The 288,358-nt window shown below is 42.9% G+C and overlaps 1 protein-coding gene across 1 annotated transcript; it reads right to left on the bottom strand.

Moving 5' to 3' along the window:
- Positions 1-54,416: 54,416 nt before the first annotated feature.
- Positions 54,417-284,745, bottom strand: PDZRN4 (PDZ domain containing ring finger 4). Its single transcript, XM_068272736.1, has 8 exons — positions 284,645-284,745; positions 102,979-103,232; positions 102,052-102,154; positions 79,688-79,786; positions 74,528-74,590; positions 71,045-71,146; positions 60,475-60,591; positions 54,417-56,073 (listed from the first exon to the last, which is right to left on the bottom strand). The coding sequence occupies exons 1-8, from the start codon at positions 284,711-284,713 to the stop codon at positions 54,547-54,549; spliced, it is 2,334 nt and encodes a 777-aa protein (XP_068128837.1). The 5' UTR covers positions 284,714-284,745; the 3' UTR covers positions 54,417-54,546.
- Positions 284,746-288,358: the final 3,613 nt, after the last annotated feature.

Below are 288,358 nucleotides of genomic sequence, written 5' to 3'. Positions count from 1 at the left end.
AGGAGTGGCGTGTGGCACTGGCAGCAGGCAATGTATTGTGTGTACCCTGGCGGTGGGACCACTGACAGCAGGAGGATAAATACAGCAGCAGGAGGAGGAGTGATGTGTGGCACTGGCAGCAGGCAATGTATTGTGTGGACCCTGGCGGTGGAACCACTGACAGCAGCAGGATAAATACAACAGCAGCAGGAGGAGGAGGTGGAGTGACGTGTGGCACTGACAGCAGGCAATGCATAGTGTGGACCCTGGCGGTGGGACCACTGACAGCAGCAGGATAAATTCAACAGCAGCAGTAGAAGGAGGAGTGGCGTGTGGCACTGGCAGAAGGCAATGCCTAGTGTGAACTCTGGCGGTGGGACCACTGACAGCAACAGGATAAATACAACAGCAGCAAGAGGAGGAGGTGGAGTGACGTGTGGCACTGACAGCAGGCAATGCATAGTGTGGACCCTGGCGGTGGGACCACTGACAGCAGCAGGATAAATACAACAGCAGCAGGAGGAGGAGGAGTGGCGTGTGGCACTGGCAGAAGGCAATGCATAGTGTGGACTCTGGCGGTGGGACCACTGACAACAGCAGGATAAATACAACAGCAGCAGGAGGAGGAGGTGGAGTGACGTGTGGCTCTGACAGCAGGCAATGCATAGTGTGGACTCTGGCGGTGGGACCACTGACAGCAGCAGGATAAATTCAACAGCAACAGGAGGAGGAGGTGTGGCGTGTGGCACTGGCAGAAGGCAATGCATAGTGTGGACTCTGGCGGTGGGACCACTGACAGCAGCAGGATAAATACAACAGCAGCAGGAGGAGGAGGTGTGGCGTGTGGCACTGGCAGAAGGCAATGCATAGTGTGGACTCTGGCGGTGGGACCACTGACAGCAGCAGGATAAATACAACAGCAGCAGGAGGAGGAGGTGTGGCGTGTGGCACTGGCAGAAGGCAATGCATAGTGTGGACTCTGGCGGTGGGACCACTGACAGCAGCAGGATAAATACAACAGCAGCAGGAGGAGGAGGTGTGGCGTGTGGCACTGGCAGAAGGCAATGCATAGTGTGGACTCTGGCGGTGGGACCACTGACAGCAGCAGGATAAATACAACAGCAGCAGGAGGAGGAGGTGTGGCGTGTGGCACTGGCAGAAGGCAATGCATAGTGTGGACTCTGGCGGTGGGACCACTGACAGCAGCAGGATAAATACAACAGCAGCAGGAGGAGGAGGTGTGGCGTGTGGCACTGGCAGAAGGCAATGCATAGTGTGGACTCTGGCGGTGGGACCACTGACAGCAGCAGGATAAATACAACAGCAGCAGGAGGAGGAGGTGTGGCGTTTGGCACTGGCAGAAGGCAATGCATAGTGTGGACTCTGGCGGTGGGACCACTGACAGCAGCAGGATAAATAAAACAGCAGCAGGAGGAGGAGGTGGAGTGACGTGTGGCACTGACAGCAGGCAATGCATAGTGTGGACTCTGGCGGTGGGACCACTGACAGCAGCAGGATGAAAATGAGCACGGTGTAATATGTTGCCGCTTTATAAATACAATAAATACATAAATTGATTCATAGGTAAATCAATGCAGCAGGCCAGCAGCAGCAGGAGGAGTCAGGTAGAAATACAATAAATATATAAATAAATTCATAGGTAAATCAATGCAGCAGGCCAGCAGCAGCAGGAGGAGTCAGGTAGAAATACAATAAATACATAAATAAATTCATAGGTAAATCAATGCAGCAGGCCAGCAGCAGCAGCAGCAGGAGTCAGGTAGAAATACAATAAATACATAAATAAATTCATAGGTAACCGTAAATCAATGCAGCAGGCCAGCAGCAGCAACAGCAGGAGTCAGGTAGAAATACAATAAATACATAAATAAATTCATAGGTAACCATAAATCAATGCAGCAGGCCAGCAGCAGCAGGAGTCAGGTAGAAATACAATAAATACATAAATAAATTCATAGGTAAATCAATGTAGCAGGCCAGCAGGAGGAGGAGGAGGAGTCGTCACGTATGGCAGGCAGCAGGCAATGTATTGTATTTCCCAGGCAGGCACCTCATGTCCTCCTTTCGCCGACAACAGGTGCCAGGAACGTGCCTTCTATCCAGGCCTGGTTGATCTTCAAAAATGTCAGTCTGTCCACGCCCTCTGTGGACAGACGAGAGCGCTTCTCGGTGACCACGCCACCGGCCACACTGAAGCACCTCTCAGACAACATGCTGGAAGGGGGGCAAGACAATACCTTCAGAGCGTACTGCGCAAGCTCCCTCCAGATGTGCAAGCGCTCCACCCAGTACTCCATGGGGTCCACAGGCTCTTCACTGCCGGTGTCAAGCCCACTGAAGGACCCCATGTAGTCGGCCACCATGCGGATCATGCGCTGGCTGTGACTCTCACAGAAGGTGGCTGCTGCCCGCACCTCCTCTCTCGGCTGCTGTACCTTCATGTAGAACGCCTGCGTCAATGACAGCAGGTCTCCTGGGTGCCTGACGCTGCTGGCCGCAGGCACCTGCTGCTGTGCTGCTGGCTGCTGGACAAGGACAGAGGGAGTGGAAGGCGGGGGGAAGGCTTCCTCCAGTCGCCGAACAAGGATTTCCTGCCCCTCCCTTGCTCGCTGCTCATGGTCTCTGGCAGGCAGAAACTGATCCCACCTCCCCCTCAGCCGTGGGTCCAGGATCATGCCGATGCAGGCGTCCTCCCTCGCTTGCATCCGCTTGACCCTGGGGTCTGTGCGTAGGCAGCGCAGCATGTGCGCTGCCATGGGGAACAGGGTGGACCATCTAACAGAGACATCAGGGTCAGCGTCCTCCTCCTCTTGCCCCTGAGACTCTTCCTCCTCTCTCCACCCTCGCACCAATGCTGCTGCGCTCCGATGTTCCCCCCCCAGCAGCAACGTCCAGCACCTCCAACTCCTCCTCCTCCAGGGACTCAAATACCTGCGGAGCAGTGGACTGTGCAGGCGGCTGCTTTCCAGCTGCTTCAGGGCCTCCTCTCCCAAATCCACCAAATCGCCAAGTGCCCTGTCCAGCAGACAAACAAAGGGCACCCACTGGCAGAGGGATGCCCGTTGTTCACTCACCAGGTTGGTTCCCTGCAGGAAGGGAGCCAACACCAAGCAGACCTGCTGCATCTGCCCCCATTGCGCGTTGGTGAGGAGCTGGAGTGTGGTGCTGCTTCTGCTGCCGGTGGCGGCGACAGTGGCATCATAGATGTACCGGTTGACAGCACTCCTCTACTCAACCAGCCGCTCCAACATCGCCAGGGTGGAGTTCCAGTAAGTTGACACATCTATGATGAGGTGGTGTCGTGGCAGGCCCTCCTGCTGCTGGATGTCTGCCAGTTTTGCTGCGGCGGCTGCTGAGCAGCGGAAAGTGCGCACAATTTCTACTAACAGCTCCTCCATCCCCAGGTAGGTGCGCATGAACTTTTGCACCACCAGGTTCAGGACGTGGGCCAAGCAAGGGATGTGGAGCAAGTCTCCACTGCTGATGGCAGACAGCAGGTTGGCGGCATTGTCGGACACCACCAATCCCACAGTGAGGCCTCTGGGGGTCAGCCACGTCCTCTCCTGCTCCCTGAGGTACCGGAGCACGTTGGATGCCATCAAGGAGTTCTTCCCCAGGCTTTTCATCTCCAGCAGCGCTTGGCAGTGGTGGGCCTTCACACTACTGGAGAGACGGGATCGCTTGGCGGTGGGAGCTGCTGGTTCTCCCCTGACCCCGCGCGGTGGCACCATGTAGTGGGCGACTGGTGCTGCTGTGCCCGAGGATGGACCTGCTGCTTCCTCGCTCGGGCTTTCCACCAGGCTGACCCAGTGGGCCATAAAGGACATATAGCGCTCTGTCCCTAACCGGCTGCTCCAGGAATCCATGGTTATGTGGATCCGCGCACTGACAGCGTGATCCAGCCCCCGGCCCACGTTCTCCATGGCAGAGCAGTGCAGTGCTGGGATCGCCCTGCGGGAGAAATAGTGGCGGCTGGGGACTTGCCACTCCGGGATCCCAACTTGCAGCAGCGCTCTGATGTCACTCCCCTCCTGCACAAAGGAATATGGCAGGAGCTGGGAGCACATGGCCCGGGCAAGCAACCCGTTCAGCAACCGGATGCGCCTGTGGGCGGGAGGCAGCACCTTGGTCACACCGGGGAATGCTTCGCTAAGCAGGGTCTGGCGGCGTTTGCCTGCACGGGAGGATGAGGAAGCCACTGTGGAGGGAGCTGATGAGGCCACTGAGGACTGGCTGCCCGGGGGGGGGGGGGGGAGTGAGTTGCTGCTGTGCTCCTGCTGCTGCTGCTGGATGGGCAGGAGGGGCTGCTGCTGCCGCTGCTGGATGGGCAGAAGGGTCAGCTGCTGCCGCTGCTGCTGAAATCTGTGCAGTGGCTGTCTGGCTCTGACCACTGCCTGCACCACTTTGCATAAGCTTCTCCAACTCATTAAAGTCCTCAAAATGTCTGCTCTGTAAGTGGGTCTGCAGGCACGAGGTACTCAATTTGTCGATATCGCGACCTCTGCTGAGACTGAGATTGCAACTGTTGCAAATTGCATGGGTCGGGTCCACTGGGCACTTGGTGAAGTACCGCCAGACTGGGGACTTCAACCTGCTCTTTGAGCTTGAGGGCTGGGGTTTTTGGGTGCCCTTGGAGGATTGTGCCTTTTTGGTTGTAGTTAGAGGTTTGCTGCGGGTGGTGGTAGCGACTGAAGCAGCAGGCTGTGGCTCCTGCCTTCCACGCCCTGTGCTGGCCGCCTTGCTGCTGCCACGCCTCTGCGCCAGAGACGCCTCCTCCTCCGATGACGAGCTGCCTTCAACCAACTGTGCTGGTGGTACTGGTGGCACATAGGAAGGATCTATCAAGTCATCATCATCAACCCCAAACAAATCCTGTGAGCCCGACTCAACCAACTCCTCTACCCCAAAATCCCCTGCATCACGCCCCTCCTCCTCAGCGCCAACAACAAACTTCTGCACCTCAAACTCCTCCTCCTCCTCCTTGGATGGCCCCATCATCTCCAACTCATTCTTCTCCAAAACATCCCTGTACATGGTCACAGTCTCAGGGGAGAAGAGCGTGCTCATTGAGGGCAGGCTGGTCGATGGGGTCACCGTGACCATGGCCTCAAGCGCTGGTGGAGGCCTGCTGCGGACAGGAGTGCTGGTGCTGGTGGCACTAGTCTCGCTGGTGCTGGAGGCCTGGCTGGAAAAGGTGGCTTCCTGCCCCGCCATTATTTCCACCACAGCCTGCACCTGACTCTCCCCAATGGGCCGTGGGCGACGACCCGTCTCAAAGATGCTCCCTCCTCCCTGTGGTCAGTGGCTGGCAGCGGACCAGTCCCAGACCTGCTGCTGCTGGCAGTGGCTCCTGCAATGGCGCTTCCTCTCCTGGTGGTGCCTCGCCCTCTACCTCTACCTCTGCCAGTCATTGTGCACTATACAAATACAGTCAAAAAAAATAAGTAGAAGAGGGCGGGAAAGGGTGTAAACTTTAATAAAGTCTGTGTTGGTGGTGACTTGGTGGTGACTAGTAGTAGGCAGTAGTAGTACGCACGCAGGTAGCTAAGAAACACCTAGCGTACTACGCTACAAGTAAGTCGTGTGGCAGACAGTCGGTGACAATTACAAACGGTCACACACGGTCAGACGCAATCAATCAATAGGCTCGGGCAGGTGACAGACAGTCACAGGTCACTCACAACGGATGCTGGTGGTGGCCTGTATGTGTTGTAACTCTTATTTTTTACACACACTACGGATGATAATAAAATCACACAGTAAAAGTGAAAAAAAAATATATATGTGAACGGGTACTAGTAGACTAGTAGTAAAGTAGTAGACACTAGTAGTATGCACGCACACAGGTAACTAAGAAACACCTAGCGTACTTCGCTACAAGTAAGTCGTGCGGCAGACAGTCGGTGACAATTACAAACGGTCACACACGGTCAGACGCAATCAATCAATAGGCTCGGGCAGGCGACAGACAGTCACAGGTCACTCACAACGGATGCTGGTGGTGGCCTGTATGTGTTGTAACGCTTATTTATCACACACACTACGGATGATAATAAAATCACACAGTAAAAGTGAAAAAAAATATAAGTGAACGGGTACTAGTAGACTAGTAGTATAGTAGTAGACACTAGTAGTATACACGCACGCAGGTAACTAAGAAACACCTAGCGTACTACGATACAAGTAAGTCGTGCGGCAGACAGTAGGTGACAATTACAACAATCGGTCACACACGGTCAGACGCAATCAATCAATAGGCTCGGGCAGGTGACAGACAGTCACAGGTCAGGTCACTCACAACGGATGCTGGTGGTGACCTGTCACAGTCAGTAACTAACTAACACAGTACTGAAACTAATAAAGTAACAGACTACAGCAGTAATAATTAACTAAACTAGTACTACTAGTACACAACTAGAATCCCTAACCTACCTAAGCTAGTAGTAGGCTAAGGCTACCTAGGCTAGCAGGCCAAGCCTGCTCACAGACTAACACTTGCCTAGCACAGTATACACTATACACTAGCTGACTAAAAACAATCAAAATACTAGCTAACTATAAAAGACAACAATAAATGTGTTTAGGAGGTGTTTAGGAAGCAAAACGCTAGGTTTAGCAGTGAAAAGCACTTGCCCAGATACAGCACAGCACTGGAGAATCTCTCAGTACCAGCAGCAGTCACACAAGTGCGTGGCTCCGCAACATGGCCGCCGCCTTATATAGAGGAGGGGAGGGCCAGGCTCCCCTCCTCTGATTGGTTGCTAGGGTTGCCAGGTCCTCGGCAGGAGAACTTCTGATTGGCCCAATCACGTCATCCCCGAATCCCGAAGCCGAAACCGAACCCACAGCTCCATCCGGCCGAATTCGAGCGCGCACATTCGGCAGGCTTCGTATTCGGGTTCGGCTCGGATCTCAGCATTCGGGTTCATGTTCGCATGCGGCAAACCCAAAAAACCCCCCGAATTTTACGGGGGAACTTTGCATTCGGGGTCCTGCTGAGCAACCCTGCTGTTAAGCAGGATTTCGTGGTCAACTGTATCAAAAGCCGCTGAGAGATCCAACAGGATTAGGATGGAGCATTCCTCTCTGTCCCTTGCCATGAGCAGGTCGTTGCAGACTTGGATGAGAGCTGTTTCACAGCTGTGGTGTTTCTTAAAGCCAGACGGTAGAGGGTCCAGGATGTTGTTTACTGACAGCCTGGTTTCAAGTTGCAGATAGACAGCCTTTTCAATAACTTTACCTAAGAGGGGGACTTTGGAAACAGGTCTGTAGCTGCTCATAGCATCTGGATCCATGGAAGGTTTTTTAAGAAGGGGCTTGATGATTCCTTATTTTAGAGAGGTAGGGAACCTCCCTGCTTGCAGAGAGCAATTTACTATTTTGTGAAATGCTGGACCAAGCAGGTCAGGGCATTTCAGCATATGTTTAGTTGGTCCAGGGTCCAGGTCGCAGGTTGTCTGGCGGAGGCGACGGAGGATGTCCGAGATCTCTTCCTCACTAATACTTTTGAAGTCAGTCAAGGGTGTTAGGTTGTTTTTGCAACTATTTCCAGGAGTTGAATAAGTCTTAGGTGCTGTGGACTAAATGAGAGACCGAATAGAGGATACTTTGTCAGCAAAGTAGCAGGCAAATTTCTCGCATAGCTCCTTTGAGGGAGTTATAGTAGGTTTTAGACAGGATGGGTTACATAGTCTATCAACTGTGCAAAATAGTTGGGCTGGCCTGTTGGCGGCCTTTGCGATCTCCTGTGATAGGTAGGAGGATACCTATACCAGTACATACCTATAACACAATATCCAGGACCCTGTTTAATCCAGAAACAATTTGTGGATCTTGTGCACCTTCTTGCATCATTTATGGAGTAAGTCAACACAGTGTAAGGACTGGACTGTTTACCTTATACCTTATATTTTTATCCTGCATTTCACAGTCCTGCATCTGTTTGGAGGTGTGCAACTGGAACTATTACTATTGGCATAACTGTAGAATAAGTTCACAACAAGATGACATATAATCTTAAAGAGGAAATGTCACGAAAATCAATAAGAAGTACATTTCTTCCTGAGTAAGATGAGCCATACATTACTTTTCCCCTATGTTGCAGTCATTTACAGTAAGTAGTAGAAATCTGCCAGAACCGATAGGTTTTGGACTAGCCCATCTCTCCATGGGGATTCTCAGCATGGCCTTTATTCTTTATAAAGACACTCCCTGAAAAATATTTCTACAAAGATGCTGACCAGCCTCCCTGCTCACCGTACACTTTTTTGGCATTATCAAATCCTCCTGATGAGGGCCAACGTTATTGGCCCAAAACGCGTAGAGGTGGTCTTAATGTTACTAGTATCTGCTGAGGAACCCTGGATTGAGTAGGCTGCGTAAGTGCGCAGCAGCCGCTTGTAAACAAAGGTCCAGTGGCTGTGTGGTGACGTCACTCAACTTGATACGCTAGCCGGATCAGCTGAGCGGAAGTGCGGCGAGCAGAGGTCTGAGTCTATCAAACGGAACCTACGTATGCCGCCGGAGTAATCTCAGAGACGCTGAGAGAGGCAGCGGGCAGATTGTTGATAAAGAGGCTCCCTGTATAAGCAGGGGAAGTCAGAGCGGGGGAATCCGAGTGTAGGACTACACCCTCATGAGAGACGGACGCTGACCATTGATATTAAGGGACACGTGAGTCTTTATGTGATAAAAAGTTTATCCTTAAGTGAATACCACGGTGCTTATTGTAAAAGGAACTTTTAAGGAAACTATTTTGATCAGACCCAGTGAGACGGGATTTATGGAACATTTGTCCCCATTTTTGGGATTTTTGAATTTTTTTAAGAAGGCTACAGTATTGGGGGAATAAGATCGGATAGAGGGGCCCTTCTATGGTGTGAATGTTTGGATGGAAAGGGTGTTGTATATGCACAGCTAGCTAGATTTGGTGTTTTGTATTTTAAAGATTTTATAATTTGAATAAATACTGAAACTTTTTTTGCTCCTCAGCGCATGTTATTGATTTTACGGTTTATGATTCGAAATTTTTTGGGGTTAAAGGGATTCCCTCACATAACGTGCAGCATATTACATATATCATCTAGCGCTAATTGTGATATCTATATAAATACTCATTTCTACAAAGATGTTGACCAGCCTCCCTGCTCACCGTACACTTTTTTGGCAGTTGGACGGAGCAGTCATTAAGTGCATTTTGAAAATAAAGAAATCCCTGTGAACCCCCCATGAGGAGATGGGCTAGTCCAAAACCTGTCACTTCTGTCAGATTTCTACTGCCTACTGTAAGTGACAGCAACATAGGAGAAAAGTAATTTTGGCTCATTTTACTCTGGAAGAAACATACTTCTAAATTGTATCAGTTTACATGTATTTTAAATTTTAAGTTTTTCGTGACAGAGGTCCTTTAAGGCTTTACATAGGTCAAACATAAACTCATTGGTGGACTTAACTTATTTATCATAGTGCTTTTCATAGTATTCTGTTTATTGTGCTGATGCATTGCAGCCATTATGTCAACTCTTAACACTGTCTTTTGCCATCACCTTTTGCCATATTCTTTTGTGCCCAGTGGCAATTCTTAAACAGGAAAGTCTTGCTAGTATACAACTGAAATGGTAATTGGTGCCTCTGGAAGCACTCTCAGTTTTTTTTCTTTTGAACTTTGCATCTTTATAAACATATTTGATGCTATGTGTCTGGCATCTTTTTTTGTCACCTGTGAGGGCATTTTTCATAGAAAATCACGTGAAAAGAGGGATTTTATGCAACAAGTGAATTCAGTCAACAGACTGTTAATGTTATCTGTTGAGTACTTCAATTCTGCTAGAATCAGAAAATCTACTCAGTGAAATCTGTGTTCTGCCAATTCTCTTCTAAAGGGTCACCTCCACTTTGTGCTGTCTCTGCACAATTGCACACACCTTCTGCTGAACACTTGTCATGTGACAACTGATATCACTTTACAGGGATCAGGTGTGCCTCCCCACAGTTACACACACCTGCTGCTGGATACTTGTCATGTGACGACTGATATCACTTGGCAGGGATCAGGTGCTGCCTCTCCACAGTTACACACACCTGCTGCTGGACACTTGTCATGTGACGACTGATATCACTTGGCAGGGATCAGGTGCTGCCTCTCCACAGTTACACACACCTGCTGCTGGACACTTGTCATGTGACGGCTGATATCACTTGGCAGGGATCAGGTGCTGCCTCCCCACAGTTACACACACAGCTGCTGCTGGACACTTGTCATGTGACGGCTGATATCACTTGGCAGGGATCAGGTGCTGCCTCCCCACAGTTACACACACCTGCTCCTGGACACTTGTCATGTGACAGCTGATACACTTGGTGGGGATCAGGAGTCATGTTCATTGCCTCCTGCCCAGGGTTGGATTTACCATAAGGCACTGTAGGCACGTGCCTACAGGCGCCTGATGAGGGAGGGGTGGCTCCTTCCCTTCCCCTAGTGCCTCCCTCCTATCCTATGACCAAGCGGAGCGTAAATGAGGGTTTAATCACCCAGCTCTTGGCATTACACTGACGAGATCTCCATTTAGTCGGGGGTACCACTAGCTACTTAATACTGACGGTACCTCTGGCTACCTAATGCTAAGGGACACCTGTAGCTTCCTTTAATGGGCGGGGAGGTAAAGGAGAAGTGACAGCTGGGCCAGCCAGCACACTTGTAGTGCTGTTTGGTGGGGTTTGTGGGTTTCTGGAGGGTGAACTTCAGGGTGCCAGGATGTCTGTGCCTATAGGCTCCTGTGATGTAAATCCAGGCCTGCTCCTGCCAGTTGATCACTATGATTACTGTGACCACTCATCTGCCAGAATCACTAAGCAGACAGCTGATCAAGGGCATGTCTAGGAAAAAGTGTGTCTAGAGCAAGCACTGAAAAAATAAATAACATAACTATGCATCATGTCTCAATGAAAGTCCAAACCCCCATGATGGACCACCAGTGTCCTATGATAGTACCGAGTAACATAGCCCTCCATAACAGACCCCCAGCATAAAACAATACCCCTTGACTAGTATGGCTAACCTCACTAATATATACTTTATCACCTCATGACAGACTCCAGTGACGGATAACAAACCCTAGCAATAGCACCCCGAAACATGCCTCAGCTATAGACAGCACCCCAGTAAAAGATTAGACCTTCTGTTTTGTATGCTTTCACTTGCTAACACTATGGCTGTGGTACAGTGACTGCACTCATATGTCCAGATACTCTCTAGCCCAGCCTGATACGCTCTAATTCACCTTACAAGATCCAGACATTAATCTATATAATTAATATATATATATATGATTAGCCTATCCACATTCAGTATGCTTTAATCATTGACAAATGTCTAGTTAGTGATAACCTGTTTTCTTTTCCTGTGATTTATATTTTAGGTGCAGTTAAAGGACCTCTGCTGCAAAAATCTTAACATTTAGAATATATGTAAACATATACAAATAAGAAATACATTTCTTCCAGCGTAAGATCAGCCATAAATTACTTTTCTCCTATGTTGCTGTCACTTACTGTAAGTAGTAAAAATCTGACATTACGGACAGATTTTGGACTAGCCCATCTTCTCATGGGGGTTCTCAGGGTTTTCTTTATATTTAAAAGCAATTAATGAATGGCAGTTGCTCCGTCCAACTGCCAAAGAAGTGTACGGTGAGCAGGGAGGCTGACCAGCATCAGTGTATAAATCTTTTTCAGGGAGTGTCTTTATAAAGAATAAAGACCATGCTGAGAATCCCCCATGAAGAGATGGACTAACCCAAAACCTGTCGTTAATGTCAGATTTCTACTACCTACTGTAAGTGACAGCAACATAGGAGAACATTTATGTATGGCTCATTTTACTCTGGAAGAATTGTACTTCTTATTTGTATGTGTTTTAAATTTTAAGATTTTCAAGACAGTTCCTCTTTAAGCATGCTGGTATTTTTATCATGTATCTCTGCCAATATAACAGTTAAGCCTAATCTTAAAAGCTATTATGTAGTTTATAAATTATGAATAGATGCATAAACTACTAAATGGGCTGTTGCATAGGTTAGTGCTTTCAATGCAGTGAAACTGACATACATGGATGATTTAAAGATACACAGAAATATATTCATATCTATAAATATTAATGGTATTTTCACATCTATTTTATTTTGCTCTAAAGAATTTAAAGATTTTTACTGCACATTTTTGGATTCTTGGATACTTTTCTCAGTGACTCTTGACTCATAGATAAACATATTTTAAAAAATGTAAAAAAAAAATCTGTTTTGGAAGATCTGGAAAATTATTTCAACATTTTTGGGGGTCTTTATTGCTGCCTGTATCACCACCAAAAAGATTCCGCCTTATTTCCTATCTATAGGACATTCATAAATATAAATGGCAAAAAAGCTGACTGCTTCCCCTACCCCAGCACCCCACCACCTCCAGCTCCCTCAGAACATCACATAAACAGCAGTTGTTTATTATTCACGCACTGCGCACTACTAACCGAGCAATCTAAAATATAATTTTTCACTTATGTGATGCTTTGGTGGTGGACTGAATGGTCAGGTTTAAGTCAAAAATCCTGGAGAGCAACTCTTACACTGTTGGTTCCAGGGACAGAACATTTGGAACAGTGTTAAACAAACTGCTAGGAGTTATAATTCTTCCCCATTAAAAAAGTTGGGAGAAGCAATGGAAATTTTTCTAGATATGTGTGAGCGGACAACTATAAGTCACAAAAGTGATTGGCTTTCAGCTCATGTAAGTGGTGGTGTTCAAAGCCCTCTACAAACGTTCAATCAATGTCGTCTGAAAGGCATCAATCCTTTAGGGTGGCATAGCAGAGCTGAGGTTTTGCAGATGCATTGTTCACTTACAAGGGAGCAATGTATTCTGCTTTATTTGGGGTGCGGAGCAGTGCAGGAGTGATGGCAGACAGAGGCGGATTAAGTAGGGAGAACAATGCTTTTGGCTGTCGCTCAGCTGAAGTGTTGAACCTAATCTGATCGCTGGCCAAGCAATCAAAATTGGTTGCGGGATACCTTGGCCGAGATTCATTTGGCATTTGTACAGAGCTTAAGTAATGTTAGCATCTTTGTGTGTTTTGATTAGTGTCTTCTGTGGTGCTGTACAAAGTAAGATATAGAAATGTATATATAGAAATGTAAATGTAAATATTTATATATGGAGAAATGCCCATGGTTTGAACCATCTAAGTACTGTAGATAAACCTGTTATGGTTATATGAAGTGTTGCTGGAAGCTGACTCATTATGTGTATACCCAGTCCATATCCGGACACATTAGCCATTACTGTGTTTTACTTCATCTACTGGACAAATTCTATTGCACGCTGGGTCAGTTCTAATGTGTTAACCTCCTTAGTGTGTGACACGGGGTAAGCCACCGGAGGGTGCCGCTCAGGCCCTGCTGGGCCGATTTACCTAATTTTTTTTTTTGCTGGACGCAGCTAGCACTTTGCTAGCTGCGCCAGCACACTGATCGCCGCTGGCCTGCGCCCGATCGCCGCTATCCGTTGCGGCGCGCGGGCCCCCCCCCCAGACCCCGTGCGCTGCCTGGCCAATCAGTGCCAGGCAGCGCCGAGGGGTAGATCGGGACTCCCAATGACGTCCCGACGTCGCTGACGTGGGTGACGTCATCCTGCCCCGTCGCCATGAAGCCCTCCAGGAAATCCCGTTCTTTGAAGGATTTCCTGATCGGAGTTCGCCGAAGGCAATCGAAGCGGGCGGGGGGATGCCGCTGAGCCCTGGGCTCGCTACATGATTTAAAAAACTGCTGCGCTGCCCCCTGGCGGAATTTTTCATACCGCCAGGGGGGTTAATGAACATTGCCTCTTTTTTGGTGAAAACCCCTTTCAGTGTTTGCATGCACAGCTTAATTATGTACACACAGCCAGCGCTCAAGTAGGATACTATGGACTGGATATATACACACTAAGGGCCCTTTTCCACTAGCAGTCGCTAGCGTTCACGCTGAACGCTAGCGATTGCTGAATCGCAATTCCGGCGATTTACCGGCGTTTGCGGTTGCGATTTTGCTATGCTATGCACTGCATAGCAAAATCGCGGCAAATATCGCTCCGCCGCGCGTTCGCGTCCCTGTCAAAAACGAATCGCGGTAGTGGAAATGACCTACCGTGATTCCTATGTTAAAAAGCAAACCGTAGCGATTGTAAAATCGCTAGCGGTTTGCGACTTTACGATTCGGCCAGCGCAAACGCGCTAGTGGAAAAGGGCCCAATGTCAGCTCTCAATAGTGCATCATATAACCATTCCACCCTTATCTACTGGATTTATATGGGCATTTCTAGATGCGGATATGACACATTGAGTCATCTCCCAGTGAGGTCCACTTTGTTAGTTCTCCATAGAATCTTAATATACAGACCCTGTCAGTGGAGGAGCTGCCTTCGATTTTACAGTCCCCAGCCCACTGTTTCTGTGTCCCTGTGAACCAATCTGACAAAATTTCCCAAATAGGTTGTGAGTCCTTTTACACTTAATCTGCTGTGTTTGGCATGCGTTTGCGTTAGTATTTGTTACAATCCCAACACGCTGGCATCCGCAAAAAAGAGTACTGTACTCTTTTTTGCAGATGCCAGCGTGTGGGGATTGTAACAAATGGGTGTTTTATTACATTTGGGGAAAAAAGGTGCGTACCAACGTGAACTAACGCGTACAAACGCATTCCAAGTTCGTGGATCAGTTGTAAAAGGAGCCTAAGTCTGGCCTTGGACAAGTGCATCCGGACTAGGCATGCATGAGCAAGGTCTGCACATGCCCAGTAGAGGGTAGTGCTAGTGTACAGAGGAAAAAAAGAATGCACGGCCGGCTTCATTGTATTGGGCATGTGTGAACCATACTCGCACATGCCCAGTCTGGATGCACTCATTCACAGTTGGGAGCATGGCCAGAAGATGAAGAAAGAACCTGTGCTGGAAATAGTGGGCTCTTTGACCACCTAGGAAACTGCTAGATCATCTAAACTTTAGATGATCTAGCAGTTTCCTAGGTAGATTCTAAAGACTTCCAAATACTAAGGCAAGTATATGACATTTTCCCTTTCTCTACTTCTGGTTTGCTTTAAAGAGAATCTGTACTCTAATATTCTTACATTAAAAAGCATACCATTCTATTCCTTATTTTCTCCTGTGCCCCTCTGTGCTGTTTCTGCCACTCTCTGCTGCAATCCTGGCTTGTAATTAACAGTTTTAGGCAGTGTTTACAAACAAACTAACCAGCTTGTGATAGGCTCACATAAACAGAGTGTGTGAGTCATACAGAGTGTGCAGGGGGCCTGCAGAGGGTGTGTATCGCTTCTATCCAATCACAAGCAGCCCTGCACATTCCACACATTAAAGCCTTAGCCCGACAGACACGACAGAGGAAAGGAGATACGATTTATTACAGAGACAGTGCAATTAGGAAAGGCTGCAGTAAGCCAGAGCACATTAGAACAGGCAAAGGAACTTATAGGATAGAAGAACTAAGGCTGAAAAATTTGTTACAGAGTCTCTTTAAGATATATCGCATTTTCCATCATATAAGAGGCTCCAGATTATAAGATGCACCTAGGTTTAGAGGGCCAAAAGCAGGAAAATAAATAAATACACTAAACCTGGGGCATCCTCCTGTCTCCCCCATGCGTTCTCTTGTGTCCTCCATGGAGGGGGTAAGCCGCAGCTCACACGGGGGGGGGGACACAAGGGGGCCCAAGACAAAAGGGGGAGGTAGGAGCGGTATGCGGGGGAGAGCCAGGCACAGTGGGGACACCGGCGGGGAATCTCCAATGGCGGTTGGTCGGCGGTTCGTATCGGCGGGCGTTCATAAGTCGGGGATACCCTGCCTTTGCCGTATAAGATGCAGGGACTTTTTCTTCCCATTTTTGGGGGAGAAAAAGTTCATCTTATACAGCAGCAAATGGTAATTTGTGTGTGTGTGTGTATGTATGTGTGTATATATATATATATATATATATATATATTTAGGTATCTAACTATATGTCAATAAAAGAACTATAATAGTGGCTTTTGGCAGGTTATCACGTTATATGAGCAATCATTCTCTTAAACGATCTGTTTCCCTCGATGTAAACGAAAGCGTAAATACAAGGATGTCGGGTAACTAGTGGTGGTGCTATATCCAAAATGGACAGACTACCAGAGTACATTTTTGATAGCATATTAGCCTGTCAGGAGCTGATTTACATGTAAGCTAGCTAGGAACATGAATTTTCTGTTATTTACTGCTGAGTCAGATTAAAGTGGAGTTGTAAGCTGGGGATATTAATAGAGCTCTGTAGTTTTATGAAATATCCTCCTCGAGAGGTGAGGCTCACATGGATATCTATCTCTTCTATTTAAGTTGCTCATTGCATTGGGAAAATATAAAGTGGTAAATCCTCCTTCTACCGTAATGCAAGGTAAGCATCTGTGAGCCATCCTAGGATAATGAAATTTCATGTGCTGTGTTTGGTATTCCAGAATTGATAAAGGTTATCAGCAAGGCATTTATAATAAAATCTCCTCTTCCTCCTTCCCTAGCATGCACTGGGAGGAAGACAGTGCTATCAGCTTGACATTTCTGTCAGAACTGGTATTTGAACCACTGGATGATTCTTCCAAATGCCACTGCTGTCAGCTGCTCAGTTTTAATTACACCTGACTGAAGTTTTCAATGGCATTGATGAACAAAAAAAATACTTAATTAGTTGGTTTAGAAGCGGATGTTTAGTGAAGTGGCTGCCTTGCGAAACACAAACAATATCATTGCCTTTCTCCAGTGTAGTTTTTTTTATCATTGCAAGCTGTGTAGATCAGGAACTGATGACTTAAATGCAAGCGGTAAAAAGAGAATAAAAAATTGCCACTGCAAAAACTGCTACCTCCTGCTAAAATGCAATGAGTGTCTGCATGTTTTTTATGACCCGCCTGATTTATTGTCGAGTCATTTGTTAATGAGTCAGATTGCAGCCTCATAAACATTAATACCTGCTGTCTGAATCTTCACAGATAAGCAAAGAAAAGCAGACTTTATTAGAACAATTATATTGCGTTTGTAATGATTTCTTTTATTAAACCTGAACCAGGAAGTCTCCTTGTTTATGAAGTCGTTAAAACTGCACTGTTTCCAGACGGAGGAGTAATTAAACCGGTCTATGTCTTCACTGCGTTTAGGGCCCATTAAATATCGCGGCACATCATACCGGAAAACGCTGGAGTCTTCTTGTTATTGTAGCCCAAAGTTACCACACAGAAAAAAAATTGAAATGTCAAATGCCAATGAGAGAAGACTGAAAGCACGCATGTGCTGTATGTCTTACCATGGAGAAGCAAATATATAGGTAGACTGATAAAGCCTTTTTATATTCTTTTACTCCTAACTGCAAATTGCAGCTTTGATGCAATGAGTTTTTTCAGCACATTTACTTGCCGATCAATTTTCCGATCGTTTTTCTGATCAAATTCCATTCACTCCTATGAGAAAATCAATCAGAAAAACGATCAAAATCAGATCGGATCTGTCAGAAATCATCTATCGAGCCATCTACAGTATCTGCAAAAAAAATCATAGTGTATTCCGAGCATAACAGCCTTTTAGCAGACATTCTTTTTTAAAGGCACTTTAATAGCTTGGGACCTAGGAGCATCTTCACAAAGCTTTTCATTTTAAATCATGTAATGTACTTTTTTTCAGATCAACTATGAGAACTAGATAATGAACTAAACAGATAAGGAGATCTAATTCATAAGATAAAAAAAGATAACGAAAGCGCTGCGTAATATGTTGGCACTTTATAAATACAATAAATAAATAAAATAAATAAATTATATGAGGTAAACAGTTACATCAGTTAAGGAGATGAGTTAAAGAGAACCCAACCCAACAATACCAGTTGCAGTCTCCCCTGTGTCGTTAATACTTTTTGCCACAGACCCTGAACAAGCATGCAGCAGATCAGTAAAAATCAGGTTTTACTGGATGAGCCATATGCTTGTTCCAGGATTTTGACTCAGACACTGTGACATTGTTTACAAGGAAATAAATATGTCTGCCTCCATATCCCTCTCACCTCATGTTCCCTTTAAGACAGGTAAGGAGAAATAAATGATGACTTAAGATGCCCATCTTTTTCCCACTGATTCTCAAAAGATTAGACCACACTGATCAAATTTTCTAGAAATCGATGCTCCAACATGCCTGCCTGATCATGGCGGCTGGATAGAGTACTCGTTAAGGGCTCTGCCTTTGACATGGGAGACCAGGGTTCAAAACCTGGCTAGGTCAAGTACCTATTCAGTAAGGAGTTCAAGGCAAGACTCCCTAACACTGCAGGGTGGTTCCTAGAGCGCGCCCTTAGTGGCTGCAGCTCTTGAGCGCTTTGAGTCCGACAGGAGAAAAACGCTATACAAATGTTCGGATTATTATTATTATAACCAATAATTTGCCTAGAGAGGAAATTTTGATTAATCGATTAGTTAGACAGCGTATAGCATTGTACCTCATCTAGCAGTGCAATGCTGTGGTTTGATAGATATTCAACAGATTTCATGCTTAATTCTGTTAAATATATATGTACAGTGTGTGGAAAGAATAGATCTCTCTCTGATCGGATTCCAATCAGAAAGGGACACCTTTAGTAAGGTGAGATTATTGGGTGACTGTCACAGTAATTAGTTGCTGTAGGCTTTAGGCTAGTAGGCTCTAGCTAGTGGTAGTAACTAGTCTATTAACACTATAACTATCTCCCAACCATACACTTACCTTCAGGGAGAGTGTTAAACTTCAGTTGCTAGCTACCTCTAGGCACACAGCAACTACAGTTTGGAAGCATTTTTTAAGAAAGTAAACTGTCACTAGTGACAGTCACTTTTAATACTAGTGTAATGCTAACACCAAGTCTCAGCATCTAGCAATTAATCCTTCAAAAAGACAATGGCCTCAATTCACTAAGATCATGCTGGAGATAATAAGGCAAGAGAAAACTTACCTCCACACAGTGAGAGAGTTATCTTATCTCTTCATTCCTTAAGTTACCTCCTCTGTAGTTAAGTTACCTCCTCTGTAGTTATTTTCACACGCAGTTAATTAACAGCCTGTCTTTAACGTTAGAATTCTGGAGTTATTTTAAGGATCGAAGAGTTAACTTAAGGACAGAAGGGTTAACTTTAGGTTTTCCTGAGGTAAAATGTTTCCTGAATACTTCATGCCTTATCACCATGGTGATAACTCTAGAAACATTATTAAAGACGGGAGATAAGCTTAGTGAATTGAGGCCAGTGCCCTTAACCTTGCGGTGAAACATCATTCTAACTAGATACTTGTCATTTATGTTGTATTGCATCACTAATGTTTTGAAATTTCATAGGTAAAGTGAGTTGCTCTTTATAAATATTCAAAGTGATATATTTGATTTTGGAAGAGTAGCTTTAATACCTTGAAGGTCAAAATCTATAAATTTTCTTTCAGCCCATGAAAAAGGCTCAATGATACTTGAGGAGTGTGCTGTTGCTTAGAAACATAGAGAAACTTAACTACTTTGCTAAACAAAAGAAGACTCCTCTATTTCAGCTTGTTATTAGGCACCAGCAGGCAACACTGATTCCCTGCACATTGCATCAAAGGAAAATCCAGAAAGTAAACTCTTGATAAATGTATTTTTACTTCCTGGCATGCTGCAATGTACAGTGATGTCCTTGTGTCTGGTTTTCAGAGGTAAAAATCCTTTGCCAACACATTGCAATAAATGTATTGATTTGCTATTAACTAATTATAGTATTCAATGTGTTCCTTTATTTGCAATAGAGGTTATTTAATTATTTTTTTATGACAAAACACCTTCAACATCCATCAAACCAGCCATATCGAAAATGGACAAAATTTAGCTTTTATAAATATATTTTTTAAGGGTGGGCCATTGGCGTAATCAAATTCCAATAATGTAAAACCTTAAACATTCAAATACCCTTAGAATACAGAAATATACAGTAAGAATTTGGACATTTGATGGTCTCAAATTTCTGGTTGGCAGCACCGGGAACAGTAAATTCGGGCGCCTGAGGCTACTGGACAAATCGGGCGCCGCCATTCACTCCTATAATAAATATCGTTTAATGGGCGCCCGATAGGAAAAAAGGGCGCCGGAGAAAAATAACGTTTTAAAAGCGGCGCCCGGAGACTTAATGTTTTATTACTGTTTCTCATGATTACACATTATTTAATGATTTATACATTTTTAAATTTTATTTTTAAACGAAAAACAGTACAATATTTTTTTTTAAACATTATTTTTAAACGAAAAACAGTACATTTTTTATTTTATTTTTTTTACATTATTTTTAAACGAAAAAACTAACAGGGGGGTCTTAGGTTTAGGCACCAACAGGGGGGTCTTAGGTTTAGGCACCAACAGGGGGTCTTAGGTTTAGGCACCAAAAGGGGGGTCTTAGGTTTAGGCACCAACAGGGGGGTCTTAGGTTTAGGCACCAACAGGGGGTCTTAGGTTTAGGCACCAACAGGGGGGTCTTAGGTTTAGGCACCAACAGGGGGGTCTTAGGTTTAGGCACCAACAGAGGGGTCTTAGGTTTAGGCACATATATTTCCCCCACATTTTTTGTATTGCCGTCCTTAATATGCCATGTATTTCCCTTTACCTTGAAAGCCCCTTTTGGTTGGGTGTGTTATAAAAATTGTCCATTAGATGGCAGCATTGCATCCTCCCCGACATCTTGAGGATATGCAATGTACGTCCTCACGTAGCATTCTTTGAGACACGCAGCTGGAGCGCATTGCGCACCAGCGCTGTGGGTGGCCGGACATCCGGCCTGATACGGAAGCGGCAGTGATAGGGTGGGCTGGGGACGGCGGCGCCGTGTTCCGGATTCCCATTGGCTTAACCCTTATTGTTAATACAGGACAGGTGAGTCCACAATGTTTAGACAAGTAGAGATGCGTGGATTGGATGGCAAGCATGTGGGGCGGGTGCGTTGGGGACGCACCTGGGGGCAATTGGAGCTGGTGCATCAGTACATAGCCTGACTCTCCACGGGAAAGGGGGTGTTCGGTCTCGAGAAAGCCCTAAGTGGGGGCGAAACGGCCGTCGACTCATCCTCTGCACCTCTATATTTGCTGATGTGCCTGATAAGTATATTATTATTAACAGTGTGCTAAGTTTGTCATTTTTAATGATGTTGGAATAAATGCAAGTTTTTAAAGCGATGGTGAGCTGCTCCTGGAATCTGTACCCTTCTCCTTGAAAACAATGAATAATCTATGCAATTGTATCCGGTTGATGCACCACTATTGTTGAAGTTATTACAGTGGATCCTAACTTGAGTGCACTCGCCACTTTTTTTCTCTACCTGAAACAAATTTACAAACCTTGCTGCCTTTTTCTGTGGCTAGTAGTTGCACCAGAGATTTTGAATTTATGAGAGTATACCATTATGGCACATGCAGCATTAATAGAAGGAAGAAAGGACACAGCACCATTGTTTGAGAAAAAAATGGATGTGTTATGGACCGCGTTTAGTGTGCCTGTCCTTGAACGCAAGCTATTGCGAGCTTTGGAAAAGGAAATAAGGAAATATTGGACAATAGTCTTCCTTAAACAGTACATAGAGGTGCAGAGGGCCCCAAGGGGCATACGTATAATTAAGAGGCTGGCCCAAGCTAGGGTCAGACAGTCATCAAGGATCAAATGTGAAACGCTTATGCAGGAATTCACGTTGAAATTCCAAGAGGTGGTCCTGGAAGAAAACCAACTGGACTATGAGGAGATTGAGGGGGAGATTGCCAGTATTAAAGCAGCCATCATTGAAAAAACGGATGAAGCACATTTGACTAAATGTCTTGAGCGATTCAAACAGCAACTTGTGAATATCCAAGAACAAGTCAAAAAGGAAAAGAATGACAAATTCCTGAGGGACAAAATGGATTACCAATTGAAGCGCGCTTTTGATTGGCGGAATGTGGATGATTCAGGGTATCGCCCGAGAGGAGGCAAATGGCATAACCCGAGAGTACCACCAAGACGTCCCCCGAGGGAATACCCTAAAAATCCTAAGAACCCGAGGAATCCGAAAAACCCAGCCAATCCCAAAAAGAACCCTAGGGTGTCCATTCCAGAGTCGGGGGATAGCTCTCTGCAGTCGGCTTGGTTTGGAAGCCCCAATACGAGTCCTGACGATCGATCTGGCTCAGAGGAGGATTTCCCTTTGGAGGACGCAGACCCAGTAGGCGCAGTAGGAGGCGCAGAAGGCCCAACAGGCAAGGGAAGTGGCAGGGGAATCCTGAAAAAGAATCAAATAACCTGGGATCAAAAGGAGTTGAGACGATCAGAGAGACGACACAACAGAGTTTAGATATAATCAATCTTTCTGAACTGACGTTGAGCGAATCTTGTATGTCCCTACTTAGGAAAGGACTCAACTTTTGTCCGACGGTAGATTTTGATGAAGTGGAATTTGAGGTGGAGTTGTTCAAAAATGTTCGTAAAATAGCATGCTATAGATACTTTGAATCACAAAAAAGACTGGGATTATATAAAGAACCAGTACCAGCAAAAGAGGTTACAATTCCAATGATTCTGAGTGAAGAGTTCACTAGTGAAGAGCAGGGTTGGATAAGAGATGTATGTGAAATGGAGGGGTCAGAGAGAATGGTGTCATCACATCTGGGACTGGAAGTACCACCATGTATTGGATTAGGATCCAGATTTAACCCACAACTTACCCCTGGCTCAGCGTTGGATCTCTTTTACAATAGAGTTAAACAGGACGTAAAGGCCTTATTATACCCAAGAATGGAACCAAATTTGACGAGGGAGGAAAGGGCATCATTGAAATGGCTTAAAGAGCAAAGGGAGGTCGTAATTAAACCCTCTGATAAAGGGGGCAACATCGTGTTGTGGCCGGTGTCGATGTATGTAAAACAGGGGTCTCAAACTCAATTTACCCGGGGGCCGCAGGAGGCAAAGTCAGGATGAGGCTGGGCCGCATAAGGGAGTTCACGTGTCCCCGCCGCAAAACGAGGGCTGCAGAGCCCCCAAATCGCCCCGGGGGCAATCCGCCGGCATTTCCTGGAAGGGGCAGAGCTTTCAGCTTCAGCTCTGCCCCTCCTGACGTCAATCGCGGCGGATCGCCGCCTCTGCCCGCCCACTCTAAACATAAAAAAAAAAATTGGGAAAATAGGAAAAAATGCCCGGAATCTTCATACAGCCATATTACGGCTGTATAGCGATCCCTGGCCAAAGCGCTGCGGCTGCGTATGGACCCCCTGGAAACTCTGTCAGGAAATGTATTGCTCTTTCTTTTGATACATGTAAAATTACACTACCGTTAGGCTTGCTACTAAAAGTGACATTTACCGCATTTAAAAGTATACTATTTTCCTTCGAAACTTTAAAATCGATTTTCTCAAGAACTATAAGGTCTTTTTGAAAAATTGTTTTTTCCTCTTATTCCTAATGATCTCCTTAACATATCCTGCAAATTTAGGGTTTCTAGCATTTAAGGTGGATTTGCTATTAACCATTAAAGTCGGCGGGTTTTTAAATGTGTATTTTTTTCCTTTGCAACTTTAAAATCGATTTTCTCAAAAACTATAAGGCCGATTTGAAAAAATTTTTTTTCCTCTTGTAGCCACTGGGGGCCCCTACAAGCTCTGGGGCCCTGGGGCCACAAAATATTGTATCGCGGGCCGCAAATGGCCCGCGGGCCGCGAGTTTGAGACCCCTGATGTAAAAGAATGTAAAAATCAGTTGGAGGATGGGGTCACATATAGGAAATTGAAAGGTGACCCGACCGAGAAGCACCTCCTTACGCTAAAACGAATTTTAAGAACAGCAGTTGAGGAAGGGGCCATGACCTGGAGCTCGGCCAATAAGTTGATTCCTACACACCCTAGAAAACCAATATGGTACTGTATACCTAAGGTGCATAAGAACATGGCCTGTCCACCAGGCCGACCAATTTGCTCGGCAATTGGTTCGGTCTTTGAGAACCTTTCGCAATTTTTGGATTACAAATTAAGACCATTAGTAGAGGCCCTTCCGTCCTTTTTGCTTGATACGACACATGTATTGAATAGATTACAAGAAATAAAATGGGAAGATAGTTTTCACCTGGCAAGTGTGGATGTAACCTCTCTATACAGTAGGATTCGTCATGAAGATGGTCTAGCAGCAGTGAGGTCCTTTTTACCAGCATTACAAGAAAACCCCGAGGTGGTCGGATTCATCATGGCTGGCCTGGAGGCGGTCCTGACCGGGAACTCCTTCCTCTTCGACGGCCAGTGGTACCATCAGGAGGTTGGCACAGCGATGGGGACCCCTGTGGCCCCCACGTTTGCCAGCCTCTTCATGGGGCGCTGGGAGTTGAATCAGGTTTTTTCTGGGAGGGGGGGAGTTGCCGCTCGGGTCCGCCTCTGGGCCAGATATATTGATGATATCCTGATCATCTGGGAGGGGGAACAGACAGATTTTGAGAACTGGGTGACAACACTTAACCATAATGATGTCAACCTCCACCTGACTTCAGTGTGGGGGGGGGCACCAATTGGATTTCCTGGATTTAAGAATTGAGATAGTAAATAACAGGATCACTACAAGAACACACAGGAAGGAAACTGCCTCTGAGATGGTTCTACATGGTGAAAGCTATCACCCGGAGAAATTGAAAAACAGTCTGCCATATAGCCAGATGTTGCGGATGAAACGCAACAATTCTGAGGAACAGGAGGGAATTAGACAAATTACTGAGGTCAGGGGTCGGTTTGCACAGAGAGGATATAAAGAACAGACGTTGAGGTCTGCTGAGAACCGTGTACATCAAGTGCAAAGATCATCACTCCTGCAACCGAGCACAAAAAAGAGAAGGAACTGTTTCTTCATGCATTTTTCACATTCACCATTGGGTGATTTGATAGCGAACTCGGTGAAGAAAAATTGGAGTATCCTACAAACAGATCCACTTTTGCAGGGGAGGTGTGGGGAGCTGCCCTGCATTTCCTTCAAAAGGTGTAAAAACATTAAGGATGAGCTTGTCAGGAGTGAGTTTCACACACCACAAGAGAGAACTTGGTTGAATAAGTCCAAAGTGGTAGGAATGTACCCCTGTACCAATTGTATTTTTTGCAGATTTGTGAGGCGAGGTGATAGCTTCACACATATGGGTAAAATGTATAGAAGTAGATATTTTTACAACTGTTCCACTGAAATGACTGTCTATGCAGTAATATGTCCATGCAACTTCATCTATGTAGGAAAAACAACAAGGGCCATGAAGGAGAGATTTTCGGAGCATCATAAGTCGGTCAGGAATGGCAGGGGGGCTAAGAGATTAATAAACCATGTTAGGGAACAGCACAACTCTGATGCGGACTGCTTGAGGTTCTTTGGGATCGATAAGATAGTACCAAGTGTCAGAGGAGGTGTGGACTTGGAACGTCAGCTTCTCCAAATTGAAAGTAGATGGATCATGAGGCTGCAAACAGAGGGGCCGATGGGCTTCAATGATAAATTAGATATGGCAGTGTTTTTGTAATCTGGTGTGGGTTGTATAATGATAATTGGGACTCGGAGTGGTTTGTCCACTCTAAGAGGTCTCAGATTGATGACAACCACTTGTTAAGAAATGTTGATGTATTAGTGCATATAGATGTTACTAATTTCTGTGGTAAATGGGTTGCAGGTAGTACAATGACAATGGTGGATCGAAGGGTACAGTACGTTCTGACCCGAGTAGTCTACCCAATTTTGAGTCTATAAGAGCCGGATCCATTTATCCTTACCACATTATTGTTATCTATCCTCTTTTCTCTCCTTTTTCCGAAATGGCAGTTTGCAATGGGTAGTGCAATGATAAAAAGTGACATAAGTGGGATGGGGGATTACTCCCAGACTGGTCACGGTTTGAGACTACCTAATAAGGAATTTACAGAGTAATATATTTATGGTTAAGAGATGTTTAATTGAATTATCCAGCTATTGAATTTCACTAAATGATTCCTTGATGACTGTGATTGTTTTTAACAGTTATTTGGTGGAAGAGCAGTGTGTTGTTCCAATGTTTTTTGGTATATGTATGTCTTTTGTGGAGAGGGGGGCTGTGTGGGTGGGGCCAGCTCTGTTATTGTCATATATTTCCCCCACATTTTTTGTATTGCCGTCCTTAATATGCCATGTATTTCCCTTTACCTTGAAAGCCCCTTTTGGTTGGGTGTGTTATAAAAATTGTCCATTAGATGGCAGCATTGCATCCTCCCCGACATCTTGAGGATATGCAATGTACGTCCTCACGTAGCATTCTTTGAGACACGCAGCTGGAGCGCATTACGCACCAGCGCTGGGGGTGGCCGGACATCCGGCCTGATACGGAAGCGGCAGTGATAGGGTGGGCTGGGGACGGCGGCGCCGTGTTCCGGATTCCCATTGGCTTAACCCTTATTGTTAATACAGGACAGGTGAGTCCACAATGTTTAGACAAGTAGAGATGCGTGGATTGGATGGCAAGCATGTGGGGCGGGTGCGTTGGGGACGCACCTGGGGGCAATTGGAGCTGGTGCATCAGTACATAGCCTGACTCTCCACGGGAAAGGGGGTGTTCGGTCTCGAGAAAGCCCTAAGTGGGGGCGAAACGGCCGTCGACTCATCCTCTGCACCTCTATATTTGCTGATGTGCCTGATAAGTATATTATTATTAACAGTGTGCTAAGTTTGTCATTTTTAATGATGTTGGAATAAATGGAAGTTTTTAAAGTGATGGTGAGCTGCTCCTGGAATCTGTACCCTTCTCCTTGAAAACTAGGTTTAGGCACTAACAGGGGGGTCTAGGGGTTAGGGGTAGGTACAGGGAGGGTTACTTAGGCACCAACAGGGGGGGTCTTAGGTTTAGGCATCAACAGGGGGGTCTAGGGGTTAGGGGTAGGTACAGGGAGGGTTACTTAGTAATTTTTTTTTTTAAACGTTATTATACGTTTCACTATTTAAACGAAAGATTAACGTTTTTACAATTGCCGATTTAATGCACATTATTTAATGATTTATAACTTTATAAAACATTAATTTTAAACGAAATACAGTACAATACATTTTTAAACGTTATCCATGCTTATCGTTAAAAACCTGGCGCCCTTTTTTCCCAGCGCCCCTTTTTAACGTACGCGGCAGCACCTCACCCATATTTTGGCTACTGAAATGAATTACTTCTTGAAAAAAGTTTACTTACTTAAACTGCCAAACTCAGACAGAATAGTTCATAGTAAACCTACATAAATTGATGATGTTTTTGAAGCATCCATGATTTATAAGGACTGGTGTGATTCTTGGTGGACGAAGTCGCCTCCAAGTATCTATGTGAGAGAGACAATGGTGCAGTATCGTTTGTAAGAGTTGGTATATAATAATACCGAAAGAGTAATACTCACAAACTGCAACAACCATTCAGGCCTACAGGAAAATAACCATCCTCGCTCGGCATTCCAGATCTGCTTGGCAGGCTCTGGTTGGTTTCACGGGTGCTGGCCCATTTCCTCAGGTCAATACAAAAAGTGCCTTGGCAGCAGTATAACACGGACATGAGCATTAGAGAGGTGCTCATGTCCGTGTTATACTGCTGCCAAGGTGGGCCAGCACCCGTGAAACGAGTCTGTCTTATGTGCATGAATAAAAAGTATACTTACCTTTAAGGTTTGTCTTTAAAGAGTAACTGTCAGGCATAAAATAAAAAATCAATTATTTATTTTATCTGGTAAACAAGTAATAAGGATGCCAACCAGGCAATCCAAAAGTTAAAAATCACACTTATTTTTTTTCTCCATAAAACATCATTCCCTAGATTCCCTGACTCTTATTTGGTACGTCTGCTGCACAAAGGAAGTTGCTGGGTTGTCTTTTTTTCTGCTTAACTGTCCCCTCAGACTTAACTTATGCAGCCTGATTGGCTGAAGCCTCTTTCCCTTCTGCCCCCCCCCCCCCCCACAAACACACACACTTCAGTTCCTCTCTGATTGGCCGACATTTCTCACTGCACTTACTACTGCAGAGCTGGGTGGGAGTGTCTGAAGACTGGGGAAGGGGAAGGAGGGGGGGGGGGGGGGATGCACAGACAGAGTAAGGGAGGAAATGATGTCAGGATTGGCTTCAAGATAGACACAGACAACATGGAAAATCCTAAGAAGGATTTTCTCTTTTTTTACTATAGAAAAATTACTAAAATCAAAATGTGGATAGTGAAAAACATATGTTATGTAAGTAGAGCAAGTATTTATCTACTTATATATTTGTTTTTTTCTGAGATAGTATGGCTGACAGCTCCACTATAACCTTTTCAGGACCAGCATATAAAACCCCCTAAAGGACCAGAACATTTCTCATAGTTTTGAGATGCTTTTGTTTGAGTTTAAATATCTTTTGTAGTCAGTTTTGGCTGCATAGATTATAATTTTGGCTGCACAGATTATTGGTGAAATTTGATGGAATGTATGACAACAAAATGAAAATTGAATGTATGACAACAAAATGAAAAATGCATTTTTCATTGTGTTGTCATAAATTCCATCAAACCAATAATCTATGCAACCAAAATTATCAATGCACCAATCGAATGATACCTCAGGGTGTTTCGTTTACTGAATGAAGTCATTTTGGTGGGAATTTGCCTTTTTACCTCAGACTTCATTGTGGGCGGTCTATGCTGGAAAATACATGCATGTGAGTTACACTCTCTGAAAGCTCAATTATTGACAATGATTTCTGGACACTGCTTTTAACTACAGGATCAATGTAGCCACTCATATCTGATATAATTTTATTCGGAAAGAATTACTGAATAATTTTTGGGGTGAATTTCTACTACACTTCAAAGTATGTCTGTGAAAAGCAGAAGAACTGACATAGCTCAATAAAAAATGCATTTTTTATTGTGATATGTCAGTTCTTCTACTTTTAACCACTTGAGGACCCACCCTTTACCCCCCCTTAAGGACCAGCGCTGTTTTAGGTGATCTGTGCTGGGTGGGCTCTGCAGCCCCCAGCACAGATCAAAGGGCACTCAGAGCGATCAGATCGCCCCCCTTTTTTCCCCACTAGGGGGATGATGTGCAGGGGGGGTCTGATCGCTCCTCCTGGCTGGCATTTTGCGGGGGGGGCACCTCAAAGCCCCCCTCCGCGGCGAAATCCTCCCCCTCCCTCTCCTACCTGCCACCCCCGGGAGATCTGGGCTGCACAGGACGCTATCCGTCCTGTGCAGCCAGTGACAGGACGTCCCCTGTCACATGGCGGCGATCCCCGGCCGCTGATTGGCCGGGGATCGCCGATCTGCCTTACGGCGCTGCTGCGCAGCAGCGCCGTACAAATGTAAACAAAGCGGATTATTTCCGCTTGTGTTTACATTTAGCCTGCGAGCCACCATCGGATTAATTAGGCTGCAGCTGGCGACGCAATACTGCGTCGCTGGTCCTGCAGCTGCCACTTTGCCGACGCACGGTATAAGCGTGCGGTCGGCAAGTGGTTAAAATAAACATGATTATGTTCACCTGATTACTGTAGTCAAAACTTTATTGACTAAAATAATCCACTCCCCATCTGAGTCACCCATCACTTCTACACACCCCAAACTAGAACCTTATGCCACCCTTACTCTGACATTAACAGCCCTGCCCTAGTAAGATACCATTTGCAATGGTGTTGAGTGTTAGGGCACACATGGATTAAAAACCCAGAATGTACGTATTTGAGTTTCCTGCAATATATTCTGAAACAAGTCGATACCATGCTCTGAGGCACATGTGCTGAGCTGTTCGGTTGTCATCTCTATTTATTTTATGGTTGTGTTTTACTTAGTTACAGATTCCGAACCAAATGCTCCTTTCAGAAGTATTTATAGGGGTGAAATTACAGGATCTAATTAATAAGTGAAAATGTAATAAGCTAATATGAAACCTTTGTTAAAAAAAATAATCAGTTAAGATGACAAAATACCAAAACTGTAGCTAACTTGAATAATTTACTCTTTAGTGGTATAAGTCACACCATAATGTTCATTTCTTGCCATTTAGGAGTTGATCTATCAGATGAAATATGGAAATTAAAATACTTTAATAACTTCCTATATGAACGATGATGAGACTGCCTAAATGATTAAGAGAAAGATACGTTATAATGAACTAAAGCCACTCGAGTGTAAGGTAATTTTAATTCAAATCTCCATCTGCTTATGTATAATTAAGACTCATTTAACAAGTTAATGCCTGGCAGAAAGCGCTGATAACGTAGGTATTCAAGATTCTTCTGCTAAAGTTAATGAAACTGTTGAATAGAGCAGCATGAATACGCTGCACCTGAATATAACACTGGATGCAGAGCTTTGTTTGTAAATGGCTCTCCAGAAAGCAATGGCATACTTTGGTAGAATGCACAAGAAAGAGCAGTAAAAATGGCATCTATTTATTTTTGATACCCCATCTCTGACAAGAGCTGACAGCGCCACTGCTGACATAAATATTGATGCTATTCATCTTGCTCTCAGCACAACATTGAATATTGTTAGGACTGTTCACTCACCCCGTCTAGAAACCTAAACAGATTTCTTTTTACATTGCAGGATTTTCCTCCTGAGCTAAAGTGATCAAATAAATAAATAAGTCCTACTATAGCCAGATTTCATTCAAATTGGATTAATGCTAATCATATGAACATAAATTTGTGGTCATGTACACAATTTAGTGAAGAACATTTTATAAAGTTAAGCATAAATGTTTTTATTTATTTTATTGTTCACTAGTGACTTAGCCCGTTTAAAAACAGGCTAGGTCTTTCACTAATACCGCTGCACGCATGCGCGCGCCTAACGCACGCATCCACCACGCGTGCACACGCCCACCTGCTCCTTCTGGCCCCGACCTCCTCCGGCTCTCCGCAGTGTCTCTGCATCTGTCCCTGCACAAGCGCAGTGCAAAAAAGCACTGACACAGGGACGGATGCAGGGACATTAGGGTTTTATTATATAGGATTAGAGCCTCTTATCCTGCAAGTTACTGTATTGGTGAAATACTATACAGAGTTACAGATTGCCCTGCAAGCGCACGGTGAACTAGAACTCCTAGGAGTGTGTAAGGGGCTATAAGAGACCGAAAAGTCTCTTTACTAAAATGCAATGCAAAACAGAAGTGTGCTTAGCTATCAGGAACAACAAAAAGATGATTTGCATATTCAGCAGTGATGCATTGTGGGACACCTCAGAACTCAATCCAGCCTGAATAATCACAAATACCTTCTGTTTAAGCCAGGTTCACAGTGGTAAGTTGCATAATGCCCATGTTATAATGCGTTATAATGACTGTGAACTGCAATGGAGACTACATATAGACTTTAATACAGAGCCTGCATGCAGCAATTTAGAATAACATGATCAGTTACAGCGCAGTACTGTGAACAGGCCCATATAATTGTATGGGCAGTGAGTTGACATGCAGGATTATTGTGCAACTCTGTAAACAGGGGCTTAACAGGGGCTTAAGGCAAACTTCTGTTTTACATAGCATGTTAGTAAGGAGGCTTTTTCAAGATTCAAGATTTAAGCACTTTATTGTCATTGTGTAACACAACACAATTACTTTTCATGACAACCCCACAGTGCATATAGGGAACATATTGATAGTAACAAAGGTAGAAAGAGATGAAGTTATATAAGTATGCCAGGTATTACAGATATGTAAAGAATTTGTACACCGTGTTAATTATTTCAGAGAGGATTCAGAGTTCATAAAGTTTATTCCGGATGGGAAAAAGCTGTTTTTCAGTCTGTTTGTGTGTGTGCGGATTGATCTAACACGTTTTCCTGATGGAAGGAACTCAACCAAGGCATTTCCAGGGTCTCTTTCACTCCCTTACACACTCCTAGGAGTTCTGGTTCACCATGAGCTTGCTGGGCAATCTGCACCTCTGGGCATTTCAAGTCCTTTCCCATAGAGCCATATTAATCCATGCCATGATCTGATGAGAATCAACCAGTCTGAAACAGTCTGTATGTATGGTGGATTAGTTCAGCTCTGTAATATTAACATGTTGACACATCATTGCATTCCATCTGTTCTTGAGGACGCACTAAAAAGTAACTCTTCTTTCATCACTTAAAAGATGAGGGCAATGAAATATAGTTAATAAGACATGTGAACAGTTGCAGAGTAGGTTTGATTGACCCTGGATTGCATATTAACAACTTCACAACTGAGGGGTTTTACCCCTTGAGCAACCAAAGCACAGCTACTCTTTCATCTGTTAGTGCTGTGCAAGTATTTCACAGGATAAAACTTGAAAATAGACATTATATACTGTATATATATGTTACCTGCTTGGCAACAACATAGACATGCATGACTGTTGCTATGAATGTGCTGTCCATACATTCAGCAGACACCCCAAATCCACTGATGAGGGGGGAATGGTTTGATTGACTGGAAAACTCCAGCCCCATTAGTCTCAAGGTCTGTCATCCCAGGGGGAGTCTGATGAGGTTTGATGTCAAACACAGACATCACTGTCTGGGAAACTCATCTAAGGATCCTCACAGATATGAGATGACATCCTTCTAAGCATTATGCAGCTATTGTTTATATGGAGATTGCCACCTTGCACAGAAATTGTGGTATCATGGTAATTTTATCTACTGTGCTTTTTTATTTTCATTGGGGTTTAATGGATAAACATATATGTCATTATTTCACATGCCTAAAGTCAAAGAAGAAGTACTTAGAAATATTGATCATACATTAGAAAAAAATCAGGACTAGTGCAAGTGAGTAGTAGACTACAGCTATTGGTGTATAAAATCCCCCTTCTGTCTGGATCAAAAGAAAATATATTCCGGAATCAGGCAAGCATGTCTGATGATTCTTAGGAAGATACACCAAAACCCCACTAATGATGGTTCAGAATTTGCCTGGAGGCACTAATACAACTTCCTGATTTAAAAACTGACAGAATGATATGCCTAGTGTCAAAACACCTGACATCATCATTGTAGTACTCAACTCAGACTGTCACAAGGCAAATGTCTGTGTGAGATGGATGTAATGGCAACAACACTTCCAAACACACAACTTACAACTGTTACAGTGGGGTTAGAAATGTATAAAGAGGCAGTTTTAAAATGTCTGAACCAAACCATTATGAAAAATGGAGAAGAGAGAAGAGGCTGGCAAGGCAAACAAGATGGTATATTATTGAAATCACAGATGGGCGGAGTACACAGCACACACCTAAAGCTGGCAGGCGCTAAGGCAAAGGACTAGCATTTGTACATGGCAAAGAAATAAGCAGCGCTACTTAAAAACAGATAAGTGCCTACCTGCAAGAAAGTGCATCCCCACTTGTGGGGTAAAATACACACCTAGCATACACATAACCTGTCTACCAGTGGAGGATGTTGGTTTCCTGTAACAGCTTGCATGTTTTTAAGTAGCGCTGCTCATTTCCTTGCCATGTACTAATTTAATTCATTTTTGGTCAGCTGCTCCCACTTAACAGCCTTGCTTTTGGTGTATATGCAGAGCTTCTGTCTGGGTTCAAGGTGCATTTGCAGTTTCTGGGGAAGGGGCTCAGCGCACCTCTGATTGGAGGCATTTCGGAGGCGGCCAGGTGATGCACTGATCCACCTTTTGCGCAATTATCAATTTTACTTGGTGGCGCACCCAGGCTATGCATATGCATAGAATAGGATTTAGTTAGTGTTAGGTCTCCTCCCATCGAGGATAACTTCTCCGCAGTGGGAGGGATGAGTACTTAACAAGTTGCATGCAAGCTGTTACAGGAAACCAACATCCTCCAGTGGTAGACAGCTCATGTGTATGCTAGGTGTGTATTTTATCCCACAAGTGGGGCTTGCACTCTTTTGCAGGTAGGCACTCATCTGCTTTTAACCACTTGCTGACCAGGGCTGTATTGGCTGATCTGTGCTGCGTGGGCTCTCCAGCCCGCAGCACAGATCAGTATTATGCCAGGGCGATCAGACTTCCCCCCTTTTTTCCCCACTAGGGGGATGTCCTGCCGGGGGGGTCTGATCGCCGCTGGCCATCTGCATTTTGCGGGGGGGGGGGCTCCTCAAAGCCCCCCTCTGCAGCCATTTCCACCCTCTGCCTCCTTACCTCCCTCCCTCCCTCTCTCCGTAATGCGCAGGACGGAGTTCCGCCTATCAGATGCTGGCAATCCCCGGCCAATCAGAGGCCGGGGATCGCCGATCTGCCCTACAGCACTGCTGCACAGCAGCGCCGTATGATGTAAACAGCGGGGATTTCTTCCCCGTGTGTTTACATTTTGCCGGCGAGCCGCAATCGGCGGCTCTCCGGCTGTTCACGGAGACACCCTCCGTGAACTGACATGGAAAGGCCGCTCGAGCGGCCGTTTCCATGGTAACCCGCAGACGACCAGTTTACGCCGATCGGCGTTAGCTGGTCGTCAAGAGGTTAAGTAGTACTGCTCTTTCCTTGCCATGTACTAATTTAATTCATTTTTGGTCAGCTGCTCCCACTTAGCAGCCATGCTTTTGGTGTATATGCAGAACTTCTGTTTGGGTTCAAGGTGCGTTTGCAGTTTCTGGGGGGGTTCAGCGCACCTCTGATTGGAGGCCATTTGGAGGCGGCCTGGTGATGCGCTGATCCACCTTTTGCGCAAAGGACTAGCATTTGGTGAAGACGTAATAAAAACTTTTCTTAAAAAAGTATGGTTAGTTAAGAATTATAAAGGACTTTAATCTTTGTTATGTTTTATCTATCTTTAACCCTTTGTGAAAATGCATAAGGGGTTCATACCCATTTCACCTGGAGGGCAGGAATCTACAGAGTCCTGTTAAAGAGGATTTCCAGATGTCACCATGAACCCCCCAGAGCCTAAACACCCCAGCTCCTCCTGGCCACCGGAGGTATGGACAAGGGATTTGCAGGAGAAGAGGAGGCTTTGCTGCCCCTCTTATAGACCATACAGGATGGTATAGCTCAGGGTGGCTAGACCAGCCTGCATGGGTAACAAGGGGTTAAAGAGACTAGCGAAAAGGGGGATAATTTATTTCTTTTTTCCTTTATCTTTATCCAGAAGTGGCTGGATAGTGTACTGGTTAAGGGCTTTGCCAGAAACCGGGGTTTGAATCTCGGCTCTTCCTGTTCAGTAAGCCTGCACCTATTCAGTGAGGAGACCTTGGGCAAAACTCCCTTAAACTTCTATTGCCTAGTGGCTGCAGCTCTACACTTTGAGTCCGCCAGGGGAAAAGCACAATATAAATGTTCTGTGTGTGTGTGTCTTTAATGCAAATTATAGGAACGGCTTATTTGCCAAGAATCCTTGTACAGCAGAATTGCGGCTGTATAGAAATCCCCAGCAAAATCATTGCAGCTTGTCCCAATATTTCCTGTTGATCATTACAGTGTTAGTTAATGGACCAACAGGAAATCCTGGTAGGAAATTCACTGTTGTTTCTGGGATTATATGTAAATTTGTTTCAGTAAAAATGTGCAGAACCACCCGATGTTCAAGAAAAATTCTTGGTACCCAGAGGTGTTCTTGCCATCCCTAATTTAAGGGCTTTGCAATTAAATTTGGAAGTTGGCATCGTAGATTTTACTAGATTTTGAACGGGATTTGGCCTTGAAAGCCAGAACAGAATCTGAAACCAAAGCTGAAAAATCTCACCCACCTCTACCCAGCTATCCATTTTTCCATCCCCTCATCCATCATTCCTACCAGTGTGCCTATTCCCATGTCACTTCTTCTGGTCCTCCTCTACCAAGCCCTTATCTGTTCTCCCAGGCACTGTGATCATTTTCTTAGCCCCAGTGTTTACCCCTTGTTTACCTCTTCTTATTCTAACTTACCCATTCATCACCCATTCTCTCAGCCACTGTGTCCATGCCCATGTCACCTCTTAGGATCCCCCTCTTACCCACTTGTCATCTATTCTCCCAGTGTCTACCTTGGTATTCACCTGTCCTCATCCTCACCTCACCATTACTAACATATCATCCAAACCAATTTTTACACTCCCATTTAAATGATACTGACTCCCACCTCTCCGACCCCCACTCCTCCCCTCAATCACAGTATTAGTCAAATTGATAATTTACCCTATTCAGCATGATCTTTACTTATCCATTCCTTACTTCCCCACTTAATTGTATCCTTCCACACTGTGGGCTTCATAGCCCTAATCTGTACTCTACCCTAAAACCCCATTATGGCCTCAATTTACGGAGCTTTATCAAACACTTTATCAAACGTTTGATAATTTACCTCATGGGTAAAATCCAATTTTGAATTCACTAAGGTGTTATAGATTTATTGTTCATTTCATCGATAAAACATTCGATAAATCTATCACACCTTGGTGAATTCAAAATTAGATTTTACCCATGATGAAAATTATCAAACGTTTGATAAAGTGTTTGATAAAGCTCTGTGAATTGAGGCCTATGAGTCTCTGCTCACCTGCCTTATCCAGCCCCAGTTTTGGCTACCTCCCCATTTCTCCTGCCAACATTTATACCCTTCTACCTGTCCTACACTCCTTAAATCCCTCCTCTTCCCACCCCCATAAACCTTTACCCACATTGTGTGCCTACTTACTTATCCTACAATCCCCAGCATTTACCTGGTCTACCCAATACCACAACCTGTGTTGTGGCTGGCTGCCAGGCATATACTTGCAAATGACACAAACTTATTTCGCAAAAAGGCCACATCGTTTTGTTGTAATAGGCCTTACCTAGGCCAATGTAAAATACAGATTCTTTTCCTTTTTATTGCTGTTTTCTTAGAGATTTGGCTTTCATCCTTGTCATTGTAATTATAACAAAAATATTGCAAAACCAGGGAAGATAAAATGGAAATGAATACCTGAAAAGATATTTTATTTAGGAGAAAACACCAGAAGTCTGCAAACCATGTAGTTAGAATAGCTTTAAGGAGGCTGCTTGTTAGGCTTCATGTCAGAACTTACCGTTTTGAGTAACCTTTTCAGGTGATCATCCTCATATTAAATATGCTTAAAATATAGCATCTGTCAATCTAATGACTCTCTTGTAACTGCACCATGCTCTAGCAGATTTTATTGCAGAATGTTTGGGTGACTTTGAAATAAGGTCACCTTTTGTAAATTTTTTACAAGCACTGCATGCTCACAGAAAAATACATTTCTTAAATTTCTTAAAAGATTTCTTTTTGGTATTTGGTAACTTCATTGTCTATAATCTATACCATTATGCACTCATATTGCACTTATTCGATAAGAGCAGCGATTATGTGAATGGTACAGTAAACCATAACAACCAATTACAGACTATCTGTAATTATTCAATGATTATTGAAATAGACCGATTTCTGTTTATTTGTTGTGGGTACTGTCAGCGATTAACAGAATCTGAAGACTCCGTTGTGATGGAATTCTGGCAGGAAACTGAACAATTCAAGTACTTTCTATTTCATTCTATTGAGTATGGATGTCAGTTCTAAATATTTTACACTGGTTTGAACAAATGAGGTGAGATGCTAATGACCTCAAGACGGTTAGAGTCCTTTCACACCATATATATTGTGTTACAATAAGATCACAACATGACGGTGGTGAAAAGTCACATCGCACGTTAGAAGTGTGGTGCAACCATACAGGGAAGCATACAGTACATTGAATGTATGCTTCATTGCCACTGTCAGCACACATCTTGTCTGGTAAATACAAACAGAACCCACTGCACCACACCTGATGTGACATGTTCCCACAAGTGTCCGACATACATAGCAAATTTGTTGAGCATATGTTTGAGGGCTTTGCAATTAACTGGGAAAATCTGTGCCATACATTCAAAATTGACGTAACACAGCATTACGCAAGTTCTAAATTTCTCTTTTAAACTGGGGCGTACCAATTTTAAATTATAAACTCAACTTCCATAGAGGGCCTTACTTGACCACCTATGTTTTTTTTTTAAAGAAATATACTGTATAGTTTTATCAAATATCACTTTGTAGATCTAAAGACTTTATAGTGATGTTTACTATTACTACGTTGGATGCCCCATACACAAGGGGTGAATGCTGGACCTTGGGTTAGGATTCAGAAGCGGGCACCCCCTTAGGTTTTTTTAAACCAATTATATATATATATATTTCTTTTTTTAAAGAGTAAGACAAAAACAGGGATCCAGGGTTCCGGTTTTGCAGACCCTTTGTTTAAGTTAACCTTTTTGGCGGTAACCCCGAGCTGAGCTTGGGGTAAGCCACCGCGGCGGATTTCTCAGGCCCTGCTGGGCCGATTTTCATAATTTTTTTTAGAACATGCAGCAAGCACTTTGCTTGCTGCGTGTTCAGGTCAATCGCCGGCGATGCGCCGCTACCTGCCGCGATACAGCCCCCCCCGCATACCCCTTGCGCAGCCTGGCCAATCGCCGCCAGGCTGCGCTATGGGGTGGATCGGGACTCTCTGTGATGTCACGATGACGATGACATCACTCCATTTGCCGCCATGGCGACGGGGGAAGCCCTGAAGGAAATCCCGTTTAGAATGGGATTTCCGGATGGGCTTGATCGCCGGCGGCGATCGGAGGGGTGGGAGGGAGGCCGCAGGGAGGGTGGAATTATGTAGCTAGCGCTAGGCTAGCTACATGATAAAATAAAAAAAAATTAGGCTTAATTAGGCTACCGCCAGGAGGGTTAAAATCCCCTTTTCATTTTTACGTTTTAAATTTCTTTGTTTCCATTTATTTAACCAACACATTGAAAAGTTGTGAAGTACCGTAATTAAAGGGAAACTGAACATCTGGCAGCAATGTTGACATCATTGAGAGGAATCTATAATCAATACTTAATAAAGAGACTCCTCTGGATTACATTGAGGGACAGATTATTTATGCATTAGGTATTTAATGAAATACATTAGGCATATAATGAAAAATTCTGTCTTGTTTTCTTTTTTTTTGTACAGAGTTTCAGTGGTTTGTGGTGTGTGGTGGGACCTCCAGCACAGAATATGACATGCAGCAGTTTTTATTTTGTTATTTATTCCACGAAAATGTGTTGCAATCCTTTTTTTTTTTTTTTTTTTTTTTTTTGCACCATCTATTTCTGACTTATTATATGTAGTAGTTTTTACTTTTTCTACCACAAATCTGAGGATATTGTCATGGGACAATTATTCCAAAAGATCAATAGAAGTATGTAAGCTCACAACTTGTTTTTTTTTAATTAACTCTTATTTTTTTGGTAACTTTTAACCTTTTGTAGGGATGGGTGAGGGGTACTAATGCACCACTATGCGCATTCTACCTTAGATTGGCAAATACCTGGAGTCCCCGTATTACTTCCAGATTCCACCATAGGCACTACCTTGAGACTATCACCATATGTTTGGGTGTATTTACCTCCACTTTCTTGAACACCAACGTATGGGTGAGCCCATTGTCCTTAATATTGGACAAAGGTGCTCTGCATTGTGGAGGGTTTTTTTTTTTTTAGAGTACCCTCCAATGTTATGTAGCATGTAAAATAGTATTGGGCAGGGGCAGCATGCTCTAGGTAATTTCAGCTTGAATGGGGAGCAATGGGTTAAAAGCACTTATAGAAAAAGGGGAGGGGGCTTCCATGTGAACATAATTGCCTATGTTCAGCAGCAGTGAAAGTAAGTACAGAAATGGAGGGTGAGCAGGAGAACTACTTACTACATGTACATGTCCCTTTAAATATATGTTCCACATTAATTAATATATGTTCCACATCAGGATTGAATTAGCATCCCAAATGTAGAGTCCAAAGGTAATATACATTTTAGTGCAATTGTACCACATTGAATTATGGGAGGAGGAGTTACGGGACTGTCACTCACCCTCTGTACCATTGTGATCTACAGATTGGATAGTACATGTGACGTTACCTCTCTTAACACCTCCAAATTTATTTCCTAGGAGGAAACATGTCCAGGCTTTCACTCACCTCATTGTTTTTGTGGTCTAAGGAGCAGAGGACACTGGAAATAGCAATATGCACAACAGTCAAGCTCCCAGTGCATAGGGCAGTGCAGTACTGGGGCGGAGATTTGCAGTAGATTGCGCAAGCCGAAGCACGCGCATCTCCGTTTGGATGATGGAGCTCCACTCCGCCATCACTCTCCTAGCGTTGATTGCCGCTAGGAGACTGTTAGATGCAGAAACCGCCGTCTATTTACATAGTACAACGCTGCAATCTACGGCAGTGCTGTACTTGGGACAGCTTTGTGACATGGCTGTGCCCCTGGGTAGTAAGACAGTGATCCGCTGTCATAGGCTGAAGCCTATGGCAGCCGATCGCACTGATTGGCTGGCAGGGGGAGGGAGGGATATTTAAATAATAAAAATGGGGACATTTATTGTAAAAATAATCATATAAATATTTACAACATTTTTTTGTCTGGGAGTGATCATTGCCTTCCAACAGACAGCTCTGTTGGTGGGCAGAAAAGGGGGGAGGAATCACCTGTGTGCTGAGTTGTGCGGCCCTGCAGTGAGGCCTTAAAGCTGCAGTGGCCCAATTTATAAAAAATGGCCTGGTATTTAGGGAAACCCACCTAAAGACCAGGCCGTGGTCCTTAAGTGGTTAAATTGTGTTTCCTAGATAGATATTTGTATTATGTATTATTTACTACTTATCAGTGTACCTGAGGTGACATGTGACATGATGAGGTAGACATTTGTAACTTACAGTGCCAAGCATACAAATAAATAGGCTGTGCTCCTTTTGTCATCCATAAAACTCTTGCTTGGCAGGGGAGGGATAGACAAAAAAAAAGGTCAATAATTCATATATTTTACCTCTGAGACAGGGAAATGCTGTGTTGTTGAGCAGAGACAATAAAACAAAGAATCTACTTTTTACATTCTAAACATAAAATAAAATTGTCGGGTATCTAAAAAGCCATTTTTAGGGGTAGGAGTAAAGATACAATTGTTTATCTTATCAGTTTATTTTTACCTCAGGTTCTCTTTAAGCACAGGTATCATGTAAACAGAGTTTTAGCATCAGCCTGACAAGTTTGTTCATAACATATTGCACATTATTTTATTTTCTGCACCTGCTTGTGTGTCAATCATTAAAACTGATTATCAAAAAGCTCTCAATATATTTATTTACAGAAAGACAACCCAGGACTGCTACTTTAATAAAAACTCACAGTGTGTATCTCTACTTCAGGAAGTGAAGTATTTCAGTAGTATCTAAAATATTGCATTGTTAGACACTAAGGGTCCATTCACACTTGTGAATGTCGTAGTTTTGCGTGGGTGATTTTATCACGATTAGTGCGGTAAAATCACTGTACACTCCCACGATTAAGAGCAATTGTTATCAGTGCTTTAACGAGCACTGTAGCGCATTCGCTCCTGAATTGCGGCAAAATGCTACAGGTAACACATTTTGTGATTGCTGCTAATCGTGAAATGCTCGCAATCGGCGAAAATCGCGGCAGTGAGATCACTGCCATAAGTTTAATATTGTGCTAGCGCTTTAAAAAGCGGTATCGCTTCAGCGATTAGTGGGAATAACCCGCTAATCACCCAAGTGAGAACAGGCATTTAGAAGGATTTTATCAGTAGATCAGCTATCACACAATTATTTAGTGTGAACCCTGCGTCTAGTTATTGATGTGCTAGATTTTAACTGAGCTCACTTAGCCCAGAGCATGGCATTCATCAAGAGAAACCATCTGTTTCATCATGCCATTTGATAGAGCTTTTGGTTTCTAATGTTTAAGTATTTAATACTAGAGATGGCCCGAACCTAGGATTTTCGGTTTGTGAACCAGGAACATCCGCAAAAGTTTGGTTCGCGCGAACTTTCGCAAACCGCAATAGACTTCAATGGGGAGGCGAACTTTGAAAACTAGAAACACTTATGCTGGCCACAAAAGTGAAGGAAATGATGTTTCAAGGGGTCTGAGTTTTTGCATGGATGAGTGGGATAGACGCCAAAAGTCCCGGGGAAAAATCTGGATTTGACGCAAAGCAGCGTTTTAAGGGCAGAAATCACATTGAGTGCTAAATTGCAGGCCTAAAGTGCTTTAAAACATCTTGCATGTGTTGTATACAATCAGGGAGTGTAATTAGAGTACTGCTTCACACTGACACACCAAACTCACTGTGTAACGCACCACAAACAGCTGTTTGTGTAGTGACGGACGTGGTGATGGCGGATTTCCAGCCCATATGGTCGCCGGGCTTAGGTAGCTGAATGATAGAACAGTGCCTGTTCAGTTGATCATATTTGGTCTGTCCACGATGAAGCAACGACCTTATTATCGTGGGTGTGCCCCCCCCCCCCGAGACACTTATATAGCCGGCGGTCATTGCTTCATTGTGATATGCAAGCCCCTTCACTGCGGCAAGGTAATGTTCACGAAGGGAAATGGGCACATGTACATGCCGTTTGTTTTGTTGTTGCAGCTGCAGTGCAGCCATAAAAATTAGGCAGGCATGTACACACACCAGAATAATCAGTATAGCGGCCGCTGCTAGCAGTGGCCTTAAAAATTCAGGAATCCACCTGGAGTCCTGGACCCTTTTGGTGGTGGCGGACAAGGCAGTCAACCGGCCTGCGGGCAGAGATGCTGTGTGGGGAGCGACTTAGTCTTGGGGCAGGCAGTCACACGGCATGCAGGCAAAGATGCTGTGTGTGGGGACTGACTTAGTCTTCGGGCAGACCTGAGCGTGCTTTGCAGACCAGTCATCCGTGGTCAGATGGACCCTTGACCCAATGCTGTGTGCCAGAGATGTCACCACTTGCCCTTCAACATCACGGTACAGTTTAGATATCACCTTTTTTGAGAAAAAAATTGTGGCCTGGTATCTTCCACTGCGGTGTGTGGCTTTGCTTTTGTGTGCTGCTTTTCCTCAGGTGGTCATGCCATTGCAGTTTGTGCTTTGTAATCATGTGCCTTCGTAAGGTTCAATTTTCGGTAGCAGAGAGTACAGATGGCATTGCTCTCATCTGAGGCAGACACACAAAAAAATGTCCACACCGCTGAGCCCTGGGGTAATGGCACTTTGGTGGTGGTGGCCGACTGAGTGTTAAGTGGGATGCCAGAATCAGAGCAGGAGAGGGAAGATATGTCACGCTTCCATGCGGAAGTTGAGAAAGATGAGGTGTTCTGTGTTAAATAGTCAACTACGTCCTGACAATATTGGGGGTTGATGGCACGTGCCTTCTTCTAAACACTGTACTTTGGTCGAGGGCCGCACAAAATCAAAACAGCGCGACCTCGAACAGACCTGCCAGGTGGCCTGCCTCTGCCTTTTTGGTTTTGTCCGTATTGGGGGCAATGAAGTGAAAGGTATGCACTGACTTGACTAATACAATATGCAGTCACACAAGTGCAGTTAACAGGTATGCACGGAGTGGTATATCACACTGCGTGCACTCACATAGGTAGGTGGGTGCACTGAACACAACAGGTAGGTATATGCAATGATGGGTATTACAATGTGCACCTGTCACACACAGACAAGTACCGGACAGGCACAGTGACACTGCATGCGTTCACGTAGGTAGGTAGGTACACTGTGAACAACAGGTAGGTATATGCAGTGATGGGTATTACAATGTGCACCTGTCACACACAGACAGGTACCGGGCAGGCACAGTGACACTGCGTACGCTCACATAGGTAAGTGGGTGCACTGAAGTGAACAACAGGTAGGTATATGCAGTGATGGGTATTATAATGTGCACCTGGCACAGTAGTAATTATACCACCAAGGGGCCAAAGGCCAGCTGCGACTGACTGACAGGGCGGTATATAATACAAGTGGGCCACACACACACACAAAAAAAAATAGAGCACAAGAGCAAGATTAGCTCTCAAAAGAGCTGTTGAGGGGTGCTTTTTTAGCAATAAGAATCAACAAGGAGCAAGCTAACAAGCCTATCAGAGCCTAACTAAGCTTTCCCTATAGGTCTCTGCACAGCTGCTCTCCCTTCTCTAATTACTGCAGGCACACGAGTGAGTGAAAAGCCTGACACTGCCTGCCTTTTATAAGGTGGGGAGGGGCTCCAGGAGGGAGTGTAGTCTAATTGGCTACAATGTGCCTGATGACTGTGATGTAGGGGGTCAAAGTTGACCCTAATGATGCACTATGGGGGCGAATCGAACTTGCGCATAAGTTTGCGGTTCTCCGCAAACGCGAACCATGGAAGTTTGCCAGGAACCGTTCGCCGGTGGACCGTTCGGGCCATCTCTATTTAATACACATACGTTGGCCCTTACATTTGCATTTTTCTAAAAGACTGCCCTTCTGCTGTAAACACTTGTTGGGAGTTCCCTTGCCATATTTAAATTACCAATGCAAGCTTATTATTGACCTGTTCACCTAGACCAATAGGAGTATTCAGAAGGAAATTCAAATAAGCCCCCACTAGGAGATTCAAATCAGATTCAGCGCCTATATGCAATTACCTTTCTCTCTTAAGTTTTCTCTTAGGTATTATTCTCGCACATTGTCTTTTAAACCACCAGCAAGCAAGAAAATACTCAAAATGTTTTTGTAATTATACTTGGTACTTTTTCACCTACTTTTTGGTAGTTTTTCAATTGCCGGAAATCAGTTATAAAAAGAAGCTGAAAAATGATGTTCTATGAGAAAACTTGGCTGAAAAAGTTAATTGTATAAGGGCCCAAGTGTCTTATTTGAATTTTACACCAAGCATCCCTGTTGGTCCATAGAAAATAGAGGAAAACGAGATTGTGTATTGAAGTGTGTAATGAAAATCAACATATGTTCCCTTTTTAGATTACAGAACATTGTTTATATCATACGTGCAAATGTTTTTGGCTAATGAATAGGCACACTTTAATTGAGCTCTTCAGAAATGTCCCCCATCAGGTGCATGACTGTGTATAATAGCCCCTTGTAATGGTTTGAACAATTCTGAAGATACATAACTGATGGCAAAAGCAGCTAAATAGATCTTTTTGAAGTAGACTGCTGTGCCTACTCCTTCCAGCAAGTAGAGAGTGCACATTGGTGGACACATACATTTGTATATATGGATTCTCATTCATCCTCACAGAGGAGGCATATTCAAAGGGGTTTCCCAAACATCTGCAACTAAAAAAAACCCAGATCATTGATCACCATAGTTCCATCCATCTGGTAGGCACTGCTAAGCTCTCTGCTCATGGTTTGCAGGGTTCTGAAACCAAGTGCCAGGGAAATTTAGGTAGTCAAAGGGAATTGAGAAAAAAAGAGGAAAAATGGAGAAACAAAATCTTGGTTTCTTTCAACACTGCAATAGAAAGCTTTCATCAACCATGCTCTATATTCTTGCTTTGCAAATATTTACAATCAGGATTACTTTTTTGGGACCTGATTGACAGCTGCTTTATTTACATGTGAGGCTTAATAAAATAAAGGTCAGAATGTCTCCTGCGAACATCTTTTCAGCAATCGCTACTCAGATGTACCATAGAAATTATTTTTAGAATGTAAGACACCTGAGACTCATCGATGGCTACTTTCAACAAATATATTTTAGTATTGTTTAGTTAAAATAAGTTTAGGTGTGTGACTGGTTAAAACTGAAAATTATACCATAATAATGAGGATTATTTTTAACTTTAAGTTTTCTGTTATCATCTTTTATTTCTGTTTTCATTAGATTGCCATCTGGAGAATTCTCTGTGACATTCAAAAGACATGTTTAAAAGCAAAAGAAAATCATCTCAGAAACGCAATGTCATTCATTGATTCACTAAGAGTTTACAATGAATTTTAATGTGAATGGTAACTTCTAAATCTCAGGAGAAGCTAGGGCTGACTGAGCAGATAAAGGCGATTTGAGAACAAAAGAAAAAATATACATATTGTTCCTGATTTAATGAAGTGCATGCATTTTAAATGAAACCTTGTATAAGCCACCACAACCATATCTAATCCTTCTACTGCCTGATCTACTTAGTTACCCTCCACAACTTATGTCAATTATAGCCTATAAAGGAATATCAACATCTTGTTTCTGCTCAAATGCACAAGGTAAAAAAAGAAAACAGAATGAAGAATACACCAGTTTTCTTGTTAAAGCCCTTAAACAAATATTCCAGAAAGATTAGTGCTCTATATTACATGGACGTAGGTGTTAAAGTGCCAGTTAAACTTACTTCTATGGTCTCCACCTACTGCTGCTTTAAAATGATATCCCAGTTTTGCTGATATTTAATGTTTTTGGTGTTCGCATACACCCAATCCTACCTCTTTAGTTGAGTGTTTTTGATTGCTGACATTTAAAAAGCCTTTCATTTTAGCTTGTAACATTACATAGTGGCAAACTTTATTTTAATTTGTTTTATTTTTTTTATATAGTTTTCAAGAGACAGCTACTCCACAGTTTTCTAAACAGGGATTAGCAAGGGTGCTAGGGTAGGAGGAGTTATCTTACCTGGATGTCCACCTCTTGCTGCAGCACTCCACACTGTGCTCCATCCTCTTGACACTTCCTGCAGGAAGCAGGAGGATGGAGTGCATGTCTGTCTCAAGTGATGCATCATGGGAATCCCCAGTTGCTTTTCGGTCTCTTCCTAGCACATGAAAGAAAATAAAATGAATGGTGACAGTAAATAACAACTTACCAGCATATGAAACAAACAATCAAAAGATAGAAAATATATTTTAAGATAGAAAAGATATTTTTATTCTTTTTATTTTTTTCTATCTTTTCATTTTTTGTTTTAAATGCTGGTAAGATGGTGTTTACTGTCACCATTCATTTTATTTTCTTTCATGTGCTGGGAAGATGGTTTTAAATGGCACAATTCTCTTTAGCTTAGAACTAATGGTGTATGTAGTCAGCACAGTCTTGTTTGAACTTGGGATTTATGATGTCTCGCCATCACCAGAATCTGTTTTATGTTATGTTGAGGAAACTGTTGATTTTATCTATTTAGCCAGGATGCCTTGGAAAGCACCCTGAAGTAACAGTTAAGGCATCTAATTACATTTATTTATGTTTGCTAACAAATGTTTCTCCTCTGTATGCCAGTATATATAAGCTGTCTTTCTCAAGTTTTGTCAGGAACTAAGTCCATCGAAGGCTTATTATAAGCCAAAAGCTTACTGTTTATTCATCTCTAAGTTAGCCAATAAAAGGCTTTTTTTTAATAACATTGCATCATTCTGTCATATATGCCGTTTAAAAACCAAACTCTATTTGAAACTATAAAACAAGCAGAGTTAATGACCCTTTGAACTTCCCTGCAGTAAAACGTTATCTGAAGCTGTCTCTCACTGTTTCTTTGATATATAAGTGCTTCAGAAAATAGGACTGTCTTCAAACCAAGTTGGGTTAAAGAGCTCAGAGAAGCTCTTTTTTATAGTCAACGACTGAAGTTTCTTAGCTCTCCCAGTACTGGAAAACAATATGAGACTAGTTTCTTTGCTCCTAATGTACTATTTCTTAGCTGTACTACACATACAATTCATTATATCATACGTTTTTCACTTCAGTGTCACTTGAATGTATAAACACAAATTTCAAGTGCTGTATATGAACTTTTCAAAGTACATTAATATACTGCAAAACCAAGAGTGAGATGGTATGTAAACAGTAATAAAAAAGTACCAAATAGGGGAAACACAGGAAACACACTTTGCTGGATCTTGAGTGTAGGAGCAATTAGCTGATTACAGCATGAAAAAAAAAGATAAGGAAGAGGAAAAAAGTAAGTAGACTTTTGGCCTAGTTCAGATGGTCTTTGGCAAGACTCCAACCATTTGGGAATTATTATATGTGCTGCATGCTGTTTTTATCAGGTATGGCTGTTTTTTTTTTTCCTGTTCCCCAAATGAAGTTTTATATGCAAAAAGAAGAGACATATTTCCTAGTCTTGGTGGCAATGTATGCAAAGATGGATTAAGGTGAAATGGGGCCCTGGGCAAGGTGGTAACTTTGGCTCCCCTTTAAGGCCATTTTGGTCATGTGAAATGGGTCAGAGAAAGTAGCAGTTGAGCCTCCTGACACTTACTAGGCCCTAGGAACCTGCCTAGGTTGCCTCGTGAATGACCCTGCTCTGAACATATGCACACAAATGGTCTCTTTGGCTTTGTAACTTACATCTGAAAGAAGTAACTGTTATGCTAGCCACACACTCTTCAAAGCTTGTATTTTCTGCAGATAGATTACAACAAGGCCCAAGCTGTCCTAACAGAATTTGGCTGTGCATGTAGAAACAAAGAAATAAGGTAATTTTCTGGAAAAGTTGTATAATAAAGTATTTTAAAAGTTTATCTGAAAAATGTTGCATACTAAGGTAGATGCAGGCTCCAAAAGGATAAAATATTCTAAAACATTTCAAATTAGATGAGTCAGAGGTGGACTTACTTCCTCCAAGCAGACACACGTGAGTGTTGTGTATATTCAAAACAACCAAAATTGTATTTATATACTCCAGAAAGTGCAATGCCTTTCGTGGGCATCTCCTGCTTCATCAGGCAATAGAAACGGAGCATAAAACTCAAATAGGTCTAGTGCAAAGCTCAGTGCCTCGGCACTAGACCTATTTGAGTTTAATGCTCTGTTTCTATTGCCTGGTGAAGCGGGAGATGCCCGCAAAACGCATTGCACTTGCACTTTCTGGAGTATATGAATACAATTTTGGTTGTTTTGAATATACACAACCCTCATGTGTGTCTGCTTGAAGGAGGTAAGTCCACCTCTGCCTCCTCTCATTTTAAAGAGGAGCTGTTAGGTATAAGGACTCAGAGAGAAAAACCCACATATATCAGTAGCTAAATATTGGCTGTACTTACATTACATATGCATTTCACTGTCCACGTTTGGATTTCACAGAATTTTTATATAGTATTTGCAGAGATTGATGCTCCTGACAGTTCATGGCAGGTTCCATCTTTGACTGTCTTGTCTGAAGCCAATTGTGATGTAATATCCTCCCTTACCCTGCTTCCTGCTACCGGGGGCATATTGTCTGTCACTCAGCTGGGTGGGGAGGGGGTTGGGGCTTGGGGGGGTGTGGGTAATCGTGCTTTCAGCCGGGGGGGGAGGAAGGGGTGCGGGTGATCGTGGGGGGGAGGTCGGGGCTGAAGGGGTGTGGGCAATCGTGGGGGGGGGGGATCGGGGCTGTCCGATGAACAGAGGTGAGCCGTTTTAGTTCTATACTGGGAAGTACAGATCTTTTCAATGATTAGGATGATTCAAATCTTTGAACCAAATCTTTGAATCATTTGCAGCAGAGTGAGAGGTGCAGGAGAATGAGGTCACATTGAGAGTGCTAATGGGGAAGGGAGAGATGCAGCAGGAAGATTGTGCTTGTGCACTGAAGCTGCAGTTCCTGTATCTTCCAGACATCCACTGTGAACCGAATCTCGGATGATTCGACTCACAAAAAAGATCCGGATCAAAGATCCGAATCGTTCATGATCTGCACAACACTACAGTGCAGTGAATATTAATTAGCCATGTGGTAGGAACAATAGCGGACTCTCCCCTTACTGAGCATGTGCAAGCAGTGTAACACAGCAAAGTACCAGTATAATGCACAGCATGCTGCACTTTCATTGAATGTGCAGCCTTTTACTCTAACACAACGTTTGCATTGATTTTTCAGTGCTGTGAGTTGGGCTGCATTACAGGCTCCTGTAATGTGCGCCTGTAATGTCCCACTGTGAAAGCAGCCTTAGGGCGGGATAGGGAAATGAAGGGGAGGACCAGGGAGTGCAGTGGAGAGAAAAAATCCCTCCCAGCATGCACTGCACCTTCTGTTATGCGGCCTGCGGCCTCCTTAGCAGCCTGGGGATAAAGAGGATTGCTATTCAGCCAACAAAAAAGTAAGATAGCTTTTTAACTTCAGTATTGCCTTTTTGGCTTCCTTTCAGATTGTTTAACACAGGAGAATAGATAGAGAATAGATAGAGAATAAATTAGCTTTTTTTTGCCTAAGAGTTACCCTTTAAACGTTTTAGAATATTTTATCCTTTTGGCGCCTCTGTTTGCTTATACAGTTCCTAAGTCCACCCTTGGTGGAGGGGTGTTGCCCCTTACTTCCTGTCTACAGAGAGTGACTTCTTAATCCTTAGTGGGGACAGGTCTAATCTCCTCACCTGCTGATATAGTGGTTACCTGGAAGGTAACTCATGTTTGTGAGTATAAATTGATACTTGTCATCTCCACATACTAGTACATACTACACTATATCAGGCTTTCGGTGTTTCTATTCTGTGTACTAAGGTAGAATTCACGATAAGAATAATAAATGTAGCTTTGAGAGTGTTATGAAAAAATAGTTGCTGAATAAGTGAAACACTGCCAACTGCTGAAAACAATGTGCCTAGTCCCACTTAAGCAACTCATAAGTTACTGTATAGGCGTTAATACAACAACCAGCACACACATGAAGCTGCTAAACATAAGAATAATGTACAGGTGCCTTTGAATCATGTATGAGTAAAAAAGCCGTGTGACTGGAAACGACCAATCAGGTGACTGAATTGTATAACAAAAAATTATCTCCTAGTAGAAAATGTAGGAGAAAAAGTCAATCAAATAATGGAGCTGTGTTCAGAGGACTATGGAGGATGCCATATTTATTTCCTTTTAAACAGTGCAAACTTCTTGGCTGTTCTGCTGATCCTCTGCCTCTTACAATTTAGGCCACAAACTCTGAACAAGCATGCAGATCAGGTGCTCTGACCCAAGTCTGACCCAGTGAGGACTGGTGCACACCAGAGCGGTTCTGGAGCATTTTTTAAAAATGCTAGCAGGGGGAAAACCGCTTGGCTAATGAAAGTGAATGGGATGGTGCACACCAGAGCGGTTTGTTTTTTCCACAAACGCAAACTCGGGGGCTGCAGCATTTTTTAGATTTTTGAGGCGTTTCTGCCTCAATGTTAAAGTATAGGAAAGTGGAAAACAGCTCTGAAAAATGCTAGATCAGAGCGGTTTTCCAGGTGTTTTGTTAAAGAAGCTGTTCAGTAACAACTTTACTGTAACAAAATAAAAAATCTGCTACACAAAAACGCTCCAAAAACCGCTAGTCATGTTTAGAAAATCTCTCTATACATGCCTAGAATCGCTCTGAAATCTGCTTCAAAAACCTCTAGCGTTTTGCAGATCTGCTAGAGGTTTTTGGTTTGCACTGGGCCTTAGTGGCATACTTGTTTCGGGTGTGAGATTCAGACACAGCAGCATGGTTAATTAGGTAATAGTTAGACCAGGGGGTTATGCACAGTTTGGCACACACTAGGAAAATGGCCGAGTCTGCAAATATTTATATATGCACTTTTATATAATGGTGAGAACGGATTATATAATGGTGAGAACGGATGATGATTTTGTGGCCTTAGCTAAATATGTTAAAGCGGTATCGTCACCATAAAAATCAAATTTCAACAGCAACTGGTCTGTGTGTATTAAGTGATAAAGATGCTAATCCTGCATTCAAAACTTTCAAAACTTTTTCTGCTGTTATGATTTGGAGTTATCACATACTTAAGGAACACTGGCCCTTTAGTAGTCGTGCCAAAGAATTGCATGCTGGGGGTTCTTTTTATCTATAATCTATTCCTGTTCTTCCCTTTATTTCCCTGCCAGCTTCTTATCTGAAACCTAATCCCCTACTCACTTGTGTTTACAAGCGAGGCTGAGGCGACTCAGCGATTGGAGGAGACAAGAAAAAAAGTAAAGGGCAGAAATGACATCACGAGTTAGCCTTAACTGTGAGAAAAAGACATGGATCCCACCAGGAACAGAATTGTCGTAATTTACTATATAATATTCACTGAAATCAAAACGTGGACAGTATAATACATGTGTTATGTAAGTAGATCAAGTATTTATCTACTTATATATGTGTTTTTTTTCCCTGGCATAGTATGGCTGATCCTACTGCTTTAAAAGGTAAATGCAACTCCAACCTCTAGACAAAGTGCATTGTCTTATGAAGACACATTAAATGTGATATGTAATTTTATGTGTAAGAAATTTCTTCTATTGGTCAGATGTAATTTCAACCAGGCTTTGAACTAGATTACTCACAATGCCTAATGAAAACCCCATAAATTAGAGTTGCCTGACCCAACTAGTGAAGATTATTTGTATTCTGGGCATTCCCAAAGAAAAGAAGGTGTCACGAAGATTGCCTTTGAATTCCTGCTAGTGGCAGATTTTGTATGGACTTCCGCTGTTCTGTTCACCCGCAGGTCTCTCTCCTTACTGGGATCAATGCAGTTCCTTAGCTGACCTGGAGAGGGAAGTCTGTGAACTTTTGGAGCTGTTACCTTATCAATGTAAATCAAGCTCTTGCACGGGACAGAAGGGAAACATAGAGAAATGCACCCTGTATGGATTTAGAGAGTTTAGCATATTTAATTCCCCCTCATCTGTGTCTAATCACAAATTGTAATTTGATCTCCCCCCTGTGTCACATGACTGACACGGCTGAGATGGCAGATAAGCTCATTTGAAAGTACAGGGTGTTAACAATATGTCTGCTTCCATGATTAAGGAAGTTGAAACAGTGCAGATTTATTTTAGCATTTGTATCAGCTGTAACAAAGAAATGTTTTTCTTTAAAGGTTATTATGCTGTTGCGTATCTTTTAGAGCAGAGAGGCGTTCTGTGTTCCGCTTTATGGCTGTTTTTGCCGGACTTCGATACATCATTGTGCTAAGTACGCCTTGTGAATCTAGTCATTGATTCTTGTGCATTGTATCTTGTTCCTTGCTCCCTAGACCTGTTTCCTTGACTTTCTGCCTGCCTGGTTATTCTCTCATCTACTGTTTGTGCAGGCATTGGACTCTCTAGTTATGTCAAAATGTCTGTTTGATTATTTTCTTTCCTGCAGATTCTTTACCTTTGCCATTGTACATATATTATATGTGCATTGTTTTTGTATATATCTGCTTATTTAGTTAGATAATAAGGGTGGTATTCTGGAATTTGTGGTGCACCATGTATTCTGTTTGTATGATTGTACATATTTTGTAGTGTGTATGTGTCTAGCATTATTGTAAATAAACACATTTATTCACCTTTAAATCCATTGTGCAGACTTCAGTGTTTCCTTGCAAGTGCTCTTCAGCTACTGGATTGTCATGATAACGATATCTACATGAGCAGATCGTTGCATAAGGGCTTTTTCACTGTTCTTAATATTAGATGTGTACACTGTTTAATCAGAATATTAGCAGTACAGGACAGATGGCATACAGATGTTCTTTTATGTCTTCCTCTTGTGTGAATTAAGACCAATATTTAGTCCTTGCACAAACCAAGTTACCACTACAGTGAGTGTTACCATAACATGTCTACAGTTCAACATTTACAGCTTGTATGTAGAAGAAACCTCTTTACATTATGTGCTGGTCCTAGATAAATATATAGGGACGGAGAAGAAGAAAAAGTAACCAAAGTGGGAGAAGTCTTTCTAAAAGTACACCTACATGTACTTATATGAAAAAGTGTAGAAGTCCACATATTAGGCATGGGTTGACAAGATGTCTAGGCAACCACTAAGCAGACAAGAGGGGATTTTTTGCAAAGCAAGTGGTTTGGGCGCACATGGCTCAGCACTGAGCATCGACAATGTAAGGGTAATTCGGTGTCCCGGCCATCACTGGACCCTGAATTACATCTCTCTCTGAGTTTCTAGGACTCAGAGGGGGAATAGTATCTAACACCATCAGAAATTTGAGCAGCAGCAAGGTGAGCTGTCATTTGGCTCTCCCTGCACCCAACTCACCGGTAGTGTACTAATACATACGCAATTTTTGGATTAGGCTGTGTTCTCTGTATGCTATATTTCATTGTGTCAGCACATTAAAAATAAAGTACATACATCTGTTACAGTTTTCACACAGCCATTATTCATAATATGTAGTACTTTAATGAATAATCTGTTTCTATGAAGTAAATTATTACAATCAATATCAATAATGATGAAATAATTTATTTTTGCCTCCATCTCACAGTTATATCTAGCTACATGGCCAATGCCAATACACAGGGTGGCAATATTGCCCATTGACAACTGACTTGGACAAATACAGCTGTAAATCACATATTTCATGTACACCGTCTCATTCAAACACGTTTCCAGGGTATAAGATGAGATGTGGTACATTGCAAATTTTGTATGTAATTAAAATCAGGAGTATAAAACTGTTGGTTTTGGCATTTACTATAAGTTATTATGGTAGTAAAAAAAAGGAACCTAGAGAAATAAATAAAAAATTCAGTTTGTAATAGATACATCATAGTAAGAAAACAAATGGCTTTCTTTCAAGTTTTGCTTTTCAAAAGGAAAAAAAAAGGAAAAGGACATTCTCCACAAATAATTCAATTTTAACAAGTAAATAAGTTGTATGAAAAAGGAAATGTAAAATTGCCAAATAGATTTGCTTACAAAAGTGAAACTATAAACAGTCACAAAATATATAAAAATGCCACATTGAACGAGGCAATCAAACTCTACCTAAAAAGGTAGCCTACACCTTGGCAGTCCTACTCAAACAGTAGTGACTGATAAAAAGGCATTATGTACTTTGGCTCCATCAGGAGACCTTTCACCGTGTGTCATGAGTTCTTGGATTGTCATCCAGTTGTCCAAAATCTTTTTGTTCCGTTTTTTCATCATTTTTCTGTGACTTAGTTCAATTATGCTGATTTCTTTTTTGCTTTCACTGCCACTCTGTGGGCTTTCTTTAAGACACTCCAGTCTACTGCGCATCATGAACTCTCTACGTCTCCTCTGCTCCTTTGCTCTCATAAGGTGTTGTTTCCTTTCCTCTTTACTCCAGTAGCGTCCCATTTTCATCTCACTCATTGTATCATCATCCGTTGTCATACCACTCCTTTCTTCCTTGATTTTTAAGGCACGCTCTTTTAGAAGCTTGTCTCTTACTGGCCTTTTAGCGATATACCTTGTCCCATCACTTCTTATTTTTACTTTCCACTCCATTCTTGGCTCTGAAGACCGCTGTGACTCTTTACACATTGCTACTAGATTTAGCTGACTCTGTGCATATTCAACGGCAGTTTTCTGCTGAATGAGCTGCATGTAACTCTGATAATGCCTTGCATGGACCGGGACATTTCCATATCTATAGGATGAGCTGTGATATGGTGAAAGGTATGGGATTTCTTCTGTACATTGTCTCCTCTGATCCAAGAACTTACTGCATGCAAACACATTATCGTGGTATTCCGTATGAAGGTTTTGCTCACTGGTTAGAGATTTAGTTGGAGTGTTCTCAATGCTGCTTAAGCCAGATGATAAATGGTTTGTTACAATAGTGCTTCTGAGATTTTTCCGGTTTGTGATACTAATTATTCTTTGTAAAGAGCTGTCTGGGGATCTGTCTACAGTCAGTGGCGTGCTTCTACAGCTCTCCGCTGTGTTATAAGCACTAGAGCTGTCCTTATCAGATCGTTCTGTGTGTTCTCTGACGTTACCTGCTTTGCTTCTCTGCAAGTCTGTGCTGGTGTTATAATCACACAGTTCATCACTGTGAATTTCCCAAATATCACTAGTCTGCTTTCTGCCATTTTGGAGTCGGTGTGCTTGCATTATACTCTGGCACTCAAGTTCAATGCTCCTGAGCTCTTCATTCAAAAGCTGTAATTCGTGTTCCACACCACCGTGCTCCGCCGTGCTACATTCAATTGTGCTGCTGGAATAGTAGAGGTCATACTCTCCTCGGTTTCTGATTTGGCACTTCAGCTCTAAAAGTTGTCGGAACCTTTCACAGTCCTCTTCCTGACTGATAGCAGGATCGGAATCTATATATTCCCCAGAAACCAAACTATCATTAAACTGGAGTTCAATGCTTTCCAACGTATCCTGACTCTGCCTTGTATCTGGGGTTTTCTGCAGACATGTGAGTCTGTGCTCTTTGATTATATTTTCCATTTCCGAGCTCTCATCATGGTGCTGGCTTTCATCTGTACGTCCCACACCACTGTCTTTTTCATGGTTGTTGGACGATGAAGTTGCTGTGTCAGTTGTGCCATCTTCTTCTTCAGGCTTTTTTTGCTTAACAAAAGAAAAAAAAATACATTAACTTACTTTAGAGTATTGCAAAGCTTGGCAATTCTGACTAGAGCATAGAATTGTGCCTTAAAAGAAATACAAAATTAACAGTGTCACTAGTAGAAAAAAAAAGTGCTTACACAAGCCTTCCTTTTTCCTAAATAATGAAGAAAGACTATTTTCAGATGAATTGTTCTTTGTATAGATAAGGAAATGCAGAAAGCATTTACTGTACATAAGAGTTACTTTTCAGGACTCGTAGATAAGGGCCCTTTTGCCTTGCTTGATTTCTAAAAAAAAGAGCCATTTTTGCTCTAGCTGTGCATTGTTTATGAGCCCCATTGTATAGGAGTTTAAACTGATTTAAGTGGTCTCTTTAAATTCCCTGGCAATTAATTTCCCCAGGATTTATTTGTAAAGTGGTCCGATTGATTTCAAATAATTTTCAAGCTTTTTTTGTACTTACTTTTTTTTTTTAATATTGAATGCAATACAGGTTATTGAATTGTGACCCTGAATTTCAGTAGAGATAGCAAGGTATAGGTGCCCCCATGGCCGGATTTCTGGAAAGGTCACAAAGGCCATGGCCTAGGGCGTTAAAATCAGATAAGATAAGAAGGGCAGCATGACTTGGAGAGAGAAGAGGTCATATGTCAAAGTAAATCATCTCTTCTGGTCCCACAGCCAGGCAGCGCCCTGCTCTGCTGAATTCCAGAGTTCCCCAATCCCTGCTTCTCTCTCTCACATTTCCTGATGTGCTATAACAATCAGGATCAATCATAACTGTCACCATTCCTCTGTATGATAGACATACAGATGATGTGAGAAATGCCAGGGATTTACATTACAAAGCAGATAGAACTTAGTTACGCTGAGTTTTAATGCAGGCATTCCCAAACATCAGTGAGGTCTGCTAGTTTCTTCACCTCTTTTACAGCTTTGACACTGACCCAGCAGTTGTAAATTACTTTAACTAATCCTAATTTATGACTCTCTATTTTTTTTCCTAGCTAGCAGTGATCGCTTGTCTGATTCAGTTAACTCTTTCCTGGCTCATTTCTGTCCTTCATCTCCTACCATCTATGAGAACTGCTTGCTTCCCTTTCATTGCTAAACTGTGACTTTAAAGAACACCTGAGCTGTTACTACCTCTAAGCTAGCGTGTTTGGTTTGGAATCCTTCTGCTTTCCTGTAGCAGTAGAGCATTGTACCATCTTAGCCATCAGCGAAAGCAGAGTTTTGAATCAAGATGATACCATTTAATTGCTTAAAAGAAAAAGAGAAAGCTTTCTGCTAATAATCCTTCTTCATACTTTGTTGCTGTATACTGTCAATATGTTAGAGCACACCACCATATGTACGATCAGTATTTAAAAGAGATGCATAGATTTTTCAGCAAATATAAATAAATATCATTCAGATGCTTTAAAGTGGAGCTGGACTCTTGCACAGGACAGAAGGAAAACAGAGAAATGTACGTATGTTGAGAGCCTGTCTAATTCCCCCTCCTCTGTGTCTAATCACAAATTATAATTTATATCTACAATGTGTCACCTGACTGCCACAACATCTAAGTTCATTTGAAAGCAAAGGATGTTAGCAATATGTCTGCTTCCATAAAAGCAGGAAGTAGACACACTGCAGATTTATTGCAGGATTTGTATCAGCTGTAACAAAGAAATGTTTTTATTTAAAGGTTATGTTGTTGCATATCTTTTAGAGCAGAGAGGAAGTTTTGAGTTCAGGTCCACTATAATTACAACAGAGCATCCAAAGTGGGTCTTGACAGGATGTTTGCTACTTACCTGTTCTCTGTTTTGGAAGGGCTTCTCTCCATTGCACTGCCCTGCCACCTGTTTGTGGCTCCGACTGCAGCCAGTCGCACAGAGGACAAAGAAGCAGCGCATGCTCTGGGCACTCACGCTCCCTGTAATTTCTCGCTCCTGCCCATGGCCGGTACAGTGTTATGCATTCTTGACAAGTACCGGTCACACATCAGCGTCATTTCTCAAGTATGCATACCCAGAACACTATCGGCTGCTGTGCACATTCGGGCAGGAGCGCAAATTACAGGAATTATTTGTTGACTGGGGGGCAGAGAAGCACAACTGAAATTAGCCCATTCAAACCAGTGATCGCTAGTCAGAGTGTTGGACAAAATATTTTTTTTTGGGGGGGGGGGTGGCGGGCACTTGGTGACAGCAGGCCTAGGGCACTGGAAAGTACAAATCCGGCCCTGGGTGCCCCCAATATAGGTAGCCAGGTATAGGTGTACCCAGTATAGTTAGTCAGGTATAGGTGCCCCCAGTATAGTTAAGCAAGCTATAAGTACCCCAGTATAGGTAAGCTAGGTATAGGTGCCTCAGTATAGGTAGCCAGGCATAAGTGTCCCCAGTATAGGTAAGACAGCTATAGGTGCCCTAGTATAGGTAGCCAGGTATATGTGCCCCCAGTGTTAGTCAGGTATTGGTGCCTCAGTATAGGTTAGCCAACTATAGGTGTTCCCAGTATTGTTGCCAGATATAGGTGCCTAACGTTAGCCAGCTATAGGTGCCCCCAGTATAAATGCTCTCCTCCCCACCCCGCAGAGATCCCCCGGGTGCTGTGAGAAGAGCACTGAGCAGAGTATTACTCACCGTGCCTCTCTCTATCACTGATCGCACAGCCTCCGCTATGTACAGCTTTGGTCTACTGTCCACAGCACCAGGATGGGGTTTGATGACATCATCAAGCCACATCTCAGTGCTGTGGACAGTATACTGGAGCTGTATGGGTGGAGGATGTGCTCGTCCTTACCATCTGGAAGGGTAATGCATACACAACATATTGCATAAAAGTTGAAAGAAAAAGAACCCAAGTCCCTTTTCATAAAAGGGGATTGATTCACAAGGCAGGGTTCACATGGGCTTCTGGGGAACTCATTTATCTTCAGCAGAAAAGCATTTGTTATAAGTTCACCCTCCCCCCTCGGGGACATGGAAATGTCAAACATATGCTGGAACTTACAACCTAATCCAATCATGTAGTGTTCAAGACAATATGGGGGGATCTAGCGCTGTGTTTCCCTGAATAAGGCGGAAAGCCATTACCATTGTTTATTCCATTCATCTGAATGTACAGCGTTTGAACAACGAATGCTACAACTGCCGTGTTTAGTGACCATGTGAACTGGCCCTTAAACCAGAAGGTATTTGCAAATATTCAGCTTCACATGAGCAAAAAATTGCATCACTTTGCTATCGCTTCATGTCTCTGAAACATCAGGCATAAATCCAAGCCCCTGACTGGCATCATGCTGAGAGCCTATTATCAGAGTCTTATAGCCAATCTTGCAGCTGTTTTTGACTATGGTAGGATTGAAATATCCCCTGGGAAAAGGGAGCTTTACAGAGTTTCCTAATTTACTACACTGACCTGAAGTGATTCATTATGGAATTAACTTCTTTCCCACATGAAGCTAAATATTTGAAAGTAACTTGTTTTAGAAGGCAAAACCCCAGTATTGTTAACATAGGACTTTTTTGGATACATTTAGTCCTTTTTGACATACGACTACTTATTGATAAGCTGTCCAAAGGTCCAAACTTTAAGCAGCTTTCTTTCCTTTCCTCCTCCCTCCGTCATGGATGGGCAGGGCTGACTGAGATTCCCTCTGCAGCCACACCTCCCTAATGAATGACAACCTACCAACTGGCTGTCAGTTAATAGGAAGGTGTGTCTACTATTGGATTACAGTCAACTGCCCATGGATAGTCTTCTGTCAATGTGAGTGGTATGAGATCAAGCCAACTGTATGGGATGAAAGAATGGAGGAATTTGAGGGTGTTGCTGACTTCTGGTGAAGTACTGACAGCTCGTTGCTTGAACTATGTGTTTTGATATTGCAAAAACAAAGCCTTTCTACAATAAAATTTTAAATGCATATCTCTTACTACCACATATCTATGAAATGAAATTATTGAGAAATAAAAAATAAAGGGAATTAAAGCTTTGTTAACTAGGAAATATTAGTACTGCTTATTTCATAAAATGACCTGCCATGCAGTTCTGAACATATCCTAAAAAGCACTTATAAATCATTATTCCCATAGTGGGATCCACATTTACATTTGGACCCTCATTATGAGCCATGTAGATTATTTCAGCAGCAGCTTAAATACAGCAAGACAGACAGATCTGGTACAAATGAGAAAAAAATTACAAATCCACAGAATGCTCTGGGCAATATGTCAGTGGGAACTGATATAGCACTAGTAATATGCAAGTATAGCTGTTTTGTGAAAGGCATTTTTTTTAAAGTTAAACTTTCATCTTTCTGTAAAAAAAAGTCTTAATTAATAACATAGATGATACATTTGAAAGTTGAATAATTTGTATGCATACTGGGTATTCATCAACGAGTACCTGTTGTGCTGCATTAGCTGTGTACAACACTGCGTCATTATGTTGCTCCTCTAGCATTTGCATGTTTAACTCTTCCAAGAATTCGTTCCTTTCATCATCAAGCCACCCTTCATCCAGCTGTAAAGGAGACATGAGTACATCACATTAGCGCTAACACATGGTAATATGGCATGGGCCCTAATAGCAATGCCTGGCCACTTCCTTTCATCATAATAAGTCTTTTGAAACACAAGCTTTTTATACTTTACTTCGCTTCAAAATAAGACTGATAACATATTCATCTGCGGGGCCTTTCATCCAGCACATAAACAATGAGACTCATTTGTTGATAATGTGGGGATCTCGTAACACTTTGAAAGAAATGTAAGTATCAATAAACAGTTATAAACGTGTAAGTGTGCTGATGTTCTGCTGGTGTCAGCTCTACAACAGGGCAGGAAGTAGTTATAGGGGAGAAAAAATACTCCCATTCAGCGTTATTTTAAATCTTCACATCAAAGCTAAATGCGCTGGAAAATGATGAAATTATTTCAAATTCAATGCCAGGAATAAATTTGGCATGGGATCAGTGAATAATTCTCTACTGCCTTACACATCACGAAAATGCTCAAAACATGATGCCTCAGAGGTGAAAAATTACAGAGCTTTATGCCAATCTCTGGCATGAAAAAATAATGATTATTCACTAAGGCACATGTACAATTTGTGAGGGATGTTTTTGGACACTGACTGTGAAAATACAAAATGTGCATTCAAGATTATATCTCTTTTGTGCCTATTTTGGCCTGTTTTTCTGTTTATGGGGTTCTGGCGTGGGCTTTATGTCTGTGGTGATTAATGTGGAATACGTGATGCTATAGTTTTGTTGGCTTGACAAGGCTGCTCATTCTTTAGTCCAGATGACAATGAAGGAAAAGCATCAATGGCTGAAAAGCTTTCCTTTGCCAAAGCAAAAAATAAGAGTAGCATATTATATGTTTTGCACTGCAAGTACTTCATCATGTAGTACAAAACATAATTTGTTATTTTTTCTCTGGTAGACAAAGGTTTCATTGCTAGTGGCGTACATCCTCTTTATTGTGCTGTGTGTTGATAGTTTGGAAATGGGGAATCAATCAAGAAAAAAGGCATTAAGTACAATAGTAGTCAGTCTGGTTAGTGTACTGGGTAAGGGCTTTGCCTCGAATCTTGGCTCTTCCTGTTCAGTAAGCCTGCACCTATTCAGTAAGGAGTTCTTGGGGGAGACTCCCTAAGACTGCTACTGCCCATAGAGCGTGTCCTAGTGGCTGCAGCCCTGGTGCTTTGAATCCGCCAGGAGAAACATATGTATAAGGCCCGATTCACACTTGCGTTGAAGTGTCAAATGGATTCACCAGTCGATCTGATCTGTGTTCCTGTTGCCACTCAGCTGCTTCTGTTCCTCTGCTTCCATTTCGTTTCCCCACATTCCCCCCCCCCCCCCCCCCCAAACTCTCAACCCTAAAGTGTATTTTTCTATTTAGAATGATCAATTTCTTCACTAGTGTGAAGAAATGTTCCATTTTCTCTTTGCCCCCAATGCAGCGCTTCAGCTTCCGTTTCACCGGGCTCAGCGGTCCAGAAAAATTCAGTGGACGGATTTGAACAAATCCATAGGTTGCCATTGGATCCGTTCCCATCCGTTCCCTTCCGATCCGGGAACGGACCGTTTTTAAACGCATGAACCAGGCCTAAATGTTCTGTGTCTTGTCTGCTGTGAAAAGAAAGTCACCACTTGCAAGGACATTGTTTGCCTATTCTTCCTGCTTCCAAGTAGGGATATTCTGGCCAATTTGGTGCCCCAGGCAAGGCTTTTCTTCTTCAAACCTTCCCAACCTTAGTCTACATTAATTAGTTTTGCATCCACCAGTATCAAATTGTAAGGCTATATACAGAAATTATATGGTTTCCCAAAACATGTCTAAAAAGGTTTCACAGATACAACTAGGCCAGGCACATAACACTAGTCCAAATTTACTGGGCCCATAGAGCAAACCTTTCCAATAATTGCTATGAAGGGAGGTAACCACTTTTAAAAAATATACTGTTTATTTAAAGCTTAGGTGTTTGCAGGTTGGAATATTATCCAGGAAATCCAGAAGAGTTGCAACAGTCAAAAGAGGCCAAATCTAAAACAGTTACAGGTTAATTTGCAGGGTAATAGAGCACTAACCATATAATTGTTATGCTATTCATGCCTCATTTGTTGTGCAAATCAGCAGTGCCCATTTAGGTGTTACAATTACCGCCCATTACTTTTTCTAATTGTGCTAACAGTTGTGTAAATAGTTGCCCTATAAATCATAGTGTGCTAAAAGAAGCCCTGTGGTGCCCCCTTCTGCAGGTGTCACTCCAGGTATTTGCCTGGCTTTCTTTGCCTAAAAACAGCTCCCCCCCTTCCAAACAAGTGTCTTTTATGTGGAATTGTGAAGTTTGGGTTTGGGTTCTGCACAGACATGTCACAGATTATGAAGATGCTGTTTCAAAAATATCTAAAATACATACAGTACTACGGATTTTGACCATGTAATGCTGTGATTACATGATAAAGCTGGACAGCCATGCTTCTCTTTTCTTTTTCAAGATCAGCTAAGCAGATGTCAAAATAAGAAAATCTGGAAACCTGATGTGTTAGGAATATAGGAGCTCCAATCTTTATTATATCCTATCTATTATAGTTTCAGTTCCCTTGCTAACATTTTGGATCCAACACCAAAAATGTCTGGGTCACAAACCTGTAGCCACTATGTGGCTTTTACTAGTATTTTTTTATTATTATTATTTAGTATTTATATAGCGCTGACATCTTCTGCAACACTGTACAGAATATATTGTCTAGTCACTTAACTGTCTCTCAGAGGGGCTTCAAATCTAATCCCTACTACAGTCATATGTCTATGTATATATCATGTAGTGTATGTATCGTAGTCTAGGGCCAATTTAGGAGGGAGCCAATTAACTTATCTGTATGTTTTTGGGATGTGGGAGAAAACTGGAGTGCCCAAAGGAAACCCACGCAGACATGAACCAGGAACCCTGAACTGCAAAGCGAGAGTGCTAACCACTACACCACCGTGCAGCCCTCCCATTAAAGATTTTACACGCGACTACAATCTGACCTGTATTGTTTTTGCTACATTTGAAAACACATGGTCATTCCTGCCTGACTCCCTTAACAGAGGAGTCCTCAGAGTACAGGAACCGAACTGCACTACTGCAGTTTCACAAGTATATTTGTGTTAAGAGAATTTTATTTTACAAACCATTTACATCTTTTTTTTTTAGGTTTACATTTCTGAACGGTTTTAGTTTATCAAAAACACCACACAGTAAAATATCTTGATTTTATAGGCATCAGTTAATACAAATAACTCATCATTTGTTATCGGTGAGCACACAAGACAATTACATACCGTATATTCCGGCGTATAAGACGACTGGGTGTATAAGACGACCCCCCAACTTTTTCAGTTAAAATATAGAGTTTGTGATATACTCACCGTATAAGACTACCCCTCTTCCAACGCACACCAAATAAATAAAAAAAAAATCATATACTGGTGCTGTACTGTATGTGGTACCCAGTATATAACAGTATATAGTCAATTGACTGGTTGGATTGGTCAGCTCTCCCTCTCCCTAAGTGGATTGGTCAGCTCTCCTTGTCTACCTGTTTCTCTGAGCGGTATGGAAGAATAGATCGCGCTGTGCCTATAAAATGCACCTCTTTCACCTTTCTGGCCCACCCTTGTATCCTATTTACCTCCTTCTCTGCCTCTCAGATCTCGCACATGTGCACCTGCGCCGCTTCACTACAGTGCGCAACAGCAAGATCTGAGAGGCAGTAACAGGATAGGGGGTATCACCCAGCATCAATGATACCCGGCGTATAAGACGACCCCCAACTTTTCAGAAGATTTTCAAGGGTTAAAAAGTAGTCTTATACGCAGGAATATACAGTAGTTACATAGTTATTTTGGTTGAAAAAAGACATACGTCCATATTATTTATATATATATAGCGCTGACATCTTCCACAGCACTTTGCACAAGAAAGTAATAAAGAAATCACATACCACTGTCTACATACACTATTTTTGGTAATTGGTACATTTATCAACATAGGTCTTATCAGCATGACTGTAATTTAAATAGTTAATCAAATTAAATGTTATGGTCTTTATCTGCATCTGCTTAGTTATTAATACTGAATGCGCTGAGGTTGACATTATCTGTATTGATTATCTAATTGACAATACATATTATGTCCATCAAGGACAAGTGTTTGGCAATAAACTGTGAGCAGATTATAGAATAAACATATTTGTAAGTGAGTATCTGAATTAGAGGAGATCATCATTTTAATTGCTTATTTTTAACATCATTGTACTAAAACACTGTGAAAGTACAGCTCATAGGCTAGGTCCACACTAGTCCGTGACAGATCCGATCTGTTTTAAATAGATCTGGTTTGGTAATTTATTTATTTTTCCTCCGTTTTAAACTTTTTATGTATGTTTGGAACATATGTTGCCCCCCTTCCTCACCAGGGTCCCCAGTACCCGCTCCCCTCCAGCTATTCGTGCAAAATTAATTAAAAAAGTATGCGGCGAGCGAAGATGTTTACCTTCCTCTCTTGCGTTCCACCGCTCACCGCTTGACTTCTTACAATGTCGTCCTCTATACTTCGGAGGGTGGCATTGCAGGAAGTGACGCGGTGAGCGGAGGAAGTGGAGAGAAGGTAAGCTCCCCACTCGCCGCATACTTTACATTTTAACTAATTTTGCACAAATAGCTGGAGGGGGAGCTAGGGGCCTCTGGTGAGGGAGGTGGGAACACCCCCGGCCTGCCGACTGCTGTCACCCCCGTCCTGGCTGCTTCCCCTTCCATCATGGTAGCCCCCTCCCCACCCACAGGTTGTGACACAGAAACAAATCCGTTTCTGTGTCCAAAATTGCCTGTGTAGAGGGGGATCCATTTTTCTATTGCCTGCTACTACCCCTCCATGTATCCGGATCCATGTGCGGTTCGGGAAAACGCTGCAAATCCTGACCGTCGTTCAGGTTTTTAAAACGGATCTGCTGAACGCAGACGGATCCATTTTTTGGTTCGGTGAAGACGGCTGCTATTTTTAACATTGCTATCTGTGGCTCCAGTTTTGATCCGGGCTGAAAAACAAAGCCATGGATACGTTTTTAGAGCAAATGTGAACAGGCCCTACAGTATTTACGTAAGAATATATTTTCATCTAAAAACGCTTGAATGTAGTTTATAAAAACTGACTATAGATGGTGGAGGAGAAAATATGTAGTTTCACAATGAAATAAGGTCTGGTTTCAACAAATTGTTTGCAATATAGCGGAACAAGCTAAGTAAGCAATGTTGGGGTCCTGGATTGAGTTTCCAGTAATGACAATGTCTGTCTTCAGCATTTATAGGATTTCCCTGTGTCTGCAGTGTTTTCCCCCACAAGGCACATACAAGTGTGTATAATAACATTAGACTGAAGGCTCCCTCTAGGTCACGGTTCTCTGTAAAGCTCTCTGCTGCCATATACGAAGTGCTATAAAAAGCATAAACACTAGGGATTGTTGTGGAATTATTTTTATTGTAATGAATTACATTTTTCTTTCACTGTTTCTTTAGGAACACACACTTTTCCATAAGGGTTTTACATTTGGAAAAAATATACATCAGATAAAGCCAAGTTAACAAGCTTTATGGCATATTAATGTGGAGTTATGTAAATAGTGTTAGTGATACAGTGCCTAAACCCCAGCTATTGTGTATTTTATGGCTGATGTCAGCTGTTTTTAAGTGACCCAGAGTCATTTATAAGTATCAAAATAAAGGACAACTGAAGCAAGTAGGTTATGGAGGCAGCCATATTTATTTCCTTTTAATCAATACCATTTGCCTGGCTGTCTTGTTGATCCTTTGCCTCTAATACTTTTAGTCATAGTCATAGACCCTGAAAAATTATGCCGCAGATCAGGTGTTTCTGACATTATTGTCAGATCTGACAACATTAGCTCCATGCTTGTTTCTGGTTTTATTCAGACACTCCTGCAGCCAAAATAGATCAGCAGGGCTGCCAGTCAACTGATATTGTTTAAAAGAAAACAATATGGCAGCCTCCGCATTCTTCTCACTCTAGTTCTCCTTTAAAGCAAACCTGTGTTCAAGTCCTGCAACGTAAAGCAAACTTGTGAAAACAATTTACCATGTTAGGATTACTCCATGTGTGTTACTTATCTTACAGTACCTTAAAGTAAACCAGAGGCAGAGGTAACAAGTTCTATTTTATTTACCTGGGACTTCTTTCAGACCTCCATAGCCTTTCAGGTCCCTCGGTTTCCACCCAATCTACGCCATTGAGCCATTGTAACCCTCCAAAAGCTCACCAATTGGACCAGTGTTGGGCTACTGCCTATGCATGGCCCAGACTGGGTGCCTCATTGATTGCACTCCTATGCTATGCAGTCCCTATCCTATGCACTTCCATTCTGCACATGTGCAGTAATCTCCCAGCCTTAAGTGTGCAATTGGAGAGCTACGCTGTTAGGGCCATGGGAAGCAGCAGATTTGGGCGCATGAGACAAGTGGACAAAAAGGGCGCCCCATTCACTCCCATTATAAATATCATTTAATGGGCGCCGAACAGGGAAAAAAGGGCGCCGGAGATTATTAACGTTTTACAAACGGCGCCCGGAGATTTTTAATGTTTTATAACTGTGCTTGTGATGATTTACTTTTAGAAATTGAGCCCGTGACGAATAACGTTTATAAAAATACTAAACATATTTATCCTATTTAATTAAAACTTTATTTAACATTTTAACCCTTACTGTTTGTAAAATATTATTATTCACAAAATAAAGCGATCAGTACGTAACGTAAATTGCAATATATTTTTTACAATCACTATTTGTAAAACATTTCTAAAACATTATTATCCACCCAAAAAAATTATTTAAATTTTTGTATTTAAATTTTTTATTTATTAATGTTTGTAACACATTATTATCCATAGGGGGTCTTAGGTTTAGGCACCACCAGGGGGGTCTTAGGTTTAGGCATCACCAGGGGGGTCTTAGGTTTAGGCATCACCAGGGGGTCTAGAGTTTAGGGATAGGTACAGGGAGGGCTTTGGGGTGGTAAGTTTTAGGCACCACCAGGGGGGTCTTAGGTTTAGGTACCACCAGGGGGTCTTAGGTTTAGGCACCACCAGGGGGGGTCTTAGGTTTAGGCACCACCAGGGGGGTCTTAGGTTTAGGCACCACCAGGGGGGGTCTTAGGTTTAGGCACCACCAGGGGGGTCTTAAGTTTAGGCACCACCAGGGGGTCTAGGGGTTAGGGATAGGTACAGGGAGGGTTCTGTGTGAGAGTAGGGTTAGGTATAGTTTTAGTACAATTTTAATAATACTAATCAACAGTTATTATGAATGTACTTATATTAATATCATTGTTATAAACAATATTTTTACATTTTATTATAATAATAAACGATAAATCAAGATTATTCATAACAATATATAATTATAATGTTTCAACAAATAATAATGTTTTTTTAAACAAACGTAATTAGAAGTTTCACTTTAGAAACAGGGAAAATTAACGTTTTAATAATTGCCAATTTCATACACATTATTTAATGATTTATAAATTCTTAAAACACTATTTGTAAACGAAATTCTACACAATATTTTTATAAACGATAATACTGCTTATCGTTTACACCACGCGCCCTTTTTTCCCCGACGCCCTTTTTTGATGTACGCAGGGCCATGCACCTGCTGTAGCCAACAACTGGTCCAGTTGCCGAGCTTTTGGAGGGGCACAGCGGATCTGGAGGAAACTGAGGGACATGCAAGGATTTAAGGGCTGGAAAAATTCCCAGATAAGTAAAATAGAATGTTTTCCCTTGCCTCAGGTACACTTTAATTTACTTTTTTTTGTGTATGGAGAGAGATCTTGGCCTGAGATTTGGTTCTAGGCAACAATAGAGATGGACACCAGGGAGGGGAAGGTACAGACTTCTACATATGACAAGCAGTTGTGAGGAACACTAAGAGATGTAGCCCTGCTTATTTCCTTTTTTTTTTTTTTTTTTACATTTGGTAGGGCTTTGCATACTCCATTTCACATACTTTAAGGCTGGTTTCTCACAGTGGGACATTAAAGTCCCATGTTACAGCAGCCAGCAACGCAGCCTAACTCACAGCACTGTAAAATCAATGTGCTGTTCACAGTGCACACATTGCGTTACATAGTAACGCAGCACGTTTAAACAAAGTGCTGTATGCTGTACGTTATACTGGGTTAAGCCTCTTAGACTCTTTGCACATGCTCAGTAATGTTGGAGGAGGAGGTCTCCTCTCCTCCTCTGTGGCCAGCCACATGGCTAATTAATATTCATTGCACTGTGGTGACTCGGTGGGACTGTAGTGTTGTCCGGGTCAAGAACGAATCGTTCATTTGATCCGGATCTTTTTTGTGAGTCGAATCATCCAGAACATCACAATGAAAAATTCGGTTCACAGTGGATGTCTTGTCTGGAAGAAACAGGAACATACAGTATGTACAGTGCAGGGAAAGTCCTGTCCTGCTAGTCATTTCACCCAGTCTGCTTCCCTAGTAAAATTACATAGTTACATAGTTACATAGTTATTTTGGTTGAAAAAAGACATACGTCCATCGAGTTCAACCAGTATAAAGTACAACACCAGCCTGCTCCCTCACATATCCCTGTTGATCCAGAGGAAGACAAAAAAACCCTTACAAGGCATGGTCCAATTAGCCCCTAAAGGGAAAAATTCCTTCCCGATTCCAGATGGCAATCAGATAAAATCCCTGGATCAACATCATTAGGCATTACCTAGTAATTGTAGCCATGGATGTCTTCGAACGCAAGGAAAGCATCTAAGCCCCCTTTAAATGCAGGTATAGAGTTTGCCATAACGACTTCCTGTGGCAATGCATTCCACATTTTAATCACTCTTACTGTAAAGAATCCTTTCCTAAATAAATGGCTAAAACGTTTTTCCTCCATGCGCAGATCATGTCCTCTAGTCCTTAGAGAAGGCCTAGGGACAAAAAGCTCATCCGCCAAGCTATTATATTGCCCTCTGATGTATTTATACATGTTAATTAGATCCCCTCTAAGGCGTCTTTTCTCTAGACTAAATAAACCCAGTATATCTAACCTTTATTGATAAGTGAGACCTTCCATCCCACGTATCAATTTTGTTGCTCGTCTCTGCACCTGCTCTAAAACTGTAATATCTTTTTTGTAATGTGGTGCCCAGAACTGAATTCCATATTCCAGATGTGGCCTTACTAGAGAGTTAAACAGGGGCAATATTATGCTAGCATCTCGAGTTTTTATTTCCCTTTTAATGCATCCCAAAATTTTGTTAGCTTTAGCTACAGCGGCTTGGCATTGAGTACGATTATTTAACTTGTTGTCAATGAGTACTCCTAAGTCCTTCTCCAAGTTTGATGTCCCCAACTGTATCCCATTTATTTTGTATGGTGCTAGACCATTAGTACGTCCAAAATGCATGACTTTACATTTGTCAACATTGAATTTCATCTGCCATGTATGTGCCCATATAGCCATCCTATACAGATCCTGTTGCAATATGACACTATCTTCCTGAGAGTTGATGATTCTGCACAATTTTGTATCTTCTGCAAAAATAGCAACATTGCTCACTACTGCATCTACTAGCTACCATGCGTTGCATTAGGGGCACGTTATGCGACCATAACGTCCCCTAAAATGCAACGTCTTGGTGGGAAACCAGCCTAAAAAAGGATTTTTACTTTTTATGAAAAAGTCAGTTTTATGAAAAAAAAACACTAGGCTTATGGAAAACAATCATAAAAGGAAATCGGGTGCTTTCCATTACTGTATACCAGATAAGTATGAAAGATACTACTGTAAATAGTAGCATAGAGATTGAAAACATGTTTATAGTTGATTGCTGCTTAAAATGTTCTTTACTTTGAGCATTCATTTTAATAGCTAGCCTACTTATGCCTTTTATTCTTTTTAAGATTGAGACATGTTCATTTTAAAAGGCTTAACATAAACTAGTGGGCACATTTTAAGATTCGTTTATTTCAATGATGCAGGGTTACTCTTATTATTTTGCCACAACACACATCACAACTTTCATCTTTGTTTTTAGAATTACTCCAAACCGTTCAGAAGGGAAAATCCAAGCACAGAGATCAGCATTTTTTCAACCTCTGTAGATCAGACATGTTTTGCTTTTAGATGTTACCGACCTCCTTCCTATTTGTACTGTGACTTATGTCTTTTATACTTACTGCTATTCTGCTTTATTCTGAACAAACCATTAAAATGATTTGATACATTGCTGCTACTGCAGCAACTGTTATTTCTACTAAACAATGAATTTTCAAACAATAAAAGAACGTGAGAACAACAGCACCCAGACAAGAAGGTCAACACAAAGTAAGTAATCATTTTTACAAAAAACTTCCGAGCTTGCTTTATTGTATTTAATCATCTCTGTACTAACCGGTATGTCGGGCCTTGCCACCAACAGGATAATTTTCCTACATTCGTCGCTGGAAAGCAAAGCAATGGCTTCTTCTCTGTTTTGGATATCCTGGCCATTAATCTGCAATAAACAAATGAAACTTGCAAATTAGCCACTATTTTCTCAGAGTAGCATGCAATCAAAGTGCAAATATCTGTTCATTTGTGCCAGGCGTATGGATAGCAAGAACCAAGCTGTGGGCTCATTGTCAGACCTCAGTGGTAAATACCTTTACTCAATTATGCGCTTACCATAAGAACAGTATTGATCGGTGAAGGATGGTGAACATCAGAGGAAGCAGTTATGTTCATAAATGTCCAAGCAGTGCCCTAGTAACATACATCTAGCAACACAATTAACCAGGGCCTGACAGCTGACGTTCATCTTTCTCTGTTCAGAGTAATGGAAGTGTCACTCTGAGATAATAGTGCTGGTGGAAGGAAGGATGGCAGTGCTACAGCTAAAATCAGTCATACCGCGGGCTTGCATGGAGCCAATTAGAGAGCTACACAACTATCTCTCATGGGGCAATGCTTAAAAGACAATTGTGATTGTAATTTAGCTTTATCATTCTGAAATCCTGTAAAAGCAACTAAATGTATGCAAAGCAAAGCAGGCGTTCTAAACACACAATTAATTTCCTAAATATAATACAATGTATTTATATATTTTTTCTTCTTAAGGGTTGGGATATGCAAGACCCATTAATTACACAGGAGTAATTGGGCGGTTTTACTGACAACTTGCCTTTGTGCAAATTATTACATAGTATGAAATTAATTTTACCCATTAAATATCTTCATTATTTTATTATGTTTTCTCCAGAGTGAATGTAAGAAATATGAATATTTCTTTGATTGCGGAAGAGCTGGTTGGGCCTCCTGTATACATGCATCACATGACCTCAAACATCTCTATCATGGTTCATGACCAAAGAGGTCTGTAGATTAAACATGACCATGATAAACTAGTGGGGTCTCTCTAGCAAATAGAAAGAGGCCCAATTATAATAATGAATATCCCAGGAGTGTAGCTAAAAAACAGCCTCTGTGGGAAAATAGAATGCAGTAGAAGCACATTTTTTCATAATTACAACTAATATCATGTAAGGCCAATTAATTTCAGCAGCTCTTCTGACAGCCAGGTCTGGTTAACTACAAACTTAAATAGGATGTAACATGACTCTAATCATTCTGTGAATACTGCAGAGTGATGCACACCTACATACTGTATGTGTACACATACAAACACACTCACACAGAGAGACAGACATACATACACACACACACACACACACACACACACACACACACACACACACACACACACACACACACACACACATCCATAGTCACTCATGCACACATACAATTTGCTTATGATGATTTTCACACGTGGTAGAAAACCTGTGTGTCTGTACAATAGATGTGGTGGAGTTGTAGTTGTAGTGGAACTTTGCTTTCACATTCCGATGGCGCTTTACACACCACTCGAATGGGAGCAATTATTATCAGGCTATGTGTATGCATGTGTGTAAGTGTGTGGGGGTTAATTAGTGGCCTGGCCTGCAGAGTGGATGGGGTAAATTATCGGCTTGCGTGGTGTGTGGTTTTGATTGGCATTATAACTGCTTAACTGGGAGCAGTAGTGTACATTGTAGCTAAACTCTGGTCTTTTAGGTAAAGGAAGGGGGGGGGGGGTAGAGTTTGGCCTATATAGGGGGAGATTAGTGTTAGGAGTAAGTGGAGAGAGGTAGTGTTAAGAGCAAATGGAGACAGAGGGGCTTAAAGAGAGACTGAAGTCTCTCAAAATTCAGGTTTTTATTTTAAAAATCTCTGTAATATCAATGCCCTAACTAAAATGCTGCATCCCCGTGGCTGCACACTAACTAAATCCCCCCAAACTCCCTGGGGCACGTTGTGGGGAGCTCTTCCGTGAAGAGACAGAGCTTTGGGCTGTAGCTCTGCCTCTGCATGGGTCCATCAGCACAGATCGCCGGCTCTCCCCACCCCTCTAAGTCTTCTTTCACTGAGAGGGGCGGGGGAGAGGCAGAGATATGCGTGGATTGACGCGCATGGAGGCAGAGCTACAGCACAAAGCTCTTCCTCCCTGGGCAGCAAAATCCATGACCAAGAAAGTCATGGATTTTTGCTGGGGAGTTTGGAGTGATTTAGTTAGTGTTCAGCCAAGGGGATGCAGTGTTTTAGTTAGGGCATTGATGTTAAAGAGATTTTTAAAATAAAAACCTGAATTTTATGAGACTTCAGAGTCTCTTTAATTTGAGAATTCAATTACAGAGGGTGATAGGAGAATATTGGTATAATTATTGATTTACTGATATTCTACTATCAATATAAACCAGCGCCCATTTCTCCAAGCGTCCCTATTAAACGTACAACTTTGGACATACCTGAAATTAAGGGTTTGAGACCTAGATTGGATCCTATATAAGCTTAACATGCTTTGTTATGTGTTGCATTTTTCCTAATTATAGCTTATCTTATTGCCCTGAGTTTAAAATGCTTTACAGATCAGATTAAGTCTGAATGACTATAATAAATAGTAAAGTAGTATATGAGTAAAAATAAAATGAGTAAAAATAAAATGATACACACTTGCAAATGAATTACACTTTCAGGTGCAAGTAATATGCTGTTCAAATGCAACCGTCATGTTGTTTAATACAAATGTCAATGTACGCAAGTCCTTATAATGCCTAGTAAAGAGCTTTAAGGGAATTTCCTAGAACAAAGACTTGCAGAGTTATAGACTGCAATCTGATTATGCTGGGAATACACAATGAGTTTATTCAGCAGATTTACCATCTGATCATTTTTGCGATAGTTTTTCTGATCAATTTGCTTTCACTTCTATGAGAAAATCGATCAGAAAAATGATTGAAATCAGATCGGATCTGTCAGAAATGATCTATCGAGTCATCTATCTGCCCAAAAACTCATGGTGTATTCCCAGCATTAGAGGGCACTTTGTAGGCTCATCCTCCAACAGCCTGAATGGCCTAATGATGGCGGAAAAACAGCAGTGCTGCTATAAGTGTTCTGTTTAAGGGTGCACAACTTACCGGTACTAGCTGAAACAGAATATTTAGCAGCAGAAGAATGAAAAGTAAGCATTTGGCAGTCTGATAATTAGCTATTGCATAGCATACTTAGATCTGACGTTAATGGTTGGCTTTAGGAATAGACGCACATAGCCTGGTTCCTGCAACTGTCTGATACTTCCAAATTGCAGCATCTTTGGGAAGCAGGACCATATATGGTAGTTTTCCCTAAGAACTAACGAGGACAACCCAGGACAATTGGATATGCTTTGTATTTCAGACAGGGATTTTCCACCTTATCTTAAATAAAAGCCCTGCAGAGTTAAACTTTCTTCATTACATACCGTATCAGTTACATCAACCTAAATTTCTCAGTTGTTAAATAGCCTTTGTATACTGACCTGCAAAATCCTGTCTCCTTCTCGAATGCGACCATCTTTCGCTGCTATGCTGTTTGGATCAACCTAAATGGAAATTAATATTAAAGGAAGATTAGTTTAGTTTCCCAAGCACATTTAAAAACACAAATATGAAAGTTTTTTTCTTCTTTACAGCCAATTAAATATTCAGGATTTTCTGCTTCTGCAATAAGACTGGTCAGACAGGTATTCACAAGGAACATCTGATGATTCGATACCTGCCACACCAATTCTCAAGGCTCATTTGGACAATTCCTTATTAGCTTGGCTCTAAAGAAACTGCTTACTCTCTGGTGACTGATGCGCTATGATTGTTCTCTTGATCTTAAGCTATATTTCGTGCTGAAATCTATTGAAAATCTGTGTACACTGTGTAGCAGTAATAGATCCCTCTCTGATTAGAGTTTGATTAGAAAGGGATCTATATGATGGTCAAATCTGGTGACCATCTATTCATTTATGGCCACCTTTATACTGAAAGGAACAACCTTGCTTTGCAGACAGAAATGTGACCATAAGACAAGGCTCTCTATGATCTCCCTGTGTGTTGAACACTGACTGAAATCAGCACAGCAACATGTAAGTTGTGTTCAGCCACAGCCACACACACACACACAGAAAATTAAGTAGCCAAAATAATATTTAAAAAACTGGTAATGTATACATTTGACAGAAACACCAAATTCCCCTTTAAATGTTTGAATTTTTTATGGGTCTAATATATTATGAATAGCTCAAAGACAAAGGAAAAACAAAAGTCGGATGTATTTAATGAGCTTTCTTGTGGAGATTTTACCTGGTTAGTTTATATATTTGAGTAACTAAGGAAGGGTATCAGGTGTGAACTGGCTATCACACTACTGTAAATAAGCATTATTAAATATCCTGCAACTGCGACTGTTGATATATTAAGTTGAATCTTGACAGCTACGGGGAGCTCTTCAGCTGTCCAGATGTTTAACATTTCTGTAATGAATAATGATCCACTGTACAGAGTGAAAGCATTATCTGTCACCTTCCATTGATGGTTATCCTAAGCCATTCATTTGTCCCTTCCTTGCCACAAGCTATTTTTCACAGAGAACACCTCAAGTGTAGCATTTGGATTTAGGTTACATCTTATATAAATGTTCTATACTCTTATTAAATAATAGTCTGTGTCACAAAAATAATAACCTACACGTATTTCAAGGCAAAAGTCAATGTGATTTTAGTGATTTGAAAAAAAATTCCAGAAAAAAACACCCCTACAATCTTTCCAAGGAATAGAACAAGATACTTATTTAAGGGTTAAAAAGAAATTTGAAAAATGATTCCATTCACCACAGCTGCTTATCCAGAATATTATTACTTCTCATCTAGATATTAGGTGTGTGTGTGTGTGTGTGTGTGTGTGTGTGTGTGTGTGTGTGTGTGTGTGTGTGTGTGTGTGTGTGTGTTTGTGTGTGTGTTTGTGTGTGTGTGTATCACTATACAAAAAATAATAGGATATGTAGGTTGCAAACCCTCATACACCACAGGGCAGCTATACTGCATATGGCAGTGGAGGCTGCAAATGGGAACTGCTGCCAAAGGGCCGCACATGAAATGCGAAGAGGCTGCTGCACACAAATAATAAGTGCAACATGGAAGGGTCGCCACAAGAAATCTGGCCACATACGTCCCTATGCATGGCAGAACCTGTTCACAAGTATATGGCAATGAGTTTACTATCATGCTCACCCACTGCTTAATATCTCTGCACAGGCCAGACAATATTGCCTTGCTCCTTAAACATACTCCAATAAAGATACTCTAATAGGCTATGTGAAGCAAAATGTCCAAAGGTGTTTTTTATTCTCAAATTAGTAGTAAAAACAGCACGGGGTCTCTTATGGCAAATCTGGATACTTAACTGTGAAACACCTTTGGTTACCTAATACTGGGGGACACCTCTGGCTACCTAATACTGGATGACACCTCTGACTACCTAATACTGGGGGACACCTCTGGGTACCTAATACTGGGGTCACATCTGGCTACCTAATACTGGATGACACCTCTGACTACCTAATACTGGGGGACATCTCTGGCTAGCTAATACTGGGGGATACCTCTGGCTACCTTATAATGGGGGAGACACCTCTGACTACCTAATACTGAGGATACCACTGGCTAGCTAATACTGGGGGACACCTCTGGCTACTGAATACTGGGGATGCCTCTGAATAGCTAATACTAGGTTTCACCTCTGGCTACCTAATACTGGGTTGGAGGAGGTATCTCTGGTCGCCTAATACTGGGAAGCATCTCTGACTGAATACGCCCCTGTGTTTGTTTTTCACTAATTTCTCGTGTGGGGGTCATAATTAGAGATGGCCTGAACGGTTCGCATGCGAACGGTTCCAGGAGAACTTTCGGTGGTTCGCATTCGCCAGCGAACGCAAACTTTTGCGAAAGTTCAATTCACCCCCATAGTGCGCCATTAGGATCAACTTTGCCTACCTATGCCTAGCTAACTACTGGGGCACCTATCTATGCCTATCTACCTATACTGGGACACCTACCTATACTGGGACTACCTACCTATGCCTAGCTAACTGCTGGGGCACCTACCTATGCCTACCTACCTATACTAGGGCACCTACCTATGCCTACCTACCTATACTGGGACTCCTACCTATGCCTAGCTAACTACTATGGCACCTACCTATGCCTATCTACCTATACTGGGACACCTACCTATGCCTACCTACCTATACTGGGACTTCTACCTATGCCTAGCTAACTACTGGGGCACCTATCTATGCCTATCTACCTATACTGGGACACCTACCTATACTGGAATGCTTACCTATGCCTAGCTAACTACTGGGGCACCTACCTATGCCTACCTACCTATACTGGGACTTCTACCTATGCCTAGCTAACTACTGGGGCACCTATCTATGCCTCTCTACCTATACTGGGACACCTATCTATACTGGAATGCTTACCTATGCCTAGCTAACTACTGGGGCACCTACCTATGCCTACCTACCTATACTGGGACTCCTACCTATGCCTACCTACCTATACTGGGACTCCTACCTATTCCTAGCTAACTGCTGGGGCACCTACCTACGCCTACCTACCTATACTGGGTCACCTACCTATGCCTACATACAAGAAGATATTAAGGTAGTTGCTTCATTGTGGACAGACCAAATTTGATCAGCTGGACAGTCACTGTTGTTCTATCATTGAGCTACCACAGCCCGGTGACCATATGGGCTTTAAAACCGCTATCGCCACGGTGCGCACCAGTCCAGCATGGCTGTCACTACGTAAACAGCCGTTTGCGGTGCGTTACACTGTGAGTTTGGTGTGTCAGTGTGAAGCAGTCCTCTATTTACACTCCCTGATTGATGTATACAAATGAAAGATGTTTTAAAGCACCTTAGTCCTGCAACTTAGCATTCAATGGGCTTGATTCACAAAGCGGTGCTAACCTACTTAGCACGTCTAAAGTCTTTAGACGCGCTAACCAGGGTGCTAAGTAGGTTAGCACCGGATTTCTCAATCAGATCGCGCGCTAACTTTGCACGCGCAAAGTTTTACGCACGCAAAGTTTTACTCGCGCTAAGTCCCATAGGCTTTAATGGGCACTTCGCGCGGAGCGCCCTGCGCTCTGTGCAGTACGCGCGTAAAGTTTTACGCGCATAAAGTTTTGCGCGCGTAAAGTTTTATGCGCGAAAAGCTTGTTTAGACGTGCTAAGGGGGTATTCACAGGCGTGCTAACAGTTAGCACCGCTTTGTGAATCAAGCCCCATGTGATTTCTGCCCTTAAAACGCTGCTTTGCGTCAAATCCAGATTTTTCCCCGGGACTTTTGGCGTCTATCCCACTCTTCCATGCCCCCCTCCAGGTTTTAGACCCCTTGAAACATCTTTTCCATCACTTTTGTGGCCAGCATAAATGTTTCTAGTTTTCAAAGTTCGCATCTCCATTGAAGTCTATTGCAGTTCACGAAAGTTCACGTGAACCAAACCTTTTGCGGAAAATCGGAGGTTCGGGCCATCTCTAGTCATAATCTGGATGGGGCACTAAAGTCTAATTTTGCTAAGGGTGTTATGAAACCTAAGGGTGGCCACTAATGATACAATATTGTTCATCCAATCTTACCAAATCTATGTAGTAGAAGAGTAAACTGAGTGAATATATTGAATGAATACTATAGGCTTGTCCCTTATATTACATAGAAATGGTAAGATTGGATGAAACAGATTGGATCATTAGTGGCCACCTTAAGGCTGACCCTGCTCACACAGTCCTTCCACCATAGTCATAGATTCTCCCACAGAGTTTCTCCATAGTCATCAATTGTCTCACAGAGTCCCTCCTTCATAGTCACTGAATCTCCCTCAGTGTCGCTCTTCCATAGTAATCAATTGGCTCACACAGTCCTTCCTCCATAGTCACTGATTATCCCTCAGACTCTCTTTTCTATAGTCATCAATTGGCTCACACAGTCCCTCCTCCATTGATTCTGTCTCAGTGTCCTCTCCTACAACTTCTCTCACAAAGACAATAATAGTATAAGTTTTAATGAAGGAAGCAGTGTAAATTGCTAACACAGTGTGCTCTGTGATGTAATGCATAGCAATGTATCAGCTTCCCGCATGATACGGTTAGAACAATTAATGCATAACTTGAAAATAGTGGGTTGTTATGTTTGAACAGATGTTACTTTTTGTTTTCGCTTTTTGGTGAGCATGTGTTTGTGTAGTTATAAAATTAAACTTGTTTTTCTCAAGTTTCATACATTTTTGATTGGTCCACCTTAAATTTAATAAAGATTAACACGTTTGTACATAATGAAATACAAGACAAAAGCACACCTGAGAATGAAAATCAGACAAATCAAATCATATTATCAACTAATTTTATATACATTTTGCTTCCAGACTTCCCTGGTGGAGTACACTATTTTGTTGTGTTGTATCTTATACTGATACACTGCTTATCCTATATTTACTCTATTACAACTCCATACTATTTCCCTTCTGAGATGGCCACTATTGTGGTTCAGGACAGACAGTCTCTGTGATCTCCACATAAGACATGATCTTCCTTGCTCTCTTTTCCCACCTTTCCTTATTACTGTCAGTCATTCTCTCCGTACCTCACTGACATATATCCCTGTATCTTCCTCATCATCCGTTCTGTAGCACACAGTTAAGCCAAGTCTGTCTTGACTATTCATACGACACAGTTCAACTTCCTGTAAAACAAGAGGAGAAAACCTAATTAAAAAATGAAATGTACATTCCACAAAGCACTGAAAGGCATAAATTATGATACATACAGAGTAGACCAAACTAACACAAACATGCAATACTGTAACTACAATCATGAGGGCATCAGATGTCCTCAGAGTGCTGCTCATTCTCATCACACAGTACATCTTTAGATGCTATATTCATCTTTTGTAAAATACAGCACATAAGTTTAATTGATTATGTCAGTCTATGATGGTGGCCATACATCTAGGGATTTGGCGGCCTAATCAACCGACCGTTTTGATAGTTTTGTTGAATTGAGAGAGAATTGAGTGTGTTGTGTTCCAATATGGCCAAGGATATCACTTGTAGTGTGTGGGCCACTAGTTTATTGACTTTCGATCAACCACACCAGTTGATTGCCCAATAGATTTGATTACTTAATTGCAAAATCGCTAAATGTATGGATATAGCCTTATTTAACTGTTTTATTTAGAGCTAATTCACAGTGCTCAGTTGCATTGCAGAATAATTCTGCATGTCAACACACTGCCCATACAATTCTATGGGCCTGTTCACAGTACTGCGTTGTAACAGATCACCTTATTCTAACTCGCTGCATGCAGGCTTTGTATTAAAGTCTAGGCCAGTCTCTGTTGCAGTTTACACTCATTATAAGGCATGCATTATGCAATTGACTACTGTTAATCCAGCCTAAGGATAAATTCACAGTGTTCAGTTGCATTGCAGAATGATTCTGCATGTCAACTCACTGCCCACACAATTCCATGGGGCTGTTCACAGTAAAGGGTCGTAACTGATCATGTTTTTTTAATTTGCTGCATACAGGCTTTGTATTAAAGTCTGTGTCCAGTCTCCATTGCAGTTCACAGTCATTTTAGCACGTGAGTTATGCAGCTGACCACTGTGAACCTAGCCTAAAGGTTCAGTTTTACTTATGATTGTACACCTTTTTAGTACTGGAAGAGTCCCTAGGAGAGTCTCAATTAGAAAGCAATTAAGGTGGGCAACAAAGATTCGGCCACACTACTAATGAATTATTTAAGTATGCAAGAGATTACATATGGTGCAAACAGCAAGAGCCTGTGTCACACAGCAAGAGACTGTAGCAGAATTAAAATGTATGGCTTAATTTACAAAAAGATTAGTGATATCTGAAAGTATAACTACTTTTCTGCTTCTACAACACATGAGAATATATTTGAATTCAAAAAAGTTTAAATCGTTTTCTCCAACTAGAGTTGGGAATAAAATAAGAGACAGCTGTTTGGCAGGTGAATTCCAAGGTAGAATGGAAAAGTAAAAGCTGTTAGAATTTCAAATAACTCACACTCCTTGGGGCATATTTGTAAAGTGTCAGAAAATCCCTGCTTTACATGCTGTTCCTACCATCCCTGGCCTATTTATAACGTCAAAGAGTTTATTTGTGATAAATAACACTGCCGTGATTTCCAGCAGCCTTTTCTTCAAGCTGGCCTCCAGCTGGTTTGGGATAACTAAACTGATCAATGAGAAAGGAGAAGAATATCCATGCCTTCATTGAAATAAATGACCCTGATTAATAGCTGGGGTTTCTCCGAAGGTCAGCCCTCTTAGTGGGAGGTTCTTGCACTTGGCAATATCTTCTCTATATACAGATGCAATTGGCCTTATCAAATCAAGTTGATTTTTTTTAGTATTATGAATTATTGCCCAATAATTTATAATGATTTGAATAACTGTATCCTTTTGCAAACTGGTCCCATACATACTGTATGTTATTCATCTATCTTTCTGTGGTGAAAGTACTGTAAGCCCCTTGACCTCCTGCTGAGCAGGGAGGAGTGAAAATGCCTTTGGCAGTCTTGAGGTTTTTTTTTAGAACTTCGTGTGGTTCTGCTAAACTTCCTCAAAGCTTATTTATACATTCCATTAAAGTCAGTGATCCAACTTTAAAGGTTAATAGCAAAAAACATGTTCAAGAAAAAAACTTGTGGTTTTCAGAAAAGCAGATCAGATAGCAGGAAAAAATGGAATTCTGCATGATGGACAGTGTACAGAGTCCAGCGGAAACATTAGGCCGTGGAAGTAGGACATGAGATTGAGAAACAGTGCCAACACGTCAACTCAACCCACTAGCTGCAGTCTCTGCCATCAAAACAGCTGGCATCATGAATTGGATGAAATCCAGTTTGCAATATGTAACAGTCAGTCACCCTGGGGGTCAAAATGGAATGAAATTAAAGGGGCACTATGGTGAAAAATTGTAAAATTTAAAATATGTGCAAACATATACAAATAATTTTTTTAGTAAAATGAGCCATAAATTACTTTTCTCCTATGTTGCTGTCACTTACAGTAAGTAGTAGAAATCTGACAGTAGCGACAAGTTTTGGGCTAGTCCATCTCTTCATAGGGGATTCTCAGGGATTTATTTATTTTCAAAAGCACTCAGTGAAAGACAGTTTCTCCGTCCAACTGCCAAAAAACTGTGCAGCGAGCAGGGAAGTTGGCCAGCATCATTATTTAAATCCTTTTTAGGAAATATCTTTATGAAGAATAAAAGCCTTGCTGAGAATCCCCTATGAAGAGATGGACTAGTCCAAAACCTGTTACTTCTGTCAGATTTCTACTACCTACTGTAAGTGACAGCAAAATAGGAGAAAAGTAATTTATGGCTCATTTTACTCTGGAAAAAATGTACTTCTTATTTGTCTATGTTTGCACATATTTTACATTTTATAATTTTTCGCCATAGTGCCCCTTTAAGGTAATTTTTATTGGAGTGGGCAATGGATACAGTAAAACACATTTGCTATATTGGACTTACTTATAGTAAGTGAATATGTATTAAAGCAGTATACAATAACTCCTAGGAATGACAGTTCTCTATGTTTGTACTACAATACAGCTAGTTAAAGGACAATGTGATCCTGCAGTAGTACAGTGTCTAACAAATGTGTACACACTCTTCTGTCCCAGTTACTCAGCACAGCAGTACTCAAGGAATGCTATAGCTTACAGGTCTTCTCACAGTACTCGGTGCAGTGAAAACCTAGCAAACAAGGTTGAGGACTACAAGTACTTTGTAGTAACTTGTCACACAGTTCTAATCTATTTAACTCTGCTCTGAATTAATCCTATAGCTTACAGTCCTTTTCACAGTACTAGGTGGAGTGTACATCTAGCAAAAAAGCTAGAGGACTACAGGTGCCTTGAATAAATCCTATAGCCGACAGTTCTTCTTATAGTACTTTGTTCAGTGTACAGCTAGCAAACAAGCTGGAGGACTAGGTACCTTGTTGCAATTTGTCACTAAGCATGCACAGTTCTAACCTATGTACACAATACACCCTATAAATCATAGTTTTAAATTGGTAAAACAGACCTAACTACAAGCTATCTCTACCTAAAGCATACACTTCTCTCCCTATCTCTGTCTGTCTAGCTGCTATCACACAGACAATGCAAGATGGAGTTACAAAAACCCTCCCTCCACACCCTTTTATATATGCCTGTGGTGGGATCTGTTCTTATTAGCTGCTGGGCCTTGCTCTGAATCCTAGGAGCAAATGATTCACCCGAAAGATGCTGTGCTTGCCAATGAAATTTTCGGTACCATACCACCGCCAAGTTTTGCCTGCCATCATTGAGTCTTTCTTATGGGAAGCTTCAGTAAGCTTAATTCACTGCAAGATCAAACTTACGAGTGACTCTCACTCTTTCATCCCTACTGCTGAGGCTCAGCTTTTTGACACTGGGCCCTATATTGTGCCTCAGAATTATTTGGTAGTCTTGAGAGTTTATACTACCACGCAAACAGTCAAAACTACCAGTTCTTCTAGCAGCAAAGAAACCCTAAAAGAAATAATCAGTAAATGTCCTCCATTTTGACTGTAGGGACTGGATTTGTTTGTGATGTGTGTTTTCAAAAACCTCTTTCTGAGTCAGCTGTGGGCTCCCCCTGGGTCTCTTGTCCTAGCATCCCTTTTGATTTAGATGGCAAAGAATAGTGTGAGCTGACACTTGTACCTTGTACCTGCTGGTCAGCTTGAATTTGTTTAGAAGTTGATTGAGGTTCTATATCCACCATTTAAACAATTATTCATTGTAACATATGAGGAATCTTTCTCTTTTGTTTACATTCATAGTTATTAGTTACAGTGCCATGGGCTGTAAGCGTCTTTACAATGTTGCTCACAGATCTCTGGAGATGCAGCCTTGGGATCCTTGGGATTATACATACTTTTCTATCATTTTGTTTCTAAACTCCTGCAAAAACTGTCCTTGCTCTTCTTTGTTTTCTCCATGCTCAGTGTGACCCAACATACTCTCCTGTTTCCTCCCACATTCCAAAAACATACACATAAACTTATCAGCTTTCCACAACAATTGGCCTCAGACTACGATAGGGACAAATGACTATGGTAGGGATTTGATTGTGAGACCCCCTTAAGGAAAAGCTACTGATAAGAATATATACCGTGTAAAGTGCTGTGGAAGATCTGAGGACTTTATAAATACTAAATAAATAAATATTTCCAAAGATGTCACACCTAACTTTGTGAAGACTAAGAGCATACTTGATATTTTACTGAATTATCATTTATAAAACAAACAAAGAAATGTAGCCTTTTACTTGCATGTTTTGTAAACAAAATTTAATTTTTCAAGGTGTATCAGGAAATAGATGCAATCATTCAAAAGAAGTAAAATTGTATGTACACTACATACATTTCTGATTTAAAGGACAAACGAGGTGACATGTGACATGATGAGATAGACATGTGTATGTACAGTGCCAAGCACACAAATGACTAGTCAATAAAACACCAAATACTGCGCTGATATTCAATAATGGGTGATGTTATTTCAGTGGTGCGCTACTATAACGGTGAGTGGCCACTGCTTGGGGTGTGGTGGTGGTACCTCACTGAAGTGGAGTATTTGCCGTTTCTGTGTTGGAGAAGTGACGCCTGCCACTGGGAGTGTGGAAAATGGATTGCTAGGATCCGTGTGCGCAGCTATATTTGGGACACAAATAACTAGGCTGTGCTTCTTTTTTTTCTTTCTCTGCCTGAAAGTGTTACAAATCAGGTATGCAAGTGACAGTTTCTGTCTGGGGGCACATGCCTATAGTGCCTTATGGTAAGTCCGGCCCTGTGCTTGATGAAGATAATGCTCTGATCACAGGACTAAAACATATTTATTTTTCAGTCTTTCCCGGCAATGGACTATTGGAAGACAGGCTTGTTCCACAGGGGAATTATATTGCTTGATAATAAATTAAAAAAGAATCATGCACATTTCTGCGTGCACAAGTCTTCATTTGTAATTTGTAATTATTTTTGATTTTTTTTTTATGCATTTGTACAGTTGAAACTCAAAAAATCTTCAACTTAAAGGGTGAACTTAATATATGAAATAGGCTTAGTATATGCAATGTGAGATATTTCAAGCCTTTATTTGTTATAATTTTGCTGATTATGGCTTACAGCTTATGAAAATCGCAAAATCTCAGAAAATTAGAATATTGTGAAAATGTTCACTATTCTAGGCTCAAAGTGTCAAACTCTAATCCGCTAATTAATCCAAAACACATGCAAAACACTCATGTCATATTCCATATGATATGAGTATCTAAGTTATAAATTACAATTTAATAATTAAAGTGGACTCTTGCACAGGACAGAAGGACAACAGAGAAATGCACCCTGTATGTATTAAAAGAGTTTAGCCTGTTTAATTCCCTGTCATTTGTGTCTAATTACAAGTTGTAATTTGATCTCTACCCATGTCACATGACTGCCACGGCAGAGATGGCAGATAAGCTCATTTGAGAGCACAGGCTGTTAACAATATGTCTGCTTCCATGAATCAGGAAGAAGAAACAGTGCAGATTTATTTTAGGATTTTTATCAGCTGTAACAAGGACATTTTTTTTTGTTTAAAGGTTTGTTTGATTAGATTAGATTAGATTATCTTTTAGAGCAGAGAGGACATTCTGAGTTCAGGTCCGCTTTAAACCTAAGAAGTTACCAAGATATCACACATAATAAAGTGTGATTTTCTCACCCCCAGGGTCTGTATTCCACACATGGGGCCTGATTCACAAAGTGGTGCAAACTTTTTTGCGGACTTTTGCGCGCGCAATTTGCCGCGATTAGCGCGATCGCGGACTTTTGCGCGTGCAATTTGCAATTGCACGCGCAAAAGTCCGCGATCGCGCAAATCGTGGCACTTTGCGCTCGCAAAAGTCCGCGAAAAAGTTTGCACCGCTTTGTGAATCAGGCCCATGGTCTTGAAATCCCGCCCCCAGTGTGAATTTGGGCCAGGGTTATTTTTTTCTTTCTAAACCATAGGTGCAAAGTATGCTGGGGGATTGATGTCCTAACTCCACACCTATGTCCTTCTCCCAGCCTACAACCTCTGTGAAAAGAGATGTGATCTAATCCAGGCAGGCAGACAGACATGTGAAATAATAATTATAGCAAACAGAAATGATAAGGCAGGCTGCAGCAGTTCTCATGTCTCTCCTCTCTCTGCACGCTGTGAAAAGAGAAGTAATTTGATCCAGGCAGGCAGAGTCAGAGAGCAGGGAAGGGAGGGGAAGGGAATCAGGCTGGAGGGAGGGGGGACACAAGGCTGAGGGTGTATTTTAGCAAGGCTTCAGCATGAGAAGAAAGAAGGAAGTGCTGCTACAGATATAAATGTGAGTCTGTTCTATCCACTATGATGTACCACATGTAAACTTTATATGTTTATCTAACTGTACACAGTGTATAGACTATATATATGTATTGCCATTCAAACCTTTTTTTTTTTTACCCAAGGTGCTCTTTAAGTCGAGTAACTGAAATAAATGGACTTTTGAACAATATTGTAATTTTTCGAGTTTTACCTGTATTATAATTGTACTGACTAATTACTTGATAAATTTGGGGGAATTATAGAACCACTAAGGAACTTGTGACATCTGAGAAAAAAAAGAGTTAGGGTCCGTTTCCACTGGAGCGGAAACCGCTCTGAATCCGCAGAGTTTCCCGGCAGGCAAATTGCGCGGGGAAACTCTGCCATAGGAAAGGAGGGCGCCGCCAGCCGAATTGCTTACCCTAGTGATTTGGCCGACACAGGCCACAGATTTCGCGTGGGAGGCTGCGAATTCCATAGACGTGCATGGCATGGCTTCTGGGATTCGCCTGGGATCCCGCACACTGACGTGTGCGGCAACAAGTGGAGACAGGCCCTCAAAAAAGCACCGTTGTGTCTTACATTCTCAGGTCAAATACATTCATATGGAATTCAATACTGATACAGGGATGCCAGCTACACTGAAATCTCTATGTTTCAGCAACTAATGTGTGCATGTTTTGGGGCCATAAAGGTAGCCATTACTAGATTGTATTACACAGATTTTGTGTGTCAGCAAGTGTCAGACAGAGAGTTTGCTGCAGGCTACCAACATGTGACAGCAAATTAATGATCTTAGTAGAGTGATTAGCAGAGATTAGAGGTCACTTGAAACTTTCCTGGCATTTTACCAGTGTCATAAAGCTTATATCTACTGTTAACTAGACTCCCTATCAGACCTGAAAAGAAAATTATATTTTACTGTCCGTCAATATTGATGTTAAAAGCTTCCTAAATGTCAAATGAAGTGAAATGATCATCTCTTTATGGCCAATTTAACAGCATAATTTGGTTTTATAAGCCTAAACTTGATATTTTTTAAATAAGAACTAAATGTCCATATAAGCAGTAACTAACTCCATTAATTGCATTTTTCATTGTGCAAGATATACAAAATTCCAGTTTTACGCAGTCTATAGTAAATGGATTGCTGACATTTTACTGCTCAAGGAATGCCAGTTTATATCATGTCCTTGATTTACTAAGTTGAGGAATTGCAAATTATAATTTCCTTTGCCTAGTGCCAGGGGTGTAACTAAACTTAATAAGGCCCCCCTCCAAAAATGATAGCATGGACCCCCTTGGTCCTGGATCCCCATACGGGTCACGTGATCGGGAGCCGGAGCTGGTGAATGGCAGCAGAGAGTGTTCAGCTGTGAAGCAGGGAAAAATTATACATGCTCCTGCACATGGTTTTCTTCTACTGTAGGTGGTATTTTCACATCTTGTCAGAAAATGCATTTAAACCACCATCAAGCAAGAAAATACTCAAAATAATTTTGATAGTACTTTTTCAACTACCTTTGGGTCCTTATTTAATTGTAACAAGCTGAAAATGTATTTTATAGAGAAGATGAAAATTATCTACTAGGAGATAACTCAGGGGAAAACGTTTATTGCAAATAGGCCATTGGGTTTTCTCCTAGATGAGTTTTCTCCTAGATGATATTTTAAAATTTCTCAATAAAATGCCTGCTAAGCCAAGAAAATACTCAAAATAATTTTGATAGTACATCTGTACTTACTTCTCAATACTTTTTCAGTTGAAAAGTGCTGGAAAGTTATTTTAAATAAGAAATGAAAAATTATCACCTTGGAGAAAACGCAGGAGAAAAGTGGAATTGCATATAGGCCATAGTGGGTTACCAACTGTTTTGTACACTAAGAGCTGTCACTAGCAGCATTGCTTACACATTTTTGCCGAAGTCATTTTTGCATCAAAAATGCAATTTTCAATTATGAGAAATTTTTGCAAAAAATAGCTTGTATAAACACAAATAATTTATATATTTACTAAGAAAACTTGAAAAATCTATACTTTTACAGTGAAAAATCATGACAATTACAGAAAAATTATATTTTTACTGCGACAATTTTACCACAAAAATGAGAAAAATCTATATTTTTACCATGAAAAGTTGAGAAAAGTATGAAAACACGAAAAATCACAAAACTAATTTTCAATGGAATTTTCGGTCGAAAATCCAATATAACATTATTTTTGCAAAAAGAATATTGGCATTGTCACTCAACACTGGTCAGTCACTAGCTGTTAGCACAACCTCAGTGGATCTGCTGAAAGGTATAGGGGAACAATACATGTGTGTGGACATTTCCCTGTTCCTTCCCAGCAATCCCGCCATACATTCAGCATGGGTGTTTGTGTAATTTATTAAATACATTGTGACGGCAGCACCGTGTGATAGGTGACAAACTCCTTTGTGACAGCACTTTGCACATGCACAAAAAAGTTTTCTTACTAAAAAAACAAACAAACAATGTGGTCCCTCCCCCACCTAATTTCTAACTTCTCCTATAATTTAGCAGTAAAATGGAGCCTTCAAGCATGTGCACTGAGCGATAACAGTCCATGCAGCTTTTAACACAGGGGTAAACCTTAAAAGTATCTTAACAAAAATGATAGCGGTACTGGTAAAGTCTCTTACCTTAAAAAGCAATGTTACGCAGCCAGAATTAATAGAATGGGGCTGAATCTGGAAGCCTCCTTAAAAGGACAACTAACTTGAAGGGGATATAGGACTGCCATATTTATTCCCCTTTAACCACTTGAGGACCCACCCTTTACCCCCCCTTTAAGGACCAGCGTTATTTTTTGTGATCTGTGCTGGGTGGGCTCTGCAGCCCCCAGCACAGATCAGGTTTCATGCAGAGCGATCAGATCGCCCCCCTTTTCTCCCCCCTATGGGGATGGTGTGCAGGGGGGGTCTGATCGCTCTGGTGGGCAGGCTAGTTGCGGGGGGGGGGCACCTCAAAGCCCCCCTCCGCGGCGACATTCACCCCCCTCCCTCTCCCCCTCTCCCCCTCTCCTACCTGTCCCCCCGGTGATAGGGGCTGCACAGGACGCTATCCGTCCTGTGCAGCCAGTGACAGGACGTCCCCTGTCACATGGCGGTGATCCCCGGCCGCTGATTGGCCGGGGATTGCCGATTTGCCTTACGGCGCTGCTGCGCAGCAGCGCCGTACAATGTAAACAAAGCGGATTATTTCCGCTTGTGTTTACATTTAGCCTGCGAGCCGCCATCGGCGGCCCGCAGGCTATTCACGGAGCCCTCCGCCGTGAATTGACAGGAAGCAGCCGCTCGCGCGAGCGGCTGCTTCCTGATTAATCAGCCTGCAGCTGGCGACACAGTACTGCGTCGCTGGTCCTGCAGCTGCCACTTTGCCGACGCACGGTATAAGCGTGCGATCGGCAAGTGGTTAAGCAATGTAAATTGTCTGGCTGCCCTGTTGATCCTCTTCCTCTGATAGTTTTAGCCATAGACCCTGAACAAGTATACAAATCAAATGTTTTACTTTTAACTTTGACTGCATTTGCCACAAGATTGTTTGAGGGGAGTGGTTCAGACACTACACATGAAATATCACCAGGATACCAGGCAACCGGTATTGTTTAAAAGGAAATAAATATAGCAGCCTACATATCCCTCTCAGGTCAATTGTCCTTTAAGAACATGGCTACTAGTATGACTTTTAGCTCACTTCTCACTCCCCATGTTGATCATTGCCATCACTACTGCTGTGAAAGATAGGTAATGATGTCACCAGAGAGCTGGGAGGGGCTGGCACGTTAGTAAGTGGAATGGAAAAAGGTCAGGGCCCGTTTCCACTGGAGTAGAAACCGCTCCAAATCCGCAGAGTTTCCCCGCAGGCAAATCACGCAGGGAACTCTGCCAGAGGAAACTATGGCGCCGCCGGCCGAATTGCTTACCCTAGCAATTCGGCCGACACTGCCTGCAGATTTCGCGCGGGAGGCTGTGAATCCCATAGCCGTGCATGGCACGGCTTCTGGGATTCGCCTACGATCCCGCACACCCAGAAGTGCCGCCGCGTGTCTCACTAACGCGTGCGGCACAAGTGGAAACGGGTCCTTATTTATTTATTTATTGTATTTATAAAGCGCCAACATATTACACAGTGCTGGTCAATAAGTAGGGATACATACAATAGTTAGGGGTGACATACAGCAAAATGAAAATACCTGAATACAAGAAAGACCAGATCATGCAGCACAGTATGAGTACAAGGTAATGCTTAGTCACTGGAGGGGAGCATGGAGATTAGGCAAGTTAGGTTCACTCAGATGCATAGCATGGGTTCACGAACTTCACAGTAATGGAGGTGCATGATCAGGTAGGACACAAAAGGAGGAGGACCCTGCCCAAAGGCTTACAATCTAGAGGGAGTTGATGAGAGGGGGCGTCCCGGAGGGGTCTCCTCTGCTTCTTAAGCCTCTTAGAATCACTCGCAACTTGTCTGCTGTTGCGAATACTTTGTGTTAGCGCTCAGACCTTAGATAGATCCAGTGTGCTTTGATCCGGGAGGAAACTGTAGATTTCACACAGTGTTAGGATTTTGATAGCCATAATCATTCATTAATATTGTACTATCTGTGTATGACTCTTGCTCGTTCTGACCATTCTTACTCTCAGTGAACCTGTACTTCTGCCCATCTGATCTTGTTGCTGACTTGGCTTGTTATAACCTTCTTGCCTTTGCCTTTTGTCTTTGTACCGTATCTGCCAGTCTGTTGCCAACTCGTTTAGTCTGACTTCTCTACTCTCACTAGAGGGCCCTTGTCTCTGGTGAGGGGTTCAGTACTGTTAGTGCCCACCAGCTCCTCTGGTGTGGCATAGCTAAACCTATCAGTACTACTGTTGCACCAAGCACTATACCTTACTACCTCAGTAACTGTTTGTATACTTGTATTATTGGTGATTCTGCAGATCATCATATAATCAGGTATATATCTGCATTATAGGTGATACTGCAGATCACCTAATAATCAGAATTCTGTTACTTGCTGACACCAATTGTTGCAGAACAGCAGACCACAATGTCTATGGACGTACTGTGCAGCCAAGTTGGGGCCTTGACCACAGCAGTAAACAATTTAACTGTTCTGGTCAATACCCAACAAACACAGATCACCCAGCTGTCTGGAGTAGTGCAAGCTCTCCAGCCAGCAACCGCATCAGTGCAGTCCCCTCCTGTTGTTGATCTTAAAATGCCTCTCCCTGCAAAGTTTTCAGGGCACAAATCTGACTTTCAGAATTTCAGAAATCGTTGCCTCTCTTACTTTGAGATGAGACCTATTTCATCAGGAACAGAAAGTCAGAGGGTGACCCTTATTAAAACCTTATTATCAGGGGATTCACAGACATGGGCATACAGTCTTCCCAGTGAACATGAGGCACTATCTTCAGTCCAGGAATTTTTTAAGACTATGGCTATAATATATGATGATCCAGATATCGCAATTACTGCTGAAAGGAAGCTAAAGTCCCTCAGACAGGGACATAATACGGTGGAAATTTATGCCGCAGAATTTAGAAATTGGGCTGTGTCAGCTAGATGGGGACAGTTTGCTTTATTAGTTTGTTTTTTGACGGGATTATCTGGTCCGGTCTCTGATGTGATGTTAGCTCATCCTGAGCCTAAAACTGTCGATGAAGCGATTGCATTGGCGGATAAGATTGAGCACCGCATTCGTTATCAGAGGCAGACTCGTGGGAGATACTTTGTGAGATCTGGTGTTAGAGTCTATCCATCACTTTCTTCTCCTCTGGATGAACCGATGCAAATTGGACATTCCAAATTGTCAGAGGTAGAGAAAAATCGCAGACGGACAGAGAGACTCTGTTTATACTGTGCAGAAAAGGGTCATGTAGTACAGAACTGCCCTAAGAAGTCGGGAAACGCTGCCGCCTAGGTGTAGTTAGAGGTACTACCCTAGGCGAGCCAGCATTACCTCTAACAGATAATCACTTACTCCTCCCCTGTTCTATCACCTGGGAGGGTCAAGCTCGGTCCACTCAGGCATTTGTGGATTCGGGCTCTGCAGCCAATTTTATAGACTATGACTTTGTTAAAAAATTGGGATTTCCCCTAATCCCATTAGACAGGCAGATCTTAGTGACAGCTGTGGATGATTCTCCCCTGCAGTGTCAACAGCCTCTTTCTCAGACCCCTGTACTGCTGTGTCATGTAGGGGTATTGCATAAAGAAAAATTACAGTTTTTGTGCTTCAAATGGCAACCTCCACTGTGATCCTTGGGATGCCGTGGTTGCAAAAGCATAGGTTTAAACACAGTAGAAATTGGTGACGAGGGTTAGGCAAGCTGTGTGAGTTAAAGTATCAGGAGAAATGTCTACAACTGGTACTCATGTCCGAAATGATATAGTGCTCATGTTATCAGAATCTCAGTCATTCATATAGACTTGCTTATGTCTGTTTTTGCTGTTCGATCTGTTCATTTATTCAACTAAATGCATTTCATTTTGTTGCAGAGAAACCACAGATATTGCCAGCTAGGTATTTTGTACTTTTTAATGGTTTTGCTTATTCACAGCATCACCTCTCTCTCAAAAACAAAAACAAAAAACATTTTAAAGAAATCAAATTAAAAAGCCTTTTTCTATTATAGTCTGCTGTACAATCTCTGACTGCAATTATCATCTGCACGTTTAATTGGTACGATTGTTGCTTCCTCTTGCAATGTCTGCTTTACAATCTCTGACTGCAATCATTATCTACACATTTAATTGGTACGATTGTTGCTTCCTCTTGCAAAGTCTGCTTTACAATCTCTGACTGCAATCATTATCTGCACATTTAATTGGTACGATTGTTGCTTCCTCTTGCAAAGTCTGCTTTACAATCTCTGACTGCAATCATTATCTGCACATTTAATTGGTACAATTGTTGCTTCCTCTTGCAAAGTCTGCTTTACAATCTCTGACTGCAATCATTATCTGCACGTTTAATTGGTACGATTGTTGCTTCCTCTTGCAAAGTCTGCTTTACAATCTCTGACTGCAATCATTATCTGCACGTTTAATTGGTACGATTGTTGCTTCCTCTTGCAAAGTCTGCTTTACAATCTCTGACTGCAATCATTATCTGCACATTTAATTGGTACGATTGTTGCTTTCTCTTGCAAAGTCTGCTTTACAATCTCTGACTGCAATCATTATCTGCATGTTTAATTGGTACGATTGATGTATACATTGTTACTAAGATTGTTTAATATAAATTTAAGTAGTTCAACAGTGTTTGTAAATTCCCATATTACATTTGTGAATCCTTTTGTTCCAGCCCAGTGAGCACAAATTATTTATTGCAGCAGGACTGTTTTTTGGTAGCCACTCCCATCCTCAGCTGAACTGTTTTCCCAATTTCTAATTGAGAATCACTTCCATTTCAACCATGGCAGCTATCATATCTATTTAAACGCTGCAAGAAGGTCACTTGTGGCCTAGGTCATTTGGTGCCATTTAATTCCTAAGTGCCATTAGAGATGACCCGAACGGTTCGCCGGCAAACGGTTCCCGCGGAGAACCTCAAACTTTTCCAGAAGTTTGGTTGGCCCCCATAGTGCACCATTAGGGTCAACTTTGACCCTCTACATCACAGTCAGCAGGCACATTGTAGCCAATAAGGCTACACTACCTCCTGGAGCCACTCCCCCCCTTATAAAAGGCAGGCAGTGCCGGCCATTATACTCACTCGTGTACATGCAATAGTGAGAGAAGGGAAAGCTGCTGCAGACTCTCTCATAGGGAAAGATTAGTTAGGCTCTTGTAGGCTTCTTAGCTTGCTCCTTGCTGATTCTTATTGCTAAAAAAAACACCCCACAACAGCTCTTTTGAGAGCTAATCTTGTTCTTGTGATCTATTTTTTTTTCTGTGTGTCCCACTGACACTTATGTTGCATAGACAGCCTTGATAATTCATACTGTGTGTGTGCCACTGCCAGGCCCAGCACATTCAGTTACTACATTTGTGTATGAAAGGTGCCCATTGTAATACCTATTACTGCATATAACTACCTACCTGTTGTTCACAGTGCACCCACCTACCTACGTGAGTGCACGCAGAGTCACTCTGCCTGTCCGGTATCTGTCTGTGTGTGACAGGTGCACATTGTAATACTCATCACTGCATATACCTACCTACCTGTTGTTCACAGTGCACCCACCTACCTATGTGAGTGCACGCAGAGTCACTCTGCCTGTCCGGTATCTGTGTGTGACAGGTGCACATTGTAATACTTGGGACGTGCATGCCATGTCTGCTGCCTTCCTTGTATGTGTGGTGGTGGTAGCCGTTTCTTAGGTTCCCACTCCGGACCGGAATCGAACCATTATTCCCCGGCCACTACCCGTGGTCACTCGCAATGGCAGACTTGCCCTCCATAATAGATTCTCGTTACAGGCAGTGAACAGCCAGCAGAAAAAGTAATTAAAAAAATAGATGTAAGCTTTAACTATGTTATAGAAAGAACTATTGAAAGTTGATAAGTCAGTCAGACATTACCTGACATCACTGAGTGAGGAAGAGCAATCTGGCCATGGAGCGCACCAGTCCAGCACGGCCGTCACTACGCAAACCGCTGTTTGCGGTGCATTACACAGTCAGTTTGGTGTGTCAGTGTTAAGCAGTACTCTAATTACACTCTCTGATTGATGTATATACATGCAAGATGTTTTAAAGCACGTTAGGCCTGCAATTTAGCATTCAATGTGATTTCTGCCCTTAAAACGCTGCTTTGCGTCAAATCCAGATTTTTCCCCTGACTTTTGGCGTCTATCCCACTCCGCCATGCCCCCCTCCAGGTGTTAGACCACTTGAAATATCTTTTCCATCACTTTTGTGGCCAGCATAAGTGTTTCTAATTTTCAAAGTTGAAGTATATTGCGGTTCGCGGAAGTTCGCGTGAACCAAACTTTTTGCGGAAGTTGCGAACACGGTTCACGAACCGAAAATCGAAGGTTCGGGCCATCTCTAAGTGCCATTAATTACAAAGTGCTTTACAACTTACCAAGAATTTACCAGGAATTCAAACAGGAATTCAAACTGGATTCAACAGCCACAGGACTCTGCTGGAAACTACTACTCTGCATCCAGAACTGCCTCCAATGCTGTTGCTAAAAATGCCACTGCTGGGCACATGTTGCACAGCCAAGTAGACTCTGCTAGACTCTGCTTCTTTATTTACACAGGTTTGCTTGCACTAACTGCATACTCATATAAACTGTTTAGTGGTTGGAAATTTCCTGGTTATAATCAGACCATTACCATGTTTACTGCGCCTTTTCTTACGTTCTGCCTGTCTGCAAACATCTACAAGCTGCATTGCTACATGCATCCTCCCAGTGTACCACACTCCATATTATGCTGCTCTGCTCTGCTTTCCTCACCTTACTCAGCTTCTCATGAACTGTTAGCTCTCCTGAAATCTCTCTCTCCCCCCAGCAGCTCAAAAACCTCAAAAACATTTAAATCCCATTCACATTTGCTCACTCTCTCCCTCCTGCTCTTACTTGCAGCTGGTGATATATCACCCAATCCTGGGCCACAGCCTGCTGCCAGACAAGCATCCCCTGCTGACCTTCTTCACACACTTTACAGCCCTCTGTCCACAAATAAAGTAAACATCCATCCTCGCCCCAACCCTATTTCCATCCATCCCACCCACAAACACATGTTCCCCCTACCCTGTGGTCTCTGGAATGCCAGATCCATCTGCAATAAACTTACAGCAGTCCACGACCTCTTCCTCTCCAAATCCCTCACCATCCTCGCACTCACTGAGACATGGCTCACCCCCTCTGACTCTGCTACAGAGGCTGCTCTCTCCTATGGTGGGCTTCACCTCAGTCACACCCCCAGACCAGACAACAGGAATGGAGGAGGGGTGGGTCTGCTCCTCTCCCCATCCTGCACCTTCCTTGTCCTCACCCCACCTAACTCCCTACAATTCACATCATTTGAGGCCCACACCATCCGCCTTTACCATCCCCCCCTGCCATTTTTGCAGTCTTATACCGCCCTCCGGGCTCCACCCCACAATTTTATTGATGACCTTGCCTACTGGCTCCCTCACATCCTCTCCTCTGACCTCCCCACCATCATCCTCGGGGATTTCAATAATCCCATCGATAAAGCCCAGAATTTCGTTGTGACCCGGCTACTCACCATTGCCAACTCACTTGGCCTAGTACCACACACCAACACCCCTACTCACACTGCAGGTCACACTCTCGACCTTATATTCACTAAATCCACCACCATTGCAGACCTTGACATTGCACCCTTTCCACCCTCAGACCATCACCTTCTCACCTTCAACCTCCTCATGGAAGGCACCTCCAAACTACCCGCCCACCCACCTGGTCAATGGCAGCGAGACCTGTGCAAGCTCAACCCTAGCGTCCTTGCTGACCCGCTCTATGCCCTCTCCTCCACTCTCCCCACCCTAACCTGTCCTAATCTTGCTGCAGCTCAGTATCGCCAAACTCTCTCATCAGCCCTAGAGAAAGCTGCTCCACCAATATTCCGCCACAACCGACCCCCTAACCCCCAGCTCTGGCGCACTACCCATACTCGCAACCTCCAGAGGAAAACACACGCCACTGAACGGAAATGGAGGAAAACTAGACTTAACCTGGATTTCCAACACTACAAGACTAACATGTTGCAGTTCCACACTGCCCTTGCTCATGCAAAGCAGGAATACTTTACCAAGCTCATCGGAGCACAAGCTTCCACCCCCGGAGTATTTTTGCCTCTTTCAACTCCCTGCTTAAACCCAACCCCTCACCCTCCATTTCCTCCCTCTCTGCCACAGATTTAGCCACACACTTCACCAACAAAATTGTCTCCATCCGTCCAGAAATATCCAATCTTCAATCATCACCACCCCCCCCCCCTTCTCCCAACCAGCTCCTCCTCCACCCTATCCTCCCCTCACCTCCTTCACTCCTACTACCACCGAGGAAGTCAACCACCTACTGCAGACTTCCCATACCACTACTTCTCTCCTTGACCCCATCCCTTCTGATTTACTCCAGCCTCACTTCACGGAATTGGCCCCAGTCCTCACTACCCTGTTTAACCTCTCCCGATCCACAGGCACCTTCCCCTCAGACTTCAAGCAGGCCACTGTACCACCCCTGCTCAAGAAACCCTCCCTCGACCCCTCGCTACCCTCCAACTACCGCCCTATTTCGCTCCTCCCCTTTGCCTCAAAACGCCTTGAGCATCTGGTTCACAAATGCCTGACCCAGTACCTCAATGCCAACTCACTGCTAGACCCACTGCAATCTGGATTTCAGCCTGCTCACTCAACCAAAACTGCTCTCACCAAAGTGACCTTGCCTTAGCTAAAGCTGAAGGTAAATACTCCATTCTCCTCCTCCTTGACCTTTCAGCAGCTTTTTACACAGTAGATCATCCCCTACTCCTCCGGTCCCTCCAGTCCATGGGCATTTACGATCTCGCCCTGACCTGGCTTTCATCCTACCTCTCCAACCGATCCTTCACGACCACCTTCAATGAGTCCTCGTCCACCCCCAACCACCTCTTGGTGGGAGTCCCCCAAGGCTCAGTCCTAGGCCCCCTACTGTTCACCCTATACACATCCTCCATTGGCAAGGTTATCTCCTCCATGGGTTTTAGCTATCATCTGTATGCAGATGACACCCAGATCTACCTCCACACCCCTGACATATCCACCACTACCATGGACAAGGTCTCCTCCTGCCTATCAGCCATCTCCTCCTGGATGTATGCTAGGTTCCTGAAACTAAATCTAGACAAAACGGAATTTATGATCTTCCCACTCGGCCATCCATGAACATCCCAGATGTGCATGTCACTGTTAACCACACTACCATTCGCCCTACCTCTCAAGCTCGGTGTCTGGGTGTCACCCTGGATTCCACACTCTCCTTCACTCCTCACATCCAAAATCTCACAAAGTCCTGCAACTTCCACCTTCGTAACATCTGTAAGATTCGCCCTTGCCTGACCTCTGCCACCACCAAACTCCTCATCCATGCCCTCATAATTTCCCGCCTTGACTACTGCAATGCCCTTCTCTCTGGTCTCCCTATGACCCGAATAGCCCCACTGCAGTCCATCATGAATGCGGCAGCCAGAATTATCCACTGCTCCCATCGCTCCACCACGGCGGATCCCCTCCTTGAATCCCTCCACTGGCTTCCTATCCAGTCCAGAATCAGATTCAAGATACTGTGTCTGACCTACAAATCTGTCCACAAAACCTGTCCAACGTACATTTCCATTCTTACTCAGAGGAACACATCTAGCCACTCACTCCACTCTTCCAATGAACTTCGCCTGACCGCCCCCCGCATAACCCAGTCCCATGCACGCCTCCAGGACTTCTCAAGAGCTGCTCCAATACTATGGAACTCCCTACCTCCACATCATTAGGGCAGTCCCCTCCTTCAACATCTTCAAGAAGGCCCTCAAAACCTTTTCAATCTAGCCTACTACCCCTCTCAAGTGCTCTAAACCCACAGCTGAACTCTGGTCCCTTACCTTTCGTGTCCTTACCTCTCCCTCTAGATTGTAAGCCTTTGGGCAGGGTCCTTCTCCTTTTGTGTCCTACCTGATCATGCACCTCCATTACTGTGAACCCATGCTATGCATCTGAGTGAACCTAACTTGCCTAATCTCCATGCTCCCATCCAGTGACTGACTAAGCATTACCTTGTACTCATACTGTGCTGCATGATCTGGTCTTTCTTGTATTCCTGTATTGTCATTTTGCAGAATGTCACCCCTAAATATTGTCTGTAACCTAAACTAATGTCCAGCGCAGCAAAATATGTTGGCGCTTTATAAATACAATAAATAAAATAAATAGTCTGATCCTTAACTGGTGTAATCTTAGCAATCAGTATTAGGCCTTGTTCATATTACAGTAGGAATCACCAACGCAATTGCAAGTGCTGATCACTTTTGTGTGCGCTTTTGAAAGCTCTTTTTTTAAGTGCTTTCTGAGTGATTCGTGATTTTTAGAAGGGCTTTTCTAAGTGCTTTTGTTAGGCGATTAGCGTTTTTTTTTAAAGGAAACAATCAGGAAGTGAACTGTTTGACCTGGAACTAAATAACTTTAATGTACTTTGTGAGGAAGAATGTTCACAGAATCGCTTTTCCAGGCGCTTTTTTAAGCGATTAGCAATTTTCCTATACCTTGCATTGAAGCGCAAATGCTCAGGAAATGGCGCGGGAGCTGCGTTTGGGATTGGAATGAAAGCTCATTGCTCATGTGAGAATACTCACATAGGAAATCATTGCACAAGTACTTTTAAAGCACTTTTAAAAATCGCCAGTGCTTAAAAATAATTAAAGTGCTCATAGTGTGAACAAGCCCTTAGGCATGTTTTGGTCTGCTACCAAACAATCATTATTCCAATGTTGTCAGTAGAAAAATAAGGTGTTTTTTTTCCGTAGTAGTTGTAGGAAGGATACAAAGCTAAAAGAAGAAATTTAAATATAGGCATCTGTTACAATAGCCAAATGTTAGAGCTTTAGCCCTCTGGGTCTGTGGGTTAAAAAGTACCATATGGTACCCCATATGCATGTGAAACCTAAATGCCTGATAAAAAGTACAAATAACTGTCTTTTAAAAATTATTTTATTTCATCAAAGTATAATCAGCACATAAGTGAAAGTTATTCTATTGTAACAACAAGAACAACTTGTCTTCCAACATTTCCCAACAGTTTGCTGCTGTCTGCTAAGCACAGTTGCAGCAAATACAATCTAATGATTGGTTTCCACGTTGCATATGTATAAATCAAGCGCCTGTCTAGTCATACTTCAGCTTCTACTAGTAAGATCTCTGTAGGTATGGATTGTCACCAGATATCTCAACGTATGTGGAACAGTCGCTTTGTTTCTATAAACTTTTTTTCAAATGGGGGAACAGGATAAATAATCACTGTATTGTGAGTTCTCCCCAGCTTGCCATTTCGTGGAGAGGGCTGTTATCTGACTTTTATTATCTCAACTGTAAGTGAACTGTTTACTTTTTCTCTGCTAGAGGAGGAGTCATTACTTCACAGACTGCTCTGAAAGAATCATTTTGAATGCTGAGTGTTGTTTAATCTGCACATATTAGAGAATGATGCAATGTTAGAAAAAACACTATATACCTGAAAATAAAAGTATGAGAATATTTTCTTTGCTGCTAATCTTCTAGTAATTATTCATAGTACACAACCAATTCACTATATCATATTTTTTTTCGCTTCAGTGTCTCTTTAAGGAGAGTAGGAGTACCTGTGGGCAATATAATGTATGCAACACTAGGTGACTATAATTGTGACTGGTACCACAAAGAATTGTGGGAGATTAATTTATATCTGTCACCTAAAGCTCTATCTGCTCTTCCTTCTCCTAGTCCTCTGCTTCTGCGTGTCCTCCTTTTCCAGGAATACCACATATCTATTGTCAGCTAATGGCTCTGTAGGTCCAGGCTGAAACATGGCTCACCCTGTACAATGTCCAGCCACTTGTGTGTGACAATGGAGAAACCTGCTGCAGCCTTTCCCTTGGGAAAGCTGACACACGTACCTTGCCTGGCCCACATTATAAACCCGATAGTTCAGTAATTCCAGACCAAATTTCCAGCCACTACTGATTAAAACCAATAAAATGTACTTTCGTTTTCAGTGCTCTCACATGGCCACCAGTCCAAAAAGGAACAAAAAAATCGAAGCCCCACCAAATAGCCTTCTACTAGGACAACTACAAGTTACATAACAAGGTACATCCAGGGACTGTACAAAACTGACAGGAGGCATTGTCAGGGACAACCAAAATCGTAGGAACAATATATGCCATACTACATTTCCCAGTTTCTCAGCGTTACAATAGAAATCCTGGCCATATGCAATTAACTTTTTTCTCCTGATTTTTTTCCTAGGTGATGTTTTCACACCTTGTCAATAAAATGTCTCCAGCAATAAATCACCAGCATATAAGAAAATACTTTAATTAATTTAAAATACTTTAATTAATTACTTTTATATAATTTAAATACTTTTATATAATTAAACAATAATACTTATAACAATAAATAAAAATACTTTGTCACTTAAGGTGGCCATATATCAGGCGATTTGGCCACCGATCGACTGTCCGTCATCAGTCTAGTCCGTGGGCTAGGCTCCCAAACACTGCTATTGCCTACTGAGCACGCTCTAGTGTCTGCAGCTCAAGCGCTTTGAGTCCGCCAGGAGAGGAGTGTGATATAGATATTATTTGTCTGTCTTGTATAAAAGCATAGCAAGCTATCATCTTTTTCCTAAAATATTAACAGCTCAGACTGCACAAAGCACATTTAGTTAAGAAAAGAAATAACTAGTGATTTTTATTTTGAAACAAAGCAAAAGTATGTTTAAAAAAAAATATTTGTGATTAGACACAGCAAATAATACATGTAAATATAATTATTAATGAGTTCTCTGATGCCAGTAGAGAACCACAAACCATCAGCCATAATGAAAAATGATCTCACCTCGTACTCATAGTCTTCAGTTCTGTCTCCATCAGCAGGCAGGCTGGAGAGATACTCATTACCTTCATAAAATTCATGCTCCATTGGATGAAGAGAATGGCAGCTATATGGGAAAAATTGGTGCAAGAAGGCCAGATGAGACAATGTTCTTCTTTTTAATTAAAATATGACAAACTTATCTGCGGCTTTTTCGTTTCAAGAGGTTAGGATGGGTTGCTAATCTAAAGAAACACTGAACAAAAAGATATGTTTCTTTTCATTTACTGCACACTTAGGGTAGTCATTTTCATAGCTTAAATTGGATTCCAGGCAATGATCTGTGCACCAAATCAAAAGAAATATAGCAGTACATTCATAACAAAGGGCTGGCAATGTTCTGCAGCTGCAGGATTCCAATCTGTCTTTTTGAAACTCTGCCTGTCTGCTAATGAAGCCATGTTCACATTTTATATTCGGGGAAATGTGGACACAATAACTTCAATAAATACAGAAGTACACTTTGCAATAAATTGAAAATACTTTGTTGTACAATGAGTGGAAGTAAATGGCTTGATGTGGCGCTAGCTTTCTTAATTCTCTTACAAGCTTGTATTATCTGTCTAATCTCTACATGGTGTCCAAGAGGCAGAGATTGATTAGAGTGAAGAATATCATATTTCTTTTCTTTTTCCAAGATAGATTTTAGGAATACTGCATGTGTCATAGTCTCTCCAACATAGTTCTATTGATAGAAAAAGACTGCATGAAGTCAAATAAGATTCTTTAGTGCAGCTGGATGTTGTCTGTATTGTCTGGTCTCATCTGGCTGTTAAAGCTTATTGGACCACTATTCAACGGATAAGTATAAAGATTACTTTTATTCATTATCTTTTTTTTATCATCTTTTATATATTCTTTTAGTAAGTCTCTACAGAAAAAAAAACATACCTGTCTGAAAGAAGAAAAGGACAAATGTCAGGAACTGGTGGAGTGGATGGTCTGAGTTTGGCTTGAGCCATGATATGCTCAAATGTGATGTCTGTTTGGGTGCTCACATTCACAAGCTGAACTTCCTGTGAACTTCCAAGCCCTCTGTTAATAGGTGCTCTTCTTAAAACTTGAACAACTATTGGCTCTTTTGCTGTGCGAAAGGCTTCAACTGCTTCTTCGTGGGTTGCTTTTGACAGATCCTTGCCGTTAACCTGTGTAAAGGCACAAACATAAAATTAAATGTCGGAAACATATTAACATAAATATCAGGAGCTGATCTACTAAGAAAGCAATTGCTTACAAGCTTATGGTCTTATTAACTATTCTGTGAGTTTCAAAGTAATTATAAATATTCCCTTTAAATTCTGTGGATTAAGTTTTATTACATACGAGAGAATGAGCTTTTTACAACCCAGCACAATCAAAGACAGCACCAATTATACAAGTACACACTGCATGTTGGAATCTTCTGCTTGAGTGTGGTCTGTTCCTTCTAATAACTAAAGGCATTGAATTCCTACTTCACAGTGAAAAGCACAATTCCAACCTGAAAGATTGTTAACCTTAAATAGTCAAGCTTTTTGCCAACCAGGAGATTTTATGTGAATGAAGATGTACGAAACACAATAATGAATCTACATGCAATAATGTTGGTAAATATGGAAATATTTGTAGGAATGCTTTTTTGGCATGACACTTGTATGGCAATAAATCGACAACTATGCTAATCCTATTTGACTGTCTGTTTCAATCATATCCTATTTTTTGGTTCAGTGACATACAGTACAAGACCTCAAGGGAAGAGAAGGTTTTTCACCCACGTGTGCTCCTTGCATTGACTTATACCACAGGTTCCATAAAGTTTGGAGGGGGCTACACCTTGACATTAATCCAAAGATCCCATCTTATTCCAGGATAAAACACATGTATATGTTATAAATAAACCATCAACAAAACAGGGCCTGAGAATTATTTTGCAAGTTCCCATGCAATCAGTGAAAGGGTAGCTGTAAAGGACAAATACATGTTGGGTGTTTTCTTTGGGTCCTTCCACCACACTTAGTTTTTGAAGTTTGAGAAACATTTACAACGACACACAATATGAGATCCTCACAAAGGAGTTTATGGCACGAAAATACCCCAAAAAACTCATAAAGGATGCCAAATTTAGAGCCAAAACAAAAAACCCAAGACCCCTCACCCAACACCACAGATACCTCGATTCATTGCCCTCGCTTCATTACACAATTTAATGCACAACATCCCCTCATCCGCTCCAGCCTGAAAAAGAGATGGGATATTTTATTGCAGGACCCATACCTTCGACCAATAATACCAATAACACCCACAATTACTTTTAGGAGAGCACCAAATTTACATAATCTCCTTGCACCCAGCTGACTCAAAACAGATACAGGACCCGAGCACCGACAGAACCAATCTACACCAGGGTGCTCACCTTGCAACAACACCAGGCACCCATTACAACAGTGACACCACCTTATTTCACATCACCCTCATTGAAAATATTAATCAACACCAGCCGGATGCTTTTGAGCAGCTTAAATCGATAGAAATGTATTGGATTCAGATGTTGAGGACCCTCGTACCAGAGGGCCTCAACAAACAACTGGAAATAAACCATTGATCAAAAAATATACCTGTATCTTTTTTATTTCTACTTAGTCGCCTCTTTTATCATACCTTACCTTCTTCTCTTTTATATATTTTATTTTTTATATTTGATTATTTGATTATTTTATAATTTTGTTTATAGTTATATTTTTATATTTTCATATATTTTTACCTTACTGTGTTTCATATGTTCTTGTTTTTGTTCCATCTATGTAAGGCCCGGTTCACATTAGCGGTGGCCGTCCGGAATCGCCGTGCCGGAGCCGGACCGCTTGCAGAACGGACGGAACGGACGCACGGCAATAGCAATGAAAGCCTATGCGTCCGTTCACATGCGTCCGTTCTGCCGGACCGCAGCCGGACCGGATCCGGACCGGATCCGGACTCCGGCGTCCGTTCCAACATGCGCTATTTTTTGGTCCGGCTCCTCCGGCAGCCGTATCTGGAGCGGAGCCGGACTGCACCATCCGGCCAATACAAAGCAATGAGAGCCGGAGAGCGCACAACACACTGGCTACAAAAACCGGACGTTCTACCCCACTTCCTATGCATTTGGATGGGGACCACATGGGCCCAGCGTTCAAAGAGTGGGGCAGCAGCGATTTCATGCTGGAGCTCGTTTTGGCAGCAACATGTCTGATGTCTGATAACGAGGAGGCGAACAACAGGAAGGAGAGAATTCCCAGGTTTACGAGTAAAAAATGCCTGGATCCATGGTCCCAACTGCAGTCTCTGTATCCACGGATGGTCTCCACACGTCCACCTGTCTCCAACAATGACCCCAGACCCTTCTGCTGACCTCCCAGACCCCAGGTATTTACAGGATGGTATCTCCTTAAGAAACCGGATCCGGACCGCAACCGTGTTCACACCGCACGGAAACCGGATGCAAACGGACCGGATCCGGACCGGATCCGGATAGGAACCGTACGGATCAGGTCCGGTCCGGCTCCGGTGCGGTCCGGACATCCGGTGCGGTTTTGACAAAACCGCAAGTGTGAACGGGGCCTAACTTTGGAATACAGCTGTTTATGATTTATTACCAATTATTAAGATGATCTTATTATACATGTACCCTTAGATTTATGTATACCATTCTATGTGACCATTTTCACTACCCTGGTTTATTCCAGTAGCATACAACTAACATGGTACTTTCATTTACTGTATGCTTCCATTTTCATTTATGGCAGTTTTTTGTTCTCTAATGGTCCTAATATATGTCTACTACTTGCAGCATGCAGCCCAGTAAAGTATGATATTGCACAATGCACCTTATACATTAATACTATTTCGGCCCACTAGATGGGCGGCAGCAACATACTCAAATAGGGCCCCATTACAACTGCCCATATGTAAATATATGACCCCACGACAATTTTAATTAATGACTAACATTATAAACAGCCAATATGCCCCTAGGTCCCCTTTTATTGTTGTTTTTTTTCCTTTATTGTATTTTTCCTTTTTTTACATATTCTCATCAACTGAGCGCAACGCTACGTCTCCCCTGCCCACAACCACAATGGTGGATGGAGCGTCTAACACATGCGCACAACGTGCGTTCCAACAAAAATAATTTTTGCTCCCAACCAGAAGTACGTATCCACCCGGAGCGCGACGTTAAGGTCGCACCGCTATGCCTGTTCCCATAGCAATAGTCGCGACACAAGGGTCGCATAAAGATGATGCGACCAAAGGGCCGCACCTACGCCTGGTGGGAAATTCCAACCTGCTCCCGCCGCCGGATTGGTCAGCGGGCTGTACTACTTCCTCATTTAAACAGCGTTACAGGGATACTGCGGCACCGAGGCGCCAGGTGCTACCCTGACCAAACGCTGTTGAGTTGGCTTTTCTTCTATATCTCCTTTTGATCTTTTTTATATATGCACCTTCGCCTTTTGTCTTTTGCGTACTTATATTCCAACGATCCCCCCACCCCACCCCCGCATCACCTATTACCCTTTTCACCTCCACAATAATCCTCCTCACTACACCCCACTCTGGACTCCCCATTTTCAAATTATAATACAATACATTTATACCTCATCTATCCCTCACTTCACCTCCACTATATTTAGGACCCCTCCCACCGCAGTAATCAGTTGTATAACATCCCACTCCGGGGCCCCCATTTTCTGAACGCAATACACCCTTATGCACTATGCACCCTCAGGTACCTTTCCCAACATTAAATCTATCCCTCCCCGTCTTCTCCTCCCCCCTCCCCTTTTACAGAAACCCCCCCTCCATTCCACACATACACCCACCTCGTAAGCACATAACCTACCCACCATTCTAAACAAATATTATTAACAATCAACCCTGCAGCCACTCCCGTCTAATCTTAGGTTTAATCTTACGGTTTATTCTTAAGCACACCATAAGGCTAATGTTATATACTATATATATATATGTATTCATGCGTTTGGTCCTAATATACACTTATATGTGCCTCTGTCCCCAGTTGTGTACTCCAACTATCTATTGCCTGATGAAGCGGGTCTAGGCCTGCGAAACGCGTTGCGAATATCACTTTGGAGTGTACCAATAAAATTAACTTGTTTTGAAACACACAGCTTCCTGTGTCTGCTTGGAGGAGGTAAGTCCACCGCTGCCTACTAAGCAATTTTTAACCTTTTAATAATTGATTTTATACTTTTGGTGCCTCTCCATTACATTATATTTACAAAATGTTGAAATTCTTGAAGTTTAGGGCATGTTTGTGATTTGTAGAGATTTTGATAAAAATCCTGGAATTCTTTCAAGGCATTTCATGGGTCTCAAGTGACAAACCACTGTTGATTCTTAATGGTGGGGTTTCTTGCTGGCCAGTTTATGAACTTGCATTGTGTGGGTTTTGCTCTTAAATAATAGATGTCTTGAATTAACCACTGTTGTTGTCTCAGGACTTTTGACTTTTCCCAGCAAAGTAGCATCTAGCGGTTCTTTAGCATTTTTTTTCATCATATGGGTTCCATTTTGGGTTCTTAAAACTTTTATTGACCCTCTGTTTTAAATTTTTCAAGTCTCTTTTGTCTGCGGGATATATTTTGTCAATTTCCCTCTCCCGGTGGCTTCCCACGATGCTGATGTAAATGAGTTGAAGGTGTTATTTTTCCCTCTAGTGTATTATTGACTTTTGAGTGTTAGCTTCAGAGAGGAAAAGATCATGGACGAGTGTCAACCTATTTTCCTTAAAGCGGACCTCCACTGTAAAAGTGAAAACATTCCAGAGTGAAACTTACTATGACTGCTTCCCCTCTTTTTTTTACCCAATTCAGCCATAACTGATTACTGCAATAAGAAGCAGGGAAGCATTGTGGCAGCTCTGGAATGCTACAGACTGCTGTTGGCACTGCACTTCTTCTCTCTTTACCTCTCCTCTCTGAGATAGGCTGGATCAGTGGCAGGGTACCTCTCAGGCCAAACTACGAGGCTCCCCCCACCCACAGATGATGATACAATTCCTTAAAAGTATTTGCAAAGGCAGAAAACTGCCCTGGAACTTCTTCAGAAAGGGGGTGTGAAAAAAAAGAACAAACAAAACCTGGATTTTATGGCACAAGAGGTCAATTTTTAGAATTTTTTTCCTGCTACTCTGTTATATCTTCTGCTGCCTCACTGATAATGTGGGTTTTTATTTTTACACTAGAGGTTTGCTTCAAGTATCAAAAGATGTTAGGGGCAGAATAACTAAAGAGTGGTTTGACCAAGCTATTTTTATATGCGCTTATTGTTTTGTGATGTGTTTCCGCTTCCTGTTGTCTTCAAAATGATTTGCATAAAATGCAATGTAAAAACGCATTGAAAACGCATACAAACCACATATGCATTTTTTATATGCGAACCGCAAATGCGTAAAAACGCAAGCAAAACACTATAAAATCGCATATGTGGAAAAAACGCAAACGCACTAAAAACCGCACATAACAGAAAACGCAACCTTTCATGTTCTGCTATGTGTGCACCCAGCCTTTGAGAATATCATGCAAATGCCATGGGGTTGCCTAAAATTGACATCAACCCTCAAGCACAATACTAAATGAGGTAGTGCCAAAATCAAATTAAGAAAACATAATAAGTAATAACAGTTATCATTATTAGCTATATCAGTGTATCATCGGAAAACCAGCACCACCTTTTTTCTCTTCCCATAAGAGACCATAACAAATGCATTTTTGGACACTCAAAAAGAAATCTGAAAGGGCAAATGTTTGGGTTTTTTTGGATGCAAATGGAAATAATCAAAAAAGATTTACAAAAAAAACAGTAATTGCTTCATTTCCAATATAGCAGTACTTTAGATTAAAACCAAGCCAGATTGGGAGTTTGGGACAAAAAAAACAGGAAGCTGCTCATGGGCTCTGAACCAGACATAGTTTTCCCACTATGGTTTTAATGGTATAACCTCTGAATATGAACTCTGTCACTTCACTGCACCTGATAGTCTTGTGAACACTATCTTGAGGCTGGATCATTTCTGGCACAGTGCTGTATCTGCTCTGTCCAGAGCCCTTCATCCGGTACAGTGCAAGCAATAAGGAAAAGACTCACAAAGAAAAATCATGCCTAGCAGTCCAGTTGATTTGTATGGCTGCATTAGTATTTTAATCACACACCTGAAACAAGCATGTGGTTAATCCAGTCAGAGCACCTGATCTGCATGCTTGTTCAGGGTCTATGGATAAGAGTATCAGAAACAGAGGCTCAGAAGGACAGTCAGGCAATCTGCCTTGTTAAAAGGAAATAGATACTTTAACCACTTGAGGACCCACCCTTTACCCCCCGTTAAGGACCAGCGCTGTGCTGAGTGATCTGTGCTGGGTGGGCTCTGCAGCCCCCAGCACAGATCATGTAGCAGGCAGAGAGATCAGATCACCCCTCTTTTTTCCCCACTAGGGGGATGATGTGCTGGGGGGGTCCGATCTCTCCTGCCTGCGTGTGGCTGGCGGGGGGGGCAGCTCAAAGCCCCCCTCCGCGGCGAAATTCCCTCCTCCCTCTCCTACCTGCTCCCCCCCCCCCGGAGATCAGGGCTGCACAGGACGCTATCCGTCCTGTGCAGCCAGTGACGGGACGTCCCCTGTCACATGGCGGCGATCCCCGGCCGCTGATTGGCCGGGGATCGCCGATCTGCCTTACGGCGCTGCTGCGCAGCAGCGCCGTACAAATGTAAACAAAGCGGATTATTTCCGCTTGTGTTTACATTTAGCCTGCGAGCCGCCATCGGCGGCCCGCAGGCTATTCACGGAGCCCCCCCGCCGTGAATTGACAGGAAGCAGCCGCTCGCCCGAGCGGCTGCTTCCTGATTAATCAGCCTGCAGCTGGCGACGCAATACTGCGTCGCTGGTCCTGCAGCTGCCACTTTGCCGACGCGCGGTATGAGTGCGCGGTCGGCAAGTGGTTAAGCTGAGAAGGTAGCGCATCTTGCGCAACTAGCGCAACCTTCATTACATAGGTGATTTGGTCATTCTTAGGGCAATGCATATTACGCTACTTGTACAGCACGGGTTCCTCTAACAATGCTTGCATTACCTAGATAATGAGGGTCATGCTAATTGTGCAATGCAAGCTACTTTGTCAGCATAAGTAGCAGTAAAATTGTTGTGCGCGCTCTATGCACAGCACCTTTATCAAACTTGTGTCACTATGGCCCTAAAGTCTTAAAGAGAAACTCCAACCTAGAATTGAACTTTATCCCAATCAGTAGCTGATACCCCCTTTTACATGAGAAATATAATGATTTTCACAAACAGACCATCAGGGGGCGCTGTATGACTGATTTTGTGCTGAAACCCCTTCCACAAGAAGCTCTGGGTACCGCGGTACCCTGGGCAAACTGCCACAATGTAACAATGTTCACAGACAGGAAATGGCTGTTTACAGCTGTCTGTAAAGCCAGAACAGCTAGAAACAGCTACATAACCTGCCCACAGTAACAATGTCACCATGTAATACATGTCAGAATGTGAATCTGGGAGAGGAAAGATTTTACAATGAGCAAACACTGACTAAATCATTTATACATAATTATGGTAAAAAATGAAGCACTTTTTTTACTACATTATTTTCACTGGAGTTCCTCTTTAACCTGGGTTACTTTTAAATGCTTTTTATCTCAAAATCATTAATTAACCTATGTATGAATTAGGTTAGGATACATTATTAACCTGAAGAAGGTTCCTATAGTGATTGAAGATCTGAGGATGAAAGTTAAAGTGGACCTCCGGGCAAAGAAATGACTTTGTAATGTTATTACAGATTAGCTGAGAAATAAAAAAAAAAGCAGTAAGCTTCTTACCAATGTTGCCCTTTCAAATGCTTTGCATAAGAAACAAGAAATCCTGGCAGCTGCCTTTTTATGAAGGGACAGGTGCAGCGGGTGTGTCTAGTGCAAGAAATCTGTGCATCTGTGTATGGGCAGTGATGGACACAGAAATACAACTGAACACTCCCAAACACTATGCCTTTACTTGTCTGCCCTGTGTTATCTGTCTGCACTGATAAAACTAATTACACTATTTATGACTTATTGGGCAGAAAGTCCCTGCTCTGCAGTGTTTCTGAATGGACCTCCAGCTGAGGCTGACATGATTTCTCCTCTTTTCTAGAGCTATGCCTCACAGAGAGGTGTTTGTTTGTCTCTTTGGATCTAAGTCAAAGTTTTTTTCTGGCTTCCACCACAAGCCAGTGGTATGCAGTAAATATCTACTTTTTACTTAATTCAGGCAACACCAGAGTCTGCTTTCTGAATTAAAGAGACTCTGTAACAAAAACAAGTTCCCCTGGGGGATACTCACCTCGGGAGGGGGAAGCCTCAGGGTCCCAATAAGGCTTCCCCCTCCCCTGTAGCTGCAGGCAATCCAGCCATGGCTCCCCCGAAGTCTCCAGCAATCCAGGCTTGACAAGCCTGACAAGCTACATTTATTTACCTGGCTCCAGCGGGGGTGCTGTTGCAGCCCTCAGCACGTATATAAGCGGAAATAGCCGATCTCCATTGGGTCCGCTCTACTACACAGGTGCAGGAGACTTGCGCCTGCGCAGTAGAGCTGCCCCACAGTGATCGGCTATTTCCGCCTACCTCCGAGCGGACAGTCGATACTGCGTCTGCACTGGAGCCGAGAAGGTAAATATTTACATCCCCGCCATTCTGGGAGCTTTTTAGCTGCCGCCGTGAGACACAGGAGGACAGGGGAAGCCTCAATAGGATCTGGAGGCTTTCCCCCACCCCAGGTGAGTACCCACCAGGGGAACTTTTTCTCGTTACAGGTTTTCTTTAAAGGTTTAACCTTTACAAGACTGAATGAGTGGAGTGGTTATTTTGTAAAAGCAATCAGAGAATGTTGCAAAAAATGTTCTATTAACGTGCACCAAATGAATTAACATTTTTAAACTAGTATATCTTTTTAATACACTGCTTTGTTAGCATAGAAATAACTCCTGGAATCGTCTGTGCTGTTAAAATAGCCATGATCTCTGCATGAAGCCTGCTAAACTGCCCTCTGTATTTTTTATGGGTAACATGTTTAACTTATTGACCTTTAAACAGATTGGCCTTGTACATTTGTCACCTGATACAAGCAGATATGACATAAGTAGAAGTTCATCAACATACTGCTAGTTTGCAGTAAAGGTCAGTAGTGAATAAATCACACTTTATCCTGTTAAAATAGACTTTAATTGCACTTACCCAAAGGCATCTGTCGTTGCTAAAATGTAACACTTTGCTTAAAAATGTCATAAGCATTGATGTCACTCCTATAAATTATGAGCTGTATTTGAAGAAAAGTGAACTAGTTATACTAGAAATTATGTCTGGTGAAGGTTGGGTCACTATCATTATATTATGGCGATCATCGATTCTTTTTTTTACTAGTAATTGAAACAATAAGCTGGATCAGATATCTGCAGAGCAATATTATTTTAACATGTTTTTTTCTTTTGTTTGATAGTTAATTTAAAAATACTATACTTCCCCCACCCCCTTTCCCCAATTAAAGTGAGCCAGAGGTGAAAATAAACTTGTGGGATAAACAATTGTATTTATACTCCTACTCCTAAAATGACTTTTTTTGTAGATCTCTCATGCTTTTATTTTATATTTAAACATTAACAAAGTAGATTGAATGTTTTGTTGTCTCAGCACAATAGGAGTCTATGAAGTGTCCCAGAGTTAAAATACATTAACTATTGTCCTTTCTTTATCTCTCTCCTGCCTTCAGAAGCTGTATTCTGCCAAGAAAACTTTCATGGCTGTAATTTGCTTATCAGTGCGGTTTACCATATTCCCAAAAAAGTACTCACAAGACAGAAGCTTTCACTTGCATGCCTGAACATTAACTCTTTCAGGCAGCAAAATAAAACAAGTAGGGGGCGGAGCCGGCAATGGAGGAGTGAGGACGTGTTCTCCTGAGCTCCCAGCCTCGTGTGCTTCTAAAGCTTTTCTAAGCCTCTCTCCCTCCCCTCATGAGCACCCAGAAGGGTAAGAAAAGGAAGAATAAGGGTGGACAAGCCAGTCAGAAGTCACAGACTCCATCTCAGCGCCCGCTGACAAGATACTTTCAGGTGCAGAACACTGGGCAGGAAACACCCAAGATGGCGGAGGCCGCACAGGCAACAGGCCCAAGTAAAGCCGGTCCGGCAGCTCTCACTAACCTGGAGGATATCTGGAAATACCTCCGCAGCTTGCCTACGAAACACGACCTAGATGAGCAGACCGAGCGCATAGTGGCCTCCACGCGCTCAGAAATAGCGGCGATCCGAGCAGACATCTCGGGCCTGGCGGGCCGCGTGACGGCCGCTGAGAACGACATAACGGAACTGCGTGCTGAACTGGCCCGACTGAAGGCGGAGGGAGTCACGCAACGCACTCACACCCAAACCCTACGGGTGAACCTGGAAGACCTTCAGAATAGAGGGCGCAGGAACAACATCCGCGTTCGCGGTGTTCCGGAATCGGTCCAGGCGGAAGATATCTTCGCATCAATGAGGGCCCTGTTTAATGGCCTACTAAACCGCCCGGAAGACCAGAAGCTGAAGATGGACCGAGCGCATAGGGCACTGCGGGCCATGCCGAAAGAGCGAGCCCCCCCTCGGGACATCATATGCCGATTGCACAATTTCCAGGACAAAGAACGGATTATGGCAGCAGCACGCACTCATGGATCGGTGAGCTTTGAGGGAGCCCAGGTCTCACTTTATCAGGACTTGGCCCCCTCTACTTTATTTCAGCGCCGGGCCCTAAAGCCCCTGATACAGGCACTCCACCAGGAGGGTGCGACGTATCGCTGGGGCTTCCCGTTTCAGCTAATTGCGGAAAGGGGGACTCGCTCCTGTATACTGCGCCATCCGCGTGAGCTGCCCGACTTCTTTAGAGAACTCGAAATACCCACTGTTGCTGTTCCGGAATGGGACCCAGATGGCCTACCTGCGGCCCGTCCCCAACGTGAACGCAGGCCTCAATGAGAGGAGCGTGATGTGAGTACTGTGTCATTTCCTATGTTGCCCCCTTCTACCCTCACATAGAACCAGACTTTGCTCTTTTTTCATAGTCTACTGCCTCTGCTCCATATAAATATATCCCAGCTACAAGTGCCTTTCGGGGGATTGACGCAGCCATATCCGTGACATTTGGAATCGAGCAGCAACTGTGGTTGGCCTCCTGTCTGGGGGGGCGCTGCCCTGTTCCCCCTCCATGTGATGATGGTTCCTCGGGTTCCCCTCCCGGACCATGCAGTCTCTCCAGTGTTATCGCAATAAGACTATATGCTTTTACCAGGCCCAATGGGCAAATTTCTCTAAACAGCTACTTAATACTGCCTCTTTAAATGTGATTATGCACCATGGATGATAGACTTTATAACATCACAATGTAGTATATATTATGTGTGGAACATGGGAAGCCGAAATAAGGGGGGAGGACTGTGTGGCTGGTTTGGGGGGCCCGGTTATAGGTTCCTAGCTGGGTTTTTCGGGGGGACGGGGGGGGGCCCCCGGGACGGGGGGTTGACCAAGTAAGGATATGGGAAGGAAAGCATATTTATCTCAAGCTGTAATGGAGGTACATCAACAGATAATTTTTAATTAGCTGCTGACGCCTCTGGGGGCCTGGACTGAGGGTATGGGCTATGGCGTGCCCTTCCATAAGAGGGGCGTGTACGCCCTGTCCTTCGGTTCACGACCTCAGAGGGGACATAAAGATGTGGTTGGGGACATACTTACCCTATATGTAGATTGAGCATCATTCTATGTGGGGACTTCGTACAAAGGAGGGAGAGTGTTAACAATATGTTCTTTTGTTTTGTTATGAAAATTATAATATTCAACTTTAATGCTTGCACATGGGTACCTGGGAGGGGAGAGCGCACCGATCCCTATTGGTTGGTCTCCACACCCCAGGGCTTAGTGCCATCTAGTCACTGGGTTATTTTTTCCCAGTGAGCTAAAGGAATCATTTCCTCATACTGCAGACCTACGGTCTGAAGGTGAGTGAAGTATGGTTCGTACTTCACTAAGATGCTATACGTGGCCTTTTACACGTATATTTGTGTTTGTCATCTACTTTGTTCTTACCTATATATGTTGTTCCTTTCTTTCTTACTTTACTTTTTACTCTCCTATAGGGCGGTGGGGGATGGTGCTCGGGGGGCGGTGGTTGCTGAATGACTTTGCAGTCACTTAAATTTCTGACTCTAAACGTCAGGGGTTTGAATGTTCCGGAGAAGAGAGCCTCTGTCCTACGATTATGCCATAAAGAAAGAGCCAATATAGTCTTTCTCCAGGAAACCCACTTTAAAGGCCCTCAAGTCCCGAAACTGTTTAACAAATATTATAGGTCAGCCTTCTTCAGCACCCCACAGGACACTAAAACTAAGGGAACAGCTATTTTAATCTCTAGAGATACTCCCTTTAGTTTAATGGAGGAATACTGTGATCCTTCCGGAAGATTTAATATCATTAAAGGTACACTGCTGGCACAAAAGATTACAATTGGCTCTTTCTATGCGCCTAACTCCCAACAAGTAACCTTTTTGCAGACCTTCCTATGTAAGCTACAGTCCTTCGCTGAGGGAAGTATTATATTAGGAGGAGACCTAAATATAGCACTAGATCCTATACTTGATGCCTCTTCCCAAAAAAACCCTATATCTGGGAAACTAATCCGCAAGTGTAGATCATTGCTACACGACTTACAATTGGTGGATGTATGGAGGCTCCACAACCCCACGGTGAAGGACTATACCTTTTTCTCATTCCCACACAACTCATACACTAGGATTGACTATCTATTTATCTCACAAAATTTATTGTCCATATCCTCATCTTCAACCATTGGCAATATGTCATTGTCTGACCATGCTCCGGTCTGGGTGAATCTTGCTCTGGGGGATAATAGACGAAGCCCTGCTCTCTGGCGTTTAAATAACTCCCTGCTTAGAGATAAACAAATAGCTCAGAAACTTAAAGGGGAACTAGAGGAGTTCTTTAGGATCAATGCACAGGAAGATATATCCCCACAGGTAGTCTGGGAAACGCACAAATGCTTCATGAGAGGCATACTAATCAGGGAAGGGGCTAAAAGGAAGAAAATTAGGGAGAAAGAAATGAATGACATATATATTACTACGTATCAGGGACTTAGAGTTGAAACATAAAAACGACAGATCCCCTGCGACCTTAGAGGCCCTCACTAAGGAAAGATCTTCTCTTAAAGACTTACTATTTCATAAGGCGCGCTATTCGGCAGATAGGTGCAAACGCTCCTTTTACGAATATGGTAATAAGTGCGGCTCCATGCTGGCCAGAGCCTTAAAGGCACAGCAAACATCTAATTATATATCTAGCATCAAAGATAAACGTTCTGTTCTACATCATAAATATGAAGATATCTCCAGATTATTCAAAGAATACTATGCTGGGTTATACAACCTCCCACCCTCACAGGGATCTGGGCCAAGGCTAGCCCACCGGAAACAGATTATGTCTTACCTTAAAGAATCTAATTTACCCTCTCTCTCCAGTTCTGAATCAGAGGAACTAGAGGATCCCTTCACACTAGATGAGCTAAGAACAGCCTTATCACAGATCCCCTCGGGTAAATCACCTGGACCGGACGGATTTACCCCGGAATACTATAAGATGTTTGGGGGTACCATGTCCACACATATGCTGAATGCCTTTAACTCAATCACAGACTTACCTTTAGATAAGAATTGGTTCTCCCCCCAGATGTTAGAGTCTCATATCTCTGTGTTACCTAAGGAGGGAAAAGACCCCTCCCTATGCCAAAGCTACAGGCCCATATCGTTATTAAACGTGGATCTTAAATTGTATGCTAAGATGTTAGCCAATAGGCTCTCCCCTCTGATGCCAAAACTAGTCTACCCTGACCAGGTCGGGTTTATAATGGGAAGGGAGGCCAGGGACAATACAATTCGCACCCTAGATGTTTTGCATTGGGTGAGGTCCCGGTCCACCCCCACGCTTTTACTCTCTACTGATGCTGAAAAGGCATTTGATAGGGTGGACTGGGACTTCATAGAATGCACCCTACGCCATGTGGGATTGGGAGGCAAAATGCGCAAGCGTATACTAAACTTATACTCTCGCCCTAATGCTAAAGTTAAGGCCAATGGGGTTCTCTCAGATACATTTGATATACGAAATGGCACCCGACAGGGTTGTCCCCTCTCCCCCCTAATTTTTGCTCTCTCCCTCGAGCCTTTCCTGTGTAAAATTAGAGCCAACCCAGACATACAGGGTGTGTCTTTTCCTAAATCCTCCCATAAGGTTGCTGCTTACGCGGATAATCTGCTTTTTTATCTAACCAACCCCCATATTTCTCTCCCTAACCTCCTAGCAGAATTTACTACTTATGGCCAACTGTCTAACCTTTCTATAAACTATGATAAAAGTGAAGCCCTTGGGGTGCTCCTCCCTGAGCCCTTAAAATCTCTGCTGAAAAACAATTTTTCATTTAAATGGCCTACACACTCCCTGAAATACTTGGGAGTCCAGATTACCCCAGACCCTAAAGACTTATTAACATATAATTTCATACCGGCTCTAGAAAGGATTAAGAGAGATCTGCAATGTTGGGATAAACCTCAATTCTCCTGGTTCGGGAGAACAAATATCCTAAAGATGACGGTCATGCCCCGTTTGCTCTATCTATTTCAGACGCTACCGATTTTCATACCGGCCCAATATTTCAAAAAGATCACACAATTATTCTCTACCTTTATATGGAGAGGCCGTAAGCCCAGACTAAAGTACTCTCTACAAATTGCCCCTAAGGAATTGGGAGGGATGGCGGTGCCAAGTGCTCGTCTTTATCACGCGGCAGCAGTATTAATTAGAGCCATAGACTGGCATAGACATGAAGATCAGAAACTATGGGTGGGCATGGAAAATGAACTAATGTCGGGTAGACTCAAGCTAATCCCGTGGTCCTCGCCCATATTTAAAGTAACGGATCCAGCAGCGAGTCTGATCGCATATACCATCAAGATGCTCGGAAAGTATAGGATTAACCCTCTGATCTCTCCATGGCCTACCCCACTTATTCCTCTGCTCAGTAATCCAATATTCCCACTAGGCCTGCCTACTAGAAGTTATGCTCCTTGGCGGATGGATCCTCCGCTTAGGGCCTGTCACCTTGTTGCCAATGGGGATTGGGTCCAATTATCTGGGCTGCGAGCACAGTATAACTCACCTAATTTAGATGTCTGGAGCTTGAACCAATTTAAACACTTCCTCCGATCCCAGGGATCAAAGGAAAGCCTTAGCAGACCTCTCACTAACTTTGAACAAATATGTCTGGGTAGGGGAGAACTTAGGGGCATGATCTCATTAGTATACTCTCTTTTGAACTCCTCTGGGTCTCCGGCTGGTGCTCTCAGATCCAAATGGGAAGCAGATCTGGGAGAACAATTCACTGACAAACAATGGAACAAAATTTTGATTTTCTCACATAAATCATCAATTTCCTCGAGAAACCAGGAGGCAGGTTACAAAATTTTTACCCGATGGTACTTGACACCAGCTAAACTTCAGGCAATGTTTCCGGGGTCTGGGGGCGCCTGCTGGAGATGTGGAGCAGAGTTGGGAACTCTCTTACATGTATTTTGGTCCTGTTCGGGCATTGCTCGCTTCTGGACGGACGTAAGGGAACTGATGCATGTGATGACTGATTTTCTACCTCCTGATTCACCCTCCTTTTTTCTGTTACACCACAACAACTGGTCGATCAGGAGGTACAAAAAAACACTCACCAGGCACTTGATTAATGCTGCTAAAATCCTCATCGCTAGACATTGGAAATCCACAGAAGCCCCCTCTGTGCGGGAATGGCTTCAAGAGATTGACCAAATTCAGAAAATGGAGGACCTTACTTCCACTATTCAGGATAGGCATGAGCAATTCTGGAAAACCTGGTATGGCTGGTTTGAGTTCAAAGAAACTCCGCGCTATAGCTCCCTGATACACATTTAAGATGTACAGAATGGAATAATATATGCACGCCCTTGACGTTTTGGAGACAGCTGACAGTGATGCGGCCGTCCCCATGAGCCCATGCCCTGCCCCTGCCCTCTTTTCTACATCTCTCCTTTTTCTTTCTTCTCTCTTTCGCCCACCTTTTTCTTACTAACTTTCTATCATTGTTAGTCTTTATCTTTGTTTTGTCTTTCTTATCTTTCAGTGTTGGTCATGTCAGGCTGAGTCAGGGGGCTTTTATAGGATACTATACCTTCTACTAAGCCGAGTACCAATCTGATGCTGTGCCTTACAGGTCCTGAAGTACACCACCTAAATTAGTACTAGCGGCAGTCACTGATGTATGTTCCCTATGGGCGCAGGGCTGCATCTCCATATGATACTACACGGGGTGGAAACTCTGGAACATCTTTAGGGACATTCTGAATAACTAAACAGCATCTTCTGGCCATCAGATGTTCTAAGATGTCAAATTTATCCACGTTGGTTGGTGGTATAACTTATTTCGCCATGTATGTTGACTTGGAACATCTTCTCTGTTGAAACTCTGTGCCTTTATACTGTCTGTTTCCTGATCTTGAGCCTTACATGGCAAGTAATGTCATTCTATTTGCATATTTGTTATGTATGGAAAATTATTTTCAAAATAAAAGAATCTTTAAAAAAAAACAAAAAAAAAAAAAAACAAGTAAACCACCCTGGTTGTTAATATGTTTTGCACTGTACATGCACATGTTTAGCTAATTATGTCACATCATATGTCGCCTCAGATACACTTAAAAAAAAAAAGGGCAGATAGACCTGAAATGTTGTCCCTATCTGGATGAACCGCAAGCCCTTCATACTTTCATCCTCACCTCCTTCTTACGGGACATGCAAATATGAAGAGGAAAAAGCACTTGCACAAAATGCAGCAGGGGTGGATACTGCCACACTGGGCTTACCTGCAGCGTGCTCCAATGGTAGTCCACAGTTTCAATCAGAAGAGAGGAAGGAGATGGGCACAGCTGCTAAAATACCCTTTATTGTGGCTGGGTTGACACAAAAAAAGCTTACAGCAGTGGGGGAAGGACAAGTCTGACAGCTGTTTCGCAGGGACTAGCCCTGCTTCATCAGAGACTTCTTTCGGGACATGGAGACAGGGAAAGGTCCCTTTATTTCTGCAATAGCACAAGCATACTCTGTAGGAGTTGGTAGGTAGGGTTCTGCACACATTGTTTTTCCTTTCCTGTCCATCCAGACTGAATGTCTGTCTGATTAACCTCCTTGCCGGTTTTCCCGACCTGAGCTCGGGGTAGAAAAAAGCAGCTGCTATCGGTGATCCCGAGCTCAGGTCGGGGTAGGCATTGCAGAGCTTTACCTGCAGTTGTGGAGTCCCGCGCGCGATCTCGCTGCGCAGCGGGACTCCAGCCTCTCTCCCCGGCAGTGTGGGGTCTTTCCCTGGCCGCCGGGATCCCCCATGTCCCCGCTATTCTTCCGGGGACCCGGCAGCCAGTTGGAGCAGCGCAGCCGTGGTGGTGGCAGCAGAGCGGTGGTGGCAGCGTGACGTCATCGGGGGCGGGGCTAACATTGAAAACGGACTTCTCTATATTAGAGAAATATAGAGAAGTTTGTTTATATGTATATTAGCGCCATCTTGTGGGCAAAGAGAAAACTGCAGCCCAGGAGCCCAGGAAGGTATATTTTTTTTAATTTTGCTGCAGATCTCCCTGCCAGAATGATTTTTTTCAGGTTTTAGGGTCTGAAAGAGTGAAAAAAAATTGCACCGCTTTTAGACCCTAAAATCTGGAAAGAATCAGACCGCCAAGGAGGTTAAAGAAAGTTAATTTTTGTTTTTTTAAAAATGCCTTAATCATAGATTGGTACTGCAAAATGTATTTGCCATTTAATGTTATTAAGAATTATTATTATAATTATTGATTTGTATAGCACCATTATCCCACGTAGCCTTTTACAGAGTAGGAAGCAAACAGGAGTTCGAAAAAATATGTAAAAATATGGACATGGGTACTGCAAACAGTAAATACAATATAACCTTTGCAGATTGATTTGAAAGGTACTTGTTCAAAACGACTATATTACACCAATGTGTGTGTGTATGTATATATATATATATATATATATATATATATATATATATATATATATATATATATATATAATTTATTTTTTTACACTCACCTAAAAGAATTTTAGGAACATCTGTTCAAATTCTCATTAATGCAGTTATCTAATCAACCAATCACTCGGCAGTTGCTTCAATGCATTTAGGGGTGTGGTCTTGGTCAAGACAATCTTCTGAACTCCAAATTGAATGTCAGAATGGGAAAGAAAGGTGATTTAAGCAATTTTGAGCGTGGCATGGTTGTTAATGCCAGATGGGCCGGTCTGAGTATTTCACAATCTGCTCAGTTACTGGGATTTTCACGCACAACCATGTCTAGGGTTTACAAAGAATGGTGTGAAAAGAGAAAAACATCCAGTATGCGGCAGTCCTGTAGGTGAAAATGCCTTGTTGATGCTAGAGGTCAGAGGAGAATGGGCCGACTGATTCAAGCTGATAGAAGAGCAACATTGACAGAAATAACCACCTGTTACAACCGAGGTATGCAGCAAAGCATTTGTGAAGCCACAACATGCACAACCTTGAGGCAGATGGGCTACAACAGCAGAAGACCCCACTGGGTACCACTCATTTCCACTACAAATAGGAAAAAGAGGCTACAATTTGCACAAGTTCACCAAAATTGGACAGTTGAAGACTGGAAAAATGTTACCTGGTCTGATGAGTCTCGATAGAGTCAGTATTTGGCGTAAGCAGAATGAGAACATGGATCCATCATGCCTTGTTACCACTGTGCATGCTGGTGGTGGTGGTGTAATGGTGTGGGGGATGTCTTCCTGGCACACTTTAGGCCCCTTAGTGCCAATTGGGCATCATTTAAATGCCACGGGCTACCTGAGCATTGTTTCTGACCATGCCTATCCCTTCATGACCACCATGTACCCATCCTCTGATGGCTACTTCCAGCAGGATAATGCACCATGTCACACAACTCGAATCAATTCAAATTGGTTTCTTGAACATGACAATGAGTTTATTGTACACCAGATCTCAACCCAATAGAGCATCTTTGGGATGTGATGGAACAGGAGCTTCGTGCCCTGGATGTGCATCCCACAAATCTCCATGAACTGCAAGATGCTATCCTATCAATATGGGCCAACATTTATAAAGAATGCTTTCAGCACCTTGTTGAATCAATGCCACGTAGAATTAAGGAAGTTCTGAAGGCAAAAGGGGGTCAAACACTGTTTTAGTATGGTGTTCCTAATAATCCTTTGGGTGAGTGTACATATATACATATTTTTATTACTGAAAAGCTATTATTTTGTGCACATTAAATGATCTATTATGTGTTATTAAAAACCATTAAGGGGATGAAATCACAATCTGGCTTGCATCGCTGTGAAGGGAAACCTGAACAGTGTATTTAAACTGTCAGTTAGATTAAATATGCTTCCCCATTCTGAATGTCACATATTGTATAGGTCTTGTCATCCCCTCCCATAAGGTGAAATAGTTTCTCAGTTAAGGGCAAAGGTGAATAAAGTGTAGGTAATGATAAGTTAAAAGACATAATTGGTTTCCCTATTATTTTTCAGCAGAATAACTGTCCCCTAACTAACACACAGTAGCACGCTAGTGGCAGCTGTCTGACTTGCTAATAATAATGAAAAAAGATCAAAATGTGTATGTTCCTGCACAATGTTCACAAAATGAGTATAGAAGTTTGTTTTGGATCCAATGAAAGGCCATCTCCACCCCAATTATATTTATTGAGTCACCTGCCAGCTTCCTACACTTCTGAGAGACTCTGATTGCCAACTTTTGAGATTGAATCACTCATTTTTTAACCATGCTGCAATGGTGCAATGGGAATGTATGACTGGGCTCATGCAATTCATATTATGTCACAGATAATCCATCAGGGGAGAGGTACTCCAACACTTAGACAAAGATTTCAAAACTGTGAAGGAGAGAATATTTTCTATAACATGCCAAAGGGATAGGAGAAGTCAAGCAAGCAAAAAAATTTAGATTGCTAACAGTATTTAAATATTTGGGGAAGACTATCGCTTGGAATGGAATTGTCTTTAATACTTGTAAATGGTTAAATGAATAGGATCTAAACACGTTATTTTTTTTTTTTGCAGCCGATTTAGTATTCTGACACAGCAAAGATCAATGTAGCCAGCAATTACAATCACAGTGCCTAGGGTTGACTCCAGTTCCAGGACCTGCAGTGAATTTCATTGGCAAGAACCGAGCCTGAATTGCAGAAAGTCAGAAAATCTGCTGTGGAGTACAGGGGAGCTTTTGGAGCTGGAGTGCAGCACAGATAAGCGTTGGAGCAGAGTGTTCTGTACACGCAGATAGGCACCCAGTATAACAAGTTAGCACTCTTTACAGAGGAAAAACCTTCAAAGATAAATCATACACCACCATCAGGAAATGCAGCTTACTAAAGGTGGCCACTAACAGTACAATTTCTAGCGAAAAATTGTTTAAGCAATCAGAAATTCTGATTGGATTGGTTGTAAATAATCTCAGTTGATGGGCACAATCAAAAACGAACGATTATAAAAACAATCGTCTGATTGAATTTTCGTCAAACCAAAATTTGGATTTCCTTGTTGGTCGTGATAGATAGGAAGCAATTATTGGTTAGTTGATGGTGTAGTGAACAATTTTTCGTCCGACCAGAATTTCTGATCGCTCAAATGATTTTTCGCTAGAAATTGGACCGTTAGTGGCCGCCTTTAGAATACAGAGTGAATACAGGAGATAACAATCCCATTCAGATCATCATCACATTTTATCCACAGTGACATCTTGTGGTTGTTTTACTATAGTACAGTTTAAGGTAAATAATGTTGTTACATCTCTAACAATTAGAAGATCGCTTACGTCTGAAGTTTGGTAACTTACTGTGACGTCAGATGATATTTTGTTAAAGGGGCACTATTGTGAAATAATCCATTAACAAGTAAAGTAAATAACACACCAAATAGAACAAAGAAGTGCCACTCAACTTGCTTGTGAAAGTGCATATATTGTGTCAACAGAGAAAATACCACATGTTTACTGATACTATGTCCTTCATAGTTATCTAAGGATCAAAAGGATTATAACACTTTTTTCAGCTTCAACATCTAAAATCTACTGTTCAAATTAATAAAAAAAAATCTGCTGGATGAATAAAAACAGAATACCCAAGCAGCTCAGGGTGACACAAACTACTAGGAGAGTATAGGGGACTAAAAGAGACTGAATAAAAAAAAGATGGTTACGTCCTGTTAATGATATTTGTTTTTGCTTAAGCAAGTGAAATTACTATTGCAAGGCTCTATTACAATTTACTGATGTGACAGCATTATGCATCAGACTGTAGCTAACCCTCAATGGCAGAGATAGTTACAGTTGAATCAGGCCTAGTGCAAAATACCTTGGCTGCTATTGATATGATACAGAGGGAAAACTTCCTTATCTATCACTTATCATTGTGTGTTATGTAGTTACTGTTTACATTCTCCATAACTTACAGACAATGCTGCACTACCCGCTACTTCCTGGGCCATACCATTTAGTATTTTATTTTCACATACTGCATAGCATTCACACTTATAGTGCCTTTTTAAAACACATTGGGCTTGATTCACTAACCAACCGGCGCTAAGTATTAGCGCCGGAGTGAAAAGCCACTTAGTGCCTGAAAAGTAGCTTTGCAGGCAATAATAGCCAGGCAAAGCTACATCGCGCACAGCCCAGTGCAGTACACGTGCAGCCAGTAATAGTGCACGGTACGATGTTCGGTGCAATGAAAACAGCCCCAGAAACGGCTCATCAGTGCGTCGCTTCGGGGGCACCCGATGCGTTGTTTTTGTCGTACCGGGTGCGACGTTTACAGGGCAGCGGGTGCGACGTTAACGGCGCACCGTGCACTATTACCAGCTACGCTCGAACTGCACTGGGCTGTGCTGATGTGTGGGCGCAAATCACTTAACTCCGTGGTTTGCAGCCACTAGGTCTTAAAGCGCACTAACCAGCTTAGCGCTGGTTAGTGAATCAAGGTCATTGTAGGCTGCCCCGTTTTGCAAAAAGCATGGTTTACTTGTTATTGCTTGGAGGGGGAAATACCAATGCTTAAGAAAATGTGAATGAAAAGGAACAGCGTCTTAGAGAGGAAGCAAACATACTTCTGTAACCACAAATGCATTCACATTACTAGACACAAATGTATCCACTTTGCTTGTATGAACAAGACCATGGGCGCGATCTGGAAGGCTGAAATATTGCTAGCATTGGAAGTAAGGGCATTGTCATTGCAATAAAAAATTGAGACAAAAAAACACAAAGGTTCCAACTTTTTGACCATTCTAGTTAAAGGTGAAATAATATAGTTTTGACCAGAGTTTGAACCTTAATAGGAAAAACGAAAAAGGATTTTTTTACAGATGCTATGTCTTATACAATGAAGGAATTTATAATGTTGTTATTTGCTCATGGTTATATAGGATTATATAATGTGCATATGTTTACATATACGGTATATGAATAACTCATCAGAGATCTATAAATCTATATAGGTCATGAAACTAGAATGTATTCAGTATGGCATAGCATTTTCCTAAGCTTCTGGGGGTAAAATAGCTATGTAAAGCCCAATGCTGCTGAGCATGCTCAAAATTCCAACCTTTACCTGGTCTCATTGGGAGGTCACACACAAGCATCCCAACAAATAAAGTACCAGAGACATAAACTAGAAATGTAGCAATGTGTTTTGCCTAAGCCTAACTACACCAAAAGTCATCCATTGCCATTAAACATAATTTCTAGCATTTATATAGAATGGCTTCACAAATATTGGATTATGTAGAACAAATGTGCATTCAAGATGTTTTTTGAGGTTTTACATCATCAGGGACTGGGGAGAAACCTCTGTGAACCTCTCAGTTCAACAGGGCTTAATCAAAATAAACAAACCAAAAAGTAGGACAAATAGGCAATTACATCTATCTAAGAAAAGAGACAGCTGTATGAATCATGTCCAGAAATCAATTGAGTTAACAGAATTTACTCACATATCTGCCTGGCTTTGATACTGACATAAAACAGTAATAGGAAAAGACGAGACCTACAGGGAATAACAACAAAGAAATACTTACTGAAGGTTAGGGGCATGTCAAAGACTAGTGAAACATTGAAGAGTGAGTAACATCTATAAATAGCTGTTGACAGAGGGGTACAGTGAACAATGTTCAGGTGCTGATGTGTAAGGCAAGATTGTCTCTATTTCATCATCAAATAAAGTGTAATGATTTATGCTGACACTATCAGGCACAGCAAAAGAAGATCATTATGTGACATGATGCACAGTGAAATCATCTTACAAAATATGATGACTATGTGGCTTCTGACTGGTAGTGCCATACGTGTGTTATTTTGTTGTGGAACTTTGAAAGCAATTGAGCCCACAAAAGCAAAGGCCTAGTTAATATTGTGCCCCTTGTGCTCCTTTTCAAAAGCCCAGGTATTCAGGTAAGCGGCTTGTAAATCATAAATCCTAACTTTTTAATACAGAATATTAGGATGCTTTGGGGGACCAAAAATATCTCTGCAAATAATATACTCCAACCATGGTTTCAATCATACAAACAACAAAGAATCCTTGAGTGAAATGCTCCTTTTCATGAATGTATTCAGGGTTAAACTGATCAATATACAGGTAGTCCCCGACTTCTGAATGTCTGCCTTACGAATGACACGCCACTATAAACAGCCAGAAAATAGGAACGAGTCAAAAAGACCTTGTAGTTTGAGAAAATTGATTTAAAAAAATTTCAAAGAATTTTTTTTTAACCTTGGTAAAATGACATTTTGCTGTGGTACACTACACTATAAGGTGAGTTCTGAGTTCTGCATACACATTTTAAAACAAACCTGCGATCCAACACTGGGAACTGGGACCCCGTGGAATTTTGGAAGGATTAGGTGACATTAATACACTTTCAAAATTGTAATTACATATAATCGTAATCATAACATTTTACGTGACATTTCCCAATTCACAAAAGCGAATTTGCACATTACTATCATCATTAGGTCAGAAGGAGGCACAAAAGGTAACAGAAGAAGGCACAAAGGGGGACTAGGGGGCACAGATTATACAGAAGGACACAGTTGAGGCTGAGGTGGCACAGAGGGTGTTGCTAAGGGAAAAAGGGAGAGATGTGACAAAGTAGGGCAGGGGAAAGAGGTGGCACAGAGGGGGACACTAAAGGAACTGGGGAACAGCAGTGACACAGAGAGGGGGCACTGGAGGTACAGATGAGTTACAGGGGACAGAGATGGTACAGTTTTCTGACTTTAAAACAGATTCCGGCTAAGCATGAACCTACCGTCCCTATCTCGTTTATTAACTTGGGACTACTGTAAATCAGTAGTCTCATTATAAACTTAATGCGTTGAGTCGCTATGCATTATGTCTCAATAGAACAGATGGCTGCAGTGCGCTGTTGCACACTGTGCATGGTACCATAAGCAATGCAAGTAAATGGTTATGTGAACATTTTGAATTTTTATTGTGGTAGCAGTTGCTGAACGCATGTGCAAATGTGGATTTTTAGGTGGCGTATTTGCTGTCAGTCAGTGTGCATGTCACACTTTTTTGGGGCGGGTTTCCTCCAGTTTCCCTGTTGGGGTGCAATGTGCAGTGTGCAATGTGTTACGGCAGCCATTTTTTCCATGCAAAAACCGCACCGCACCAAGTTAAAAAGGATCCTCTAACATGCTGGTATTTTTTTCTCTCAACTATTGTTTCTTAGGAATTTCAGTATGAGTGTTTAGTCATTTAGTATATGGATATAAATTCTAGAGTAACACAGAGTAATGCTAGAGTAAAGCTGCAGAAGCTAACTAATATATTTATTTATTTATTTATTTATATCTACATGTAAAATTTGACCTGAAAAGGGAATATAGGGGAAAGAGAGGCTTGGGGGTGTTGCAGTGAGCAAAATAATGTGCATACAGCCTTAATGTACTTTAAGTTTAATGAGAGTATAATGCATTGTATGTAATGTTTTACATTCTGCTCTGCTCACTGTGTGGTAGGACTTTACGTATGTTATTCTGCTTACCACAGTTCAGTGAGTACACCACTGGTTTTAAAACAGGAAGTGCCCCTTTACAAGAAAATGATTCTGCACATGGAATAACAGGATGCAGTCAAAGTGGGTACAGCCATGTTTACACATTGCATGAGAACATTTGCTTCACAGTTGTGCCTTAATGCTTGCCTTAGTCAATTACTATTTGAATCCATTCAGTGATGATTTTAATCTAAATCAAGACAATGTATGCTGGCAATTTTACCATTATTTTACATTAACTATGTACTTAGTGCAACCTGCATTACTTAGGTAAAAAATAAGTAAAAATGAACCTATTCTTACATTATTTTGTTTTAAATGCTAGAGTAACCCACACAATGCAGGTAGCTCTAATTGTGCAACATGTGATATGTATTATTATTATTATTATTTATTTATAAAGCGCCAACATATTCCGTGGCGCTGTACAATGTAATAAAACAAACAAGAAATACATAATGATACAGACAATGATATACATCAAATATAAACACTGATACAAGATACAGCACTGCTGATTACAATTTGATTTAACATGATGACTAAAATGTATAAATGTCTAACAGTGTGCAAGCAATTAAATTAATAACAGTCCATGACACAAAAGGGTGAGAGCCCTGCCCTTGCGAGCTTACAATCTAAAGGAATGGGGTGATAACAAGAGGTGGGGATGTATGCAGTATATGTACAGGCAGTGCGTAATTAGGTTATTTAGTGGGTGCATGGCCTAAGCTAGAGAATATGCTTGTCGAAAAAGGTGGGTTTTGAGGGAGCGTTTAAAGATTTCAAAGGTGGGAGAGTGGCGGATGTGTTGTGGAAGGGCATTCCAGAGGAGGGGTGAGGCACGTGAGAAGTCTTGTACACGTGAACGTGAGGAGGTAATTGTAGAAGAGGATACAAGAAGCTCATGTACAGATCTGAGATTGCGGTTGGGTTGGTATCTGGAGACTAGTAGTGAGAAGATGTACAGGGGAGAGAGATTGTGGAGAGCTTTGTAGGTTAGGGTTAAGAGTTTGAACTGAATCCTTTCATTAATTGGTAGCCAGTGAAGAGCTTGACAGAGAGGGTCAGCCGAGGAAGAGCGAGAGGAGAGATGAATGAGTCGAGCGGCAGAGTTCAGTACAGAATTGAGCGGTGTTAGTCGGTTAGTTGGAAGTCCACCAAGCAATATATTGCAATAGTCCAAACGAGATATAATAAGAGCATGTACTAACATTTTGGTTGTGTCATGGGAGAGAAAAGGTCGGATACGTGCTATGTTTTTCAGTTGGAAATGGCAGGAGCTGGTTAGGGAGTTAATGTGAGGAGTAAATGAGAGAGAAGAATCAAATATTACCCCCAAGCACCGTGCTTTGGGAACTGATGTTATAGACGAGTTGTTAACATTTATTGTAATATCAGGCAAAGGGGTGGACAGGGATGGTGGAAAGACTATTAGTTCAGTTTTATTCATATTAAGTTTTAAGAAGCGAGAGGACATGAAAGAGGAAATAGCGGACAGGCAGTCGGGAACCCGTGTGAGGAGGGAGTTAAGGTCTGGGGCCGAGAGGTACAGTTGTGTATCATCTGCATATAGGTGGTATTGGAAACCAAATGAGCTGATTAAGTTACCAAGACCGTGCATGTAGATGGAGAAGAGGAGGGGACCGAGGACAGAGCCTTGAGGTACCCCTACAGACAGAGGATGTGAAGAGGAGGCATGATCTGAATAAGAAACAGTGAAAGACCTTCCAGAGAGGTAGGAAGATATCCAGGAGAGAGAGAGGTCCTTTATTCCTATAGATGAAAGGATCTGTAGGAGTAGAGTGTGGTCGACAGTGTCGAATGCAATGTATGGAAACGTTACCAGTGTTTAGTGAATATGGCCCCATGTGTCTGTCTCACTTTAAACCATAAGAAATGAATCGCAAAAAAAGATAAAAATAAAAAAGTAAAAATGATACATTTTAAGAAAAGGATTGTTGGTAATTGTTGACCACACCGTATAGTATATAAAACGTATTATGTAGCCTAGCCCATACTGTATCCTTAAGTATACTGTACATTTTTTGAGAGTGAAGCAATATTTTCTTAGACAATAAAATAAAAAATAAACACAAAGGCTGATGCATGATGCTGGCTAGAGAAAAAGAATAAGCAAAAATAAGTGATTCTCTAGGGAACAATTATATACAGAGCTACACATCCTAAATTTAATGAGCACTCCTGCTGCTATTAAAAGATAAAGCTAGTGACCCATTACTTTTGACCCTCTTCACAAAAAAAAAAGATTTTCTTCAATATACTCAGCAAGAATCCATCATAGGAAAACAAAATGCAGGCACAATAGCAGACAGGTCAAGGATTCCTAAAATTGTATTTGCCTGGACTAAGGTCTCTACATTGGAGAGAGCTCCTCTTTTTATATTTTCCTCAGCTATAAAAACAAATGGCTGCTTTCAGATAGATGAGTGAAATATGTTCTTGTAAGCATCCTTGAAGGAGACAGTGGAAGATATCATATCCCAAATATTTTAAGACTTATGGTCTGTTAGTATATGTTCTCAACATAATTTATTGCATAGTGTGTTATTATAGACACACACAAACTCGTTAAAAAATAAAGTTTTGGGGATATTGTTCCCATAATTCACCAATATAAATGATCAGTGTTTCACCAGCAGTCAACTGCCCTGGGCATGAGCTTTTTCAAAACTTTTTATTTATAGTCTTCTACAGAGAGAAATGGAGAATTTTCCTTTTACACACATTTTACAGGAAATGTGGCTATTTTGAAAAATAAAATATTTTCTCAGAATTGTGGAAATCACTGTAAACAGCTAGACCTCCATAGGAGTATTAAAGGATACCTGTAGTCAGTGGCTGCCATATTTATTCTATTTGAAAAAGAAAAAAAAACAATTACCTTGTTATACTGTATAATGTGTATATGGATATATATATAGCTATATATATATATATATATATATATATATATATATATATATATATATATATATATATATATATATATATATATATATATATATATATATATATATATATATATGTATATATATATATGTATATAGACACATACAGTGGAGGAAATAATTATTTGACCCCTCACTGATTTTGTAAGTTTGTCCAATGACAAAGAAATGAAAAGTCTCAGAACAGTATCATTTCAATGGTAGGTTTATTTTAACAGCGGCAGATAGCACATCAAAAGGAAAATCGAAAAAATAACCTTAAATAAAAGATAGCAACTGATTTGCATTTCATTGAGTGAAATAAGTTTTTGAACCCTCTAACAATAAAAGACTTAATACTTAGTGGAAAAACCCTTGTTTGCAAGCACAGAGGTCAAATGTTTCTTGTAATTGATGACCAAGTGTACACACAATTTAGGAGGAATGTTGGTCCACTCCTCTTTGCAGATCATCTCTAAATCCCTAAGGTTTCGAGGCTGTCTCTGTGCAACTCTGAGCTTGAGCTCCCTCCATAGGTTTTCTATTGGATTAAGGTCCGGAGACTGACTAGGCCACTCCATGACCTTAATGTGCTTCTTCTTGAGCCACTCCTTTGTTGCCTTTGATTTGGGTCATTGTCGTGCTGGAACACCCATCCACAACCCATTTTCAGTTTCCTGGCAGAGGGAAGGAGGTTGTCATTCAGGATTTCACAATACATAGCTCCGTCCATTTTCCCGTTAATGCGATTAAGTTGTCCTGTGCCCTTAGCAGAAAAACACTCCCAAAGCAAAATGTTTCCACCCCCATGCTTGACGGTGGGGACAGTGTTTTGGGGGTCATAGGTAGTGTTGGGCGAACACCTGGATGTTCGGGAAAGTTCGCCGAACATGGCCGCAATGTTCGGCATGTTCGGGCCGAACCCCGAACTCCCCGAACATCCCGCTTTTGGGGGCCCTATGGGGTCGCAGGCATAAGGGGGGAGCATGCCCCGATCGCGGGGGGGGGGGGGGAGGGGGGTCGGAAATTCCCCCCACCCCCTCCGCTAGCGCTCCCCCCTCTGCCCGATTCCCCATACAAAAGTTTCAGGAAGTACCGGTCCGGTGGTAGTGGGTAGCTGGCAGTGGGCGGCACTGTGAAGTGAGTGACTGAGGAGGAGGAGTCCGGAGAGTGACGCGTTGAGGGAGGCCGGGCAGCGGGCGGTTCAGCAGTAGTACGGTACTACTGCTGAACCGCCCGCTGCCCGGCCTCCCTCAACGCGTCACTCTCCGGACTCCTCCTCCTCAGTCACTCACTTCACAGTGCCGCCCACTGCCAGCCACCCACTACCACCGGACCGGTACTTCCTGAAACTTTTGTATGGGGAAGCGGGCAGAGGGGGGAGCGGTAGCGGAGGGGGTGGGGGGAATTTCCGACCCCCCCCCCCGCGATCGGGGCATGCTCCCCCCTTATGCCTGTGACCCCATAGGGGGGCAGTAGTCGGCCGAACAGGGCCCTGTTCGGCCGAACAGGGGCCCTGTTCGGCCCTGTTCGGCGGCCAATTAGTAGTTCGGGGCGAACCCGAACTTAAAAGGCCGAACACCATCAGGTGTTCGGCCGAACTCGAACATCACCCGAACAGGGTGATGTTCTGCAGAACCCGAACAGTGGCGAACACTGTTCGCCCAACACTAGTCATAGGCAGCATTTTTCTTCCTCCAAACACAGCGAGTTGAGTTAATGCCAAAGAGCTCTATTTTGGTCTCATCAGACCACAGCACCTTCTCCCAGTCACTCACAGAATCATTCAGGGGGTCTACATGAAAAGGGCGCCGGTAAAAAGGGCACCTGGTAGAGCCCATATATACCAACTTCGGCTACAAAAAAGGCGCCTGGTGTAGCCCATATAAACTTCGGTTACAAAAAAGGCGCCTGGTGTAGCCCATATAAAAACTTTGGCTACAAAAAAAGGCGCCTGGTGTAGCCCATATAAAAACTTCGGCTACAAAAAAAAAAGGCGCCTGGTGTAGCCCATATAAAAACTTCGGCTACAAAACAACTCCGGGATGTGTAAATTACTATTCCTCCTCCAGGGCGCCATGGATAGTGGGGGAATAAAATAATTTGGCTTACAGTGCTTGTAGCCCATATAAAAACTTCGGCTACAAAAAAACTCCGGGATGTGTAAATTACTATTCCCCCTCCAGGCCGCCATGGATACTGGGGGAATGAAATAATTCGGCTTCCAGCACTTGTAGCCCATATAAAAACATAGGCTACAAAAAAAAAGGCAATAATATGGGCTACAAAGGGGCACCTTGCTGTAGCCGAAAACCTTGTAGCCGAAAAAAATATGGGCTACAAAGGGGCGCCCTACTATAGCCGAAAAAATATGGGCTACAAAGGGGAGCCCGCTTGTAGCCTATATCAAAACTCGGGCGCCCTTTTCTACACCTTGTAGCCCATATTTCCAGAAATAACATTGATGTCTATGGCGGCGCCCTTTTCATACAGGCAGCTCGGGCACCCTTTTCAACCGATCCCTCATTCAGGTGTTCATTGGCAAACTTCAGATGGGCCTGCACATGTCCCTTCTTGAGCAGGGGGACCTTGCGAGTCCTGCAGGATTTTAATCCATTGCGGTGGAATGTGTTTCCAATGGTTTTCTTGGTGACTGTGGTCCCTGCTAATTTGAGGTCATTCACTAACTCCTCCCGTGTAGTTCTAGGATGCTTTTTCACCTTTCTCAGAACCATTGACACCCCACGAGGTGAGATCTTGCGTGGAGCCCCAGAGCGAGGTCGATTGATGGTCATTTTGTGCTCCTTCCATTTTCGAACAATCGCACCAACAGTTGTCACCTTCTCTCCCAGTTTCTTGCTAATGGTTTTGTAGCCCATTCCAGCCTTGTGCAGGTCTACAATTTTGTCTCTGACATCCTTGGACAGCTCTTTGGTCTTTCCCATGTTGGAGAGTTTGGAGTCTGCTTGATTCTGTGGAGAGGTGTCTTTTATACAGGTGACTAGTTAAGACAGGTGTCCTTAATGAGGGTGACTAATTGAGTAGAAGTGTCTAACCACTCTGTGGGAGCCAGAACTCTTAATGGTTGGTAGGGGTTCAAAAACTTATTTCACTCAATGAAATGCAAATCAGTTGCTATCTTTTATTTAAGGTTATTTTTTCGATTTTCCTTTTGATGTGCTCTCTGCCACTGTTAAAATAAACCTACCATTGAAATGATACTGTTCTGAGACTTTTCATTTCTTTGTCATTGGACAAACTTACAAAATCAGTGAGGGGTCAAATAATTATTTCCTCCACTGTATACACAAACACTAAGTACCAGCTGAGTAAGATACAAGCATAAAGCATATTTATCCTGCGTCGACCAAATATAAACTGATAGTGGCATTTGCTTCAACATGACCAGGCAAGCCAGAGTTGAACTAAAAATGTCACCACCATACATTTCAGAATGTAAACTGGGGAGAGGAAAGATCTTACAATGGGCAAACACTGACAAATTAATCTATAAATTAATATTGTAAAAAATATGCACTTTTATTCATTACGTTATATTCACTACAGTTCCTTTGTCAGCCACACCTATTTATCTGCAGGGCGTTTGCAGCTGGCTGCTAGCATACAACACTAGTGGCGGTCTCGGTATGTGCATCTAAGCTGGCAGCAACTTGCCCTGGATGCTACATGCTGCATTTTGTACTGGGTAGTCACCACACCACATGTCAACCGCTGATGTTTACTAACACTCCTATTCGGTTAAATACATTTTTTTAACAGAGGTAGTGTTGGGCGAACAGTGTTCGCCACTGTTCGGGTTCTGCAGAACATCACCCTGTTCGGGTGATGTTCGAGTTCGGCCGAACACCTGACGGTGCTCGGCCAAACCGTTCGGCCACATGGCCGAACTAAGAGCGCATGGCCGAACGTTCCCCGAACGTTCGGCTAGCGCTGTGATTGGCCGAACGGGTCACGTGGTTCGGGCCCGAACGCGCTCTGATTGGCCGAACGGTCACGTGGTTCGGGTAAATAAATACCCGAACCACGTCATATCTCCGCCATTTGTCTGTGGGTTTAGCTTTGGGTAGGCAGGCAGGGTAGTTCGCTCTCCAGCCACGCTAGCCAGGGTCCCCCCCAGTCATTGTGTGTCGCTGCTGGGAACAGTAGTACACCGCTCGCTCAGCCACACTATATATAGCATTGTTTACTGCCACTGTGTACCTCGCTCAGCCACGCTATATATATAGCATTGTGTTTTCTGACACTCTGTGTACACGGCTTAGCCTGACTAATATAGCATTGTGTGTACTGCCACTGTGCACCTCGCTCAGCCACGCTATATATAGCATTGTGTGTACTGCCACTGTGCACCTCGCTCAGCCACGCTATATATAGCATTGTGTGTACTGCCACTGTGCACCTCGCTCAGCCACGCTATATATATAGCATTGTGTTTTCTGACACTCTGTGTACACGGCTTAGCCTGACTAATATAGCATTGTGTGTACTGCCACTGTGCACCTCGCTCAACCACGCTATATATAGCATTGTGTGTACTGCCACTGTGCACCTCGCTCAGCCACGCTATATATAGCATTGTGTGTACTGCCACTGTGCACCTCGCTCAGCCACGCTATATATAGCATTGTGTGTGCTGCCACTGTGCACCTCGCTCAGCCACGCTATATATATAGCATTGTGTTTTCTGACACTCTGTGTACACGGCTTAGCCTGACTAATATAGCATTGTGTGTACTGCCACTGTGCACCTCGCTCAGCCACGCTATATATAGCATTGTGTGTACTGCCACTGTGCACCTCGCTCAGCCACGCTATACATAGCATTGTGTGTACTGCCACTGTGCACCTCGCTCAGCCACGCTATATATAGCATTGTGTGTACTGCCACTGTGCACCTCGCTCAGCCACGCTATATATATAGCATTGTGTTTTCTGACACTCTGTGTACACGGCTTAGCCTGACTAATATAGCATTGTGTGTACTGCCACTGTGCACCTCGCTCAGCCACGCTATATATAGCATTGTGTTTTCTGACACTCTGTGTACACGGCTTAGCCTGACTATATAGCATTGTGTGCACTGCCACTGTGCACCTCGCTCAGCCACGCTATATATAGCATTGTGTTTTCTGACACTCTGTGTACACGGCTTAGCCTGACTATATAGCATTGTGTGTACTGCCACTGTGCACCTCGCTCAGCCACGCTATATATAGCATTGTGTGTACTGCCACTGTGCACCTCGCTCAGCCACGCTATATATAGCATTGTGTGTACTGCCACTGTGCACCTCGCTCAGCCACGCTATATATATAGCATTGTGTTTTCTGACACTCTGTGTACACGGCTTAGCCTGACTAATATAGCATTGTGTGTACTGCCACTGTGCACCTCGCTCAGCCACGCTATATATAGCATTGTGTGTACTGCCACTGTGCACCTCGCTCAGCCACGCTATATATAGCATTGTGTGTACTGCCACTGTGCACCTCGCTCAGCCACGCTATATATAGCATTGTGTGTACTGCCACTGTGCACCTCGCTCAGCCACGCTATATATATAGCATTGTGTTTTCTGACACTCTGTGTACACGGCTTAGCCTGACTAATATAGCATTGTGTGTACTGCCACTGTGCACCTCGCTCAGCCACGCTATATATAGCATTGTGTTTTCTGACACTCTGTGTACACGGCTTAGCCTGACTATATAGCATTGTGTGTACTGCCACTGTGCACCTCGCTCAGCCACGCTATATATAGCATTGTGTTTTCTGACACTCTGTGTACACGGCTTAGCCTGACTAATATAGCATTGTGTGTAATGCCACTGTGCACCTCGCTCAGCCACGCTATATATAGCATTGTGTTTACTGCCACTCTGTGTACACCGCTCAGCCAGACTATATACCGTTGTTTACTGACACTCTGTGTACACCGCTCAGCCAGACTATATACCATTGTTTACTGACACTCTGTGTACACGGCTCAGCCTGACTATAAAGCATTGTGTGTACTGCCACTGTGCACCTCGCTCAGCCACGCTATATATAGCATTGTGTTTTCTGACACTCTGTGTACACGGCTTAGCCTGACTATATAGCATTGTGTGTACTGCCACTGTGCACCTCGCTCAGCCACGCTATATATAGCATTGTGCTTTCTGACACTCTGTGTACACGGCTTAGCCTGACTAATATAGCATTGTGTGTACTGCCACTGTGCACCTCGCTCAGCCACGCTATATATAGCATTGTGTTTTCTGACACTCTGTGTACACGGCTTAGCCAGACTATATAGCATTGTGTGTACTGCCACTCTGTGTACACCGCTCAGCCAGACTATATAGCATTGTGTTTACTTCCACTCTGTGTCTGCTGGGCCTGGGAACAGTAGTACACCGCTCACCCGCCACTGTATAGCATTGTGCTCTGTGTCGCTGCTGGGAATAGTGGTACTGTATAGCATTTCTGTACTGCCACTGTACTGCTGCCAGTCAGCGTGTACTGTAAGGATAAGTGAAATGAGGAAGAAATCCGGTGAAAGAGGAAGGGGCAAGGGAAGAGGTGTTTCCCCTGACGGTTCACGTACAGGCCACAGGGGAGCACCCAAGAAAACCCACTCAATACCGCCCATGTTGTCCAGGACAACAACCCTCACAAATCCAAAAGAACAGGACCAGATAATTACTTGGATGACCTCTCAAGCGTCCAGCAGTGGGTTAAGCAGCACCAGCACATCACGCACGAGGTCCGAGTCCTCAGCTAGTTACAAGGAGCCAGTGGGCACAAAGCTGACACAACCGGCAGCGACACCACGCACACAACTGCCAGATAACCAGTCCTATGAATGACCTCAGGACACAATGGGGTATTCGCATGAGCTATTCCCAGCCCAACAAACTTCCACCTATGAAAGGTCAGTGGAGGAACAGCCAGAAATGTTGTGCCCGGATTCACAACCATTAACTGTGGGAAATGCACCGCGCACTGAAATACAAGGCGAGTCCGAGGAGGACTCGGAAACCCAAATCCCAGAGCAAGTTGGGCAGGAGGGGTTGCAATTGCAGGAGGTCGGCCGACAAGATCTGGAAGACGACGTTGGAGTGAGCTGCGCAGAGGTTGTTCTGGGGAGCTCTACTCCACGGCGGCGGCCCCCCACAATGACATATGACGAGTTTGAGGAGATGGAAGAGGAGGGTATGGACAATGTGGACAGAGACCCAGATTATATTTGTGAACGAGAACATCGCCGTCGTAGCAGCAGCACAGATGAGTCTGTTGAAGAACCCACTGCTGCACGAGTTCGCCTTGTGCCACAAGGTAGGCGGCGCGCAATTTCAGGCACCACAAGCGTGGAAGTTAGAGTGAGAGGCAAAAGAGGAGGAAACAGAAATCGCCAGCAAGGAGGCAGGTGCTCCAAAGTCTGGGCTTTCTTTGAAGACTGCACTGAGGATGTTACCATGGCGATTTGCAAGGTGTGCAAGACTCGCCTGAGCAGGGGGAAAAGTATTAACAACCTCTCCACCACCAGCATGAGCCGCCACATGCTATCCAAACATCCCACTCTGTGGGCAAACGCGGCAGGACAGGGTACCAGCAACACTGCCTCCCTTGGGTTCACCAGACTCACCACCAGACCCGCCTCAGCAGCAGCAGTAGCCCAGCCATTGCGTGGTTCACAACATTCACAAACATCAGACGACGCTGACACTGTCACTTTCCGGAGTAGTGCTCTTGAGGTCTCCCAGTGTTCATCAAACACAACAACCAACAGCCCTTCCGTGTGCAGCGCTACGGTTCAGTTGTCTGTGTCGGAGATGTTTGAGCGCAAGAGGAAATTGCCAGCAAATGACCCCCGGGCCGTGGCAGTAACAGCCAGCATAGCCAAGCTTCTGGCCTGCGAAATGCTGCCATATCGAGTGGTGGAGACAAACAGCTTCAAGGGCATGATGTCAGTGGCCATCCCACGTTACGTGGTTCCCAGCCGTTACCACTTTGCGCGCTCTGCAGTGCCTGAGTTGCATGAGCACGTGGTCAGCAAAATAACCCGAAGCTTGAAGAATGCCGTGGCCTGCAAGGTTCACCTCACCACTGACACTTGGACGAGTGCGTTCGGCCAGGGTCGATACATCTCCCTTACCGCGCACTGGGTGAACCTTGTGGAGCCTGGCGGCGATTCCTCACCTGCTACGGCGCGGGTGTTGCCCACGCCGCAAACAGCTGCACCGCCGTCCCTCCCACTGGATAACAACAGCAGCACCTACCTCTCTGACTCCTACTCCTCCAACGCATCTCAAAGCTGTACCTCATCCGGAAACGATAACCCAGCAGCAGTAGGATCGTGGAAGCAGTGCAGCACAGCTGTTGGCATGCGCCAGCAAGCGTTGCTGAAGCTGATCTGCCTTGGGGATAAGCAGCACACAGGGGAGGAAATTTGGAAGGGAATAAAGGAACAGACGGATTTGTGGCTGGCACCGCTGGACTTGAAACCGGGCATGGTTGTGTTTGATAATGGGAGTAATCTCATTCGCGCTTTAAGGTTGGCTAAGCTGACACACATCCCTTGCCTGGCGCACGTGATGAACCTAGTAGTTCAGCGGTTCCTGAGGACATACCCAGGCGTGGCCGATCTTCTGTTGAAGGTGCGTCGAGTGGCCAAACATTGTAGAAATTCCAGTACTGCTTCGGGGGCACTCGCCAAGATGCAGGAGCGCTTCAATCTCCCCCACCATCGCTTGCTGTGTGATGTCCCTACGCGCTGGAATTCTACGCTGCACATGCTAGCACGCTTTTGTGAGCAGAAGAGTGCAGTGGTCCAGTACATGACGGCGCAGTACCGAGGCGCATCCGGACAGCTGCCAAGCTTCTGTGGATCCGATTGGGCCAACATGTTGGACCTCTGCCAAGTCCTCCAAAATTTTGAGCAATCCACATTGCTTGTGAGCAGTGACAACTCTTCAGTCAGCATTACCATACCACTGCTGTGTTTACTGAAGAGGTCAATGTTGAAAATCAAGGAAACAGCTGTCATGATGCAACTGGGGGAATCTGAAGGAGAAAACGATCAGCGTGATGGTACCAACATCAGGCCATCCGCCTCAGGGAACGCTGGCCCCAGCAGCTATGACGAAGAAGAGGAGGAGGAACAGCTGGAGTTGGAGCAGGAATTTCATGCCACCACTGACGAGGGCCAGAGCGGTGCACGTTGGACTTCCACAATTCAGCGCGAATGGTCAGCAGAAGCAGACCAGGAGGAAGGTGACGACTATGATGCATCACAACAACTATCACAACGCTCACAAGAGGATGATGAGGATTCTGGTAGGACTCTTGCACACATGGCTCAATTCATGCTAGACTGCATTGAACGCGACCCACGCATTGTGCGCATTCTGGACAACACCAATTACTGGGTTTATACCCTTCTGGATCCACGGTACAAACACAATGTTCCAAAACTGCTTGAAGAAAGAGTCAGACAGGTCAAAATGGAAGAATACCAGCAGGCCCTTGTGGAGACTTTAGAGAGGAGATTGACATCCTCCCCCTCCTCTAGCCAGTTGTACGCCGACAGACTGACTTCCGCAAACCCAGGACGACCAGGAGGGCAGCAAACAACGCAAGCCGCAGCTAGTGCCCAAAAGGGAATGGTATCGGCAGTGTCCTTGGAGTGGGAAAATTTTCTGACACCCATGCAGCAGCAGCCCACTGAACAGGAAGCGTGCAGATCCACCTCCAACACCGATCGCCTGGAGAAGATGGTCAAGGACTACATGTCAGATGACGTAGCTGTGTCGAACAATCCATCTGCACCCTTCAACTATTGGGTATCGAAGCTAGACACCTGGCACGAACTGGCAATGTACGCAATAGAGGTGCTGGCTTGCCCGGCAGCCAGCGTTATGTCGGAACGCTGTTTCAGTGCTGCCGGAGGCATCGTCACAGATCGGCGTATCCGCCTCTCCACAGAAAATGCAGACCGTCTGACTCAAATTAAAATGAATCAATCCTGGATTGGAAACGACTACGCAACACTCCAGGACCCCAACCAAGTAACATGACCAATGAACATCTGGGATGGTGTAGCGTTTCCGGTCCCTGTTTATTGAACCTCTCATCTGTATTACATTTATGACCGCATGGCGGCAAAAAGCATTGCTGCTATATCCGCACGCTTTTTGTCCTCATGCAAGGCCTGGGTTGTTGTGTCTCAAAAAGCATAGCCTTCTCCTCCTGCGCCTGCTCCTGTTCCATCACGTGTGCTGCTGCTGCTGCTGGGTTAGCGTTGCCGGTCCCTGTTTATTGAACCACTTATCTTTATTACATTTATGACTGCATGGCGGTACAAAGCATGCTATCCGCACGCTTCTTGTCCTCATGCAAGGCCTGGGTTGTTGTGTCTCACAAAGCGTGGCCTTCTCCTCCTGCGCCTCCTCCTGTTCCATCACGTCTGCTGCTGCTGGGTTAGCGTTGCCGCGTGGTCCCTGTTTATTGAACCACTTATCTTTATTACATTTATGACTGCATGGCGGTACAAAGCATGCTATCCGCACGCTTCTTGTCCTCATGCAAGGCCTGGGTTGTTGTGTCTCACAAAGCGTGGCCTTCTCCTCCTGCGCCACCCTCCTCCTGTTCCATCACGTCTGCTGCTGCTGGGTTAGCGTTGCCGCGTGGTCCCTGTTTATTGAACCACTTATCTTTATTACATTTATGACTGCATGGCGGTACAAAGCATGCTATCCGCACGCTTCTTGTCCTCATGCAAGGCCTGGGTTGTTGTGTCTCACAAAGCGTGGCATTCTCCTCCTGCGCCACCCTCCTCCTGTTCCATCACGTGTGCTGCTGCTGGGTTAGCGTTACCGGTCCCTTTTCCTGGAACCTCTTATATGTATTACATTTATGACTGCTTGCCGACAAAAAGCATGTTACCTGTGCAAAGAAAACAGACATTTCCCGCATTTAAAAGACAGTTTTACCTTTGAAACTTTAAAATCAATTTTCTCAAAAACTATAACCTCTTTTTGCTAAATTTTTTTTCCTCTTGTACCCACTCCCAAGGTGCACATACCCTGTAAATTTGGGGTATGTAGCATGTAAGGAGGCTTTACAAAGCACAAAAGTTCGGGTCCCCATTGACTTCCATTATGTTCGGAGTTCGGGTCGAACACCCGAACATCGCGGCCATGTTCGGCCTGTTCGGCCCGAACCCGAACATCTAGATGTTCGTCCAACACTAGGTGCCATGTGTTGGGTACCTGCACTGTCGTCACTTGCCAATATGTTGAAATGTTTCCTTATACATTGTACTATGTGTAGAGCTACTTTGCACTGTTGTCACTTGCCAACATGCTGAAATGTCTCTTTATAAATTGTACTATGTGTAGTGTTATTCGTACTGTTTGTCATTGCCAATATGCCATGTGTCCACAAATAATTCCGGGTGCGGCGCCTGTCGCACTTGGCGAATAAAGTGATTCTGATTCTGATTCTGAAATAATTAAACACAGTATAAAAAGGGAGGTAGGGGTGGATTTACCTCCCCAGATAGGCTCCATCAGTCAATTTTCAGTAGGAAAATAGTTTTAACTGTAAAAATGCTTCCTTGGGCATACACCCACCTCTTCAAGCTATAACAGGAGCAACTGTTAACTGAGTATTAGCCAGCAAAAGTGCCTCTACCGTTTTGCTGCCTAATACTCAGTTAACAGTTGCTCCTGTTATAGCCTGTTGAAACGGGTGTATGCCCGAGAAACGCATTGCATCTTTGGAGTGCTAATTGGCATGTTTAACCCCTTCACCCTAACTGGACGAAAATTTTCGTCCAGCTAGGCTGCGCACACTCCCATGGGTCACGTATGCTCCCGCGGGCCCCCCGTGCACGCTCCCGCCGCCGGCCATTAGCCCAGCGATCAATGAAAGGGATTATAGATCCCTTTTATTGATCGGACCCCCCCCCCCCCCCGGAGAAAAGCCGACAGCGTCTCTTTAGACGCTGTGGCTTTTCTGAGCTCTGGTCTTCTTTCTTCTTACTGGGAGCGAGATCGATCACTCCCAGGACTTTTTGACTGTGGCCATCTTGTGGCCAAATAGTAAAACTACACCCCAAACCACATTTTATTAAACAAATACAATTTTAGACATTTAAAATCCCCTGTTTACCTTCCACACCAAAAAATACTCACATACAAGTTTTAATAAAAAATATAATAAAAAATTACAATAATAAAAAAAAAACATAAATAGTTACCTAAGGGTCTGAACTTTTTAAATATTCATGTCAAAGGAGTATATCAATATTATTTATTAAATTATGGGCTTCTAAATAGTGATGGACGCAAATTGAAAAAATGCACCTTTATTTCCAAATTAAATATCAGCGCCATACATTGTGATAGGGACATAATTTAAATGGTGTAATAAGCGGGAGAAATTGGTAAATAAAGTACCTAGGTTTTAATTATGGTAGTGTGAGGAAACGCGGAAAAGCCGCCGTCTCTCATAGTGAGGCGGCTGTTTCCACGTCCAGCAGGGGGGGCGTCACAACGCGGAAAAACCGCCGCATGCCGCTTAGGCAGAGCGGCGGAATCCGCATTGGGAACGGCGGAATCCGCATTGAGAACGGCGGAATCCGCATTGGAGGCGGCCCCCGCAAGCGGTTCACAAGATACATTGCAAGACAGTACTGGTGTGGCTGGGACTGATAGTCCACCAAGGCTCAGAGTGACACGCGCGCGCGCACAGAGGCTGAGTTTAAATAACAGCCAGAAGTGAGTCAGCTGACCAGGCGGGTCAGCTGACATTTTCCACAACTCTCATTGGTTCAGCAATTAGGGAGGTCCTGGAAAGGTCCTTGTGTATATATACTGCTGGCTGTTCACTTGCTCTTTGTCTGGCGTGCGATCACATATGTGGGAGCACCCAGATCCGTAGTCAGATCCGCAAGTGTGCCGGGACCAGCTGGAGCTGTAATCCTACACTTAGCTAGATTCTGTTGATAGCTAAAGTACTAGTTTGATTGTGATTATCTGTTATGACCTTTGCCTGCCTTGACTACCCTCCCGAACTCTGATCTTGTACCTCGATATTTCTGATACTCTGTTGCCGAACCCCGGCTCGTTCCTAGACTCCGCCTCAGCCTCCTGATTCTGTACCTCGATATATCTGATACCCCGTTGCCGAACCCTGCCTGTATTTAGACTCCGCCTTTCTCGCCTTTCTCCTGTACTGTATCTGTCTGTGTGTGTACGACCTGGCTTGTCCGACCTCGAGAACCGACCTTACTGTTAGAGGCGGTTCCTCACTCTGTTAGCGACCCTTCCTCCTGAGGGTTACTTTCAGACATCCTTCCTACTGTCAGTCTGACTCCTCCCGTCTTGGAGAGCTCAGGTCTGCGGAAGGAATCTGTGCAGTACTCCTTGCTGCACTGAGGCCTAGTCCTCAAAGTGTTACTGTCACACCAAACACTACACTCTACTCAGGTGAACAGAGGTTAGCTAGTATATCGGATTATCGGTGATACTGCAGATCACTTATAATCTGGTATACATCTGTATTCCCAGTGATTCTGCAGATCACTGGTAATCAGATCCTCTCTGTGCTTCACCGATCGTTACTGGTAGCATGTATTAATTTCAAACTATAGTGGCCAAAAGCTGAGCAATAATTATTATTTTTCCATTTCTTTCTTAATATTCCTGTTAAAATGAATTTAGAATAAAGTAATTCTCAGCAAAATGTATCACCCACAGAAAGCCTAATTGGTGGCGGAAAAAACAAGATATAGATCAATTCATTGTGATGAGTAGTGATAAAGTTATTGGCAAATGAATGGGAGGTGAAAGTTGCTCAGATGTAACAAAATCTCAACCCTGGAGGCTGAAGTGGTTAACAACATACCTTTTAGCCATTCATCTAAAAGATCCCTAAAACAGAGGCTAAAATGAAAAAAGGTTGTGTTTTAAATTACATCTTTATAGTGGTCTAAGATGTTTTTACAGCATAGCACTAAACCCAGGGTTGGATTTCTGCTGTATATATGCTGTAACCTACAGTGGTAGGGCAGCTTGGCCATGAGCACACCAAGCTGCACAGATCTACTGCCTCGCAGTCATAATCCAAATCACACCTTTTTTGCACTTCACTACTGTTTAAATGATGAAATTCTGAGTCCAGTTAGAGTGGGCCAACTGCTGTCACTTCAAATACATGCTGGCAAAAATCATAATAATTTTGCATGAGTAGAACATTTATCAGTTTAATTATAACAATAGGTTCTGGTAATTTCAAGGTAGCATGGGCTCATTATGTTGTACACTGTTTGAGAAGGACTGAGGACTACCGGACATTGCTATCAGCATGCTTCATCAAAACAGTTACCATTGTTGTCCTTAAGAAATGACTTTGAGCATATAAAAAGATCAAAACAAACTGTTCTGTGATTCTGTGATTCCTGAATTCTGTAGCTGTGCAGATAACTTTGCAGTGAAGATCATTTTATGAGCATTTAATCAGTACGGATTAATTAGAAGACACTTGGAATCAATGAGATGGTAAAGCGCTGACTTTTATGCAAAGTGTACACGTGGCTAACCTGTAGATGTTTAGAAACAATTTTAATTAAAAACACTAAAGGATTTATTCAACTGTAAATATTAGACACCCTTAGAAGGATTTAGCATAGCTAATTAAGTATATGTTCAATCAAAGAAGTTGGGTTTATAATTAATGGTCTGATTATCTGGAAAATTCATGCACATATTCTGTAGAATAATCCAGATTAAATTTAAATGACAAAAATGATTCAGAAAAGATATAAAGATATTTGAATTCTGTGTTTAGCAGCAAAATGTCTCCTCTAGCTGCATTCCCTTAAAGATAATTAAATCTATTGTAATGAGTCCTGCACTTATATGATGAAATCTACTAATATATATATATAAATATAGAGAGCATGAATATCTGTGTCTGTAAATGTTTTTGCAGGAAACGGTAGGATTTTTGAGGTATACCAGGAAATGATGAACTTTGCCTTGACAGTTGACAGTTCGGACCTGCTATACTAAACAAAAAAGGCAGAGGATGTGCATGCTAGTGGGTGTGTGCTCTCCCATTCACCATGTTATACCTGCCATTTTATTTTCCAAAATCTTGTTCCGCCCTCCAAAGTATTTCTTTTAACCCCAAATAAATTATTCAATTTGGGTGGAAAGAAAGGAGGAGCCTGAAAATGTGGGGCTCCACTCTTTGACTAATACCAACCTACTTTACTATGAGGTATGAGGAGCACTAAACGGTGCGGCACTTATGACAAAATATGAAAGCCCCTTAACAGGAAGCTCCCAGATATTCACCATCTCTAAGGGAAATTATTACAAGAGAATATTAGTACCACTTCTCATAAATATTACAAAGTAAAGAAAAATAAAATAAAATAATGCATTTATAAAACACCCACACCACACTATTAAAAACAAAAGTTTGCTTTCCTAAAACAGAAAGAATTTGCGATAATTCAGGTTGGAGTGAGCTTGAGATGTCTCCCAGAGCAACACTGCTGAATATATGCAAATTAACCATTGTACCCTTAGAAGCTAAACACACCTCCAGAACCGCTGGAATGCAATGATGTGTCAGCTTGTTAATTTGTACAGAGCCATAATAATCCAACATGCATACAGACTGTTTTGGATTGTTTGATCCTCATCAGTGCATGGCATGGATTAATTTGGCTCTATAGAGTAGGGCTTGTAACACCGAGAGGTACAGACTAACCAGCAAGCTCATGGTGACCCAGAACTCATTGGAGTGTGTACTAAAAAATGGTTTATTGAAATAGAGTCTAACATCTAGCGACATAATCTGGGTCTATTTCCAAATATTATTATTTTTTCTCTCTTCTTATGTAATTTTTCCATCTTGATTGGAAAATAGGATAAAATAATTACAGATACAGAAAATGGCTTATATGCCCTATTCAATTACATCAATCAACAGCTGTACGGGCTGGGAATTGTTTAAAGCCAGGTATACAGCTTCAATTTTTATTGGCCAATCACTGACCAACTTTATCACCTCCACACAATCTAATACTACACAATCTAGTCCTCTCCTCTACGCACTTTTCACCCATGACTGCCAGCCTATCCATAACTCAAATATAATTGTTAAGTTTGCAGATGACACGACTGTCATTGGGCTTATATCAAACAATGAGGAAGCTTCATAAAGAGAAGAAATTAGAAACCTGACTGCATGGTGCAACAGTAACAACCTGTTTTTAAAAACAAGAAAGACCAAAGAAGTTATTCTGGACTTTAGGACCACCAAAAAGACCAATCACTTACTTATAATGATCAATGCAGAGGCTGTGAAGAGAGTTTCCATCTTTAAGTTTTTGGGAGTCACCATGGCAGTGAACCTGTCCTGGGCTGACAATGCTTTAGCTGTAACTGGCAAAGCACAACACCGCCTCTACTTTCTGAGAAAACTAAGGAGCACTAACCTCCCACAGAAGCGGCTGGTTAATTTCTACAGATGCACTATAGAAAGCGTTTTGACCAATTGCATGACGGCCTGGTACAGCAGCTGTACCAAGGTTGCTAGAGATGCTCTGCAGTAAGTTGTTGAAACAGCAGAAGTCATTATCAGTACTGAACTACCATCACTGGAACTCTTGTATAAGACTGGAAATGCCTTGTTTGAGCTCCCTTTATCAGGTAGACCCTTTAGATCAATCCACATACAAACAAACAGACTGAAAAACTGCTTTTTTTCCATCTGCCATCAACTTGAATCCTCTCTGAAATAATTAACACTGTGTACAAATTAATTAAATATTTAAAGTAACTGGCATACTTGTATTATTCTTCTATTTCTATCTTTGTTACTATCACTATGTTCCCTATATGCACCATGGGGCTGTCATGAAAAGTAATTTTGTGGTGTTACGCAATGACAATCTTGAATCATAGTATTCAATCTGTTGACCCCGGTACTACATGGAGGTGGGAAAATTGGCAAATCAAAACTAAAGGTATATACTTGGCTTTACTTATATGCTCTGCTCTGCAGATCGCATGATACAAGTTACACTGCACCGTTGACGGAGTATTACCTCACCTGATTTTCTACTATTTTCACATTTTATCAATAAAACGCCTTTTAAGCCACCAGCAAGCAAGAAAATACTCAGAATCATTTTGACAGTACTTTGCCGCCTACTTTTTGGTAATTTTTGGATTACAGAGTGCTGAAAACATATCTTAAACAGGAAATGAAAAATTATCTCATAGGAAAAATTGGTAGTAGAAAAGTAGAAAAAGTAAATTGGATCATGCCCATGTAGTACTTTTCTACATATTCAAGTAGTGGATTAGATATGGGCAGGTTTTCTTTCATCTAAAAAATGAGGGCATCTAAGTGCTATACTTATCATTGGTGACATTGTTTATCTCAGAATGGTGCTTTTTGCACATTTTTTTAAATTAAAATACAAAAAACAACATAGACCCTCCTCCAGTCTCTTTAACTCACCTTCCTCATGCTGGTCGGTATTGCCAAAATGGTTTACAGACATTCTTCAGTGACCACTACACTCATTCATATCCCTGAACCCCCTTGTTATTCTAGGAAGCTTCCAGATATTATTATTAGCTATCCACCCTCCCCCTTACATTTTACTATTACCTTCACCTCCTTCTCATAGATACATGGAGGAGAAGGAAGAAGTCCTTATTCCTCAGCACTGGGACACGGGTACTTTGCCAGGGAGGATTAGCCAGGGAGTCAATTAATGTACACCTAAACGAAACGTAGAGGAATATTGAGTATGACATTTTTATTTTCTTCTAAATCATGCATATTGCCTGGCTTTCCTGCTGAGCCTCTGTTTCTAATACTCTGAGCTATAGTCCCTGAACAAGCATGCAAATCAGGTGCTCTAAAAGAAGTCTGACTGGATAAGCCACATGCTTGTTTCAGAAGTGTGATTAAAACACTACTGCAGCCAAATAGATGAACTGGACTGCCAGGCAACTGATATTGTTTAAATGGAAATGAATATCCACCACTACCATGGACAAGGTCTCCTCCTGCCTATCTGCCATCTCCTCCTGGATGTCCGCTAGGTTCCTAAAACTAAATCTAGACAAAACGGAATTTAAGATCTTCCCACCCCGGTCATCCCTGGACCTCCCAGATGTGCAGGTCACTGTTAACCACACTGCCATTTACCCTACCTTTCAAGCCCGCTGTCTGGCCCACTCCCCTTCACTCCCCACATCCAAAACCTCACAAAGTCCTGCAACTTCCACCTTCGTAACATCTGTAAGATTCGCCCCTTTCCTGACCTCTGCCACCACCAAACTCCTCATTCATGCCCTCATAATTTCCTGCCTCGACTACTGCAATGCCCTTCTGTCTGGTCTCCCTATGACTCGAATAGCCCCACTGCAGTCCATCATGAATGCGGCAGCCAGAATTATCCACTCCTCCCATCGCTCCACCAGGCCCGCTCCCCTCCGTGAATCCCTCCAGTCCAGAATCAGATTCAGGATATTGTGTCTGACCTACAAATCCGTCCACAAAACCTGTCCAACCTACATTTCTGATCTTACTCAGAGATACACACCAAGCCGCTCACTCCGTTCCTCCAATTAACTTCGCCTGACCGTCCCCCGCATCACCCAGTCCCATCCACACCTCCAGGACTTCTCAAGAGCCGCTCCAACACTATGGAACTCCCTACCTCCACCCATTAGGGCAGCCCCCTCCTTCAACACTTTCAAGAAGGCCCTCAAAACTCACCTTTTCACTCTGGCCTCACAATTGCTCTAAACCTACAGCTGAACTCTGGTCCCCTACCTCTCGTGTCCCTACCTCTCGCTCTAGATTGTAAGCCTTTGGGCAGGGTCCTCCTCCTTTTGTGTCCTACCTGATTATGCACCTCCATTACTGTAAACCCATGCTATGCATTTGAGTGAACCTAACTTGCCTAATCCCCTTGCTCCCATCCAGTGACTGACTAAGCATTACCTTGTACTCATTCTGTGCTGTGTGATCTGGTTTTCTTGTATTCCTGTATTGTCATATTGCTGTATGTCACCCCTACATATTGTCTGTAACCTAAATTAATATCCGGCGCTGCAGAATATGTTGGCGCTTTATAAATACAATAAATAATAATAATAATAATAATAATAATAATATGGCCGCCACCATATACCTCTCAGTTCAGCTGTACTTTAAGACACACAACTTGAAAAAAACTCTATAGTGAAAAATAGACAATTGGACTTATAACAACAATAACACTTTTTTAATTAAAGTCATATGCTGTTATGCAAATGAATTTAAGTGTAATCTTGTGCAAACAGTCAAACCTCATTGGCCCTTTCTGTACATTTAAATGGATAAATTAGCCCAATATTGTCTTGTGGATGGGTATTGGTCCAATTTAAAAGATATGGTAATGTATTTTTTTGCCATGGAAATTCTTATGAATGTCAGGTTTTGCCACGCTCCAGGCAATTGCTTCTAATTAGAAAACCAAATAGCATTATAAAAAATAAATATGAGCAAGCTTCATTAGCTAATAGATGCAATACATTATCCTTTGGACACATGGAAACTTGTGATAAAAACTCAATTCTAAAAAGTTATACAAAGTGACAACTTAATAAAACACTGACATGAAGCTATTAATAGCTGATATATAGCAGTGATATGACATGATTTAAGCAGTTTCGTGCCATATTCTTACAAGGTCTGTTATTATACTTGCATTAAATCAAGCTTAGGGCAAAAGACTGATAATGTGAGTATTTTAATATTCTCGATGCACTTACAAGACGTCTGAATGTAAAACAGTGGCTAGCTCCAAAGGCTCCTGCCTTTAATTTAAATTAAGTAAAAAAAAAAAAAATCTGTTTCAGCAATCAAACAGCAATTAAAGCTAAATTCCTTTTGTTATCCTACCTAATGAAACCTCTGTGTCTCTGCATCCCATGTCCGTGTGTGTGTGTGTCCCTGCATCTGCGCTACTGCGTATGTTCTGCAGGGACAGCTGTTACTCGGACGGGAGCAGGACAGCCAGGGGCCGGGCGGATGGGCGTGTGTGCGCGTGCACGCGGCAGGCGGGCTCCCGCATGCGCGCTGACTGGTGGCGGTGTTGACAGACCTAGCGCCCGTTATTAAATGGGCTAAGGTCCTATATATATATATATATATATATATATATATATATATATATATATATATTTGTTCATCTTTACATTTCAACATTGTGTCTCCTCCATCTAAAGTAAGTAGTGTTTTATGTAACCATAAAAATAACACATCTATCTATCTATCTATCTATCTATCTATCTACTGTATCTATCTTTCTGTATATTTCACACACACATACAGTACGCACAGTGAAATACCTCTCTATCACCAACAGTAAGAGTTCCCACAAACACCTGTGATACCATTCATGTTCTAGTGCTGGATGCAAAGTGCCCATATACAGTCTCATGAACTTATAGAACAAGTGGGTCTGTCCAATGCTGCTACTGAGTCAGTCCTTAACCTACCACTTTAATGATGGAAAACAGAAGGAGTTCTGGTTCACCATGAGCTTGCTGGGTACTCTGTAACTTTAGTGGTGGGAGAAAGGGATCAGTGTTACTTTTTATATTTCCAATATTTCTCTGCACTATTACTGTGAATGGAAAAAAATGGAATTCTGCTTTAAGCACCAGTCATGTACGGCCTGTTTCAAATGCAATTGGGTGCATTTATGCCTTTATGAGGCTCTGCACATTATCTTGCTGTTAAGTCATTCAGATGCAGCCTGGTTTTGGATGTGCTGCCATTTCTACCCACTTCCTTCTTCTACTACAGAGAGCGACTTCTTAATCCTGAATGGGGTCAGGACAATCTCCTCACCTGCCTTGACAGTGGTTGCCTAATGGTAACCCTGGTTTGTGAGTATTACATTTTGAAGTACTCTATAAATCTTCCATTACCAGTACATACTACACCGTATTGGGCTCTTGGTGTTCTCTTCTTCTCATTATCAGTAAAAATGCCTTTTAAGACACCAGAAAGCGAAAAAATACTCAGTATAGTTTCAATTGCAGAGTGCTAAATAGTTATTTAACCACTTCGCATCCAGACCTTGTTTTCCCCTTATGGACCAGAGCAGTTGACGTTTTAGCTATGTCCCTATTCAATCAGCAATAACTTTATCCCTACTCACTACATCTAAATGATCTATATATCAGTTTTTTCAAGACAAACCAGGCTTTCAATGGGGGTATTTAGTCCCAAGAACATTTTTGTTTTCTAGGCATTTTAATGGAAAAATAAGCATCAAAAATGCATTATTTCTCAGGTTTTAACAATTCCAGTTTAAAAATAAAAAGTGCCACGGTGATAAAAACCATGCCACCAGTTTTATGCCCCCCCTAATATAGTCAGATGTGTCCCGAGTATCAGCCAAACCTTCCCAGTATAGCCAGATTTGACCCCAATATCAGCACCCCCGTCAGGGGAGGACTGAGACCTTTTGGCCAGGAGGGAAACCACAAACTAGAGGCCCATTTTCATGGCAGCCCCAGTCCAAATGATGTCACACATGCGCCCCATGTGCTTTATGCCGGTAGTCACGTGGGGCGCCAATGCAGAAATACAGCAAGGACATTTGAGGGACAACATGACAGGTAAAGTATAATGCACTGGCAACGGGGAGCACATAATACATTTTGAGAGACAACGGCTGGGGTTTCCTTCGCGTTCATCATTCGTGATTATTGTACTTGATCGCCCACATCAACCTGAGATTTCCCAGCATCTCAGACCAATACATTCAACTAATTTTCACCCGAAATCAGTCAAAACGTTGATTGGGCATGTTCGTGGCACCACAGATTTTCATCTGATTCGATAATAATTATCGAAACAGTTGGTAGATCGGCCAGCCCTAAATCATTAAATTAGAGGCAGCCTGGGGGGAAATCTCCCCCCTTCCCCCCTGGCCAGTCCTCCCCTGACCCCCGTATAGTCAGATGTGACTTGTATGCACCACCCCCAAGTACAGAGAGACAGTAACGCCGCCAGGATTGGCACCCCTCATTATAGGCAGATGTGTCCCCAGGATATAATTTCCCCCATTATAGCCTTATGTGACCCCAGAATCCCCCCCCCACCAATTATAGCCAGATGTGTCCCTATTATTAGGTTACCCCCCAGGTAACCAAATGAGCCCCCATTGTCAGATGCCCCCCCCCCAGTTACCCAGATACCCAGAACGTTTTCAACACACCCTATAAAAAAACCTATCCCCCCCAGTGTGAATAGCCAGATGTGTGCCACTCCCCCCCCATCAGGCAGCCCCTCCGTGCACAGATTGCCTAAAAAATGTAAATCAAGCGGCCTCTCTCACTTTACCTTGTTCCAGCGATGAGCCTGCAGACCGAGCATCCGATCCCCGCTTTGCACTCAGCCGCGTAATGCCGGTTACCTGGGTCCCGGCTTAATTACGTCATCAAGCCGGGTCCCGGGTAACCGGCATTACGCAGCTGAGTGCAGAGCGAGGATCGGATGCTCGGGCGACCGGCTCATCACTGGAATGAGGTAAGGTGAGAGGTGGCAGCTTGATTGACATTTTTTTTAGGCAATCTGTGCACAGAGGAGGGGGAGATGAAGGATCACGATGTTGGCTACAGCGGGGATCATTCCTCCATGGGGGATCACTAATTGGCTACAAGGGAACATGTTCCCTTTCACCAATTAGTAAGGCAGCTGAGAGTGCCGGAGGGTGCGCTTGGAGGCGCTCCGATGGTGCACTGGAGGGCTTTTACTTAAAATCATATATCTACGTCGTGGCTTTGAGGATGCCACAGATGACGTAGATATACTGTAGAGGTGGATTAAGTGGTTAAACCACTTCACCACTAAAGGTTGTTTCTACATTTCCATCTACAACATTTTTTAAATAAACAATGTAATGTAGATAAAAGCCACACATTTTATTTGCTTATTTGTTCTGATTATCACAACATTTTAATCGTGTCCCTAGTACAATGTATAGGGGATCATATACTGTATTATTTGGAAATAAATGTATATTTTTTTAGTTTTAATTTTTTTTTCTCATTGTACCCTATTAATAATTACAAGCCCTTACTAGCAAAAATAACAGTAATGTACCCTCAGGACATACATATTTAAAAAGCTTCGTTCCTAAGGTAACAAATGATGCAGTCATTTAAATTCCATCACCTTGGTTCTTTTATTTTTTACAAATGTTTTATTTTGGTACACAGTATATGGAAATAATAATGTTTTTTGCTTTTGATTCAGCTTGTCACAAAAAAAAAAAAAAATCACAAGACTTAGGCCACTAACCTAAAACACCATAAAATCTATTCTAAACTTATCACGACAAGGCCTCTCCACTACATGTGATTCTGATTTGCGATTTTGAGCTAATTTTACCTGCGATCCCGATTTTCAATGTTTTTGGAGTGTGGGAAGAAATGGAAGTGCCCAGAGGAAACCCACACAGAAACAAGAAAAACATATAAACTCCTCACAGAGTTTGGGTCATACTTGGGACCCAGTTTTGCAAGGTGAGAATGCTATCCACTATGTCACCATGCTGTAGTATTTATATAAATGGGTTAAATATAGCATTAACTATAAAACACAGGCTAAATGTAATTGCCAAAAGTACCAAAAGTTTTCAGCAATAAACATTACCATTTAAAGGGGACAAATATTCCCCCTGCACGACATGTATATGAGCCTCAATTAGGGAGTTTCAATAAATCTCCATGGAATGTGTTTAGTGGTTAGATTACCATAATGCTATGTGATCCTTTACCACAGAACCTGATATCTGTCAGAATAATAAGACACTGGGGCCTGATGCATTAAAGATCAAACATAAGACAATCTCAGATTAATAATTTTACTTCTGGGATTTTGTCATGGTTTATCAATCCCATCCGCATTTTTCTAACGTTGCAGAACACACTAAAGTTAAGACTTAACAGTTTTTAAGTTAATGTTATTGGATAACTTTTGATTATAGCAGTAGTAGCCCCTTGATCTCATATAGTGTAAATACATTGTTTTATTTCTAGAGAAGTAGAGCTTATGCAATATGCAAATAACCATATGCAAATTGAAATAACTATTTCTCCAGAGTTATCTCCTTGGAGATATTTTTTCATCTTGTAATTAGAATAACTTTTCAGCATTTTGCAATTAAAAAGTACCAAAAAGTAGGTGGAAAAGTACTGTCAAAACTATTTTAAGTATTTTATTGCTTGCTGGTGATTTAAAAGGCATTTTACTGACAAGTTTGAAAATATCCCCTAGGAGAAAACTCAAGAGTAAAAGTTAATTGCATATTGGCCTATACCCCCAAGCAAAAGTCAATACCAAATAACAGAACACCAAAATTGATTTATTTGTGTACTTACTAATTACCAGCTAGTTCTAAGCTAGTTCTAGCTCCTGTGCTATATATTTTAAAATGCTGCATGCTGGCAAATGAATTAAAGGGATGCTGTAGGGGGGTCGGGGGAAAATGAGTTGAAGTTACCCGGGGCTTCTAATGGTCCCCCGCAGACATTCTGTGCCCATGGAGCCACTCCCCAATGCTCCGGCCCCGCCTCTGGTTCACTTCTGGAATTTCAGACTTTAAAGTCTGAAAGCCACTGCGCCTGCGTTGTAGTAAAGCGCTGAACACAGATCAGTAATCAGTAAAAAACACCAAAATACAAATGCAATTAAAATCCAAATCAAAACAGTCCAGCGTAAAAAGTCCACAATATTAATGCTTTTCCCGTTTCAATCCTGTTAGACAATATAAGGTACGCTCACCAGATCCAAATGCTGATTGGTTACAATCAGCAAAGACAGCTTGATAGCACATACAATTCTCACGATCCCTTATGCTTCTCCCTAATAGTAGCTCAAAAAACACACGAGTCTCAGAGCATTGGTGAAGGAGCTGATGTCGGAGCCTGCGGCGGTGAGGACGTCCTATGGACTTTTATATATGCGCATGAAACTTTTATGTAATGTGAGTGCACTACTGTACTGTGTTTTATATATTAAACGGTATTATGCTATGGTCGCTTGTCTTTTGAGTCTTTAAGGAGCATTATCTCAGAAAAAGCTCAAGACTTTTGCTTTTTTTGGTCTGTTGCTGGGTCAGCAAATACATTTGGTGAGCGTGTAATCTTACTATTGCACACTGAGGAAATCTATCACGCAGTGGGTGCATGGTGGTAATCGCACTGGTGATGGGTGTAAGTTTCACTAAGAAGAAACTGGATTAAGCTATGTGTACCCCTTTTGTGTGTTTTTTGAGCAACTATTAGGAAGAAGCATAAGGGATCGTGAGTATTTTATGTGCTATCAAGCTGTCTTTGCTGATCGTAACCAATCAGCATTTGGTGAGCGTACCTTATATTGTCTAACAGGATTGAAGCGGGAAAAGCATTAATATTGTGGACTTTTTATGCTGGACTGTTTTGATTTGGATTTTAATTGCATTTGTATTTTGGTGTTTTTTACTGATTACTGATCTGTGTTCAGCGCTTTACTAGTTTCCACACATCTCTAGCCATAGGGGCACAATACCACTCCCATAGTACAGCGAACCATCTAGACAGTATTGCACCTAATTATTAGGAATATTGATCATTTGAGGGGAGCGCACATATCACACCTTCTTTTTATATAGTTGAGTCAAGATTTGCACCAAAGACTCCTTAGCTGCAATGTTAGAGCACTAGCCTTTTAGCCTCCAATGTTTGTTTTTTTTTACCTCCGTGGGGGTGAAAAGTCCCCAAGGAATCCAAACACAAGTTGTATGAGTAAACTAACAGGTCATTAATCTGCCTGCTGATTTTGCTGTTCTTGTGGCAGACATCAGTGGTGCTCAGCAGAGCTCGAATGTTCGAGTAGCTCGAATATTCAAGCTCTTTTTCAGCTATTCGAGCTCGAATACCGAGCTCGAATAGCTGCAGCTATTCGAATGGGCTATTCGAGTTAATTCGAATAGCCCATTCACTATTCGCGCTATTCGAGCAAACAGCGCTATTCGAGCTCGAATACCGAGCTCGAATAGCGTCATAGCCCAGATTGATGTCCTTAGAGCCAATCAGAGGGCTCCCAGGCCCTCTGACGGCAGCCAATCACAGAGGGGGACCCTGGCCAGCCCCTACCCTATAAATAGCGGCCGCCATGTTCGGTTTTTCCGTCCTTGCCTGACTTTGTACAGAGAGAGATCTGCTCCTTTGTGCTTTGGCTTAGCAAGAGCTTTATTGTGGTCAATCACCTAGCGTTTTTGCTCACATACACCTCCTATATACACCTATATTGTTGTTAGTTAGATAGACATTGTATTTTAGTTAGTAGCTTGTGTGTTACATAGAGACAGCCAGCTGCTGCAGGCAAGCTTACACAGCTTTAGGCCTCAGGGCCTTGCCTGTGTGGGCAGCTGTCCTCCTGTCCTCTGTTAGTTTATTTCTCATCTATACCAGTGTTTCTGCTGTCCTTTACTACTGAGTGATTGTATTTTGTTGTATACTGTAACTGTACTAGGACACTCACTGTCACTGTTTGTTCGTTCATAGCTCCTGCGTGTGTGCGTGCACTGTCTGTACAGTACACACACTCTATTTCCTTCTGATTACTACTGATTATTGTAATTTCTAGTTGTACTTACTGTTACTACTTACTGTACTAGGGACACTCAGTCACTGTTCATAGGCTAGCTCCTGCGTGTGTGCGTGCGTGCACTGTCTGTACAGTACACACACTCTATTTCCTTCTGATTACTACTGTACTGATTATTGTAATTTCTAGTTGTACTTACTGTTACTACTTACTGTACTAGGGACACTCAGTCACTGTTCATAGGCTAGCTCCTGCGTGTGTGTGTGTGCGTGCACTGTCTGTAGTGTACTACACACACTCTATTTCCTTCTACTGAATCCGATTACTACTGATTATTGTATTTTCTAGTTAGTGTACTAGGGGACACACTCACTGTTCACTGTTCACACTTACTGATTACTGAATTATTGTATTTTGTATTAGTACTGTACTAGTAATCACTTAGCGATCTAATCACTTAGTGATTAGTGTCACCTCACCCACCAACCCACTCCATTAAAGTACCCCACTTTTTCACCCGCCCTTTTAAAAAACTTTTTTGTTTACGCCCAAAACATCAAAGATGTCTGGAAGTGGCAGCCAGCACGGTTTGGGCAAGGGGAAGGACAGCAAGGGAATCAGGAGGAGAGGGAGCAGCATTGTGGCAAGCCGCGGCCGCGCCACCATGCACAGTTCCGCAGCAGCAGCAGCTGCGTCAGTGGCTAACATTCTGCCTCTAGCCACTGGCCGTGGACGCCTTGGGCGCCGCCCAGCAGGAGCATCTGCAACTCACGCTGCAGAGACACAGCAGCAGCAGCAGCGTGTAGTACCTGCTCCTATTTTCCTCCAGCCGGGTCGGAAACGTCCCATTGAGGAAAAGGATGCAGCCACTGTGGTGCAACTGATGACGGAGGATGAGCAGCCCGCCATCAGCTCTGCATCCAAGGCCTCCACCCTCACCACCACCACCACCCCTGTTCGCAGCAGCCGCCCAGCAGGGCCTGGGGAGGAGGCCAGTTCACCGTCACAAGTTGGCGACCTGTCACTCAGCAGTATTTTTACCCCAGGCACCATCAGGGTATTGTCTGCTGTTGTTGGCGATTTGGAGGAGGAGATGCTGATGGGCACTTTGGGGGATGAGGGATTGGACAGCAAGACTGTGGCGACAGTCAAGCAGCCCATCCATGCATCAGGAGAGGAGTTTGGGGGGTCATCATCCCAGCAGGACATGTTTCAGGAGGGGGAAGATGATGATGACACGGTGACAGACAAAGACTGGGTGCCACCAGCTCCTGGGGATGTCGTCGTCAGCAGCTCTGAGGAGGAGGAGGAGGAGGATGCGCTTGTGGGCCTTGCAAGGAGGTGTGGGTCATTGCAAGCATTGGCAGCAGTAGGCAGGTCCCACAGCCTGCTGGTGTCTCAGGCTCAGCAGCAGCAGCAGCAGCATCTGCCAGTACCACCACCAGCCGCACCCAAGCCCCCCCCTCCAACCACCACAGGGAGACAGGCAGCAGCGGCTCCAGGCCGTAGGGGGTTGTTCTTGTCACCAATCTGGCGATTATTCACAATGCCCACAGTGTACAGCAAGTACGCCACTTGCAACCACTGTCAGCGGAAGTTGAGCCGAGGTGCAGACCCCTTAAAGTTCAGCACCAGCTCGCTCATCAACCACCTTGCTGCTAAACATTTCCACCAGCATGAGGAGTTCCAGAGGCTGAAGGCATCTGGTGCTGGCAGTGGCACCACACCCATCACTGCACAGCCTTCAGCAGCAGCAGCAGCAGCAACAGCAGCCACCCGCCCTCCTGCTCCTCCAGCAGCACCAGCAGGAGTGCGGAAACGCACTGCTCCTCCCCCCTCTGCAACTCCTGCCACCGACACTGAGGCCTGTTCTGGCAGCCAGTCCTCAGTGGCCTCTTCTGCTGTGTCCGCTGATTCCCATGCTAGCAAAAGGCCACGCCAGAGCCTTTTGAGCGAGTCCTTCCAGGGGGTGGTTAGGGCTCTGCCTCCCAGCAGCCGTCGCGCGCGGCAGCTGAACGGCTTGCTGGCACGGGCCATGTGCTCCCAACTCCTGCCGTACATGCTCGTGCAGGAGGGGAGCGACATGCGTGCGCTGCTTGCTTGTGCAGCCCCAGACTGGCAGCTCCCCAGCAGACACTTCTTTGCCCGCAAGGCCATTCCTGCACTGCACCGCTTTGTGATGGCCAATGTGGAGCGAGGGCTGGAGCACGCGGTTGGTGAAAGGGTCCACGTCACCATGGACTCCTGGAGCAGCCACTTCGGGACAGGCCGCTACCTGTCCTTCACTGTCCACTGGGTCAGCTTGGTGGAAGGGGGTGAGGATGGGAGAGCAGCAGCGGGCACAGCAGCAGCAGCAACACAGTGGGTGGTGCCACCCCGCAGGGTCAGGGGAACTGCAGCAGGTTCCTCCAATCCTCTTCCATCCTCCGGCACACCTGGCCAAACCCCCCACCTCAGCAGCAGCGTGAAGGCCCGCCACTGCCAAGCGCTGCTGCAGTTGGTCAGCCTTGGGAAGACCAAACTGACGGCAACCCATGTGTTGGCCAAACTCCAGGAGCAGGAGAGGATTTGGCTGACCCCCAGAGGCCTCAGAGTCGGAGAGGTGGTGGCCGATAATGGGGCCAATCTGGTTGCCGCAATTGACAGGGGAAACCTGACCCACATCCCCTGTCTTGCCCACGTGCTGAACCTGGTGGTGCAGAAGTTCTTGCGCACCTACCAGGGGATGGGCGAACTGCTGGAAACGGCAAGGAACGTTGTGCGTCACTTCCGGCACTCGGCTGCATCCTGTGCGAGCCTGGAAGACGTGCAAAAGGAGCTGGAGCTGCCACACCATCGGCTGATCCTTGAGGTTCCAACTTGCTGGAACTCCACCCTGGCGATGTTGGAGCGTCTGGTTGAACAGAAGCACGCTGTCAACCAGTACCTTGCCCTGGCCACTGTTTCCGCCGCTCAGAAAAGGGACAAGACCAGCAACATCCCTTCCATCGTCCCCGATGACGACTGGAGGCACATGCAGCAGGTGTGCTTAGTGCTGGCTCCCTTTCTGCAGGCCACTAACATGGTGAGCAGGGACCATGCTATGGTCTGCGAGTGGGTGCCCCTGGTTTGTCTGCTGAACAGGGCCCTCGATGCTTTGCTGGAACAGGGAGCGGCAGCCTTGGACCAGCAGGAGCGGCAAGCAGCTGCACAGTTCACCTTTGAGGGGGAGGAGGAGGAGGACTTGGTGGAGGTCCCTGACCTTGCTGCTGATGAGGGGGATCAGCACAGCGCAGCTGAGTTGGTGCGGGGGTGGAGAGAGGATGAGGCTGAGGAGGCAGAGGAGGAGGATGAGGACAGCACTGCCATCGATGTGCCAGCACACGTGGCCCACCTCTTCCCAATGGCAGCGCACATGCTGATGTGCCTGCGCAAGGACCCCAGGGTGATCCAGATGAAGCAGAGGGAAGACATCTGGACCAGCATGATGTTGGACCCACGCCTCAAGGGGATGTTGAGCCAGTTCCTGCCGCCTGCAGGAGGAGACCCAGCGCAACAAATAAGGAGCTTGCAGCAGGCCCTTGTTGAGCGCTTGGAGGAAGCCTTCCCCCAGCCTTCCACCCCCACTGTCCAGCCAGCACAGAGGCAGCAGCAGGTGCCTGCATCCAGCAGCAAGCGCCCCACAGACCTGCTGTCTCTCAGCAACGAGCTCTACAGGACTGTAGAGGCTCCGGCAGCAGTGACTAGAGAGGAGGTGCATGCAGCAGCATCCTCCTCCGGTCACAGCCAGCGCCTGACCCGCATGGTGGCTGACTACATGGGGTCCTACAGCGGGCTTGACAGCGATGCCCCTGTTGATCCCATGGAGTATTGGGTCAAGCGCCTGGAGATCTGGAGAGAGCTGGCGCAGTACGCCCTGGAAGTGCTGTCCTGCCCCCCTTCCAGCGTGCTGTCCGAGTGCTGCTTCAGTGCAGCTGGTGGCGTGGTCACCGAGAAACGCTCACGTCTGTCTCACAAGTCTGTGGACAGACTGACGTTTCTCAAGATGAACCAGGCGTGGGTGGAAGGCGAGTTCCTGGCCCCTGTTGTCGGCGAGAGGGGGACATGAACTGGCTGCCGGAAGAACCATCGTTAATGTGCCTTACCACCCTTTACCACCTCCTGGCTCCTGCTCACTAAGCCAGCCTGGTTCACTTTGACTATTACGTCGCCTGCAGCCACACATTTTACATCTACAGTGGGCTGCTGTGTACTGCCCTTCTGCTGTCTGTCTGTCTGTGTTTCCCACTGCCAAGGGTACACAGATTTTACCTTCTGCTGCCACTCTGCCACCAGCTATTACGTCAAACAATAGCTATATCTGTGTAATTTGCTGTAAAAAAAAAGTAAACCATTAAAAAAAAAAAAAGGTTTAATTTTTCTGAGGTGCCCGGGTTGAAAGCTGTGTTGTCCCAGTTGTGTATTGGACACGATGTGGGCTGCACGACCGCTGTCTGGGACCTCCTGTTGTGTTTATTTACAGCCCTGGTATCAACGCTAGGTACCAGGGCTATTATGTCACGCTGCCTACCTACCTGCTGCCACACTCACACTACTCCTCCTCCATTCCTCCTGCTGCTGCTGCTGTCTGTCTGTGTTTCCCACTGCCAGGGTACACAGATTTACCTTCTGCTGCCACTCTGCCACCAGCTATTACGTCCAACAATAGCTACTCTCATTACTCCTCCATTCCTCCTGCTGCTGCTGCTGTCTGTCTGTGTTTCCCACTGCCAGGGTACACAGAATTACCTTCTGCTGCCACTCTGCCACCAGCTATTACGTCCAACAATAGCTACTCTCATTACTCCTCCATTCCTCCTGCTGCTGCTGCTGTCTGTCTGTGTTTCCCACTGCCAGGGTACACAGAATTACCTTCTGCTGCCACTCTGCCACCAGCTATTACGTCAAACAATAGCTATATCTGTGTAATTTGCTGTGAAAACAAAACAAAAAAACCATTAAAAAAAAAAAAGGTTTAATTTTTCTGAGGTGCCCGGGTTGAAAACTGTGTTGTCCCAGTTGTGTATTGGACACGATGTGGGCTGCACGACCGCTGTCTGGGACCTCCTGTTGTGTTTATTTACAGCCCTGGTATCAACGCTAGGTACCAGGGCTATTATGTCACGCTGCCTGCCTCATTGACTGCCTGCTGCCACACACTCATCCTCCTCCTCCTGCTGCTGAATTTACCTCCTGCTGTCTGTGTGTTTCCACTTCCAGGGAGCACATACAATGGCGCTTCCACCATGCGCCACCAGCTATTTGTTACGCTCAAAAATAGCTGCATTTCTTTAAAAAAACAAAAAAAATATATATACTTTTTATTAATACTTTGTGATATTATTTTTAGAGGTGTCCGGGTTGAAAACTGTGTTGTCCCAGTTGTGTATTGGACATGATGTGGGCTTCACGACCGCTGTCTGGAACCTCATGATGTGTAATTACGGCCTCGTACCACCGCTAGGTACCACACAGCCTATAATGTCTCGCTGCCTGCCTCATTGACTGCCTGCTGCCACACAATCATCCTCCTCCTCCTGCTGCTGCTGCTGAATTTACCTCCTGCTGTCTGTGTGTTTCCACTGCCAGGGAGCACATACAATGGCGCTTCCAACATGCGTGCGCCACCAGCTATTTATTACGCTCAAAAATAGCTGCATTTCTTTAAAAAAAATATATATAAAAGAGAAATAAGTGAAGAAGAAGAAGAAGACGATATAGAAGAAGAAGAAGATATAGAAAAAGAAGAAGAAGAAGGAGAAGAAGAAGAAGATATAGAAAAAGAAGAAGACGAAATAGAAAAATAATAATAAGAAGAGGATATAGAAAAAGAAGATATAGAAAAAGAAGATATAGAAGAAGAAGATGAAGAAGAAGAAGATGAAGAAAAAGAAGATGAAAAAGAAGATGAAAAAGATGAAGATGAAGAAGATGAAGAAGATGAAGAAGATGAAGAAGAAGAAGAAGAAGAAGAAGATGATGAAGAAGAAGATGATGAAGAAGATGAAGATGAAGAAGATGAAGAAGATGAAGAAGATGAAGAAGAAGATATAGAAGAAGAAGATATAGAAGAAGAAGAAGAAGAAGAAGATATAAAAGAAGAAGATATAGAAGAAGAAGAAGACGATGAAGAAGAAGAAGAAGAAGATATAGAAGAAGAAGAAGAAGAAGATATAGAAGATAAAGAAGAAGAAGAAGAAGAAGAAGAAGTATATACACTACTGAACAGAATTTTGGACACAACTTCTCTTCTCTTTCCACCTTTTTTTTTTTTTTAAAGGAACATCCCCACATAATCAATTGCTGTTTTTACTTGGAAAAAAAGATGTTTCTTGCATCATTCACCCTCAAAACAAGTGTTGGAAGCTATTTAAGGCCAATTTGAATAGTCAGCTCGAATAATGAGCTCGAATACCGACTCCAATAGTGAGCTCGAAGTCCAAGGTCGAATCGAATAGTAAAAAATATTCAACTCGAATATTCGACCGAATTCGAATAATTTACTATTCGAATTCGACCAAACTCGAATAATAAAAAGGGGTATCCGAGCATCACTGGCAGACATAACTGTTTGTGCATTTTAACTGTTTCAGCCCCACAGTGTCGAAAATCTCATGCATCCGAACAACGTTCACCTCCCATTCCTTCACCAATAACTTTATCACTACTTATCACAATGAATTGATCTATATCTTGTTTTTTCCACCACCAATTAGGCTTTCTTTGGGTGGTACATTTTGCTAAGAATTATTTTTTTCTAAATCCATTTTAACAGGAAGATTAAGAAAGAAATGAAAAAAAATCATTATTTCTCAGTTTTTGGCCATTATAATTTGAAATAGATATATGCTACTGTAATTAAAACTCATGTATTTTATTTGCCCATTTGTCCCGGTTATTACATCGTTTAAATGATGTCCCTCTCACAATTTATGGCGTCGATATTTTACTTAGAAATAAAGGTGCATTTTTTCAATTTGCGTTCATCACTATTTACAAGCTTATAATTTAAAATAATATAATAATATACTCTCTTGACATGCATATTTAAAAAGTTCAGACCCTTTGGTAACTATTTATGTTGTTTTTGTTTTTTTTAATTGTAATTTTTTTATTTATTTTTTTTAATTACAAAAGGTATTTGGGTAATTTTTGGTGTTGGAGGGAAACAGCTAATTTTAAATGTAAAATAATGTAATTGTTTAATAAAAAATGTATGTGGGTGTAGTTTACTATTTGGCCACAAGATGGCCACAGTCAAAAAAGTCCTGGATGCGAACGATCTCGCATCCAGGAACTAGAAAGAGGACAGGAAATGGTTTTTTTGGGCATAAAGATGGCGGTCTTTGATGAGAGATCGTCATTTTTTTGCAGAAGACTTAGATAGGTGAATGGGAACTATATTCCCATTTACTGATCGGGGGGGCTAGTGACAGGCAGCGGGAGCGTGAGCGGGAGCAGGCACACCGCGCACCAGAGCCTATCTGAACGAACATCCTCGTCCAGATAAGCCGAACTGGTTATAGTGAACCTCCAGACTAAAAATCTACTCAGGACAAAGGACAGTTGGAACTGTGTCTCCTGCTCCCTGTCACCTCCTTTCAACCAAAAAGATGGCTGCCCCCAATGGAAAATATGGCTGCCCCCATGAAATGACAAATGTTTGCATGTTCTTTTAAAACAGGGTGGGTAAGAGATATTACCTATCAATTTTACTTAAAGCAGAATATAACCCAGCATTTCAACTTTGCTCTAAAACAGTATTTACAGCATATTATATGCAACCAGCATTTTTTTTTACTAAACCAGCATTGGAAGGGTTACACACGAGCTTTAAAGTTCCGTGGAGAGAAATGCAGACGCATCCGAAGTTTAGATAGATACATTTAAGTAAACATAATGTAACAAGTGTGGAATGTGACACACACTCTCTGACTGTGCAGGAGCTCCTGCACAGTCAGAGAGTGTGTTCACCACTTGTTACATTGTGTTTACTTAAATGTATCTACCGTATATTCCGGCGTATAAGACGACTTTTTAAACCCTGAAAATATTCTGCAAAGTGAGGGGTCGTCTTATACGCCGGGTGTCAGTTGCGGGGTGTCAGTATTTGTTCCAGGCAGAGCTTTAAATTTCGTACCGGGTGCAGCCAGCATCCTTGGCGGTCCTCTCGTGTCCTGGGTCCCCCTATTTTCTCCACTGTCCCCCTGCATCATCCATGCCTGTGTCCCGTGTTTTAAAAATCCGTATTCATTTAAAGCTGCAAACCGAATAGCATCTTGTGAGCAGCTGCTCGTGTGGGTAACAGGGCAGCTTCCTGGTTCCGGGTCACCTGACTGGTGACTACGCACGCATCACCAGTCAGGTGACCCGGAACCAGAAAGCTGCCCTGTTACCCACGCGAGCGGCTGCTGGCAAGATGCTTTCCGGTTTGCAGCTTTCAATGGATACGGATTTTTCAAACATGGGACACAGGCATGGATGATGCAGGAGGACAGTGGAGGAAATAGGGGGACCCAGGACCCGAGAGGACCACCAAGGCTGCTGGAGGACATAGTGGGACCCAGTGAGAGGACCTTTCCACCAAGACTGCTGTACCCGGTATGTAATTTAAAGCTCTGCCTGGCACAAATACTGACACCCAGTTCTATCAAAAGCACAGCCCAATCTCTTTTCCCTCCCCTGGATGACTTGTTATCCCAGTGCTATGTTCTTTACCATTTTGAGGATGGAGGAGCAATGTTTTGCAGAGGGGTAGTCTAATACGGCGAGTATATCTCAAACTCTATATTTTAACTGGAAAAGTTGGGGGTCATCTTATACGCCCAGTCGTCTTATACGCCGGAATATACGGTATCTAAACTTCGGATGCGTCTGCATATCTCTCCACGGAACTTTAAAGCCCTGTGTGTAACTCTTTCAATGCTGGTCTAGTAAAAAAAATTCTGGTTGCATATAATATGCTGTAAATAATGTTTTAGAGCAAAGCTGAAATGCTGGGTTATATTCCGCTTTAACATAACTACAACAACAACAACAACAAATAACATTTGTAGAGCGCTTTTCTCCCATAGGACTCGAAGCGCATAAGCATGGCTCAGACCATCGTGGTACAGAGGAAGAATTTTATAAGTCCGGAAATGCCAGGCTAAACAGGTGGCTTTTCAGTCTGGATTTGAATAGCTCCAGGGATGGTGCTGTCTTTACTGGGTGTGGCAGGGAGTTCCAAAGAGTAGGGGCAGCATGACAGAAGGCTCTGTCTCCAGATTTTTTGAGGTGCACTCTGGGAGTGACCAAGTTTATAGAACTTGCTGATCTGAGGTTGTGAGAGGTGTGGTGCAGCTTCAGCAGGTCCTTCATGTATTCAGGGCCCAGATTGTGCAGGGATTTGAATGTCAGCAGTCCAATCTTGAAGAGTATTCTCCATTCTACTGGTAGCCAGTGCAGTGAGCGAAGGATCGGTGTAATGTGACAGTGGCGAGGCTGGTTTGTTAGCAATCTGGCAGCAGCATTCTGCACTAATTGCAGGCGACGCAGGTCCTTTTTGGGGAGGCCAGCATAAAGAGCATTGCAGTAATCCAGCCGTGATGTGATGAAGGCGTGAACTAGGGTTGGAAGATCCTCTGGGGGAATCAGATGCTTAATCTTTGCAATGTTCTTCAGATGAAAGTAGGAAGATTTAACTACAGATGAAATTTGGTTTCTGAAACTCAAATCCCCATCGATTAGTACGCCAAGGCTGAGCACAAGGTTGGAGCTGTTTATGTCTGAATTCCCAATCCTGATTGGTGTTGCTTTAGGATAGAGCTGTTTTGATGGCGAGCACTGGCTTTGGACAAAGAGGACCTCAGTTTTGTCAGCATTCAGTTTCAACCAGTTATCATTCATCCATGCCTGTAGCTCAGCTAAGCAAGAGTTTATTTTTGGAGTAGGGTCTGTTCCACCAGGTTTGAAGGACAGGTATAGCTGTGTGTCATCGGCGTAGCAGTGGTACATCAGGCCATGTCGTTGGATAAGTGTATCGAGTGGCAACATGTAGATTGCAAACAACAGAGGGGATAGGATTGGTCCTTGTGGCACTCCAAATTGTAGAGGTGCAGGTTTGGACATTATAGGTCCTAGGGATACTCTCTGTGTTCTGTCAGTCAGGAATGATCTGAACCACTGGAGCACTGATCCACTGATGCCACAGTACTCCTGCAGTCTGTTAAGCAGGATTTCATGGTCAACTGTATCAAAAGTCGCTGAGAGATCCAACAGGATTAGGATGGAACATTCCCCTCTGTCCCTTGCCATGAGCAGATCGTTGCAGACTTGCATGAGGGCTGTTTCACAGCTGTGGTGTTTCTTAAAGCTAGATTGTAGAGGGTCCAGGATGTTGTTTACTGACAGCCTGGTTTCAAGTAGCAGATAGACAGCCTTTTCAATAACTTTACCTAAGAAGGGGAGGTTGGAGACAGGTCTGTAGATGCTCATTGCATCTGGATCCATGGAAGGTTTTTTAAGAAGGGGCTTGATGATTCCTTCTTTTAAAGAGGTAGGAAACCTCCCTGCTTGCAGAGAGCAATTTACTATTTTGTGAAATGCTGGACCAAGCATTAACTAATGTAACTTAATGACAGCATGTTTGTTTAGGCTGAAGTTCCCCTTTAAAGGGGAACTTCAGCCTAAACAAACATACTGTCATTAAAAAGAATCTGTATTGTTAAAATCACACAAAAGTAAACATACCAGTAGAGTTGAGCTGAAATTTTCGTAATTTCGCATTACTATAATTACGCATGCGAAATTTGCGATTACGATGCGAAATTAGCGTAGCGAAATTGCCATTAAAATCGTAATTGAAAATACCGTAAGCGTAATTTTCAATGCGAAATTTCGCGTTTCGTTCATGCCGTAATTTCGCATTAAACGCTACCGTAATTTCGCGTTAAACCGTAACGCTCCGTATAATATAAAAAAGCCGCCGACTTTAAGGGTTAATAGCAAAGCCCCCTTAAATGCTAAGAGCCTCAAATTTGGAGAATATATTAAGGAGATCAGGAGGAATAAGAGGAAAAATTTTTTTTTCAAAAAGACCTTATAGTTTTTGAGAAAATCGATGTTAAAGTTTCAAAGTAAAAATGTATACATTTAAAAACCCGCCGACTTTAACGGTTAATAGCAAAGCCTGCTTAAAGTTTAGGAACACCAAATTCCTAGGGTATATTAAGGGGATCAGTGGGAATAAGAGGAACATTTTTTTTTTCAAAAACACCTTATAGTTTTTGAGAAAATCGATTTTTAAGTTTCAAGGGCAAAAATGTCTTTTAAATGCGGAAAATGTCAGTTTTTTTTGCACAGGTAACAATAGTGTATTATTTTCATAGATTCCCCCAAGTGGGAAGAGTTTTACTTACTTCGTTCTGAGTGTGGGAAATATAAAAAAAAAACGACGTGGGGTCCCCCCTCCCAGACCTCTTTAACCCCTTGTCCCCCATGCAGGCTGGGATAGCCAGAATGCGGAGCACCGGCCGCGTGGGGCTCCGCACCCTGACTATACCAGCCCGCATGGTCCATGGATTGGGGGGTCTCGGAAGGGGAGGGGCAGCCAAGCTTTCCCCTCCCCCTCCGAGCCCTTGTCCAATCCAAGGACAAGGGGCTCTTCTCCACCTCCGATGGGCGGTGGAGGTGGAGGCCGCGATTTCCTGGGTGGGGGGTTCATGGTGGAATCTGGGAGCCCCCTTTAAAAAGGGGTCCCCCAGATGCCCACCCCCCTTCCAGGAGAAATGAGTATAGAGGTACTTGTAGTACCCCTTACCCATTTCCTTTAAGAGTTAAAAGTAAATAAACACACAAACACATAGAAAAAGTATTTTAATTGAACAAAAAACATAACCACGAAAAAAGTCCTTTAATATTCTTAATTAACCATTAATACTTACCTGTCCCTTTAAATAAATGATCCCATGCAATATCCTCGGAAATGTTCTATCAGTTACAATGTAACAAAGTTATTACAATATAACAACTTTGTTACATTGTAACTACGCCGCACCCGACGTCACTCACCGCCGCCGCCGCCGCCGCGTCTGCGCTGCAGGACCCGACAGAGCTCTGAGCTATAGCTCAGAGCTCTCGAAAGCATCTTTGTATTTGGGCTCCAAGGAGCCCCATTGGTCCTTAGCAGACCAATGGGGTTCCTTCTGATTTGAAGGAACCCCATTGGTCTGCTAAGGACCAATGGGGCTCCTTGGAGCCCAAATACAAAGATGCTTCTCAGAGCTCTGAGCTATATAGCTCAGAGCTCTGTCGGGTCCGTGCAGGACGCTAAGTCCCCGCCGGCTCCGCTGCCCTCCCCGCCTCTCCCACATGTCACCCACATGTCACCCACATGTGGGTGACATGTGGGTGACAGATGTGGGCGGGTTGGACAGCGGGAGCTGCAGGGACTTAGCGTCCTGCACGGACGCGTATGCGGCGGCTGAGCGGCGAGTGGCGTCGGGTGCGGCGTAGTTACAATGTAACAAAGTTGTTACATAATAACTTTGTTACATTGTAACTGATAGAACATTTCAGAGGATATTGCGTGGGATCATTTATTTAAAGGGACAGGTAAGTATTAATGGTTAATTAAGAATATTAAAGGACTTTTTTCGTGGTTATGTTTTTTGTTCAATTAAAATACTTTTTCTATGTGTTTGTGTGTTTATTTACTTTTAACTCTTAAAGGAAATGGGTAAGGGGTACTACAAGTACCTCTATACTCATTTCTCCTGGGAGGGGGGTGGGCATCTGGGGGACCCCTTTTTAAAGGGGACTCCCAGATTCCACCATGAACCCCCCACCCAGGAAATCGCGGCCTCCACCTCCACCGCCCATCGGAGGTGGAGAAGAGCCCCTTGTCCTTGGATTGGACAAGGGCTCGGAGGGGGAGGGGAAAGCTTGGCTGCCCCTCCCCTTCCGAGACCCCCCAATCCATGGACCATGCGGGCTGGTATAGTCAGGGTGCGGAGCCCCACGCGGCCGGTGCTCCGCATTCTGGCTATCCCAGCCTGCATGGGGGACAAGGGGTTAAAGAGGTCTGGGAGGGGGGACCCCACGTCGTTTTTTTTTTATATTTCCCACACTCAGAACGAAGTAAGTAAAACTCTTCCCACTTGGGGGAATCTATGAAAATAATACACTATTGTTACCTGTGCAAAAAAAACTGACATTTTCCGCATTTAAAAGACATTTTCGCCCTTGAAACTTAAAAATCGATTTTCTCAAAAACTATAAGGTCTTTTTGAAAAAAAAAATTTTCTTCTTATTCCCACTGATCCCCTTAATATACCCTGGGAATTTGGTGTTCCTAAACTTTAAGCAGGCTTTGCTATTAACCGTTAAAGTCGGCGGGTTTTTAAATGTTTACATTTTTCCTTTGAAACTTTAACATCGATTTTCTCAAAAACTATAAGGTCTTTTTGAAAAAAAAATTTTTCCTCTTATTCCTCCTGATCTCCTTAATATATTCTCCAAATTTGAGGCTCTTAGCATTTAAGGGGGCTTTGCTATTAATCACACCCCAAATAGAATACAATACAATGATTCCAAAAACAAAATCCACACCAACTACAATAAAATACAATACAATGACTCCAAAAACAAAATCCACAACAGTGGTGCGCTGTCACAGTTTTTCATCAATAAGTTTACAGTCTCTATATATAGCGCAACACACTTGGTGCAGCCTATCGCTGCACTGTTCTTAATAGCCCCTTTCTCTTGATTGCTGGTTCTGATTGTTCACCACCACCACACCAAGCAATTGGAATAGGACTCACCCTCTGCTTAGACCACCATAGGTCTAAGTGAAGCCTTGGGGTTATTCCCGGGTCACCCCCGACCACTGCGAGCTCTAGGTCACCTTTTCCGCCTTCTTTCCACCTCAATCAATGAATCTTTGTACCTCCAAATAAAAACTGCTCATAGCGTAATACTGTTTGTTTAAAATAAGCTCTAAAATTTATTGCACTTACAATATCCAGGTTAAAATGACAGCATGAGTTTTTCAGGGCTCTCCCCCGTATCGGTGGCCTCTGGTGGGCTCTCCAATGTGTAATCCCGCCTCTCAGACTCGACCGCCGTACGCTCAGTCGTTCGTCCGTTCCGGCGTCTCCCCACCGCTCAAACACTCCACGCCACTTCCTGGGTCCCGCCCTACTAGTTTCGTCACCTTAGTGACTCATCAGGAGCTGAACCCCTGGTTGGCCAGGAGTGTTTTGACCCAAAGCTCCCTCCCCTCCCCTCCCATTGCAGCCAATAGGGCACCATGCACTTGCATAATGCATATTAGATAGCCGCACTTGACCGCTCGCTAAAAACCGAATAAACTTTAAAAATAAAAATTCATGCCATGATGCGTTTCACGCCGCTAGCCCTCCCCTACCCGGCTCGCATCATGTAATTAAAAACTTCAAACCCCACAGAGTGCCGATAAGGTGAGATCCCGTTTACAATATTCTCCACACATCTATCCATCCAATACTATCCTATCCATCATCCCACATTTGTTATATCCTCCTTCAGAGCGACTACCCCCACACCCTCACCCTCCCTTCGTACATGATACTACTTAATTTTCCCCAAGAAAGCATACCAAATCAATATCAATATTTAAACCTGCTGGTCTCAAAGTACCCATTTCATATATATATCTTGTTTCCTCCTGGGATATTTTCCTGAGCATATCAGTCCCCCTCCATGCTGGAGTTATCTTTTTGATAGCACAAAATGACATTTGTTTTGCATTACACTCATGCTTCTCCCTAAAATGCATAGGCACACTATGATTTATCTTCCCATTCTGTATATTCCTCGTATGTTCCCCCATTCTCTCCTTGAGTTGTCTGGTTGTTCGTCCTATATACTGGTAGCCACATGTGCACCATAATACATATATAACATACTTGTCATTACAGCTGATAAATTGGTTTATTTTAAATCTCCTCCCATTCACAAAAGAGACTACCTCCTTTGTTTTGACTGGTCTGGTTTCCCTGCATGCCTTGCATTTTCTGCAGGGATAAAAGCCATTTTCTTGCCACCCCTGTAGTCTCTCTTGCTTTTTGGGGGGGTCCACACAGCTCGGTACCATAAGGTTCCTAAGGTTTGGTGCCCTTCTATACGTAAACCTTGGGTTATTGGGGATAATTCCCCTTAGTATATAATCCGTTCCCAAAATTCCCCAGTGTTTTCTGATTATTCTTTCCCAGTTCCTATACTGAGAGTTATAATCTGTGATGATAGCCATCTGTTGATCCCCCTCCCCTCTTGCTCCCCCTTCCCCAAAAATAAGGTCCCTTCTGTCCCTCTGGCTGATCTCATAGATTTGTTTGTCCAACTCCTCTCTTTGGTATCCTCTTTCGAGGAATCTACCCCTCAGGATACCACTTTGATGCTTATAGTCCTCCATTGTTGTACAATTGCGTCTCATCCGCAGGAATTGGCCCTTAGGCACATTACCTATCCATCTGGGATGGTGGTTACTACTAGTGGGTATGTACCCATTTCTGTCCGTTGTCTTGAAATAGCTTCTAGTACTCAGAGTGTCCCTGTCTTTTATAATCTCTAGATCCAGAAAGTGGATTTTTTGGGGATCAAATTCAATAGTAAGTTGAATATTATTTGTGTTATGATTCAGCCTCTCAATAAATTCGTGCAATTCAGTTTCCCCTCCCCCCCAAATAATAAATAAATCATCAATAAAACGAATCCATTTTTTAATGTTGCCTCCCCCCTCATTCCTCATAACCTCTTCCTCCCACTTCCCCATAAACATATTTGCCAGACTGGGAGCGAAGCTCGCCCCCATGGCGCATCCCTTGTGTTGCCTATAATATGTCCCTTTGTGCCAAAAATAATTTTTTTCCAGTGCAAATTGTAATAGTTCCAAAAGATATTCGACCTGATCCCCTTCCATTCCACCTTCCTTTTCCAGGTAGTACCTGGCCGCTTCAATCCCCTGCTGGTGGTTAATGTTTGTATATAATGAGGCCACATCAGCCGTGACCAGTATTTCTTCCCCCTCCAACATGATCCCCTCCAGTATCTGTAGTACGTGTTTGGTGTCCCTGAGAACATGTGGTAACTTTTCCACTATGGGTTGGAAGAATTGGTCCAAGTATTTTCCTAACTTATGGGTTACTGACCCTATACCGCTAACAATAGGTCGTCCTGGCGGTTTCTCCTGGTTCTTGTGAATTTTCGGGACTTGGTATATCACAGGAATCCTTGGATTATTAGGGATGAGATATTTATATTCATCATCTGTAATCATCCCACTATCCATTCCAACCTTCAAAAGTGTTCTCAATTCCTGGAGATACTTACCTGTAGGGTCCCCTCTCAGGGCTGTGTACGTGTCTACATCTCCTACCAGTCTCTCCAGTTCATGATTATATTGTTCCTTGCTTAAAACCACCACCCCTCCCCCCTTATCAGCTGGCCTTACTACTAAGTTTTTTTCCTCCAACATGTTTTTGGCTATATCCTGTTCTCTATTATATTTCCTAACGGGAATTAAATTCAAATCCTCCACCACCATTTTCTTAAATACCTCTATGGCATTATAGCCATGATCCTGCGGATTGAATGTGGATCGATTTTTCAAAGAAGAGTGTTTATAAACTGTTGGGGCTGGCTCTTTTCTGGTTGTTTCCCCCCTTCCAGCAAAGTATTTCTTTAGATGCAAATTTCTAGTAAATTTGTTCAAATCTATATAAGTTTGGAATTTGTTGAGACCATTCCTTGGTGCATATTTCAACCCCCTGTCCAACAGTGTAATTTCTCTCCTCGCCAGGGGAACCCCACTTAAATTATATATCCCCTTACCTATTGATCCCTTCTTTTTTTGTTCACCCCTTCTCCTCCCTCCCCGGAGGGATGATTACAGATGATGAATATAAATATCTCATCCCTAATAATCCAAGGATTCCTGTGATATACCAAGTCCCGAAAATTCACAAGAACCAGGAGAAACCGCCAGGACGACCTATTGTTAGCGGTATAGGGTCAGTAACCCATAAGTTAGGAAAATACTTGGACCAATTCTTCCAACCCATAGTGGAAAAGTTACCACATGTTCTCAGGGACACCAAACACGTACTACAGATACTGGAGGGGATCATGTTGGAGGGGGAAGAAATACTGGTCACGGCTGATGTGGCCTCATTATATACAAACATTAACCACCAGCAGGGGATTGAAGCGGCCAGGTACTACCTGGAAAAGGAAGGTGGAATGGAAGGGGATCAGGTCGAATATCTTTTGGAACTATTACAATTTGCACTGGAAAAAAAATTATTTTTGGCACAAAGGGACATATTATAGGCAACACAAGGGATGCGCCATGGGGGCGAGCTTCGCTCCCAGTCTGGCAAATATGTTTATGGGGAAGTGGGAGGAAGAGGTTATGAGGAATGAGGGGGGAGGCAACATTAAAAAATGGATTCGTTTTATTGATGATTTATTTATTATTTGGGGGGGAGGGGAAACTGAATTGCACGAATTTATTGAGAGGCTGAATCATAACACAAATAATATTCAACTTACTATTGAATTTGATCCCCAAAAAATCCACTTTCTGGATCTAGAGATTATAAAAGACAGGGACACTCTGAGTACTAGAAGCTATTTCAAGACAACGGACAGAAATGGGTACATACCCACTAGTAGTAACCACCATCCCAGATGGATAGGTAATGTGCCTAAGGGCCAATTCCTGCGGATGAGACGCAATTGTACAACAATGGAGGACTATAAGCATCAAAGTGGTATCCTGAGGGGTAGATTCCTCGAAAGAGGATACCAAAGAGAGGAGTTGGACAAACAAATCTATGAGATCAGCCAGAGGGACAGAAGGGACCTTATTTTTGGGGAAGGGGGAGCAAGAGGGGAGGGGGATCAACAGATGGCTATCATCACAGATTATAACTCTTAGTATAGGAACTGGGAAAGAATAATCAGAAAACACTGGGGAATTTTGGGAACGGATTATATACTAAGGGGAATTATCCCCAATAACCCAAGGTTTACGTATAGAAGGGCACCAAACCTTAGGAACCTTATGGTACCGAGCTGTGTGGACCCCCCCAAAAAGCAAGAGAGACTACAGGGGTGGCAAGAAAATGGCTTTTATCCCTGCAGAAAATGCAAGGCATGCAGGGAAACCAGACCAGTCAAAACAAAGGAGGTAGTCTCTTTTGTGAATGGGAGGAGATTTAAAATAAACCAATTTATCAGCTGTAATGACAAGTATGTTATATATGTATTATGGTGCACATGTGGCTACCAGTATATAGGACGAACAACCAGACAACTCAAGGAGAGAATGGGGGAACATACGAGGAATATACAGAATGGGAAGATAAATCATAGTGTGCCTATGCATTTTAGGGAGAAGCATGAGTGTAATGCAAAACAAATGTCATTTTGTGCTATCAAAAAGATAACTCCAGCATGGAGGGGGACTGATATGCTCAGGAAAATATCCCAGGAGGAAACAAGATATATATATGAAATGGGTACTTTGAGACCAGCAGGTTTAAATATTGATATTGATTTGGTATGCTTTCTTGGGGAAAATTAAGTAGTATCATGTACGAAGGGAGGGTGAGGGTGTGGGGGTAGTCGCTCTGAAGGAGGATATAACAAATGTGGGATGATGGATAGGATAGTATTGGATGGATAGATGTGTGGAGAATATTGTAAACGGGATCTCACCTTATCGGCACTCTGTGGGGTTTGAAGTTTTTAATTACATGATGCGAGCCGGGTAGGGGAGGGCTAGCGGCGTGAAACGCATCATGGCATGAATTTTTATTTTTAAAGTTTATTCGGTTTTTAGCGAGCGGTCAAGTGCGGCTATCTAATATGCATTATGCAAGTGCATGGTGCCCTATTGGCTGCAATGGGAGGGGAGGGGAGGGAGCTTTGGGTCAAAACACTCCTGGCCAACCAGGGGTTCAGCTCCTGATGAGTCACTAAGGTGACGAAACTAGTAGGGCGGGACCCAGGAAGTGGCGTGGAGTGTTTGAGCGGTGGGGAGACGCCGGAACGGACGAACAACTGAGCGTACGGCGGTCGAGTCTGAGAGGCGGGATTACACATTGGAGAGCCCACCAGAGGCCACCGATACGGGGGAGAGCCCGGAAAAACTCATGCTGTCATTTTAACCTGGATATTGTAAGTGCAATAAATTTTAGAGCTTATTTTAAACAAACAGTATTACGCTATGAGCAGTTTTTATTTGGAGGTACAAAGATTCATTGATTGAGGTGGAAAGAAGGCGGAAAAGGTGACCTAGAGCTCGCAGTGGTCGGGGGTGACCCGGGAATAACCCCAAGGCTTCACTTAGACCTATGGTGGTCTAAGCAGAGGGTGAGTCCTATTCCAATTGCTTGGTGTGGTGGTGGTGAACAATCAGAACCAGCAATCAAGAGAAAGGGGCTATTAAGAACAGTGCAGCGATAGGCTGCACCAAGTGTGTTGCGCTATATATAGAGACTGTAAACTTATTGATGAAAAACTGTGACAGCGCACCACTGTTGTGGATTTTGTTTTTGGAGTCATTGTATTGTATTTTATTGTAGTTGGTGTGGATTTTGTTTTTGGAATCATTGTATTGTATTCTATTTGGGGTGTGATAGAAAGCAGTGTGCGCTTTAAATACCTAATATATTAGTAATTGAAAAATGAATAGTGCTGCACCTGTGGATATATTTGAACAAAGAACCAGGAGACTGGTCAATCTAGACGAGATTTTTATAGTGAGCAAAGATGGTAATAATTTAGACCAAGAATTTAAGAAATTGCAGAGCATCATGGTCAAAGAACAGAGTACTTGGTGGGATGTGGCCACTCTCACCAAGTACCATAAGGAAGGAATAGTACCTAAAAGGTTGAGATGGGACCTTATGGCCAACGATGGGGAGGATAATGAAACTAATGATGAGGAATGGGAGGAGTATTTTGATAAATGTGGATTAGGTTTAATACAACTGCTCATAAAACGTAAGAATAGGCGATTAGACAGACTGGGTGGAGAGATAGAAGAAATAAAAACAAATCTTCAGAGTTTTAAAGGAACAGAGGAGTATAAGGTGAGATCGGAGAAGGTGAATGAAATTTTGCAAAGAAACGAAAGGGAGATAGTAAGTGAGAAAAAACGGAAATTTCAGAGGGATGATGAGGCATATAGGAAAAAAGAAGCCTATAAGTGGCAGATAAAAAAGAAACAGGAGGCAATAAAACAACAGAGTGATATAAACACACAGGGGGTGAGTATAATTCAAGGTTTAAACCAAGGAGGGTACAACCCATCCACACAACAAGAGATTATAAGGGGAGGTGTCCCACAGGGAATGGGGAGTGGACAAGGGGTAGGTCCAATGGGAGGAAGGGGAACCATGCAATGGAGAGGAGGGAATGGACCAGTGAGAGGTATGTATGGAGGGTATGGAAGGGGAATGCTAAATAGGGGAAATGGAATCCAGGGGGGGTATGGGGATAGACCCAACAGAGGGAGAGGGGACAGATATCCCAATCAAGACACCCAATATAATCTACCAGTGTATAACAGATATGACCCATTGAGACAACAAGGGAATATGGAACATTTTTTAGATTTGGGTCCGGGGAGGGGGAGGGGGGAGTGGGGGTGGAGGGGGGAGGGGGGATACAGGAACTATGCAGGCAAAAGAGGACCAGAAGAGGGGTACGGGGAGGGAGGAGAAGGGGTGAACAAAAAAAGAAGGGATCAATAGGTAAGGGGATATATAATTTAAGTGGGGTTCCCCTGGCGAGGAGAGAAATTACACTGTTGGACAGGGGGTTGAAATATGCACCAAGGAATGGTCTCAACAAATTCCAAACTTATATAGATTTGAACAAATTTACTAGAAATTTGCATCTAAAGAAATACTTTGCTGGAAGGGGGGAAACAACCAGAAAAGAGCCAGCCCCAACAGTTTATAAACACTCTTCTTTGAAAAATCGATCCACATTCAATCCGCAGGATCATGGCTATAATGCCATAGAGGTATTTAAGAAAATGGTGGTGGAGGATTTGAATTTAATTCCCGTTAGGAAATATAATAGAGAACAGGATATAGCCAAAAACATGTTGGAGGAAAAAAACTTAGTAGTAAGGCCAGCTGATAAGGGGGGAGGGGTGGTGGTTTTAAGCAAGGAACAATATAATCATGAACTGGAGAGACTGGTAGGAGATGTAGACACGTACACAGCCCTGAGAGGGGACCCTACAGGTAAGTATCTCCAGGAATTGAGAACACTTTTGAAGGTTGGAATGGATAGTGGGATGATTACAGATGATGAATATAAATATCTCATCCCTAATAATCCAAGGATTCCTGTGATATACCAAGTCCCGAAAATTCACAAGAACCAGGAGAAACCGCCAGGACGACCTATTGTTAGCGGTATAGGGTCAGTAACCCATAAGTTAGGAAAATACTTGGACCAATTCTTCCAACCCATAGTGGAAAAGTTACCACATGTTCTCAGGGACACCAAACACGTACTACAGATACTGGAGGGGATCATGTTGGAGGGGGAAGAAATACTGGTCGCGGCTGATGTGGCCTCATTATATACAAACATTAACCACCAGCAGGGGATTGAAGCGGCCAGGTACTACCTGGAAAAGGAAGGTGGAATGGAAGGGGATCAGGTCGAATATCTTTTGGAACTATTACAATTTGCACTGGAAAAAAATTATTTTTGGCACAAAGGGACATATTATAGGCAACACAAGGGATGCGCCATGGGGGCGAGCTTCGCTCCCAGTCTGGCAAATATGTTTATGGGGAAGTGGGAGGAAGAGGTTATGAGGAATGAGGGGGGAGGCAACATTAAAAAATGGATTCGTTTTATTGATTATTTATTTATTATTTGGGGGGGAGGGGAAACTGAATTGCACGAATTTATTGAGAGGCTGAATCATAACACAAATAATATTCAACTTACTATTGAATTTGATCCCCAAAAAATCCACTTTCTGGATCTAGAGATTATAAAAGACAGGGACACTCTGAGTACTAGAAGCTATTTCAAGACAACGGACAGAAATGGGTACATACCCACTAGTAGTAACCACCATCCCAGATGGATAGGTAATGTGCCTAAGGGCCAATTCCTGCGGATGAGACGCAATTGTACAACAATGGAGGACTATAAGCATCAAAGTGGTATCCTGAGGGGTAGATTCCTCGAAAGAGGATACCAAAGAGAGGAGTTGGACAAACAAATCTATGAGATCAGCCAGAGGGACAGAAGGGACCTTATTTTTGGGGAAGGGGGAGCAAGAGGGGAGGGGGATCAACAGATGGCTATCATCACAGATTATAACTCTCAGTATAGGAACTGGGAAAGAATAATCAGAAAACACTGGGGAATTTTGGGAACGGATTATATACTAAGGGGAATTATCCCCAATAACCCAAGGTTTACGTATAGAAGGGCACCAAACCTTAGGAACCTTATGGTACCGAGCTGTGTGGACCCCCCCAAAAAGCAAGAGAGACTACAGGGGTGGCAAGAAAATGGCTTTTATCCCTGCAGAAAATGCAAGGCATGCAGGGAAACCAGACCAGTCAAAACAAAGGAGGTAGTCTCTTTTGTGAATGGGAGGAGATTTAAAATAAACCAATTTATCAGCTGTAATGACAAGTATGTTATATATGTATTATGGTGCACATGTGGCTACCAGTATATAGGACGAACAACCAGACAACTCAAGGAGAGAATGGGGGAACATACGAGGAATATACAGAATGGGAAGATAAATCATAGTGTGCCTATGCATTTTAGGGAGAAGCATGAGTGTAATGCAAAACAAATGTCATTTTGTGCTATCAAAAAGATAACTCCAGCATGGAGGGGGACTGATATGCTCAGGAAAATATCCCAGGAGGAAACAAGATATATATATGAAATGGGTACTTTGAGACCAGCAGGTTTAAATATTGATATTGATTTGGTATGCTTTCTTGGGGAAAATTAAGTAGTATCATGTACGAAGGGAGGGTGAGGGTGTGGGGGTAGTCGCTCTGAAGGAGGATATAACAAATGTGGGATGATGGATAGGATAGTATTGGATGGATAGATGTGTGGAGAATATTGTAAACGGGATCTCACCTTATCGGCACTCTGTGGGGTTTGAAGTTTTTAATTACATGATGCGAGCCGGGTAGGGGAGGGCTAGCGGCGTGAAACGCATCATGGCATGAATTTTTATTTTTAAAGTTTATTCGGTTTTTAGCGAGCGGTCAAGTGCGGCTATCTAATATGCATTATGCAAGTGCATGGTGCCCTATTGGCTGCAATGGGAGGGGAGGGGAGGGAGCTTTGGGTCAAAACACTCCTGGCCAACCAGGGGTTCAGCTCCTGATGAGTCACTAAGGTGACGAAACTAGTAGGGCGGGACCCAGGAAGTGGCGTGGAGTGTTTGAGCGGTGGGGAGACGCCGGAACGGACGAACGACTGAGCGTACGGCGGTCGAGTCTGAGAGGCGGGATTACACATTGGAGAGCCCACCAGAGGCCACCGATACGGGGGAGAGCCCGGAAAAACTCATGCTGTCATTTTAACCTGGATATTGTAAGTGCAATAAATTTTAGAGCTTATTTTAAACAAACAGTATTACGCTATGAGCAGTTTTTATTTGGAGGTACAAAGATTCATTGATTGAGGTGGAAAGAAGGCGGAAAAGATGACCTAGAGCTCGCAGTGGTCGGGGGTGACCCGGGAATAACCCCAAGGCTTCACTTAGACCTATGGTGGTCTAAGCAGAGGGTGAGTCCTATTCCAATTGCTTGGTGTGGTGGTGGTGAACAATCAGAACCAGCAATCAAGAGAAAGGGGCTATTAAGAACAGTGCAGCGATAGGCTGCACCAAGTGTGTTGCGCTATATATAGAGACTGTAAGCTTTGCTATTAACCCTTAAAGTCGGCGGCTTTTTTATATTATACGGAGCGTTACGGTTTAACGCGAAATTATGGTAGCGTTTAATGCGAAATTACGGCATGATACGACTGTAATGCGAAAATTACGCGAAAATTACGCTTACGCGAAATTTCGCGAAATCCTTCTTCATTACGATTATGTACTTACGGCCATAATCGTAATTACACTAATTACGCGAAATTTCGCAAAATCATAATTAGGTCATTACGCTGATCTCTACATACCAGTGCGTTAGGGGACATCTCCTATTACCCTCTGTCACAATTTCGCCGCTCCCCGCCGCATTAAAAGTGGTTAAAAACAGTTTTAAACAGTTTGTTTATAAACAAACAAAATGGCCACCAAAACAGGAAGTAGGTTGATGTACAGTATGTCCACACATAGAAAATACATCCATACACAAGCAGGCTGTATACAGCCTTCCTTTTGAATCTCAAGAGATCATTTGTGTGTTTCTTTCCCCCTGCATCTCTCATGCACTGAAGTTTCAGGCTGCTCGTTTCTTCCTGCAAACAGCTTTGCCTTTGTCTGTAATTCCTCAGTATGTGAAAGCCCAGCCAGCTCAGAGGAAGATTTATCCAGCTTGTAAAAGATAAGAGAGAAGAGAGAAGCTGCCCTAATCTAAATAATACACAGGCAGTGTGCAGAGAGGGGCCTAGAGGGGGGAGATGAATCACAGAACCACAACACTGAAGAACTTGGCAGACTTCCAGACACAGGCTGACAAGTCTGACAAGAGAGAGATAAGTTGATTTTTTACAGAGACTGTGATAGTACAAAGTGCTGCAGTAAGCCAGAACACATTAGAATAGCTTTTGGAACTTGTAGGATGATAAAAAACAGGATGCAATTTTTGTTACGGAGTCTCTTTAAGATGCATTAGTTATGTTAATTAGAATAGTTAGGTAATATAATCTCTTACCGACCCATTTTAAAAGAACAGGCAAATGTTTGTGATTCATGGGGGCTGCCATCTTTGTCATGGGGGCAGCCATCTTTTTGGTTGAAAGGAGTTGACAGGGAGCAGGAGACACAGTTCCGACTGCCCTGTGTCCTGATCACCCCTCCCAGCTGCATGTGCTAGGCTTCAAATGTCAAATTCAAAATGTAAAAAAAAAATTGCACCAAAACAGCAGAACGAGAACAACAACATCAGAAATCCCATCATGCTTTGCACAGCATTAGGGGAAAAATGCCCGGGCAGTTTTTTTTCTGTGCAGCTAAAAATGAGGCTTGTATAAGAGAAAAAAAGTGCTGATGCTGTGAAACAGTTAAAGAAACTCCAGGCCTTTCCAGTGCTGCTGAGTCAATTTTTAGTCTGGAGGTTCACTTTAAGGTTGTGTTATTCCAGTGCACATGATTGTCTGACTGCAATATCTTACATAGAGGTAGCACTAGAGCTAGAAATATCAGTGCACATTTGCAGGATTATACATGGAAAAGTAAACTCAGTGGTCAAAACAGGCATTGTCATTGCACTGAATCCAATCAAGGCTGGCTTTATATTTTCCCTGCCTCTAGATGGTCTTTCTTATATATTTACCTTCCTGGCTCCTGCGCAGGCGCTCTGATGCCTCTTGGCGCCGAAGTAGGCGGAAATACCCGATCGCCGTCGGGTCTGCTCTACTGCGCAGGCGCAAGTTTCCGGCGCCTGCGCAGTAGAGCGGACCCGACGGAGATCGGGTATTTCCGTCTATTTCCGTGCCGAAAGTCGCCACAGCGCCCCCGCTGGAGCCAGCAAAGGTAAATATTGAACTGACAGTCGGCACAGTCGCCGGCTGTTCGGAGGGCTGCGGCGAGACCCCCGTGGGACAGAGGACAGCGTGGGAAGCCTCATTAGGATCCGGAGGCTTCCCCCACCCGAGGTGAGTACCCCCCAGGGGAGGTTTTTGTTGTTACAGAGTCTCTTTAATAACCTTAACCACATGAGATGCTAAAAAATAAAACTGAACAATAAGGTTGAATTAAATTTTGAACTGGACTGTTGTTTGTATAGAAAATTGTTATCTGTGATAGGGTAATATACTGTTATCAACTTTGATCTGTAAGCAACAATACATTCCCTCATTATGAGAAAAGTAAAAGGGTATGACTGGCAACTAGGGGAGGACTAACAGTATAGGACAGATGTCAACAAAAGCCTGCAGGATCTCCTTTTTACACATCCTAGATGTCATATATAATCTGAGTTGGAAGCCATTTATACATTCATCTATGCGTAAATTCAACATCATAAATGTGCTACTAATTAAAGATTTTAAGTTTAAAAAATAGAACTTTTTGTTGTGTGAATTCAGTATACTGTATCATTGACAAGGCTAGTTGAAACCCTCAGGGGCCCAAAGAAGCACAGAGGTGTTAAGAGCGAGGTTGCAGTCCAGCACCACTCAGGGGCCCTGGGGCAATTTCCCCCTTGCATTAATGGCAGCACTGGCCCTGATCACTGAACCAGTAGGGGGCCCATCAGAGTGCCCTGGGGATCCCAGAAAAGTTGAGGGGGAGGTTGGGGACCCAGCAGTACTTGGGGGACCTGGGGCAATTGCCTCCCTTGCAATTAATGGAAGCACCGGCCCTGATAATTTAACCAGTTTTTCTGGACCTTGGTCTTCCCTCAGGCTGCAAGCTCCTGGTCTTTTCTCAAGCATTTTCTCCTGCCACTCAATCAATCAATCAATATAACTGTGTGAATCTCACCACTCGTCAGTTTAGTACATTTCCTTCAAAACTAGAAGATTGCACTTTGTGACAATCCAGCCCCGCGATCCCGTCGAGATCTGCTCCCGTTAGCGTACGCAGGAAGTACGGGCGCAGATGGACAACGAGACCGGTTCCTGGATCGTCAGAGGTAAGAAGAAAAGGGCGACAGAGCGTGCCAATCCCGTCTAATCTGCTCCCGTTAGCATACGCAGGAAGTACGGTGAACAGACTGACAATAAAGATTGGTCACGCAGCTGCCGACAATATGTACTGGGACAAACATCCACCAATCCCGTATTACTAGGCCACTGTTGCCATGCAGGTCTCATGCACTAGAGACTGCTGGGGGCAAATTCACTGTGTGCGTAGTAAACGGTTAAGATTGGTTGGAGGTGCCCATACATGTACAATTCTGATTGTATATACAATCGGTAAACTAAAAATATCGATTTCGCGCTGGAAATCGGGTAAATAAAGTAAACTGCCACCACTCTCTCAAGTTCAGGGAGGAAAGAGACTCCCGCGCTATCATAATACGGTAGCCAGCCCAATCACGTTCAACACGCTCAAGTCACCGTTCGGGGAATAATCACTTCCGACGGCTTAAAGACTGTGAGCAATGTGACGTTAAAGAAAAGTTACTGGTTCCCTATATGATGCAATCTCGAATTGTATTTATAATCGAGAAACGAAGTTATCGATTTCGCACAGGAAATCTGGTACTAGCTAATCCTAGAAGGAAGAAACGGTTATTTACAACCTAGCTAGCAAATCAACAATTTATAAGCAAATCATAAAACAATGCGGTAGTATGACTGACTCTTCAGAGGGCAGATTCGTTATAGCAGCAATCAGATGACCAGAACAGGCACAAGACTGAACGATAAAATCGTTAGTTTATTTCTAAACTACATACACACAGCTTATTTTAGAACAGATTGATTGACAGAGAGAAGAGAGGAAAAGAGAACAGAATGTCTGATTATATGCAGTTCAAATACCGTTATTGGTAGTCCATGCGGCAATCGCAAGTCTTTGGCGAAAGTCCCAAAATGGCGGTTGCCATGCGGCCAACAGGCCTTTGTTAGAAAGTTCAAAGATAGAGGTTTTGCCCGAGTCCTTGCGGGCTGCCAGGATGTTACTAGGCATCAGATTGAAGGTAAAGGACACAGAGCTTTCTGGGCTCTGTCTGGTTATAGCCCCCACTCCAGCAAGGAGGGGTTAGGGGGCGTGGATCACACACCTCTTTGGAATAGGAGATCCCTGCCCCTCTTCGAGAGACAAAATTTTACCTGAATCATAAGTGTGCTCATCTGCAAACCGTACAAGTTGTGTTAAATCTAATAACATTTTTAGGTTTGTCAGAATTTATCAAGAACGTTGATACCAAACTTGGGGAATCAGACCCCTGGGGTATTAGAGGGTTATTTTAAAACAATCTTACGCTAGATCTGGCAGTCCGATTGGTCCGTAAACCTGTCAGAACCAGCGCCCTGTGGAATCCCATAATCTGTGCAGATTTCATGGGCAGGGAGATCTGCTATGTCAGGAATTATGAAGGAAATATGGAGAACATATGAATATTGGGATTCCTGAGGTCACAGCAGGTTTTCCTAGGGTCATTGAGAAAGCCAGCTGTAGTCTCTAAGTGGCTTCTGCAGGATGTTAGCAGGACCTCCTGTGGCTGCTCTTTTCATGTATGGAGCTGAGGAGCCACCAAGTCGGGGTTAGGCAGTGAAGGTGTGAGATTTCCCTCCTTCTGCCTGGTTGGGGGTCCCTGTGCTGGCAGAAAATCTTTTCAACAGGAGGCTAATTAGCTGACCATGAAAAGATTTCTCCAGCCCTTTGGTGAAGGGAAAAAAAAAAGTGTATTTAAACCAAAAACTGTCAGTTTGGGTGGTTTGCGAACAACTAGCGTTGGTAACTCCATGACGCATTCGCTATGTCATACCGACGGCGTCACACACTTGTATTGCATTCAAGCCCCTCCCAGACTAGGGAACATTAGACTATGAAGGAATGTTAGGAAGATTCCTTTCTCTGTATTGCTTGAGGTGCAACACAGTTTATGGTAAATGAAATAAACATGGTACTGCCTCTTAAATGATCAGGGCTGGCTTATTTTATTTATGTATTTAAGTATTTATATCGCTAAAGTTTTGGGATAGTGTTCTGTGGACTGATGAAACAAAATTAGAACTGTTTGGGCCCATGGATCAACGCTATGTTTGGAGGAGGAAGAACAAGGCCTATGAAGAAAAGAACACCTCGCCTACTGTGAAGCATGGTGGGGGGTCAATCATGCTTTGGGCTGTTTTGCTATTGCAGGTACAGGGAAGCTTCAGCGTGTGCAAGGTACCATGAATTCTCTTCAGTACCAGGAGATATTGGATGAAAATGTGATGCAGTCCGTCACACAAACCTGAGGCTTGGGAGAAGTTGGACCTTTCAAAAGGACAATGATCCCAACCATACCTCCAAGTCCACTAGAGCATGGTTGCAGATTAAAGGCTGGAACATTTTGCAGTGGCCATCGCAATCACCAGACTCAAATCTGATTGAGAACCTCTGGTGGGACCTAAAGAAAGCAATTGCAGTGCGCAAGCCTAAGAATGTGACTGAACTGGAGGCTTTTGCCCATGAAGAATGGGCTAAGATACCCGTAGATTGCTGCAAGACACTTGTGTCAAGCTATGCTTCACGTTTAAAAGCTGTTATAACTGGAAAAGGATGTTGTACTAAGTACTAAGAATGAATGTCACTTGGGGGTTGAATAAAACTGATAATGATGTGAGCACAGAAAAGACATTTGTGGTTATTTCATTACAAATGTTATATTTGTCTGACTTACAAGTGCCTCTTTGATTTAATTGTAAACAAGATGACTAAAATGATGAAAATCAATGTCAAACTGGTCAATTTCAGTGGGGGTTTAATAATTTTGAATGCAACTGTATTGTGTAGTGCATGTATCATAGTCTAGGGTCAATTTTAGGGGGAAGCCATTCAACTTATATGTTTGTTTTGGGGATGTGGGAGGCAACCGGATTGCCCGAAGAAAACCCACACAGACAAGGGGAGAACATACAAACTCCTTTCAGATGTTGACCTGGCTGGGATTCGAACTGGGAACCCAACGCTGAAAGGCGAGAGCGCTAACAACTATGCCACCGTGCTGCCCAACTTTTTGCTATCTGTTGCTCACCTAAGCACTGCCACTCGCATGTGCCCCCCCACTTAAAGAAAACTGTAGCCAGATTTAGTTGTCAGTTCCCCCTCCCCTGTTGAATATCCCAAACTCCCCAGTTGGACGGATGTGCCAACTTATAGCAAAAACTGAAAATTATTTCAAAGAACCTTTCTGACACTACACATTTTGTTCTGCTCTGCCAATAAAGTCTTGGTCAGAAAGATCATCAGATATCTATGCAACTGGGCAAAATTCTGTCACAACTTTCACCCATCACTACTTCCTATTATCTGCAAAGGAACAAATTGTCACTCGGGGTTGTCTGTCTTTTTAAAACTAGGTTCCATTACAGCACTTCACTCAAAATATTTATCACTCTTCCTAGGCTGAAAGTGATGGACAATTACTGGGGTTTTCCAACCTTGCTAACTATGCAGTTATGTAATTAATGCCATCTAGATTTATTAGAGATAGTCTAGAAGATTCAAGAGATAACAACTGTGGCATAAACAAACACCAGATTACTTTATAGCTTGCCGTGTGAATGTGTTACAAGTTTAGAGATATTAAAGAACAAATACAAAGCAGTTAACCAAAATGAGATCTATTAAATCATGTAACAAATCTTAGTAAAGTTGTGGGTGACTTTGAATATGCCACTGAGTAATTCAGTGAATAGCTTTTGGGACTATATTTGGAAAGCAGTTAATTATACTCTAAATTATGGAACAAGAAGTAAATAATTCATTACTTGAATGAGCATGTTCTTTTTATTAGTTTCATCATTGCTTGCTAAGAGAGAACTGCTACTTCAAATAAAGTATTTTACACTCTGTACTGTCTCAGGGGACATCTATTACTCTGCAGGAAAACTGATCTGAGAACTGTGTTTCTCACAAAACTGCCAAAAAACAGTAAACAAAATCAAAGCTGCAGATTTTATACTTAATGAAAGAGGCTGAAAGACAGATTATTCTAACTTAACTGCAGTGATGTGTACAGTAGGCATACTAGTTCTATAACAAGCTTGCTCTCCAATGTTATTAGATCTCCTTAGCTTGTTTACACACATTACAATACCTGCAAGCCATCCTACATAGACATCATGCCAGATATGTTTATTTGCATCGTATCACGAAGCTGCTACCATTGTATTAGTACTGTTTCCTATGCTGACTAGGAAAATATGTATACATTTTTCAAAGCAACCTCTGCCTTCAGTTACAAAATTCTCACCATCCTTCCATTAATGTACTGTTATGGTCTGCTCAGGTATACTGTTTAGGTGCATGATCTCTATCACATACCTACTGTATGTGCTGCTCAATTCAATATAACTTTAAACAGTTTCTTAAAGCATACCTGAACTGGGGGAGAAAGTTGATTTTTTACTTACTTGGTTTTTCTTCTTGCCCCTCTTCCCCTCCCCCCCCCCCCCCCCCCCCCCCCACACACACACCACCACCACCGCAGTCTGAATTTTTGAGTCCCCTCCATTGCGCTGTTTTCACCCGAATTAAAGTCTCCAACCTGACTGGGTCTCGCTAAATGGCCCTTCACATCTAATTAAAAATTAGGCAGATTAGCAACCCAGTTACATTTGATTGAAATTGAGTTTTTTAACATTAAACGAAACTTCCATAGCAATGTCAGCTTTCATGCTTCTATCAGGGAAACATATATAACCACACTTGTATTAATAAGTCCACCTGGAGTTTCAGTTTGAACTGAATCTGTGCACAAATCCTGTGGATACTTTGCACATTATGCTATCTTACAATTGCTTCATGCCTGGTTTCAGTGCTATTCTTCACTGCAATTGTCTTTTCATATGTGTGTATGTACTGAGACTTCAGCCAGAGTCATAAGTTATGCCTCCCCACTCCTACTCCTCCCTCATTAAAGAGGAACTGAACCCAAAAAAAGTCACTAAATTGAGCCTCCGTATCCCTTTGAAATTAATGATTAGACACAAAACATTTGTGAAGGGCTATATAAAAGTAGATATATTTGTGCAATATAACTAAAAATAAAAGAGAATGGCAGGCTCCATCTTGAAGCTCTGGCCCTCCATCTTGCAGGTCTCACTCCATGGGAGGTGCAGAGTCTGATTCTGTGGGCGGTGTTACAGTTGGAGTTATACATGCCCATTCACGCCCACAGAATGAGATTTACAGCCCAGTGTCATGAGGTCATCATCAGTTGCCTTGTTACAGGAAACTTGACAGCTTTGGCTTCTGCCCTGCACTATACTGGCACACGCCTTGATAAAGTATTATTATTTTTTCTCAACTATGCCTCTTGCAGTGTGAGATCTTGTGCTGTCATCCTGCAGCTCTCCCCATTCGTCTTGTATCAGATCCCATATCATGTCCTGTAATCATGCAGCTCTCCCCATTCGTGTTGTGCCAGATCCCATATAATGTCCTGTAGTCATGCAGCTATCCCCTTTCATATCCTGTCCGGCAGAGGTAGGGGGGTAACACTGCAGAGGGAATCCGCTCTTATGTCAAACACCCCCACCCCCCCTTCTCCTCCTCATGTGTCACGCAGGGGGAATCCCCTCTTACATCATCCAGCCGCCCTTGTCCTTCCCTGTAGGTATTTTGACAGAGGGAATCCCCTCTTATGTCACCACCCCCTGCAAGCCCCCCTTCTCCTACCAGTACATAGCGCATGGGCTAATTAAGCTTTATTTGAATCATTCGTGATTTAGGTCGTGATTATCCCAGCTCTCATACACACTGAGAGGTTTGGCGCTTTACAGTGTAAGACTGAACAGGTTTTTTCCCCCAAAAAATCATAAATATATATGCTTCACTGTTAATACTTCACTCTTTATAAAACTGACCAAATGTCCACTAAAAAAAATGACAGGCCCGCATATGCTTTACTGATATTACTTCACTCTTGCTAATGTCAGGAAAAACTATTTTTTGCCAAAAAAACAACCCTTTTAGATACAAGATCGCCCCCCTCTTGTTATCTATTCACATACACACTGAGAGGTTTGGCGCTTCACAGTGTAAAAAATACTGTACAGGATTTTCAAAGAAAAAAAAAATTATAAATATATGCTTCACTGTTAATGCTTCACTCTTTATAAAAATGACCAAATGTCTACTAAAAAAATATTACAGGCACGCATATGCTTCACTGATATTACTTCACTCTTGCTAATTTCAGGAAAAACTATTTTTTTCCAAAAAAACAACCCTTTTAGATACACTATCTACCCCTCAATTTTATGTTATATGTTTTTAGTGGACATTTGTTTCATATATATAGAGAGTGAAGCATTAACAGTGAAACATATATGTATTCATGTTTTTTTCTGGGAAAAACTTTTTCAGTCCTTTTTACACTGTGAAGCGCCAAACCTCTCTTAGTGTGTATGTGAACTGATAACGAAAGGGGGCGACTGTATCTAAAAGGGTTGCTTTTTGGCAAAAAAAAAAAGTTTTTCCTGAAATTAGCAAGAGTGAAGCAATATCAGTGAAGCATATGCGTGCCTGTCATATTTTTTGTGTGGACATTTGGTCAGTTTTACAAAGAGTAAACCATTAACAGTGAAGCATATATATAGTTATGATTTTTTTGGAAGAACCTGTTCAGTCTTTTTTACACTGTGAAGCGCCAAACCTCTTTTAGTGTGTGAGGATCATCCCAGCTCTGTCCACCTGCTGCACTCATTACCAGAGGCACCCCCCCTTAATTATTTTATCTCTCAGGGGATCTGGTGGTGAGATATCTGCACACCTGCTGCAGCCATTACCAGTGGCTCCCCTCACCCTGCTGGATTGTTCTATCTCTCAGGGGCTCTGGTGGTGAGATCTCTGTGCTCCTGAATTCCCAGCTCTGCACACCTGCTGCAGCCATTACCGGTGGCTCCCCTGCTGGGTTCTCCTATCTCTCAGGGGCTCTGGTGGTGAGATCTCTGTGCTCCTAAGTTCCCAGCTCTGTACACCTGCTGCAGCCATTACCAGTGGCTCCCCTTCTCCTGCTGGATTCTCCTATCTCTCAGGGACTTTGGAGGTGAAATCTCTGTGCTCCTGAGTTCCCAGCTCTGCACACCTGCTGCATTCATTACCAGTGGCTACCCTCCCCCTGCTGGATTCTTCTATCTAGGGGCTTTGGTGGTGAGATCTATGTTCTCCTGAGTTCCCAGCTCTGCACACCTGCTTAACAGTGATTTGAAAAGCGATTGGCTAATGTTACCCTATGAGGGTGTTCTCACAGCAGCGTTGTGATTTTTTTCAAAATCGCAAACACACTGCATGAAGCATTTTTTGGAGCAATTCATTCAAAATTCACTCTGAAAATCGCTTCACAAAATCACACTCACAAATTGCTAGCGTTTGCTATTGTGATTATGGCGTACACTAGCCCAGAGAGAGTAGGAGTGGAGAGAAACTGAGAAGGAGCAGAGAGCTTATCAGAATTGCAGTCCCACATCACACAGGGGCTACTTCAGGGGCGTAGCAATAGGGGGTGCAGAGGTAGCGACCGCATCGGGGCCCTTGGGCCAGAGGGGCCCTGAAGGGCCCCTCCTCAACTAAAGTATTAGCTTTCTATTGGTCCTGTGCTCATAAAAATCACTTCTATAGATACTTTGAATAGTGGTAATCATTAACAAACTGCTCCCCATCCCCTTCTTGCACCTCTGACACTGTAGTTGCCATTGGCAGGTTTTGGTGCGCCGTATCAATTGTTACATATAGAGTGTTTGGGGGGCCCCATTGTAAAACTTGCATCGGGGCCCACAGCTCCTTAGCTACGCCACTGGGCTACTTGCCTGTAATTTGACTCCTGTCCCTGCCAGTCTGTCACATAAGTCAGAAAGCAGCCCTCCTGGAGTCTAGGGACTGTCAAAAACTTTTCAACTTGTTTAACACCTTATCTACACATGCAGTCATTATAACATAAAGGAGAGACCAGACAGATTTTTGCCCACAAACCCCACAGACTTTCTATCTCTGCTGGTCTCTGTACTGTGCAGGGGGAGGGAAATCTTTCACTCCCAGGCATGTGCAGGTCTCTCACCAGCGTCTGCTGGGCTTTCTGTTTCCCACTGTCCCTCCACTACTCTTCTCCCTTGTCTCTGCAAAAATCTGCTCTACTCTGCTCTGCTCTGCTCTTGTGTGTGCTCTCTCTCTCTCTCCTGCTTCCTCCAGTGTCTATGTCCCTCCTCTCCACTCCACTCTGGTCATCTGGCTTATCTAGCCTCCCCAGCTGTCAGTTCGCCTCCCTGGCGCTGTGCCTTTCTCGCTTCCCCCTTCAAGTCCCTCCAACTTCTTACAAGGCTCTCTCCCTCCTCTCCACTGCACTTCTATCCTGTCTTATCTAGCCTCTCAGTGTCCATGCTCTGCTTGCTGTCACAAGGCGCCTCCTGATGACGCACTGAGGCAGCAGGAACTCTCTCGAGGTATTGGCTTGCAGGGAGGATTCTTCCCAGGTATCTTTGGAAGCTTGCAGGGCAGATACCAAGTGACTTGCCGCGGCAGCTGATGTCACAAGGGAGCGGAGTTTAGGGATTTATTACATATTATAGCGTTATTTACATATTTTGGTACATTTATTGTACTGTTTTTGCCTGCAATTTCTAACATGCATTTCAATGCTCTTTTTTCAGATTCTGAGTTCAGTTCCACTTTAAGAGAATCCTATAATCTGATCATCATCTTAAGTCATGCGACGCTGGTTACAGAGTTATTAGGTGTGCACCAGTTTTCAGTTAAAGTAACACAGTTTTTCTTGACTTGAGACAAAGATAAAACTATAACTCCGGGTCTTTTGTGTGAAAAACATTTGTGTTTGTTACAGCCATCCAATATTGTGTATTGCAGCCAATATTTCACAACTGTCTGCAGGCCACTCACCTCTCTTCAGATATTTATAGGGAGTTCATAGTCCCCAAGGGAACCACCATCCCCTACACAGCACAATATCAAGACAAACAATTGATCGAGGCTCAACCTTTATTGAAAAAACTTCAATCAATTACAACACTGTTGAAATCTAATTTTCCAGATCAAACAAAAGTGAACAAGCAGTAAATTACTAAGTTATACAAATACACTTTCACAAGTTACTAAAAAAGGTTTATATTAGGCAACAACAATCCTATAACATAAAACTCCTGTGTCCCTGTATCCTCTCAAGTCCCTGTGTCCATGCGTTTACGCCAGTGTGCATGTGCAGACTTGAGACAGCAGGAGAACTGGTGCAGGGGGGAGTGTGGCTATGCACGTGCCGGGGGAGCGCAGCCATGCATGTGTGCACGTGGAAGCGCAGCAGTTGTGGCAGTTTTACATGGGTAAAGCAGGAGCAGGTTTATTTCTAGTCTTTTATCATCTTAAGTGGTCGCAGGGCCTGTACACACTGCTGCGCTTGCGTTGCGTTTTTAAAAACGCATGCGTTTTTAAAAACGCAAGGTCTTTTGGAAAAGAATGAAAATCGTGATGACTTGTACACACTGGTGCGATGCGTTTTTAGAAAAACGCAATCGCAGTGCCTGCTGCGCTTTTTTAAGCGCAGCGCATGAAAAACGCATTAAAAACGCATGCGCTTGCGTTTTTGTCTGCGTTTTTCAGAAGTCAGTATCCCAGAAGACTCTGCAATCTCCTGATTCCTGTTGAAATGTAAACTAGAAAAAAAACAAAGGATTCTTTAGCCAATCAGCAATTACAAGAAAAACGCAAACGCACAAAAAACGCAGGCAAAAGCGCATGCGTTTTTAAAACTACAAGCACTTTAAAAACGCATGCGCTTGCGATTTTGCTTGCGTTTTTCAGTGTGTACAGGCCCTAATGGTCTTATAATATATAATCATAATTAGGGGTGTTTCATATTTAGACCACTGCAACAGCATCTAACTTCAAGGTCTAACTTCAAGAGCATAACAATAGGGGATGCAACCCCTGCCCTTGTGGGGGGGGCAGGGCCCCCCTAGGGTCCACTCAGGGACTTTTTGGGGGACAGGAGGGGTCACAACATAAGAGGAGAGCGTGGCCGCCCATCGGCGGGGAGGGGGACATTCCCCCCTCCCTCACCTCGGGCTCTCCTCTCAGGGCGCCCCTCCTGCAATCATTAGTGGCAGGCTGGACACATACCTCCATCGCGCCGGAGGTTCCGATCAGTAAGAGCTTCATGTTACTTCCTTTGCTCAAATAAAAATCTTTTGTAAGTTTACAGAGATTTCTTCATTGAGGTAAGATACCTCATTTTTGTTTTTCGTTTTTAAACTGGTTTTAAAAGCTTTTATTCAAATCAGGGTGCCTCTTTCCCTTAACCTCCTTAGCGGTAACCCCGTGTGTGACACGGGGTAAGCCGCCGGAGGGTGCCGCTCAGGCCCTGCTGGGCCGATTTTCATAATTTTTTTTTTGCTGGACGCAGCTAGCACTTTGCTAGCTGCGCCAGCACCCCGATCGCCGCCGCCGCGCGCCCGATCGCCGCTATCCGGTGCCGGCGCGCGGCACCCCCCCCCCAGACCCCTGCGCTGCCTGGCCAATCAGTGCCAGGCAGCGACAAGGGGTGGATCGGGTCTCCCAATGACGTCCCGACGTCGCTGACGTCGGTGACGTCATCCCGCCCCGTCGCCATGGCGACGGGGGAAGCCCTCCAGGAAATCCCGTTCTTTGAACGGGATTTCCTGATCGCCTATCGCGATCGGCGGGGCTGGGGGGATGCCGCTGAGCAGCGGCTATCATGTAGCGAGCCCTGGGCTCGCTACATGATTTAAAAAAATAAATAAAAAAAAAACTGCTGCGCTGCCCCCTGGCGGTATTTTTCATACCGCCAAGGGGGTTAATGTGCAAAGAATAAATGGAACGTCTGTGTGCAAGATATAAAGAAAGAAAGCCTGGTAAATTAGTAGACAGTTAGGAAATGGTTGTGTGGTGCTCGTGGTAGGATGGCAGCTCCTAGCATCACTGCACTTTCATCTAATGGGGCATTGTGATTTTTACAAAGATTACATTACTCTGGACCAAAAACAGGTACAATAATAAGATGAGACAGAATTTGAATTGATAATTATGGCATATTGTAGTTGCACTTTAAGATCCTTTCGCTTGACTGGCAGCATGGATAATCATCTTGACCTTCTACCATACTGACTAAATGAATGTTAACCATGTACCTGATGAATCTAATGTTTGCTGAAACCAGTTTCACATTAGCAAACTGCATTCATATTGCAGTGGGATCGGACGATAGCATTGCACCGGAATGCTAAAAAAAAGCCTACATCTGCGTTGATGTGTGGTAATGTAATTTCTGGCAACTTACCAAACTATGAGGCTTTATAGCGCTCACTTCCTGTGGCTGAAATATAAATTGCAAGGAAGTGTATTGAAAAAATATGCGTCTGTGCATGTGCACTGCAACGAAAATGCAGAACAGTTTCAAATATCTGTGGTGCCATTGACTTCAAGGGGTTCTTTCGCAAAAAAAGTAGGCAGTTAAAAAATGTGACAGATGACAGGTTTTGGGTCAGTCCATCTTTTTAAGGGGGATTCTCAGGGCTTTCTTTGTTTTCAACAGCATTTCCTTAACAACAGTTGCAAAATCTAACTGACATAATAGTGTGCAAGTGATTAGGGAGGCCGGCTGGTATCTTGCTATTTTGGCAGTTAACCTCCTTGGCGGTAACCCCGTGTGTGACACGGGGTAAGCCGCCGGACGGTGCCGCTCAGGCCCTGCTGGGCCGATTGACATAATTTTTTTTTGCTGGACGCAGCTAGCACTTTGCTAGCTGCGCCAGCACACTGATTGCCGCCGCCCCGCGCCCAATCGCCGCTATCCGTTGTGGCGCGCCCCCCCCCCAGACCCCGTGCGCTGCCTGGCCAATCAGTGCCAGGCAGCGCCGAGGGGTGGATCGGGGCTCCCAATGACGTCACGACGTCGCTGACGTCGGTGACGTCATCCCGCCCCGTCGCCATGGCGACGGGGGAAGCCCTCCAGGAAATCCCGTTCTTTGAACGGGATTTCCTGATCGAAGCTGAGCAGCGGCTATCATGTAGCGAGCCCTGGGCTCGCTATATGATTTAAAAAAAAAAAAAAAAAACTGCTGCACTCCCTCCTGGCGAAATTTTTCATACCGCCAGGAGGGTTAAACTGCTGTTCAGGAAATGCTGTTGAAAACAAAGAAAGCCCTGAGAATCTCCCTTAAAAAGATGGACTGGCTCAAAGCCTGTCATCTGTCACATTTTTTCGCGAAAGAACCCCTTTAACATGACTTCATGTCACCGCACATCACTGCGGATGTTGACTCATAACTCGCTGATGTGTTTGCATCAGATGCAATCTATCTGGCGCATCGCTTCAGGTATTAAATGTCCATAGACTATTATTGCTTTAGCATTACCCTGTGGTAAAAATGGGTAATGCGACACAGTGAAAACTCTTAAGTGTGAAAGGGATCTTAGTGTTTGATACCACATCATTGTTGCTTTGTTCAATGGCCCCATAGAATACTTTATGCCAAAAAAAGCAGTTCCCAGCAGTTCTGAGAACGTTTTCAGGAAAATGAGCATTCAAATTCCAATATAAAAAGGGCCTCAAGGATTGTTTCACATTGCACCTGATTTTCGTGATTTCCAAGGTCATCTGGTGTATAACATAAAGTGCACAGTTATGTTCACATCAGTGTGATACAATTGCAATGTAATAATGCCTGACCGCAAACATCAATCCTGCTGCATTTTGCACTTGCATAGTTAGGGCAGGAAAATTGCCTAAGAAATCATGGTGCTATGCGATGTTATTGAGCTCCAGCAATTACATTTTTTTTCTCCTCCATTAGAAATCACAAATGTAATTGCACAGTGCAACCTGCCCGAACATGTTATTCACATTGCAAAGTGCATGTTGTAGGTGAATAAAATCACAAGAAACTTAATTTGCAATGCCAACCATGAATTCCTTTGTGAAATGGGCATGAGGCCTAGAACCCACTAAGAGATTCACAAACGCTAGTGATTGTGATTGCAATTTGAAACACAAATTCTGTAGCTATTACCGCAGTGCTTCAAAGGAATGGGACTTTTGCTGTGTATTCCTTCAAAGGCAATCGCTCTGTAGACTCTGCAGGCCAAAGAACTCTGATTTCGATGAAATCACAAGCACTGCATTTTCACTACTGATACCACCCTCATAGGGTTCCACTGTTGCAGCACTTTTCTATTAGTCTGCAATCGAGGAGCGCTGCAAAAATGCTCATATAATGCCTAAGAGTGACTTATTGGAATCGTACAAATATATGTCAGAGCCTTACTAGTAAATAATTGTAGCTTATTTAGAAACATATTATCAACTATTTGAACAATAATTTATTAAAGTTGATGACAATTTCTTATAATACTCAATTTAAGTCCGATTGTTTAAAATCTTGATTTTACAACACCTGTGGGGAAAAAACAACAACAATTTAATGGGCAGTGGTTTACATGTGTTACTTAATGGATTATTAGACCTCCATGTTAGACTGCTCATATGCTTCATTTTCCTGTTCTAAAAAAAAAGAAAAAGAAAAAAAAGGAAAACAAAGTTGGAAAAATGAGTACAATAAAGTACAATAAAAGTGGTAATATACCTTTATCTGAAAAAGAAATCCATGAGATTTTTTTTTTTTTAACAATAGAACTACAAACATGTTCAATCCCCTTATGTCAAGCCTTTTTCCTTTTCTGTAATTCCCTCAGTTGGCATGTTAACAGGCATGTGACAATATTTCCAGTAGCCAATTTCACCTAGTGCTCTGCACATCTAGTCACTAATAACCACAATGAAACATTCTTTGTGTGAGAGGCCGTTCATTTATTTTCATTGTGGAGAGTGCCTTCAGAGACCAGTGCTGCAATCACAGCTACTTACTATTTAATTCCCAGCTAAATTTATGGCCAGGCTGAAAAATGAATGCACACAGTCTGATGCTGGATGCTATTGTCTGAAGTACCCTTATGGTATCATTAGATTTGCATTAATCTTTCATCTGCAATTAAACAATCACTTCGGCGTAAAAGATAGCTGAAAATATCACCTCAAAAAGCAGTAAACAATGCAGTGCGAGAGGCGTGGGAAGGGGTGCTGGTAATTAAGGAACCATTCGTCACTGGACACCAGACTAATGAATGGTAATTTAGAAAAAGGAAAGCGCACTCTCTCCATGGATGAGATTGCTGTTCCAGTAAAGCAACAGTTCAGAGAAGATGAAATGTTCATATGGTGTTTATATAGGTTTTCATTCTGAATGACCATTCTTAACCAATATGATATTGAGCACACATCCAATAAGCTATTTACAGCAAACACAGGATGTAGCTTGCTGTATATAAAAAGCAGACCTATCCCATCAGAGTATTTACACAGCAACATTGCTACGTACCAGTAATTACACGTACCAAAAGCTACTAGCAATTTAAATACAGTAGTTATACTCCAAATACGTTCCTGTGTACCTGATGAGCCTTTATATATTGCACACCTATCCTGAATAGAGGTCCTGACTTGGAGTTTTGTCCCACCACTACCTGCTGTCCAGAAACCACCACTACCTGCTGTCCAGAAATGACACAGTTAGTCATTAAAGGTATCACCTAAACAACCACTGTTTTGTCAGTTCTGTATTTTGACTAGTTTTTGTATGGATCTTATGGCTAGACATTGCAGGTTGTAGTGGTGGTTGTGGGGCCTTTGAGTTAATTTAGAATAAAGGGATGTGTATCAGTTAGAATAGTGAATAGTTTTAAACTGTTATTAAAAAAAAAACCCACATAGCCCATAGTTTGTGGTGACGAGGAAAGCACACAGTCAAATGTTAAGGACTCTCTGCAATGTGTCAATGAGATCTTCAAAATCTCTATAAGTACACAGGATGTGCATTATTACAAAGGTAGTTACTAGTTGCATCACTTTGGTACTTTTACTTAAAAAACAGCACTTGTTATCATCACGCAACGTGTCGCCAGCACAATGTTTACCTATGCAGGTCTGTCAGCGCCGCTCCCCCGCCTCCTCTGTATCGGCGCTACCCGCCCACGTCCCTTCCCTCCAATCAGCGGTAGGGAAGGGACGCGGGCGGGCCGATACAGAGGAGGCGGGGGAGCGGCGCTAACAGACACTGCATAGGTAAACATTGTGCTGGCGACACGCTGTGTGTCGCTAGCACTGCGGAGGGGATAGCGCGCGCAGGGGGGTCCTGGAGGCACACCATAGGGCAACAGAGGCTGGTGATAGTGTGCATAACCAGCCTCTGTGCCCCACTAATATAATTAAATCCCACCTCGGGCTCTCTTTAAATCAGAATTCCACTAAGTGTTACTGGACTGCAAACTAAATTTCTAATATATATATATATATACACACACCATTCAGAATATGTACAGTATATATATATATATATATATATATATATATATATATATACATATATATATATATATATATATATATATATATATATATATATATATATATATATATATATATATATATACGGTACATATTCTGAATGGTGTTTAGACTGCCACTAGTCAGAAATTTGACTATTTTGACTAATGCCTGCAAATTATGCAAAGGGCTAATTAGAGAGGCAGCTAGACTCTCCTTAACCCCCTGAGTGTTACACCGCTAAGGAGGTTTTGCATTATCCATGCCCCCGCGCTAATGTATTAGTTTTAATGTGTCCTTTAGATACTAGCTAGCACTAGGCTAGCTAGTATGGTTTGCCGGCACCCCAGAATTCCCCCCCCCCCCCGATACCCCCGAATGCCCGCTGGATACATTACCCTGCCTGGATCCCACAATATGCGCAGCCTCCCCGCTCAGCTCCAGTCTTCACTATGGGGAGCATCGTACATGACGTCAGTGATGTCACTGGCGTCATGCGCAGTCCCGATCCTCCCCATAGTGAGGACTGGAGCTGAGCGGGAGGCTGTTCGATCGCTGGTTCCCGGAGTGGTAATGTATCCAGTGGGCAATCGGGGGGACTGCAGCCAATCTGGGGGTGCTGGTAAACAATACTAGCAAGCATAATGCTAGCTAGTATCGAAAGGACACTTTTTAACTAATAGATTAATTCTGAGGGGTCCCAATCGGCAGCAACACCTCTGCAGTGGCATGCCTGACATAGTGTCGGGCATACCGCTAAGGAGGTTGAGACATGGCAGACTCTGTCTGGGATAATTGGCTAATCTTTTCTAACGCAGAAGAAAAGTAGAACCCCTTCTTGCTGTTCATTTAAACTCAGGCTACGACACACAATATTTTTATGACAAAAAAGTAGCTTAACCACTTCGCGTCCCTGGGGTTTTCCCCCTAAAAAACCAGAACAATTTTCTACATTTCACACTCTTCCCATTCATTAGCCAACAACTTTATCACTACTTATCACACATAAATGATCTATACCTTGTTTTTTCCGCCACCAATTAGGCTTTTTTTGGGTGGTACATTTTGCTTAGAATTATTTAATTTTGTACAGATTTCAATGGTAATAAGGGGAGAAAAAATGAAAAAAGGAATTATTTCTCAGTTTTCAGTAATTATAATTTGAAAATAATAAGTGGTACTGTAGATTAAACCTACACATTTGATTTGCCTGCTTGTCCTGGTTATTACAGGGTTTAAAGTATGATCCTAGTACAATGTATGGCGACAATATATTATTTGGAAATAAAGGTGCATTTTTTTCCATTTTGCAGCTTTGGATTTTTCTTTAATTGTCGTGGCACTTTTTAATCCTCCCCGCTCCCTAGTTAGCAAGATGTGCTCCTTTATACCCCTCCTCCCCCATACTTGGCCAGATGTGCCCGTTACCCTTCCCCAGCCCCTGATGTGCGTCTGTAACACCCCCCCCCACACACACACACACACACTTCAGTAAACCAAATGTGCCTGTTTATCTCACCCCCCTCCCATATTTAGCCAGATGTGTTTTTTATTACCCCCCTCCCCCTATCCATAGCCAGGTATACCCTTTATGCCTCCCCCATTTATAGCCAGCTGTGCCCCTTTTAATTTGTATCCCCCCCCATGGATAGCCAGGTGTTGGCCCTTTAAGATATTGCCAGGTGTCCCCTCCACCCCCTCTGCAGAGCTAAGCGCAGGGAAGCATTAGGAGTAAGAATCTCTCACCTGACGTTGTTCCACCGGCGATCACGATCTCCTCCCTGCAGTACCACTGGCAGCCTCATTATGCTGACCGGATCGGGTCCCGGCTTGATGACGTCATCAAGCCGGGACCCGGTTCACTCAGCATAGTGAGGCTGACAGCGGGACTACAGGGAGAGGATCGTGATCGGCGCTGGAACAAGGTCAGGTAAATATTGTTACATTGTAATCCTCCATGCTGCCCGATCGCAGCATGGAGGGGGGTATTACAGAGGATCGGGCGGGGGGTGGGGGGATCGGAGACCCGGGAAGGGATGCCAGAGTAGTGTAGTTAGGGGGAGGGGGGTTAATGAGCCCAGGAGCGTGCTAGCACGCCCGCTGTGCTCATTAAATGTCTGCAACGTATAATCACGTCATGTGGCTTTCAGGAGCCACTTGCAATGACGTGATTATACTGTATGCAGGATGCAAACTGGTTAAGAGAATCTTTTAAAGCAAATATTTAGCAAACAAAAAATTGAAACTAAATTGCACTAGCTGATAAAGCTTGAGGGATTTGTTTATTTAATGTTTTATTGCATTCTTTTAGGTTAAAACTAGATTAAAAACCTCAGTCAGATTTAATTCTTGTTCGTATCCTTGATTGAGGCGTTCTCTTTTCTTCCTGTTCCCAGCGATAACTCAGGAAATGAGCAACACTACCATGAGGCCATGCACAGGAATAGACTATGACAGAGATTCCAACCCTTCCAAAGGCTACTAACAAATGTATTTATTGTCATGTCTAGATTGGAGAGAATGCTTCCCTGTGTTATTGGTGACTCCAAAAGACTTGAGGGCAAATCTCCAAAATTAAACCCACACACAGTCACTAAACCCACAAACACATTGCAGGTTTTCCACACCATTCATGGGTGTAAGAATACTTGCCCCATTACTATATAAGTTTATTTGTTGTTTTCTTACTTCCAAATAATGTTTTCTAAAGTTACCCACCTTTAAAACAAATGTAATCATTTTACAAGGTGGTTATGTTTAATGCTACACATATGCAATAAGGATAGTCTTTTGATTGTAGAGTTGGCAATGTGATAGAAATCACTTATTCAGATTAATGCCTTCATAAGTGTTCTCCTGGGGCCCTTAAACATGGCCTTATGGTGGTGGCTAATTGGAATTTTAATAATTGTAGACTGGGTTACTTCAATAAAACTCCCTCGTGCCCTGTTTTTTGAAAAAAAACTTCTGTGAGTGTGTGTTTCTTTTTTTAACAGCAAGTCATTAACTCTTTTTTTTCCAGTATTTTCCTGTTTAGTGATAAGTCTGAAAAACAGTCCCTTAAAGTGATATACCACTTTTCTAAAAGCATAACTCGCTCAGTTCAGATGCATACAATAAAAAGACAATGTTTTCAGAGAATGTAAGCAAATTTGTTTCTTCAGTTTTATCAACAAAGACTGACACATTTATTTATTTATAGTATTTATAGCGCCTACATATTACGCAGCGCCGTGCAGAGTATATTGTCTTGTCAATAACTGTCCCTCAGAGGGGCTCACAATCTAGTCCCTACCATAGTCATATGTCTATGTATGTAGCGTGTAGAGCATGTATCATAGTCTAGGACCAATTTTTTTTAGAGGGAGGAAACCGGAGTGCCCAGATGAAACCTACGCAGATACAGGGAGAACATACAAACTCCCTTGCAGATGTTGACCGGATTCAAACCGGGGGCCCAGTGCTGCAAGGCGAAAGCGCTAACCACTATGCCACCATGCTGCCCGTGCTGCCCAGTTCTGATTAGGCCAGGTGATATTCCTCCAGGGATGCAATGCTTCTTGCACTGTGCAGCTAATTGCACATTCAAAAAGTGCAGAGAGAATTGTGTGTTAGGGCCTGTTTCCACTACGAGCGATTTTCTCCATTTAACTGCATGCAAATTTTGAGGGTGAAATGCAGTCTATTAAAATCAATGGCTGCCGTCCTATTTGCATGCAGGGAAAATAAAATAAAAGGGATGGCATGCAGCAAGAAAAAAACACATTGCGCATGAGAACCACTGCAGACTCGGATGCGTTTTGCATCACTGCAAGTGCTGGCATCGTGTCTCGTAAGACGCACCCGGTACAATGGAAATGGGCCCTTGCTGGTCAGTATGTAATTTACCCATAATACTCAAATATAATTTAGTGTTCAGAAAAAAATGTTATTTGAGCATCCAAGCCCTTTAAGACATGCACATCAAGCTAATACTAGTATTTTTTTGCTCATTTATTTATTTATTTTTATGTAAAATATTTTAAAATTAGCACATTATTATTTTATGTTTTCATGGGCTGCAGTGGCGGCACCAGGGGGGTGCTTGGGGGTGCTCAAGCACCCCCTAAATTTGTCCAAGCACCCCCAAAGCACCCCCTCGCGTGAACTGACTTCAGGCGTCTAAGAGAGGCCGAGTCAGTTCACAGCGGCAGCCCGAAGCAGCAGAGCAAGGCTACGGTAAGATGGCCGCCCGAAGCCCTGCTCTGCAGACTTGGAGTCTGCAGTGCAGGGCTTCGGGCGGCCATTTTCCCGTAGCCCTGCTCGCCAGGTAATGCAGGCTGCAGGCAGGAAGTCACGTGAAGGAAGAGGATCGTGGGAGCTGCGCGCCACAAGGAGGTCGGGAGAGGAGGAGGTCGGGACAGGAGGTTTTCTGACTAGGTGAGTAAATGGGTTTTTCTTTTCTTTTTCAGGTGGTGCTGCTGATTGTGGTCAGAACTGCTGAGCATTGTGCATATTGGGGTGAGAACTGCTGAGCATTATGCATATTGGGGTCAGAACTGCTGAGCATTGTGCATATTTTGGTCAGAACTGCTGAACATTGTGCATATTGGGGTCAGAACTTCTGAGCATTGTGCATATTGGGGTCAGAACTGCTGAGCATTGTGCATATTGGGGTCAGATCTGCTGTGCATTGTGCATATTGTGGTCAGATCTGCTGAGGATTGTACATATTGGGGTCATATCTGATAAGGATTGTGCATGTTGGGGTCATATCTGATAACGATTGTGCATATTGGGGTCATATCTGATAACGATTGTGCATATTGGGGTCATATCTGATAACGATTGTGCATATTGGAGTCATATCTGATAACGATTGTGCATATTGGGGTCATACCTGATAACGATTGTGCATATTGGGGTCATATCTGATACCAATTGTGCATATTGGGGTCATATCTGATAACGATTGTGCATATTGGGGTCATATCTGATAACGATTGTGCATATTGGGGTCATATCTGATAACGATTGTGCATATTGGGGTTATTGAATGTGTTTTTTGTTCAAATCTGCTCACATTACGTGTATTTTCTTGAGAAAACCTGCACAATTATGTGAATTTTCTGGGGAAAGGGTCACCAAAACTTGGGCCCTCTGTCTTTGCGTTGCACTTTTAAAGGGAACCCGAGGTGAGAATAATATTGAGGCTGCCATATTTATCTCCTTTTAAGTAATACCAGCTGCCTGGCTGCCGTGTTGGTCCTCTGCCTCTAATTCTTTCAACCATAGACCCTGAACAAGCATGCAGCAGGTCAGGGGTTTCTGACAATATTGCCAGAACTGACAAGATTAGCTGCATGCTTGTTTCTGGTGTAATTCAGTTCACTACTGCAGCCAAATAGATCAGCAGGGCTGCCAGGCAACTAGAATTGTTTAAATGGAAATAAATATGGCAGCCACCATATCACTCTCACCCTGGGTTCACTTTAAATTACAGTTAGCCCCGCCCTCATCCGGTCATGACCACATCCATTTTAGGTTGTAGCCACACCCATTTTTTTGCCGCGCCGCGCTTTGCGTGCCGCAGGTCGTCAGCTCCCCCAGAAATTGGTCCAGCACCTGCATAGCACCCCCTAAAAAAAAATCCTGGAGCCGCCACTAATGGGCTGTACTTTCAGTTTCCTGTTCTGTATTTCCTGCCTCTTTAGCAAAGACATCACTTTTGAGCTGTTCCTGTTATCAGTATTTAGACTGAGCTCTGATACAGGTCTGACACCCAAGTATTCCATATGCTGAGTTTTGCTATTTCTGTCTTGAGAGGCAGGTCAAAGAAAAAGAAGAGATACCTTCTGCATGGTCTTCTGTTTTTAATAGACACATCCCTACAACAACTGGAAGCATTTACTTCAGCTGCAATGATTGGGAGCAATGGTCTTCACAAACTAAGCAAAGCATAAATTAACAATTAAAGGCTATAAAGCTATCATGAGCCATGGGCCCATATGCAATTCACTTTTTCTCCTTAGTTTGTTCCAAGTTTATATTTTTTCACCTTGTCAATAAAATGTATTTTAAGCCACTTGGTAGCAAGAAAATACACTTTAAGGGGACCCGAGGTGAGAGGAATATGGCGGCTGCCATATTTATTTCCGTGTAAACAATACCAGTTCCCTGGCAGCCTGATTGTTCTTCTGGCATAAGTAGTGTTTCCTTCAATATCCTAAAATAAGCATATGGCTAATCCAGTAAAACCTGAGTCAGCTGAGTCAGAGTACCTGATCTGCTGCATGCTTGTTCAGAGTCTATGGCTACAAGTATTAGAGACACAGGATCAGGTAACTGGTATTGTTTAAAAGGAAATAAATATGACAGCCTCCATATCCCTCTCACTTCAGGTTCACTTCAATAAATTTTGACAGAACGTTTGTACCTACTTTTGGTATTTTTTCAATTAAAAAGTGCTGAGAAGTTATTTTAAACAGATGAATAAAAGTATCTCCTAGGAGAAAACTTAGGAGAAAAGGTGAATTGCATATGGGCCATGGTCAGTAATATATCAACAGCCAGAAGCTTTAAATACATTTAGCAGTAAAATTTGTGAAGATTTGCACAACACCACCTTCAAGGAATTTACTCTCCTTTTTTTATCAATTTGGAAAACAAAAAAGAACAAATAATGACCAAACAGGCGTCTTATACTTCCTTAAAAACAACAATTTAAAAAATATTATTGAAAAAAAGAAAAACAATAATAATTGCACACAATCATTAGCTTTTGCAGAAAGAATACAATCTACAATCTCATTTTATGAATCTCATCAAAATGGTTCCTATTTTTTTTTTTTTTACAAGATGGATTGCAGGTATACAGTATTATGATAAATTAAAGGTCAGGCCTAATGTTAATGTCAACTCATTTTTAGACACTTCAATAGCTGGGCAAGTGAAATGTTGCTGCCATATGTTGCAAAGTCATTGTGGGATGGTAATGCAGATGTCAAAGAGGGCGTCTTCGGCACCATCTTTTGGTAATTACACATATAATCAAGCAGAATGTAGATTCATTTTAACGCCTCATTAGTCTTTTACTCTGTTTCAGAACTGTGGAGGAGAGTCTAACATGGCAATGATTATAGTGAATTTTTGAATAGCCAACAAGAGCAAGAAAACTGAAAAAAACAAAAAACAAAATGGGTAGAGGAATAGGTAGGCATGGCCCTGCTATGTTCTCCTGTTAAAACCCAACTATAAATAAACAACTACAAATAAACAATAACATCCATGAAGTATTAACCACTTCACCACTGAGGGGTTTTACCCCTTGAGCACCAGAGCAATTTTCACCTTTCAGCGCTCCTTCCATTCATTCATCTATAACTTTATCATTACTTATCACAATGAAATGAACTATATCTTGTTTTTTCCGCCACCAATTAGGCTTTCTTTAGGTGGGACATTATGCCAAGAATTACTTTTTTCTAGATATGTTTTAATGGGAAAATAGGAAAACATGTGGGAAAAAAATCATTATTTTTCAGTTTTCGGTCATTATAGTTTTTAAATAATGCATGCTACTGTAATTAAAACCCATGAAATGTATTTGCCCATTTGTCCCGGTTATAAAACCGTTTAAATTATGTCCCTATCACAATGTTTGGCGCCAATATTTTATTTGGAAATAAAGGTGCATTTTTTTCAGTTTTGCGTCCATCCCTAATTGCAAGCCCATTATTTATAAAGTAACAGTGTTATACCCTCTTGACATAAATATTTAAAAAGTTCAGTCCCTACGGTAACTATTTATGTATTTTTTTATTGTAATTTTTTTTTATTACAAAAAAAAATAAAATTGGGGAGTGTGGGAGGTAATGAGTAAATTTTTTGTGTAAAACTAATGTATTTGAATATGAAAAATGCTTTAGGGTGTAGTTTTACTATTTGACCACAAGATGGCCTCAGTAACTTTTTGTTTATGCGACCTGCAAGCGTCGGAAGGACACTTGCAGGAAGTGCTATGAGGCTGGGAAACTTTTTTTTTCTTCACAATGATCGCGCTGCTTCTCGTAGAAGCAGCAGATCATTGCGGGGCTTAGATCAACAAACGAGAATGTTTTTTCCTGTTCATTGATCTCTGGGCGAGCAGGCGGCAGCGTGCACGAGAGCGAGAGCACGGGCAGCGGCAGGAGCGCGGGAGGTGCGGATATCTCCGTCCCTGCGGGTGAAAGGATGGAAAAAGGGACGGAGATATCCATACAGCTGGGGGTAAAGTGGTTAACTATGTACATTGCAAGAATGTAATTAACTTCCTAAGGTCCAATGGGTGTGAGTGGAGTGGCAGCCCCAGGACCGCCTAACACCGATTGGCGTGCAGTCCTGGGGGAGTGTTTTGCTGGGGATTGCGCACGCCGATGCACGCGCATCCCCAATTGAATGATGGAGCTCCACTCTGTCATCAGTCTCCCAGTGGCGATACTGGCATGCATTGACAGGATCATGGGCTTCTAGAATTTTCATTGTACATATTCCTGACCCATTTGTAATTAGGTTAGTTTTAAAACTTTTAAAAATAAACCTTGTAGAAAGCTTGAAATAGTTTTGAAATACCGGCTGACATAATCAGTATAGTTGTACTTCTCTGCCCCAAAATAGTCTACACTTCCCATAATCTGTAAAATAACTATAAGCTGCTAGAACCCAGAACAATGAGTACTGATAACTGATGTTGGTATGTAATGCTGTAACTATGTCACAGCATCCAAAGCAGTAGGATCACAGTAGCTAAGTCCTGTTGTAATTTCAACACAGAATGCATCATCATATTACATGTTATAGCTTCATTGATGTTTAGACAAATGGGCCCATGTGTAATTCTCTTTTATACCTGAGTTTTCTCCTAGGAGATAATTTTTCATCATTGATTTTAAATAACTTACCAGCACTTTTCAACTAAAAAAGTATCAAAAAGTAGGTGAAAAAGTACTATGAAAATTATTTTGAGCAGTTTCCTGCTTTCTTGTGGCTTCAAATGCATTTTATTGACAGGTTTAAAAATATCACCTAGGAGAAAACGCAGGAGAAAAAAAAATGCATATGCCTCATGGAATCAAAAAGTATATATTTTTTTAACAATTTTCCTGAACGTCCGGGTTTAAGACCCATATGAGATTTCTGGGAAAACTAAAAAGGAGGGAAATGAAAGCTATGTGAAAACCTGTGCACAGATGGCAAAATGTTGCCATATTTGTAATGAAGTGAAATGTGTCTGCTTTGGCAGATACAGAAAGTGTTGGTTGGAGAATGAACTAAACAAGTAATCTTCAATAAAGCCAAACTCTTAGGATTTCCAACATTTGTCTGTTTGCATGGGGAATCACACAGACAAACATGAAATGGCTGCCTTCATTACTCTAGCTGGGAACTCTACTCCTACTCTTCCTGCTGTAAATAAACCACAGCTTATGCTCTCAACTAGGGATGCTCATTCGGATTCCGCGGAAGTGCAATTTCCGAAAATTGCATTTCCGCATCGGAATGCGGAAATTGGTAATGCAAGTGTGGTAGGCGGATTTCCGCCGTTATTAACATCGATTTTCTCAAAAACTATAAGGTCTTTTTGAAAACTTTGTTTTGTATCTTGTTCACAAGATTCAGTTTAATAAACCCTAAAAATTTGGTGTTTCTAGGACTTACGGGGGCTTTGCTATTAACCGCTATAGTCGGCGGATTTTTACTGTATTGTAAAATGCAGAAAAATCTGCACCTGCCTATTTTCTGCATTTTACATTACAGTAAAAATCTGCCGAATTTCGCGGTTAATAGCAAAGCCCCCGTAAGTCCTAGAATCACCAAATTTTCAGGGTTTATTAAACAGAATCTTTTTAAAAAGACCTTATAGTTTTTGAGAAAATCGATGTTAAATTCGGGCAGAATTTCCACGATTTCCGGCGGAAATTTCGCATCGGAATGCGGAAATTGGTAGGGGAAAGCAGAATCGGTAATTGGCAATGGGCGGAATGTGGATTTACCGCGGAATCGGAAATTGGCATTTCCGACCATCCCTACTCTCAACTAGGACAGAGCTCCAACAAGCCTTGAATAAGGATAAAATAGGTTAATTAACACAATTCATAAACCTATTATTGCCAGAGTAGAAATATTCATAAAAATATTCATTGAATTTTCCCAAATTTCACATTATAAACGGCGTGCATTTTTTATGCCTCTGCATCACATGGAATTTTTTTGGCTGATTTAATTGCTAATTTTATGTTCCTTAAGTCTGTGCAACAAACTCGTCTGGTATGTAAACTGACTGGCTTCAGCATTACAAGGGTGTCTTTGGGGGAGAAGAGCTGTCTTCAACAACATGAATCACTTTACATTGAGCCCCTTGTTTTTGAGATGGTAAAGGAACTTTGCAAGAGAAGGAAAAGTTTTCTGCCTTTCCCTTGCAAAGTCCTCCTACTCATGTCATGGACCATGAAGGTTGGTATTATTCAGACCTCCATACTGGCTCAGCCATTCTGGTAATAACAGCCTGTATGGGGGAGAAGAAATTAAGAGATTTGGGGGAGTGGTGCTGTTTTTCAAAATATTGTTTGAACAACTAAAAGAAAAGTTAAACATTGTTGCAGAAAGTACCATTCTGAGATGAATGGTATGTCTTATCACGTTGGTAAAGCCAGTGATAAATTTAGCACTCAGCTGCCTTCATCATCCCCACATCTATAAAACTAACTCAATCAGATGAAGAGAACTCAGGATTATTAAAAAATAAAATAAAATAAAAACACAAAAAACCCTAAACAAGTCCTTTCTGAGGCCTGGTGCACACCGAGCGGTTTTTGTAGCGTTCTCCAAACTGCTTCTGCCTGTGAAAAATGTATGTAAAAATATATGTAAAAATGCTAATGTATATCAATGGGATGGTGCACACCAGCGGTTTTAGGTTTTTAGCAAACCGCAAACGTGGGTCCTGCAGCACTTTTGCGGTTTGCAGAAGAGTTTCTGCCTCAATGTAAAATATAGCAAAAGCTCAAACCGCTCTGGAAAACGCTAGATCAGAGCGGTTTTCCAGGCATTTTAGTTACAGAAGCTGTTCAGTAACAGCTTTTACTGTAACAATATTTGTAATCTGCTACACAAAAATGCTCCAAAAAACACTAGGCATGTGTAGAAAACGTCTCTAAACATACCTAGAATCGCTCTGAAATCTGCTCCAAAAACCTCTAGCGTTTTGAGGATCTGCTAGCGGTTTTGGTGTGCACTGGGCTTCACACTGCTGGGTGATTTAATATTAAGCAGCAGTGAAGTGCAGTGTATTGCCAATGTATCATGTGATCCAAAAATAGAATACATTAAGCAATCATAAGCTCTTAACACTGCAGTCTGTTGGAAATACATCAGGCCCCAGGTCTCATTATTGCACCGTGCTTTCAGGGCATAACTAGAAATCACTGGGCCCCCCTGCAAAACTTTGGATGGGGCCCCCCCAACTGTCGTTGCTGGAGGGAGAAACACTGATGGTACCCCGAAGTGAGGGGAGGGGGAGTTGGACCCCCTCCCCGCTTCTGTTTGTGCCTGCTGCTCCCCTTACCTGTGCTGACCACCTCCTGCACCTAAAAATGGCCCTGGAGGGCCCCAGAGCCAGGGGCCCCCTTAGACTTCTTCCCTTAAGGACCCTTCTGCAGCTGTATCCCTTGCTGGGGCTATTGTTACACCCCTGTGTGCTTTCTATCCTGTTCTTTGAAGGACCTTCCTGCTTCCTGTGTACTGAAATGAATAGGAAACTGTCAAAAAGAGAGCAATGGTCAGACCTGATTACAGATCACAAATAGATGAGTAAAGCTTTCACACGCTGTAAATGAGCAGCAGTACGTTTGCAGGCAGAGTATTATGGAAGCATTCGAATGTTGAGAGGGTCGAGCTTGATTAAAGTGCACACAATGTCTGGAGATGAGTATACACAAACAATAAACAGCTACCAGGTTCACAGATCTCCACAAGGACGGCAAAATCAGTAATGTAAGGGGGGCATCCAAAATGTATCAGCTGTTTTCATGTAATCCACTAAGGAAACATTTCATTTACTTTGGACACATTGGGCTTGATTCATTAACCGGCGCTAAGCTGGTTAGTGTGCCCTATCACTTAGTGGGCGCAAACTACGGCACTAAGTAGTTTGCTCCCACACATCAGTCTTAGTACCGCTCACTGCATGCGCAGCACGGGTGCGCCTATATTAGTGCACAGTGCGCAGATAACGTTGCACCCGCTGCCCCTTGATAACGGTGCATCGGGTGCCCCTGCTTCGGGGTCACCCAATGCGCCGTTATCGTCAAAGGAGCAGCGAGTGCGACGTTGTCGTCGTGCCGCGCACTAATATAGGTGCACCCGCGCTGTGCGCGCAGTGAGCGGGGCTGCGCGCGAAGTAGCTTTGCGCGCACTAGGGGCAAAAATTGGCTTTTCACACCTGCGCTAACACTTAGTGCCGGTTAGTGAATCAAGCCCACTGTATCTTCTGATTACTCATCCACATAATCACCTCCTTTATTTAAACATTTGTCAATTTTTTTCAAGGTTTTTAATCCCTTAGTTATAGTAGCATCACACTACTCACCTATGAGCCATAGGTATTAGGAATGGGGAACCTTATGTTAATGCTGCTGAACAAACAGATACCAGTGTTCTGCAGTCCTGTGTGACAGAGTGAAGAGATTAACCTGAAAAATGCAAGTTAAATTGCACAGAGAGATTACCTTACATGGCAGATAAAGCAAACAGCCGTAACTTTCCGGTTTACCCTCGTATTATGACCGTATTAAACATTATATATATATATATATATATATATATATATATATAATGTTTAATACAGTCATAATGTCTCCAAACATATATATATATATATGTTTGGAGATCCCTTTTAAATGTTTGCTGCCGATAAAGAACAGAGATATGATAACTGGAGTTTAATTCCTACTGGAAACAATTTCAAGACATTGAAAGCATAAGGTCGATTGGAATAGCAATAATAGACATGACACACTGTACACAGTACCACAACAAAAATAGAACAAAGTAAGTAACATTAGGGTATAAGTGAATCAATCTTGTGCAACCTGCTGAGAGATTGCTTCACTCCAATTAAAGGGCCTGTTTCCAGCTCAGGCAGATGCTTAATTGAAGACTCAGACTGCTAGGCAGGTTCCTCTGCCACAATGATTAACAGGTAGTTTGAAGCCATTAAAGTGCTGTATTTGTCAATTTTTTTTGTACAACATGGTCATAACACGGTGACAGCTTACCATAACAATGCAGCAGATGTTCAAAACACCAGAAATCCATAGCAAAAAATGCATACAAGAGATGTAATACTTAAACAAAACCACTGGTATAAGTTTCACCTTTTTTTTCTTTGGCTTTTACATTGTGAACAACGAGACACATAGACCTTGCTAAACATATGTGCGGAAGCCAGCAATCAAGCAGCCCTTGAAATTGGGGGAAGTGGAATTGGCTGTGACAGTAGGTGAACAGTGAACATCTGTTTGCGTTCCTTCCCAAATTATACCAGACGTCATTCTGAGTTTTATTGAAGGGCTTAAAACAATATCCAAGCAATCTGTTTGGAATGGTAAACACCACTGTACAAGCAGCTTATAGTCTGAAATATATATTTAAAAAAATAATAATAACAACATTGTAATAAATAACAAATGAAAGAGGCAAAAAAAGAATTAAAAAAATATTGATATGTTTGTAGATGAAAATATGGAGCAAGGTGGCTAAAGTATGTTTTCTTATTACTGGCCTGTTGGTGGAATATATTGGCATAGTTATATAATTCAGCTAAGAAAATGAATTCCAAAATAGTAATTACAAAAGAGCCTTTAGCTGTACAAGCAAACACTGTTAGGCTGCTGCAACTACAGTACTCTCCTGCTCTTTATTTACTCCTATTTTTGTATAGCACTATGTAGTTCCTTACAAAGTGCATAGATAGAACCTACTACAGTAGCACAGAACTAGGGGGTGCAGAGGTCACAACTTCACCTGGGCATCTGAGCCAGAGGGACCCACTCAGGGCCATCCTTCAGCTACTGCACTAGCATTCCACTGTAGTCACAGTGGCACTGAATATTGCTACATGTGTTTAAATAGCAGTAATTATTAAGAAACAGTTTTCCTCCCTCTGTTTACACCTCTTTCACACCATGACTTGTAAATTAGTTTCTGGGACGCTACCTCACTTTTCTTTTATATACAGGCAGGGGCGTAGCCAGGGGTGGGCGGGGTAGGTCATGTGCCCCCGTGTCCGTCAGTTTTTTAAAATTTTATTTTTAATTTCCCATGGCGAGCGCAGAGAAAGGGGAGCGGCAGGCACAGCGGTGGGGAAGGGGGGCAGTCCCCCCCTTCCCTCACCTTAGGGTTCCCCCTCCCTCACTCTCCCCTCCAGATATCAGCAGCGGGCGGCCGGCAGAAGACTTACTCTATTCCCGGCACGTAGTGGATCTGTGCTCTGCTACTCTGGTCTAGATCAGCCGCGCTGTGAACAAAGTAAGTCTTCTGCCGGCTGCCCGCTGCCCGCCACTGATATCTGGAGGGGGGAGCGAGGGAGGGGGAGCCCTAAGGTGAGGGAAGGTGGGGAAGTCCCCCCTTCCCCACCACTGTGCCTGCTGCTCCCACTTCTCTGCACTCGCCCTTCCTGCTGGGGGGGGGGGAAGGGGGCACCTGGCTACATATACTGGGGACTACTATACCCCTGCCTACATATACTGGGGACAGCTATAATGACTACATGTACTGGGGACATATACCCCTGGCTACATATACTGGGGACAGCTATACTGGCTACATATACTGGAGACATATACCCCCGGCTACATATACTCTGGACACATATACACCTGGCTACCTATTCTGGGGACACCTATAGGCCTGGTTACTTCCACTGGGGACACCTATAGACCTGGTTACCTATACTGGGGGCACCTATTTTGGGGGAACTGCTGCCAGATTATATGTATGTTGGGGGAACCACTGCTGCCAGATTATGTCTATTTTGGAAGAACCTTTGCCAAATTAGGTGTATTTTTGGTGAAATGCTGTCAGATTACATGTATTTTGGGGGGAAAAAACTATGACAGAGCTCAAACTTCCCTGGCTGACCTTTTACTCTGCTAAGGTTATGTATATTTGACCCCACCCATTACCACGCCCCCATCCTGTTGCATGGCCACACCCCTTTTTTATTGCGGTCCCTCCTTAGGGGATGCATTAATAGTCTTTGTCCCCGGGCGCTGAAGGCCCTAGCTACGCCTCTGTATACAGGTAGTTCAAGACTTACGAACGCCCGACTTATGAAGGTCCGTAATTTCATAGTTCTATTGTCCATACTTCAGTCAAACACAATGGCTTCAATTCACTAAGCACTACCGCAAGCAGAAATGCAGAAAACAGCTGATTTTACAGAAGACATAGTCAAATTCGCTAAAGGTCCTTTTACATTTAATGCGTTGGTATGCATCAGTATGCGCTACTACGCGTTGGTATGTGCATTGTGAAAAAGCTTTCAGTTAAAACGCGTATAGTGGGAACTGAGCCATAGGAAAACATGGACATTTCTTTGAAAATCAATTTTCCTTCAGTTATAACTGAGAGCAACTGATTAAGTGTAAAAGGACCCTAAGGCTGTTACCGCATGAAAAACTAAAATTACAGACTAGTGAGATAAATGATCGACTTGTGTGGTAAATATCTGAATAAATGTCAATTCAAGAAGATTAGAGCATGCAGTAAAAAAAAAAATTAGAAGTTTGGTATTTTACCTCCAGCTATCAGTAACTAACAAACAGCCTTTCGGTAAGATGGAAAGACAAAGTAGCCAGTCTATAGGAGGAACCACCGTATCTTAATACTCATCCCATTAGTACCAATGCACTGTCAAGCAGGCCAAATAAAATTAATAAAACACACTGGAGTTACAGGAGAGAGAGCTAGGCACATTCATAGATATTATCCTTGTAACCCTTTAGACGTGAACAGATTAGGGGACAAAGAACACGCTGCTCCATGATGCCAAGGAGCAAAGATAAATGCTGAGAAAGGCAAGAAAGAAAGTCCAGAAATTCCCACCTTTTCGCACCAATTGTTTGTTGCACACAGAGAATCAGAGTTACTAGGTGGTGGCAGGCAGACCTAAAGGACGCTAGGGATGCCTCTTATTTTTGCACTGCTGGTGGCAGAATTGGCGACAGAAGCAGCTACATGAAAAAGATCAGCTGGACCAGAGAGATAGAGAGTAGAAGTGTGTATTAGTTGCTTGATGTCCAGGTACCATACATTTTAGTAAATTACTGATCTTTCCCCGCATGCAGAAAATGTTTAGTGAATATGGGTAAAAAGTGTAAAATACAGACTGTAGCATTTAGTAATTAGCCATTGTGGCCAATATACCAATATTCTCTTGAGATTAAGAACATTGGTGAATATAAGTGAACCTGCAAATAGCGTGTATTTTTTACAAAAAAAAGTATGCCATTGGAAAGGAAACGATTGTAGCCATCATTCGGGTCATAGCAGGCCATAATCAATGCTCCTAAAAGATGAGTGACACTAGTCCTGCATCTGCATGGTCATGTGTAGATATGTTCACACATTAAATACTAATCTGTAAAGCAATAGTCTGCCGGCCTCAGGGGAAATGTTTATATAGCGGGGAATCCTACTGGGAAGAGAGGTTCATCAAGCCTCTCAAAGAAGATCCACAGCATGCAAAAAGTTTCTTATGAAGGACTTTACCCTGCACGGATATATATCCAACTGTTTTAACTGCATTTACTAGTGGTGGAACAGCACAACAGCCAGCACAACATTTCGGGCCAGTCGCCCTTTCTCAAGTGCTTAAAGAGAAACCGTAACCAAGGAATAAACTTCCTCCCAATCAGTAGCTGATACCCCCTTTCCCACAAGAAATCTTTACCTATTCTAAAACGGATCATCAGGAGGTCTGTATGGCTGATATGAAATTGTGGTGAAAGCCCTCCCACAGTGCGATGTCAGCACCTCACAGAACTGAGGTGCTGACATCACACTGTGGGAGCGTTGTATTTTAGCCACCAGGTGATTCCCCAAGCCAAACAGAAATGCCCTCCTGTACCTAAACCACGTCCAGTACCTGCCATATCAGCTGGCTCACATTATGTTTAATCTTCACCACAAGAATTCCTACCACAGTAAACAGTATTCTATCCTCTCTCAAACAGGGGGAAAATATCAAAAATTAAACCATTTTTTGAAGAAATATCAATGTTTGTATTAAAATCACAGAGGTCAATAAAAAGAGAAAATCCACTTGATAGAGATAAAGAGCTTCCACATGCTGTCTTTACCATCCAAATGCTTTTTTTGTCCCTGAATTTTAGCAGTATTGCACACTAGAGTAGACATCTTGCCTTAAACACAACAGGAATATTTCTTGGACAGCACATGCAATTTGCTGACTGACTCAACTCATTGCCTGAAGTTACTCTTTAACAGCTACAGAAACAGATGAGCAACTTTCATGAATATCATATTCATATAAAATTGGGGCTAATCCAAATGAAAGCAATACAAAATTGCGCAACAAGAGTATTACATTAGATAATTTTGCTTAATGTTGCATCCAAACTGCAATCACCAGGGCAATAAACAGAAAACATTTATATTCTACATCACAAAAATGATCATATATGATTAAAAAATGCAAATTAAAATAAAAATCCTCTTTTTTATTTTATTTATTTACTTATTAATGCATTTATTTTGGTTGCTGAATGTGCTGCTTTCTAATAGTGCTCTACATTTTCCTGTGTTGTTTTTAGTATCGATCATGTGCACCTTCCTTCTTTGTCTTTCCTATTTACAAAGATGATCCAGTATCAGAAGATTGCTGCTTATATTATTCCACATCTCCTAACAATCACACTTGCAATTCACTGTGCCAATATAATTTACATTCATGCAGTGCTGGGACAAGGTCCTTCAGAACCCAAGGCTGAGACAACAAAGTGCACCCCTCCATCCCCCCACCCCAGCCATCACACACTGATTGCTATTAGACTAAGAGGAATCCCAAGGCCCCCAACCTCCCAACACCTTAATCGCTAGTTATCTGGCTTGTAGTCACTGCCATGTATCCCCTTTTCCTGTTTGTCTCTGATTCAAACACAATAGGGGATTTATAGTTGAGTGAGTTGTGTGCCCCCACCTACACTGCGCCCTGAGGCTGGAGCCTCTCTCGCCTCTGTCTCGTCCCCGCACTTGCATTCATGCAACTTTCAATGTGCCCCATTACACAACAGATTTAGCTATTTATTCTCCCTGTTATTGCCTTTCTTTTCTACAATAAATAACACACGTCAGAACCAAACTGAATTTTAACTATAAAAAGTTTTTTTTCCAAAATGATTAAAGACTGAAATATTACAATCATCTGCCGTCATAATATTTATTGTTAGTTTACAGTATGCAAAATGTCCAAGAACCATAAGTGGTTACGCTCACAGTAGGCTGCCACAGCAGGAATATTACACCTTGTGGTGACCTGGGGCCTGTCGTCTGAGTGTCTGTCTTGCTCCTCTCCTTCATCCGATGCCAGCAACATTGGCACATCACTCTTGTCCATCAATAGGGAAATAGCTACTCTCAGCTATCTGATTCATTTGGAGGGACTGCTGTGGTGGTGGAGGTGGTGTTGCTGTTGACCACAGCAGTGGAGAATGAGGAGGATGCAGGAGCATTGCCATCAGTAGAGATAGAAGAGGTGGAATGCTGAGTGTGCCAGTCAACCAGCTCTGCATTTTGGGAATTAATATCCTTCTTCTGCAGAAGATCCCCTATGCCATGGTCACAAAATGAGGAACCACAACAAACCCTGGCCCTAGCACCTTTACGCTATGGCCTGCCTCTGCCTGTCATGTTTGTTATAGTGAGTGCTCAGCCAAGGGGTATTGTAAGAAATCTAATATCTTTTTCTTGTGTACACTGAGATCATCCATAACACACAGTATGGTCACACAGATGTTTATGTGACACAGTAACAGTACACGTTGATCACAAGGCAGGTAGTGACCAGCAAATAGGTATTGTCACACTTACAATTGCTTGTTACACTCTTTGATTTTATATTTTGTTTTGGCACATTGAGATCACCTATAACACACAGTATGGTCTATATGGACTATAATAGTGACACAGCCACACACTACACTGTATATGGGGGTGTTGAGTTGCTACAACACACAACACCACAAAAAAGCAACAAAAACAGATAAGTACAGCAAGTTCAATATTGCTGTCAGTCCTAAAAAGGATGTTTGTGTTCAGGATGAGTGCTCGAAAGGACTATCGTGGGTCTCTAGCTGATGAAATGCAAGTAGCAGGGAACCTAGGGAGCAGCTTCACAATCTCACAAAAACAGCCTATCTCTCAATGTCCCTCTATCTGCAGTAGCTGCACCTCTCCCTACACTGACTAACAGCTAATATCTATTTACTAAAATTACCTGTCTGGTTCCCATACCTACCCCCCACCCCCCCCCAGCTCCCACCTCTCCCCTCTACCCCTTACATCCATATTCCACACCCTTTTCCTCCCCACAATTTCCCCACATTCTTACCCCCTCCTCACTCATACATTGACTTCTATAGGCAGTGTGTTAAACTGTTGTACATTATTCACTTGTTCCAACCATTGTGTGTCATTAATGTTAAAAAAAATAATTAGTCAACCTCTTTAATGTGTCACTCGTGACAGTTGCCTTGCATTAACATTAAAGATTTTTAAAGAGCACAACTATGTGGACATACATTTGTAATCAAACAAGACATTGGTTATGGGGGGGGGGGGGGGATGTGCCTCTGGATTGTCGAAACTCTCTACAGGCACTGTAGGAAAGGTTTTGTTTTTTTGGGGGTATCATGTTAAAATATAATTCATGCATGCTAATTATATTTATAAATGTTGTTGCCTTTGAGCATCTATTTTGCTTTGTTTCTATATGGAAATGGACCCTTACTACACAAGGAGTTCTACATGTGTTTTATTTTGGTTTCTCTTCTTGAAATGACAAGAATTCTCCCCAGCAATATAAATGATCATTGTTTTTTAATTTATGTGAAATTAATTTTTCTCATGTATTTTCTCGACACCCCTACATACATTGAGAACCCTACTTAGTAATTTGATTACGTTTTTATGCTTAATTGTTGTAGTAACTTTTGAGCTAGGAAGCACTCCTGTGCATTTAGAATGATGTGTGCCTGGTCTATTGGTTCAGCAACACAGTGAGTCACTCTTGTATAGAAGTGATGAGACTATCACCATCCAATTTAGATTAATGCTTTTTTTTATTTATAAACAGACATGACACTGACACATTGTACAACCAATAAACAATGTTTTGGAGGGTCAATGTAACGATTGGTGTCAGCAACACAGATTTTTCTGATTATTGGTGATCTACAGAATCACCAATAATACACATGCTCTACCTGATTATGTGGTGACCTGCAGAATCACCAATAATACTAGTATAGCTAGACACAGGACAACCAATCTGGAGTTTTGTTTTGGTGCAACAGTAATGAAAGAGGAGATCTCCCGAGAAGCGGGAGATTCAGACAATACTGCAGCCAAGAATCCCCTGAGGAGCAGGGAATTCAAAATGCACTGCAGCCAGTGAGCACCTGAGGAGCAGGCACCACTGACTGTACTGCATCTAGTGAACACCTGAGAAGCAGGGACCACTGACTGTGCTGCAAGGATGATCACCTGAGGAGCAGGTGATTAAGACTATACTACAGCCAGGGATCCCCTGAGGAGCAGGGGATTCAGACTGTACTGCAGCCAGTGGACACCTGAGGAGCAGGGACCACTGACTGAGCTGCAAGGATGATCACCCGAGGAGTGGATGATTAAGACTCTAGTGCAGCTAGCAGACACTTGAGGAGCAAGTGTTGCAGACAGTGCTGCAAAGACTGATCACCTAGGGAGTAGGTGACAGCTCTCAGAAATTCCTCACTAATGGCTAGACCCACTAGTGAGGATAGGAAGGTCAGACAAGTAGGGTCAGCAACGTACGGACAGATAAGGTACAGAGACAGAAGGCTGATTCAGAGTAAGGTACAGGCAGTGTCGGCAACAGTAATCAGATAGGCAGAAGTACCGAATCAGCAAACAGGAGAGTAGTCAGGAAAGCAGAAGATCATAACAGATAAATGGTAGCAATATAGCAATATCCTAGTCTAGGTGTGAAGTCCTTGGTTTCAACACCTGGGATCTAGACTAAAGAATAGTACATAGATAAGTAGTAGCAATATAGCAATCTCCTAGTCTAGGTGTGAAGTCCTTGGTTTCAACACCTGGGATCTAGACTAAAGAATAGTACACAGATATCACAATGCAAAGTACTTTAAGCTATCAACGGAAACTGGCTAAGTGTGAATTCCCAGCTCCAGCTGGTTCTAACACACTGTAAGATCTGACTAAGGTCTGAGCGCTAGCACGTTAGCGTTTGCAACAGCAGACAACCAGCAACTGACAGGCAGGTCCTATATATACTCAGAGCGCTCCACAGCGCCACCCCAGTCACTCAGCCAATCCGGAGCACTACTGGAGTCAGCTGACCGGCTGATCAGCTGACTCCTCTTTTACTTGCATAAAGGTCCCGTCGCCTGGCGCGCGCGTGCATAGCTCTCAATCTATGTGCACTAGAAGGACCAGGCAAAGCAGCAGCATGTAGCTGCGCGGCAGAGGCCGCCGGCTGATATGCGGAGATAGCCGCCATGCCACTTGGCCATGCGGCGGTATCTCCGCTATCCTTTACAGTCAACATCAACATTTCGGAGGGTCAAGCCATGCCTAATGTCTAGTTAATTGTTGTAGTAGAAATATTGATGGATAAAAGCTGTGAAGTAACATTCATGTTTAAATAAAATAATGTTTCAGGGGCAAACTAGTGTACATGTAGCTCCTTCCTTGAAATCTCAGTTCTCTGTGCTCAATGTTACTGACAGGCACTGCTCCTGTACTGTCATGATAGAGATTACAGATGCAGTACCTGTTCCTTGACAAATGGCCTAAATTCACTAAACTTATCTCCTGTCTTTAATAACGTTTCTAGAGTTATCACCATGGTGATAAGGCATGTCGTATTCAGGAAACATTTTACCTCAGGCAAACCTAAAGTTAACTCCTCTGTCTTTAAGTTAAGGTGAGATCTCTAAAGTTAACTCTTCAATCCTTAAAATAACTTCACAATTCTAAAGTTAAAGACAGGCTGTTAATTAACTGCATGTGAAAATAACTACAGAGGAGGTAACTTAACTACAGAGGAGGTAACTTAAGGACAAGAATGATAAGATAACTCTCTTACTGTGAAAACGTATCTCTACACCTTAATAAGGCAAGATCGATGTGTGGTGGTAAGTGTTTTAAAGATATTCCACTATCGGAATTAGTCATTGCTCAATAGTAGAACATTGGTAATTTTACCGATATTCTGCTAGTTGTTCTCCAAAGTGCTAGAATTACGCACAATGCCATTCTTCAATGTACACATACATGGTGAATCCTTTTGACAGACAGTTTTACTTTGCTTAGAGTATACATTAAATAGATTTGTGTAATTCATACATAATGTAAGTTTACATTAATCATTATCACGTTATTATAGATAATACACTCGCATAAAGCACATCAAACAAGAAGTACATACAGGTGAGTAGCAATACATATCGAGCAATACTAAATTACAACAAATGAAACAGATCTGTTTACATGATGTTTAAGTCTAAAAAGAAAGGTATCCATTGACGATACAATCTTGTCTGTAAAATCTTAACATTTTTCTGTAATATGAGGGACTACCTAAAATATCAGTTTCATGTATATTCACTCAGTTTACTCTTCTACTACAGAGATTTGGTAAGATCGTGCAAAAAAGGACCAGTTTTAATGTCAAAGCAATTGCATTACTGTGAACTCTGTGAATCATTAAGTCCTATAAAGTTGAGATACAAGTAACAAACGGTTGTCATTGGCAACCGTTTTCAGCATCCCGTTTTCTCAAGTGAAACTAACTACCTCAGACACAGAAGCTATTTAAAGAAAGTAGGACACGCAGAATAACATCAAATACAAGTGTAGAGAATATACTGTATGTATATACAGTACAACATATTCCACATACAAGCTAGAGCTGTAAACACAGCCCATGGCATCATCAGCAGTCACTTCACATAATCATTATCATGCATATTTACTGCTGCACTTTAATACATTCATCTATTTTTATATTTTTAAAAAAACAGGAACGTCTGAGTTAGAAGGACACAGTACAGTGCAATATGCTGCCTAGCGCTATTAGGTGGTGTATAGTTAGAAAATGAACTATAAATCATTTTGGCCCCTCTAAATGTACCATTTCCAATCAGATGAGTGACTGTGCCAGTGGGAGCATAGTTATTTAGTAATGCAATGCAAATGACTAAATTCACTGAGTGGGCTTTGTTATTTATTTATTCATTGTGTTTCTTATCAATCCGTTCCCAAACCCTCATGCCTTTGCAGTGAGCAGAGAGGTGTGCTAACATCAGTATCAGCCACTGTCAAGCACAGGCTTATCAGTCGTAGCAGGGTGCAGTGGGAATGACCTGCCAAGACGCAACCATCCTCTCTCACAATCCTTTTGTGGAAAGCCGGATTCTTTGTCCTCATTATGTGATCTGTCTCCTGTTGTGCTGCTGCTGCTGCAAACTCCTACATTTAGCACAGTAATCTCAGGACCCAAATACTCCCAGGAACACTGCAACTCTTCTTTTCTTGTCACCAGCTATTTACTCTTACGAAACAGACAACTTTGTTAAACTCCCAAAGGTGGCTTTTTTATTTTTCATACTCTTAATAATGCTTGTATATCAGTATTCCAGAGGAACTCACAGCGGAGCGCAGAAGATTGAAAATAATGTTGACAACGTTGGAAAGGAACAAACAGATCCTGGAAGCTAGGCAGACACAAGGGATCCTTCATTTTCACACTTCTTAACACAAACTACTATATTCACCGCTTCTCCGGAGAGGTTTTGTTGTGCTGCCTGCTCTGGGAGATTCATTTTCCAGTTGCGTGCCAGCAGTGTTATTACAGTAAGTTCAAGTGTGGCATTTAATAAGCCAGACATAATGTAGGCGACTAAACAGTTATATCACACAAAGATAAAATGTTTGCAAAAAAACATAACAAACAAAATTGTTTAAGTACAGCCAGTGGCGTAGCTAAGGAGCTGTGGGCCCTTATGCAAGTTTTACAATGGGGCCTCCAAGCCCCATAACTTGGCATACATAACAATTGATACAGTGCACCAACACCTGCCAATGGCAACTACAGTGTCAGAGGTGCAAGAAGGGGATGGGGAATAGTTTGTTAAAGTGTTTGAAAACCCTGACATAATATTCAATAAAAACATGTTTTCCTACTTTTTATATGCCATACGGTTATCATATTTGCATTTGTGCATAAGTATTATTATTCATTTAGAAATTATAGGTTCCCAAAATTAGTTTTTTGCTTTGTGAGCTGACTTTGCATTTTATTAAAAACTGGTTTTATTCATTATGTATTGAAGGCAGACATGCTTTCAGTGTCTCTCTGTCTCCAGCTGCTTCTGCACAGTCAGAGAATTCCTCACTTGATACATTTAAGTAAACACAAGATAACATTATCTACAACTTCGGATGCATCCAGATTTCAATGCACTGAACTTTCAAGCTCTGTGTGTAACCCTTTGAATGCTGGTCTAGTAAAAAAAAAAATGCTGGTTGCATATAATATGCTGTAAAAAAAAATGTTTAAAGCAAAGAAGAAATGCTGGGTTATATTGGCTTTAATGATTACCACAATACAAAGTATCTATAGAAGGGATTATTATGAGCACAGGACCAATAGAGATCTAATACTGTAGTTGACGGAGGGCCCAAGGGCCCCGATGCGGTCGCAATCCTCTGCAACCCCTATTGCTACGCCCCTGAGTACAGCTCCAACAAAAAAATGTTTTCTGTTTGTCTTAAAGGTCATCCGAGGTGACATGTGACATTATGAGATAGACGTGTGTGTACAGTGCCAAGCACACCAATGACTATGCTATGTTTCTTTGTTTCTTTCTCTACCGGGTCCAACTATAGCTTAGTCCTCACTGATAAGGAATTACAGCCATAAAACACTTTCCTGACATAAATTACAGCCATAAAACACTTTCCTGGCAAAAATAATGTCTTCTGAGAGCAGAATACAATAAAAAGGGTAAATAGTTCATAGTTTTTAGCTCTGGCAAACTTTAATGAACATGTCAATGAGCGGAGGATACATACAATTGTTTATCTCATCGGTTTATTTTAACCTCAGACGCTGTACTCAATAGAGTATACTTGAGTTATACTTGGCTTTTATTACAGTCTGGATCCCAGTTGTAAGATTTTTCCTCACTATCAGTCCATAAAACAGGAAGTTACAGCCCTACTTCAGCGTCACATTTTCATTAACACATACGACGGTAATTTTTCATTAATTAAAAATGCACTATGCTTTAAGTATTGCATTTCTGTACAATTTGCATTACATATATTGAAATATATTCCTGGCTGTGCCCATTGAGAGAATATTACAGAGGCATTAATGTGAGAATTGACGATGACTTCGGCAGATCCTGTAAGTTCTCTGTGGGGGTGCTAGAGTTGCTACACTTCTATATGGACAGCGTAGCTTACAGTTAAGTGGTTCACTTCTCAAGTGCTTCGGTAAGATCTGTGTAAGTCTTTGGAACAATTCAACATTACTTTCACAGCCTCACAGGGTGCATTATATATCATTCAGAAAACATCTACTCTTATCCTCTTGTGTGAGAGAATTAACTACCTCACATATCCATTGGGAACTAGAATTCCTGATAGTAATTATGCAATGATTACAAAGGAATGTTTGTATTGTTTTAAGTGCAAATTTTATATACTGAACATGTATAGAAGCATACCTCACAATTATTTTTACATTTTAACCACTTGAGGACCACATTCTTTTCGCCCCTTAAGGACCAGAGCCTTTTTTTCCCATTCAGACCACTGCAGCTTTCACGGTTTATTGCTCGGTCATACAATCTACCACCTAAATGAATTTTACCTCCTTTTCTTGTCACTAATACAGCTTTCTTGCTATTTGATTGCTGCTGCGAGTTTTAGTTTTTATTATATTCATCAAAAAAGACATGAATTTTGTCAAAAAAATTACTTTTTTAACTTTCTGTGCTGACATTTTTCAAATAAAGTAAAATTTCCTATACATTTGAGCACAAAAGTTATTCTGCTACATGTCTTTGATTAAAAAAAAAAACATTCAGTGTATATTTATTGGATTGGGTAAAAGTTATAGCGTTTACAAACTATGGTGCCAAAAGTGAATTTTCCTATTTTCAAGCATCTCTGACTATTCTGACCCCTGTCATGTTTCATGAGGTGCTAAAATTCCAGGATAGTATAAATACCCCCCAAATGACCCCATTTTGGAAAGAAGACATCCCAAAGTATTCAGTGAGAGGTATGGTGAGTTCATAGAAGATTTTATTTTTTTGTCACAAGTTAGCGGAAAATGACACTTTGTGACAAAAAAAAAAGTTTCCATTTCTTCTAACTTGCGACAAAAAAAAAATGAAATCTGCCACGGACTCACTATGCTCCTCTCTGAATACCTTGAAGTGTCTACTTTCCAAAATGGGGTCATTTGTGGGGTGTGTTCACTGTCCTGGCATTTTGGGGGGTGCCTAATTGTAAGCACCCCTGTAAAGCCTAAAGATGCTCAATGGACTTTTGGCCCCTTAGCGCAGTTAGGCTGCAAAAAAGTGCCACACATGTGGTATTGCCGTACTTAAAAGAAGTAGTATAATGTGTTTTGGGGTGTATTTTTACACATACCCATGCTGGGTGGGAGAAATATCTCCGTAAATGACAATTTTTTGTTTTTGTTTTTACACACAATTGTCCATTTACAGAGATATTTCTCCCACTCAGCATGGGTATGTGTAAAAATACACCCCAAAACACATTATACTACTTCTGCTGAGTACGGCGATACCACATGTGTGACACTTGTTTGCAGCCTAGGTGCGCTAAGGGGCCCAAAGTCCTATGAGTACCTTTAGGATTTCACAGGTCATTTTGAGGCATTTGATTTCCAGACTACTCCTCATGGTTTAGGGCCCCTAAAATGCCAGGGCAGTATAGGAACCCCACAAATGACCCCATTTTAGAAAGACGACACCACAAGGTATTCCGTTAGGGGTATGGTGACTTCATAGAAGATTTTATTTTTTGTCACAATTTAGTGGAAATTGATTTTTATTGTTTTTTTTTCACAAAGTGTCATTTTCCACTAATTTGTGACAAAAAATAAAATCTTCTATGAAGTCATCATACACCTAACGGAGTACCTTGGGGTGTCTTCTTTCTAAAATGGTGTCTCTTATGGGGTTCCTATACTGCCCTGGCATTTTAGGGGCCCTAAACCTTGAGCAGTAGAATAGAAACCAAATGCCTCAAAATGACCTGTGAATAGGACGTTGGGCCCCTTAGCTCACCTAGGCTGCAAAAAAGTGTCACACATGTGGTATCGCCGTACTCAGGAGAAGTAGTATAATGTGTTTTGGGGTGCAGCCTAGGGTCCAAAGTCCTATGAGTACCTTTAGGATTTCACAGGTCATTTTGAGGCATTTGATTTCCAGACTACTCCTCATGGTTTAGGGCCCCTAAAATGCCAGGGCTGTATAGGAACCCCACAAGTGACCCCATTTTAGAAAGATGATACCGCAAGGTATTCCGTTAGGGGTATGGTGACTTCATAGAAGATTTTATTTTTTGTGGGGGGGACATAACCTTTTCTTTTCCTGTCAGCACAGATTACCTCATACTACCCACCTCCTCCCTTTACTGGGGAGAGATTATGTCTTTCTAATAAGTTTGGCAGCTCGGCAGAGTCTCATAAATACAAGGATTTCCTGACGTGCAGTGCAAGTCACAATATTTCATCCCAGCAGCTGGTTGACATGGTAGATCTATGCACACCAGATGATTCCATACCAGGAACATACCCACCCTTTTGCCTGTACCATGGTTTCAATTGGATCTCTGGGTCACACAACTGACTTTATCTTCGGGAATTTCTCTAAAACAGCTGCATCAATTAAATATGGAAATTGTGTGGCTGAAAGTTCCCTAAGAATGAAAAGTGAACAAGGACTTTAAGCAACTTTCTGCAACTTTAAGCAACTTTCTTCTATTCTGTGCCCTACCACAATATATTTCAGTAAAGTTCAGTGGCGTAACTAAGGAGCTTGGGGCCCTGGTGTGAGTTTTACATGGCACCCCAAGTACTCTAATGATATGGAGCCCCAAAACCTATCAAGGACAGCTGAAGTGTATTTAGAATAAGGATAGAATAGGATTACTACTATGCAATGCACATATAGAGGTGTTCATTACCAGCACAGCACCAATAAAAAGCTGACAAGATGTATGACGGAGGGCCCCTAGTGGGCCCCTCTGGTCCAGGGGCCCGGGTGCAATCGCAACCTTTGCATCCCTTATTGCTACGTGACTAGTACAGTTGTAGGTAGCCTAAAACACAGTGCCATACTTCCAATACAAAATACAGATATTTCTATTTCTACATACTTTTTTTTATAGAGCAGACATAACAAAAGGTAACTTGTTATCTGTAATCCCTAAGGATATACTGGGGTATTCCTTGAAGGTATACAGTATATTAGCAGCTGAAGCCTGATTCCAAAAGTCTGCACATTTACAGTTACATCTAAGGAAATGTTGCCACTTTCCAAGAGTGTGCTTTTATTTTCAAGGCTAAACGTGCTTCCTACGCATCCTGTAGAGACTGATGCCATGAGAGCAAGCTGTATCTTTAGACACAACACTAAATGCATAATTAACCAGAGCTAATGCAAATTCATAGATGTGAAAACTATTTTTCAGAAAAGCGCATAAACTATTCATCAAAGCACAACAAACGCACAGGGAACTGCTTTAGAGAACATGCCTAACTTGATCTGTGTGCACGCTCCTAAGCAAAAGATGTATAAAGAGGAACGGATTATCACTCATTCATAAACGGGTAATGAAGCAGAACTAAAATCACATGCATGCCATCACTCAAGTGCAAGTCATTTACAACTTCTTGATGTCACCCACAGAAGACCTTGCTCCTATCACATAACGAGAGACAAAGGTAATTACAGAGGGTGGGTGGATGGAGGAATAACCCTTCCGCAGGCTGTAATTGTGTTATATAAGTTTCATTTTTCTACAACTAATGTTCATTTAATGAGAAGGGATCCACGTTCTCAGCACAGGCAATGGCGGGCACCCTTTTTCATTTCCAGGAATTAATCAGCTGAACACATTTAGGGTAACTGCGGCCAATGTCATTTATAGATCTACTTAATAAATCCCACAATGTATTTTTAATAACGGTATTAGATGTGGGTTGACCACAGTGTAATAATGAGAAAAAAGCAACACATATATATCTGACACACACAGTATATGATCTTCTGGCATCTACAAATGAGGGCACAAAATATTCTCTATAGCTGTAAGAAAGCCATTTCATACAGTGGATATAGAAAAGAATCTCCTCCTTCAAAATTATCAGGTTTTGTTGCTTTGCAGCTGAAATGAAGACACAAGCAAAAACAATTCCCCAGCTATAAAAATAATTGCAGGAATCCGCCTGGTGTCCTGGACCCTGTAGGTGGTGGCGGAGAAGGCAGTCAAGTGACCTGCAGGCAGAGATGCTGTGTGGAGAGCGACTTAGTCTTGGGACAGGCAGTCACATGGCGTGCAAGCAGAGATGCTGTGTGTGGGGACTGACTTAGTCTTTGGGCGAGCAGTAGCCCTCCAGGATCCATGCCTTATTCATTTTGATAAAGTGGAGGTACTGAACACTGTTGTGACTTAGGCGACTTCTCTTCTCAGTGACAATGCCCCCAGCTGCGCTGAAGGTCCTTTCTGACAGGACGCTTGAGGCAGGGCAAGACAGAAGTTGGATGGCAAATTGCGACAGCTCTGGCCACAGGTCAAGCCTGCACACCCAGTAGTCCAAGGGTTCATCGCTGCTCACAGTGTCTACATCCACACTTAAGGCCAGGTAGTCAGCTACCTCCCAGTCCTGGCATTGGTGGAGGGTGGATCCGTAAGGATTAAGGTGAGGCATTGGACTAAAGAATGTCCGCATGTCCGACATCACCATGAGATCGCTGGAGCGTCCTGTCCTTGCCTGCGTGGACATAGGAGAAGGATTACTGGCAGTGGTACCTTTATTGCGTTGTGCTGTAACAGCACCCTTAAACGCATTGTAAAGATACAGTTGCCAGCTTGTTCTGCAAGTGCTGCATCCTTTCTGCCTTCTGGTGATTTGGAAACATCTCCACCACTTTGTGCCTATACCAAGGGTCTAGTAGCGTGGCCACCCAGTACAGCTCATTCCCCTTGAGTTTTTTTATACGGGGGTCCCTCAACAGGCTGGACAGCATGAAAGACGCCATCTGCACAAAGTTGGATGCAGACGTACTCTCCATCTCCTCTTGCTCTTCCTCAGTGACATCAGGTAAGTCCTCCTCCTCCCCTCAGCCACGAACAATACCACGGGAACATTGAGCAGCCCAAGCCCCCTGTGATGCCTGCTGTGGTTGTTCCTCTGACGCCGCCGCCTCCTCCTCCAAAGAAACACCTTCCTCATCATCCGAGTCTGACTCCTCTTCCCCACTCGACTCTTCCGCCTCCTCCTCTGTGCTGCCGCAGGTGTTGAGGAAACATCTGGTTCTGATGAGAATTGATCCCACAACGCTTCCTCCTGTAACTGTTCCTGTTCACGCTCCTCCACAGCTTGATCCATAACTCTACGCATGGCACGCTCCAGGAAGTAAGCGTACGGGATCAAGTCGCTGATGGTGCCTTCACTGCGACTCGCCAGGTTGGTCACCTCCTCAAATGGCCGCATGAGCCTGCATGCATTTCGCATGAGTGTCCAGTTGTTGGGCCAGAACATCCCCATCTCCCCAGACTGTGTCCTTCTACTGTAGTTGTAGAGGTACTGGGTGACAGCTTTCACCTGTTCTAGGAGACGAGAGAACATAAGGAGGTTCGAATTCCAGCGAGTCAGGCTATCGCAAATCAGGCGTCTCACCGGCAAGTTGTTTCTCGGTGTAAGACTGCCTAAAATGCCCACACACCTTCCTGGCCTGCTTCAGGTCGTCCTCTAAGCCTGGGGACTTTGACACAAATCTTTGAATGACTAGATTCAGCACATGTGCCATGCAGGGTACGTGTGCCAGCTTTACCAAATTCAAAGCGGAAATGAGATTGCTGCCGTTGTCACACACCACGTTGCCGATCTCCAGCTGGTGCGGGGTCAGCCACTGATCCACCTGTTTGTTAAGAGCAGCCAGGAGAGCTGCTACAGTGTGACTCTCCACTTTGAGGCAAGACATGTCTAAGATGGCGTGACACCGTCGTACCTGGCATGCAGCATAGGCCCTGAGGAGCTGGGGCTGTGTAGCTGGAGAGGAGATCGCAGCACCAGTAGAGTTGAACTGCCATTCAGCCAAGGAGGAGGAGGAGGATGACAGTGAAGAGGATGTAGCAGCAGGGGAGGAGGTGGCAGGAGGTCTGCTGCAAGCCGTGGAGGTGTCACAAGTTGGTCCGCTGTACAGCCACGTACTCCCTGCTTGTCAGTGGTCACCAGGTTGACCCAATGGGCTGTGTAAGTAATGTACCTGCCCTGACTGTGCTTTGCAGACCAGGCATCCGTGGTCAGATGGACCCTTGACCCAACGATGTGTGCCAGAGATGACACCACTTGCCTCTCAACATCATGACTAAGCAAGTTACACCACCTCATATGTCTGAGGGCCCGTTTCCACTTGTGCGGTGCGAATCGCCGCGGTAAAAATTCGCATGCGGATGCGAATTTTGCATGCGGTTGTATGCGAATTTTCATGCGAATTCGCACGCGAATTCGCATGGATGACGCTGTATGCGAATTTAACCATGGCAGTGCCGGTGTGCTTTTCCATTGATTTCCATGCGAATTCGCATGCGAATTCGCGTGAAAATTCGCATACCAAAGCCACAGGCGATTTCCCTATTAAATACATTAGTGGCGATTCGCATGCATTCCACACGCAGGCGAATTCTGAGGGCTCTGCCGTGCAGAAAAATCCTGCACAGAAAAACGCTCAGGAAAACTGACAAGTGGAAACAGGCCCATTCACTTGTATTGGCTATGCGAATCTGCATGCAGGAAACGCATGCAGATTCGCGATAGTGGAAACGGGCCCTGAGGCGACACTATCATCCTCCTCCTCACACGTTACGTCCATAGTGTCGCCTAAGACATATGAGGTGGTGTAACTTGCTTAGCGCCTTCCTCTGGTTGTAACAATATTAGCTGTGCATCAGTGATTTCCCCACCAAATAACTCCTGCGAACTGTCAAATGCAGCAGATGTGGTGCTTGTAGTAGCACTGGTGGCTGCGGAAGATGAGGTGTTCTGTGTTAAATAGTCAACCACATCCTGACAATCTTTGGGAGTTGATGGGACGTGCCTTCTTTTGAGCCCAGTACTTTGGTCCAGTGGCCTTCCTCTGGGTCTGCCTCTACCTCTGCCTCTACCTGTTTTGTCCATTTTGTCCATATCGGGGGACATGAAGTAAAAATGTATGCACTGACTTGACTAATACAATGTGCCGTCACACAGGTGCAGTTAACAGGTATGCACGGAGTGGTATATCACACTGCGTGCCCTCACGCAGGTAGGTGGGTGCACTGAACACATAAGGTAGGTATATGCAGTGATGGGTATTAAAAATGTGCACCTGTCACACACACAGGTAGTCACTGAATGTGCTGGGCCTGGCAGTGGCACACACAGTAGGAATTACCAATGCTGTCTATGCAACACAAGTGTCTGTGGGACACACACACACACACACACACACACACACACACACACAAAAGATTACAAGAACAAGATTAGCTCTCAAAAGAGCTGTTAAGGGGTGCTTTTTTTAGAAATAAGAATCAGCAAGGAGCAAGCTAAGAAGCCTACAAGAGCCTAACTAAGCTTTCCCTATAGGTCTCTGCACAGCAGCTCTCCCTTCTCTAATTACTGCAGGCACACGAGTGAGTGAAAAGCCTGACGCTGCCTGCCTTTTATAGGGGGAGGGGGTGAGGCTCCAGGAGGGAGTGTAGCCTGATTGGCTACAATGTGCCTGCTAACTGTGATGTAGAGGGTCAAAGCTGAACCTAATGATGCACTATGGGGTGAATCGAACTTCCGGAAAAGTTTGCTCGCAAACCGTTCGGGCCATCTCTACTTATAAGTGTTGAACCACAGCAGTGATATGTAAGATACAAGCAGGGGTGAGCCTGGGGTGCCTGGCACCTGGGTGCAAGATTTTCTCTGGCGCCTATGGGAGTGGTTAAATTAACCGCACCCAACCACATAACCACACCCATGTCCTGCCTAATCACACCTGCACCTTCCACCTCTTTACGCATGCATGTGATACCCCATTCCTACCCCTCTTCCATGGGTATGCTCCTGGCTGGCTTTGGCTGCCTGCGAGTCTGCTAGTCTCTGGACTGACTCAGGCTGAGAGGCTCTGCAAGTGCGACGCAGTCACACACTGCGTATTTATGGCTGCCTGCGGCCACCCTACTCTCGCTCACTTTTGATGGCTCCTCCCCCCGCCAAGCCCAAGCGTGAGGTGGGCTGCCTGTATCTTTCCCGTTGCGCCGCGCAGCCTGCCAGTGTTGCCAACCTTTCACGTTATTTTTTACCGACAAATACCTAAAAATTTACTGACAAAAGATTATCTTTACTGGCAAAATTTCCCCACTAAATGCACATAAGAGACAGCGTTTCACCAGTAAATACACGTAATGACAGACAGCCTTTCATCAGTAAATGCACATAAAGAGAGACAGCTTTTCACCAGTAAATGCACATAATAAGAGACAGCTTTTCACCAGTAAATGCACATAATAAGAGACCGCTTTTCACCAGTAAATGCACATAATAAGAAACCGCTTTTCACCAGTAAATGCACATAATAAGAAACCGCTTTTCACCAGTAAATGCACATAATAAGAGACCACTTTTCACCAGTAAATGCACATAATAAGAAACCGCTTTTCACCAGTAAATGCACATAATAAGAAACCGCTTTTCACCAGTAAATGCACATAATAAAAAAACGCTTTTCACCAGTAAATGCACATAATAAGAAACCGCTTTTCACCAGTAAATGCACATAATAAGAAACCGCTTTTCACCAGTAAATGCACATAATAAGAGACAGCTTTTCACTAGAAAATGCACATAATAAGAGACAGCTTTTCACCAGTAAATGCACATAATGACAAACAGCCAGTGTCCCCAGTATATGTAGCCAGCCTGGACCCCCTTTAGATAGTGAGTGCCACGAAGCCCCATTTAGGTAGTGAGTGACAGGGACCCTGTTTAGGCAGTGAGTGACAGGGACCCCTTTAGGTAGTGAGTGACAGGGACCCCTTTGAGCAGTGAGTGACAGGGACCCCGTTTAGGCAGTGAGTGACAGGGACCCCATTTAGGCAGTGAGTGACAGGGACCATTTTAGGCAGTGAGTGACAGAGACCCCTTTAGGCAGTGAGTGACAGGGACCCCTTTAGGCAGTGAGTGACAGGGAGCCCTTTAGGTAGTGAGTGACAGGGAGTCCAGTTTAGGCAGTGAATGACAGGGAGCCCTTTAGGCAGTGAGTGACAGGGAGCCCTTTAGGCAGTGAGTGACAGGGAGCCCTTTAGGTAGTGAGTGACAGGGACCCCTTTAGGCAGTGAGTGACAGGGACTCCTTTAGGTAGTGACTGACAGGGAGCCCTTTAGGCAGTGAGTGACAGGGAGCCCTTTAGGCAGTGAGTGACAGGGAGCCCTTTAGGCAGTGAGTGACAGGGAGCCCTTTAGGTAGTGAGTGACAGGGACCCCTTTAGGCAGTGAGTGAAAGGGACCCCCATTTAGGCAGTGAGTGATAGACAGGGACCCCCGTTTAGGCAGTGAGTGACAGGGACCCCGTATAGCTAGTGAGTGACAGGGAGACCCGTTTAGGTAGTGAGTGACAGGGACCCCTTTAGGCAGTGAGTGACAGGGACCCCTTTAGGCAGTGAGTGACAGGGACCCCTTTAGGCAGTGAGTGACAGGGACCCCTTTAGGAAGTGAGTGACAGGGAACCCTTTAGGTAGCGAGTGACAGGGAGCCCTTTAGGCAGTGAGTGACAGGGACCCCATTAAACAGTGAGTGACAGGGACCCCTTTAGGCAGTGAGTGACAGGGAGCCCTTTAGGTAGCGAGTGACAGGGACCCCTTTAGGTAGCGAGTGACAAGGACCCCTTTAGGCAGTGAGTGACAGGGACCCACCCCCTCTAGCCGCTGCCGCTCCCCCTCACCTTGCAGTGTAGTCAGACCTCAGGATCAGCAGCGACCCGACCAGTATGAGCAGGGCACTGGACGCACCCGCTCTATATGCGGAAGTGATGTCACTTCCGCATATCAGTGCGGTGTGCTAGGTCCTAGCGTCCACATTATTGGTCGCCGCCTGATCGAGGTCTGACGCGGCGGTGGCTAGAGGGAAGGAGGGAGCTGCGGCCAGAGGGGGTGAGTGGCGGCCAGGCGGCACCTGTCAGAGACAGGCGCCTGGGTGCAATGCACCCGTAGCACCCGCCCAGGCTCGGACCTGGATAGAAGTGTAGTTACTGAGGAGGTACCATGCAAACACACAGGATATTATTGTACAAATGCTGCCTCCTGAGTTCATGAGGCCTTAAAAGGCAAACAAACCTCTTATTGGCTAACCCAGTGCAAGCAAAGCGGTCATCAGTTGGTCAGTCAAAGGTCTTATTAGCACTGAGGCCTCTTTCACAGTGCAACGTTAAAGTCGCATGTTAAAACAACATTTAACGCAGAATAACTCACTGCAAAGAAAAATCAATGCCCTGTTCACAGTGCACACGTTGCGTTGGTGACTAAAGCTGCACGTTAAGTGAAAGTTCTGCATGCAGTGCATTATACATGTTATTAGCTGTGTTAGACTGTTTGCACATGCTCAGTAATGACTTGGAAGCATACTTTTCAATGCCTGTATGCAACGATAACGGGGCATTAAGTTGCGGTGCAACTTTTTTTGCGGCGTTGCGTTGTAATTTGCGTTGCAACTTTAACGTCGCATCAAAACGCAACATCTTGCTGTGAAAGAGGCATAAAGGCTTAACCATCATGATTAAAAATTCTCTAATATTGCAAACAGAAATGGCCAGATCCCTTGCTAAAGTGCAAATGATTTGCCAACAATGTGCAATATTTTTAACAAAATGTATATTGTGAAAAATAGTAAAAATTCTGGTGACAGTAAATAGAATGTTTTTATTGAAAACTGTAGGAATCACGTGTTCATAGTTATCATTGTTAGTTCTTAGCTGGTAACGTTTATAATAGAAGCTTAAGGCCTCTTTTACAGTTCGACGTTAAAGTCACACGTTACAAAATATTTAAACGCAGAGTAACGCACAGCAATGCAAAGTCTGTGCAACATTCACAGTGCACACGTTGCGTTAGTGTGTAACATGTAGCGTTATTAGAAAGTACTGCATGCTGTGCGTTTAGTAATTAATCTGCTGCGTTACTTGTGTTGCACATGCTCAGTAATATTTTTCTTTTTTTTAAATGTTCTGCATGCGCCGACTTTAACGTTGCACTGTGAAAGTGTATACGCGTTGCGTAAGGCCTGCATTGTGCGTCCTTAATGTCGCATCGAACACAACGTCCTACTGTAAAAGTGCCTAAAGGACAACTGAAGTGAGAAGAATATGGAGGCTGCTATATTTATTTCCTTTTAAACAATAACAGTTGCCTGGCTAACCTGCTGAGCTATTTTGCTGCAGTAGTGTCTGAATCATGCCAGAAACAAGCATATAGCTAATCTTGTCAGGTCTGAAAATAATAACAGAAACATCTGATCTGCTGCTTGCTTGTTCAGGGTTAGTGGATAAAGGTATTAGAGGCAGAGGATCAGCAGGATAGTCAGGTAACTGGTATTGCTTAAAAGGAAATACATATGGCAGCCTCCATACACCTCTCACTTCAGTTGTCCCTTAAGCCTGGTACACACATCCAATCACCCAATCAAAACTGGATGTGTGTACGCCCCTTTATTTTCTATAAGTGGAAAATGAATATGTGTGTGTGTACTAAATATATATTGTACTGTGCGTGCGTGCGTGCGTGCGTGCGTGTATGTGTGTGTGTGTGTGTGTGTGTGTGTGTGTGTGTGTGTGTGTGTGTGTGTGTGTGTGTGTGTGTGTGTGTGTGTGTGTGTGTGTGTGTGCAGATATATATACACAGGTATATATACACACATATACAGCACAGTACATATTTATCACACATACACATATATTCTTCTGTACCATTATAGCTTCTTGAGACTTTTTTGTCTGCTTTGCCCCTTTTCTCCTGCATATACTTTAATAGGAAAATCGGAAAATGATGGTTTCTTATATTGGATCCTATATCAAGTAAAGTAGGTTGACACGGTCTAGGTTACGGGTTCATGGCTGACTTATTAAGAATCTGTGTTCATCAGACCACATCCACACAGTGCAGAATTGTCCTGCTGTGTTATTACTAGAGATTAGAACCTGTACAACTATAACTGATGTACAGTAAGGAAATTCAGTGAGGAAGAATATATATTTAATTCTATTTGTTTCTTCTTTTTTTCATCCAAAGGTCTTCTCCCTTGAGACAATAAATATCAAGGGTTGCTTGCTCACTAACGCCCCAAGACAGATCATGACCTAAAGGTCGAGGGCTGATACTCTAGATTGGACTGTGCTACACAAGGGAAATTACATGTGAGATTTCAGTCATTTTAAATATATTCTGCCAGCAAGTGACTGTAAACTGAACAGTGTTTTATAAAATATGCACACAGAGGAGAGGAAATATTTTCCACAAGAGTGTAACTTTTCTTGCTTTGTGATGGGTTTACACACTTATTTTAATAACTGACTTCACACAAAAACCTCTGACAAATGATCCCAACTGCGCACCATTGCCGGCCAGAGCATCTGCTATTATTTTTTATAAATATGTGGTATTTCTGAAACTACAAAGTGTGAGAATAGGATGTCATTGAATTGCTAGAATGGAAGGAAAATTACAAATCATGGCATATCCATCGCGGATCAGTAGCTTTAGTTGAGAATAGGGTGAGTGAACAGAACCTGAGAAATCAGTGTGATGGTGAAAGCAAAGTTTTTGCCTCCACTGGAATGTTTTGCAAAAACAATATTCTGTTTAACTATCCAATGTCTTCTCCCTTAGGGTGCTTGTACCCTATGAGTGTTGCTTCGCTCTGTGTTTCTACATGTAAACTCACGGCCCATACAATTTTATGATCATATTTACAAAAGAAAAAAAGCTATTCAACCACTTTTGAACCAGCGTATTTGAAATCAACTCCTTGTTTATGTCCACCTAAGCCTGGCAGTGCGTAGATTTCAACTTTCGCATTCCGCGTGCCTGGCACTCCCCTGCTGATCTATCATGGCAGCAGCCCGTTTGTTCTGCTGTCACTCTGACAGCAGAGCTCTGTAACTCGGTCAGAACTTGTGATTACTGTGAGCTAGTGTTGGGCGAACAGTGTTCGCCACTGTTCGGGTTCTGCAGAACATCACCCTGTTCGGGTGATGTTCGAGTTCGGCCGAACACCTGGTGGTGTTCGGCCAAACCGTTCGGCCACATGGCCGAACTAAGAGCGCATGGCCGAATGTTCCCCGAACGTTCGGCTAGCGCTGTGATTGGCCGAACGGGTCACGTGGTTCGGACCCGAACGCGCTCTGATTGGCCGAACTGTCATGTGGTTCGGGTAAATAAATACCCGAATCACGTCATATCTCCGCCATTTGTCTGTGGGTTTAGCTTTGGGTAGGCAGGCAGGGTAGTTCGCGCTCCAGCCACGCTAGCCAGGGTCCCCCCAGTCATTGTGTCGCTGCTGGGAATAGTAGTACACCGCTCGCTCAGCCACACTATATAGCATTCTGTTTACTGCCACTCTGTGTACCTCGCTCAGCCACACTATATAGCATTCTGTTTACTGTTCTGTGTCTGCTGGGAATAGTAGTACACCGCTCGCTCAGCCACACTATATAGCATTGTGTTTACTGCCACTCTGTGTACCTCGCTCAGCCACACTATATAGCATTGTGTTTACTGCCACTCTGTGTCTGCTGGGAATAGTAGTACACCGCTCGCTCAGCCACACTATATAGCATTCTGTTTACTGCCACTCTGTGTACCTCGCTCAGCCACACTATATAGCATTCTGTTTACTGCCACTCTGTGTCTGCTGGGAATAGTAGTACACCGCTCACTCAGCCACACTATATAGCATTCTGTTTACTGCCACTATGTGTACCTCGCTCAGCCACACTATATAGCATTCTGTTTACTGTCACTCTGTGTCTGCTGGGAATAGTAGTACACCGCTCGCTCAGCCACACTATAAAGCATTCTGTTTACTGCCACTCTGTGTCTGCTGGGAATAGTAGTACACCGCTCGCTCAGTCACACTATATAGCATTCTGTTTACTGCCACTCTGTGTACCTCGCTCAGCCACACTATATAGCATTGTGTTTACTGCCACTCTGTGTCTGCTGGGAATAGTAGTACACCGCTCGCTCAGCCACACTATATAGCATTCTGTTTACTGCCACTCTGTGTACCTCGCTCAGCCACACTATATTGCATTCTGTTTACTGCCACTTTGTGTCTGCTGGGAATAGTAGTACACCGCTCGCTCAGCCACACTATATAGCATTCTGTTTACTGCCACTCTGTGTCTGCTGGGAATAGTAGTACACCGCTCGCTCAGCCACACTATATAGCATTGTGTTTACTGCCACTCTGTGTACCTTGCTCAGCCACACTATATAGCATTGTGTTTACTGCCACTCTGTGTCTGCTGGGAACAGTACTACACCGCTCGCTCAGCCACACTATATAGCATTCTGTTTACTGCCACTCTGTGTACCTTGCTCAGCCACACTATATAGCATTGTGTTTACTGCCACTCTGTGTCTGCTGGGAACAGTAGTACACTGCCGCTCACTCAGTCACCCCATTACTATATAGCATTGCTGGGATCTGTAGTACTCTGCTCACCCACCCATACCATTGTACTGCCAGTCACTGTGTATATTGCTGGGATCTGTAGTACTTCACTCACCGTCAACCACTATATAGCATTGCGTACTCTGCCAGTCAGTGTGTATATTGCTGGGATCAGTAATACTCCACTCAACGTCAACCACTATATGAGCTCACCATGAGTTCCTCAGAGACCTCCGCTGTGAGCAGCACTCCCAACAACAGCAACAGCCAACGCCCCACGCAAGCTATAACATCCACCCCAGCAGCCAGTGGTCAGCAGCAGCCCTCCCCGGAGGAGAATGTTGTGTCCATCGGTCCGGCGCCAGAGCGATTATTGAGGGCTGCCATTGAGGAGATGATGGGGCCTGATGTGGAGGAGGAGGTCGGGCTCAGGCCAGCATCCCAAGTTAATGTTGAGGACGATGAGGGGTCTGTGTCTGGGGATGTTGGGGTGGCAGAGGTGGTGGGTGGGTCAGACTCAGGAGAAGAGTTGTATGATGAGGATGATGATCGGGACCATCTGTATGTGCCTCAGAGTCCGACCCCGGAAAACATGTTGTATCGTGTGTTTAGGTACTAAAATCTGCGTTCCCACTAGTTCCCAGTACTGCCCGGGTCCACGGATCCATATAATTTTTTGGGCAGCACTATCAAACTGTGGTACTATGAGTGAGTTGCCATGGTCCTTTTGTGCTGTCACACTCACCGTCTGTCTGCAGATGGATTGTTCAACACAGCTACGCCATCTGACATGTAGTCCTTGACCATCTTCTCCAGGCGATTGGTGTTGGAGGACGTGGAACTGCCCGATTGCTGTTCTGTGGGCTGCTGCATGGGTGTCAGAAAATGTTCCCACTCCAAGGACACTGCCAATACCATTCCCTTTTGGGCACTAGCAGCAGCTTGTGTTCTTTGCTGCCCTCCTGGTCCTCCTGGGTTTGCTGAAGTCAGTCTGTCGGCGTACAACTGGCTAGAGAAGGAGGAGGATGTCAATCTCCTCTCTAAAGTCTCCATCCTCAAGGGCCTGCTGGAATTGTTAACATTTTTGACCTGTCTGACACTTTCTTCAATCAGTTTTTTAACATTGTGTTTGTATAAACTGGGTATAAACCCAGTAATTGGTGTTGTCCAGAATAATGAATAATAATGAATAGTGAATAATGCGCGGGCCGCGTTCAATGCAGTCTAGCATGAATTGAGCCATGTGTGCCAGAGAATCCTGCCAGACTCCTCTGTCTTCATGTTCTTGTGAGCGTTGTGATTGTTGTGATGCACCATATTCGTCACCAGCATCACTTTCTTCCTCTTCTGCTGTCCATTCCCGCTAAATTGTGGAAGTCCAACGTGCACCGCTCTGTCCCTCGGCAGTGGGGGCATCCAATTCCTGCTCCAACTCCAGCTGTTCCTCGTCCTGTTCTTTGTCATAGCTGGGACCAGCGTTTCCTGAGGCAGGTTGCCTGATGTTGGTATCATCACGCTGATCGTTTTCATCTTCAGATTCCCCCACTTGCATCATGCCAGCGGTTTCCATCTTTAACATTGATTTCTTCAGTAAACACAGCAGTGGTATTGTAATGCTGACTGTAGAGTTGTCACTGCTCAGTCACAAGTAACGTGGATTGCTCAAAATTTTGGAGGACTTGGCAGAGATCCAACATGGTGGCCCAATCAGATCCACAGAAGCTTGGTAGCTAGCTGCTGGAATGTGCCTCGGCACTGCGCAAAAGCGTGCTAGCATGTGCAGCGTAGAATTCCAGCGCGTAGGGAGGGACATCACCCAGCGAGCGATGGTGCGCTAGATTGAAGCGCTCCTGCATCTCTTGGTGAGTCCTTCAGAAGCGGTACTGGACTTTAAAAAAATTTTGTTTTTTTTCCTTCAACAGAAGATCTGCCACGTTGGAGTGAGGAGGACGCCGCCGACTCCGACACCAAGCTGAACCCCGGCGAACTCCAAGCAGAGGATCTTCAGGAACCCTCAAGGCTTTGAGCAAGTTGAGGAGGATCAGCAGTCCCGACGAGACCTCTCCTCATATGTGACTGTGTGCAGTGGAGTAGAGCTCCCCAGAACAACCTCTCACTTGTCACTTTGTCACTTTGTCATTTTGTCACTTTGTCACTTGTCACTTGTCACTTTGTCACTTGTCACTTTGTCACTTGTCACTTGTAACTTTGTCATTTTGTCACTTTGTCATTTTGTCACCTTGTCAGTCACTTTGTCACTTTGTCACTTTGTCACTGGTCACTTTGTCACTTTTCACTTTGTCACTTGTCACTTGGTCACTTGTCACTTGGTCACTTGGTCACTTGTCCAGATGATCTCGGTACACCTCCTGCGATTCAAATTCCTGCACACATTGCTCTGGGATTTGGGTGTGATGAATGATGCATCTAACTGGCCACCGGAGGCAATTAAGGCCTTCAAAACATTGAAAGCAGCTTTCTGTTCCGCCCCCATTTTGCGTCATGTTGAGTTGTTGACGTCATGTTCATCCTCGTCCTCGCCTTGCATTTCAGTGCGAGGTGCATTTTCCACAGAAAAAGGTTGTGAATCCGGGCACAACATTTGTGGCTGTTCCATTGACCTTTCACAGGTAGAAGATTGTGGGGGTGGGAATAGCTCCTCCGAATAGCCCATTGTGTCCTGAAAACTACTCATTGCATTGCTTTGCGCACGCATTTTTTTGTCCTCATGCAAGGCCTGAGTTGCGCCTGAAAGCGTGGCCTTCTCCTCCTGCGCCTCCTCCTGTTCCATCACGTCTGCTGCTGCTGGGTTAGCGTTGCCGCCCGGTCCCTGTTTATTGAACCTCTTATCTTTATTACATTTATGACTGCATGGCGGTACAAAGCATGCTATCCGCACGCTTCTTGTCCTCCTGCAAGGCCTGGGTTGTTGTGTCTCAAAGCGTGGCCTTCTCCTCCTGCGCCTCCTCCTGTTCCATCACGTGTGCTGCTGCTGCTTCTGGGTTAGCGTTGCCGGTCCCTGTTTATGGAGCCTCTCATCTTTATTACATTTATGACTGCATGGCGGTAAAAAGCATGCTATCCACACGCTTCTTGTCCTCATGCAAGGCCTGGGTTGTTGTGTCTCAAAAAGCGTGGCCTTCTCCTCCTGCGCCTCCTCCTGTTCCATCACGTCTGCTGCTGCTGGGTTAGCGTTGCCGCCCGGTCCCTGTTTATTGAACCTCTTATCTGTATTACATTTATGACTGCATGGCGGTACAAAGCATGCTATCCGCACGCTTCTTGTCCTCCTGCAAGGCCTGGGTTGTTGTGTCTCAAAGCGTGGCCTTCTCCTCCTGCGCCTCCTCCTGTTCCATCACGTGTGCTGCTGCTGCTGCTGGGTTAGCGTTGCCGGTCCCTGTTTATGGAGCCTCTCATCTTTATTACATTTATGACTGCATGGCGGTAAAAAACATGCTATCCACACGCTTCTTGTACTCATGCAAGGCCTGGGTTGTTGTGTCTCAAAAAGCGTGGCCTTCTCCTCCTGCGCCTCCTCCTCCTGTTCCATCACGTGTGCTGCTGCTGGTGCTGGGTTAGCGTTACCGGTCCCTTTTCCTGGAACCTCTTCTCTGTATTACATTTATGACTGCATGGCGACAAAAAGCAAGTTACCTGTGCAAAGAAACATGACATTTTCCACATTTAAAAGACAGTTTTTCCTTTGAAACTTTACAATCAATTTTCTCAAAAACTATAAGCTCTTTTTCAAATATTTTTTTCCTCTTGTACCCACTCCCAATGTGCACATACCCTGCAAATTTGAGGTATGTAGCATGTAAGGAAGCTTTACAAAGCACGAAAGTTCGGGTCCCCATTGACTTCCATTATGTTCAGAGTTCGGCGCGAACACCTGAACATCGCGGCGATGTTCGGCGAACGTTCGCGAACCCGAACATCTAGGTGTTCACCCAACACTACTGTGAGCCAATCACAGTAATCACTGTTTACAAAGGGAAAGGATGGCTCAAGAGGCCAGTAATGTCCAGTTTCAAAGTTGTTAATCAGTATTTTTAAAGCCTCTTCAGTCCAAAAAGCATTTCTGTTCTATGAAGCAAGAACTGATATTTTCTCTGATCGCATCCTCGGAGTAGTGTAACTACTGTCAACATAGAAAGAGAAGCACGATACAGCAATAACAGCTACCCAAAGGGTATTCTGAGGTATGGAGGTGGCATAGTGGTTAGCGGTCTCGCCATGCAGCACTGGGTCCCTGGTTCGAATCCCAGCTAGGCCAACATCTGAAAGGAGTTCGTATGTTCTCCCCGTGTTTGTGTGGTTTCCTCCGGGCACTCCGGTTTCCTCCCACATCCCAAAAACATACAGATACGTTAATTGACTGCCCCCTAAATTGGCCCGAGATTACAATACATACATAGACATACGACTATGGTGGGGATTAGATTGTGAGCTCCTCTGAGTGACAGTTAGTGACAAGACTATATTCTCTGTACAGCGCTGCGGAAGATGTCAGCGCTATATAAATAATAATAATAACTGATGGATTCCTCAATAAGAAACACCTGATGTGAAAAGAATGTAGTATCCACCACTTATCTTCCCTTTTAAAAACACCAGTCGCCTGATTGTCATGATTTATAGGGTTGTATGGTCTTTGAGTCACAAATGCAATAAGCATGCAACCACAGTGGACTCTGAATGCTTGACTTACAAACTCATTTTGGGAAAATTAATAAAAAGCTGTGACAGCCAGAAAATAAGGAAAACAGTCAAGTAAGAAACGTTTTCAAAACAACACCAGTAAAACTAGCTCTAGTACTTCTACCAGATCTGTTTTCCTTTAAATTAATATTCTTAGGCCTTAAATAGTTTAGAGTGGATTGCTGTGTCCAAACCATGATAGACAATGAATGTAGATGATTTATGGTGAAAGAAATGAAACCAGTCCACCAGTCAGGAGTGCTGTACAGCAAACAATTCCACCCTTGCCAGGTGACCAGGCAGCCTCCTTTCATTCATTTATCCATATGATGTTATAAAAAAAAACTGTACCCTAGTGCGGGTGAAAGGAAATAGTATTATGTGCACTGGTGAGAGGTTTAAAAGACCAGTTAACCCGTACACAATTAAATAATTGTACTAGCTTTAAAACAATCCAGTTCTGGTTGATCTGGTTGGATTTATTTTTAATTAATGCTATGTCCAATCAATGTATAAGCACATATACTGTAAAAAAAACCTTGCATGTAGAGCTCTATATAGACATTAGGTGATATCGACCAAATCCATCATAGAAAATGAAACACAGCCCAGTTCTATGCAGGCTTGGGACTATACGTATATATATTTATCTCATCATGTCACGTGTCAGTTCAAGTACACTTTAACGCTAATGCTGTTTTTCTCAAATGTTTTCTCAAGGTACAATGCCAAAGCAGATTTGTAAAAAGATGCAAAAAGCTCCTTCACTGATATGTCCCAGTGAGAATTGTGAATTCCACAAGCTTCACAATCCCAACAAATGGTATGTCAACCAAGGGAGACAGAATTGTGTTTTCTATAAAGAAAGGAAATCTAGAGATGCCTAAAGGTGGCCACTAACGGTCCAATTTCTTGCGAAAAATCATTTGAGCAATCAGAAATTCTGATCGGATTGGTTGTAAATAATCTCAGTTGATGGGCACAATCATTATTATAACGATTGGATTTTTGTCAAACCAAAATTTGGATTTTCTTGATTGGTTGTGTTAGATAGGAAGCAAAGATTGATGGTGTAGTGAACGATTTTTCTTACGATCAGAATTTCTGATCGCTCGAATGATTTTTCGCTAGAAATTGGACCATTAGTGGTCATCTTTAGAACAGGTCTCCAATGGTGTGCCGCATTCATTTCAGAAACGGACGCAGCACATGTACTGTTGCAAATTCACATTCAAATGGCTATATCTATGCCATACATGGCTATGGGTATTTGTATGCATTCTGCAAAAAAGTGTAGCATGCAGCATTTTTTTTTCCACGCACCTGATCTTCATCCAAAATCACATGTGGGAAACCACTGCAATTTGGCTGCAGTGGAAACGGCCCCTGTACATATCAGTGTATGTAGCAGTGTAAGCGGATGGGATGGGGGGGTGGGGGTGTAATGCTCCAAGTTATCCATAACTTCAGTCACAAACAGGGGCACTGCTATATCCCAGAAGATCCAAGGTGCCGTGATCACTGTCAATAGAGGGTGTGATCATAACAGATTATGGGAGTGGCCATAAAATGTACATGAACCTAACAGGAGTGTAATTAGAAACAAGTAGCATCCCCCCACCCCAGCTTGTACACTTTGTATACTAGAGATACAAAAAAGAGAAGCAGCACATAAGGTGATGAATTAATAGACTGTGGTTTTAATTTTGTGCCAATAAATTATTGCCAAGTATCATCAACAATAGTTAATTGTGCAATTAAAATGCAACAATAAAAATAATTTAGGCTGGGGCCCCCATCTCTGTAGGACAATACTAAGATCTATGAACTAACACTGTGTAGTCTATAAGCCATATTTACCTTCATTAGTCTGGTTTCAGCATCAGAAGTGCTTTTATTAACTACGTATTGCTGTATATTTGTATGCAACCCCACCCTCCCATTGAGATTTAGTCACACACCCTTTTGCTCCAGAGCATTCTGGGGGATCAGATGATGTTTCTGTTCACTATCCAGAGTGTATGTGTGTGTGTTTGTGTGTGTGTGTGTGGGGGGGGGAGGGGTTGAACATCCTATATATCTTTTAAATTGTTATATAATATTATATTATATTTTATAATTAAGTAAAGTTCCTTTTTAAAGTTATCAGGGAACATGTATTTTGTATATTGTGAGTACTGTGACTTTGCTAGTCCTTTTTCTTAAATAGTATGGCTATTTGATACAGGAAGATGTAAAGCTTGCAAACATGGTGCAGCCTAGAATATTAATACAAACATAAGAACATTCCTTTATACAAAGCAGAAAAATCCACTTATTTGTTTCTCCCAGTTTATGTAATCAAACATCTGTAATTGCAATCAGCTCACAGGAGACCTGAACAAGATGGTAATAAGAAGACCAAAAAATAATCTCACTTTTTTTTTCTTGCAATCTCAGTAGCCTCATTTGCTCCCTGAAAGACACAATCAATTGAAGGACACATTTTTCTCCTCTTTGTTCTTTTCCATCAATTTTAATGGGTATAGAGCATCATTCAAACAAAATGTAATGGGACAAGAAGATGGATGAGTACATTTGAAACTACCAGTCACGGGACAGAAAACATCTTGATGAGGTGAATATCAGCACTGGAGAGTTCAGCTGCCAAACTCAAATAATATTTAGAAAACGGAACTGCATTACATGCTATGTGGAAACACCATTCAGCTTGTTCATATATGTTATTTTCCTTTAGCAGACAACACACATACTCTTTGTAATTACAGATAGATGCAAGTAAAAGCAATGACTCATGTCAAGATGTAAGAAGCATCACATGCAGAAGTAATCACAGCAGATGTTCTGAGGATTGGGAAGCCCTAAGCCCTATGCAGATATTAGCTAGGGAACAGACCAACACGTATGTATTAATGTGAATAAAGAGTTTGTTAGATATGCACGGTATTGTTATGCCTGTTTAATATCTGAGCAATAATAATAAAATTACTTTCAGAGACTCAGTGTGGTGATATAAAAAGGCTGATTGTGGGATTACAACAACCATCCAAAAATTTGCAAACACAGTACTAAAAATGCCAGAAAAAAAGGTATGAGTGTGTGTGTGTGCACACGTGTGTGTGCGCGCACATGCGTGCATGTATGTGTGTGCGTGAGGGAGGGGGGGAGGTAGACAATAATTATAGGCAACCAGAGGTGAGGGGCATGGAGATTGACATTTATTTCCTTTTTAAATGATGCAGATGACTGTCCTGCTGATCATCTACCTCTAATACCTTTGGCCATGGACCTTGAACAAGCATGCATTTCAGGTGCACTGACTAAAGTCAGACTAGAATAGTCCCATGCTTGTGTCAGATGTATGATTTAGACACAACTGATGCTAAAAAAGATCAAAAGGACTGCCAGACAACCGGTATTGTTTAAAAGGAAATAGTAATGGCAACCTCCGTTTGCCCCTCACCTCAGATTCCCTTTAAGGAATAAAGGCACATATCATTAATTAAACAGAAGTTGGAGACAATTGCGATGCAAAATTACCTATCTCTAAAGGAAGCCCATCATTTAGAAGCCTTTCTATGAACAATTTTGTAAAATGCTTCCTATTCAGAAAGACAGAAGGAGACACATTGCTACCGCCACACTACATTTCACTACAGGGATAGCTTCACCACGACCACCTAAAAGTGGTTGGTGCTTTTCATCTCTATGAGGCTTCAGAAGAGCTTGCAATCAACAGTGATCAAAAGCGCCTCTGAAGGTGCATACACACATCAGACGAAAATTGAATGCTGACCAATGATCGATCGGCAAGGGTTAGCGATCACCTTTACACACACATGAACGGTCCAAGAAAGAAGGAATTGACAGAGAATGCGAACTGATGCCTGAGGTGCAATTAACTGTAACGATCTATATATACAGTATGTACAAACAATATGAGCAATTATGAACGATCAATTGTGGTGTATGCGCTGTACACAACAAGATTGTTATACGTAATTTAATTAACTGTATACACTCCCTTTGATAAACGATTGTTGGCCGAACAAATCCAACAGGATGGATCACGATCAACTCCCGATATCGGTCGCTTGTTGCAATTGTTGAGGGTCAGTCACGTCTGCTCTGCGATGATCGGTCGAAATATAATTAATTGCTTGTTTTGCTAGCGATCCAAATTATTTTTATCCAATGTGTGTATGTAGCTTTACTCAGGGCAGGCTCTGGAGGGTTCACACTTGTGACGAGTGGGCAATGGGCACTTAGTTTTCTTGCACAAACGCATGTTCAGCTCGATAACAATGCATGCAGTTAAACACTATAGTTAATGTCTTTGATGGAGATAACACATGCAAAGGGGGAAAAAAATGAGAATTAAATCACATTAGATGTGAACGAGGCTATTGATTAATAGATTTAATGCAAATTCAATTACAAACAATCTTCCGGAACGGATCATGTTTGTAAGTAGGCACTGCCTGTATTTTATTTTAGATGTACTGTTGGATTACACTATCTTTTTTTCCCTTTTATCTAATTTCTTTGTATACACTGTATTAGGGTAGTATACACCGTATTCATACCAATGAATTTATAATTCTGTCCACCCCTATGAAATGTGTTTTTAGAAACAGAGGTTTTAGTATGTGATAATGTAGCCATTAAGCTAACCATACAAGTTCTAGTTTTACCTGAAATCTATTATTTAATATTTCTTTATGCCACTTCCCTTAACCCTTGCTACTGCTACTGGTTTTACGCTGGCAGGGGTATATGCTTTCATAAATCAGAATCAGGGGCATAACTAAAAATCACTGGGCCCCCTTGCAAAACTTTCTGCACACGTAAACTGAGAACCAATGCTATTCAATTGGCTAGTGCATTGTAACAAACATGGGCAACCCAGATTGTTTGTATTCAAGCTTTTGTAATGTGAATGTGGACAGGGTTTTAAAAATGTGCACTCTTTCCAAGACATGCTATTTCATTCTCCACCCACAGTGAACTACAGGAGGACAATAACACACTGTAATAAAGAAAAGCTACATGTGTTTAATTAAAATGACACCTTTACAAATAGCATTCTTATGACCTAAATGAACTGTGTACTGACCCTACACAGTTAATTTTTTCTGACCCCACAAAGCTAAATCATTTAAACAATCTATACAAGCCAGTGATTTTTTAAGGGATTCGTATAAAACCAAGCCCCATAATCCTTCGTAGCTGAGCATTCTGGTATTTTTCTGTTGTAGAAAGCTGTTCAGATGATATAAGATTTGTAGGTTTTACAACAAAGAACTATTCCCATATAATTTACTTTAACCTTTCTCCAGCACAACAACATGGCCCTTGCTCTTTCAACCAATAAAATGCCATTGAATCACGGCAATCTTTCAGTTATGGCATTTTTCAAAGGGACTGCTATAATTGAGAGTATTGGTGAGCTTTGCTGAACTCTTGTGACCTGTTTAAGCTCAATCATCCCTGATATAGCAAATTCTAAGAAAGCCAACATGCCATAGACATTCAGCATTTGGTCCACTATAGTATGCTATGTTTACAGCGGTGTCTATAACTCTAAATTCAATCTAAATTCAAAAATACTTCTCCCAAATTGTTTTTTTTCCCATTGCATAGTGTGCAGAAGGCCAAGAAATATAGAACATAAATAGAAATAAATTCTACTGTTTTTGGTTGTTAATCGGACAGGAGTTGAGTGTTAATCTCAGAATGGAGCACATTTTCAGAATAAAAAAATCTTACATGGTATACCCTTTACTTTCCAATTTACTCCAAAATCATCTGGTCATGCTTGGCCTGGTGGTCTTGATGATTGAAAACATCCTGTAAACACAGGGTTGGTGTGATTGTGTGCACACAGTGTCTTTTGATACTGCATGCAATAATGGTGAGCCGAAACATTTGAGCATATGCATGGTTTTGACACATAAAATGCACACTTATTCCAGGCTTGGGTATACATTCCTGATGCCTCCAAATAAGATATACATGTCTCTTGTAACAGCTCAGTAGTACTCATACCTCTGCAACTCCTGTTTGACCCACCTAGCTTGACTTGCTTTGATCTGTGCTACTGTTATCAACCTTTGCCTGTCCTGACATCATCTTCTGCCTACCAACTGCCCTGGCTTCAGTTAAGATTTTCATCCAAACTAGTTTTCGGCCTGCCCTGACCTCAGCTATGATTTATAACCAAGCCTGTCAATTATATACCTATCAATCATATTTCTCTGTGTCCAAACTATTAAAAATAATTTCAGTTATTTTCCATTACAAATTTAAGCTTTGAAGGTGTTATGTGAGGCTGTAATCTAAAAACTCCAGTGTAAAAACAAAAAATACTGTATGTTTAATCTACACTTAATACAAATATGTATAAGGCACTGTGACTTTTCTATTATTTTACATTATCCTTGAAGTGAATCTCATACTGTATCTTTGTGATTGAAAAACTATGTAAAGATGAAACTTAATGTTTTGTTCCTTATCGAAGCATATTACTACTGCAGCTAAAAGAAAGTGTACATATATAATTTACATCACCAGATGAGAGCAGGTTATCGCGTGCATTTCATTCAGGTAACAAATGGGCAGAGGCAATGTTGCTGAACTGACAGCTGATAATACCACTTTCGCAGGCTGGTGTATAATTTACATGAAGAGCTTGTCAGTCTCTGAACTCATTGCAGCTCCGTTTAGATGAAAAAGAATACAAGATTTGGGCTTTGTAAAAAAAAAGCTAATCAGACTATCAAGTAAAGATCTACTGTTCTCAAAGACTAGGATATTGACTAAAAGAAAGGCCAATTTTCTGATAAAAACAATGAGAGCATTACAATGTAGGTGCAAAGATTCCAGGATGTTATACTTTGTACACTAGATATTACATACACAATATACTGCTTTATAGCTATTTGCTAATTGCAACTTTGCAAGATTAGAAGGTCAAGTCAATGTAGGTGACTAACTTGCTTTAGGTTCAAAGAGTAGAACATTAATTAGCTTGCATGGTCCTTCTCCACATGTGCTCTTCTCTACCACAATGTAGACTCAGTGACTCGTCTTTTATATGTTTCCCTACATTGCAATCTGCGTACCATTGTTGTATCAATATTTTGTGTACTGTTGCTTAATGCTGTATTACCCCTGTATAACATTGTTAAATGTTGTAATGTCCCCAATCTATTGTACAGCACTGCGTAATATGTTAGCGCTTTATAATTATTAATAATAATAATAACTAAAATGGTTTCCATTCAACTATAGTGAGTCATTTATTCCTAAGGAAGAGGAACTCATAGCTGGAGTATATAAGAAACTTGGAGCAAAACTGAATCAACTTTCCATAGATACTAATATTAATCCTTACCTCAGCAAACAACTGCCACATGATTGGTTGTTTTTATTTCCACTTTTATTTTAATGTAAATCTGAGATGGGGCCTAATGAAAAATGTACACATACCTGCTGCTTCCTCCATCCCCCTCCAGGCTTTTCACTCCCACGCCATCCTCCTCCACCTTCTCATTCATCTGCAACTGGCCCCGTAAAGTCGTCAGGTCTGGAGCCAATTGGGCATGCGCCGCCCGGCCCCATGTTCCTGCCACGGTCCCATTGCCAGGAATGTTCTGCGCCTGCGTAGTACTACTTCTCGCAGGTGCAAAACGCTCCTGGTAGTGGGAGCGAGACAAGGGAGTGCGCTCAGCCAGACTGCACCTGTGCCAACTGGCCCCGGCTGAACGACTTACCGGGGTCAGTTGCGGACAAACCAGGTGGCTACTGAGGAGAAAAAGGGAGCAATCAAGCCAGAGTGGGCTGAAGGAAGCCCCAGGTATGTATACATTTTTCCTTTGGCCCCGCCTCAGGTACACTTTAATTTATGCAACATGCTGCCCTGCAGTTCTGCTATAGTAAACTTCATGTAATTTTTATAAACTAACTGTAAACTGAGGGTATTGTCAGAAATGATATGCATATAGCTGAGAAATGCCATGGTGACCATAATATTAGATATTGTTTGTGCATTTAATATACTAATTCAAATATAATCACAAAAGGCAAAACACATTTAAGGTACATGACAACTTAGACACATTACTTTTATCTGTAACGTATGCTTTTCTGTAGCTTTTTTGTTTTTACAAGTAACTTGAATGTTTGAAGTAACAAAATGCACAAAATGCCCAAAATGTAGGCATATTGTTGATTAAAAAAACATAGTAAGAGCTACCTTTGCCTTACTTTAGCACCTGATTACATATTCCAAATACAGGCAGGCTGTAACTGAAAATGATAATATGCAGCAATGCAGTTGTACCATTATTGTTTTGTAAACTACTCTGGTGCCTGCACAAATGTCTATACTGATGTTCACATTTTCTGTAGAGATTAGGGTAGCTGGATACGTTTGAAAAAATATCAACACATCTTTAATATCACAGATTAAATTCTCAATGTGATGTTTAAGTGCACAAAAAGTGGCTAAAAAATGCCCAAAAAAGAAAGCAGCATGATTACTTATGGATGCATAAGCATGTGAGTCTACATGTTTTCATACATAAGCCTGGATTAGGTAGATTCAAGCCTGGATCTACCTCAAAGGAGCCTATAGGCACAGATGTCCTGGTACCCTAGACTTCATCCTCCATGAACCTCCAAACCCTCACCAAACCACACCACAAGTATGCTGGTTGTCTCAGTTTCGCCCTTACTTCTCTTGCCCGTCATGGGTGGCCCTTAGTATTAGGAAGCCAGAAGTATTCTCAATATTAAGCAGCTAGAGGTGCCTCCAAGTATTAGTTATCTAGTGGAACCTTAGTATTAAGTAACTACAGCCCCTGACTGAAGAGAGATGTCATCAATGGAATGCCGAGAGCAGGGTGAGTAACCTCTCATTTACACTCTCATCAGAACTCTGCACAGGGAAGGAGGGATGGAAGCACTCCTCGAGGGAGCCGCCTTTCCATCATCAGGAGCCTGTACGCACGTGCCTACAGTGCCTTTTGGTAAATCCGGCCCTGCATAAATTATACACAAGCACTCAGATGGTTTATAGTTTTTGGGGATTACAGTGATTAAAAATAAAAAAAATGGCATTGGGTTTACTTTAATATTAAACCTATGGCTTTATTTAATAAGTATTTTATTGCTGTTTGTAAATTCACCAATATGATGTCTTGCAATGTGAAGCAAGTGGATTCGATGCGTACTATGAAAACATTTTGGCACTGTGCACCCAGACTTAACACTATGCCAAGCTTGCTTTGGTGCTCTTTCAAAGTGTAAAAACTCAACTACAGGCTCAGAAAATGTGAGCTAGACATTAAAACCAGAGTTGGTAACAGAAGGTATCAGTTAAAGGACCACTATCCTGAAAAGTTGTCAAGTTTAAAATGCATTATGCATGTGCTCACATGCTTATAAGAATTACATTTCTCCCAGATCCAAATTCTCCCAGACTAAAAAGTTCCTTTTGCTTACAGTAAGCAGTAAAATTTTGACAGATCTGACAGGTTTTGAACTTGTCCATCTCTTTCTGGAGGATTCCTAAGGTACCCATACATCAGACGATGAATGGGCAGATCGACCAAAAGATAGATCTCTTTCTGATCAAATCTGATTGGAGATAGATGTTGCCTGCTTGGGCCTCTGGCATCCAGACTTCCATACACTTAGACTTCAACTAAACAAAATGTCACTTATTTAAACTAGCAGAATATTAGTAATCAATTATTTGTTTGGTACTTTGCCTATTAAGAACTTGTACCCACACACAACAGTGCTAAATCCAGATGAAACACCCCACATGCAATATTCATGCTTGCTGTAATCATCAACAATATTTTACTGCACTATGTTGGTACACTTTCAGGTAGGACTAATGATCATGGGATCTGGAGCTACAGTCATGTTGAAAGAGTACATTATGTTCACTGACAGAGCCCCTGAGGAAGCTATTGATTTGTGAAACCGGTCAGGTGTGGGGGACGTGTGTGCAGTGACGGTGTTCTACACACTTTAATTAACTGCTTTTGAACCAAAATTGGTAGAAATCTACATCCTGCAGGTTGCTGCGTGGCTTTAACAGGATGTATATTTCACCTTCCCCGCCATGCATTCCCGCCGCTACTGCCAAACTCGCTGCTCTTCGCCTGCTGCAGTTCACTTTCCCTGTCGCCTATAAGACAGCAGAGCTCTGTGAGCAGGTCAGGAGCTGCTTTCATTGGCTACTGACCACGTGATCACTGTGAGCCAACTACATTGGCTTACATTTATAGACAGCATCAGGAGCCAATGAAAGTGGCTCCTGACAAGCTGACAATGCTCTGCTGTCAAAAAGACGGCAGAGAGAGGGGCCTGCGGCAATGAGAGAGCATCGTGACTGGCGAGAGCGGCGGGTATGTGCGTTGATTTGTCGGGAGGAGCCATTTTCTGGTACCAGCAGTCTCTGGTCCTTAAGGGGCCAGAGTCTGCTGGTATGCAAAAAAGGGTTAATGCCCTATCTGCAAATCAGGTCCCTGTGATACAAGCTGAAATGTAAATTTTAATCCATGTCATATGACTTCAATGTGCAATAAATGCTACAGTTTAGAGTAGACTTTCTTTTGTTTTATCATCTGTTAGGCAGGGAACACACTTGTCTTTCAGTTTTCTGCGCACGTTTTTCTGCATACTTTTTCTGCACACCAAGTGTGTTTCTATACAAGAAACCGTGCACGTTTTTTAACAGCTGCTGATGTAATTGATACAGAAAATTGACAAAATGTGCAGAGTCATGATGCAGAATGTCAGTTATTTTTCTGCGCGCGAACAACATATTAAGTGTGAACTAACCCATTGATTAACATGAGTTCTCAGTTTTTATGTGCAGAAAACGCGCACGAAAACAGTCAAGTGTGTTCCCTGCTTGAATGGGATGGATTTCATCATGAGTTTAATGAGTCTGGTCATCTGATGACTACTTTGATGCAGAGGTTGATGGTAAGGACGCCTGCTGTCAATTGATAATATGCGATAAGACCTTGTAAATTGGGTCTGAGGAGCTGGTAAACGTATTCGCTTTTATTGGTGCGGTGGTGGAAGACAACAACATGCACTGAAGTGAAATTAGATATCATGTTGCTGTTAATTTTAAGTTACTAAACTCTATTGCATGATTTTTAAATGTAATTCGTTTCCAAGAATTCAGAATATTCACATTGACCTTTTTTGTAACAGATTGAAACATTTTGAATGTACACTATAAGGTGTCAATTCAGCCATCTGCTCATCTAAATGTTGCTGAAATATAATCGTTATATAAAAAAGTCACTACCAAAAAAGTAACAGGCTACTAAAATAGCAAATACAGAGCAAATAATTTAAATAAATAACTATTGATAAAAAGTAAACTTTCCAAAAAATTAATCATAGGATTAATTTCAATTAATTTGTCAAAGCTCTTTACTAGGGATACTCATTTGGACTGAAAATTGAAATTTCTGCAATTCAGATTGGAAATCAGTATTTCCGATTGGAAATCGAATTTCCATGGAAATTCTGCATTACCGCAACTCCGTAATTTTAGCCCAATCACAGAACTCGGAAGCGTTGGTCCAATCAGGAACACAGAGTCAACTCAGAAGTATTTGGCCAATCAGAGAAAGCAAAAAAGGAGCTCCGTGAAGCTGGCCCCCTACAATCAGGACAAAGAAAAATTCCATCATGTTTGGTTAGTGCTACATTTGTGCCCATTTGTGCTGTAAAAAAATAAGATTTGTGCTGCTTTCATTTTGAAGATAATAGCACTTCTTATTTCCAAAACAATACCATCACCCAGCCCCAATACAACTACCTACAGACATGAAACTGGTATTGGCGGGTAGTGCTGTGCATGTGCTCATTTGTGCTGCAAAAATCAGCTTTCTATCTTTTATAGTTTTTGCGATATTCACATTTTTATAACTTTGCAAAGGCTGAGTGAGTCTGAGTGAACTTTTGACCTTTATAAAAACGTGAATATTTCGAAAACTATAAAAGATAGAAAGCTGATTTTGCAGCACAATGAGCACATGTACCGTACTGCCCGCCACTACCAGTTTCATGTCTGTAGGTAGTTGTATGGAGGCTGGGTGATGGTATTGTTTTGGAAATAAGAAGTGCTATCTTTTAAATGGAAGCAGCACAAATCTTAATTTTTGCAGCACAAATGGGCACAAACGTAGCACTAACCAAACATGATGGAATTTTTATTTGTGCTGATTGTGGGGGGGGGGGGGCAGCTTAATGCAGCCCAAAAAATGACCAAAAAGAAAGATTCATTAAAAACAGAAATTGGAAATCGGATTCCTGTGGAAATACCGCATTATCACAACTTGGAAATTTTAGCCCAATCACAGAACTTGGAAACGTTGGTCCAATCAGGAACTCAGAGTCAACTGGGAAATATTTGGCTAATCAGAGAATGCAAAAAAAATACCAATAAAAGACTCCTTGGGAATCGGAAAATGGAAATCGGAATTGGTAGTTGGCATAGGCGGAAACCAGAATTTCTGCAGAATCTGAAATTCGCATTTCAGACCATCCCACTACCCTACTCAGATCTCTGCAAATAAAAAACATATAACTTTGTTCTACTTTTCAAAAAGGGATGGTGTGTGCGCTTGTGTGTTGAGGGAGGGGATGAATTAGCGATTGTGTGATTGTCAAGTGCAGGCACCTCAATACATTTCTGCAATCCACACTTTGTTTTGATATGACCCAGGGGAGAGCTGCAGACTTTTACAATAGAGCAGACTCGGTACTCTCTGGCCCACTGTTAGAAAATTAATCTCTATTGTTTCATTATTAAGTGATTTTATTTTTTAACAACTGGTTCAGAAGTGATGATGTAGGGCCTGAAAATTATCTAAAGTGGTTATTGAAAAAAAGAAAATAATTATTAACAATTGAATCCATTTTAGACAATCAATATTTTCCAGCCTTTTCAAGTGACTTAAGTGATTTTCATTTAAGATGATATTATCTGACAGCTTCGTGCTGTCAAATCAGTGTTGGCGGTTATCACAACAGTATGAGTAGGTGGCCATAAACTTATTAATGGCCACCAGGTTTGACCATCAAATAGCTCCCTCTCTGATCAAATCTGATCAGACAGGGATCTATTACTGCACACACTGTACAGGCTTCAGCATGTAATCTATCTACAAATACTCTGCACAAAGGTCCCGAAAACAAACACTGCTGCCACTGCGTATCTGACTGCCTCCTTTTGAGTAAGATCTCTCCAGCCTGTGCAATGAATGGTTTCAATCAATTGCATCTTGAAATTGACCAAAATTATGATCAGCCAACCAAGTTGCACCATCGATCTCTAGCAAAATTGGTCATATATTGATCAAATTGGCCAGGAAAATTAAGTGTATGGGCACAGTGCCCAGCCAGTCTTCATCTAAAACATGTTTCTCTCCACCCTTCCCAAGCCCTGCAGTCTGTAGCAGAGTTTACTCTCACCTAACTGCTGCCGCATTTCTCCTGTATCTCCCCTCTATTACCACCTCCGCCTGTACCCCATGCCAACAGATGAGCTTAAAGAGGAACTCCAGTGAAAATAATGTAATAAAAAAGTGCTTGATCTTTACAATAATTATGTATAAATTATTTAGTCAGTGTTTGCCCATTGTAAAATATTTCCTCTCCCTGATTTACATTCTGACATTTATCACATGATGACATTTTTACGGCTGGCAGGTGATGTCAGTGGAAGGAGATGTTGCTTGCTTTTTTGGCAGTTGGAAAAAGCTGTAAACAGCTATTTCCCACAATGCAATGAGGTTCACTGACAGGAAACTGCCAAGACCATGGTCCTGACATCACACTGAGGGAGGGGTTTTACCACAATATCAGCCATACAGACCCCCCTGATGATCCATTTGAGAAAAGGAAAAGATTTCTCGTGGGAAAGGGGGAATCAGCTATTGATTGGGATGAAGTTCAATTCTTGGTTACGGTTTTTCTTTAAGCTCCACTGCCAACACTGCACAGCCAGGGGAGAGCACTTCTCTGATTCGATCAGAGTGGGATTTATCTGCTGGTCAAATCGGGAGGGGGGGCTGGGGGTGGGGGTGGAGGGAGTAGAGGTATCTAAGAGTGTATGGCCACCTTAAGCCTCATATCTCATATTTTCTGAGGTCTGTAGGGAGAAGGATGTAATGTCTGCCTCTTAACTGGAGAGAATCTACCTAACAAATCTGAAACTTGATTTTTTTCCCCTTTTTTTCATGTGTCCAGCTAGTGATGAAAAGAATGGGTACCACTACCACCTTTCACAAGGCATATGCCAGACAAATTTAATGGACATCATTACAGGATTCTATAGCATTTTAAAATGACCTCTGTCTTTCAATTATGGCCGAGAGCTAGTATTTTACCCACTGCCAGTAATGCATACAATATCCAGCAGTATACTGCTTTATCAATTCCTGTTTAAAAGCATCTCCCCTTCTAATTGTAACATTGAATTTTATGTGTTCTATAGAAGCATCTATTATTCAGTTTATGGATACCACGGTAGCTGCAAGAAGCACTCAGTGTTACATACAGTGCAGAGGGCATTCTGGTAACACTAAGGCTCCTTCAGACAATTTCATATATATGTGCTTTCTAACTTATGTTTTGTAAGTGAATGCAAGTTCCAAGTTTTTTTCTCTGGCTAAGCAATGCCTATAATGTGAAAGTCCACACACACATGGCACTGTTTATGACCTTTCCTGGTAATGTTTAGTTATAAAGTGCACTGTAAATATTGATCGTGCACTAAAACAAAATGGCTCATGCCTTTTAAAGTTACACTGAAGCAGCAATTCTTCCTGTCCACAAATAGCAAATGGGTTTTGCAAGCTGTAATTGTATTTCGTAAAAACATGACTTTCAAAATAGTGAGTTTATTGCTTGCAAGAGGTTTAACGTTTTATAGACAGATAATAAGAAGTCTATAATGCAGTAAGTAATAATATCCCCTGAATGATAACAATTTTTGCAATTAAGCCCAAATCTATTGAAAGTCATATAGCACTTCTATAACAGAATAGTTACATCCTCCATGATGATATTTTCTGTATAAATTACTTTGATGCTGCGGAATATGAACTTCATACTGTTTATTCATTTATATAAGTTTTGAAGGCCACTATTGCAAAAAATAAAATAAATAGTACAGTTTAAAAATGGAGGTGTATGCATATTTGTGAAAATGCAATTATTCCCCAGAGTAAAATGAAATATAAATTACTTTTTTTATATCGTTGTCACTTCATAAATTGTAAAAATCTGACAGATCTGACAGGTTTTGGAGTAGTCCATCTCCTCGTGGGGGATTTGGAGGGGTTTTGTTTCTTTTAAGCACTTATTGAACAGTAGTTTCTCAGTCCAACTGCCAAAACAGTGTGCAAGCCACCAGGGAGGCTGGCCAGCATTTTTGTATAGATTCTTCCATATAGTGCTTTTGTAAAGGATAAAGGAAATACTGTGAGCGATGGACTAGTCCAAAACCTGTCAGATCTGTCAGATTTTAACTGCCTACTGTAAGCTACAGCAAGATAGTAGAAAAGTAGTGAATTTCACTTTCAGAAAAATGTACTTCTTATAAACATGTATTTTAACCACTTTACCCCCGCCTGTACGAATTTCTCCGTCCCTTTTTCCATCCTTTAACCCCCAGGGACGGAGAAATCCGTACTTTCCACGTTCCCGACGCTGTCCGCGCTCCCGCTCGTAAACACGCCGCCCGCCGCTAGTAAACACGCCGCCGCCCGCTCGCCTAGAGATCAATGAACGGGAAAATCCATTCCCGTTCGTTGATCTAAGCCCCGCAATGATCCGCTGCTCTCCGATGGGCAGCGCGATCATTGTGAAAAAAACTCACGTGTCCAGCCTCCTTATACTTCCTCCAAGCGTCCGGAAGGACGCTTGGAGGTCGCATTAGACAAAAAGTTACTGTTGCCATCTTGTGGCCAAATAGTAAAACTACATCCTAAACATTTTTCAAACACAAATGAATTAGTTATACACAAAAAATTAACTCATTACCTCCCACACTCCCCATTTTTATTTTTTTTGTAATGAAAAAAAAATTAAAACATTTTCAATTTAAAAAAATACATAAATAGTTACCTTAGGGACTGAACTTTTTAAATATTTATGTCAGGAGGGTACAACACTGTTACTTTATAAACTATGGGCTTGTAATTAGGGATGGACGCAAAACTGAAAAAAATGCACCTTTATTTCCAAATAAAATATTGGCGCCAAACATTGTGATAGGGACATAATTTAAATGGTTTTATAACCGGGACAAAAGGGCAAATAAATTTCATGGGTTTTAATTACAGTAGCATGCATTATTTAAAAGCTATAATGGCCGAAAACTGAAAAATAATTAATTTTTTCCCACATTTTTCCTATTTTCCCATTAAAACACATTTAGAATAAAATAATTTTTGGCATAATGTCCCACCAAAAGAAAGCCTAATTGGTGGCGGAAAAAACAAAATATAGTTCATTTCATTGTGATAAGTAATGATAAAGTTATAGACGAATGAATGGAAGGAGCGCTGAAAGGTGAAAATTGCTCTGGTGCTCAGGGGGTAAAACCCCTCAGTGGTGAAGTGGTTAAGATTTATAATTTTTAGCAATGGTGGTCCTTTAAGCAATACAAAATGCACCTATACATTGTCGCTTGCTTAGGGCAAATAAGGAAAAAAAAAGCTATATGAAAAGTTTCTGGTCAAAAACAGTGATCAATGCTCCCTAATCAGAATGGCAATTTAGGAATACTCATCTATGCACCTTTCAATCTTCAGAATCGATCTTTAAAAGAAAATGTATCAATTAGCCATGCTGCAAAGGCTGCTTAGTGCAATACAAGATTATTCTCCTCTTAACTGACTTGAGTATTTGATGCAGATTTCTACCTATTGATTAGTAGTCTACCTGGAATCGGCCTGTAGGTTATTAATCTATACACTACATGCTAGCAATGGAAATATTTTGAACAGTTTTTATAAAAAATGACTCTGCCCAAAAGAGGTCCCTATAGTCAAATCTTTTATGGAAGTCTATATGACTGAAGTACGTCAGAGATCATATGTATTGCTAATAAAGTCAAGAAAATCAGAAAAGTCAAGAAGACATGAATAAGCAAAGTCCAGACAGAAGCCAGCCTCACTGTTTCACTTTAACCCTGTCACGTCTGGAAAAATGAGAGGACTAAATGTCAGGTTTATAGAAAAGTAACAGACTACAGTTGGCTCATTGAAATTGTCATACAAGTCAATTGTAAGTATATTGCTACTATTAAAGACTAAAAAACACATTTACACACTTTTTTTATTTTGCTACTACCAGCAGGTACAATATATTTTCCCCTTCGCTTGTGCTGTAATGTTCATTGTCATATTTAGAGCTGTCATTACTAAGGGAGCAACTGCAAGGGAGCCTGGGACTTTGGGTGCCCAGAATACTGCCATTCTTTCCAGTGCAGACCCGCCTCCTCCAGAGCAGGTGTTGTTGTGGCAATACTTTTTATGAATGGGAGAGCATGGTGACCACACTGTTATGGAGCTTAGGGAAGCCACTCTTGTTATATGAACCTTGGCAGACAAGTCCTAAGATCATAGAGCACGCCTCAGGATTTGCAGTACCAACCCTGGAGGAGCAGGAGTAGTCACTATTTGGTTTGCACGGGAGGACACAGAACCATATCCAGACAGGAATTTTGTTCTGCTTTTCGTGCTATTTGCTTGCATCAACACAGCTTCCTCCCAGGTCAGGTACCACTGCTATATGGTGTTACAAGACAAGACAAATAACATTTATATTGCACTTTTCTCCTGAAGAATTCAGGAGAATTCAGCTCTTGAGCTCAAGCCACTAGGGCAAGCTCAGTAGGCAGTAGCTGTGTTAGGGAGTCTAGCGCAAGGACTCCTTACTAAGTAGGTGCTGACTTACTGAACAGGAAGAACAGACATTCAAACCCCGGTCTCCAGCCACATAAGCTCCTTCAATGGGTATAGGCCATCCAAACAAAGAACTAGGGTGCACACTACTGCTCAGGATGCAATACTACTACTACATCCTCTGTATTATTGCCTGTTTTCAGGCAGCCTGTGGTGTACAACACAGTGTAGTCTTCCCAGTGTTCCTGATATGTGTTCCAGCTTTCCATGGTCCTCTGTAGTGTGTTCCAGCATTCCAACGTCTCCTATTTGTAATTCTTGGCTGATGCTATTTTAGTTCCCACTGCTGGGCATATCCTGCTTGGCCTTCTTCCTCCTTTCCTCAGAGTGTCTGTGTATGTATATTAGAGGTGTAACACGGGTTTTCTTCCCTGAGGCAGCAGATAGGTTAGAAATGGCACTGCCTGAGGCGGATCTGTACTTCAGGTTGATGGGCAAGGCAACTGCACACAAGTCAAGAGCTAGATGTAGCAAGTATGATCCAGCAAGAAAAACAATCAAGAACACAAATGTGCTGGGTAAATTGTCAATATGAAAAATAATTGGGACTGTAGGTTAGGTGACACCTATGCTGAACTAAACATATTTCAATAAGCAAGAGAGAACACTCTCTTCTCTTCCTCAGGCATGGTGTTCTACAAATAAAGTTCCCAAACCTATAAACATATAATACACATACAAATATATTACATCAAAGAGGAGGCAGTCATTAAAAAGAGGCAAACTGGAAAGAGTCCATTAAAAGTCCATAAAGCAACTACATTTAATACTGGACAGTTGGTAATGTAATTTGTCATCTGTAGTGGGGATGATATGTGTGTTGCACAAAGGAGACATTTAAAAATTGATCTGGCTCCCTAAAAAATAAGGGAACATCCTATTCAACACCAATTGGCAGTGTGGGTAGAGTTGAGTGTGGGAATGCATGTTGGATTTATTTGTGAGACTGATAATGCTGGATCCACCATCTTGTAACAATGGTATCTTGTTCGGTGCAGACCACAGACTCATATAGGACCAGGCTATGCAGATGTGCAAGAATCCGCAAACTAGAAGTGCTGAATAGTGTGGTGGCTGCATGCCCGACACATACTACCAGTCCAAGACCAATGGCCACCAAAGAGGTGACTATGACATGTACAGTATATGTGCACTTATCTCCACCCATTCTGCTGAATGGTGCTTCTGAGCGGCGTTTTCCTTTAGATGGGGTGTTTTCGCCTTCCTCTGGATTAACAGGGATATGGGAGGAAGCACGCTAGTTTTGTACTTTGTTTACTAGTTGAACTTGATGGACACACTGTATGTCTTTTTTCAACTTAAATAACTATGTAACTACGAATATCCTATATCATTAATGACAAATCAAGCTTTTGTGTCTGTTGAGGCCACCGAGAAGTCTCTCAAACCACTGAATTAAGCTATATGTTTTTCACACAACTTACAGATGTTCACACCCAACAGAACGTGCCCCAAGTTGACACATTCATCAAGTAAAATAGCATATAAGACTACAATACTAAATGCCATCCACTTATGAATGCAGCATAAGTTAACAGTGTGTATCTTTCTTAGCACAGAAAGCTTTATCGGTTTCTCATCTATGGGACAAAATCTAAACAAAGCAGCCAGAGCATTCCGCATACCCCCAGACAAACAAAGATAAAAATCACACACGTAATGATCCTTAAACCATGCAGCAGTTACTCTTTATTTACCCTTTATTGATTAAACCTTTACAATGACAGAGCTGTCACTTAAATGCCTTGCTTTAAATGACATAATTGCTGACACTGGATTTCATTTGCCCTTAAAGGACTGCAGGCTAAATGTTTAAGCTAATACTATCTAGAAAAGTCCCCTATTGGATACTCATTTGGAGGAAGCACAGAAATACAATATACTAGCAGTGCTTTGCAAACCTGACACAAAGTCTCGTCACGGTCATATTAAATGCAAACCATTACAGGTACTTAAAGCTCTACTTCAGCCTCAAAGCTTTTAATGCATATGATAGCAAATTTTCATTTTACAGGAGACAATGTTGTCCACACTTCTCCCCATGCCATCATCACCTGTATGTGGGTTAGCTAAAGAGGAATTGGGAAGAGGCAACAAACAATCAGGTTGTCCCTGTGGGCAAATGCCATATAACCTCCACCCACCCCCTCCTCTCCTGAGAAATTAACTCTTTTTGACCATCACTGCATCTCAGCTATCATAATGATACAATTCTGCTGAGCTGCAGTACAGGCCAAATAAAATTATTTCAGGAGCAGGTCCATGCTTGATGAAGCAATCTCTGGGTCATATGACTGCGTTTTCTGAAGGCAATATCTCTGCATGTGATGCAGCAAATGTTAATTAAGTCTCTTGTCAATGCCACCAAAATACCTGAAGCAGTAACTTTAGAAAATCCAACCAAAGCTTATAGTTTTAACTCATCTTAAATGAGAGCAACTGAATGTTCATTGTCCTGGTATATTGTTACAGCTGTTTGTTATTGCTACTAAATGCCAATAATCACTTGCAGTATGAACTAATTCTAAAGGTTACCTGGTTAACATGTATTGTTGATGTGAGCCAATGACAGGTTCAAAAAACAAAACAAAAACAACAGCAGAGTAAAAATGAGTACATTCACACTATGCAGGTTGCAGTGCATTAGAACATAAGCATAACATAACATGCTGCAAAAAACACAGTCATATTGGCTCTGTTGTGCGTCGGGTGCTATTGTAATAACATGAGCTGCAGTGTGCGCTATTAGACAACATGCACGATAAGCCCCCATTACAAATGACTGGTGACAAGGTATTGTGCATTGCACATCACGACGAGATGCGTTGCATGCACATCCCAACAGATTCAGTGTGAAGCCTAAATGTGTCCAAAGACAGAATACTTCATCCAGGTGGACAATGTAGCCACAAGCAAAGTACTGATATCAGCTAAAAACTCAGTTGACCAATGACCAGTTTTTTGTTTTTTTTTACTTGTTTTTCATGAGAAAAGAACTTGAGAGATGCATGAGATGTCTGTGGAAGTAACAGACTACTAGAGATGCTCAATTAGATCCAAATAATTCCAGTTTGCATGCAAATTTATCATAAATTGTTCATCAAAATCAGCAGGAAGTACATCTGATTGGCCCAGTTCCAAGCTGCATACAATTTGCATTGCATTTGCATGCAAGCTGAAATTTTTTGCATCTCATTGACCATCTCTGCATACTACATCACCTTACACTGATTACCTAGGCCGGATTTATACTTTTTGTGCCCCTAGGCCCAGTGGTGGATCTAGAGGAGTGCAGGGATGACTAGTGCCATGGGCGACCCAGTATATGCCTGCCCCCATGCTGCTCACCACCTCCGCATCTTGTGCCACCCATTCCAAATGCCTTTGGTCCTCCGCACCCCCTCCTTCCCATGGGGGCCATGCTGCCAGACACCTCCGCATCTTGTGTCTCCCGCCCCGGTGCTCGATGCCTCCAGTCTCCTGCACACCTGCCTGTCATCTCTCTGTCCTTGCTGTCAGACTTTAAATTAGCCGCAAGAGGAGAGACAGAGTACGCACACAGTCCACCGGTCATGTCACATGTGGAAGTGATGTCATCAGTCACTACCTGCATTTGAAGCGCATATGGCGGGAAGTGTGCGCCCTCTCTGTCTCTCCTCTTGCTGCTAATCTAAAGTCTGATAGCAAGGACAGAGAGACAGCGGGAGGGGGAGGGGGGGCGTGGGAGACCGGAGGCATCGAGAACCAGGAGGCACAAGATGCGGAGGTGACGGACATGGGGGATGCAATAGCGCGGGGGGGCACAAACTCAGTGTTTGCCATGGGGGCTATACAGCCTTGATATGCCTCTGCCTAGGCCAAGTATGTTGTGACTTCCCTTTATTGTGCAGCACTACCCCTCCCATTCCATTCCATGTGCAGCCCCCTTTTCCATGCATTTCTTCCATATACAGCAGCCTCTTTCTTTCATTAATGGTTCCCTTGGGCATCAGTTTCCCATTTTCATGTGTTGCTCCTCATTTTTCAGCATCCATACTCATATGTAGCAACTCCTCTTTCATGTCAAGGTGCCCCTTGGGCTGTAGCCACCCAAGGCCCGGGCCTTTGTGGCCTATCCAAAAATCCGGCCCTGCTGATGAAGCTGACATATATCTGGTAAAACAGTGTCGCCAATTGCTGTTGGCCTAATGTTTGTTGAGTGACAGGTCACCTTTGAACTTGTGAGTGCAAATAAGAGTCTTATGTGTATACCCTCCATAGACAAGGATTCATTGCTATTAGGAAAATTAATTTGCAAAGCACGATATGTTCTCTGCATTTTATTTCTGTTCACACAACTCTCAACACTAAATTTTCTGAGCAACTAAGACAGACCTGAAAAGAAACAAAACATTTTTTGAATATAAATTCAGAAGCAGATCCAGTGGAAGATAGAAAAAAAAACATATTACAAAAAGAAATAAATTATACACAACTGGTGATTGCTCTCTGCAATTACCTTTGTTATAAGCCCAAGGTGAACCCTTCTAATCAAAACATTACCTGCCAAGAAATTTTCTTCTCATCAGTAATCATTTGCTAATTAATGTATCCAATTAAAGGCTGCACGCATCCATAACCCCCTTCAGTTCCTCCTCAGATTCCAGATAATGCAACTTTTTATGAACTACCCAGACAGACCACGTATTGTGTATATGGCTTGGATGATAAACCTAGTCTGGCAGGCAAGTTTAGATTCTGGCAACTGTATTTAGGCTGAGCTCGCCTGACTTGGTGATATTTCATCCATTCACAGACCTTTACAGATTGTGCCAGCCCAACTACCATGCCAAAGGAAGTGCCGCTTTAATCATCAGAGCAAAAATTAACCAGCTCATTTCTGGCACACTTTTACTCTTGCCAGATTGGGTCATGTAATTATGGAGTCTTGTGCTATTAGATACTATAACTTGGCTAATGAAATGGCATGGCACATGTCGTGCAACAGCTCACTAGCTCACTGCAAGGAACCAAAATATATTTTATATGGTTGCTGCAAATCAGCTGTGAAAAGCCGATTTCTGGTTGGTTGTCATTAGATATTGTCAGAACTGTAAAATTGGGATTTTGATAGAATTATGACTTTCAGATGGTAATTTCAACTTGAAAAGGAACTGTAGTGAATATAACATAATGAATAAAATTGCTTATTTTCTTTAAATGTATTTATAGTTTATTTAGTCAGTGTTTGCCCATTGTATAATCTCGCCTCTCTCTGATTTACATTCTGAGATGTATCACTGGCAGGGATGAGCAGAAACTACGCCAGTGCGAATTTACGCATCGTAGTTCATAGGCGAAGTTTCAAAACTTTGCTTACGAAATTACGCGTAGCAAAGTACCGTTATGCGTAGCTTATGCCCACTATGCATAGTTAACATGTGTAGTGCGTAGTGAACTACGAATGCATTACACGCGTCTAATTATCTGCATGCGATTGAATGCATACAAATTTACGCATTGGAAAGGGGAATGTACGCATAGAAGGGTTCCCAGTATATGCATTTATAAAGAAATTAATGCGTACAATTTTCTGCATACGGGCATAAGTATCCGCATACACTACGCTTCGCACTACGCGTAATTGCGTATTTTAACGCGTATTCTACGAAATGCATACGAAGCGAATATTTGTTTTCAAAGCCGTAGTTTGGCGAAGCGTAATTGCGTAAATCTACGCGTATTTCCAGCATAGCGAAGTTGGCTGACTACGACCATCCCTGATCACTGGTGGTGGCATCGTTAGTTCTGCCACGTGATCTGTATGGAATGTTCATTACTGAGAGTTCTATGCACAGAGGGAGATACTGCTTGTTTGGCAGTTGGAAAAAGACGCTATTTTCCAGAATGCAAAGAGGTCCACGGACAGCAAACTGTCAGGACCTAGGTCATGACATCACACTGTAGTAGGAGTTTCACCACAGTATCCACAATATAACCTTCCCCCCTCCCCCGATGAACTAGATGATCTATCTCAGAAAGGGTAAAGATTTCTCGTGGGGAATGGTGTATCAACTACTGATTGGAAGGAAGTTCAATCCTTGGTTAAAGTTCCTGTCCAACTTCCAACAATTCAGAATTCCTTTTTAGCAGTGAAAGGGAACATCAGAACTAGTTTTTTCTGTGAATTCGCTCAACTGTACAGAGTATATTGTATTGTCACGCAACTTTCCATCAGAAGGGCCTCACAATCGAATTCCTACCATAGTCTCATGTCTATTTATCAGGCATGGTCGGAAGAGCCCATTTCCGTTTCCGGGACAATTCCGCATACCATCATACCGAAATTCTGCATACCGGCACATTCCGGCGGTATTCCGTGGTATTCCGCGGTATTCCGCATGTATTTTCCGTAATTTTTATCCGGACTTCCGTAATTTTCGAATGATTGTGTCTATGTTGTCTATTGTCAATAAAGTTGTTGTATATTACGTAAACGAAATGCTGTTTTTTTATATGCGCACTGTTTGGGGGGTGGCGCCAGGCGGAATTTCGCGTCCATAAGCTTGTTGTCATGATTGGTCAACTCATTCCGGATCTCCTGATTGGTCAATTCATTCCGATTCCGATTTTGCCTGAATTCCGCATTCCAGTTTGACGTTTCCGGATTCCGCGGAACAATGCGGAAACCCCAATTCTGGCAGAATTTCGGTGTTTTAGCTTCCGCGGAATTCGGAAGCTCATGCCTGCTATTTATGTATCATGTTGTGTATGTATTGTAGTCTAGGGCCAATATAGGAGAAGCCAATAAACATATCTGTATGTTTTTGGGATTGCATGTGCAATCATGCTGCGATTAGTTTTTTTTTTTATTTCCACTAATGCAATTACACCATGAACCATCGGGTGTAGGAGCGTGATCACACAAAAAGGAATGGCACAAGAGCAAGAGCTCTATAGCTTTGCACTGCAGGGAGCAGAACAAAGTTTATGGTGACAGTGAGAAGAGAGTTAGTAGATCTAATATCCTGTAGGGTAATGTGGTGAGGTGGTACAGATCCATATAAAGTAGCTAACAATTGTTTATCATATCATATGTATGCCTAGCTTAAAAAAATAGTACAGTGTGTAGAGAAATCCATAACAAAGTTTTTTCTTTATTTATTGCTAAAGCCGTTGGAAGATCATTACGGGAAAATTTGAAATTTAATGCAGTTTCATCAACTTTAAAATGACAAAAACACTGGATTGTACTGTGTTAGGTGAGATAGGTATAAAAAATAAAATGACTGTAACAACTATAAGCTTTTTATGACTAACTATAAAGGTGTTTTTACATGGAGGTTTTCACAGCTCTAGGCACTTTCATTCAGCATATTTACAGATGAACGTGATCATTTTTAAATAGGAAAAATAAAGATGCCTAAAGCTGAGTAATGCTTTTAAAGCATTTTTACTACCCATTAAAGGTAACATTTCACAATATTTGTACTTTCCATGTCTGTCTAAACCACCCTGTAAGCAATGCTTAGTTAAACATACAAACCAGATTTGTAGAAGTTTCCTCATCTCTAGAGCCACTAGTCAGACAGGCTCCTAGCATAGAGAAAGTGTACTGCAGTCAAGGCTGGATTTACTTTTTCCACTCTAAGTAAAGCATGTTGGGGCTCCCCTTCCATGTGCAGCAGCCCCTCCCATCCCATGTACAGCCTCCTCTTCCATGTGTAATATCTATATACTGCAGCCCCTCTCTCTCATGTATATATACCTTGGATATCAGCTTCTGTTTTCATGTGTTGCTCCCAATTTGCAGTCAAATATTTTGTAGCAGCCCCTAATTCATGTCCAGGTGCTCAATCAGGCTGCAGCTGACCTTCCAGAAACCGGTCCTGACTGTAGTTATCAATGAATCTTTCAACTAATATTCATAACATTTTCTGTGAACTTTTCTTGGTAAAACCTTCTCCAGCTATATGAATATAAGTTACCGTATACTTCTTAGTTTAAACTAGTTCTATTTCAAAGGATGAGCTGGTGGAATTTGCAAAGCCATTTCTGAATTGAAATTGTTGTTTGCGCACGCAAATGCATGTTCCCAGAAGTGCACTTCAGTTCTGACTGACACGACTTCTGTTTCTGTGAAAACAAATACCGACATGCGCCAGATATTTTGCTTTTAAAAAACCACTGAAATACTGTACATCCGTTGTATAAATGAATCTATAGAAAATGCTTTGGAGTCCACTTTGGAATGTATTGGTTGGTTATACTATCTGTGTATCGTATTAACTCGGATCAGCAAGACGCTGTGCTCTCTGTACTAACTAGATCAAGGAGGCATGACCTTCACTAAAAACAAAACTGAAATCTGGATGAGCAAAGCCAAAGGCACAATGCATGGAGCAGGCCATCAAACTGAGCTGTGCTCTCTATAAATTTCAGTTTTGCTCCAATACCTTTCCCTTTTTGGCTTCCTGTGTGGTTCTGCCAGTAAGTCCTGTCATGCCAGTCCATTCACCCCAGTCCTGTCCGATCAGTCCTGTCCTTAGTAATTTTTCAGCCCTGTCACATCAGTCTCGTCGTCAGTCAGTCCTGTCTCATCAGGTCCTCTTTCTCCTTCTCTTACAGTGAGGTTAACCCCTCCTGTTCTGTTCTCTGTTGGGGGCAGGGATTGTGACCGGGTGGGCACCAAGCAAAAAAGTAGTCCACCACCCATTAGGGGTGATGGCCCATCATCCTCTGTGAGGTGTGCTGGTGAAGACCTGTGCTCACGCAGATTCCATATTCTAGGAGTGCTCGTACCAGAACCCTGACATTACCTGACTGTGTAACCTCCTTCTCATTGTAATTTGTGGGTATTCGGAACTCATATGAACAGTGCCAGATTTAGCATTAGGCACACTAGGCATGAGCCTAGAGACACCAAGGGCTTGATTCACAAAGCGGTGCTAACTGTTAGCACGCCTGTGAAAACTCCCTTAGCACGTCTAAACAAGCTTTTCGCGCATAAAACTTTACGCGCGCAAAACTTTATGCGCGTAAAACTTTACGCGCGTACTGCACAGAGCACAGGGCGCACCGCGCGAAGTGCCCATTAAAGTCTATGGGACTTAGCGCGCGTATAACTTTGCGCGCGTAAAACTTTACGCGCGCAAAGTTAGTGCACGATCTGATTGAGAAATCCGGTGCTAACCTACTTAGCACCCTGGTTAGCGCGTCTAAAGACTTTAGACTTGCTAAGTAGGTTAGCACCGCTTTGTGAATCAAGCCCCAAGTGGGCAGAGAGGCAGCTGGTTTGTGAACCCATGCTCACCAACTTGGAAATGCATTAACTTCCTGAGCGGTTTGCCCATCACTGTGTCGGCATGCCACTTCAGGGGTTTTGCTGGCCTCAGGAGTCCGCCGCTATAAAACTATCTGTTTCTACTGATAAATGAGCTGTTAGCTAGCCCTTGGCTAGCTAGTATATGTGGCCGGCACCCGCTGATTGCCAAGAATTCCCCCCCCAATCAGTTAACTTATACATTACCAAGCCAGGCTCCAGCGATCACCGCTGCCTCCCCGCACAGCTCCGGTCTTCTCTATGGAGAGGATCGGGTCTGCACATGACATCGGTGACATGTATGATCCTCCCCATAGACAAGACCGGAAATGTGCGGGGAGGCTGCGGCGATCGCTGGAGCCTGGCTGGGTAATGTATAAGCGGATTGATCGGGGGTATTCTGGACAATCAGCAGGTGCCAGCCACATATACTAGCTAGCCTAGTGCTAGCTAATGGCTTATTTATCAGTAGAAACAGTTTTATAGCGGCGGACTCCTGAGGACAGCAAAACCTCCTGAGTGGCGCAGGGGCGTACCTAGAAAGCCCCGGGCCCCACTGCAAAAAAAAATTCCCCCCCCCCCCCCAGGGCCCGCTCGGGGACTTTTTGGGGGAAGGAGGGGTCGCAGCATAAGAGGAGAGCTGTGGCCGCAGATCGGTGGGGAGGGAGAAAATCCCCCCCCCCCTTCCTCACCTCGGGCTCTCCTCTCAGCGCTCCCCTCCTGCAATCATTGGTGGTGCTCGTGGCAGCAGCGGCGGCGGTGGCAGGCAAGCTGAGCACATACCTCCTTCTGGCCTCCGATCACTAAGTGCTTTATGGAACTTCCTGTGTAAACAGGAAGTTCTATGAAGCTCTTAGTGATCGGAGGCCAGAAGGAGGTATGTGCTCAGCTTGCCTACCGCCACCGCCGCGGCTGCCACGAGCACCACCAATGAATGATTGAATGATTGTAGGAGGAGAGCGCTAAGAGGAGAGCCCGAGGTGAGGGGGGGGGGTTTCCCCCCTCCCCACCGATCTTCGGCCACAGCTCTTCTCTTATGCTGCGACCCCTCCTCCCCCAAAAAGTCCCCGAGCGGGCCCCCCCCCCCCCCACGACGGCAGGGGTCGCATCCCCTATTGGTACGCCAGTGGAGTGGCGTAACGCTCAGAAGGCTAATGTCACCTCCCCCAGAGCATAGAGAGCTGGATGGGTGGGCTGAATGTGACCGCCCTTCAAGCTCTCTATGCTTTGGGGGCAGTGACATCAGTGTGGTTGCAGGATGGTGAGTGCAGGCCAGTCTGGAAACAGAGGCAGTCAGCACATTTACAGAAAGGTTTGTCAGGTGTACCAATATTCCCTTCAGGATTAATGGAGTTTATGGCACCAGAATATCTTTGCCTATAGGCTCACAAGATCTCCCCCCCTGCATATAAATATAGTTACCTAAGCTAAAAATAATTTCTGAATGATTTCTGAATGAATACACATGATTGCTAAATGGTTTTTAATATTTAACAGAAACTCTAACTCATTCTCTCTCTCTCTCTCTCTCTCTCCAAATCCAAATCCAAAAAAGCTTTATTGGCAGGTCCAAATACATTTAGCATTGCCAAAGCAAAACAAAACATTAACATGGGGGGGGGGGGGAGGGATTGTGGGAATAAGGGAAGGATATAGGTATACAGTCCATAGGAGTGTGGAGGATGTAAGGGATGGTATGGGGGGGTGAGATATATAGTCCATAGGGGAGGGGAGTATGGGGTTATACAGTCCATGTGGTATCATGTTCCTCTCAGTTGGTGGCAGGCAGTGATATATCGGGCTGCTATTTGCACAGTTTTTTCCTCTTCCCCAGTAGGATATAGAGTTTCCTCTCCTCATCTGTGGAGGTGAAATCTGGGATGTGGGCGCAGAGTCTCTGGAAGTGGGCAGTCCTCAACGGTGTATATTTGATGCAGTGTAGCAGGAAGTGGGCCTCATCCTCCAGGACCCCCTGGTCACATTGCCTGCACAATCTCTCCTCCCGGGGCTTCCATGTCTGTCTGTGTCACCCTGTCTCTATCTCCAGGTTGTGGGCGCTCAGACAGTACAGGCTCAAGGCCTGTCTGTCTTTGTGTTGGTGTAAGCCTCTCCAGATATGGAGCCATTGTGTACTCCCTCTGTAGTGATTGGTAGACAGTGAGTTTATGGGAGTTCTTTATGTCACTTCTCCATTCCTCTAGGTATCGGTCCTTGCAGCTTTCTATCTCTCCTTTTATTTGGGCTTTTGTCAGCCTGTGTTGGTGGTCTTGGCTGGACTGGCTGTTGACGCTTTGTTTCTCTCTCTGTCTCTCTGTCTCTCTCTCTCTTTCTTTCTCTCCCTCTCTCAATTAACCTCTTGACGACCAGCTAACGCCGATTGGCGTAAACTGGTCGTCTGCGGGTTACCATGGAAACCTTCCATGTCAGTTCACGGAGGTTGTCTCCGTGAACAGCCGGAGAGCCGCCGATCGCGGCTCGCCGGCAAAATGTAAACAGGCGGGGAAGAAATCCCCGCTGTTTACATCATATGGCGCTGCTGCGCAGCAGCGCCGTAAGGCAGATCGGCGATCCCCGGCCTCTAATTGGCCGGGGATAACCGGCATATGATAGGCTGAAGCCTATCCTTCAATGCGCAGGATGGAAATCCGTCCTGCGCAGCTCACAGGGGGAGGGAGGGGAGGGAGCGGGCGAGACGGCGGAGAACGCTGCGGAGGGGGGCTTTGAAGAGCCCCTACCCGCTAAGCAAATGCAGCCGGCGGCGATCAGACCCCCCCAGCAGGACATCCCCCTAGTGGGGAAAAAAGGGGGGTAGTCTGATCGCCCTGCTGCACTCCTCTACAGCCCGCAGCACCGATCACTGAAAAATTCCCTGGTCAGCAAGAGGTTAAATGTATTTTACTGTCAGTAAAACTGATGTGCATTGTTACAGAAAACAATACATTGAAAACAGGCTTTAGTGTTTTCCTTCTATATGTAATTATTTTACTACAGTATAGAAAAGGAATCCATTTGGCATTACCCCAGCTCTATCTTTCAGAACATCATTTTGTTTAGAAGGTATCTTTTCAATAGCGTGACTGCTTGATCTCCCAGTTTTATTCAGGGCTGCTCTAGCAGATCCAGCTGTGTTTCTTAATAAAGAAAGGCTGTCCTGGAACAAAGCACAGGTCACCGCAGCTGGCAATACCTGGAGCCTCAGCGGGATATAATAGGAGCTTGAAAAGAGGGTGAAAAGATGCTGGATTGACCCTCATTATGCAAAAATTGCAAAGGAAGGAAATGAAGGCAATTGTAATAAACAATGCAAAAGTACAGTAATTTAATCCGCACAATGACAAATGTGTTTGATTTGTTGTACGCCAATGAAATATTGTTGGGTTTGTTTTCATCGTTGCCTGAAGTGTATTTTTTCTTCCAATAAAGATATAATTCACTTTCCAGTGCTATCCGGCACCTACAGATTCTCTTCTGTGCATGCTTTATTCACAGCAGGCCACAGAGATCTAACCCTGGAAACAAGCATCTGGCTGTCTCTAGATTTTAAGTTTAAGATGTGAACGGCCATGTATAACATACTATGTCAAATGTTTAGTTTTTACTTCTTTTTAACAAACATATTCAAGGCTGAATTTATACCTTTTGTGTCACTAGGCCAGGTATGCTGTGTCTTCACTTTCTAATGCAGCAGTGCCCCTCCCATTCCATGTGCAGCACCTTTTCTATGTATATCATCCATGAACAGTAACCTTTTTCTTTCATGAACAGCTCTCTTGGGCATCAGTTCCCTTTTTTTTCATGTGTTGCTGTCTATTTTTAGGCTCCTCTTTCATATGTAGCAGCCCCTCTTTCATGTACAAGTGCCCCTTAGGCTGCAGCTGCCCAAGGTCCTGGCCTTTGTGGCCTTTTCAGACATACAGCCCTGATTGCATTGCATTTTTAATTTTTTAAAGACCTTTTATCCAGAAGGGCTACGGACTGTGTCTCCTTTCAGTGTTTTGTGTTCATGGACCATATCAAGCAGTCCTCATGAGTGAAAGCGAGAGTAAAAGAGAGAAAGTCCTTATGAGGGAAATAGCTGGATATCAAAAGTATCATAGAAGTGCCCATGCACTGGTAACATCAGTCTTGGAGAGGCACAAGATTTAGAAAACATATTTTACAGTGGGATGAATAAATGGGCAGTTAGACAGGAAACAAGCTATAAACGGGGACTTAAGCAAGAAAACATGGCATGACATTCTTAGCAAGATTTGAGGGAGGCTAACATCCACCAGGCCCCTAGACTCTATTCAGGCCAAAGGCAACTGCCTAGATTTGCCTTGTGGATGATCTGGCTCTGCTAGATAGATTCCAATGTGCACGATTGAAAGCAGTAAAAGAAAATAGAATGTGGAAACACCAACCTGTGCTGTATACATGTTCACAGCAAACACCGGCAGTCAGCAGTGTCCAGGGTTGCCAACTGTCCGTCTATGGACGGGCAGTCCGTACAAACCACTTAAAATTAATCATGTCCGTACTGTCCGTATTTACAAGTTTGCTGTCCGTCAAAATAAATCAATTTCAGTTTTTGGGTCATTTCTAGAGAGCCAGCACAGCTCCCACTATAACGGCACAGTTCAGCAAGCCAGACCAGTTACAGCAGGGATAGAAGTCTGCTGCCGCCTCCTCCTCCTCCCGCCCTCCAATCAGAAGCCTTCTTTTCCGGCTGTTGGCTCTCTCCAGCCAATAGAAGCGAGAGAGACAGCCAAGCGTGCCACGCCCCCACAACCCCGGAGTCCTGGTCTCTGCCACGCAGAGGTAACTGTTATCCCTGAAGTCCTTCTCCAGGTATCACTGTGTGCAATCCTCCTTATCTCTGCTGCTCACAGCCTGTCAGATTCAGCTCTCCTGCAAGCCAGGAGGAAGCTGATCAGTGTGACAGGCTGCGGGACTTCAGATGGAAGAATCCTCCTTGCTCTGCACTGTTATCTGCTGGGCAGCATTCCTCAAAAATTTGAATGGGGTCACAGGAGGAATGGGAGCAGTTCCCAAGACAGGGCATGGGGCTTATTTGCATTGACAAGGAGTGAAGCCAGGGTGATTCACAGCTGAAACCTGAGCCGAGCTTTGTACAGATAAAATCACTAGAATCCTGCTCTGAAAGGGAAATTCTGCATGGTGTCACTTTATAATGGCTTGTGAGCTGTTCTGATCAGGCCAGTGTACAGCTTTCCCCTCTATTTGCTATAGAAGCTGGGGTTTATAGATTGTGAGCTAGTCTGAGGACAGTAAAGTGCTGCAGAAGATGTCAGTGCTGTATAACTACATAATAATATGGTAGGACATTAGACTATGACTGGATTAGAGTTTAAGCTCCTCTGAGGACAGTCAGTGACATGACTATGTACTCTGTAATGTGCTGCAGAAGATGTTTACTGCTATATAAATGCATAATAATTCCTTCAATTCCTTTTTTTTGTACAGCGCTTTTATCCTGTCGGACTCAAAGCGCTTGCAAGGCAGCCACTAGTGCGCACTCAGTAGGCAGTAGCAGTGTTAGGGAATCTTGCCCAAAACTCCTTACTGAATAGGTGCTGGCTTACTGAATAGGAAGAGCCCTTAACCATCACATTATCCAGCCAATAATTATTTGGTAGGACATTAGACTATGCTAGGATTAGATTGTGAGCTCCTCTGAGGAAAGTCAGTGACATGACTATGTACTCTGTACAGTGCTGCAGAAGATGTCAGTGCTATATAAATACATATTAATATGGTAGGACATTAGGCTATGACTATGGTAAGATTAGATTGTGAGCTCCTCTGAGGACAGTCAGTGACATGACTATGTACTCTGTAAAGTGCTGCAGAAGATGTCACTGCTATATAAATACATAATAATAATATGGTAGGGCATTGGACTCCGAGTATGGTAGGATTAGATTGTGAGCTCCTCTGAGGAAAGTCAGTGACATGACTATGTACTCTGTAATGTGCTGCAGGGGATGTCAGTGCTCTATAAATACTTAATAATAATACAGCAGGCATTGCATTTTGACTGTGGTACGGATTAGATTGCGAGTTCCCCTGAGGACAGTGACTGACCTGACTATATTAAATGCTGTGGAAGATCATGTCAATTTTAATAATGCCCAGAGCTTTGCTCCACCCACAACTCTACTTGAAGTAAACCTAAACTGAGAAGGATGTTGATTTTTCCTTTTAAAATAATACCAGTTGCCTGACTCTCTTGCTGTTCCCGTGTCTCTAATACTTTTAGCCACAGCCCCTGAACAAGCATGCAGATCAGGTGCTCTGACTGAAGTCAGACTGGATTAGCTGCATGCTTGTTTCAGGTGTGTGATTCAGCTGTTAATGCAGGACTGCCAAGCAACTGGTATTGTTTGAAAGGAAACCTCCATATCCCTCTCAGTTCAGGTGCACTTTAAAAGTGCGCTTTTGACTCCGCCCCCAACTCCGCCCCCTGTCCGTCCAAAATTTTGGGTGTCCTGCTTTTTTAGGCCTTTTGTCCGTCAAAAATTAGAAATTAGGTTGGCAACCCTGGCACTGTCTGGTGTTCCCATGGAGATTGTGGGCCATAGCCAATATATAAAACTGCACAAAATGTTTTGCCCTGGTCACACTTAAATATGCGCATGTCCTCCCCAACTTGTGATTTGTTATATGTGGGTAGTGGACTGTTGGCACGCATGCATGGTACAGGTCTTTGCCTTTCCCATCCATACCTTTGAAAGTTGAGGTTTTTTTATGCAAAACAGCTGTAAGCTCTTAGGAGCTGCCCCTCCCCATCACTCACCTGCTTGGCATCCTACAATACAAATGTAGCCTTGGTCTGCTCTGAGCATATAGAGTGTCGGACACAGGTTGCTGCACTCCATTCCTTCCTTTGTGCTACAGCAGATGACAAAACACTGACTTGCCATCCAAATGAGCACACAATGACAGTAATTTGTAAATTTGCTCTGTAAATGTTAAATCTTAACAAACAATTTGGCCTGCAACTTAGACTGTGTTTTTTATTTTGGCCCCTTGTGAATGAGTTTGATGCCCCTGAGTGTGATGCCCCTGACCCTGGGCATCAGATTATGTGGAGCTAACTACACCAACATGTATACTGTTTATGATGGCTACCTTTTATCTCCTTCAATCTGCCACCAGTTTTCCTGATGTCTAGCAACTGCTACCTTGGTTTCAGTGATCCCTTTCCATGTGTAATATCTGAAGCTGCCCTTTTCTATAACCTAGGAAGCATTAAAGGCTGGGGCCCATTACACCACCAGTGATTGGCAAAGTGTTGCAACAGTGAAACCCTATGACAGTGGTTCCACTTGCAGCATGGCGACTGCAGAGTGATCGTAAAGTGCTGAATGCAGAATTTTTGGAATGAACCCAGAGCTATCACATTCAGTGGCTTTAGGGCCAAATTATGAACACTTAGGCCTAGGGAATAGCATTTAAAATGTTTAAACTTTGCAATTCAGAAATCACAGGTGGTTTCCAAAATTGCGAAGTCGCTCTGAACTGGGCTTCGGGCCTACTGTATAAAAAATCCTTACCATATAAGTAGTAAAATTTCCTTTGCATTAAACAGTACAGGTCATTTTGGCCTATCAACAGACCAAGGGACAAAGAGAACATTTGAAATGCTTTATATTGCTCGTTGAGTTATTTATACAGTAATAAGGTAATGTCAAATGTTTCCAAGCTACAGTGAAGCAGTAAATTTGGGGTTCGGAGGTGCTGAGCAAATTTGGGTACCACCATCGATGCCCATTGTAAAAAGCCTGTAATAGCAGCTATAACAGTAAATTTGGGCTCTCGCTATTTATAACTGCAGGTCCCGGCACACACTATTTTTATTCGAAGCCTCTGTCATCCAAATTTACTGTTGTGGCCCATATTACTGACTATTTACATGGGAGCCAATAGTAGGGCCCATTAGTGTTAAGTATAGATGGGGCGGTGCATAGTGTAAGGCATAGATAGTGGAGGGTCAGTGTTAGGCATAGATAGAGGAGGGTTAGTGTTAGTAGTAGCTGGGGGGTGGTTAGTATTAGGCATAGAAAGGGGACAGTGTTAGGAGTAGGTGGGGGTGGTTAGCGTTATGCATAGATAGGGAAGGGTTTGTGTGAGAGTTAGGGTATAGAGGATGACAGTAGAATATCTGTAAAATGACTGAGTCTACTATTGTGTATAGTAGAATATGAGTAGGACTATTGATATTCTTCTACCGCTATTTAGCACCAATTTTTACATGGGAGCCTATAGTAGAGACCATTGGTGTTAAGTATAGGTGTGTGGGGGGTTAGTGCCAGTAGGTGGGGGTGTTTATTGTAAGGCATAGATAGTGGAGGGTCAGTGTTAGGCATAGATAGAGGAGGGTTAGTGTTAGGAGTAGGTGGGGGTAGTAAGCATTATGCATAGATAGGGGAGGGTTTGTGTGAGAGTTAGGGTATAGAGGATGACAGTAGGATATCTGTAAAATTACTGATCTACTATTGTTTGTAGTAAAATATGAGGAGGACTATTGATATTCTTCTACTGCTATTTAGCACCAATTTTTACATGTGGCGTTTTTACATTTTACATCTACAGAAGCCCAGTTTGTCCAGCCTTTCTTTGTAAGTGAGACCTTCCATTTCTTTGATGAATTTATTTAGTAACCCACTTTTGTAGATGGAAGGCACCACACATGTGCTGTAATAAGCTGTGCAAGTTCACATTGTTGGTTAGCACTGACATGCTGCTGAGCATCCCAATGTTGTCGACACACTTCCATTCCCAAGCTGACAGATCAGGCAGATGGAAATCTCTTAAAAAAAGGGGGAATAGAAAAAAAAGGAAAACCAGAAAAGAAAGATCCATATCTGGACCTACTATTGATCAGCAAGAACAGACAAAAGCAATAAACTGTCCACAAAAAAGAGGTTAGGCATTATTTGGCCATAAAATAGAATAGCTGCCCTGGGAATTGCAGCAGACGGCACATCTTTCCTCCACCAACCCTGAATTGTAAATTTCACATAATAATAAAAATGTGCTTGAAACAAACAAAAGAGGAACTTCAAACAAACCGCAAAGGATGTATTTGGGTTTAAATATAAATAAAACGTACTACCCACCCAATGATTAAAAAACAAAAAAACAAAACAACAACCAAAATATATTTAATTACTATTACAAATATAGTAGACCTCTAATACCTTTCATCAAGAAAGCATTTGTTAGACCTTCATGTAAACTGTGTTCCATATGTAAATCCAGAACATAAGCCTACCCTCATGATCATCCCATCTCAGAAGCAAACCAACATGCTCAATACACATGTCCTAAGTCCAAGGATCAGATCAGAAGTGTTGTGGTACAATAGATGGATGTTGGCTACCGGCTTACTCTCACTAGTCCATTGCCTGTGACATCACGGCATTTAAACATCTCAGCAGACTGGTGTGCTGACAACATTTATGATTTTATTGGTTAATAAACCTTTGAAGACACTGAGCATTTTGTGATAGCTGTTGGTCACATTAAGCTTTTGTTGCCCATTTAGAAAAGCACCAAATGACTGTCCTAATGGTAGAAGTAGAGGCATAATTCCAGCAGTGAGTGCATCTGGTACAAGACACAGTGTGAGACTATTAACTACTTTTCTATGCATGTTGTTACCGCTGTGAAGACATGTGAGGTCTGTGCATTGCACGAAGTAATGGTAGAGGGGGATGCATCATACCTCCCTCCCGTAGGCTTCTTCACCCCAGTTTAACAGATCCAGCAGTCATATCAAAGAGTTCTTTTATAACTTCAAGGGATGTAACAGTCTGCACACCTCTGACCTGTTAGCATTGCCATGCGTTAGCCCTGAATGTCAGATCACTGGGAAGTATACAGATGCAGCTGAACAGCAAATATACAAAAGCACATCATCTCTTTATGCAGGCAGTTATTTGCATTATCATTGGCTATTTTACATAGAGCGCCTTGCAATGAAGATTTCTTCCAATTCTTCGGAGCAGTTCCACAGCATTTTAATGCTTGATTTGTATACTGCCTTGCTCTAGCCACTCACAAGAAAACGACAAGCGGCAGTCACCCCTAGACTGATGATGTGATGAGGATGTGCCCTTTAAAAACCAGCAGTACTAAGATGGATCAAACAAGGTTGTGAACTCAGAACTAGGAGACCGGAAAATTAAAGGGATTTGATCCAGTCAAGTGGTAATATTTGAGCAGGCTAATTTATTTTCTGTCATCCGATTTGGTTGCTAACTGTTGTTTTGGGTTTAGCTCACCCCGGCGAACAGTGGGGGGGTTTCCACTTAACAGGTGCACCAGTCTAATACAGCTGTTAACCCCTTTCCCAGGCATTTGAGAAATATCCTGCGCTGTCTGCCTCAGCATCCCCAGCCAAAGAGCTTGTATATTAGAGCACAGATAGAGGAGAGTAGAAGGTGTCACACGCACATTACTGCTCCCCTTTGATCCCTTATCAGTGACATTAAACCAACAATACAGCCAGCTGAGGCTGGAGGCTGAGTGCATATTACAGTAGAAAATTGCTCACATTTTTCAAGGGATTAAACTTTATCAGAAAAGCAGCAGAGGAAAGGTGAAGCACCATCTCATTCTGTCTAAACCATTATAGCTACCGTGATTACACTGGAGGAGCAGTATAATGGCTTTTTAATGAACCATATTCAAATGACCACTGTCAGTCACTTACACCTGCAGCATCTCTGCATCTAGGGAAGTCATACATACAACAAGTGCTTTGCCAATGAAAATACCTATCCTACAGACAAGCGCACACAACTAAGAATACACACATCTACTGAACACAAGCACAAGTTTATTTTGTACAGTGGTTCAGACAAGTAATGCCAAAGTTTTATTTTAAATCTAGGGCAATGTGTTCTGTTTAGAGACAAGTTGAACAGTTGGCATTTTACAAGTTAGCTCCCATGATATCTATTCCACACCACCTGGGTATTTTAGGTCAGTATTAGAAATTGAAATGGATGCATGGCTGCCAGCACCAATTAATCACTGCTTTATCTCATCTCATTCTCTGTTACTGAAAAAAAGTAATATTTATATTTAATGTTCATTATTATTTTGGATATGGATACAGAGCCTCTAGACTGATTGCCATGAAAATATACATTAAGGAAGTAGCCTACTATACAGTGTCATCTCTAATTAGCTCACTATGAAATGAACCACGTCAGGGGAGAAGGAAGGAAGCCAGTTAGCTGCTTGTGTACGATCCACCTAGCTGCTGCTGTGCCAATAGACCACCAACGCTCCTGCGTCCTCTGTGTCATCACCAATACTACTTCAACTGCTACAGCTCAGACGCTGTCAGCACCAATTTGTCATGGACAGAGCAATCTAATACCAGAACAACCGTGGCTTGGGAAGGAGCAGTCACTGGTTCCAGCGCTGATGTTTGCAAGCATACACAATTTACAGCATAACAGAAGACGACAAATAGCGTGTTCCTTATTACTCAGACCCCAATTCCACCGTTCAGTTCTACTTTATGTCTCTATACGGAATCCACCTATGCACACCCTTTCTTAGCCAGAATAGACCACAGAAACTTCATGTTGCCATTTATACATTTATTCCATGTTTTCATTGTTTTTTTTTATTTTACATGCAGTTACATCAAAGCTCCTTGAAAAGTTGCTGACATTAATAGGCTATATCAGTGAGGCAGCAATCAATGGCAAACTGCAGTTGCCCATAGCAACCAAGAATAATTAGAACTAGCTTATGAGTAAGCACATTACAAGGAGATTTCAGAATTGTTTTTATTTGCTTATTACCCTCTGTACAACATTTTGACTTATTCAAAAAATCAGCATAAAAATGTAAAAATAAAAAAGAACCATAAAAATAAGAAAAACAATACAGCACGTGGCTTTACCTAGGAGTCAGTCTGAGCCCATTAGGATGATTTAAAGTACACAGCAGGCAGGCACTCACCTGTGAAACTTCATACAGCAGTTTGTAGTGTTCCTCTCTCTTCTGAAAAGTGCACAGATTGCAGCCCATTGTAAATTGCACAAACTGTCAAAGGTTTCTAATTCCCCTTTATCTGGATACAGGAAGCTTTGACAGGGAATCACCCTCCCGACTTGGCTACTGTTGTTCATCAGTCACTCCAGCATATGAACTCAGGCACACAAGTGTTAGCGGCAAGCGTCAGCCAAGGTATAAGCAGCATGCTCCTCTTGCTTTCCTCTCTTACATTCACTATTCACACACTGTTACGACTGACGGCAACACTCCCCCTGTCTCTGCATCACCGCACATGACTACACAGATTCCAGCTCATGAATATTAATACAGGCTCATGGATTATTTATGACAGCCCATGTTAATAGGGAGGAGTGTCATATCTGCTGCTGATGACAGAAGAATACTCACTAATTAAGAAGCAAATGTAGTGTGGTTAAACAAAATGCACCCATGTCAGGATATGTTACAGTTAATATGGATTGCAAAAATCAAGGACAAGCAGCATTTTAAATTGGAATATACTTGACCATACAATTTATTAATTAGTATCATCATTATATTCCCCAATGTACTGTTTGATATGGTGATGACCCAGATGGAAGTATAAGATCTTATTTTTATAATATATTTGTTTCATGCAATGCATTATTATTATTATTATTATTATTATTATTGTGATTGTTATTATTATTATTATTATTAATAATAATCTTCTTGCCTCTCTAAGTGCATTGATCACTTTATCTTATTCTATTGTAGTATTTAAACGTTTATTATTTGGAGCATATGGTAACATGCTTTAAAAAGCTGATTTGTGTTGACGTGATGTTACAAGACAAATAATTAGGGTTAGATCTTGCTTGTCATGTTTAAAATACAGAGAATGACATATAGAATATTGACGTTATTTATGTCTTGGATGTGCTAACTGTAATTAGGCTGCAAGGGTCACTGGTAGTACAGAGGTTGTCTGCTGCATATGGTTCACTGATGTGGATGCATTTTATCAGGGAACTTCTGTTATTACCTCAACAGTTCAGTCAAAATAGAAAAGGTCAAAACAAAATCTATTAAATCATGTCTGTATTTTATATAAACAGTAATTATAGCAAAAATACATAATAAATGAATAAAAAAGTAGCCTTCGTGGTCATGAAAGTTGAATTTCTTGCCTTGCAGCGCTATATTCCTAGGTACAACGTCCATCCAGGACACTGAGGGCATTGCTTTTGTATAAAATATCTGTGTTTGATTGGGTTTTCTCCAAGTACTCCAGTCCTCTCACAACCCAAAAATAAACTAGTAGGCTAATAGTCTTCTCCTTGAAGAGAATCTGTACTCTAAAATTCTTACAATAAAAAGCATACCATTCTATTAATTATGTTCTCCTGGGCCCCTCTGTGCTGTTTCTGCCACTCCCTGCTGCAATCCTGGCTTGTAATTGCCAATTTTAGGCATTGTTTACAAACAAAAGACATGGCTGCTAACCAGAGTGTGATAGGCTGAGAGGAGAGCTTGGAGAGGGTGTGTAAAGCTTCTGCCTTTCACAAGCAGTGCTGCACATTCCACACACTCCAGCCTGAGCCCGACAGAGCCGACAGAGGAAAGAAGATAAGATTTATTACAGAGACAGTGAACTAGAAAAGGCTGCAGTAAGCCAGACCACATTAGAACAGGTATAGGAACTTATAGGATAGAAAAAATAAGGCTCAAAATTGTGTTACAGAGTCTCTTTAAAAATGGCCATAGGATATAATAGAGAGATTAGAATTGGAGTTCTACACAGACTTTTTTAAATTTACAGTTTAGTGGTACCTGGATTTAGCTGGATTACCCACAAGTCAACCAAAGCAATTGCCTTGGGCCCTGTGGGAAAATCTGCTAATAAGGGGCCTGGTGCAGTCCTCATGAAAACCAATGGTGGGCTTCCTGTTGGCAGAGTGGCAAGTAGAGTTGACTGAGAGGATCTCACCACTCTGCTCCAGTAACGCATCTTACATTAGCATTCTGCCTCCATGGCTCCAGCAGCCTCTTTCATCATGTGACCTACAGGCACGTACTGGTGGGTTACAAGATTACATGATAAGAGATGCTGCTGGAGCCATAGAGATGGAATTGATGAGGCTAAAAGGAAGATTTGTTGTTAGAGTGTGCAGAAGAGAGTTAACTCTGCACACTGCTCAACTCACCGCTCTTCATGGGAGACTCGCCTTCCCCTTTAGCTTCTCGGCAATTTCAAGGGGGCTCAGAAGAGGGAAGGGGGAACAGAGAGTAGTGCAGAGAGGACACAGAAGCATGTGATGTCACAGAGCAAGGAACATGCCTTTGTGTCCATTTGTAACAAATGCCTCGGGTACACTTTAATCCTTTTATCTGGGTGAGCATGACTACTTAAAGTGGAATATAACCCTGCATTTCAACTTTGCTCTAAAACATTATTTACAGTATATTATATGCAACCAGCATTTTTTTTACTAGACCAGCATTGGAAGAGTTACACAGTGCTTTAAAGTTCCTGGAGATTTCTGCAGACGCATCCGAAGCTGACATAGATACATTTTGTTTACATAAATGTATCTAAGTGTTGAATGTGACTCACTCTCTCTGACTGAGAAGGAGCTGGAGGACAGCCAAAGAGTGTGTAACATTTCTCAATAGATACATTTAACTAAATAGAATGTAACAATCTGAACCTCTGCATATCTCTCCACGGAACTTTAAACCTCTGTGTTTAACCCTTCCAATGCTGGTCTAGTAAAAAAAATGCTTTTTGCATATAATATGCTGTAAATAATGTTTTAGAGCAAAGTTGAAATGCAGGGTTATATTCCGCTTTAATGATTATGTAATTGTTGTCTCAATGCATTCCTCCTATGTTTGTCAATGCAATGTCTGTCATATGTACTATTGCCAAGCCATGTGAACCACAAATAATTCCAGGTATGACAATCATCATTCTTATCGAATAAAGCTAATTCTGATTCTAATTTTTGTATATAGGTGCTAATTAATTATTTTAACTTGTTGCATGTGACTACTTACCATAATTCTTTTATCTAAAGCAATGGGGATGGGGAGACTGAAGCAATTTCATTGCTCTCCCTGGAGCCCGTTATTATTTACATATTAATTATACAGTCAAGCACCAGCTATTGGTATAGCTCACAATGTGGTTAATGCTTTGCTATGAGTAGGGTTTAAGCCTTGTACACACACCCAAGGCATGGGGATCAGGCCAATGTGTTCTGTTCCTATGCGGGGGCAGAACAGGAGGGGTGTAACGTCACAAGGTGGGTAGAGTAACAGGAGAGAACACTGCTCTTGGCCATCAGTCGGCCAAAGCAAACCCCCAGGTGGATCACTGGTGGTGAAGCAGCTGCTGTACACACTGTGAGTTTTCAGCAGAGGCGGTAGTTAATGATTGCCTCAGCCAAGTTTCATCTAGCGTGTGTACAGGGCTTTAGGGTTAGGTATTACGAAGGAATAGGATGGAAAACACCACTGCAAAGCCAATAGTAGAACATTGGTAGTGGTTCTTAATTGATATTCCAACTATTAGGACCCAAATAAACAAGCACCTCAACAAAATGCCTAGTTAAATGTTTCTGTTGTGCACAGATGTCAGCTTTGGAAATACTGTAGAAAAAACACAGGCTGCATAGCAGTTTTTGATAGATA

The sequence above is a fragment of the Hyperolius riggenbachi genome, chromosome 3 (genome assembly GCF_040937935.1).
Source record: "Hyperolius riggenbachi isolate aHypRig1 chromosome 3, aHypRig1.pri, whole genome shotgun sequence".
NCBI classification, from domain to species: domain Eukaryota; kingdom Metazoa; phylum Chordata; class Amphibia; order Anura; family Hyperoliidae; genus Hyperolius; species Hyperolius riggenbachi.
This window is presented reverse-complemented; position numbering and strand designations above follow the sequence as displayed.

Coding starts and splice junctions, on each gene's coding strand:
- PDZRN4 (XM_068272736.1), bottom strand. CDS start 284,713: ATGGGCTGCAATCTGTGCACTTTTCAGAAGAGAGAGGAACACTACAAA. Junction 74,591..79,687: donor CAGGGATATATGTCAGTGAG/GTACGGAGAGAA, acceptor ATTTCCATTTAG/GTTGATCCAAACAGCATAGC. Junction 60,592..71,044: donor TGGCAAGGCCCGACATACCG/GTTAGTACAGAG, acceptor TCTCCTTTACAG/CTGGATGAAGGGTGGCTTGA.